At 41.4% G+C, this 231,572-nt stretch overlaps 2 protein-coding genes across 4 annotated transcripts; one reads left to right on the top strand and one right to left on the bottom strand.

Annotated features, from left to right (window-relative positions):
- Window positions 1-2,446: 2,446 nt before the first annotated feature.
- On the bottom strand, window positions 2,447-180,563 carry LOC126199226 (periodic tryptophan protein 2 homolog). 3 transcript variants are annotated; one of them, XM_049936017.1, is made up of 19 exons: window positions 180,536-180,562; window positions 121,601-121,792; window positions 121,357-121,469; window positions 104,257-104,351; window positions 104,054-104,182; window positions 83,551-83,668; window positions 78,155-78,438; window positions 76,428-76,653; window positions 75,919-76,123; window positions 60,500-60,648; window positions 57,362-57,509; window positions 55,138-55,294; window positions 46,744-46,924; window positions 46,308-46,455; window positions 20,029-20,206; window positions 5,737-5,880; window positions 5,577-5,651; window positions 5,210-5,441; window positions 2,447-2,600 (listed from the first exon to the last, which is right to left on the bottom strand). In XM_049936017.1, the coding sequence occupies exons 2-19, from the start codon at window positions 121,616-121,618 to the stop codon at window positions 2,483-2,485; spliced, it is 2,718 nt and encodes a 905-aa protein (XP_049791974.1). In that variant the 5' UTR covers window positions 121,619-121,792; window positions 180,536-180,562; the 3' UTR covers window positions 2,447-2,482. The 3 variants fall into 3 exon arrangements, with proteins under 3 accessions (XP_049791974.1, XP_049791976.1, XP_049791975.1); XM_049936018.1 differs by lacking the exon at window positions 2,447-2,600 and adding an exon at window positions 4,982-5,116 and having other exon boundaries at window positions 180,536-180,563; XM_049936019.1 differs by lacking the exons at window positions 104,257-104,351; window positions 121,357-121,469; window positions 121,601-121,792; window positions 180,536-180,562 and having other exon boundaries at window positions 83,551-83,655; window positions 104,054-104,173.
- Window positions 122,022-124,427, top strand: LOC126199228 (V-type proton ATPase 16 kDa proteolipid subunit c). Its single transcript, XM_049936020.1, has 3 exons — window positions 122,022-122,238; window positions 122,630-122,819; window positions 122,894-124,427. Exons 1-3 carry the CDS (start codon window positions 122,160-122,162, stop codon window positions 123,096-123,098), a joined length of 474 nt encoding a protein of 157 aa, XP_049791977.1. The 5' UTR covers window positions 122,022-122,159; the 3' UTR covers window positions 123,099-124,427.
- Window positions 180,564-231,572: the final 51,009 nt, after the last annotated feature.

The raw sequence follows: 231,572 nt of genomic DNA, 5'->3' as shown, positions 1-231,572 counted from the left end.
GCAGTATTATTATTTTCTTCTTTTTTTCCACCCTCTTTGTTGTTCTTGGTGCTTTTGTGTCATAGGGCCATTTGAATCAGTTGACTGCTATATCCATTCTTGAGGAAGACGGATTCCAGGCGTCACAGCTCTGCCATCTAACTTTGTTTGGGTGAAATGGAGTATGGTACTAATGTTGAGCATTCTGCAAAGGATGGACACAGCTGGAGGCATGGAGTCATTGGCTTACAGTATACACGGGGGGCAAGTGAGTCATCAGACCAGCACTGAACTAGGATGTTGAGTAAAATAAGTTTGCCATCATTTTCTGTTTTCATGGTAAACTGAATGTTTTCATTGATGAAATTCAGATGCTTAAGAATTTCTGTAGTTTCTTGGACCAATGTGGCCAGATGACGAAAGTATTGTTGACATACTAAAAGAAACACAGGATTTAGTTCATCAGTTTCCAGTGCTCTGTCCTTTAAGTACTCCACAAACAAATTTGCTACAAGTGAAAAGAGGGGCTGTGCTGATAGTATCGTCCAATTAAAATAAAATAGGTCAATGTGAGTAGTAGTCTAAAAAGCTGTCTGGTTAGTGCTGAATTTCACATTGATTAGTTTTATGTAGTCTTCCTAGAGGAATAGAGTGAAACGTGGGTCGACATCAAAGCTGATCATAATGTCAGACTCCTGCAGCCAACCAATGAAATCACCCGAGTTTTATGTCATGTGAACATTTGACGATGTGAGGGACCAACAGATAAGCCAGATGCTTCACCAGGGGATATGTTGCTGCCCCAGTGTTACTCACTATTGGTCTCGTGCCATTATTGAGGGTCATTGGTAGGCCATACAGTCTTAGGTGGTAAGTGCCCTGTTCTTTAACAGGATGAAATTGCTTTGTGACACTTGCTTGATTGGATCTGCTGCTATTTTCTGGTATACTGGATTGTCCAGAAGCTATAGAAGTTTCCCCTCTTAGTCCTTATGCTGGGGAAGAACTGTGCAATAACCCTTATCAACTGGAAGGACAACGATTTCTTGATCTACTCCAAGGGCACAAAATACTTTCCTTTGTGCTTTGGAGTTGTTGCTTCTTGGTGAAAATTTGGCAGATTTCCTCTACGGTATCACTTGGTACTCCAACAGCACTCAATTTCAGCGGTTGGAAGTGATGTATGTGTTAGCATGAAGTTCAGCTGTATCTCCAGTACTGCTGTCACTGCATCTTCTTGCAAGAACGTAACTGGAAATTAAGGAAACTTGGTAATTTGGCTCTCGGTTTATTTCTTGTTCTGACTGGGCTCAGGTGACTGTCAATCCATTCCCATGAATCTGTGGACTATAGAGGATGCCTGTAGATGAAGAGTTAAGTGCTCTCTGGCATTAACACCGATCTGTCATAGAGTGAAACAGATCCCTTCTCCAACCAGGGCCAGGTGTAGGCTCTTTGTTTGCTGTGGTTAGCTACAGGGATGCTGATGTCATGCATCACCCTGATACCTTAGTAATAAGGTGAGGCAGCTTAGCAGACGTCATTCCTGGTTTCAAAGCTTGTCCAGGTTTCTCACAAGTTGATACATATTCTCGCCGAACATGTGGGTAGTATGTGACTGATAATTTAACAGGGATGTGGGAGCCAATACCAAGTGACATCCGGATACGAGATGCGACAAGAGACAGAAAGCAACTGAGACTCCCCACCACCAAGCACAATGCAGAGCCGATGAGGCCTGTAGCATCACCTGATATATCTAGATGGCAGTACTCTTGAGAATCTTGGAAGCTGTGCTTAGCTCAAGACACCGACTGCCTTTTGGCCTGTTGCAGCCATGGAATGTAGCTCTGTCGACCCCGTGGCACTCAAACCATGTCAGAACTACCTCTGTGCATGGCATATTTGACTTCATGAAAAACCCATACACAGAGTTTAGCAATCAGGTGCCCCTTCCCAACCAGAGATATTTTCCTTTTAATTCTAGCATGAATACAACTGATTACACTGCTGTGTTAATGCAAGCATCATTTTTCAGTCACAGTAAACCAAGCAAAGCCTTAAAGAAAATTAAATCTATAACTCATACTCCCATGCAGTCTTACAGAAAGTAATTAATAGGTAATAAACAGAAGAAATACCCACTCACCAAATCCAGCAACCCAGGCAACCGCTTGTGAGCTACACATCAGTCTGTTACACTGACTTTCATGTGTTTTACACAAGGAATAACAGCAATTGAAATGTCTTGGATTTGTTTAGCAACATACTTTAAATTGCCTCCAAAGTGGATTTATCAATATATTGTAGAAGCTTGTTTTCTCGATCTACTGATTGACAGTTGGATATTGAATTATTAAAAGTAACCAAGTGTGGCGCGCGCACACACAAAGTAAAACTTGCACACACAATTGGTAATGCAGTACTCTTGGAAATGTTACATGTATGGCAAAAATGTACAGACATGTTTCAATATAATTTTTATTAAAAATTGATAAATATTTTACTCAGACATCAGATTGTCATCATTTACAGAAAGTGTTTCTAGTGCTAAGGCGGCCTTTTCTCGGTGTTCTGCTACATTCTGCAGCACTCTAATAGTATACTTGTTGAAGTCACATCTAGAAATGAAGAAAAAAGCTAGTTTAATAACTATGCTTACATGTTAGTTTTACATTACAGTGTATTCTGAGAGGAAAGTAGTAAACATGGGGTAACTATTAGGAGATTATATGCTCAATGCGAACAACTGTACCCTGGGAAAACACACTTCTTACTAGGCAGTAGTATTATTGTAAGAGGTAAAAATATTCTCTCTCTTATTTGATGCACACATAGTATTTAAACACTTTCAAATTTCGCATAATTAGAATTGTAACTTATAGAAGTTACAACTGAACAAGTACTAAAATGAATTATTGGTCCCAAGCTATAAAAACTGGATATTTTATGTATGGATAATCAGTGATGTTTTTCACGTCAGATCTATTTTTTTAATTTTTACTCTGCAATACTGTTATGTAGCATTTCGCATCACGCTCACATCACTGTAAGAAGCTAGTAACAAGGAATACAAATTTCTTGAGGAGGGGTGGGGGTGGGGGAGAAATCGCAGGCATACACCAATGCTAAGGACAATAAGTTAATTATCCGTTAAGCCAAGAAACTGTACAGCTGGCAGTTTATATTCTACTCTAGGAATAAACATGGTGTGTTCCAGGCTATGGTTTAGCCAAGAACGGCATTCTCTACATTTTAGAAGTAAAATACACAAATTAAGAAACCTCAAGCCTAGGGAAGGTACCAGACAAGTGATGGAACACATCTTGTGATCAAAAAAGCCTTTTGTTTCACAGAAGGCAGATTTTTAAAATTCTGCTAAAGCTGTCAGTACACTTGAAACAAAACATTTTATTTACTACTACTGACCAAATTTGCCTGCTTAATCATCTTCACGTGAACATTTACTTATGTTCATAAATACGAGGGCTTTTTTTTCCTTTTTTTATCAACCTCTGATAGGCTTTAAATAAAAGCCAAGATTATAGAAAACAATTATTTTATTACCAAAAGTTTTGAACACTTACAGTTACTTTTCAACATAATCATAGAAAAGATGGAGACATTTATCATACCTGTGAACAAGCTTTGCAATACCTTCTTCAAAAAATGTTGCCACCAATGATTGCAAATGAGCATTGACATTGCTCTGAAGATCTTTGTTTTATGTGACCAAATTTGCAATTGAAATCAGGAACAGTGTTGATCCATGGCAACACTTGTTCTCACCCTTCTGGCACAACCCAACTGCTCCTTGAACAATTTCAATGGGACATTTTTGATCATCCACCATACAGTCCTGACCTGGCACACAGCGACTTTCACGTTCTCCCTGAACTGAAGATGTGGCTAGGAGGGCAGCACTGTCAAGCCAATGAAGATGTTCAAAACAATGTCTATGCTCTTTTGCATCATTGGAAGCAATATTTTTTTGAAGAGGGTATTGCAAAGCTTGTCCACAGGTACGATATATGTCTCAATCTTTTCGGTGTTTATGTTGAAAAGTAACCTAAGTGTACAAAACTTTTGGTAACAAAATAATTGTTTCCTATGAAATTGTCTTTTATTTAAAATCTATCAGAGGTTTGCGGGGGGGGGGGGGGGGGGGGGGGGGGGGAACAGCACTCGTATATAGCATTAAGAAATCAGATATTATGCCATAAAAGAAACACGAAATCAGAGAATATTTTGAGAGCATCAAAGTTTCGTAAACCATACTAAAATGCATAATTTGACTTTCATGCACATTCATATGTCCAATTCACATTGAAGCAGGCTCCTACTGGGTATTAAGCTTTTCAGTGTGGTTTTCAGGTTGCCAATTTTCTTTGAGTTCCAGTACTGTATTATCTCATGTTTGGTTTTTTATTATGGCATTTTGTTTTGTTTTCATTTGATGAAAACAAAGAGAAAACAGCCAAATCACGAAACATAAAACTGGGTCATATGCCGCCGCCGCCCCCCCCCCCCCCCCCCACAACCACAAGACAGACTGCTCTGGCCATGAAAAAAACCTGCGCACACCAGAAAATTTTCCAGGTTGAATCTGGCTGCTTACTGGTACTGCTCATACAGCTAACAGCCACACTACAAGCTGCCAGAAGTATGAGAAGGTGCTGCTCAACAAGACTTCAACTCTGTGCATGCACCTGTTGGCAACTGCTCAAACAAACTTAAAATTGTTAACAGCTCTGATGTCACCCTCATCAAAAGCAGTTTATTGTTATGAAGTATTGCATGGTCTTCGCCCTAAAGCCTTTTACACATTTTGCTGCTGGCAGATGCTAGTGTCTGCACTGTTTTCTGGTTGTAAATGGCACATTTTTTTTGCAACTAAAGTTTTATTTTGGTGTTATTTTAGCATTTATGTTAAACTGCTGCAGTATTATTCTGCACTAGTGGGCTAAAGTAAAATTTTTTGTTGGTGTATCAGTTCTTGCCTGTCAAAATTACAAAAATTTAACTGAAGACTAAAATAATAAAAAAATTCCTGGACTTCTGCAAAATTTTCAAGCTTTTCTCAGTTTTTTGCCCAGGTGAAAACATTCCCTATTTTTCCCCAGATTTCCCAGTTATCCTGCAATGTACACACCTTGTTACAGTCTGCTGGACTTTCTTAAAGAACAAAACTGTATTTGGTTCCATTACTTAAACTATCAATAATACTTACATTTTCATGAGGTCCTGGTACTTTTTATTTAAGTTTTTCTGCAGTCTGATGAGAAAACTTGTTACTGTGGAATGTGATGAAGGATTTTGCAGTCTCTGCCCATGCAGAGTCAGCAAGGTTTGGACCCAAATTAAATAGAACTCCAAGTGCCTTGATGACTCTACCATTTCAGCCAAGAATTTCAACATCTTCTCAACATATGGCAAAGGAAGAGACTGAACAGCCAGGATAACTGTAAAGTAAAAACAAAACATTTATTTTTAAGAAATGGAAGAATTTCACTAATTGTAACACCTCCCTTTCTTATGCACAAACGGAGATAAAAATGCGTACTGTTATGTTGCTGTATGAATTAATTCAGACTTACCATAATCCGTTGGAATGCTTTCAGTCACTTCCTTAATTAAGTCTTTTTCATTCAGTTTCAGTGCCATCATTAAAGCTGAAGAAAACAGGATAATAAAATATTAAAATAATCTCCACACGCAATTACAAAAACCATATAGTTAAACACAAAAGCCACATACCTTCAGAAAATTCCTGGTCATACAATTTTTCTCGAACAGTAGAAGGTGTTATATCAACATCTAATTGATAGGGATCAAACACCAGTGCTGTGTCTAGTGCATACACAAGAAGACCTTCTGTAGTTGCTGCAGCCCATGCTTCACCTTAACAAAAATATATTTAATACACACTTTTCAGTAGATAAAGGAAGGGGGAAAAGTGAAGTGACCTACTACTGTGAACACCATCGTTCATGTGACAATCACAAAATTTAGCGCTAAATGTGAGCAAAATACTATACTCGAGCAGCTGGCCAGCACCAAATTCTGGGTGCAGCTTCAGAACAGTTGGGATACAGTATGTGCACACATCTCTTTACTGATGCTACAGTCCTGTGACAGAAATTGTCATGATTTCAGGGTCATCTTAAAACACACTTTGGTCACTATACAGTTTGTTCACAAAGAGAAAAACAAGATCTACCTAATTCTGAATTGGCAGAAATCAGTTTACTTCAGCTCGCTCATTTTTTGTGTCTGTCCACTGCCCGATCTAATTGAGAAACTTGCATATGCAATCACTGTGAAGTGATTTTCGTGCCAAGTTGTGTTGTGTCATAAGTTAATACAGCTACTCACGAGTGATGAAGCGGTTACTGGCCCATCATTGGCAGTGCCAGATACACTTTCCACCCATCAGCCTAGGCCAGTAGGAGCAGTGCAACAAAAATAATTAATAGTGCCAGTGAATAATGTGCGCAGGAAAGCAAAAATAAAGAGTTGCTCCCTTGTCTTTCTGATGAACATTGATGTGCACAGAAGCACGCTTTAGCATTGCGAGAAGAATTCAGAAATTTTGCAAAGGTAATGGGGAAACCTCCAGCAAACGAGGTAAATTTCAGTTCAAATGAAACTATATGGCTCCAGAGACCTTTTCGAGTCTCAAATATCTACGATGTGTATACGCAGACTGAAGTGACAAATGAAAATTTGTATCAAGGCTGGGATTTGAACCCGAGTCTCCTGCCTCAATAGGCAGATTTGCTAACCGCTACACCACCTTGGCACAGTGGCTTTGCACAACTGCACAGGCTACTTAACCCCCCCCCCCCCCCCAGGTTTGGGTCTTGAAAAGATCTCTGGAATATATAGTTACATTTGAACAAAGCACCTATGCTGGGGTTTCAGGCAGGATCCCCCATTTCGTTCACTGATGAGGTGCTATTCCAAAACAGTTTGAGAGCCCACCAAGTGGGCTGAGGCCTGAATGGGAATCTGGATTGATTGGTTGGTTGGTTGGTTTGTTGGGGGAAGGAGACCAGACAGCGAGGTCATCGGTCTCATCAGATTAGGGAAGGTTGGGGAAGGAAGTCGGCCGTGCCCTTTGAAAGGAACCATCCCGGCATTTGCCTGGTGCGATTTAGGGAAATCACGGAAAACCTAAATCAGGATGGCAATCTGGATTGAGGGAGGAGGTATGTTAGGGTAGTCCGTGCAGTTGTGCAAAGCCACTGTGCCAGGGTGGTGGTGTAGTTAGCACATCTGCCTAGTGAGCACCCGGGTTCGAAACCCAGCCTACAAATTTTCATTTGCCACTTCAGTCAGCATATATACATCAAATTATTCAGTTTGACAGTGCTTTGAAACTGCCTTCCTCCTTGTCTAAACTACTTTACAGTAGTAACTTAGTGTGAGTAAAATCCACATAACTAGTTGCAGGAATTTCTAGTACTGTTTCCCTTACAAGGAGACTTTTTGTAACGACATATGCAGTTCTGTGGGTCCCAGGTATCATCACACCCTGCAATCATTTACCACAGTGGCCAATCATTTACAAGTGATGAACAAAAAAGAATTTCCTGTAATCCACCAGATGACTAAAGCTACCATAATGATGGTGATTATTGTCACAATGTAAGTTTTACTAGTGGTTCTTGTTAAATTTTGAACTGTCTATGAAAACCGGTGCTGAATTAGCAGCAACAAGCAGCATTGTTCATTATGAAACTATCAATCCGAATCCCTGAGCCCTTTCACAGCTAGGGGCATACATCTACACCCATCAGGTACAACGCGCAGATGGCTAGGGGCATACGCATATGCTAAGCTGGTAGAATGTCCAGACAGCTTTGGGAATTCACTTACGGCAGACAGGTAGGGAGACCTGACGGCAACAACGTTCATGAACATCTGGCACAGGAGCAGGTAAAGAAGCACAATAGAACAGTGACTTGCCTTTTTCCTCATTTCAACATTCCTGCCAGCACTGTCATAACCTGTGCAGGTGGCTTTTGGTAATGTCGCGAAGTGCTACCTGCTCCTCGGCCCTTCCTGCTTACGAGCTGTTCACTAGCCAGTCCTGTTTCTGCATTTGGTGAGACAACAGTGTGTGCCTGATTGCATATGCAATGTTGGAAGATAATTTATTGACAAGGAAATCACGGAAATCCTCAAGAGTAGTAAGATGAAGATGGTAGGGATACTTTGGACATTTCCTCCGAGGAAGATTTGGAGTGTCTGGAAGTACGGCTGATTCTTCAACACCATGAGAAACTTTTTCAGAAAGGTTCTTCTGGTAAGTGAAGCTTCATCACAAAAAGGAATGCGTGATCGGTCACATGATCATCCTTGTGACAATATGTCACCACTTCGTGAACACATTTAGCAGTGTATCAATAGACTTAAGTGATTTAGGAAGTCATTTACACTTTTTTATTTTATTTCATTTGAATTTATTTCTAGCATTCGGAAAAAGAGAAATAATTACTACATATTTCTTACCAAAATAAATAAATAAATAAAAAGAATATAAAAAAGGACGACAGTATGCAGCAGGTTAGCATATTGGAAACATATACAGCCCGCAGAATTTTATTGCTCCTTGGTATGTTCCCTATTTGTGCTAAGAACTAAAAAGTTAGAAGTGAATTAATATTGATCAATAGATTCTTTGCTTCAAACAATAATATATTCACACTTAAATGTCCTGGGACTGGTACAAACTGAATCTGCATTTATTGCACATTAGTGACAATTTGGCCACATCTCAAGATATTCTTGTGAAAATAGGGCTCAACGCAGAGCACACAAGAAAAAAATTCCTTTAGGCCATAGTCCCTTTTGAAAATTTAAGTATGAAGAAATTTAGCCAGTTTGGTTTTAAAATTTTCATTCTATGACATACACAGTAATTAATTCTAGATTATAATGTCTACAACAGTGCTGCAGTGGAAACAGAATCCAGAAATTCTGGCTGGGGGAAATCAGGTGATGTATTTATGAGTTTGTTACTGATATACCTTAACAAAGGTAATACCATTTGTTTAGACAATTGGTATCCAAGCCCTGAATTATTTCTATCGCTCCATGAGAAATGTACCAATGCCATTGGTATAGTATGCAAAAACAGGAAACATTTACCACCACTGCCTGACACATTGAAAAAGAGGAAAATACAATTCAAGTTCTGTGGAACATTGTTGGGTCTAAAATGGATAGACAACAAAGAAGTCTGGATGCTTTCAACCATAAATGGACCACAGGCCAAACTAATCGAAAACTACTTGCGTAGTGAGCTACAATACGTCAATGGCTGCTGTTGGTAAGACAGACATGATGTACAATGCATCCTAAAGACAATGAAATGGTACAAGACGGTGTTCTTCCACTTGACTGACTTGTGTGTGCTGAAAGAAAAAACAATTTTTGAAATAAAAAATAAACAGAAAAAACCACTGGCAAACATTCCACCTTGAACTAATCCACTAGTTGCTTGATAAATTTCATCAATAAACAAGTAAAGCTGAGATCCTAAGGACACCAAAACAAGAAACTATTTCAACTGCGAAATAAAGAATGGCATTGTCCAGGATTCCTCAAGAGCAATTCCCCAGAGACACTATGTAGTATGTACTGCTAATTCACAGCAAAAAAAATGATAGTTATAAGATGCAAAAAGTGTGATATTGCTCTCTGCATGGTGGGATGTTTTGAAAAATATCACACACAAAGGAAACTTAAGGGTATTTCATTAAGTCTGTATGTTTCAAGAAAAAGAAAGTAAAAAGAATAAAAATATGGGAAAGGTTTTTTTAACTCTGTTAGTGGCAGTCCAAAACCTGTGTCAAAAATGAGGACAGGAAACCGCAAAAGTCAATTGGATGGAACATGACACATGAAAAGAGAAAACAAGCATAAAGTTTGCTACAGGGTGGTCCATCTGAAGTTTTGGATGAGGTCATCTCTAAAACTATGCAACGGGTAAAAATAGTGGGTAAGACAAGTTCGTAAGCTCAAAGAGGGGACATCAAATGATACTACATGTGACTTCCAAGTCCTTGCCCCCTTGGGTGGGGTGGGGGCAACTTTTAAATCTTAAATGGAAACACCCATTTTTTTTATTGCAGATTCAGATTCTCCATAAAAAGTAATCACATTTTGTCTGAAACATTTTTTAACCATTGACAAGATGGTGCCGAAATTGAGAAAGAAGTAAAATTGGGGAAGTACTCTGATTTATTTAGAATTATCCGAGAAAGACATATCAAATCGATATAAAATGTGCACCAATTCTTTCATTATGCCAAATTAAGCTATTTTTGTACAAAATGTACTGTATCCTACTTTTAGCGTTACCCAGGAACAACAACATGGATGTAGTAGAATGATGTTCCTATGGGGTGCCTAATTAGTGCGAGTCCCCTTGCCTCTCACATGTTGGGGTGCTTCATTATTGTGAGTCCCCTTGCCTCTCACAATTTGGGGTGCTTAATTAATGACATTAGCCACGAAGAAATTGTTCAAAATTATCCCCATTTGCTTCAATGCATAAAGTCAATCATCTGCGAAAGTTGTCCACAGTTTTGAGCAGCACATCCCGTGGGTATGGCTGCACACACACACTTCGAATGCATTGCTCCGTATCATTTTGGGTTGTGGGATGCTTGTCATAAACAATATTTTTTCAATTACCCCACAAGAAAAAAAAATCAGATGTTAGGTCTGGTGAACATGGAGGCCACTGAATTGGTCCATCGCGTCCTATCCACCGACCAGGGTACCGTAAATTTAAAATGTTCCATGCATTTTTAGCATAATGGGGAGCTGCTCCATCCTGTTGGAACAACATTCGTTGCCTAGTTTCTAAATCAACATCTTTCATTAGCTCCAACAAATCATCACAGAGAAGTTGTAACTATCAAGTAACCATTTAAAATTCCACTCCAGATCATTAATGACCATTTGTGTTGATTGTCAATGGGTCTGTGTCAGTGTGGATTGACAGGGGACCAATAACAACAATCATGATGATTTAATAAGCTACTGTTTTTTAATGTGGCTTCATCGGTGAACATATCCAAAAAAATCAGTCACCTCTTATCATTTCCAAGGCCCAGTGGCAGAAATGCACGCGTATTTGCATATCTTTCGGCGTCAATGCCTGTGTCAGTGTGATACGATACGCATGATATTTATGTGCCTTCGAAATCCTCAAAACAGTTTATTTCAGTATTCCAGTTTGTCTCTGAATCACATGACTACTCATTTTGGGATCCAGTTGAACACAAGCGAGAACGGTAAGGGTATGAGCACCACTTTCATTGTATTCGTGATGAATAGGTGGATGGTGCATGTATCTATTTCAAGCTCGTTGAGTGCAATTTCGAATAATGTTTTCGCTTGGATGTAGTCTTGTTTGGGAAATGATCAGCATACAATTGTGCAGCTGCAGTGTAGTTGTTATGGAATTCACCTAAAATTAATATTATAGCAACAATCTCTGTAGGAGGATAGTGAGCCATGTTTCACTAAAGAATAATTTACTTTTGTCAGTTGATGTTTACGGTTCACAATCTGAAAGTGGAGTGATGTCTGATCACATTGTACCAACCTTTATACTGAGCCATAGTTTGTAGTTTGGCCACAGTAGCACCACAGTCAGGTGAGTCATGTAATTGTGAAGAGTTCCCTAATGAGATTTTAATACCATTCCACCTCCCTTCATCAAAAACTGTGGCGGGTAGGATACATTTTGTAACAAAAAAAAACACCACTTAATTTGGTGTAATTAAAGAATTGGTGCACATTTTGTTTTAATTTGATGCATCGTTCTCGGATCATTTTAAGTAAACCGGAGTTCTTTCCCAATTTTAATTTTTCTTGGTTTGAGCGCCATCTGTCAATAGTTTTAAAAAATGTTTCAGACAAAACTTGATTACTTTTTATGCAGAATCCGAATCTGCAATAAAAAATGGGGGTTTCCATTTAAAGATTTAAAAGTTGCCCCCCCACCCGCCGAAGGACGCAGGGGCTGGGGGTCACTTGTAGTATCATTTGATGTCCCCCTTTGAGCTTACGAACTTGTCTTATCCACTATTTTTACCCGATGTATAGTTTTTAAGATAATCTAATCTGAAACGTCAGATGGATCACTATGTATATAGCGAGCACCTGTGGCGAGGTACAGAAGATAGAGTGAACACAGAGCTGCTAGGAGGCTTGAGTTGCGCATGCACTGTGTTTGGAAGCACACTGGGCGGCAGTATAAGCTGGCAACGTGTAGAAGAACTGAGACTGTTGGTACTGGCGTTGGTGAATCTGACCCTCATAGGTTGACGGGACTGAGTGGACAGCCTTGTTTCTGCTGACGATGACATTGGAACCATGGATAGTTTTTTTTTTTTTTTTGGTGAGCAAAATTTCAGCCCAGGAACTGTCGTAACAATGTGATTTAATGTATTGCTGCCTCTTCCTGCCTCATTTGAAATTCTCGCCAGCTACTTCAACCTGTGCAGTAGGTATTGACAGTTGCCAGTCCTTAACGATTTCCTTAGTAGTGAAATGCCCGTGTTTTGATGGTTTATCAAGAGTGGTTAAATATTTTTTTTATTTTATTTACTGGACCAATTGGTTGCTTGAAGTTTTCCAGGCCATAGTTTAAATTGTCATAATTGTCTGGCCTGTATTCCCTGAACGTGTGAACATGCTTTTGAGGCTTATTGTGTACAACGATTTGCCTGAGGAGACGGGCGAGCTGGGCCTGTTGATTGTTGGAGAGTAAAAGTGTTCGTACCAAGAGCGGCAGTTCATGTGTAATGAAAGGAAAGCTGTGTAATCCTGCTTTAAGTATACGCCTCCAATTATAACCATTATCTCTTGATGCATTTGTAGTTGCGTGAGTGGTGGCTTAATTTTAAAACCACGAGTTTGTTGAATCATCCTGTGTTGAACTACTGCAGAAGTCAACTCGAATAGTTTTAGAGATTTCTATATTTAATTAGAGTAATGTTTTTATGATAAACTTTGTCTTAAATTTTTTTTTTTAATTATGAGCTCATGGGTAGATGCTCGCTTAGAGTAAGACCAAAGTTTGTATTCTGGCCTAGTTATTTTTCTAGTTGAAGTACCAGCCTTATTGGATTCCGATTGCTTTGGTAGTGGTTATTTAAATATTACTGCTTGGTAAAATATATTTTTATTTTAATAGCTTGCCTAAAAGTTTAATGCTAAATGAGCTGATGTTTGTCTACCCTTGCTTAAGATCAAGTCCGGAAGTGCAATGATTCTGTATGTATATTTTTTCTAGTAAGTACCGAGGAATGAAACTTGCTCAGAGAGTTATATTGTAAGAAAGTCAATCATGTTTGAGAATTGTGACTTAGCCCTTTCATTAACTGAACTTTTCCTGTGCTAGCGTAGAGTTGCGCTACAAGAATCTTACTGTTGAAAATTTTATTATGGAGAATCAAGTTCAGGCTTTAATTACATATAAGGCAATAGGCTTATTGCAGAAGGAGCTATACCAAAATTTTCCTTTTTTAATTCTGTGTCAGGCTATATGAGACAATTTGTTTTTGAATTTCAATAATTATTATTTATGATTAGAGTAAAAATTGTTTGTCCAAGTTTTGGGCGTCTTCGCTAGGAACTGCTCATTTATAAAACTATAAATCTTAAAACGTATTTAATAAAATTATGCTAGGTTACAGGCAAATATATTGATAATGTAAATCTCCAGTTACAGAACTTTTCAATAGCAAATACGAAGAAAGTTCTTATTATTTTCCTAAGACACCTTTCTCCCAGTTCAGGAATAACAACAGAAATTGGTGGGTTACTTCTGAAGTCCTCTTTTGTGGTTATCAAAAACTGCTGTCACTGTGACTTAATTGTGATACTGATTTTATAAAGCGTATTATTGAAGAGTGCTTCTAAACATGCTGGAACATACGATTAGCTGACAGTGGAACATTCCCTGCCATAGCCTGCAGCGGTCGACAACTGAGTCAGCTGTCTGGCAGCCAGGTGCACAATATGTATGTATGCCCTGTCAGCAGGACAGACAGGCAAGACTCTCAAGCCCTTGCACCCAATATATGCCATTCAACAACAATATAAATAGTAAACATTTTAAATTCAAACACTGAGTCTTGAAGAATATGCTCGGCAAGAACCAATAAAATGCTGGTTATTTCTGGCTAGTGAGCTCTTATTGGCTGGCAACGGGTTATGTCACCCAACACCAAGTAAAGCCACCACGCCAAACTAACACATATAAAATGAACTCGCGTGCTGGATATGTGGAGAGAGGGAGTGGCCCTTCGATGATGGGTATGCAGGTAGGGGTGAAAGCATTTTGTGAAGTGCTGAAAATATACTTTTTGTGCAGATCATGTGCTACGGCAGAGATTTCATACAGAAATAGAAGAACGGTTTTGCAAACACACATTTTAAAGACTTTGGCATTCAAATCTGACATGATACAACTGCCAACTACATACACTACTAGCATATACACTTTGCACTGTAGATCACAAAGACTGGCATCAGTGATAGAAGGCATGAAGTGGAACTGTAGTGTTTAATCCTTCTTTTAAATTTAAATTTTATACAGTGTACAGACATTCACTGAGCTGACTTCTAATAAGCTTTAATGTCAATTACAGAAGTAAACTCATTTTTTCGTGTCTCTATTTCCCTCAATGAGGGACGGAAAACGCACAAGCCCACATGCTAGATACTGACACCTTTCACCGTGCTTCACAGTTTTAATTTCAACTCACCATGTTCATCAATTTTAGCTTTTTTCTGGGTAACCACAATGGAAAGATATCTCAAAAACGTGTGTTCTGACGTATAATTTGTGGTCGTAGCATGTCGGAAAATAGCTCTGTTACCTTGTATTCAATTTTTTGACGAGTTTTAACTTGTGTACACACCTGTGATTTTTTAAGAACTGATGAAATTCATTACCACAAATAATTGTATAAACATTATAGAGTACATTTAATTTCCTTCACTTATGCAGTTTTTATACAATATATTGGAGAGGATTAAGATTTTTAATTATATATGCCAATCCCATATGTCTTTGCTTGTATTTTGGCGTTTTTAAAGTTTTTCTCGATTCTGCACTTTCCTCGATTTTGCGTTTTCTAAGTCTGGACTGCATGAAAATGTAAAATAGGGGCTTCAATCTACACAGCTTTTGCCATGGAAGGAAATTGCTACAAACAATGAATTTCACAGTTTCAAGATTTTCAGTCTGCTGCCCCCCCTTGCCACTCCGAATGATGTTCAATCCATCCCCTACTGAGCACAAACAAGACTGCTGCAAATGTTGTGCTACAAATACTGTAGATTTGTGGCTGAAAGTGACAGACAGTCAAGGGGCAGGGGAGTGGGTTAGAAGAAGAAACAATCTGAAAGCAAGGTACAAATGTGAATAGAAACACTAACCTAGAGACTGCAACCTATTCCAAATTCACAGATTAGTGACCATTACATTATCTGAAGATGATAAACATCCACTAGTCACAACTGGAGAAACATGTATGCATAAAGGCGAACATGTTTTACAAGAAGGCAGACACTGTTTACTAATACACAAAGCAGCTTTTTGGTATCAGTCAAATTCAGTAGTTCTAATCTCGCAAATGATTCAGAAAAATATTTCATGGAAGACACAGATAACTTTTATGGCAATATTTGCTATTTAGCATCATATATTTAATACTGAATGATTTTGAGGCTACTGTGCTTAATTACTGGAATAATTACTGCATCCAATACAATCCTTTAATTCATAACAAGAGAATGGCAACCACTCACTTATAGTGCACTGATGTGTGGTGTCTGGGAACACATAACAGAAAACAATACTCACAATAGCTTTCGAGATCTTGCTAGTAAAGGCACATATGCGTGTATACACCCCTCCCCCCCCTTTCCCATAGCAATACTCCTTCGATTACATATTTATATAGTAGTAGATCATATCATCTCAATGCACGCTGCCTCATTATGCAACTGTTTTAGAAAACGTAAATCAGTATCAGACAGTTCCTCTATTACAAAAAATTCTTAAGTGATCAACCTCCTAAACTATAAATACCCCGTAATGATTAGATCTTTATCTGTCTTTTTGTTTTTGTTCTTATCTGCTGTCTAATAAGCATAGGTAATTTTATTCGACTGCAGATAGCCTGTAATACACTTTTCTTTACAGATGATATTTTGTATGTAACAATTAAGCACACAATCAGCCAATGAGTTATTGACCCCCTCTAGTTTCCATAATAGTCTCAATTTGGTGAAGATGAGAGTCCATCAGTTTTTTTCAGGAATTCTGTACCCAATTGAAGAAACTCACTGATGATTAGATCCTACAGAGCTACCAAAATACGAGAATGTTGACTGTTACATTGTACCTGCTGTTCCAAATAGATCCAGACATTTTCTGTGGGATCAAGATCAGGTGTGGTGCGACAGGGTGCCAGTGTGTTAAACAGACCAAGAAGATGTGGAGCCCTGTACATTCAGCTGTTATCATGGAAGACAGGAGTGTCCACAGCATACGGGTGAAGATATAGAAGTAAGGGCAACCTCTAGTCACCGAGAATGTTAAAATAGACCTCTTGGTTCATTTTCACTTTACATGAAAAGATTTGGCCCAAGTCATGTTGCACTAAACACCACAAAACCATCTACAGATGGAACTACTCTCTACACACTTATTTGAGTCTCAGTGCACTAGACACCTGGTATAATTTGAAGAGACAAATGAGTGATTTATTTATCCATACTACATGCCTCCAGTAATCTACTGTCTATAATCTGATTAAAATTACTTGATAGTTGACCTTTGTCACTTGACACTACAGTGTTGCCCCACCCGCTGCTGGCTACTGCTAGGTTACATGCAACACACGAAAGACATGTCATTTCAAAATTGGTGTTAATGTGTAACACGGGACAATGTTGGAAGCAGCTGCTGTGAGATACAATGGATATGGGAGATGCTCTGGTGACAGCTGATTTTAAGTGATCATTGATTAAACTGTGGCAAGTGACAAGTTTTGTGACCTTGAATTTAAACTCTTGTCCTAAACTAACCACAACCTCGTTATATGCAATGTATCTGAGAAAATGGCAATCTGCGGCAGAACTAAAATCACAATCACTTTGTTCATGGCGTTTATGGCTAACCTTTATGGGCAAAACTTAAGACAGAAAAATTTCATAATAAAATTGTATGCAAAGCCATCTTCCACAACAAAATTTGTTTTAGCAGTCAAGTAAACTGTAATTTCTCACTGTTATTGGTCAAACTTTAATTTCTCGCCGTTAATGGTTACCTGAAACTACCCTCACATTAGCTACATGGGATGCCATGTTACCAACTGATGCCCAATCCTGGTTGGCACTTGGCTGCAGATTATATGTGACACAAACAGAATCCAAACAAAAAAGAATGATAGGAGGAAAAATAAGAGCAAATAAAAAAGTCAGTGCAATGCTGCGATTTGAACCTTTAACCCTTTACACGTCAGATTTCTATGCTAACCACTAAGCTATACCATTACATTGCCAACAGATGATGGATTTATTACTGGTGTCCCAGATGCAATGATAAATTGACACCCTTCAAAAATGTGGCTTCACGCAATGTTGTGCAAAGCTTATCTAATGAAAGCCAATCTCTGTGATTACAATAACTGTGTTGTGACAATGAATCATTTCTTGTGGGGGAAGGATCCAGTAGTGTGTGTGTGTGTGTGTGTGTGTGTGTGTGTGTGTGTGATGAAATAAGAAATAAAAGGGCCAGACTCACAGGATTCAGGATCCAAATGCACCAACAAAGGAAGCCAAACAAAGAATTGGAATTGAACTAATTGTTGTGGCAGTTTGGAAACAGCTAACAGTTCAGGAGTGACATTGAGCGCTCTGACTGGGGGAAACCAGCTGCAATGCGTGAAGTATCTACTGTCAAGTAATTTTAATTGTACTACAGTTTCTGTGTTTGACCCATTCAAGATGTGCATCTTTATGTTCCACTGTGAGCAATGGGCTTTTGAGAGGTGCTTTGACTCAAAATGTTTGCTTGGAAACTAGTTGAGATGGACCTGCATTCATTGACAGCAGCAGTTCTTGTCAGGTTTGAAACTCATCATCATTGACATGACATGATACTCATCTCATGTTCCTGTTGGTCAGCATCTTTTCACAAAAACTGCTCTTATGCTGTGTCAGATGGCTGCAAGTGGTATAGCATTTACTGTATGCCAAGGGAGAGTCCGTGTTGATATGTCAACCAATCAGGCAATTTCATTCATAGCATGTTTGTGGGCATACGAAATTATTAATGCTCTCTTCTTCCACATCTTCACATTGACACATCTTATTACACTGTTTCCATACAACAGACTGGCACATACACACCATTTCACTGCCATGACTAATGTCAGCAATAGGTGGACACTCACCTAGTGCCAAATCTACATCAAAGTGAACAATGCACTCTTTCAAGGGGTTGACTAACAATTTTTTTTCCCCTGGGAGTTTATATAAGTATTTAAGGAGTTAATCTTTTGCCTCCGTGAAATAATTTTTGTTTCACATTAAACAATAAAATCTGTTTGTTTATATTAGGTCCTAGATGGAGAAAAAACTGCCCTTACTTTGTTGTTAAGTCAAACAATGGAAACTCCAGCTAGGAATATCAACAATGTAGGAAAAGACAGATTGCTACTTACCTTAAAGAAGACATGTCAAGTTGCAGAAAGGTACAATCTTTTAATTATGCCTGTCTGCAACTTGACATGTCTTCTTCGCAGTAAGAAGCAATGTTTCTTTTCCTACATTGTTTTGGATGTTACATTTTCTTCTAACTCCTTCCCTTCTTGCTTTCACAAATTTATGGTGTCAGGTATATACATGCACAAAACATACTTGCACACTTTAGAAGGATGTGACTTCAGCTGCCATCTCATCTCACTTCTTCAGTTTATGTATTACTCCTAGAACAAATAATTTTCTACAAATAATGTATAATTTATCTAATAAAAAATTTTCCATCTCTAAAAAATGGAAAGCCTTCACAATTCTCGAAATACTATCTTCTTAATTTCATTTTTAAGCTGTGAAAATAATTTTGAAATTGTAGCCACATGACATCAACATCTTGCCATGATATTTCGGCTGAAATATTGCTCGTATGTGGGAAGAATGCCCAGGACGTGAACAGCTTCTTTCTTCATTATTTTGTGAGTAGTCACATTTATTTCTAGTTAAAGCAGTGCTAATTTGATGAGGGGGTTATTCACTGCATTTGAACACAGATTGTAGAGAAGATAGACAACATTCTGTGACTGATTTAATGAAAGGGAGGAAGACTTTCCCTTTAGCACAGCCCTAAGAAAACACAGTATTGACATAGTTTTTAAACCAACAAGAAAGGTGCCTGCCTATTTGAACACTGCAAAGGCTCATGTCCAGCACCTGCCACAGCAGGAGTATACAAAACCCACAGCACATGCAGTCAAGTGGAAAGAGGAACTAAAAAAGGAACATGGTTTCACCATGATAAATAAAAAATAAAAATAAAAAATCAACAGAAAAGGAGGAGGATTGAAATTATGCAAGCTGTGAGCCTTAGTGTTATATATACAGCAGACAACACTTAACTATTCTTCACTACACTGGTTTGACTAAGACCTTAGGTAGCAATGTCATAACATCATAATCCGACCTTTATATGGATACTTTACACACACTATGTATTTAGAACATTTTTACTGAGAATAGTAATTACTGTCAAACGAACTGCAAAAGTGAGAGTGGAAATTACACAACATTCAACATATTATTATATCCAAACAGTGATCAAACTATTATCCCTGATATAGCTGTTAAATCTGATAACAAAAACATGCAAGAATATGCTGCTGATGGCAAGAATACATAATTCATGTCAGGTATGCAAGATGAAAATGAAGTTTACAGGCTAATGCCCTGGTATTGAAACTGTAGTACCTGTAGGAGAAAATTGAAGACATGACACTCGAACCTCTGGTTTCGTGGCACGAGCAGCCATTTCGCCTCGTCTGACCCCTGGCAAATTTACACTGACATTTCCTCCTTCAAGCTGCTCTCGTTCCTCCACCAGTGACAAGTTCCCAAACTCCGTTAACTTTCGTCTGTTGATGTAGTCCTATACACAATAATTTTTCAAACATTGTTATCTGCAGATATTAAAAGTTAACAATGAATGGCAGACAAATGTAATGACTATTTTATATGTTAGCATACTAGAGTTTCTTATTTTAACATCATAGAAGGAAAAAGTTATCAACAGTTAACCTTTCACAGTTTAAATCAAAATAGATACGATGAACATGTTGTAAATGGTAAAATCAAAGAATGACTACAATGCAGCAGTCCATACAATGAATTTCTCTTGAATAAACAGTAATATACACTTAATGATCTTTGTCGCTTCTCAAAATTATACAGCTACAATACTGAGCTAATATCACAATCAACCTTCACCATAATTAACAAATTATGTTTAAAATAACATATTGTGTCATTAACCATTCACTGCTGACAATTAACTATTTGTACAAACCATATCTTACCTACTCCCCAAGAAACTTAGTTTCAGTAGTGTGAGCGACAACTGCCAAGGCACTACACTTCACCCCACTTTCGCTTCATTTTCTGCTATTAGTACACCATACTTCATATAATCAATCTGTGTATTCATGAACAGTTTACACAAACCCTGCCTGTCTTTATATTATGGTAGAGCACTGTAATCATGAACTTAATTTGTGTTTATAATTGTAGGGGGAGGGGTAGGAGGAGGGAAGGGCAGACATTTCTTCATCTCCATTCAAACAAAAGAAAAGTTACAAATATTAATCTCAGAGGATGCAATTGTTTCATGAAGCCATAAATTATGGAAAACAGCCAAACTAAACAGATGCGAAAAGCAGACCTAAAGGCAACAGGCAGATAGTTTCCTCTGTGATGCCAAACTGAATATATTTCAACCATTAACTTATATCCGCTATAACAGTAAAAGACTGAGCAAAATATGAGAGTTCTCAAGAGCTGAATATAAGCAAATATCAGGTCAATTACCATCTCGCAACACAACTTCACAGGAATTCACTTGTTGCTCATCAATACAATCCATCCCAGTCTAACAAATTCCTTACAGTATTACTTTTTTCCTCAGGCAACAATGACTAGCATCTTGTGATAAAGCTTTGCATAATTTATACATGCACTATGTATATGCTTACATCAAAGCACATACCTTTCTAAACAAGAATCTTGCAGGTGTTAACTGTTATCCATCAAAACTAAGAATTGCAATTATTAAAATGAATTCTTACTGATAGTTGTACTGAACCAACTCAGCACCCTAATAGACTGTTTCAATAACCTTCATTAAGGGAATCAATATATGAAATAACATGCCAAAAATAAATAAATTCTCTTCAGCAGCAGATCAAAGATTTACTTATTTTAACATAGCTTGAAGAAACAGGCATTGGTGACAATTCTGCAGCTATACTCAATTTATAAAATTGATTCACAATTTTGGAATCTTTCTGACATTAGTTGCATTAGGTGTGAAGATGTTACATATTGGTGACATAATGGAAATTTGTGCCGGACTGGGAATCAAACCCAAATTTCCCGCTTGTCGTGAGCGGTCTCATTAACTACTTCAGCTATCCAAGCACACTTACAGGACTGACCCAAACTCCCACACATCAATACTATCTACTACACCATCGGTCACAACTTTACTTGACTTCCCGTCATGTGGTTTCAAGGAGACAAACATATTCAACATTAGTATTATGCCCATCATTCTTCCTGTGAAGCCTTCCAATACTTATTTAAAATAATGTCTGAAGAAACAGAACAGGATATAAATGAATAACATCACAGTAAAATATGACATACCAAAACTTTCCAAGTAAGAAATATCAAAGATGGTAGCTGACAGAGACCTAATCAGGTATTCATGTGTGGCTTCTATGTTTAACTCATCACCAAAACTATTTTCTCTAATACTTTTCTTTCTGTTACAGATAACAATAGCTTTTATTCTGAAAGCTAGTGGTTGAGAGTCCTTTTGCCCATATCTATGAATTCAATTGCAACACATTTATTACAACAATACTTATGAAAAATTGCTATATTCAGAAAGAAAGGTTTGTTTACATCAAACATCTCCTGCCAATAGTGCTCTCCCTAGTGTGACAGGAAGGGCCAATGGGACAAAAAGCTCTGCCAGTGATGAACTGTTAAACAGAAACATGAAAGTATGTGCCAATATGTCTCAGTCCCAAAGAGTAAAACGCTTAAGCTTTTGAGTGACAGCGCAGAATAATCAGACTCTCAGAAATGAGTTTGTGGTACCATCAATGATTTTCTAACCCTAAAGCATATATTTTTAGCACTATAATGCCTGTGTGGAACCAGTGAAGAGTGAGGACGGTCATGTGCATGAGTGTGGTCTTGACCACAAAATCAGACCACAGCGAGAGATGTGTACCATTTACTCCACAAGTGTAATGGACCAAAAACACTAACATGCTTTCTGGGCCTGCATACAAACCAAATTAAAGGAGTTTCCCTACGAACACACCCTAATCCTCTCATGACTCCATGCCCTGAGCATTCAAGGCTCTGTAGCATGTGCAAAACTAATTATGTGTATCAAGTCCAAGGTGAGGAACCATATTCCCATCCCTGAGGTGTGTAATGGCAAGAATCATTAAGAGGCACAGTGTCAGCAGCAGATGGAAAGAAACAAGAGAATTTATTCTCACAATCAGTTTCCATGAGAATACTTTATTCCCTTGTTTGGCACCACACACTTCCACAACTTCAAATATCCTTAAAACAGGCAGTGAACTCTGTTCAACATGACCCATAAGGCTAACAGTGTCACTGTGAAATCTTGTTTCTGACATGTGTATGATAAATAAAGAAACCACTAGCAGCTCTACAAACTGTGTGAACTAATTAACCATATTATGCAACAACACTGTAAGCATTTACCTAGAAACTTTGAAATGTACATACTCTATGTTAACACCGCTGGCTCATTGTCATCAATAGTATTGGGTGCATACTGATCATGCAGTGATTTATACACCACTAATAGTTAAATTGCCCATAGTCAGTATCTTTACAAATGGGACTCTTCCACATTTTACCCCTTTCAGTACATACAGCCTTAAAGAATAGTTGAAAGTTAACACAACTTTTTCCTCACATTTTCTTGCTGATTGCATAACTGCATTGGTCTCTTTATAACTCTTATATAACACTTAGCTACAGTTCTTTAAACATATGGCTGCAGACTGAGGTTGGAGGAAGGTAAAAAGAAAATGCCTTTGATTTACTGTACATTACTGTCTCTAATACAGGTGCTGACACATGACAGTGTCCAAAACAACTGCTGTTTCAATGACTATTTTAGTTTTATTTTTGACACAGAGAAGACTCACTGCCATCTCTGAATGCAACTTTTAGTTAAAGCCATATTACAATAGGTGCACATGAAAAACATTGTGTTGTTAATTAATTTTGATTCACAGCCTATGGTTCATATTTGATTTGACAGTAGCACGTAATGAAATAAAAATTGATAAACCTACTTAATGTATCTGTCCTTAACAAGTTTAGCACTGATTGTGACAGGATATAATTTAGACTTATTTTTTCCTAGTAACAGTTCACATGGTACATAGACATACCTGCAAATGTCACTGAGCATGTATGTAAACATGATAACATTGCAGTGAGGTGATATCTCGGGTCAATGCCAATCAAAATACTAACAAGTACTTCATGAGAATAAAGGCAGCACCTGTAAGAAAGTTTCCTATATTACACTACAAATATGAAATTAATAAAAACACTGAGAAACAGTTACCAGATGGGAGTAATAGGCACCACAAACTTGGATTTCATTAATTACTAAATATTTTTGGCCCATATTCAGTTGAGAGCATAAAAATAAGCTAGAATTCGATTCTGAACTGTCCTCCATGCTATCCAGCACACAATCAGGCCACAAGGTATAAGACAAGACTCAACAGTATATATAATATTTGATATTTGCATTTCACTGGAAGGAGTTACATATCTTAGCACTAGGATCTACCCATTCTATACTGATTCTAAGTCTTAAAAGGTTCTGTGAAATTCTGAATTTAATACTGGATACCTTATGGCCAACACATCTCTTTCTTCTATTACATTAGCAGACAATTCTTCCTCTTTGCATATGCCCCTAATGTACTCTACCCACATATTTGTTTTTAATTCTGATTAAATATAGAATTCCATTTGAACTCTTTAGGTACAGTCAAATGGACAATTTTTCCAGTGGAATTTGAGCTGGACAAAATGCAGCTTGAATTTCAGCAGGTCTGCTGCCCAAACAGTAGGAGAAACTGCATGGCTAGAAGGCCAGGTACACATGCCACAGAAACAACTTGTCAAGAACAGCAACAGAAAGTGTTTTATTAGACACCACAAGATATGGTTGATCCGTCCTATGCTAAGTGACAGGTATACAAAGAGAAAGTTCATTCTACTACATAATAAGCTGAAATAATATAATAATACTCTGATAATTTTTTTAAATGTTGCTGAATGTCTGTTAACTCATTTGAAAAACTTATTTATAGTGAAAACGGGTATTTCTAAAACAACTATAGTGAATAGGGATTGCTTGTAAATATATCTGATGTAAAGAATAGAATTTGTTATAGTTTTTGTACTTAACAACTTTTTTTTTTTTTTTTTATTCCAGTTCCATTTTCTCCCATTCTCCCCCAACAAGTGCCACGGATGTTGTTAGTCATGACTCCGTCTTCATACTTTTGTTTTTACAGTCTGGATACCATTTACTGTTAACTATATGGATATTTTTGTACCTTCCAAATTAACAGCTCGTTACCCATATAATCCATATTGTGTACAATTACTGAAACATTCTGGTCAGTAGCATATAACTGACTCAACGCTGCATGAAATACCACTTTTGTGACACTCAGATAGCAAGAGAGCCAGGCCATGGGGCCTATTCTGTCTCATTCATACCGATTAATGTGGTAGGTTATCCTCAATAGTGACATCATTTTCGGTTCTTTATTCAAAATTGCTATTCTGTAAGCTTCTGAGACCTGTTAATGATCAGTCCTGCCACCAATTTTCTGACAACTATACTGAAAGGTGGTTAGGTTTTGGTATGACCACTCATTTGACTCTGTGTGATTTGTTTACAGCTAGAATTTGTTATTTTAGAATTACTGGGTGGTTTTAGGTTTAGATTTAATGACTATGTTTTACTGAACAATCACCAAGACGCATCGGAGTGGAAAGTGAGTTCATAACAGATTGTTTTCCTATCAGTCAATATCTCACAAAATATGTTATTTTTATGTAATTAAGAGTTTAAAAATCATCAAATTTCAAGAGGTTGGCTCTACTTATGTATATTACACGAGTGTTATCATCAAATTTCAAAAGGTAGGCTCTGCTGATGTATATTACATGGGTGTTAGTTGAAATTGCTAATGACTTTGCGTACTTTTTCCCGCATATGGTTTACTTATTAACTATCGAAATGCATTAAACTTTTAAATAACAATGGTAAGGAACTTTGTGAAGCCTGATAGTGAAAACCTTACAAAATTTCATTCATTTACTGCTTACGCCTGCATCATTTGGCAACGAAGTCAGCCTGCGTCTCTCGATTGGCATTTGCAAGAAAAAAGGACAGCTTATATTAGAGTTTCAGTAGCCAAGAGGTTAAGGCAACGAACTGCAGTGCTGAAGATCGTAAGTTCACATACTACTGGATACAATTTTTTCTCTCTCTTCATGTTTGTAACACATTCTGAGATTTCATTATTTGTGAAAGTTATGTATTTTTCTGAAATATTTGTTGCTTTTTCATGTAAGAGTGTGCTTTCTCAGTAATTACTATCTTCGATTTTGTACTTCCATATGTTTAAGAAATGAAATGGTTGTACGTGAAACAACTCACAATGAAATTTATATTTTTCTTGTCACAAATTAGTCACTATTTTTTTCTGAATATGTAGCAATTTCAGAGTGTGCGGTCAAACAGGAATCTAAGAGCACAACTTCAATTACAGTGAACGAAACTAGCGACAATCATCTTTGCTTGTCGCAAGTATTTATCTGCAATTGAATCCTTAATAACAGTAGACAGAGATGAAAGATTTGTGAAGCACCTTCACAAATAAGAGAAGTTAAACGCATATGACAATCAACAAACTGCCTCCAATTAGTTGCTTAGACGGAGCATACTTCCATGAATTTTGAAGCAACTAAGGTACAACAGAAAACAGGAAAAATGACGAATTGAAAATCCTTTTAACAAGAGAAATGAATTGTGACCTGATGTGTTAACTTCAAAAGGAACTGATTACGCGTATACCTGCGTGCTTGCCACATACTTTCTGTCGCTTTGCTCTGATTGTAGTTTGTGTCATGAGTTTCTTTACTGATTTCAGACTCATTTTAATACTGTCAACTATGCGCAATATTTACATTCTTGGACATTAGCCACTATTCATTCTTATAAAAGACCTTTTGGCCTAGTCCTTTCTTTAATGTCTTGTATGTTACCATGTTAATCTGTTCTACTTCCCAGGTATCAAAATATGTATATCCTTTTTAGATTCTCTTTCCCAGCTTTAACATTTAATAGTCCACCATATGTGACAGTTTACTTATGTGCCTGTCTCAACCTACAGCACTAGCCCAGGTCCCAATAAATTTGGCAACACCTGCTCACTTTCGGCTACTATTGCTGCACTGTCAATGACTACCATGCTAATTCTCTGTCCTTGACAAACAACTACAGTCCTTAAATTTCCTCAAAATCTTATCAATGAAAAAATGAACATCAGCAGTGACAATAAACTTGCTTTACACCTATCCTGGTTTTGACTTCTTACACAAATATGTCAGTAAAGACTATCCTAATTGGCTTTGGAGAAAGTGCATAGCACTGGTGTTGACGTTATCAATACCACACTGCCTAAAAAAGAGGGAAAAGAAGAAAATATTTCATCTCACATTATAAAACACCTTTCCATATTTATAGTGCCACAATACGCTCCGGAATATGATGCGACGTGATTTGCATTTTGAAAGTGCTTCTGGATTCCACATAAACAATCATTTTGTAGTGTGTTTACACATTCCAAGCCCCTGTCGGTGCTGCAGTAGTGAAGCTGCAGAATGGCAGGAATTTCATGAATGAGTTAGCCCCTCTGTTAACTATAATCTATCATAGATCCCTTGAACAAAACACGGTGCTCAGTATCTAGAAGAAAGCACAGGTCACACTCGTATACAAGATGGGTAGCAGAAGAGATGCACAGAACTGCCATACAATATTCTAAATATCCATCTCCTGTAGATTCTTAACACATATTCCGAGCTCAAACATAATGTATGAGGTATCTTGAACAGACAACAGAATGACCTCCTCCATGACAACCACTATGGATTTTGAAATCGTCAATCATGTGGAATCCAACTCACACTTTTCGCATGTAACATACTGAAAGCCACGAATGAAGACAGTCAGGTAAATGTAGTATTTCTTGATTTCTGAAGAGCATCTGACTTGGTAATACACCTATGCCTATTATCAAATGTACAATTGTACGTGTTATAAAGCAAAGTTTATGACAGGATTGAGGATTTTTTGGTACGAAGGACACAGCACCTTATCTTGGATGGACAGTCATCGACAGATGTACAAGTAACTTTGAGTATACCCCAAGACAGTGTGCTGGATCCCTCATTCATGTTATATATTAATGATCTTGTGGACAACACTAATAGTAACCTCAGACTTTTCATAGATGATGGAGTTATCTATAATGAAGTTCAGTCCAAAAGAAACAGCACAAATATTCAGTCAAATCTTGATAAGATTACAATGTAGTGCAAAGATTGGCAACTTGCTGTAAATGTTCAGAAATGTAAAAGTGTGCATTTCACAAAATAAAAGTAGTATCCTCTGACTACGATATCAGTGAATCACCAACAGCATCAGGAAACTCATACAAATAGCTGAATGAAACTCTTTGTAGATACATGAAATGGAACAGTCACATAGGCTCATTCGCAGGTAAAGCAGATACCTGACTTCAGTTCATTTGCAGAACACTACAGGAATGCAATGTCAGTCTACAAAGGAGACTGCTTACAGATCACTTGTGCAACCCATCCCAGAATATTGCTCAAGTGTGTGGGACCCATACCAGGTAGGACTGAGGGGGGGGGGATACTGAACACGTATACACTGAAGAGCAACTTGAATGGTCGTTTGACCTGTGGGAAAGTGTCACGGAGATGTTGAAAGAAATGAACTGGCAGAATCTTGAAGATTATTATTATTATTATTATATTATTGGTCTTTAAATATGTCTGCTTGTGTCTGTATATGTGTGTGTGTGTGTGTGTGTGTATACCCGTCCTTTTCCCCCTAAGGTAAGTCTTTCCGCTCCCGGGATTGGAATGACTCCTTACCCTCTCCCTTAAAATCCACATTCTTTCGTCTTTCCCTCTCCTTCCCTCTTTCCTGATGAGGCAACAGTTTGTTGCGAAAGCTTGAATTTTGTGTGTATGTTTGTGTGTCTATCGACGTGCCAGCGCTTTTGTTTGGTAAGTCACATCATCAAGAAAGATGATGAGACTTACCAAACAAAAGCGCTGGCAGGTCGATAGACACACAAACAAACACAAATATACATACAAAATTCAAGCTTTCGCAACAAACTGTTGCCTCATCAGGAAAGAGGGAAGGAGAGGGAAAGACGAAAGGATGTGGGTTTTAAGGGAGAGGGTAAGGAGTCATTCCAATCCCGGGAGCGGAAAGACTTACCTTAGGGGGAAAAAAGGACAGGTATACACTCGCGCAAACACACACATATCCATCCACACATACAGACACAAGCAGACATATTTGGTCTTTAAATATGTCTGCTTGTGTCTGTATGTGTGGATGGATATGTGTGTGTTTGCGCGAGTGTATACCTGTCCTTTTTTCCCCCTAAGGTAAGTCTTTCCGCTCCCGGGATTGGAATGACTCCTTACCCTCTCCCTTAAAACCCACATCCTTTCGTCTTTCCCTCTCCTTCCCTCTTTCCTGATGAGGCAACAGTTTGTTGCGAAAGCTTGAATTTTGTATGTATATTTGTGTTTGTTTGTGTGTCTATCGACCTGCCAGCGCTTTTGTTTGGTAAGTCTCATCATCTTTCTTTTTAGATATATTTTTTCCACGTGGAATGTTTCCCTCTGTTATATTCATATCATTAATTTGAACCCAACAATGACGTTTGTTATTGTCACTGTTACATTTCGAAGTCTTTTCTGTCGTCTTATTTCCTCCTTCTGTTTTTGCCAGTAGTTTCCCTTTGTATTCACCTTCTCCTTTTTACCGTAATCCACTATACAATTTTATCCCGCCGATATATACTCAACAATACGTAATAATACGTAACCCACTTCCAAACCAACCAAAAAATTTTTTCTTCCGCTACTGCTATAAAATCCACCGTTTCTAGTTCACAAACAGTTCCTTTCAGCTATTAAACAACCTTTTCGGCTAGTTTTAATAACTTTTGCTTTATTTCGATTTCCGTTTTTTCACATCACCGATCATTTTTAGCCGCTTCCCACAGGTTTTAACGTTATTATTTCTCCACCAGACAATTGTTAGCCTCATTTCCATAATCTGCCACCACCATACCACTACTTTTAATACATCCTCACGTAGTTTTTTCGAAATTTTCCCGAATTTCTCCACCCTTTAACGTGTTTTGGCGGCAACACAACCACCTAACCTTTATGCACATCGTTTTCTACCTACACTATTTCACCACAGGATCAACATAACCCAGCTCCAACCAACCCCTTTTCGCCTCTTTTCACACCAGATCTCCATTTGCTTTCTACTTCACCTTTATCTCTCCCCACATATTTTTATATTCATTTTCATTTCAGCCTCACGTTACACTTTCGACCTTCTAGTACCATGTCACCCGCACAACACCCCCACAACGACCCCATTAAGTTTTATTTACATTCCCTCCGCAGACATGCCTTCGCCCTAGCCAGATTACGCTCCCATATTCTATTTTCTCAGGCTTGTCTGACATTTGGCATTACCCCCAAAGGCCTCACACTTAAAGTTCCCATCTCTGGCTGCATTGGTCTTTAAATATGTCTGCTTGTGTCTGTATGTGTGGATGGATATGTGTGTGTTTGCGCGAGTGTATACCTGTCCTTTTTTCCCCCTAAGGTAAGTCTTTCCGCTCCCGGGATTGGAATGACTCCTTACCCTCTCCCTTAAAACCCACATCCTTTCGTCTTTCCCTCTCCTTCCCTCTTTCCTGATGAGGCAACAGTTTGTTGCGAAAGCTTGAATTTTGTATGTATATTTGTGTGTTTGTGTGTCTATCGACCTGCCAGTGCTTTTGTTTGGTAAGTCTCATCATCTTTCTTTTTAGATATATTTTTTCCACGTGGAATGTTTCCCTCGAAAGCCTACTCACAAAGTTAAGCTTTGGATGGTAACACCAGGGATGTACTTCAAACCCCTACATATCACTCCCATATGAATCATGATGACAAGATCAGACTAATTTTACCAAGCACAGACACATTTCAGCCAGGTTGGGGATTTTCTCAGCCCTGGGACTGGGTGTTTGTGTTATAATAATAATAATAATAATAATAATAATAATAATAATAATAATAATCATCATCATTTGTGACAGTGGTTCGATTGGATTGAGCAAAAACCAGACTGTGTAAAAATTGGGACTTTGTACGGGTGCCTGATAACCGCACAGCTGAGTGCCCCACAAACCAAACACCATCACCACCACCACAGAGACATTTAAAAATCATTCTTACTGTGCTCCAAACATGAAAAAAGCCCTAATATCTAGAACATTGGAATATAGTACAATGGAACATACATTGTCATGCACTTCACAGTGTGTTGCAGAGTATGGATGTAGATATTGGCTTATTGACTTGCACTCTGGTTGTACTGGAAACTATTTACACACTACTTCACTCTATATTTAACTTCTCTGTTTTGATTACTGTTTTAACAGTAGTGTGCGATTTATGGTTCACCCACACAATGACTTTTTTTCAACTTTGCACATGAATTTCCAACATCACGACTATGCATGTACATTTGTAATTTCCTGGAAATGGAAGCCATGCATAAAGCAGATTGCTTCCTGCCTTCAGTGGGAATCTTTGCTGTTTTGCAGATGACAGGCACTTGGGACTCATGCGTGTTACATTGTGTAGTGTGTTAAGGTTATACTGCGTATTGATTTATGTGCAATAATGCCTGTTGGCTCCAATGGAAGTATGCTTTAACTTAAAGATGATTAGAGACAAAGAGAAGTCATATGGAATTCCATTCACAAGATCAGTGGAATAAAAATTTGAGAGGAGATGCCCTGAGGTCATATTACTGTAAAGAATAAGATAACCTAAGCTTTGAAGTAAGAAATCAGAGAAAAAATAAGCCAGAAATTTTTATAAAGTGTACATATGAAAACTGTGGGCATATATTCATGGGGTACATGCAGCACCCCAACAAGCTACTAGAAATAGAAATGAAGGAAATCGATGACGTAAAAAACAAAAAATTGAGACATACATTCTAGTAGATTCTGGAATCTATCGAATTCTCAAAATTTTCAAGTCTGAGGATGTTAATCTACATATAATCTTTCACAATTAAAGATGCTTCCACAACATTTTTAGTACAATACAAATGACACATTGAAAGTTAATTAACCTTCACGTAATGACTATAAGGACCTGTCTTAAGTACTTCTCAATTTCAGGAATAATCAATTAAATAGTTAAAACTGATGTATAAATTGCCAGTTACTAGCTAATGAAATGTTATTGCCAGCCTTATTGCTGTAGTTCTCCAAGCAGAAAATCTAAAATCTTGGCATGACGTCCTCCTGAAATTTGCAGACAAAACATTGTCACTTTGTGTTTCTTGTAACTCTGTTATTTAGATACCTCTTTACCTACAGTCACTTTTGCGTTTTCTTTATCTGTTGCTTTTTCATCACAATGAACGCAGCACAAGCTCCCAAACAAAGAAGGGGATCCATAGCAACTGCTTGCACAATGAGGCAAAGTGTGGACATGCGAACCGCTACGTATACACGTGTTCTTTCCACAAATTTCTGTACATGCCCTTTTATTCTCATGCACCTGTGATTGTGCATGAAGAAAGAGACATCGTGTGTGCATACCTTTAGTTTAACAAGGTTTATGTCCTTTCAGGGCTCCCAGTATATCAAGGATAATTTATTTACACAAAAATTCAGGTTGCACTGACTGAACCATTGATCCTTAAGACGTGATTATAAATCTCCAAATTATGTTATTTTTAGTTATTGTCATCTGATGCACTACAATTTCAATCAACATGGCAACAAAGCAGATGGACAGAAAGGGAATGGTTAATTACTCTGTTTATTAACTTGCAGACCCAAACTTTCAGTCATCTGGAAAGTAAACTGCACCCTGTGATCCACTTTTTAAGAGCAACAATTGTTGCTTGGATCAACATATAACATTTTTTACTAGTTTTTAATCAGTGATGAAACTTTGAAAAATTCCTTTAAGCAGAAGTCCAAGTGTCAAAGCATGCAGTGGAAACATCATGAATTGGCTCACTGTAAGAAATTCAAAATACAACCATCAGCAGTTAAGGTCATGGTAAGCTCCTTCAGGAGTGTCCATGGTCCAATTTTGTGAGTATTTTTGGGGGAACAATTCACTATCAAGACTCTATACTATCCGGGCATGGCAGAGAGCAAAATCAAGTCCTCTCTGAAGAGAAAATTCACGGTAGCAAGAGGAAAGGTGTGCTGCTTCTTCAAGACAACGTTCAATATGGTACCTGAAGAGCCATCCACCAGCCATTGTTACGTGGCTTGTGGAGTACAGATGTAGATGGTGTGAGGGAACAGAATTAAGGCAAATTAAATTCTGAAATTTAATCTTAAACATCAGAGATGTAAAAATTTCTGTACCCTCATCATCTATAATTAGCACGTGTATATGCAATTAGTTTGGTTATGAGTATAATAATAATTAAGCAGGTCCAAAAGATCTTACTTTATGTTTTGTATATGTTCAAATTTTAGTTTTTTATTGTATTATTTAAGGTAATCTTTGGGTAGCATGTTGGGGCTGGAACTTGGCAGCAGACATCCCTATGCCACAGTAGGTACTACACAGAATTACCAACAACATGCGGAATGTGAAGCAGAACCACAGAATATTCTGATGAAAAACCATGGAGGAGACAGTTAACAATGACAACAAATAAATAAAATGAGAATTTATGTAAACCTTTCAGTTTTTATAAGTGTGAGCTTAGTCAATGCTTACGTCAGAATGTCAATTACCGTATTTACTCGAATCTAAGCCGCACTCGAATCTAAGCCACACCTGAAAAAATGAGACTGGAAATCAAGGAAAAAAAAATTTCCCGAATCTAAGCCGCACCTGAAATTTGAGACTCTAAATTCAAGGGGAGAGTTACAGCTACAGTAGTTTGGTTCGAGTCATAAGCTTCGCAGTTAAGCTTCACCAGGTAGCCATTGCTGTGCATCAGGCGCTCCGTCCGTATTTATACGGGTCCCCTTCCTTTTTCACGTGCTTCGTCTGGTTTGAATCGATTGCTTATTTTTCTTTGATCTGATAAGTGCCGTTCTCTTTGTTATAGGTATTTACGTCGCTCTAAATTGAAAATGCATTACTGTACTGTGTCATGCATTGTTTGTCGTATTCTGATAATGAGTGTTTACGCCCCATCGCGGCATGGCTTGCTTTTGTGCACGCTACCGCCGTTTAAAAAAGAGAGAGAGAGAGAGAGAGAGAGAGAGAGAGAGAGAGAGAGAGAGAGAGAGAGAGAGAGGAATCGTCTCATTAGCGAAAGAGGCTGCTATTTGTTGTTACTTACACTGCTGATTTCTTTGATAATGATCAACAAGAACGAAATAATAGACTGTGTATGATAGATGATGTTCTGAACGAGACTTTAGCGAAAATTTTTCTCCGTTTGAAAATCTTTGTAGATGCCTCTTTAGTACATTACATTCTGTACAGAAATTAGAGTCATCTTAGATTTAAAAATCTAGTCAATTGCCGTGCTTCATTTCTGACTGTATCACTATTAGGCATAAGAATAATACGAATATAAACATGACATGATATGTATATTCTTTCATGTTTGCTGTTGTCTCACTCTAGTTTCGTAGTTTATTAGGCAAACAGGATTTAAATGAGATAGCAGCAAACACGAAAGAATACATGGCAAAATGTTTATATTCGTATTATTCTTATGGTGAAGAGAATACTGCATGTGATTCACAATTCATAAAAGTTCCTATTAGCAACCATTTCTTCTCACAGGTAGGAAGAAATTCAGAACGTAGAGTTGGCCATATTGACAAACATCCCAAACAGTCTTGCCAGTCGGATTTTCGTAGTACAACGAAATGCTGCTACATTCGAAGATGAACAATACGGAATTTGTATTTACTTCGTTGGATAATGTATGAAAATTCAGTGGTCGAAACTCGGGGCGGAGAAAAAAGCTCGTCTTCCACCTTTTTTTTTAAATTTATTAAATTTACTGACGCAGTGGTTTTGGCGCCAGTATTTATCTTTGTGCCTGCAAAGCAGACCTGTGTAGCGCTACATACATTCGACGGCAGAAGTTAGTTGTGGCGGCACCTACCAACATTTTTCAGAACTTCCGCTTACTTTGCACTTGATTCTAAGCCGCAGTCGGTTTTTTGGATGACAAACCGGAAAAAAGATGCGGCTTAGATTCGAGTAAATACAGTATTTTTTGAAAAAGTGGAAATTATTCAATTTGAAAAATAATAATAGAAGATGATCTCACTCAAAAGGAAGCTACATGAACTTAGAAACTCAAATGTTATCATCTTCTCGGTTCCACATCGACACGACTTACCAAACTGGTCATGTGTAAATGAAGTAGTGCGGCAAGCAAATAAAGATATACAAAATATATGCTTGAGATTTGGAAACGTAACATTTGTGGACATAAGCATCATAGGAAGAAGATTCCACACAACCCATGGTCTATATCTCAACAAACTAGGAAAAGACTTGGTTATAACACGGATTGAAGATATAGTAAACAACAAACTGAATGCGGAGTGTTATGGAACAGTGGCCATCCCTCTCAAGGACAAAAATAACGAATTCACGGATGAATCAACCACGAAATATCAGGTCAGTGATACAATACATCAGCAGGACAAAAGTGACGTTTTTTAGGACAATAAAACTTTCCACCAGTGCAACACCAGATGCGAGTGTACGTGATCCACATATGCCTCGAACAGACCTCAGTTCAAACGAGTGCAATTTGTCGTTTCTGCATTAGAATGTACAGGATTTAGGAACAAAATAGATGCATTTGAATCATTCATCACAGAGCTACCTCCACATGTAGTAATAGTCACAGAACACCAAAAAACAGTAGACAACACTCATCATTTCAAATTAGAAGACTATAACCTAGCAACATTCTACTGTCGAACACAAAATAAAGGCGGTGGTGTCGCCATTTACGTGAGAAAATGTAAGTTAATCACAGCAACAGAAAAAGTGTTATGGACAAAAAAATTCAATGCTGACAAAGATCTCGAAATTACAGCTCTTAAACTCACATTTTTTACTGTTTCGCTCACTGTTATAGGTATATATAGATCCCCGAGTGGAAACTTGGATGCTCTCCTGGAATCACTTGATGGAGTTCCAAGTAAATCAATGTCAGGTTACAGAAATGTTAATGTTATCATACTTGGCTGTATCAACATAAACACCTTACTCGACAACCAGGAAGGCAAGCAGAATGTCTAACAGACCCACATCAATTGATCATATCATTACAAATTATGACCATATCATCGCAGTAGACATCATAAATGATCATCTTTCAGATCATTTAGGCCAAACACTAGTACTAAAATGTAATACCAAGTTCAAACCAAGAAAAACGTATGAGCACAAGCGAATACTATCTGCAAACATTATTGCCAAGCTAAGACTTAGTTTAAGTCAGGAATCATGGGAATCAGTTATTACTACCAATGGGGTAAACAATAAATGGAATGAATTTGTAGAAATCCTGACTGGGCACCTAAATAGGACCATGCCAATAACAAAAGCAAATATTCACAAATACCAACCTTTAACATCAAAACCTGTACCATTAGACTGTAAAACAAAAGATCTAAAAGAAAAAATGGAAAACATGTATCGCTTACACAGACTAACTGACTCAGAGGTACATAAAGAAACCTACAAGCAGTACAAATAAAAGTACCGCAAGGAAGTAAGAAAATTAAAAGCAGAAAGAATCAGCCTAGAGATACGAAACTCAGATAATGTCTCAAAGTCTTGCAGCTCACTTGTAAATAAAATAAGAAATAAGGAAACAGACACCAAAATTAAGAACGTAGAATTAACTGCAAACAATAATGTCATTTCTGATCCCTTTCTGGTCAGCAATATTTTCAATAATTACTTCATAGACATTGTCGGAAATGATGTATGTATGAAACAGGATAAACAGCACATATTCAAGAGTAGCGACAAACAGAACTGCAGTAGTTCACTACCCACAGTAAATGCTTATGATATTTTTCAGCACATTGATAGCCTCAAAAACAAAAAATTTGCAGGAATATATGAAATTTCTCCATATTTAATGAAGAAATGCAAACATGAACTGTTGAAACCACTACTTCATCTTATAAACTGTACACTCGAAGAAGGTGCGTTCCCTGACAGGTTGAAACTGGCTGTAATTAAACCATTACACAAAAAAAGGGAAAGAAAGCATGTACAGAACTACAGGACCATAGCCCTTATCTCAACATTCAGCAAACTGGGAGGGGGGAATGAATCCAGGAACACTACAATAACGCCGACGTACTAGGGGATTTCTAACATGGTTTCAGGAAGGGTCGAAGTACCATGTCAGCAGCTGTACAATTTGGTCACCACGTACTTGAAAACATAAATGAAAAGTCTCAAATGGCAGGAGTATTCTTGGACCTCTCAAAAGCTTTTGACAGAGTACACCACGGGTACACTTGTCAAAAATTGCGAAAACTCATGCAATTGCTTGAAACATATTTAAAAGGCAGGCAACTGTGCATAGAAACCCTATATTACAACAGAGAAATACTAGAGCGGAAAAGGTCAAGTATAAGAAATATACATTTTGGGGATCCCCAGGGCTCCATTTTAGGTCCAGTCCTAATCATATGTTACGTAAATGATTTCACAAGTTCTCTAGACAGTAAGCAATTGGTCACTATGTATGCCGATGATACATCTGGTGTCTGTTGTGCAGACAGTGAGACCAGCCTAGTTTAGAAATTCGCAGCTTTATTGAAAAGGCAAGAGCACACTTCGAAAAAGACAATTTGAAAGTAAACATGGAAAAACAAATACCATTCATTTTAAAGCCAGTGGTACACACAGGCACAACATTGAGACTAAGGAAACTCTGTCAAATAACTAACTTCTTACGATTAAGGGATATGTTATAACATCTTTTAATGGATGAAGTAGGAAAATTGGCTAGGAACTTAGATGAAGGAAAAAAGCATGAGAAGGTAAAGGAGAAATTAAAATCGGTAAGGTGATACATTCTCCTTGCAGACTTAGGTACCAGGTATGGTATGACATTCCACCCTCAGAACATTAATCACGCAGTTTTCAATGTGTCCACTATAAATATGAAAGCAAAAGCTTTTCAAATATTGTAGAAGAATACAGAGAGTGGTGGGAATATTATGACACTAATTAGGCAGCTAATTAAGAGCTCTTACCATCTATGACTTTAGCACAGTGATGATCAGAGAGAGAATTGCAATTGATTGTAAATGTGGCCGTTGTTGCTAAATTCTTCAACTACTGACAGCTGTACTGTGTTGTCTTCAACTCATGTTGCTGTTTACATTTGGAAGTACTCATTCTAATTGGAAAGGTGGACTGACAACTGAAGAAAAAATTAGAGGAACGAAGGCTATGAGGATTCTCAAAGAGATGTGTTTATAATTAGACAATTTTCACCTGAAAAGTTTTTCTTCTAGAGCTTACGATTACATGGAGTTCTGCACAAATTATTCAACATACATGTTCTTAGTCACATTTATTCCTTTTCTTCCCCAACAACTGAGCTGTGTCAATTGAACAGGACAGAACGTGAAACCACAGCAATCACAGAATAACTACATTTATCATAACTGCACTTGTGTATTGGTATGCATGTGACATCATGCTTACCAGTACGTTCCAAACTGCACTGCATACAAATGGGATTTTCTGTTGCTTGTACCACTGGTTTCATTGGCGATAAAAAGGAAGGGTCAAGAGTTTTGGATAGCCTTTGGGCTAGGGGCCATTTGTATACCCAACAGAAGGATCATCTTATTGTCACTATCCTACAGTACATGGTCAAATTATGGATATTACACACATTCTATTGCTTAGGCAAATTTAGCCAATCAGCTGGTGCTTTTTGCATTTGATGTGATCTATGTTGGGCTTTTTTTTTTATTGTGGTTTTAGGGCGCACAACTTCAATGGTCATTAGCGCACAGACTACGTTAAGAATGCACCGCGAGGCACAAGTTTAAAACAACAACTAAAAGGGAAAACACGATAAAAGACAGACTGACAGGCACAGGATTAAAAAAACAGCATAATCAAATGTCCTTAGAGAGGTTTGTCAAGTTGATAAAACGAAGAACGCGAGCAGCTGCTCGTGGGTCATCCGCTAAAATGGCATCTAGAGTACATGGCAGGCCAAGATCAAGACGCAGTGTGTTAAAATCCGGACAGGACGTTAAAATGTGGCGGACCGTCAGCAATTGCCCACATGGGCAGAACGGCGCCGGCGCAGCCGTCAGCAGATGGCGATGGCTGAACTGGCAATGTCCAATTTGTAACCGGACCAAAACGACCTCCTCCTGCCGAGAAGGGCAGGAGGAGGACGTCCAAGCCGCGGGAAGAGGTTTCAAGGCCCAAAGCTTGTTGTCCGTACGTGCAGCCCAATCGGCATGCCACAGCGATAAAATGCGCCGACAAATTACCCTGCTACAATCCGACGAAGGACACAACAAGAAGCTGTCCGAGGCTGGAGGACTGCAGCCTTGGCCGCGGCATCTGCAGCTTCGTTCCCAGGGATACCGACATGGCCAGGAACCCACATAAATCTAACCGGAGAACCGACGTCCACCAGCTGCTGAAGAGAGTGTTTGATCCAGTGCACGAAAGGGTGAACCGGATACGGATCACTGAGGCTCTGGATGGCACTCAGGGAATCGGAGCAGATGACATAAGCAGAATGTCGGTGGTGGCAGATGTAAAGAACAGCCTGGTAGAGGGCAAAGAGCTCAGCTGTGAAGACCGAACAATGGCCATGGAGCCGGTATTTGGAACTTTGTGCCCCGACAATAAAGGAACACCCGACCCCGTCATTGGTCTTTGAGCCATCTGTATAAATGAAGGTCATATTAATGAACTTCGAACGAAGTTCGACAAAACGGGAGTGGTAGACCGAACCGGGGGTAACCTCCTTTGGGAGCGAGCTGAGGTCAAGGTGAACGCGAACCTGAGCCTGGAGCCAAGGTGGCGTGTGGCTCTCGCCCACTCGAAAGGTTGCAGGGAGTGAAAAATTAAGGTGTTGAAGGGGGCGACGAAAGCGAACTCCAGGGGGTAGCAGGGCAGAGACATACAACTCGTATTGACGGTCGAGAGAGTCGTCAAAAAAGGAACGATAAGAAGGGTGGTCGGGCATTGACAGTAGCCGACAGGCATACCGACAAAGCAGTATATCGCGCCGGTAGGTGAGTGGCAATTCGCCAGCGTCAGCATGAAGACTCTCTACGGGACTAGTATAAAACGCTCCGATCGCAAGTCGTAAACCCCGATGTTGTATTGAGTTGAGGCGGCGTAAGATGGATGGCCGTGCAGAGGAGTATACGAAGCTCCCATAATCCAGCTTGGAGCGGACGATCGACCGATATAGACGAAGTAGGACGGTTCGATCCACTCCCCACGACATACCACTGAGAACACGAAGGACATTTAAAGAACGGGTACAACGGGCAGCCAAATATGACACATGTGGAGACCAGCTAAGTTTCCTGTCAAATGTAAGACCTAAAAATTTTGTTGTCTCCACGAATGGGAGAGCAACGGGACCAAATCGTAAGGACGGTGGGAGAAACTCTTTGTAGCGCCAGAAGTTAATACAGACCGTCTTCTCGGCAGAAAAACGGAAGCCATTGGTGACACTCCAGGAGTAAAGACGGTCAAGAGAACGCTGAAGACAGCGCTCCAGGACACGTGTACGCTGCGTGCTGCAATAGATGGTAAAATCGTCCACGAAAAAGGGAGCCTGATACATCAGCTGGGAGGCAATCCATTATTGGATTGATCGCTATGGCGAAGAGAGCGACGCTCAAAACTGAGCCCTGTGGCACCCCATTCTCCTGGCGAAAGGTGTCTGACAGGACAGAACCCACACGTACCCTGAACTCTCGATCCATTAAAAAGGAACGAATAAAAAGAGGGAGGTGACCGTGAAGGACCCATGTATGCATGGTGCGGAGAATGCCCGCCCTCCAACAGGTGCCGTAAGCCTTCTCCAAATCAAAGAACACAGCCGCGGTCGGGCGCTTCTGCAAGAAGTTATTCATAATGAAGGTCGACAAGGCGACAAGGTAACCAGATGGTCAACAGCAGAGCGGCGCCTACGAAATCCACATTGTATATTGGTAAGTAGGCGTCGAGATTCGAGCAGCCAAACCAAACGAGAGTTAACCATTCGCTCCATCACCTTACAGACACAGCTGGTAAGCGAGATGGGTCGATAACTGGAAGGCAAGTGCTTGTCCTTCCCCGGCTTAGGAATCGGGACAACAATAGACTCGCGCCAGCATGCGGGAACATGTCCCGCAATCCAGATGCGATTGTAAGTACGAAGAAGAAAACCTTTACCTGCACGAGAAAGGTTCTTCAGCATCTGAATATGAATAGAATCAGGCCCTGGAGCGGAGGACCGTGACCGGGCAAGTGCGTTTTCGAGTTCCCGCATGGTGAATGGGGCATTATAACTTTCACGATTCGAGGAGCGGAAGTTAGGTGGCCTAGCCTCCTCTGCCTGTTTGCGGGGGAGGAAGGCAGGGTGGTAATGAGCGGAGCTCGAAACCTCTGCGAAAAAGCGGCCGAAGGCATTGGAGACATCCTCAGGGGCCACAAGGACGTCATTCGCGACCATCAAGCCAGAAACTGGTGAGTGGACCTTAGTGCCAGATAGCCGGCGCAGGCTACCTCAGACAACAGAAGGAGTAAAACTGTTGAAGGTGCTTGTGAAAGCAGCCCAGCTGGCTTTCTTGCTTTCTTTAATAATACGACGACACTGTGCACGTAATCGTTTATAAGTGATACAATTCGCCACTGTTGGGTGGTGTTTAAAGGTGCGTAAAGCACGTCGACGAGCACGTAAAGCGTCTCTACATGCTGCGGTCCACCAGGGGACCGGTACGTGACGTGGAGAAGAAGTAGGGTGAGGGATGGAATATTCAGCAGCAGTGAGAATGACTTCCGTGAGGTGTGCGACCTGACGATCGCAGCTTGTGAATGTTTGATCCTGAAAGGTCGCCCTGGAAGGGAAGAGCCCCCAGTCTGCTTTGGAGATGTTCCAACTAGATGAGCACGGAGAGGGGGTATGCTGCAGGAGATGGATAACACACGGGAAGTGGTCGCTCGAATATGTATCGGAAAGTGCATACCACTCAAACCGGCGTGCAAGTTGGGTAGTACATATAGAGAGGTCTAAATGGAAATAGCTGTGAGATGTGTCCAAAAGAAAAGTAGGGGCGCCAGTATTGAGGCAGACAAGATTGAGCTGGTTGAAAAGGTCTGCTAACAGGGAGCCCCTCGGGCAGGATGCTGGAGAGCCCCAAAGGGGATGGTGGGCATTGAAGTCTCCAGTTAACAAAAATGGGGCAGGTAGCTGAGCAATAAGCTGCATCATGTCTGCCCTGGTAACGGCAGATGACGATGGAGTGTAAACGGTACAAATGGAAAATGTACAAGTGGGGAGAGTAATTCGGATGGCAACTGCCTGCAGGCCGGTATGCAATGTGATGGGATCGTAGTAAATATCATCCCGGACCAGCAACATAACCCCTCCATGAGCCGGAATACCTACCACAGGGGGTAGGTCAAAATGCACTGAGGTGTAGTGTGCCAAGGCAATTTGATCGCATGGGCGTAGCTTCGTTTCCTGGAGGGCTACGACGAGTGGACGGTGCAAGCGGAGCAGCAACTTCAAGTCCTCTCGGTTGGAGCAAATGCTGCGAATATTCCAGTGAATAAGTGCCATCGTAAGAAGAAAAGGAAGATGAAAGAAGGGGTCACCTCGAAGGCCGCTGAGGGCCTGGCTTCGAGCGAGCACTGCCGCCGCCACTATCAGTAGGCGGACAGTCATCGTCCATTGGTTCTATAGGTTCATCGGCCATCTTGGTAAGATGGCCGGGAGGGGGAGCTTCCTCCGCCGGTGAACGGCCAGATGTTCGGCTACCAGCGGTGCAGCCAGGCGAAAAGGATGACGGCCTGGGGCGGCAATTGCTGGGTGGCGCAGGAGAAGAAATGCGCCGTGGCGAAGAAGGAGAACTGTGCTTCCTATGAGCCTTCTTGGAAGGTCATTTGGTGGAAGTACTGGTCGATGGCTGGGAGGTCGAGGTACGTAGGAAGTCTGCACGGGATGGTTCCTTCTTGAAGGCCCGTGCATCTGACTTCTGGGTCTTCGTCTTAGCAGAATCTGATGAAGGGGCTTGTGTCTGTGGGGTGATGGGAGGAGGAGGGGACGTCGACCGCGCGATCTTACCACTGGCCGAACGGACGACCGTGGTGCTGAAGGTCAGATCGCATGTCTGGGTTGCCACCTCCTTGGTAGTCCGAGGAGAGGCGAGGACAGTACTGTATTTCCCCACTGGGAGCAGCGTGGGCTTCCTACTAGCAAACAGCTTGCGAGCAGCCGAGGTGGACACTTTCTCTTTGACCCGAATTTCTTGGATACAGCGTTCTTCCTTATAGATGGGACAGTCGCGGGAGGACGCTGCATGGTCACCCTGACAGTTCACACAACGAGGAGACTGAGGTGGACAGTCACCCTCATGGGCATCCCTGCCACAAGTGACACATTTAGCCGCACTGGAACAAGACTGGCGAGTGTGATTAAAACGCTGACACTGGTAGCAGTGCGTAGGTGTCGGGACATAGGGGCGAACAGAAATAACCTCGTAGCCCGCTTTGATGTGCGATGGCAGCTGAACACTATCAAAGGTCAAGAAAAGTGTCCGGGTCGGTACAAGGTCATTGTTGACCTTTTTCATGACCCTATGGACAGCCGTCACGCCCTGCTCAGCGAGGAAAGACTGAATCTCCTCGTCAGTCAATCCGTCGAGGGATCGAGTGTAGACCACACCACGAGACGAATTCAAAGTTCGGTGAGCCTCCACCCGGACAGGGAACGCGTACAGGAGTGTGGCTCGAAGCAGTTTCTGTGCCTGAAAGGCGCTCTCAGTTTCTAGCAACAAGGTACCATTACGCAACCTGGTACACGACTTGACAGATCCGGCTATGGCATCTACGCCCTTCTGGATAACGAAAGGGTTGACAGAGGAGAAATCCTTGTTGTCCTCAGATCGAGAAACAACGAGGAACTGTGGGGCAGGCGGTAGTACTTTTGTCACTGGTGGCTGGTCATGTTTCCGTTTGTGGGCCGAAGTCGAGAGAGAAGAAGAAAAATCCATTGCGGAGGAATCCCCCATGATTGCCAGCGTCTCCGATGGCGCGCTCCTTCCTTATGGGGACCCTCTCAGAGGGCACTCCCGCCTTAGGTGAATGTTTACACCTCAGGTCACACCTCCCGAGAAACAGACGGAGGGACCAATCGGCATGGTCAGAGGGTATCAGCTCAGGCAATCACCCCTCCCTGGGCCTGGCCTTTACCAGGGGGTACGTGTGTGCCTTACTTGTCTACCCAGGGCGGGGAATTACGCGTTACCCCGTCACCGGCTACGCGTGCGAACGCGTGGGTCGGCCTTCAGGCGCGCACAGGGAGGAAGGAAGAAGAGGAAAAGGAAGAGAGAGAGGACAGACTGTCTCAAACGCCGAGGCGGAGACCAGAGAAGGCAAGGAGAAGAAGGCAAGGAGAAGAAGGCAAGGAGGAGAAGGCAAGGAGGAGAAGGCAAGGAGGAGAAGGCAAGGAGGAGAAGGCAAGGAGGAGAAGGCAAGGAGGAGAAGGCAAGGAGGAGAAGGCAAGGAGGAGAAGGCAAGGAGGAGAAGGCAAGGAGGAGAAGGCAAGGAGGAGAAGGCAAGGAGGAGAAGGCAAGGAGAAGAAGGCAAGGAGAAGAAGGCAAGGAGAAGAAGGCAAGGAGAAGAAGGCAAGCAGAAGAACGCAAGCAGAAGAAGGCAAGCAGAAGAAGGCAAGCAGAAGAAGGCAAGCAGAAGAAGGCAAGCAGAAGAAGGCAAGCAGAAGAAGGCAAGCAGAAGAAGGCAAGCAGAAGAAGGCGAGGGAAAGAGTAAGGAAGACAGTGAGATGGAGAAGAACAAAGAAAGGAACCAACCAAAGGAAGGAAGAAACGAGAAGGGAAAACCAAAAAGACCACAAATATAGGTCGTGGAACCGTCCATCTCCGGACACAGGCGTTAACTACCCTCGTGAGGGGGATGGACTCCTTTTAGTCGCCTCTTACGACAGGCAGGAATACCTCGGGCCTATTCTAACCCCCGGACCCGCAGGGGGAATGTTGGGCTTGATGAGACTTACAGAGGCACTGTTAGTTCATAGGCGGAACCTCGAAAAATTTCTAGCCATTTTTATCTGTTTTCAAGGTACATTATCATCTGAATGGTTCTGGGAACTCCTCACTGTAATACTGAATTACATGCAATATGCGCATGTAAAAATCTGGTCTGAAGTGTAAAATTAGTTTTGCATTATTTCAATTTCATGTAAGTAAACTATCAAAATTTTATTGACTCATCAATGCAAACAAAAGAAGGGAACTCAGTAGAAAAATGCTGCTATTGGATCACAAAAAGGGTGAATACACTCCTCTTCATCAAAAGTGACTGGAAAATGGGGTGCCAGCTGACTCATTCTACCTTCCTCAGCATCTTTAAAAATATTTGCAAAAATGTTGGGAAGTGAACATATTTGCACTTTTTAATGCTGAGAGAGAAGTAGACAGTGGCAGCAGGAAAGAGACAGAAGTAATAAGTACTAGAAGATAGTGGACAGTGTTTGTCGTATAGAAAGAGTGAAGGAGACAATGACAGTGTGAGAGAAAGAGAGGGACACGGTGGTAGTGGAACACAGTAGACAGTGAAAAAGAAGTGCCAGGAAACGAGTAAAGGAGACAGTGCCTGTGGGAGAGGAATACAGAGAAGGAGAAAGTAGGAGTGGGTGAGACCCAGTGATAATGAGACACAGAGTCTATGACAATGACAAGGAGAACAGAGAGAGGGATGGTGAGAAGAGGTAACAGCACTGGTAATGAATGAATGAGATAGTAGCAATAAAAGAGAACAAGAGGGAGACAGTGACAGTGGGAGGGGACACTAGTAGTAGTAGTAGTAGTACAGAATAAAGGTGACTGTGAGACAGGAGAAAGTGACAGCAAATAACTAACGAACTGACAAAGAAACACGTTTACAAAACTGGCGATAAAGAATGCTGGAATTTCAAATGAATAATAATGGTAGCAAAGAAAAGGCAACTGGCAAGATGCTAATGATCCTGTTGGAGAACACAGAATTTGCTATTTGTTCACTTTGAAGATTACCTCTGTAAATCTTTCATGCCTCAGGTTTTTATGTGCTCCCTTCTACCATGCTCCCCCCCCCCCTTTTCTCTCGCTGTGTGTGTGTGTGTGTGTGTGTGTGTGTGTGTGTGTGTGTGTGTGAGCGCGCGTGTGTTCCACTTCACATAGTGTTGCACTATGTGAAGTGGAATTTTACAGTTGAGAAAGTATTAAACACTCTGGAAAGAATTAGTACAATTAACAGTCATAATTTATACTCACATCCACAGCATCAAGTGAGCGGTTCTGTGTAATTTCAAATTTCTTTATAAGCATCGATTCATTGACACTATATATGCACACGTTTTTTGACTGTCCTCCTGCTAATATACATTTTCCATCAGCAGTGTAGCAAAGGCTATTGAAAGCTCTGTAAGAGAAACATAACAATTTCATTTTCCACAGCTTGTTCGTATCCAAAGAATCTAGAGAGATGATACAGGTATCAGTCAACACTGAGTGAAATGATCTGTGTGACAAATGAGGCAAGGAAGAATACAGGTAAGGTCTCAAAAAAAAAAAAAAAACCCTTTTTCTAAAGAAACTAACAGAAAAAATAGAGGTTTTGCTTCTTAAGTCTCAAATTGAGCTAAAATATGTAAGAAACTCACACTGCTGTAATACGACAATTTTTGCAATAAATTTGACGAACACTTACTTTCCCTGAAGATTTTTTTTCGCTGTAATGAGATCAGTTTCAGATCGACCACTGCCCAGGTCATTACGGCCTTCAATGCTGCCCGTTTGCTGTGATGTGCGAATGTTAAAGAATGAAACTTGACCATCAAGTGTTGCTACAGCCACCTCTTGGCCAGAGGGAGCGTATGCTACACATAAACCTGAAACACAGGTGATCTTTTAGAAATTAAACTGAAACACTCTTCTGAAAGGCCAACTAAAAACTGTAGACACACTTAGGACATCCTATGAACAAATAGCAACATATTTCTAGACTGCTTATTGCAAAAAACTGAAAGCACTACTTCATTATAAAACAATGATAGGAATAATTAAGAAAAACTACATTTCTATAACATTAGGATTCATTTAAACTTATATAACAAACTATTATTGACAGTTTTGTGTAACAACATTTAAATTCACAGGGATCAAATGTTCTGCTTTAGTTCTAATTTTTCAGTATTTAATTTTAAACTGTATTAACAATTACTCACAAGGAAAACATATGACATTTAACAGTACATGTGATAACTATATTGCATTTGTATTTACTTCTGCTGCATTTTATGAAAACTGCTTTATACTTAGGTACAGCCTTAAGACACAAAACCTGTCCATTGGCTGGCTGCTACAGAGACTTCATCTGAAATCGTTCACTTAAGGTACCAATAAAACTGGCCACTACTCAGAATTCCCAAGTTTGGTCATCTGCACGATCTGACAGACGTTCTGGAGGAAATGTTGCATTTGACTGGAGCTGTTACAGTGCTGTATGGTGTATCTACTAGTGGTTGATTGGTAAACAGTGTGCAATGTAGATACAAAGGTATTAGTTACACTCCGTTTCCTCATTCATTTTTCAAATGACAATATGGTGGTATCCATCTGATGGAACCTTAAATATAATACGCTTCACTTTCTAACCTGCCAGTAAAATCAAAAACATCCACGAATAATTCCACAAAATGGCTCGTGACTATGTCAAGATCAGAACAGTTTATGCTATCTCGTTTCCTCGCATTACAAAGGCCATTGGCTACCAGCCACTAAAAACACGCCACCAGTAGTTTGAAGTCAGGTGCTGTCCACCAGGTGAACTTGGCACAGTGCGCCATGGGCTTGTTTCTGTTCATGCACTGGTAAGCATAAAATTGTTTATTATTATTGTTTTATTTTCCTTGTGAAATAATGTCTACAAACTGAGTGACCATTGTGCAATATCACAACATGCATGGGTTGCTATAAGTATATTTATCAACTGCCAATTTCTTATTTGAAGTGCTAGTATTTTTCTTGCAGTTACATATTGGATTTTGTGTACTTTAAAACTTATGACCATTGTTTAAGCACTAGAAACTAAGGTTGCAAGTGCAAACAAGTCTTAACATTTGCAACATTGTTCGCTTTGAGATCAATAGAGGGTTGGGAGCAGTGGAGGCTGCTTGAAATGTTTGTATCTTACATGGGATGAGTGCTTTTGGGCGTCTGACATCAGAACGGATTTTCTGGTTTCAAGAAAGATTGTTCAAGCATGTATATCTTTCCACTTTCAGTAAGTTTTCATAATCAACGTAAATGGTGAGCTGTGACCATTTAACCTTCATGCGACATTTGCATTCAATGGGCAATAGTTATACAGGCTCGAATTCAAAGCAACATGTCTTTAGGATACACTCCATACAAACTTTTATGACATGCTTCATTATTAATAACACCAACAGAACACCTTTTTGGTCAGTCTTGCATGGACTCTTTTGAGAAACATAAGAAACCTATAAGAAAAGGTCTGCGAGAAATAACATTTGATCACTATTGTAAAAATAAAAGCCCTTTTGTCAATCTCATACCAGGAAAATCAGTGTCCAACATGTTATTCTAAGATATTTGTAATTCACAAGAGGAAGGATAGTGAAACCTCAGATACAGAATTTTGTGACCTGTCAGCAACCATTAAAAAAGTAGATACAGTTTGTGAAATCCTGGGTATATCACCCGCTAGTAAAATTAGAAAACTAAGTCATGATAAAAAACCAAGTGCTTTGAATACAAAAACTGAGAAAGTGGCAGCTAGTCAAAAAGAATTTGGAAGTTTTATTTCAAAATACAATTGTACTAAAACACATGAAAGTTCTAAAACTTCACCAACTGAATATGATGATTTGATAGAAAAACTAAATGCAGTACTTCAAACAAAGAGGATAAATTATCAGTTTACTGCCAAATTCTTGGAGTCGAGCAAAAGTTAGTGATGAATTTTATGTGTCAGAACGTCTTGTTAAGTTAACAAGGCAATTAGTTAAAGAATAGGGAATTTTACCGGCATTGCCAAAGAAAAGTGCATCTAATTTGGTATATGAAAACACAATCAATAAAGTTATTAAGTATTATGACGATGACAATAACAGCCGTTTGATGTCTGGTAAAAAAGACTGTGTTTCTGTGAAAGAAAAGGTTCTAAGATTCAAAGACAAAAAGGTTAATATTGTGTAATTTAAATGAACTACTCACTGAATTTAAAAAAGAAAATCCTGACATTAAAATTGGAAGATCAAAGTTTTGCGAGTTGAGACCAAGATGGTGTATTGTTGCAGGGGCACCTGGCACCCATAATGTTTGTGTTTGTATCATAAGAATGTAAAGTTGGTGATAGATGAGGCCAATCTTAGAGTTGACCTTTCGGAAGTTATGGTATGCAATACTGACAGTTACAATTGTGTGATAAATGGAAAATGTGAAGATTGTCCAGGCAAACAAGCCTTACTTGATATGTTTGGAGAATCCGAAGAAGACGATTTGATGCCTGACAATATAAAATACAAACAATGGGTGACACAAGACAGAACTGAAATGGTGACAGTCATAAAATCACAAGAAGTGTTGGTGGCTAACCTTGAAAATCTGAAAATGCATCATTTTATTGCAAAAGCTCAAAGTAAATTTTTGAAGACAAAAAGCAAACCTTGCCAGCTGATGAATGCTTAGTTCTTGCTGATTTTTCAGAAAATTATTCCTTCGTTGTTCCAAGATGAAGTACAAGGGCACCACTGGGTAAACAAACAGGCCACAGTCATTTGTATTCTATTATAAAGATGAAGATAAACTAATGAGCCACAGCTTTTGTGTCATAAGTGACTACCTTGAACACAACACTACAGCAGTGCACATTTTACAACTAAAATTAACTACATTAAACAGCACCACCCTTCCATTAAAAAAAAAGGTTTTGGGTTTAATGTAGAATGGCACTTTTCGCTTCATGTCATGGGAAGAATGCTCATATTGGTGTCGGGGGTACAACAAAGCAAGCTGTCACAAATGCAAGTCTGCAGCAGACCGATGACGATCATCATATCGCCTCAAGAAATGTTTGAATTCTGTAAAAAACATATCAAAGGAATTACCTATGTTTTGTACAATGTGAGGAAGTACAAGAAGTTTATGGCAGTGTCTTGAAGGAAAGGTATAACACTTGTCAGAAGATTAAAGGCACTCCATCTTTTCATTGTTTTGTACCCCATTCACACAACTTACTGAAGTGTAAGATCACATCAACTGATAGTGAACTTCATCAGTGTGGAAAACTTGTACAACTGGTTCTTCAAAATAAAGACATAGTGGCTTGTGTTTACGATGAACAGTAGTGGATTGGTGAAGTTGATAATATTGACTGTCAAAACCAAGATGTACATGTTGTATTTTGTCACCCTCCAGGACCAAGGACATCTTTTAAACAAATTGAGAAGGATCAAGTTTGTATGCCACTTAAAAATGTACTAAGGAAGCTGTCACCCATGGAATTTACAACTATGAACTTACACTGCGAACTTATAATCCAACACCCAAACTGAGTGAATAAATTTCTCAAATGTTCAATGAGCGATGTACTAAAAACAAATAAGAGAACAATATAATGTAATTAGTAGGCTTATTTTCAATAAAAAAGTAAGTAATCATAGATATGATTAAATTATATACTGTAACTGATATATTCCATAAGCCTAAATATGGCACATGTTAAAAAACGAATTTTTGACTCGTGTTTGTAATTTTTTTTCCGTAACTCCAAATTGAATCTCAAAGTTTAAATTAATACTGAAATTTGATATCATAAAGGTCTATTAACTGTAAAATTTTTCAGATTTTTATCTTGTCCCCCAACAAAGATATTGCAGGTCACAAAACGGAAAAATTAAAAAATCAATTTTTTAAAATACTGTATTTTTGTAAGTGTAAGCTGCTCACTGTTGATACTTTATAAAAAGTAACTATACTATACAGTGTAATAGCAGAAAAAAATATTAAAGCTGAGAAATTTATCTTTCTTTGGAAAAACTACTGTTTAAAAAATTGAGTTTTTTAATTTGTGGCTGATAACTTTGAACTATTAAAAATATATTAAAGAATACATTCAGCTAAGTGGTAAAGATGTTGATTTGTAGCCCAGAGTGTGTTGAACTAAATGAATTTTATCTAAAAGGCTCAGCACAATCCAGTACTAAATAACTGTAAAAAATGTAGATGCTTGCAAATACGAAAAAATGCATGCGGCCTGGAACAAATACGCCAGCCATTTCAAAATAATAAACAATAAATTTTTTAAAATATTTTTGTGAGTACTAAACATTGGGGAATTCACCCAGCAAATATAAAATTTTTCTGAGATGGTCAAGCAACCATTTTTTTTTTTTTCTTGGACCACTTGGTATGGATTGACCCTGTAACAATACTTAGAAAGTGTATTGTTTTGTGCAAACATAACCTTTTTAAGCGGAATAATGACTATTGACATTTACAAACTAAAAGTAGGGTAAATCAGAATGTCAGTGGTGTTCGGTGCAGGATTCTAGAGTGAGTTGTTTATGCGATACAATATTCTGAAAATTTTCCACACCAACAGCTATTTGTGCCATTCACTCTACATAGTTGCTCAGTATGACGATGTTACGTTTACTTACAGTGTGCTTCTGTGTGTCTTGAGTGCACTGTGACTTGCTAGTTGGCGTGTGACATCCAAGTAGCAGGTTGTGAGAGGAGGATGGGATTTACCAATTCAGAAAAGGCAACATGCACACTGTATGTGGAGGGTGTAGAAAGAACACCTTGGCAATTATTTATCAAACTCTTCAACCAGTTACGGGAAAGTGGTTGTTGTCACCTAGACAGCATAACAGAAGGAAACACGTGATGAGAGAAAAGGAGGCAATTAATGTTCTCGCTGTTGCAGCTGATCTGCAAATTAGCTCCTGTGCAATTGCGCGAGGAAGTGGTCGAGTCAGGCTAGTGTCTTATGCATTCTCCATCAAGAGCTGCATGGAGACTATTTGAATAATCATGTTAACTTCCGTACATAGGCAGTAATAGATGCCCCAGATGTATCGTGTATCTTATTTAGTAATGAAGACACATTTACCAATCATGACCAGGGAAACTGCCGAAACATGCACTACTGGTCTGTTGACAAGCCCACTGGCTTCATCAGGTGGAACGTCAGCATCCACAGAGTGTAAGGGTGTGTGTGTGTGTGTGTGTGTGTGTGTGTGTGTGTGTGTGTGGGATAGTGAACCATCAGCTTATAGGCCTGTGTTTCACCGATGGAACACTGAACGCACACAAGTATTGCAGCCTCTCAATACATGGATTCAAAAAGACATTCCCCTGCAGACTAGGAAGAACCTGTGATATCAACATGATGGCTGTCAACCAGCCCATAGTGGACAAAATAATACAGCAGGTCTTCATGAATTGTTTCAATATCACTGGGATGGATGCAGAGGACCTGTACCTTGGCTGGCTAGATCTCTGGATTTGACACCTGTGTACTTTTTTATGCGAAAGCTGAAACACGCTGCCTACAACTTGCGAACTACACCCGATGGTATCAACGACCTATTACTGCACCTTGCTTAGACATCTCTGCTGAAATGCTAGCATGTCTGCACCTGTCATTCCAAACCAGACTGGAAGTGTGTATTGCCACTGCCGGTGGTCTTTTTGAACACAACCTGTAATAGTAAATTGTCTCGTTACTGGTCGGAAACCACTTAACTCGCGTGTGCACTTGTTTTTTGGTGTGCGCTACCACAGATATTCCCCAAGTGTCCGTGTGGGAAGTTTTCAAAATATGATATTTTGTATATGACTCGCACCTGAATCCTGCAAATAAACACCACTGACATTCTAATTTACCCTACTTTTAATCTGTTAATGTGAACAGGCATTGTTCCAGCTAGAAAAGTTGTGCATTTGCACATAAAGTAAACTTTCTAAGTATTATTACAATCTGTTGACTGGCTAACAATATTTGCAGTGCAAGTTTTAGGTGATTCACCCAGTATATTATTTTGCAGCTCTACGCGACAAATTTAAATTTATTTTCTACCAATTTTCCATTGTAAAGGTGTAATAGAAGTTTTGTTAGCAATTTTGCAGAAATTAACACAAACATTTGTGTCATTATAGAGGTAATATGCAGATCTTTTAATTTGTCAGCCTGTAAGAGCTCCGGAATGCCTTGTTATGATCAAATGCATCTAACTCCTAATAAGTCTGATGGTAGCGACAGTTTAAGTCAATTTCTGGAAGCGATACATAGTACAAGGCTGAAGCCAAACTTTGCTCTCTTAGACAGAAGCTTGCCTTTAATTACTTAGAACAACAGCAGACACATTAAATTAACAATATCAAAATATTCATTAAATGACAATGCATGAGAAATCATCAGTGCTGGTGGTGAATATAATTGTCATTTAACATTGCATTGCGCTCTCTACTTGTAAAACAAGAAAAATAGAACAAATTTGGAAAGGAATATGTCATGGCACTCTGTAGTTTATGTTCAATTCATAACCTGATTCAAATTGCCCTAAACTTGAGCTACAGCTTTATTCAGTTGTCAAATACTTTTCCCTTTACCTGACAAGTTTAGTAAGTCACCAACTAGAGCAGCATATGTTCCTGCTTGGTGTTAATAAGACATGTGCTTCATATGTTACACTGAGCAAGCTGGCAGGTGTTTCCCTTCAAGTGTTCAGAGTTTTTGGTTCCATTGCCTACTTGCTCTTGAGGAAAATGCGAGGCAGGGTAGATGTTCCTATTCGCACATCAGTGCATAGTGGATGCTAACTTACAGAGCAGGTAATATGTAGAGATAGATCAGGGTGGAAGAAGTGACATCAACATGTTCTAGATTGAGTGCACCACCACTAACACCACGCAAAGTCTCATTCACTGAGCACCAGTATCCTTCTAATCATATAGTCATTAATATCATCTACTTGCAATAATTACAAAATAATTGCTGTAAATGTTTTGACAAAAAACTGTAGAGTACCTTATGACTTTCTATTTGCAGTATACCTAACTCAGAGAGAAATTAAAATAGCAATAACAGGTCAACTAAACTGAGTGAAGGGGAGAGCCTCTGTGTGTTTCCTCAAGTTCTTGCAGTTTGATCTTATTTAGTTCCTGATAGTTTCACTGCTATACTTTGTATCAACATTGTTCTATTTCTCTGAGAAGTAGGAAGAGACTGGAGCTGAAATTATATCTGTAATGAAAATGAAACTGAGGTGGGTAGACATGTAGCCAGGTGAATGGATGATTGATGTAACAAGGAATTTTTTCAGTGGATTCCAAGGGATTTAAATGTAGGGCTAATGAAAGGCAGGTAGATGACATTAGAAACTATATTGAAGCAATATAGATGCATATAGAATAGGCAAAAATAGAGCAGGTAAAATAGCACACAAATGAGTTGATGGTTGTGTGTGTGTGTGTGTGTGTGTGTGTGTGTGTGTGTGTGTGTCTCAACATAACTCTGCTTCTCAAATGGTTGTTAATCAGTAGACAGGGGATGCAAAACACACGCATAACAACTGTCGTTTTACACTTTTGGACACTTCTTAATTGCAACACACTTCACATAAATACAGATTTTAAGCAATTGTAATAAGCATAACATTTGTTCACAGCATTAATTCAATAAAGTAATTTGAAAACAAATGAACTGGTGCAGGTACTGTGTGTTGTACAATACTTGATATTTGCACCAGAAGCTATCAGCATGTACCTGCTGTCTTTACAAAGCATAATTGTAACAATATGTTACAACATGTAGCACTGACAGGACCAGTGAGTAGAAGTTTCTTTGAGTATAATTTTGGCTTTACAGTGTATATTTGAATATACAAATGTACTGACATTATCATACACTGTCCAATTTTCTTTCCAATAAATCAGGTAAGAACATATTCTGTTATATAGTGGAAAATTATGACTCAGGCTTTTTTCTTATCTGTGTCTTCTCATGCCACACACACAGACAGAGAGAGAGGATTCATTTCAAATTTACTAAACACTACAACATACTAACCATCTGCAGACAGCTGCACAGTTTCATGCATACCGCCTGATTCTACAGCATTCCATAACTTAAGTGTTTTGTCCCACGACACAGATGCCATTGCAGTGCTAGCAGGGCTGGGGTTGAATGCAATGCTTGAAACTGGTCCTTCATGCCCACTTAATACCTATGAACAACAACTTCTTATTAGTTACAAGCTAAGTGTGGCATATAAAAATTGTGATACAGCATATTTCTGGTTATTCAGGGTAATGTGGGAGAGATGGTGCATGAATAATGGAAAAAAATGAATAATTGAGATATTATGAAACATGTATCCTTTGTTCAAAAATTTATTCATGTTCTGTACGTAGGTACTGCAGGCCTGTTTATTTCTTAAAATAGTGTGTGATGATATTCTGCTTCAGGGAGGTGATGACATTTTTTCGCACAGCATTTTGAATTTTTCTTGCAGCAGTTATGTCATTGCACTGAAACTCCTCTGGTCCATATAATCTTGAAAATGATCAACAAATTGCAGTGGGGTGCAGTGACTTACAAGGTCACTGTCTTCATCCCTAGTTTCACATCCACTGTCCTCAGTTTTGCTGCGAAGCAGCGGTCATAATTTCAATGTCACTCGTACTGGAAGTGGGGTTCACATGCGTCGATCTTCAGCCACTCATTCGAAATTTTCGTTTTCGACATCTTCAAAACCATAAAACCTGTGGCCCAATTCACTATTTGTGCAGTTGTTATTTCTTTAGCACTGAAACCTTAAAAATCACTTTCTTTTATATCTGGAAGAATTTTCCTCCATGACTGGACTAGTGTATGGGACGTAACTGCCAGGCAGCAGATATCCCAAGTACGGCACCTGGAATTGTCAACTTCTTGAAAGCCTCCAAATCATCCTAATCAACTAGCATTCTCAGTAGACCAGCCCAATAGTGCCTTTTCTCCGATGCAATTATGCCTTTGTCCATTGGCTTTATAATGGCATTCACGTTAAGACGTAAAAGCTTAGTTACGATGAGATGATCATCAGATACAAGAATCCTCTCATCACGATGTGAAGGGACGTTATCAAGCAACAGAACAGCCTTCTGTAGCAATCCTTTCTCTTCTAGAAATCGTCAAACTTGTACAAAATATGTGCGTAACCAGGTATTGAAAATTTCGCTATTCCTTCATGCTCCTTTTCGGTTGTGATAATGCACATGTTGATCCTTAGCTGCAAAATCGTTGAATGCTCAGTTTGTTTTCCCCAATCACTTTGTGGTTCACAGAAGCAATAACGTTGGTCTCAAAAGCAAAGGTAGACATTTCCAATACAGGCCACTTTCGTCTGTATTATAAATTTGGTCTGGTGTGAAATTCTTTTCTTCTACAAATTTCTGGATGTCTTACCAGCAGTAATCAGAGGCCCCTACAGCTTCATTGGGCAGGGAGGGGGCGAGGGGACCAATTTTGGGCACACATCACGCCTGAAACAATGATATCATATGCTCGTTTCTGGCTAAACCATTGCAAAAGAGCAACATTAATTCATCAAATGAAGATTTCCTCATGATTTTTGTGCAGACAGTCCAGAACTAGAATCTTATTTCCTGACAAAAAAAACTGTATTTTCTACTTATTCTTTTTAATGTTCAGTAGACTGCATTCCGATACTGTAATCAGCATTTACTGCAGCAGTTTTCCCCTTCTCTGAAACATTTCAATTCATTCTAATTTTTATTTTAATGTGAATACTTTTCTTTTGTTTCTCCACCATCTCTTTTACAAATTTATTTTAACTTGCTTTGTTGACATTTACACGCCAATTAACATCAGAAAACCGAGTTTGTTTCCAATTTACAAGGTACAGGCTGGCTGATAACAATGGGGACAGTACCCTGCTGTCATCCAGCAACCGTTTAAACAATGTAAATGGTACTTCCTATTGTGTGATGCTGTTTGCTAGTGACAAATATTGTACATTTCTTTAAATAATACAGAAATAATTTGCAAACCAGATAATCTGCATATGAATAATCAAGAGACACTGTATTTTCAAATACTCTGAATATAAAAGTTACATAAAAACTTGACAACAAAAACCAGACACTAAACCCTAGTGTGTATCTTCACAAAAAAGAGTGACCATGTTACCTCAACTAATATCAAGGTATCACTGAACAAATGTAATCTCACAATAACCTATTTTCTTCAACTTCTATTACTTTAAAATTTAGGATCTACCATATATTACCTCTACAAGTCTTCCAATTTTTAATGACCATAAAAAGATTTCAAAAACATCTTGTCCTCCAGCTGCAACAAATTCTGCACTAGAATCAATTGCCAAACATGAAAACTGAACTGGCCTAGGAGATGTAAATGTCCTAAAGTTGCGGTACCTGCAATATAAGCATAACTTTAACGACATTTTCAGTGAGCTATACATGAGCACTGCAACACAGTTCAACATAACATACTTAAGGGCGGTAGGATGTCAAAGGGGCCGACTTGGAGCAGAAGAGGCACCACAGGACATTTCCACTGTCTATAGTTTTACAAATTAATTCATAAAACTTTGTCAGCAGGATCGGGAAGGATTCAGGATACACACTAATAGCAGTGGGAGATCGAAAACAGTAACAAAATAAATCTTTTTACATGCAAAATTTCATCATTTTTTTCACTTACTACTGGCTGAATTTGTTGCTATAGGTACACTTTTCTTCATAAGTAATAGAGATTCTTCGATGAATTTTGCACAGCATACAAACCATACTTACAGGTGTATGAAACTCTGGAATTTATTTAATTTATAAAAAAATGAATGAGCTGTAACATTTTAAACTTCATGTTTAGATAAAACTCAAATTTTATAGTTAATTATCTCCATTTTTACCACAGTTTTTAATAGATTTAGAAAATTCTAGAGTTTCATACACTTGCAAGTATGGTTAGTATGCTGTGCAAAATTCATCGAAGAATGTCTCTTACTTCTGAAGAAAAGTGTACCCATACCAACAAATGCAGCCAATAGTAAGTGAAAAAATGATGAAATTTCGCATGTGAAAAAAAAAAAATTATTTTGTTATGTTTTTGAACTTCCACTGCTATGAGTGTGACTCCTGAATCCTTCCTGGTCATGCTTACGAAGCTTTATAATTTATTTGTAAAAGTATAGAGAGTGGAAATTAAAATGTCCTGTCTTGTCTCTCCTGCTCCAGATCGGCCCGTTTGATGTCCTGCCCCCCCCCCCCCCCCCCAATGAGCAAGAGCACAAACAATCTTATTTGTAAAGTAGCATCACGAGCCACTATAAATACACATAACAAAAGAAACACATTATTATGAAAAGGAAAGTTGCTACTCAGCATGACGTGTTGCGATAGGCACAATAAAAAGACTGTCACAAATATAGCTTTCAGCTAGTAAGGCTTTCGTCAAAATTACATGATGAAAACACACATACATGCAAATTCAACTCACATACACATGACCGCAGTCTCAGGCAACTGAGGCCACACCGCTCAGGCAATCCATCCTGGATTTTCCATTGTTTAATATATTAAACTTGACTGGTTTTGACTATTAGTCATCACCAGAAGTAAAACATCTAGAAAACGTAAAACTTGCAAATTATTAAATGTAAGGCTATAAAAGTGTTAAAAGTTCCAGGCTAAAGAGAAAAATAAAATAATACTTGGTATCTTCTTATGGAAGTAACATATCAATATGTGATCAAACACTGTTGTAGTAACTTAAAAATAAATTGCCAATGGTACAATGCACAACAAGCAGGCAAGGCTGTTGATTTTATATGACCACAATGACTGAACACATCTTGATTTGCTACTCCTGTAATAAAATATTAGGTGTATTTCATTTTTCTCTTTAGATTGCAGTTACTTATAGTTTTGTACCTGTTTATATTTTTGTATTTTCTAGATTTTTAGTTCCGATAATTGCTCATTAGAGTTGAAACCTGTTAACCATAATATACCTGCCAGATGCAATCAAAAGATTTGAGGATATAATAGTTTACTTCAAGAGGTCACATGCTTTAGTTTGACAATGTCAAATTTCATATCCTAACTTAATTAGTCTGTGAAAAAGCAAGCTGGGATCTTTTTACTTCCTCTCTTGTTTTGCCATCTGCCCCCTTAAATTCATTTTTTCATTTTTGTCTAATTACCATTAACATACACGAGTATAATATGCATTTTCATTTTCATAAAAGAGAAAGGATGTCCCTCAGTCTTAAGAAATATAGCACAAGATCTAATTTTGTGCTTAGTTGTGTGTAGGTCATTAATTTTGTAACTTATTTTGACCATTCCTGGTTAATACCTTTGATACAGGGTGAAAACATTTGGAAGAAGAACTACTAGTATTTATTTGGCTCTATTCGAAGACACATTAGCAAAATCAGCCCTTAATTAATTCCAAAATAATTACCAGATTTGTCAAAAGCATTGTTTGCATAACTGTATCTGTTAATTTCATTATTTAAATAAATAATTCGTGATAGAAGAAACTGTTAAAAAGAAATAATTTTTTGATGTATTCAGTTAATTGAATGAGTTATGTTTTAATTGTAATTTCTGTACGTTTAAACATCAAACAATTTATAGTTTCAGTGTCTATTATTGCGAGGATATATAAAGGACCAATTTCTGGTCCCGAGGCATTCAGTCCACGGCCGATTTTCAGATGGGAAGTCTGTATCAGTTTCGAGTAACAGTAATGCATTAACTAAACAGTGGAATTGGTGTAACACAAATAGGCCAACAATGACAGTGTCTGTTCAGTTTAATTGAGAAATATGGTCACACATACCTTATTATTCTGCAAAAACTGTGAACTATGCAGTTAGGTATTTATTGCTCACAGATGTTCAACAGCAAACTACTGTAGCAGTATGCTGAATTTGCCTGCAAGCTATAAATGAGGCTTATCATTTACTAATAGTGAACTGGCCATGTATCTGTGTAATATTGGGGGGAGGGAGGAGGCGGTTGTGAACAGTGAAAGTAAAGAACTGTGAAATGCAACTGTTGGCTACATCATTTACAGTAGTCAGTGTTGAACTTCCACCCCCTATCTTTCACCCAGTATAACAATGCAGTATGTCGACACCGAGGACTATCAACGAAGAAATAAAGTAGGTGAACGTCACAAGTTCACTAATACTGTGCTATATTTTTAAAGTTAATCTAGCAAATACCAACAAGTATTTATCATATCAGGATTCCATAACACGTAATACTGTGCCAAATTTAAACTTTGGGCCTTTCTTTCAACTTACACATAAATCTTACATTTTAGTACTTAACTACAATGATACACACTTTGTTTGATATGAATTCTAGAGTGTATACAACATTTAACACACCTGGCCATATCAAATGCACGAACTGTTCCATCCAGAGATGCAGAAACCACAAATTTTCTGTTAGGACTGAACTGGACAGCAGAGATGCCAGCAGTGTGTTCAGTAAATGTTACAAAACAAAATCCCGTACTTGTATTCCATAATTTAACCTGTAACAATGAAAGATAGTACATGAGACAGTATAGATTTTTTGACACAGACGTACTTAGTGGCTGATTTGACTCAGTTAGTACTCATGCTGTAGTCATTTCCCACCATTTTTATTTTCTATGGGTTGATAAAGAAACTTCTATTGCAATAAAAGGTATTAATTTTATTTCCTTACTTTTCTCTTTTTTAAAAGAGTAATGTAGGATAGTAATTTCTGCAATGTTTCATTCATTATATCGTCATGATTTATTTTGATAAATTGAAAAAAGTGTTTTAAGTGAATTTCTGTTAGTAGGGGCGAAATTGGACAATTGAAGGTCTGAGCTGATCTATTATTCATCTTAAATTGGTTGATATAAAACTAAATTTAATTTCAAATATCCGTTACAGGTTAGTATGTAACAAAATGCCTACAACACACAAACCCAACCTAAAATTTAAGCACTAAGTTAAACATTCAGCAGGCCTTCAAAGCTGTTTCGTGAGGTTGTGTTTACGAAAATCAGCAGAAAAATACAAAATTCCCAAGTCAGTGCTGCAGTGACATATGAAATACAGTGGAACAAATACAGCACCTCTGAAAATTCGTGCCTGATGTCAGTGGTGAAGATCCAGAAGATGAATACCAGGTATCATTGAAAGGAATTAGTTGTTCAGATTCAGAGTATATGCTTGAGCAAGACATCGTTTAAGAAAGCAATTATGCGAAGAGATACGGTTTACCAGTCACAGGGATGTATCACTATCTGGAGATAAAATCTTGAAAGAAAATTACTGGACTGTGTTGAACTTATTGAATGTCATGCTACTTCATCTAAGAAGGTCTCTCCCATCTGGTTCACAGGTATGGTGCTAGATGTAAAAAAATGAGAAACACAATGAAGCATCATTTGTCAAATTCACTGAAACCAAAATCAACTTTTAAGTGGCCAGAGATAGAAGAGTGCTGCCTAAACAAGGGACAGAGGGTTGTAGGTCTACTTCATCCACAACTCCTTCGAAGAGGTCTAACAAAATTCAATGCTAACTTTCCTGAGTGGCAATCAAGTTTGTACATTTGTTTACTCTTTCCTGGATTTTAGACTCATCAGCTTTTTTTTTCATTTCTGTTCATGTTGTAAGCAGCAGTGTAATGCTGCATTGTAAGGTATTGTTAGCTTAAAAATAAACTTTATTCAGCTTGATGTATATTACAATTTAAAAAATCACAAGGTATATTCTTTAACACAAAAACTGGAAATCACAGAGACAAAATATGCTTTCCTTCGGGACTGTAAGTCTGAACAGCTCCACGATCTGGTAACATTGTAGGATACAAAACTTTCAGGAGGAAGTGTTGTCTTACACTCAAGCTGCTGCAATGCTTGCAGTCTAGCAGTAAACATTGTGCACCATAAATGCAAAGCTGCAAGTCTGAGTTCAATTCTCTATTTAATTTTTTAAACCACATTTCATTTGTCTACTGGATGTATCAGTCAGATGGAACTTCAAAGATTATTTCCTTCATGTAATGGCAAAAACTTTCACAAACATTTCCTTGAAACAGTTCATTGCTGCGTTAAGATCAGAACAATTTATGTTTAACAATTTCCTTCCTATGCAGCAGGCATTAACCACTGGTCACCAGCAGCACTCAGATAATCGGGAAGTGGCCCACCTTGTGCACGTTTCTGCTCTCACATTGACAAGTAAAAATTTTTTCATTATTTTAATTTTATTTACCGAATGCAGTACTTTCGATAAACTGTGTGAACACATTGCAGCAACACAATAGTGCAGCTATAGTTCACACAGCATACAACCTTTGAAGCGCATAACCTACAATCACAGTTAAGTGATACCTAAAGCAAAATTGAGTGTGAAATGTTTGTGTTTGACACACTGGCAAGTACATTGCCAAGAGCATATTTATCAATTATAATTTTTTTTACTTGACGTTCTAGTATTTCCTTGCAGTAACACATTGGAATTTGCATGCTTGAATCTTTTAAATGTTGTTTAAGCAATTAAAATACAATCTGAAGTGGAAGGATGTCTTATATTTGTGACATATTGTTCACTTTCAGTTTAATAGAAGAGTGAAAGCAGCATTGGCTGCTGGAAACATCAGTGCCATGTGGTGGCAGTGGTGGCTGTGGCAGCGGCGGTGAGTTTGCTATCTACGAAATCACGGCAGAACATTGTTTTCTTGCTTCAAGAAAGATTGCTCTGTCATGAATGATCTTCCACATTAATACTGTATTTATCCAAATGCAAGACAACTTTTTCTTCTGATTCTCATGGTCCAAAAAATGCACCTGTGGCTTAGATCCAAGGGCAAAGAAGTTCTGAAAAATGCCATTACAAGCTACCACTAGTTGTTATTTTGGCACAGATGCTGTTGTGTTAATGTTTCAAATATTGAATGTTATGAATTTTTTATCATGGGGGAAATTCAAACTTAATATTGTTCGTCTTTGAATTTAGTAGTTTTTTGAATATTCATACCAATAAAAATAAATTTCTTTACATGCCATCAAAACGAACGTTTTTAAGGAACTTGGAGATGTTGGCAAGCACGGTAAGTACAGTTTTACATTGAAACAGCTACGTTCATAAGCTGTCAGCAAATGTCTTTGTAGACTGTGTGACTTCTAAATGATGCCAATATTGCTGATGCAACAATAATAAGTGTTTTATTGCCTTAACTTAATTTCATATTCATGAGTACATGTAAGTTCCACATTTGAACATGAGCACCCTTATAAACAAGCTCTTACGAGACATTGTTACTTCCGTGAGAGATTTCTACCTTGGCAGATGATCAATATGAATCTTATGTTATCCGTACTGCATGCAATGGGTGAAACTTGTTCGATGTACCAATCGCCCTTTCCCAACATCATTTGTGCTTCTTCCACTGACATCTAGGTCAATGACAGCAGTGCTCACTACAATTTTTGTAGATAGCACATTCGGACTTCCCCCTTTGTTTCAGTCTACTTTATTACTTTTGTAAAATGCCAAGGTTTAGTCCACTACGCTGAAGCATGTTGACTATACTGCGAAGTTGAAAAGTGAAGTGATTTTTCTCGAGGAAAAAACATAAAATTGTACTGCAGGACAGCGATATGGAATCGATGGTGGTGATGGTCAAAAGAACAACTCTTAGCTTGTTCCAGCAACATAAAAACATTTATGGGCCAAAACATGGTCTCTGTTATACATTAGAAATTGTGCTGAATGATTTTGTTTGGGAGCTGTGACAGAAGTTCTTGTTAATTGTTCAAGTTAAAGCACATGAATTTGTTTGACAGCAGAAAGTTATGAATTTCAAATGAAGCCGCAACTGGGTTGCCCGTTTCATGAAATGTTAGGAATTTTCTCTTCACAGACGCACTTCAATTGCACAGAAACTGCCAGAAAACTACGGGGAAAAACTCATCAAATTCCAGTGTTTCATAATCAGATGGCACACAGAAAATCATTATGTTCTTGGTCAAATGGCTAATGTGAACCAACTCTGATGTATTTTAAAATGCCCTCAAATTACATGGCAGAAGCAAAAGGGAACAAAGATGTCAAGATATTGTCCACAGTTGGTGAAAAGTAGCACATGCTGTCATATTTGCTTGGACAGCTGATGTCCATAAACAGCTACCACTGTTTTTAAATGCAAGGCATTACTGAAGTCCAAGGCATTTCCAAAAAGTGCTATTGTATGCATTAGATGAAGTGGCTGGTTCACAGAGGACTTGGTATTAGAGTTGATTAAACTTTTACAGCAATGTCATTCTGGCTTGTACTAAATTCGTACACAGATCATACTACTCCAACTGTAAAGAGAAAATTGGTAGAGGACAGAACGGACTTGGCTGTATTTCCAGGAGTGGTGGTAATTCTACAGTCATTAGATGTTTGTTTAAATGAACCATTTAACACTTTCCAACATGAACCATAGTGAATGGAACTGTACCAAAAGGCCTTGCTGTTTTTAATGATTTTAAACTACTACCACTCTTCAACAGTTTCTGTTATAGCAATAACACAACCTGTGTTGCTTCCAAAAGAAATATATATATTAAACAAAAATTTTAATAAACAAGTATGCTGCTTGTTTTATCTACAGTAAGCTCCTTTGGCTTTGTTTTAAGATGCAGTTTTGGTCTTTGTATGATAAATTTTAAACCATGGTAATTCACACAATGCCACTTTGCATCTGCTACACAGGTAGCTTTTGTGAGTGTGTGTGTGTGTGTGGGGGGGGGGGGGGGGGAAGGTGGCCGTGGGGGGAGGGGGCAGTGGGGGGAGGGGGACCACACTCCTCCAAAACGTTTTTTGTCTCTCAGAATACATACTAAAAATTCTTTTCATTTCTGTTTCTTGCCTATTAATGACTGAGCTCTAGCAAAAGACATCATCTCAAGTAAAGGGCAGTGCAAGAGAAATATTTTGCATCTATTGTTGTTGTTGTTGTTGTTGTAGTTGTTGTTTTTGTCTTCAGTCCTGAGACTGGTTTGATGCAGCTCTCCATGCTACTCTATCCTGTGCAAGCCTCTTCATCTCCCAGTACCTACTGCAGCCTACATCCTTCTGAATCTGCTTAGTGTATTCATCTCTTAGTCTCTCTCTACGGTTTTTACCCTCCACGCTGCCCTCCAGTACTAAATTGGTGATCCCTTGATACCTCAGAACAGGTCCTACCAACCGATCCCTTCTTCTAGTCAAGTTGTGCCACAAACTCCTCTTCTCCCCAATTCTATTCAATACCTCCTCATTAGTTATGTGATCTACCCACCTAATCTTCAGCATTCTTCTGTAGCACCACATTTCGAAAGCTTCTATTCTCTTGTCTAAACAATTTATCGTCCATGTTTCACTTCCATACACAGCTATACTCCATACAAGTACTTTCAGAAAAGACTTCCTGGCACTTACATCTATACTCGATGTTAACAAATTTCTCTTATACAGAAACACTTTCCTTGCCATTGCCAGTCTGCATTTTATATCCTCTCTACTTCAACCATCATCAGTTCTTCTGCTCCCCAAGTAGCAAAACTCCTTTACTACTTTAAGTGTCTCATTTCCTAATCTAGTTCCCTCAGCATCACCTGATTTAATCAGACTACATTCCATTATCCTCGATTTGCTTTTGTTGATGTTCATCTTATATCCTCCTTTCAAGACACTATCCATTCCGTTCAACTGCTCTTCCAAGTCCTTTGCTGTCTCTGACAGAAGTACAATGTCATCGGCGAACCTCAAAGTTTTTATTTCTTCTCCGTGGATTTTAATACCTACTCCAAAGTTTTCTTTCGTTTCCTTTACTGCTTGCTCAATGTACAGATTGAATAGCATCGGGGAGAGGCTACAACCCTGTCTCACTCCATTCCCAACCACTGCTTCCCTTTCATGCCCCTAGACTCTTATAACTGCCATCTGCTTTCTGTACAAATTGTAAATAGCCTTTTGCTCCCTGTATTTTACCCCTGCCACCTTCAGAATTTGAAAGAGAGTATTCCAGTCAACATTGTCAAAAGATTTCTCTAAGTCTACAAATGCTAGAAACGTAGGTTTGCCTTTCCTTAATCTTTCTTCTAAAATAAGTCGTAGGGTCAGTATTGCCTCACGTGTTCCAACATTTCTACAGAATCCAAACTGATCTTCCCCGAGGTCGGCTTCTACAAGTTTTTCCATTCGTCTGTAAAGAATTCGCGTTAGTATTTTGCAGCTGTGACTTATTAAATTGATAGTTCGGTAATTTTCACATCTGACAACACCTGCTTTCTTTGGGATTGGAATTCTTATATTCTTCTTGAAGTCTGAGGGAATTTCGCCTGTCTCATACATCTTGCTCACCAGATGGTAGAGTTTTGTAAGGACTGGCTCTCCCAAGGCTGTCAGTAGTTCTAATGGAATATTGTCTACTCCTGGGGCCTTGTTTTGACTTAGGTCTCTCAGTGCTCTGTCAAACTCTTCACGCAGTATCATATCTCCCATTTTATCTTCATCTACATCCTCTTCCATTTCCATAATATTGTCCTCAAGAACATCACCCCTGTATAGACCCTCTATATACTCCTTCCACCCTTCTGCTTTCCGTTCTTTGCTTAGAACTGGGTTTCCATCTGAGCTCTTGATATTCATGCAAGTGGTTGTCTTTTCTCCAAAGGTCTCTTTTAATTTTCCTGCAGGCAGTATCTATCTTACCCCTCATGAGATAAGCCTCTACATCCTTACATTTGTCCTCTAGCCATCCCTGCTTAGCCATTTTGCACTTCCTGTCGATCTCATTTTTGAGACGTTTGTGTTTCTTTTTGCCTGCTTCACTTGCTGCATTTTTGTATTTTCTCCTTTCATCAATTAAATTCAGTTTCTCTTCTGTTACCCAAGGATTTCTACTAGCCCTCGTCTTTTTACCTACTTGATCCTCTGCTGCCTTCACTATTTCATTCCTCAAAGCTACCCATTCTTCTTCTACTGTATTTCTTTCCCTCAGTCCTGTGAATTGTTCCCTTATGCTCTCCCTGAAACTCTGTACAACCTCTGGTTCTTTCAGTTTATCCAAGTCCCATCTCCTTAAATTCCCACCTTTTTGTAGTTTCTTCAGTTTTAATCTACAGTTCATAAACAGTAGATTGTGGTCAGAGTCCACATCTGCCCCTGGAAATGTCTTACAATTTAAAATCTGGTTCCTAAATCTCTGTCTTACCATTATATAATCGATCTGAAACCTTTTAGTATCTTTTGCATCTGGTGGCACAAAAAGGGTGTTGTGTATTACGAACTGCTCTCCAGGAGACTGTCCATTGCAGCTGGCTTTTGTTGCAAAAACCTTAGATGCCTTACAGTCGCAGTGTAAGAAAAACAGCTAAGTAGCCTACATAAAGTGTTGCTACTGCATGAGAATGCCCGCACTTTGGGCTTCAAAACAGACTGTTGTACTCACGTAGTAGGGAATTGCGGTAGGTGGAGTGGACCTAATTAACAAATTATTGTACCACAGTTGTGTATTCACAAAAAACAAAGTTACTCCAGCAGAAGCAGAAGGAAAGATGTAAATTTAACATGATACACCCATGATGTAACTCGACGATCATAGATTTGTCAAACATATTCTATGTTTTTCGAAAGTGTAGGTTATACCAGTAGGAGGAGGAAGCATTTCCATAGCTGATATGTTTCTCTGGTGGTATATAAAGTCAATTAATCAGTTTTGGTCTTCTCCTGCTATAATTCTGCATTTTTTGTGAATACACAATTAGGCACAATAATTTGTCCACTGGGTTTCTTTATACAATTACTCCAACTGCAACATCTCCATACTCCTCTAGTTTGACACAAGCTGATTCAAAGCTTAAAATACATAAAGTCTTACTAATTTGTGACAGTTTAGCAATCTTTTCCAGGAAATGGTTTCTAGTTTATAGTCTGGAGAGTCCCAATGTACCAGGTCGTGGTTCAAGATCTCTGCTTTCTGAAAGATTTGCATGATAATTGTCATAAATTGACATGGGGTGTTTTCCAGTTAACTTGTAGAATACAAAGGTATTTACCATCACCATTAGTATTATGTGGAATGCCAACTTTCTCCACCACTTCACAGTTTGAAGCTCAAATGCCAAGTATGACAGTTGCTGGTCTGATATGCCAACACCCAACTTTTTTTTATTATAGTACGCCACACAGGCTGGCTTTCCCTGCTCCCTGCCTCTCTTAACAGAGAAGATCACTATCTCAGCAGTGTGGTTTGTATTTATCGTGCACATTTCTTTTGTCAATCCCTGTCTAGATTTTCTTGTAGTTCCCACAAGAGCAGCTTTTCCAGCTTCCAGTTCTGAACCAAGGATTGAACTGGTGTAGAATCTATCTGTAAACAAAGTGTAACCTTTTCCTGGCAGATTCCCAAGCAGTGCCTTTAAGAGTGTTACTGCGTCGCACCTCTTACCTCCATAAACAGAAATATTCTAGGCGCAACGTGTCTCTGACTGAAAAAATGTACACTTTTATCCCGTATTTGGCTTCTGTGGCATGTACTGCTTGAAATACACATGGCAACAATATTTGCACATGCTTTCATCTATTTTAATATTTTGAGATGGTGTATATGCACATTAGAAATTAGCAGGCTCTCACCTTGTGCAGTAGGTTACAGCCAGCCTCTCCTGTTTTTCTTAGCCACTGAATTGTCACTGATGTGAAAGTTTCTCAAAATAGAAAGAAACTTGTGACAGCTAAAGATGTTTATACAGAAATTACACAACAACAGGAGTCTTGGATCAGTGGTCTCACATACACAGTCTTACACTCACACGCGAGCTGCAACTTCCAGAAACTTCCTTATTTCTACAAGAGTAACTCCTTTCCACTTTGATTGTGAGCAGTCCTTTCCACTTTGATTGTGAGCAGGAAGGTGAAAGAGAATTTGTGCTTCATAATTTATTATGCTTTGTTGCACATACGGATTATTTCGCTGCTTTATATGATCCACAAAACTGTCTGTAAGTAAACACAAAAAGACATCTAGAGATGCGCTATTCCTGTCTAAACTGATAAGGCTGCACTTTCCATATTGTCCTGAGAACAGATGTGTATCTGGAACACAATCATTAGTCATCCAGTGTTCCTCAGAATCTGTACAGGACTAAGTTCTCGGCCTTACACTTTCCTCGGTCTTCCGCACTCTTCAGGCATAGTATCAACAGGAATAATGGCAATATTTGCCTCTGAAGAACTTGGACACCCGCTCTCAAAAATCACTTCCAACGGTAATTAAGTATCAAAAGCTCTTTCAATAGAAATCTGAATAAAAACACTGCATATTTTGCTATATGAACTCCTTATCTGAACACTCAAAAACCGCTACTTTAATAACGTGTGCCATCATCAAATCATGCAAATCATTACCCTTACAAAAATCAACATATCTTTCTTCAAAATAACATAACACCACAAGCAAATTTCATCATTCATCAATCCCCCACTCTGAAAACCTGAGTTGATAATCCTTGACCAGCATGCCCGTGCCATCTAGTGTCAAATACTTCAATTACAGAATGAGATTTTCACTGTGCAGTGGAGTGTGCGCTGATATGAAACTTTCTGGCAGATTAAATCTGTGTGCCGGACTGAGACTTTAACTCGGGACTTTTGCCTTTCGCGGGCAGGAGAGCTTCTGTCAAGTTTGGAAGGTAGGAGGCAAGGTACTGGCAGAAGTAAAGCTGTGAGGACGGGGCGTGAGTCGTGCTTGGGTAGCTCAGTTGATAGAGCACTTTCCCGCGAAAGGCAAAGGTCCCGAGTTAGAGTCTCGGTCCGGCTCACAGTTTTTATCTGCCAGGAAGTTTCACTTCAATTACAGTTTCTGCCGTGGTTCCCAGACCAAACAGAGCCTGTAAGGAAGGAAGAAGATGACTGAGAATGTGCACCCATAAAATTAAGGCCATCAGATTTTCAGGCAGGTAAGGTGCGCCCGTATTTTTATGGGCATCAGCTCCAAAGCATTAAGAACAAACATAAAAGACACACAATGGCTGATGCATGAAGACTGGCAATTAATGCCTGTAGTACATGTCAAATGTGCAAGCTTGCCTTAAGTGTGTGAGAGGATTGACCCAATCTCGGACATGTATCCCCAATAAAACTATCAACTACTTTGTTTCTAATGTGCCCGATGGCACAGAAGATGAAGCTCTCTACAAAGATTGTAGCAACAAGTAATTGAGTGAAGATGACACAGAATTGTCTGAGTAATGTTCAAAAACAGTATTATCCATTTATGATAGTTCAATGAAACTGTTTTGTACTTTGGCTTTTCATTTCTAAGTTATTTTGTTTTAGATACGTGGCAGTATCCAGCCAGTTGGTGAGCCTATGCTATTACAAATGAGAAAGACATGGCGAGTGTTTCTTACATGCATGTTTATGCGATAGTTATTTATGTCTTTTGTTCTATTGTGTGTTGTAAATTTGTATTCTTGTTTGCACATTATTGGGAGTTTCTCCGTACTGAGACACACCTGTGACGTCACCACTCACAGAACACATGCTTGTATTGCTAATTATGGCCCCTGTATTCTAGGCAGCTGTGCCCTAATTTTTTTGTTGAACAACTTTGAGAGGTAGGAGATGCTGCATGATAAAGATTTTCTACAGTGATGACAATACCTACAACTTGCACTTTGTATGGATCAGTTGTGCTGCAAATTATACCGTTCAGAATGTTACAAAAGTAATCAAATAAAGTATATGTCTAACCCCTACAAGAGAGGATACAAATCAATGTCTTGAATACGAAGATCGCTCTTCATCAAATCTACACACATCAAAAAAACTTTTCCATCACCCCGGTTCCGACAACTCCTGAAGAAAGCTGTTGACTGTGGATACTGCAGCACAGACACAGTCCCTTTCACTATTCAGAGATGTCACTAAATCTGCCCAAAGATGTAAACAACTACGCATGAGCAGCACCTATTAAACTGAGGGGGTCCGACAAACGAACAGTTCCAGTGATTCCATCGGAAAGGAGGTACATGGCCCATGTTGTCTGTAGTTCAACCATGCCTAGACGGTCAATGCTGTGGTTCAATCGCATCAGCATTGTTACTTTGTGCCAGGAAGGGCTCTCAACAAGGGAAGTGTCCAGGTGTCTCGGAGTGAACCAAAGTGACGTTGTTCAGACATGGAGGAGATACAGAGAGACAGGAACTGTCAATGACATGCCTCGCTCAGGCCTCCCAAGTGCTACAACTTCAGTAGATCACCACTACTTATGGATTATGGCTCTGAGGAACCCTGACAGCACTGTCACGATGTTGAATAATGATTTTCATGCAGCCACAGGACGTCATGTTACGACTCAAGCTGTGCCCAACAGGCTGCACAATGTGCAACTTCACTCCCGACGTCCATGGTGAGGTCCATCTTTGCAACAACAACACCCTGCAGGGCAGTACACATGGGTCCAACAACATGCCGAATGGACCGCTCAGGATTGGCATCATGTTCTCTTCACTGATAAGTGTCACATATGCCTTCAACTAGACAACTGTCGAAAGACGTGTTTGGAGGCAACCTGTTCAGGCTGAATGTCTCAGACACACTGTCCAGCAAGGGCAGCAAGGTGGAGGTTGCCTGCTGGTTTGGGATGGAATTATGTGGGGATGATGTATGCCGCTGGTGGTCATGGAAGGCGCTGCAACGGCTGTACGATATGTGAATGCCATCCTCTGACTGATAGTGCAACCATATCGGCAGCATATTGGCGAGGCATTCGTATTCATGGACAACAATTCGGGCCCCCATTGTGCATATCTTGTGAATGACTTCCTCCAGGATAACGACATGGCTCGACTAGAAAGGCCAGCGTGTTCTCCAGACATGAACCCTATTGAACATGCCTGGGATAGATTGAAAAGGGCTGTTTATGGACAAAGTGAGCCCACAAACCACTCTGAGGGATCTACGCCGAATCGCCGTTGAGGAGTGGGGCAATCTGGACCAACAGTGCCTTGATGAAGTTGTAGTTATGCATGCATCAATGCAAGAGGACATGCTACTGGGTATTAGAGGTACCGGTGTGTACAGCAATCTGGACCACCACCTCTGAAGGTCTCACTGTATGGTGGTACAACATGCAATGTGTGGTTTTCATGAGCAAATAAAAAGGGCGGAAATAATGTTTATGTTGATCTCTATTCCAATTTTCTGTACAGGTTCTGGAACTCTCAGAACCGAGGTGATGCAAAACCTTTTTTGATGTGTGTGCATACTTAAATCAGGTGCAATTCTCTGACAACCCAAAATGTAACTGTCCTGGATGAAAATACTTTACTTCATTGAAAGAAAGAGAACATGAGTTGTTGTGCAGCCCAAAAAAGTCTTAGCAGCCCCAGTTCTACTCTGAATATTTTGATACATATTGTGAATTCTCACTGCTGTCAATGTTTGCAATGTCATGGTAATTTTAAGTGCCCAACAGGCTAAATTTAATTCCATTCAAGTTACTACAAGTAAGTACCACTCCCAGTAAATCCCTGAGAGGTGGGGCTATTTTATACTTTATCTACCGTATGATGAGCCATATCTGTTTCAGATTTTAAGTGTAGCTTGAAATGAGGGTAATTCTCCCCCCCCCCCGCCCCCCCCCCCCCCCAGCAACCACAATACATTCTATATCACTGAGTCCCAACATGTTTGCTAGTAAGGCAGAGTCCTAACTGACAGGTCATGGACATGAATATTGCACTATAATATTGTGCTGTTCTTAGCCTCACACTTTTGTGCAAAATATTGAAATGATATTGTTTACGTATTTTAAGCTTTGAATCAGCTTGTGTCAAACTAGAGGAGTATGGAGATGTTGCAGTTGGAGTAATTGTATAAAGAAACCCAGTGGACAAATTATTGTGCCTAATTGTGTATTCACACACACACACACAAACACACACACACACACACGATTATAGCAGGAGAAGACCAAAACTGGTTAACTGACTTTATATACCACCAGAGAAATATATCAGCTATGGAAATGGTTCCTCCTCCTACTGGTATAACCTAGACAGTGGAAAAACATAGAATACATTTGACAAATCTATGATCATCTAGTTACATCCTGGATGTGTCATGCTAAATTTACATGATTTTCCTTGACATTTCCATTGAATCTGAGTGATTTTCACTTAAGGTGTGATACTGGGTTATCAATTTATGATTTTGAGTCCATGAAAGCCATTCCATGAAGAAACTACAATTAATTTTGTCTTTTACTGCACAAATTACATGTCTCAGCCACCACTGGGGCTATGAGGGAGAGAAAAATGATGCAGCTGTTCAGTTCAGTAGCTGTGAGGTAAGGTGTTCGCATTGTGAAGTGGAAGCTACATCTTAGTTTTCAGTTCTATTCTTGATGGAGACAAACTTTTGCATTTTCTCTGACAGAGCTACATGTAGTCAGATTGAAAATAAATAAGATAAACCTCAAGAAAACCTCTTCATCATGTCTTCTTGCTACTTTCAGTAACATGTAGTATAAGGTTGAAAGACATTATATAGCACACCTGATAAGGTCTTTTTCTTCTTCTTCTGCTGGAGTAACTTCTAGTTTTTTGTGAATACACAATTGTGGTACAATGATTTGTTAATTAGGTCTACTCCATCTACCGCAATTCCCTACTACGTGAGTATGATAGTCTGTTTTGAAGCCCAAAGTGCATAACATCTTACTAACCTGTGACAATTTGGGCACACTTGTGTTACAAATACTTTGTATTTTACTGTGATAGATTTTCATCCTAAAGTTATCATGCCAAGTCGTAGCACATTTATATTAGTGCAGTGCATATTTTATAGTGTTTTTCGATTAGTTTATTGAACACAACAGTAAGCAAGAGATAGTTTTATCATAAAAGGAACAATATATTCTCTCACATTATTTAGAACAATCTGACAACACTCAGATAGCTTACAGATTCCACACTACTAGTTCAGAGTTAAACCACGTTTGAAACACACTTTCGTCTGCAAAGTAATTTTCTTCACTGCTTATTATGTGAAAACAGCTGAGTGTAGGCGGGCATTCTCAAGCAGTAGCAACACCTTATATAGCCTACTTGGCTGTTTTTCTTACAATATGACTGTAAGGCATCTAAGGTTTTTGCAACAAATGGCAGCTGCAATGGACAGTTTCCTGGGGAGCAGTTCGTAATACACAACACCCTTTTTGTGCCACCAGATGCAAAATCTCTCTCTTGTACTGCCCTTTACTTGAGAAGAAGTCTTTTGTTAGAGCTCAGCCATTCATTTTCTCTCAAGAACTTAACATAAAGGCACCGTAACTCGTCATCAGTATCAATACTGCACAGGAATGCTCACTGAACAAACTTATGATGTTCAAACAAGAATGTAGTAATAGTCACCTCTTTGAGTTTTATTGGTTAGAATTAGAGCACATGGCACACCTACTTCCAATTTCTGAAACTTGCCTCTTGAATGTAAATGTCAAATGAAGGTTACACTGTTGCAGTGCTTCATATACGTCAATTATCAACATTTTCTGAATGTGGGAAATCATTTATACAGGAATGATTTTTCTTGATACAAGAAATCCTTTTCTGATGTGACTGACTGTTAACACTCATCCCACACACAATACAAATGCTTCAACCACCTGTGTCGCCTTCACTCCTCTATTAAACTCAAAGTGAACAATGTTTCACAAATATCTGACATCCTTTCACCTCAGATTATATTTTGTAATGCTTAAACAATGTTCACAAGTTTCAAATATGCAAAATACAACACATGACTGAAAGGCAAATACTAAAATTTCAAGTAAAAAAAAAATGCAATTGATAAATATGTTCACATTGATCTACTCGACAAGACAAACAAACATATGGAGCTTGTATAACAACCCAATTATGTTTCAAGTAGCTTTTAACTGTGACTGTAATTCACACACTTCACTATTCCTCAAATTTCATACTGTGCGAGCAATGTCTGCACTACTGTGTTATTGAACAGCATTCACTTAGTTTACTGAAGTTATTTTGCATGACAAATTGAACTAAAATAATAAATAATTTTATGCAACAAATGCTAAAGCAGAAACGTGTTCAAGATGTGCCACATTGTGATCACCTGAGCAGACATCTGCTGGTTTCAGGTGGCCAGTGGTAAATGGCCAATGGTTGCTGTACGGAGAGGAAACTAGCATAAATTATTTGAATCTTACTGCACTGTATGTTTCACATGACAGTGTTACAGTATAAAGTCAAGTGCTGGCACGCCACTCTGAAATGAGAGAGCAGAGAAGGCTGTGAAGAAGAAATCGAATCGGCCAATTGCATGCTGACCGACCCCCCTCCAGGACAACAATTCGATGGCAGCACACTTTATGCAAAGAGGACTTAAGCGCCATGCCAAATGTTTGCAGCCCACTTCTACAGCAGCATGAAGATTAGACACTTCAAGACGAGCGACTGAGGAATTGTATATACTGAAGAGATTTCTTATTTGCTTGTCGCCCTTTGCTTGTGATACTTCTGTGTTATTGTCAAAGTTAAGTATTGTCATCAGTTCATTTCATAATACACCTCTTTAACATGATTTGCTTGAATTGTTGACTAGCGATCCGAGAATCAGGTTTCCTAGGCACCCCATATTTGATGAGTAGGCAGGATACAACAACAATAACAAAGATGACCTAGTGAAGACCCAAGGCATCAACATGTCTGATACATTTTCAATCATTCACACTGTTCTTCCTAAACAATGGAACTCACCTTCCCATCATCTCCACCAGTCACAATGTGCTGACCATCAGGGGAGTACGAGAGACACCGCATATTGTTGAAATGGCCTTGTTGTTTCATAATGTAAGTTTCACTTTGCCATTCCCATACTAGCAACTGTCCAAGTCCTGGGCTGCCAACTGCCAACCAGTCACCCTCTCGATTTAGTGCGAGGGCTGATATTGCTGTATCTATACTGAAAATGTACAACATCTAATTGCCTTGTTTCCTAATGATGAAACACTAAAACAGAAATATGCTATTTAACTAAATGTTTACTAATCAGTGTAAACTATTGGTTGTGTGCAATAAATGCTTTATTTAGGAATGTAGTGAGTAAACAAGTTTTACAGTTTAAAAAACTGTAAAAATTACATGCAAGGAAAACTGGGGAAAATAAATTCCCCTCACTGCACATTCACTTTCAATCGTTACTCTTATAATGCATGCACTGCAAGAGCTGAGTGTTGTATAATTAATTGAAGGGCATCAAGTTTCACCTTAAAGAATGTATAAGGTTGACATCAGGAAGCTCGTGCAGGAGAAATGCACCAGTGGAATATCCTGTAACTAGAAGACGAGTCTTGCGGTGGTAAGTAGCAGCAGTAAGCCTGACACCGAGCTGCCCTTTAAACTCATCACAGAGGTAATGCCTTCCTAGTCTTGTGTAGAACAGCTTCTCAAAGTCCTGTGATGCTCTTGTTTCACTTGACAAACTGCTTTCTTCTGTAAAAACAAACCAAAAAGCATGTATGTAAGAAGATGCCTCCTCCCTCCAAATGCATAAATGTTATTTAAAAGATGTAAAAGTGTGTGTGTGTGTGTGTGTGTGTGTGTGTGTGTGTGGAGGGGGGGGGGAGACAATAAGATGATTGACAATGACATAACTGTGCCTAAGGTTTATTGAAACTGTCAAAAAGTAAGAATTTTTTACCATGATTACGTGCATCTTATGTGGTTGTTTTACCGGCCCTTTCTCATCATAAACCAAGTGACTTGTTTGATCATGCCCCGGGTAAAGGTTCTCTATTCAAATGAGTATGCTGATTGCTTCAAGGCAGTCAGTTAGTTAAGATAATTATCTGTTTTTGCCAACTTATTAAAGGTAGCTTATTTGTCTAACAATGGGCATCACTAGAGAAACGATGCAGTTTTATTGTTGAAGTATTTTATTTCCCGTTTATTCAGGGAGCAAATATTTGATTTACAGTCACACCTGATTCTAATGGTCCTTGTGGCAGCAATTCTGCTGTAAATTCATCTCTCTCAATCAGAAATATAAATAACACTTCAACACAAGAATAAAGTAGCACACAACAGCACAGATCAGTAGTAATGACTACTGTAAAATGGAAACTTTCATGGACTGATATGTCACACTTACTAAAATATTCTGGGCTATTAATGCCATGGTTGGATGAATTTCTTATTGAAGCCCGTTTCATCCCTGTCTGCAGAGGACATCCTCAAAGAGGGCAGTATCAGTTTTGAACGACTGATGCACACCCTGGCACACTAATAACTGAAGTAAAAATTCCACTCCCTACATGATCCTGTGCAGAGGTGTGGCTTCACATTTTGAATGCTCGAGTGCAATTGGCTGTTGGCCAATAGTGCTATTGCCCTGTGGTGGAAGACTGGTACACCTCATCTTCAGCACCGGAATCCAGATGTCATTCAGTTTCACATCCTACCCCTTCTGATGAAAATCATTGGGGGTGTTCAAAAAGTCATATGGCCTCTCTGAATAACTTTTCAAAGAATCCACTTGTGGCTGCTAGTGCAAGTATCCTACAAAATCAATCGACTTCTTTTAGTAGCACCCATGTACACATATCTGCAACTCCACAGCATCCTGTAAATTCTTGCTCCTTCTAGCAGTTTATGAGAATCCTTGGTTGCCTTTACGTGTTCCTGTATCTTCCAGGTGGATTTTGTAGATTAAAATGATATTCCCTTTTGTGAAGATTTTTCCTATGCATCAGTAACATCCTTAATGAATGGCACAAAGACTTTAGATTCCTGAGATGTCTGAATACATTTTTGCAGCTGAGAGTTAGCACCACAAAGTAGCTGAAATACTGTACACCTATGGAAAGCTTCTACATATTGCAGTTTGTCACCTAATGTGGCACATATACATGTATCAGCTCTGATAATTTCTTGCTGAATGCAACTAAGACAGGAGTAAAACTTTTGATAGAAAATGAAAGCAGAGACACTGTACCTTTTCTCCTTGGTGTATCATCTTCAGAGCCACTTTCATCTTTAGTTTCTCGCAATTTTTTTTGTGGAGGTTCTCGAGCCACTAAGTCGTCTATACCAATGTTGCATTCCCAAACGCAGACTTGTCCATTGGAACTAACTGTAGTTAGGTCTAAAGAATTATCCTCAAAAAAGCAACCCACCAGGGAATCTGTGTGGCTACCCAGCGAGTATGATTGAAAATTTGCCAATTTTTGTAGACTGTACAATTTTGTTGACATATCCTTTGAACCAACAGCCAGAATCCTGCAAAAAAATGTTTTTTGAAACCATAACCCAATAAACACTTCAACAAGAAGAACTTTAGCAAATACAAAAAACTGAGTAAAGGATGTGGCCTGTATGGGGAGAGTAATGCAAAGCATTTGTTTATGTTGTTTTTTTATGGTGGTGACTGTGTGAAAGTACCCTAAAAAGAAGGTCTGCAAGAAAGAAAGAAAGAAAGAAAGAAAGAAAGAAAGAAAGAAAGAGCAAAGGCCTGAGACAGGCCTGTGGCTTAGAACCAAAGTGACCAGGCCCTGTCACTGAAATCCTCATTACTGCAGAATGTGGGTCAACCAGAGGTTGGCTTGGATGTGGCAACCAGCTGTCTGTCACTGTGACCAATACCATATTGTCTCAAAATATAGACTTCCCAATCAACAGGTGCATTTACCTGTTGTGTTCTCCCATTGAGGTCTGAGGTAGCATTGACAGATTGATTTGCCATATCAAGCAAGCACACAATCATGGAGTGGAAATCAAGCAAACAGAAAAACTTATCACTGATGTGAAGAAGTACAATTTATTGTATGATAAAGATGATGTAGGTCAAAAGAACATTTTGAATTGTAGAAGGCCAAAACAGAGGGCTTTAGTGCTGAACAGGATTTAAATGGTAAATATTTTTGCAAAGATTTTCATTTCCACATATGCAATCAGTTACATAAAAAATAGTGAAGCACATCACATTATTATGTAATGGAAATTAATCAGTGCATCTTACAACTAAAAGTATGTCATGGGATAATGATATGCACATATACAGATCAGGTTTTATCTCTCACCACAGACGACACAGTGACCAACAGCCTTCACTTAATGACAAAGAGCAGTGGTGTTTGTATAGAGTTGTCAGTGCTAACAGAAAAGCAACACTGCATGAAATAACTGCAGAAACTAATGTGGGACTTACGATGAACATAACCATTAGGACAGTGTGGCAAAATTAGGTGTTAATGGGCTACGGCAGCAGGCAGCCGACTTGGGCACCTTTGCTAACAGCTCGACTTCACCTGCAGTGCCTCTCTGGGCTTGTGACCACATTGGTTGGAACCTGGACGACTGGAAAGTTGTGACCTGGTCAAACGAGTGCAGATTTCAGTTGGTAGGTAGGGTTTGAGGTTGCGCAAACCCATGTAACCGTGGGCCCTTTTTGCCAACAAAGCATTGTGCAAGCTGGTGGTGGCTCCATAATGGTGTGGAAAATGTTTATATGGAATGGAATGCGTCCTCTGGTTCAAATGAACCTATCGCTAACTAGAACAGGTATTTTCAGCTACTTGGAGACCATTTTCAGACATTCAGAGATGGAATTTTTATGGTTGGGGATGCTCTATCTCACTGTGCCACAACTGTTTGCAATTAGTTTGAAGAACATTTTGGACAATTCAAGGGAATGACTTGGCTACCCAGATTCCCTGACATGAATCCCATTAAACATTTATGGGACATAATTGAGAGGTCAGTTTGTGCTCAAAATCCTGTACTGGCAACACTTCCGCAATTGTGGATGACTATAGAGGCAGCATGGCCGAATCTTCCTCCAACGACTTGCTGAGACTATGTCGTGTCAGGTCGCTGCACTAAGTCGGACCACATGAGTTCCGACATGGTACTAGGAGATATCCCATGCCTTTTGTCACCTCAGTGTATATTGTGTTGGGGCATAACTATAACTGCAAGTACATAATCAATAATGTGATCGTAGAACACCTAAATAGAAAGAACCACTGCCTTTGTTGAAATTTGACTTTATGTAAGGCAGTTATGTGTCTTATTTAAGTGAAAATTGTCTAGCCCCACATTGTATTCCTAATGCTGAATTATTTTCATGCTTTCTTCTTTCATTTACAGCTGAAGAAGTTATTCCACACAATAATTCCACAGTGCAATTTAAAACAATACTTCCAATCTCATGAGAAATGTCTTTGGCACAAGTCTGCCAGCGCACCAAAAACTTGTTCTATGTTCAGCACTTGCAGTCCGTAAAGAGTTTTACATGCTGAATTATGTACGGGTAACACTAAAAGAGAAATTAAATACCTGATACAGTTTCACAGAGGTGTCACTTGGTTAAAAAAAAAATGTTCAGTTATTCAAATTCAATACTGCTAGTAATCTCCAAAAACTCCCCTTTACTGAAAATGGACACAGCTTGCCCTACAGTTAATTCCATAATGAGTCAACAGAGTGCATTTCTTGGTGGTTGTGACAGGTTCGGTTGGTTCTGTGTTTCTACGGCTCAGTTAATTTCTTATGTAGCTGTGTAAAATATTCCAAATTTCATAGCATTTTCGCTTTACTGTCTAGTAAATGTCAGAATGTTCTATCTGAAATGAAAATGTGACTGTGCTGTTGTCTTTGTAATTGCACGCAACTTTGACAATACAGAAAATAAAACCTGGCAAGAATGATTCATAAACTTCACAAGATGAATGCTGAATAGTAGAGAACTACATAATGCAACAGAAATTCAGATTTGAGTGAGAACAACCGCATATCTTAACACTATCACATCCTCAACCAATTTTCACAATACATGAAAATACTTGCAAAACGTATCTTAATGAGACATTTCTTCAATACAAAGGCAATGCCACTGCCATAAGATCCCTCTTCATACTGATGTCATGCGCCCAACAAACTCCCTTCTTTGTAGTTACCATTTCATAGCACTAATGAATGAGTTGGTCCTTGTCTGAGTTACCCATTTATGCACAAAATCTGTAACTTATACCAAAAATTTAATGAAATTGCACAATGTAAACAGGCCACATCGCTCGCACAAAGATATTGTGTCCTATGTGACATCAAATTGTCTTCTGCCATGACAATTGTGCTCACTCGCACAAAGATATTGTGTCCTATGTGACATCAAATTGTCTTCTGCCATGACAATCGTGCTACATGTGCAAATTGGTAATGCGGTTTTGACCTCATGACTGAGTGGTTTTTATCAGGAAGTCAAAGTATTTGTCAAGTTATAGTTGAGATGGTGTAAAAAGATCCCCGACAGCTTGCAGTGATGTTGATAGCTTTCAACTGTGCAGCGCTTATGGCTGCAAATGAAAACAGTTGCCATCTACAGAGCTATAACACTGAGGTGTTGCTATAAAGACATTTACAAAACTGCTTTTTGTTATTGGTTGAAGAGGCCTGCAAAGCTGGTGTGCCCAGCCCACTGCATCTGTCAAGGATCAACTTACATACTCTAGCTGTAGCTCTGTATGGCCGCCCTGATTCAGGTTTTCCTAAATCATATATGATTTTAGGAAAATGCCGGCACAGTTCCTTTTGCAAGGCCACAACCGACCATATACTTATATAGTTGTGTGTATGCATAAGGCAGGTTTTTTTTTTTAAAAAAAAAGTCAAACTGTAGAAATAGCACAATCAGCAGAAGGGGCACACTGCCACTACTAAGTGCATCTAGTGGCAGGTATAGACAACAAACTGTTCTTAACATCATTTAACTGTGACTGTTAGTTGTTGAGCCACAGCCAGTGAAGTTAGCATATGCACAAGCTCTTCATCAGATTAGTGACAACGAAAAGAGCTTGAGAAACAATGTATGATTATGGAATTTTGCTATGTACGTGGCAAAAATTTTAGAGACACATTTAGATTGCTTAGTCAAGTACATGGGGAGGACTGTACGAGGCGAACACAGTGCCGCATGTGGTTTAAGAATTATGAACACAGCAGAAAGTCAATCAGAGAAGATCCCAGGCCCGGACAACGTTCCACATAAACAGCTGATGATGATGATGATGATGATGATGATGTGTTGTGATCTGCGTAAATTGTAGTTTAACTGTCCCAAAAACTGCTCACGAAGGATCATGTTACCAAATTTTGAGTGACAAACTTGTGATGCACAGTGTTGAAATATGTACTGCATTTGTTGACTGGCCCATGTCATAATCAACCAGGAACTGCTTGCTACAACAAATGGCAACAAAAACATCTTTAAGAAGATCACAACAGGAAATGAGATGGGGGTTTATCACTGTGATGTTGAAACAAAGGAGCAGTTACTGCAGTGGGTACGCGAAGGTCCTACCTGTCTATGAACATACGCCGAAGTCCAAAGATCAAGACAAATGCTGGTCCCATTTTTTGACTGCAAAGTCATTGTACATCAGAAATCTGTAACACCTGATCAAATGGAAAATAAAGAAGTCTACTATTGAAATTCAGCGCATTTGAGGGATGATGTGTGCAGGAGGCAGCCTGAATTATGGAAAAACTAGACTTTGATGACACATTATGACAATGTGCTAAATCACCCATTACTCCTCGTCTGCAGCTACATGGTGAAACAACAGCCACCTGTTGTGCCCCATCAACCTTATTCTCCAGACCTAGTCCCAGCACACTTTTTCCCATTTTCCAAGCTCAATGCCAAACCATAGAGGAGACTCACAACAATGTGACAAGAATCCTAGAAAGTGTGTTCCAAGATGCTTTCCAAAGATTGAAAAAATATTGGGAAAGGTGTATTGACAATAGAGGGGACTACTTTGAGGGTGACAGTGCTGAAAATGTAATAGAATGAGCAATAAAGATGTTATGAGCAACGTTCAGTCTTTTACCGAACACACCTTGTATGCTGGAGCTATTTATTCTCATTCTATTGTGATGACAATATTTAGGTTACATTAGGTTATCACTGTGAAATTACCCCTGGACGGATAAATGAATGAATACATACTCATATTCTGTAGTGTTTCTAAAGCTAAACTATGAAAATAAAAGGATACAGAATAATATTTTGTCCTTATGAAGGCACTAGTGCATGATTTAGACATTTGAGAACATGAAAAAACAGTAGCGTAGGAGTTTACACAAACTACTTTTAAAACACCATTACTAGTCCACCAAATGACATTGTGGAATATGACTGTGTATCTATCAGCATTTGGCTGCCTGTAAATCATGACAGGCTTTTGAAAATCACATTCAAAATACAAGGGGGGGGGGGGGAATATGTGTATGTGTGTGTGTGTGTGTGTGTGTGTGTGTGTGTGTGTGTGTGTGTGTGTGAGAGAGAGAGAGAGAGAGAGAGAGAGAGAGAGAGAGAATAATTCACTATACCTGGAATCAGAAGCCCACTCAATGCATGTCACATCATCAGTTGCATCATGAAAAACTCTTTCCATTATAAACGGATTAATGAGACCAGCTAGGTTATCTGGTGATCTGTAAATAAATACTGCAACAAATGACAATAAAAGTGAAAAATATTTATATTATTGTGAATTATACATTCAAACATTGTAAAACAGATTTACACATGACTGCATATTGTCATAAATCAACACATGCACACTGATGCCAAGAATTTTATTTCTGGATGTGGGGCGGCACACATCACACACATTCCTGCTTTCTTCATCTGGCAGTACTTCTCTTCCTTTTCTTACCAGGGCTGGTAGTCATATTCAAATGCCCTGTTTTAATACACTGACATTTTATTTTAAAAGTGGCATAAATCCACTCTTGAAACAATTACGGATCGCATAAATTACACAACATTAATCACAAATTATGAGAAATTTTATTTGTTCATGAAGCTCTCTTGTTGAAGGGTCAAACACAATTGTATTCACAGCTGTTTGTAGCACCAGCTGATAAGTAATACTTCATATGTTAGTGTACTGCTAGTAGCATAATGGGTGGAGTCGAGCGTGACCCGGTGATGGTACACGTTGCCTGAAATCCTAAAGTTCCAAATTTTCCTATGAAACTTTTATTTTAAAAACAAAGGACACAAAACCAACAAGGTCGACTTACAAACTGACAGCCAGTAAGATGTACTTTTTGAAAACACTTGAAAAAGGTTCAAGTCTCACTAGAAACTTTTTTTAAAATTTGAATTCTAAGTTTATTATAAAATTGTGATGTTAAGTGACAAATACTAAATCATAATCTCTGACAGAAGAAGGGGGGGGGATGTGAAAAGACCAGTCTTCATAAACATCTTTCACAAAAACAAAACTTACAACAAATATAAAAGATGCTCTAAAAATTAACAGTGTCGATAAATTTAAATATTGGTGAGATAATACAGAAAAATGACTGTAACAGGGAATGGCTAACGAATTCAAGGCGGAAAAGGCCTTTCAGTTGACACAAGATATGTACTGGAAGTGATCTACTTTCCTTCATGCAAAGTTAAGCCCTACTTTACAATAACACAAACAGAATGTTTACACACAGCCGACTGCCTGGATTTGACTAAGACAGGAGAAATAGGAAATATTGGGGGGGTGGGGGGGGGAGGGGAGGGGGGAAGACCCTATGCAAAATACTGGGAACAACTATACACAACGGTAAATACAGGAATAATAAGATCTGTACAAGAAAACTGAACAGCTAAACCTAATGACAAGAAAATGGAATGATGGTTTAAGACTATCTGGTTCAAATGAAAATTTTTGAACATGTCAACCACAAAAAATCTCCCTGTTACATTTGGTTTCCTTCTTCCATGAACCATCGACCTTGCATGCCTCAGCGATACAGATAGTCGCACCACAGGTGCAAGCACAACAGAGGGGCCAGACAAACATGTGGTTCCTGAAGAGAGGCAGCAGCCTTTTCAGTAGTTACAGAGTAACAATCTGGATGATTGAATGATCTGGCCTAGTAACATTAACCAAAACGGCCTTGCTGTGCTGGAACTGCAAACGGCTGAAAGCAAGGGGAAACTACAGCCGTAATTTTTCCTGAGTGCATGCAAATTTACTGTATGGTTAAATGATGATGGCGTCCTCTTGGGTAAAATACACTCCTGGAAATGGAAAAAAAGAACACATTGACACCGGTGTGTCAGACCCACCATACTTGCTCCGGACACTGCGAGAGGGCTGTACAAGCAATGATCACACGCACGGCACAGAGGACACACCAGGAACCGCGGTGTTGGCCGTCGAATGGCGCTAGCTGCGCAGCATTTGTGCACCGCCGCCGTCAGTGTCAGCCACTTTGCCGTGGCATACGGAGCTCCATCGCAGTCTTTAACACTGGTAGCATGCCGCGACAGCGTGGACGTGAACCGTATGTGCAGTTGACGGACTTTGCGCGAGGGCGTATAGTGGGCATGCGGGAGGCCGGGTGGACGTACCGCCGAATTGCTCAACACGTGGGGCGTGAGGTCTCCACAGTACATTGATGTTGTCGCCAGTGGTCGGCGGAAGGTGCACGTGCCCGTCGACCTGGGACCGGACCGCAGCGACGCACGGATGCACGCCAAGACCGTAGGATACTACGCAGTGCCGTAGGGGACCGCACCGCCACTTCCCAGCAAATTAGGGACACTGTTGCTCCTGGGGTATCGGCGAGGACCATTCGCAACCGTCTCCATGAAGCTGGGCTACGGTCCCGCACACCGTTAGGCCGTCTTCCGCTCACGCCCCAACATCGTGCAGCCCGCCTCCAGTGGTGTCGCGACAGGCGTGAATGGAGGGACGAATGGAGACGTGTCGTCTTCAGCGATGAGAGTCGCTTCTGCCTTGGTGCCAATGATGGTCGTATGCGTGTTTGGCGCCGTGCAGGTGAGCGCCACAATCAGGACTGCATACGACCGAGACACACAGGGCCAACACCCGGCATCATGGTGTGGGGAGCGATCTCCTACACTGGCCGTACACCACTGGTGATCGTCGAGGGGACACTGAATAGTGCACGGTACATCCAAACCGTCATCGAACCCATCGTTCTACCATTCCTAGACCGGCAAGGGAACTTGCTGTTCCAACAGGACAATGCACGTCCGCATGTATCCCGTGCCACCCAACGTGCTCTAGAAGGTGTAAGTCAACTACCCTGGCCAGCAAGATCTCTGGATCTGTCCCCCATTGAGCATGTTTGGGACTGGATGTAGCGTCGTCTCACGCGGTCTGCACGTCCAGCACGAACGCTGGTCCAACTGGGGCGCCAGGTGGAAATGGCATGGCAAGCCGTTCCACAGGACTACATCCAGCATCTCTACGATCGTCTCCATGGGAGAATAGCAGCCTGCATTGCTGCGAAAGGTGGATATACACTGTACTAGTGCCGACATTGTGCATGCTCTGTTGCCTGTATCTATGTGCCTGTGGTTCTGTCAGTGTGATCATGTGATGTATCTGACCCCAGGAATGTGTCAATAAAGTTTCCCCTTCCTGGGACAATGAATTCACGGTGTTCTTATTTCAATTTCCAGGAGTGTATTTCGGAGGTGAAATAGTCCCCCATTCAGATCTCCAGGCGGGGACTACTCAAGAGGACGCCGTTATCAGGAGTAAGAAAACTGGCATTCTACGGATCAGTGTGTGGAATGTCAGATCCCTTAATCGGGCAGGTAGGTTGGAAAATTTAAAAAGGGAAATGGATAGGTTAAAGTTAGATATAGTGGGAATGTTCGGTGGCAGGAGGTACAAGACTTTTGGTCAGATGAATATAGGGTTATAAATACAAAATCAAATAGGTTTAATAATGAATAAAAACATAGGAGTGTGGGTAAGCTACTACAAACAGCATAGTAAACGACTTATTGTGGCCAAGATAGACACGAAGCCCATGCCTACTACAGTAGTACAAGTTTATATGCTAACTAGCTCCGCAGATGACGAAAAGATTGATGAAATATATGATGAGATAAAAGAAATTATTCAAATAGTGAAAGGAGACTGGAATTCGATAGTACGAAAAAGAAGAGAAGGAAAAGTAGTAGGTGAATATGGACTAGGGTAAGGAATAAAACAGGAACTGCCTGGTAGAATTTTACACAGAGCGTAACTTAATTATAGCTAACACTTGGTTTAAGAATCATGAAAGAAGTTTGTATATGTGGAAGAGGCCTGGACACACTTGAAGGTTTCAGTTAGATTATATAATGGTAAGACAGAGATTTAGGAACCAGGTTTTAAATTGTAAGACATTTCCAGGGGCAGGTGTGGACTCGGACCACAATCTATTGGTTATGAACTGTAGTTTCAAACTGAAGAAACTGCAAAAATAGGTGAGAATTTAAGGAGATGGGACCTGGATAAACTGAAAGAACCAGAGGTCATAGAGAGAAAGAGAACATTAAGGAATGATTGACAAGAATGGGGAAATACAGTAGAAGAAGAATGGGTAGCTTTGAGACATGAATTAGTGAAGACAGCAGAGGATCAAGTAGGTAAAAAGACGAGGACTAGAGAAATCCTTGGGTAACATAAGAGATATTGAATTTAATTGATAAAGGAGAAAATATAAAAATGCAGTAAATGAAGCAGGCATAAAGAAAAAAAATGTCTCAAAAATGAGATCGACAGTAAGTGCAAAATGGCTAAAAAGGTATGGCTACAGGACTAGTGTAAGGATGTAGAGGCTTATCTCACCAGGGGTAAGATAGATACTGCCTACAGGAAAATTAAAGAGACCTTTGGAGAAAAGAGAACCACTAGTATGACTATCAAGAACTCAGATGGAAACCCAGTTCTAAGCAAATAAGGGAAAGCAGAAAGGTGGAAGGAGTATATAAAGGGTCTATACAAGGGCAACATAGTTGAGGGCAATATTATGGAAATGGAAGAGGACGTAGATGAAGATAGAATGGGAGATATGATACTGCGTGAAGAGTTTGACAGAGCACTGAAAGACCTAAGTCGAAACAAGGCCCTGGGAGTAGACAACATTCCATTAGAACTACTGATAACCTTGGGAAAGCCAGCCCTGACAAAACTCTACCATCTGGTGAGCAAGATGTGTGAGACAGGAGAAATACCATCAGACTTTAAGAACAATATAATAATTTCAATCCCAAAGAATGCAAGTGTTGACAGGTGTGAAAATTATCTAACTATCAGTTTAATATCTCATGGCTGCAGGTATGAGACAGGAGAAATACCATCAGACTTTAAGAACAATATAATAATTTCAATCCCAAAGAATGCAAATGTTGACAGGTGTGAAAATTATCGAACTATCAGTTTAATACGTCATGGCTGCATAATACTAACATGAATTCTTTACAGACGAATGGAAAAACTGGTAGAAGCCAACCTCGGGGAAGATCAGTTTGGAATTTGTAGAGATGTTGGAACACTTGAGGCAATACTGACCCTACGAATTATCTTAGAAGATGGATTAAAGAAAGGAAAACCTACTTTTCTAGCATTTGCAGACTTCAGAAAGCTTTTGACAATGTTGACTGGAATACTCTCTTTGAAATTGTGAAGGTGGCACAGGTCAAATACGGGGAGTGAAAGGCTATTTACAATTTGTACAGGAACCAGACGGCAGTTATAAGATTTGAGGGGCATGAAAGGGAAGCAGTGCTTGGGAAGAGAATCAGACAAGGTTGTAGCCTATCCCTGATGTTATTCAATCTAAATATTGAGCATGTAGTAAAGGAAACGAAAGAAAAATTTGGAGTAGGAATAAAAATACATGGAGAAGTAACAAACATTTTGAGGTTTGTCGACTACACTGTAATTCAGTCACAGACAGCAAACGACATGGAAGAGCAGTTGAACAGAATGGACAGTGTCTTGAAAGGAGGATATAAGATGAAAATCAACAAAAGCAAAATGAGGATAATGGAATGTAGTCTAGTTAAATCAGGTGATGCTGAGGGAACTAGATTAGGAAATGAGACACTTAAAGTAGTAAAGGAGTTTTGCTATTTGGGGAGCAGAAGAAGTGATGATGGTTGAAGTAGAGAGGATATAAAATGCAGACTGGCAATGGCAAGGAAAGTGTTTCTGTATACGAGAAATTTGTTAACATCGAGTATAGATGTAAGTGCCAGGAAGTCTTTTCTGAAAGTACTTGAATGGAGTATAGTTGTGTATGGAAGTGAAACATGGACAATAAATAGTTTAGACAAGAAGAGAATAGAAGCTTTCGAAATGTGGTGCTACAGAAGAATGCTGAAGATTAGATGGGCAGATCGCGTAACTAATGAGGAGATACTGAACAGAATTGGGGAGAAGAGGAATTCATGGCACAACTTGGCTAGAAGAAGGGATCGGTTGGTAGGACACATTCTGAGGCATCAAGGTATCATTAATTTAGTGTTGGAGGGAAGCGCGGAGGGTAAAAATCGTAGAGGGAGACTAAGGCATGAATACACTAAACAGATTCAGAAGGATGTAGGTTGCAATAGTTACTCGGAGATGAAGCTTGCACAGGTTAGAGTAGCATGGAGAGCTGCACCAAACCAGTCTCTGGATTGACAACAACAACAACAACAACAATTACTGATCTCAATACAAAGTTAGCATTTGTGATAAAATTTGATACAAAAAGACAAAATATGAAGTACACAAATACCATTGTAGCACAATTCTGGCCTTGTAAAATGGACAGTTATATACTGCTGGAAGATGCCATCGCTGTGAAAGTATCCCATAGCAAAATACTGCCACCACTGGCCTGCATCAGTGGCATGGTGCATGTTTCAAGCAGCAGTTCACTATGATAATGACGTATCTGGATGCAGCTAACGTCCTGGTGTAACATGAGATGTAATTTATCTGACGAGTCTATACATTTCCCTTGGTGTACAGCGTAATCTCGCTTACCCGAGTCCTCTACAATCTTGATTATGTCTTTAGGTCTACAGGAGTCAGCTGCAGCAGAGCCTCATGTTGAGCAATATGTGCTGAGAAGTGTGCTTTGAAAGAATAGTGCCTGTGCCAACACTGTGCTCAGTTCATCATATCTGTCACAAATTGCTTCCTATCCTGCCTCACAGAGTAAGCAAACCTCTGACCATCTTCTACAGTGAGGTGTGGATGTGGCTGATACCTGTCACCAATTTGTGGTTTCACTGCCTTCCAACCACTTTCCATAGATGCTCACAATAGTAGCACGCCACCAGCTAACGAATTTTGTCGTTTCCCAAGTAATAATAGTTTGTCATTTGCCAAAGTTGCTTATGTCACTTTATTTCCGCACTTTCAGCCTGTATTGCGATTAGAATGATTCCCCATTCATCTCTGCTCTGCTTATAAACTTTCCTTGCTGTGTAATGTGCCCAAAATGCCGCCAGTTGGCATTCACTGTTGGCAGTGGTCATAATATTTTGGCTCATCAATGTATGTATGAGCAAAAACAATTGATTATAGTTTTACGAAAGAAGCCTTGCAATTTATTGCAGCTACTCAATATCAAAAGCAATTCTCTTTGTCACTGTGTGTGTTTTTTCTTTCTTCAAAGTTGGTTTTATTGAGTGTTTTTGAGGTCCTCATGCTGCTTTAGGAAACTATTGTCCAGGTGTTGACCTGCAAATTTTGAAATTATGGCGAAGAAACTCTTAAGGTTCCTTGTAAGTTCAACTACATACAAATAAACAAAACAAACACCATCCAAACAGGTCCTAAAAACCCAACAGACAGAATAAAATTAATTTCAACAGAGTACTTAAAAGTTACTATTTGAAACATTCAAGCAATTTCATGACTGGGTTTCCCTATCTTAAACTATACAAAATTAATATGTATCAGTGAGTGTCCAGCTTTGACAGACCATGCAGAGCACCTGTTACTCTCCTGTCTACACCTGTTCAACAGCTTACAGTGTTAAGCAGCCCCATCATACTTTATGTAAGCAGGCAGCAATCTTTTGTTTGGTTATGGACAAGAATACAGAAGAATCAGTCTCCTCCCACAAATTATATCATTCAGGAAGGATCTACAATACAACTGCAATCTTGTCAACCAGCCTCAATCAAATGAACATTCACGGATAAATGTGCCAGTATTTGCTACCATTTCCTTGTATCTGAGAACAAGAGTTTACACTAGGGGGAATGGAATAGAACATAAGATGACAAGCATAGCCTATGAACACTGTGTTATTGTTTTTGACACTAGCAATCATCACACAAGATATAACACTATACAGTTAGAACCATGATGCAAAACTCTGGTCTTTCATCTTATCTTGCATGACGTGTGCAGTGTTTCTGATGAAAAAATACAAATGGTGTAAGAATGGAAGAACATAGGTGTCTTAATTGGTACATAAGGATGAAATGTGTGTAGGCAGTGCACTTAACTGTACAGCAGCTCTAGCCTTTCCTTAGCTTTGTTCTCAGAATTTGCAGAGGTCGGTTTATACTTTTTACTGGCTTCTCATGACAAATGGTGAGGAAATTTGAAAGTGGAACACTAATAACTGACAACTGAGATAACCCGAAGAAGGGCTAGCAGTTGAAGACATTTACATTAAGATTAATCTCACATTTCAATTGTTACTGAATCTCAGTTTCTTATGTCTGCAGTGCCATATGTGGAGCACTTCAAATATTTTATTAAAGTACATATAAGGAAGACAACATCAATAAAATATCATTAATGAAATGTGAAATATACATTCAACCTGTCACATTGGTTACCAGAAAAAGGAAATTGCTTACAAATTACTCGTGGGACCGATTCTAGAGTATTGCTCATGTGTATGGGACCCATACCAAATAGGACTAACAGGGGATGAAGAAGATACACAGAGAAGGGCAGCACAGATGGTCACAGGTTGGTATGATCCATGAGAGAGAGTAACAGAGATACTGAAGACAGACGTAAACTATCACGAGAAAGTCTATTAGTAAGTTTCAAAAACTGGCTGTACATGATGATTCTAGGAAAATCCTATAATCCCTTATGTATCACTCACATAGGGATTATGAGGCTAGATTAGAATAATTACTGCATGCACAGAGGCATTCAAGCAATCTTTCTTCCTGTCCTCCATATGTGAATGGAACAGGAAGAAACCCTAATAACTGGTTCAGTGGGATGTACTCTCTGCCGTGCACCTCACAGGCATTTGGAGACCATGGATGTAGGTGTAGATAAAGTCTGCTATATAGTTTTTTGAGGGCAGAGAGAGTAAATAAATATGGTAAATGATTTTTACTTACCATGAAAAAATCTATAACATAATGGTGATACACCAGTTTATCAACCATGTAATTACACTACAATAAACATATGCACAAGGAAGATATGGTATATCATGTATGGTCAAAAGTACGATCTTATGAGGTATCACATGAAATTTGTGACTGGACTGAAGACTTTTTGGTAGAGTGTGTAACGAAGCAGGGTTGCCCACTGCTATCCCATTTTGGTTTTACACTCCTTCAGTAACTTAGTTAAGCAATGAACTTTTATTTATTTATTTATTTATTTTTCATTTTTACTACTCAGATTCCGACTACAGATTCTGTGGCCTTCAGCCTCATAGTACAGAATTCAGAAATAGTTTAAATAAAATTCCCCTAGTAAAATCTATTATTTCAGTACATTCTAATGTCTATTCTGAAAGTAATGAGCTAATTAGTTTTATTGGAAATGCATCCTATTAAAAGTTATGAACAATGACACATATTGTGCAATACATATTAAGTAAAATTTGAGTGAGCTAATAGATTGAATTCAGCTACAAGACTGCATCCAAAAGAAAGCCTAAATTTTACTGATTCCAGCAAAGTGTTTCAATTAACCAAAAGTCTATTAGTTAAATAGATCTTAAGACTTGAAATCTGTAGCCTGTATGACTTTCAGTGCCAATTGTGACCAAACTACTAAATAATTCCGAGACCTGTTTTGATACTTTTGCTACCTTTATTTTTCTACGTAAAATGACTCCAGTCTCAACTTTGTAAGTGCATTAATTAAGAATTAAGTAAATTTGAATAAGTAAAACTTATTGTTGAAGATGGTTGCCATGGTTAGAAGTCGGGAATTCCCACTACGGATGCATAAGTTAGTTCCGCGTAATTTAAATTGATACAACTCACTCATGTTATTTAAGTAATAAAACCCAATAGTTAACTTCAAAACCAATTAGAAAGGATCATTTTAACCCTGGGAAATTATAAACTATAATATATTAACAGAAATAGTCAAATATTCAAGCACTCGTCTATATAAGGTCCGACCTGGTGCAGTTCTGTTATTTCTCGGTCAGATTCTCATGGAGCAAAAGTGCAGCAAGTTGGTTAATTTTTCTGGTCGGTACCAAAAAAGTGTAATTGTGAACATTGTTAAAGACTGGAAGTTTCTGACCTACCTAATGTGACGATTAAGTGTAAGAGGCCTGGTCACATGAATATTGTGTGAGTGAGTGATAACAAATAAATCGCACTGTGGTTGTCATAAATGTTCAACAATGAATACAGTCTTGACTTTTGATTTTGGAAAACTTAATCTGGGATCCTGGCTTCTTAATTTCAGTGTGATTTAGGTGAGACGGACGCAGCTACCGGGAAGACAATATTGAATAAGCAAAGCAAGGTAGGTCGGGAACACTGCGCACTATCTACTAGGTGAGGAAATGTTTCAATACATCCAGTTATAACATGAACTTTAAGTGGCACTAATACAAGGATACAGCCCAGCACATCACAAGAGCACACAGCAAGTTATCTTGGATGGAGAGTCATCCATCCTCAGATGTAGATGCAACTTCGGATGTGCCCCAGGGAAGTATGTTGGGACCCTTGCTGTTCATGTTTTATATTAATGACCTTGCAGACAATATTAATAGTAAAATCAGGCTTTTAGCAGATGATGAAGTTATCTATAATGAAGTACATCTGAGAGAAGCTGCATAAATATTCAGTCAGATCTTGATAAGATTTCAAAGGGGTGCAAGGACTGGCAACTTGCTCTAAATGTTCAGAAATGTTAAATTTTGCACTTCACAAAATGAAAAAAACGTATTATCCAATGACTAATATAATGAGTCACTATTGGAATTGGTCAACTCATACAAATACCTAGGTGTAACACTTCGTAGGGGTATGAAATGGAATGACCACATAGGCTCAGTCGTGGATACAGCAGGTGGTAGACTTCGATTTATTGGTAGAATACTGGAGAAGTACAATCAGTCTACAATAAAAGAGTGCTTACAAATCACCTGCAAGACTGGTTCTATAATACTGCTCAAATGTGTTGGACCCGTGCTGGATAGGACTAACAGAGGATATTGAACATATACAGAGAAGGACAGCATGAATGGTCACAGGTTTGTTTAATCCATGGGATAGTGTCACAAAGATACTGAAGGAACTGAACTTGCAGACTCATGAAGACAGACATAAACTGTCCTGAGCAACAAAGTTTCAAGAACCAGCTTTAAATGATTACTCTAGGGATATACTACAACCCCTATGTATTACTCACACAGGGATCATGAGGATAAGATCAGAATAATTATTGCACACACAGAAGCATTCAATCATTCTTCCAGCACTCCATACGTGAATGAAACAGAAAGAAACCCTAATAACTGGTACAATGGGACACACCCTCTGCCATGCAGGGTGGAGAAAAATTGTGTCACGAAATTTTAACCTTGGATAGCTGATGCCAGCAGGAAATTAGAGATGTGTACATCGACAATGCACAATTTTTAAACTATGGAAAATTGGCAACATGCACTCTGATTGCCCTGTTGCCATTCGTTGGTTGGTGGGCAGCGCTATGGTTGTCTGTTCACACATACAAATGTCCCTCGCCTTGTCACTGCCCCAACGTGATACGCACACATGCCGAATAGGTCTTGTTGTTTGTCTCCAACTCACCTCAGAGGCATTCACACGTAAGATTTGCTTCGGAGCACACACACGTCACCTGCGATTTAATCATACAGGATGCATGGAGGCACAGTATTCATTTGAAGAACAACGAGATATGGTTTTTGTTGACGGACTAGCCAATGGTAATGTGCATGAACCTGGACGTTTGTATGAGGAACGATACCAAGCAAGATGCCACCAACACCCACAAACGTTTACAGCAATTCACCGGTGACTTGGTGCAACAGGGTCGTTAGCAGGATAGCACAGTGATGCTGGAAGACCTCTAAAATTAGGGGATTCTGCATTTGAAGAGACTGTTCTTGAGCACTTTGAGGAAGCACCTATGACCAGTACTCTAGCGGCTGAACATGACATGGGGGTCACACATTGGTTAGTATGGGAGGTTTTGAGGGATTATGGCCAGCATCCATATAGTTTCCACCCTGTCCAAGACCTAAATCCTGTGGTGGACTATGAACACAGGTAAGGGTTTTGCCATTGGTTTCTGCGATGTGCTGCACGAGATCCAAATTCCCTACCATTGTGTTGTTTACTGACGAGTGCACCTTCCATCGAGATGGCCTTGACTACACTCTAAAATGTTCATTAGTGGGCAAGGGAAAATCCTCACATCACATATGTCCACGGACACCAGGAACGATTTTCGCTCAACATTTGGGCAGGCATTGTGAGTGACCATCTGATTGGGCCGGCCCGTCTACCTCCTCGACTTACCAGGGCAAATTACCTTCACTTTTTGCAAGAAACTCTACCCGGCCTGCTGGAAGATGTTCCCCTGAACATACGGCTATGCATGTGGTTGCAGCATGATGGGGCACCCGCACATAACAATCGTCCTGTGCGCTGATGTCTAAATGAACTCTTCGACTGCTGGGTAATTGGCATACGTACTCGTAGGACACAGCCTCTACGATCACCAGACCTCACGCCACTGGACTTTTTCCTGTAGGGATTCTTCAAGGTTCTAGTTCACCCATCCGGACATGAACCACTTAGAAACAAAGAGGAATTAGTGGATCGCATTCAATATGCTGCCAATCTCATCAGGGCAATGGCAGGAATCTTTAAAATAGTTCGGCAAAACACCATTCGACGTTACCAGGCTTGTGTCGTGTCAGGTCACCAGTTCAAGCACCTGCTTTAAGTAAACAATGTCCTAGCTATAATTTTAATAAAATTGCAGCCAAATAGCCATATACAGTTACTTTGCTTAACATTTTACATTTACATTTTTGCATATTCATTTATCGATTTCACTCTTTTACTGCACAGTTCTATGTGATATCGTTCACAGGCTTCATTACACAGTTCACATACACATACAAATGTTGCGGTTGGGTAGTGATAAGTTTTGTTTTTGCAGATTAGATGATGAAAGCCGTGAATAGAAAGTCTAGTTATGACATGTCGCTGTTCGAAGTTTGGTGCTGTCCATGAGCGGTTCGTCATTGCTTCGGTGCCATAAAACTCCGGCCATATTTTTTCTCGTTTGTCCTCCATGATCTTCAGTTGCTTTCTGGAAGCCCTGGTGTGTGGCATCATATATCGAAGTCTGATGTCTTCAATTAGGAATCTCTCTCACTAGCAGGTACACTAGTCTAGATCTTGTTGTCTTTGAGAGACCTAGTGCTCTTTTTAGATAGGTCGATTTTACCTTTTCTAGTGTTTCTAGATTTTTTTCTGTCAGGTGGTCCCATATAGCCTCCATCCCATAGGCCAGGATTGGCAAGATTTTTGTGTTGAATAATTTCATAGCTGTTTCGAGACTGAGTAGGCGGATGTTTTTGATGTCCTGTATTGCTATTATTGCTTGGGCTGCGCGTTCTGTTGTATGTTTTGTGAAGCATTTGGCTGTTGGTTGCAATGTCACTCCTAGGTATTTAAAGTCTGATGAGATTTTTATTTTTTGTCCTCTGATACTGATTTCCGCATTCTTGGATGTTTTGCCTCCTTTTCTGAAAATTACCATTTCTGTCTTTGTTATGTTTATGTGTAGTTTGTGTTCACTGCACCATCTGTCTATTTTCTCAATGATTCTCTGCAGCTTCTGTATATCTGTTGATCCTACGGCTATGTCGTCAGCGTATGCATATACATACACATCTTCATTTTCTCCAATTCGGAGTACTTCTTCAGTGGCAAGAACGTACAGCAAAGGGCTCGTTGGGTCACCCTGTAAGACTCCGTTCGATTGCAGAATGGGGTTCGAAAAAGAGAGGTTGTCTGATATTGTAATTAAGTTGTATTCGAGGATTGACTTGACTATTCTTGCCCATACGCTATCTTCTCCCATTATGTTTTCCAGTTTTCGGACTATGAGCTCTCTTTCCAATAGGTCAAAGGCTTTGGTAAAGTCTATGAACACTATGTAGAACATTTGTTTCTTTTGTAGCGCATCATCGATGTTGTTTAGAAGAAGCCTGACTGCCGTAAGTGTTGATCTTCCAGATCTGAAACCCATTTGTCATTCTGGGAGATGACTGTCCACAGAGGCTTGGATTTTTTGTGTTATTATCTTTGAAAACATCTTAAACTGAGTATTTTCCAGGGCTATACCTCTGTACTTGTTTGGGTCCATTGGGTCTCCTCTACCTTTGTAGAGAACTTTTATTGTCGAGTGTCTCCACTGTGTCGGAATTCTTCCAAATTCCAGGCATTTGTTAAACAGTTTGGTCCATATGTGTTGGAGGGCCTCTTTTGCATCTTTTATATGTTCATTATATATATTATCAGGTCCTGCTGCTTTCTTGTTCTTCAGTGCTTTTATTACTTCTTTCACGTCATCTTCATTTAGGGGTTCCCATGTATTGTCTTTTTCCTTAGTTTGATGTTGTTTCTCTTTCTTTGGGGGTGTTTTGAGTCCTCGTTTGTTCAGTATCTTACTGAAGTGGTCTTACCATTCCTTCAGGTCTATATTTGGTGTATGAGCCATTTTTCTTGGTCTTGCTGCTATGTATGGGTCTTTCTCTGCTTCATCCGCTTCTCTTTTTGCCTTTCTTTCTATGTAATCTTTTTTCTTCTCTTCTATTAGTTTTTTGTAGATTCTTCTCTCTTCTCCGTACAGTTTGTGTGTTTCCTCGTCATACTGGTTTCTTAGTCTGTGGAGGGTTCTTAGAAGAGTGTTCCTTTTGCTGTAGCATTCAGCATCAAACCATCTTTTGGCCGTCCTTGTTTTGGGAATTGTTTGTATCACTGAATTTTTTAGGATGTCTTCTATTTGGTCAGTTGCCTTTTCAAGGTCTCCTTCCTCTATGAAAGTTTCTATTTTGTTCTTGCTGGTTTGTTAATTTTTCTATATCAATTTTTCTTTGTGTGATTTGGTGGGTCTTTCTTGCTGGCGGTGACGTGACGATATTTATTTTTATCTTCATTGGAATGTGCTTTCGTATAGGAGTAATGGAGTCATGCCATATTGGTTGAATACTTCCTTCTATGTCTCCTCTTGTTAATGCGATATCAATGGTGCTCTTCCCATTGTGGCATATGTATGTAGGTATCTGTCTATCGTTAAGTAGGGTGAAACCATCTTCTTCTAGGGTTTCAACGACTAATTTTGTTTTATAGTTTTCTGTGTCTATTCTGCAGTTGAGATCGCCTGCAATAATGGTGGGTTTGCTGTTGCATTGTTTGATGAGTGTGACTATTTCGTCAATTATTTCTACAGCATTTGTGTGCGGTTTAAAATAGGCTGCAATTATATTTCTGTTTGCCGCTTCTATTAGCATACTATTTTCTTGTTTTATGATTTTTTTTGGTGGGCGTCATCCAGGGTTTCAGTAGGATAGATATTCCTCCCATGGGTCGTCCTCTTTCTCCCTTCTTTGCCATTAGGTGATAATTATAGAAATCTTTATGTTGCCAGCTGTCTATCAGGAAGGTTTCTGTTAGAATTGCAAGATCCGAGTTTTGCAGAATGTCTGTTGGTGTTAGGTTAAGAGCACTTTTTACTCCCTCGGTATCCCACAAGACTGGTTTTACTTCTTGCTCTTCTGGTTTTCTTCTTAGTTTAGTTGAGCTCTGCTCCCTCTTCCACTGATCGTCTTGGGAAACGAAATCGACGTACTTTTATGTTTTCTGGCCAGAATTCTGGTTCTTGTGTGATTTGTAGCTTTTCAAACGGAATGCCTACTTTGAAAGCTTTTTTGTCGCCCAGTGTGCGCAGTTCTTCACATTCTAGTTGTCCCAGTATTTCGTTCTTGTTAAGGTATTTCACTACTGTAGCAGTTGTGGTGGTTCTCTTTAAGTTACCGATGTATAGCCATGCTGTTGTTTCTTCTGCTTGCATTTCTTCGTCTTTTTTGGTACCCATTATGGTTTTATAATTACTCTGGTTTCTTCTGTACCAGCTCCTCCCTGCCACAGTACTCCAAGTTGGTTCCTCTAGTTCATTAACCTGATTTCGGGTTTTATTATGTAGCTCATCTGCATTGACTTGGACTAGTAGCTGATTTTGTTGCTGGAGCAGAGGATTTCTGTATATTGTCGTTCCCTCTGGTTTAACTTTGTTGTATTTAGTTTGTATGTTGTTTCCATCAGTTTTGGTTTTCTCTGCGTCTAGGTGGCTTTCCTTTTCTAGAGTTTTCTTTATTTGATCTTGTATTAATATCCCTAGTTGGTTTTTTAGGAAATCAGTTATCTCCTCCACTTAATGCCTCAGTTCTCCCATTTCCGTCTTTTTTTGCTTTTTCCAGAAAGCTACCCACACCGATGTCTCCGTTGAAGTTATCAGATCCTGTAGGTGTCTCTTCCATCTGTCTGTGTCTATGTGCTGTTTCCTGTGTTTCGCCAATAGATGTCGCTACGTGCCCAGCAGGCCACTGTCCGCTATGTGCTGTTTCCTGAGTTTGTCCAATAGATGTCGCTAGTTGTCCACCAGTGCAGCTATCTTCTCCTGCGCTCGTCTCTTGTTGGATGTTCGTAACCTCTCTTGTAGGATTCCTATTCTCCACCTTATTTGCTTTTGTTTCGTTTTTCAGAGATTGTAAACATTTTCTTATTTCACTCACCGCCTCTAGTAAGTCGTTCTTCATTTCCTTCTTCATATATCCTCCTTCTGCCACTTTTCCGATCATCACAAGAGCGTTCTCAATACGATACACTGCACTGTCCGCCATCTTTACGTAAAGAGTTGTCCTAGCTATAAAAAAGACATCAATCACGAAGTGATGCAGGTGGTCCACAATCACATTTACATAGTCCACAGCTGTCATGGTGCCTTTGATTACTACTATAAGACCAATGTATCCCATAGCAAAATACTGCCACCACTGGCTTGCATCAGTGGCATGGTGCATGTTGTAAAAGACTTTCTGTACACGAACTAACAGTTGTTGACGGGTTTGTTCCTGGTAAATTGTATCATGAAACTACAATGGATGTGTCGGACCCCGGCAGATTTGCCCCCAGGCCCTCAGGGTGGAATGCTGGCACGCCACCATTGAGCGCGCAGGTCACCTGGGATAGATCGCGATCTCCAGCAGGCAAAGCATTCGCAGTCATGTGTTGTCCAGAGCATCTGGCAACAGGGCAATTCCGCAGCCAATTGGAGCTTGTGGTGCCAAGTTTCGGTAGTTTAAAAATTGTGCATTGTTGACCTACACAACATTAGTAATTTTGGTTCCTACTGACATAAATTATACAGGGTTAAAATTTCGTGACAATTTTTCTCTGCCCTGTAATTAGATGTATTTTTAATTTTAATCACTATAATAGATACATACCGTATTTACTCGAATCTAAGCCGCACCTGAAAAATGAGACTCGAAATCAAGGGAAAAAAAAATTCCCGAATCTAAGCCACACCTGAAATTTGAGACTCGAAATTCAAGGGGAGGGAAAAGTTTTAGGCCGCACCTCCAAATCGAAACAAAGTTGGTCCATTGTAATATAAGACACAATTTAGGTCGAATGAATGACGATACAGCTACAGTAGTTTGGTTCGAGTCGTAAGCTTAGCTGTTAAGCTTTACCAGGTAGCCATTGCTATGCGCCAGGCGCTCCGTCCGTATTTATACGGGTACCCTTCCTTTTGCACGTGCTTCGTCTAGTTTGAATCGTTTGCTTATTTTGCTTTGATCTGATAAGTGTCGTTTTCTTTGTTATAGGTGTTTACGTCACTCTACGCTGAAAATGCATTACTGAACTGTGTCACGCTTGTTTGTCGCATTCTGATAGTGCGTGTTTACGGCCTGTCGCTGCTCGCGGCATGGCTTACTTTTGTGCGCACAACCGCCGCTTTTTAAAAAAAAAAAAAAAAAAAAAAAAAAAAAAAAAAAAAAAATCGTCTCATTAGCGAAACAATGGCAAGAGACTGCTATTTTTTGTTACTTACACCACTGCTTTCTTTGATAATGATAAGCAAGAACCAAATAATAGACTGCGTATGATAAATGATGTTCTGAACGAGAGTGTAGCGAAATTTTTTCTCCGTTTGAAAATCTTTGCATGCGTCTCTTTAGTACATTACATTCTGCACAGAAATTAGAGTCATCTTAGATTTAAAAATCTAGTCAATTGCCGTACTTCATTTCTGACTATCACTATTAGGCATAAGAATAATACGAATTAGTGGTGGGGAGGAAATCGCGTATCTGTTAGAAATCAGTGACTGAGAAGACACAGATATCACAGTAGCAACTTAACAGAATCTAACTGCGATTTCAGTCACAGTTAGCAGTCGCAAGTAGTATTTCACATTCAAAGACGTGAGCCATCTATTGGTCGAATTTAGCACTGCTTTCTGCGATTTCAGTGACAAGTCGCAACTAAGAGTCGCAAGTAGCAACTAAAAAGCGCAGTTAACAGTGCCATCTGTTGGCCAAAGTTCGTACTACGTCCATCTCTGCGATACGCTACGAATATAAACATGACACGATACGTATACTCTTCCGCGTTTACTGTTGTCTCAATGGAGTTTCGTAGTTTATTAGGCAGACAGGATTTAAATTAGATAGCAGCAAACACGAAAGAATACATGGCAAAATGTTTATATTCGTATTATTCTTATGGTGAATAGAATACTGCATGTGATTCACAATTCATCAAGTTCCTATTAGCAACCATCTCTTCTCACAGGTAGGAAAAAATTCAGAACGTGGAGTTGGCCATATTGACAAACATCCCAAACAGTCTTGCCAGTCGGATTTTCGTAGTACATTGAAATGCTGCTACATTCGAAAATGAACAATACGGAATTTGTATTTTCTTCGTTGGATAATGTATGAAAATACAGTGGTCGAAAATCGGGGCGGCGAAAAAAAGCTCGTCTTCCACCTTTTCTTTTTAAATTTATTTACTGACGCAGAGGTTTTGGCGCCAGTATTTATCTTTGTGCCTACAAAGCATACCAGTGTAGCGCTACGTATATTCGACGGCAGAAGTTAGTTGTGGCGGCGCCTTGCAACATTTTTCAGAACTTCCGCTTGCTTTGTACTCGATTCTAAGCCGCAGGCGGTTTTTTGGATTACAAAAACCGGGAAAAAAGTGCGGCTTAGATTCGAGTAAATACGGTACTCACACATCTTTCAAGGAAATTTATCGTGCATTTCCTTTTTAATAAAAATAATTACAAACTCATGAATATTCAGTTCATTCCAGCCCGATACAAGTAGATAATGAATTTATCATCTACTTGGACCTTTGAGTGCTTTGGAAATATTCTACCAATTATATTTCTTTCATTTTGGCATCTGTGTTATGGATCTCTTGGATCCCAAAAAGCAGCTGTGACATACATACCTTTCTATGACCTACATTGAACACTTCAATTCTTAAGCAGCTCATAACAACAACAGAAGTAAACAAGATAGCAGAGAGAGCTTTCTGTACTGCCAAAGCACAAATGACACAAACTTCCTTTGTGGTTTGCTAAAAGACTAACAGCCAGTGGAATATGAGTGAACCCTAGTAAATGCAAGCTGAAAATGCTTGAATGCTGTTGACTTGCAGTCACCTGTCATTTACACCAGATAGAATTCGCATTTGCCAGTGCTAGTTCACTTGTGTCAGTAAACCAATCCACACTGCTGTGTATTACAACTACCACTGCTAGATCAACAAGGCTGAGACAAAAACATGCAATCCTGAATGGAGGCTAGAAGATGACGAGTAAAGAGAGCATTACTATTTCAACATCAAGTATCGAGTATGAATGGAACAAGTTTGTTTACAAGCAAGATACACAGTGCATACTATCGACATTTGTACAGTTGTGCAGATGTTTTCAGTGCAATACTGATACAAAGACAAATGGGGCAAGGAATCAAATAGAACATAATTGCACTGTATTGAGCAACATGAAACTACAGGTCACTTATACCAAAATAATTAGAAAATACACCTGCAAAAACCCTGAAATTTTGTCGGTGGCATTTGAGTTCATACAGTGAAAAACCAACAACTTAGAGAAATTCTACCACAGACCACTAACGAAGCAGATAACATGCAGAAATTTTATAGTGATGTTCATTTTTATTAGAGCTAATATTTCTTTCTATGTATATGATAAAGTAACCTTTCTCAGACTTGACTGTAACAACGTCATGACAAAAAGCTTCAAGCGAATCATAGAAATCCTGATGATGGAGCTTTCTCTCCAGAATACATACTGGAAATACAGCAACACCTAAAAAGCTGAAGTACAGAAAGCCGACGGACTCATTCATAAAACATAGATTAAAATGAATTTATTTATTAAGACCACCTGGAGCTGCCAAGCACAAAAACAACTAAATAATAGGTCACAAATATGAAGAAGGGTCTTTCAGGATCTAATATGCATCACACTTTAAAAAACACCATATTTGTGACTAATGGCTGTTCTTTCCTCGTAATTTACAGATCTAAACCTGTCAGAGCTCCAGCAATTAGCCAGTACACATAAAATTCTGTTTCAAAAGATTCACTGCATATTTAACCTCTGTTTACATAGTAATAATTTTCTTAGAACCTTCGGTCTATTCTAAGTACAAACACATAGTTTTAAGACAGCACTTTTGATGCAAAACTTACCTTTATTTTCTTTGGAAACAGCAAAGTGTTTGCCATTTGGGCTAAACTTCACACAACTAACTGAATGTTTGAAATGATGCCTGTGTATAACAGTTCGACTGATCAAACTAATAAGATGTGCTTCACCAGCTGGAAAAGAAAAAGATTAAAAATTATTTCCTTTTAGAGATTCTCCATCAACCTACAAAGGCATTACTACTTACCTTCATTTACAGATATTAAGATAGAACCACTTGGTGAGATTTCTGTGGTGGTGTAGTTGAATCTACTTTCGACTGGAAGGGTTGTTGAACGATTGCTGGAATTAGACAAACGAAACATTAGGAAAGCAGGGAAAACAAACTTCAAAGTACATAAAAGCAAGTACAAAACCTTCAATATGGCGTGTGAACGAACAGCTGGATTACAGCTTCAGTACTTATCAATACTGGGCCAGGCTTTTTTGTACGAAATTGATAATGTGGCCTTCTTTATCAAACCTGTCTGTATTATAATCACCATGGAAATGTGCTATATTCTGCAAAAAGAAGAAACCAATGGACATTCAAACTCCAGGTTTTTACATTACAAAGTAACGGAAAATGACAACGATACAAGGTGATGACATGTGGACAGCTAAATAGCACACAGTGAAATAACAAAAAACTTTCTTGGGCTAGCTTCCATTCATTCATCTGGCTACAAGTTCCATTCATTTGTATTTAATTTTCATTACAGCCTTTACTGAATCTTCTATTCCAGTTTATTGCCACATAATTTTGTTTTCATGACTAAATTTTTAATCATCTGTTTATTTTGTTTCTTGATCTTCTGGTCATGGTTTTCAAATGTCCTAAATATAAAACAAGCAACCAATGCTTCTATGACTGCAAAGTTTATTTCTACTCTCTCCTTTCCAACATGTTAGTCACAAATTATTTTAGTCTTCTAGTAATTTGTTTTTAGGCTTATTTCCAACTTGCTTTATAAAGTTCCCCCATTTATTGTTGAAGTTTATTTGTGATAGGGTAAATAGTACAAAGTCACCAACAAAACAAGGGCAATTCGAGTGTGTTCCATGAATACCTATTTCTTCTTCAGTTTACCAGTGTAAAGACCTGCAAACTTCTTACAGCAGTACTGATAATAGTTTAAGTGATAAGGAATCTGTGTCTCTGGCCCCTCTTTCAATTCTAAATCTCCCACTGTTCTGAGAAAGTGTAGTGGAAGCTGCAGCAATGATGTACAACTTCTTCAGTACACTGAGATAGGTTGAATCAATGCCTTCTTTCTCTTGGGCTGTTAGTACAGATTTTATTGAAACTAATTCAAAAGTTTTTTATTACTTACATAACCAAGACAATGTGGTAATTCATACTCATTATCCACTCTGTAATTTTATTTACAACGTGTAAATGGTCCACTGTGATCTAGCCACTGCTCAGGTCAGCTATAATGAAATCTAGACTTTTTCCCACACAATTGGTAACGGTTTAAGTAAATATCTTACACACTGTGGAGAGGAGGCTGATGTGTTTACAGGTTGTCTTTTGTGTCTCCTTTTTATGTGAAGTCCAACAAATGTAACACTGTTACTGTTTGGGAGAATTTTCTTCCTTCACAGACAATCTGTACACATTTTGCAAGTTAATTTTTTATTACACTGACACCAGATTTAATGACTTCCAATGAAACACCATTTCCACATGCCTTTCCTTTTTCCACATTTTGAATGGCTTTATGTACCTTATCTGGCTTCAGTTATGAAAAGTCTATTATTATTATCATTCCTAGCAAATTTCTGGAGGTATAAGGGAGCCCAAAAACCATACCCACAGTTAGTTGGGAGTTAAGGGATTGAACAGCAAGATCATCAGTCTGTCAGTCAAGGGGTAGCTCATCTGGAGTTAGTGATGTCCAGTGGAAATGTGATGAGATGATGGAAGTACACGTAAGTGATAAAATCACAGTACTAAGGCACTACTGATGCCAGAGGTGAGAAAAAATTTACAAAGAAGAAAAAGAATATGGATTGAGCCAGTACATATGTCAGATCAGGTGAAAGGTGTCCCAGGGCTCACCTGTAGCAATAGTAACCCTACCCGCATCTGACCACCCACCACCCACAATTAAGGGTGAAGGTAGTTACAGAGTAAAGAATGCCTTTTGGCTGGGAGATTTATACGAGTAAAATTGGGAAGCCTAAAATGTGATGGGCATCAGTTGGACCATCAATAATAAAACACTGTACAAGGAATAATTACGGCAGAAGATGGTTACCCTCCAAGGCTCTGCAGGTGATAGGAGCCATCCCTTCCACAGCTGTCCTACCCCTGAACAATTATGGAAAAAGTACGAAAGAGGGGAACAGCACTCACTATTCAACAGAATGCTATTCCTAAAATAAAAAATAAGGTGTGATCGAAAAAGAGACAAGCCACATTCAAAAGCAATTAAAACAGAGTAAAAAATGGAAACACCCAAGTCCAATAACTTCACCCCACCTCGAAGTTAGTTTAAAATGTTATATCTGAGAATAAAAACTACTTTCATGGAGAAATTGGAGAACCATATCAAATGTCTCTCAATTGTCTGCCAATATTAAAGGCAAATAATCTGGAAGGACATGCTTACTATGGAGAACCACCAGTGGACTGCCATCAGGATATAAGCTACTATCTGTTAAGACTCTACAACCACAATGTGGATGAGGCTTGTTACATAAAGTAAAACTAAGAGTTAACCTTGTATGACCAAAATGGAGATGACATAGGATGGTGGACTCCTTCTGGAAGGAGGAGTGACATGTAGCAGAGTTTCTTGGAAGTGGCAGTAAATCACCAGATGTTCCATCTCCAATTGAGAAGAGGCCTTATTTGCACCCACAAATCTGCACCTGGATCAAAGCAAATATGGGGCGAGTAATCACTTCTATAGTTCAACAATCAGTCAGTTCATTCTTTGGGATACCCACATGACTTGGGACCAGAGAAAGACAGGAGCAGGCACTATGACTAAGGTCAGAAAGGAGGTCATGAACATCAGATATCAAATGGTGATGAGTGTAACACTGATCAACAGCCTGGAAGCTGCTCACTGAGTCACTACATAGTCAAGGGAGACCAGTTTCATAGATTAATTGTTATCAGCTCCATTGTAGAAACACTGACCAACGGGAGATGTAAAAGCATATCCTGCCCTAGACATGATTTGAGAGCTGCCAGTGTAAATGGCGCTTCACACGAACTGAAAGGAACAGGCTGCGAAAGGTCATGGGGGTGGGGGGACAATCTTTAGGGCCTTAAAACAGACTAGCTCTAATCTTCTAATTTGCAGCCTGGGTACTAACCAACACAGAGAAGAGGGTAGTGGGTACAGGGAACCACAGGGAACATTTTAAGAAATATAGGTGTAGGTGAAGATCCCAGCAGAGGGCCTCGATGTGCATTCCACCAGATAATCCCACCCAAGAGTGGGTGTCTGGCTTGATACTCCTCGTATGCATGTTGGATGTTTAAGAAATTGTCAGGTGGTAATTGCATAAGCGAGCAACATTTATACTGTTTCAACTGAAGTGAGAATATCCCCACTCCGGCGAGGAGATTGTCTATGGGACTAATCTGGAAGACATCAGTGGCCAGTAGTACTCCATGATGATGAACTGGATCTAACAATTTCAAAGCTGAAGATGCCAGTGAACCCTGAATCTGGCAACCACAGTCCAATTGGGAATGAAACCAAGGCCCAGGCAGCACTATATGCATCCCAAGAGGCATGAACATGAAAGCAAAGTTAGGCTTCTGCATGTAGCTAGTCTTTAGTTGATGAATATGGGCCAGTCAAGTAAGGTTTTTATCAATAATGAGTCCCAAATCTCGGGACTGCCTGACAACGTCCAAGTGCTAGGTACCCAAGCACAGTTTTGTATCAGAATGAACCATGGTACGATGACAAAAATGCATGAGGTATATTTTTACAGGAGAGAATTGGAAACCACAGGAAATGGTCTAAGCAAACACACCTCAGATTATATCTTCCCTTTTTAATTATACATCAATGTAAAATAACTTAATGTCTTTGTACGTGGCAGTTACGTGTGTACTGATAATAAGCAATAAATATTTGTGGCATGTCCAATGTTATTCCTAGGATATTTTAACATATATCTGAAGAAATATTTTTCCTGAAGAACTGATACTTTCCTAATGCGGAAAGAATTCTTGAAACAGTCAATAGAAATTACGGAAAGTCAAAATCAAAAAACAATGAAAAAAGCTACTGTAATTGTATGTCTGGTTTTGGCGAATTTATGCTGAACAGAGTTTGTGAGATATTAACTAATGAGTTTTTACTTAAAACAATTTGCGAGATGGGCTTTATAAGAGAGATGATGTTTTCATACCAGTCTTTAATCTGCGGAGAAATATAATTAGAAGGGGAAATATTAGTAATATTGGAAATAATAATATAGGATATCAGAGATCATTGCTAGTTGTGATGTAGCACTAAACCTTTATCACTGGATTGCTATAGCAATGGATCAACGGCTAGCTATAAACAATCTACAATACAAGCTTCTTATAAATAAAATAATAACTATTAAGACCTCAATGACCTGCACAAATTTATACTTTGGACAGCTATAGCAGTATGCATGTAGCATGCAATTAATTACTAAAGAAGTCTAAGCATGCAAAAACACCCAGTGCCATGTACATGCTACACCTGGAGTGCATACTACATACAGATCAGTGTCACCACAAACTACACAAGCTATTCAAATGAAAATCTTAAAAGTGCAATAAAATTCCTTTAATACGGCAGCTGGCACCCTATTGTTACGACACAGAAAAGGACACTACGTCTGTGCAAAGATGGCTTTCCTGTTGCCATTGGAGTAGCTATCTGTGATACATATTTTGTGCAGTGAAGCTGTTAAACTAGAGGACAAGCATCTCAGGACAATATGTGTGTTCTGCAGCAAGTATATGAGTGGGACAGGAAATTTAAAAAGAGGTGTAACTTCTGTGGAAGATGTTTCGTGCCTGGGCAAGGCACGCCACGCATTGAAGAACCTAAACACTGTCACATTGGTGGAACTTGTAAGGAAAAAATAGGTTCATTACTATTAAAAAAATAACCACTACTTTGGATATTATTGTTGGTTCAGCACATAATATTGTCCATGATATGCTGTGATCCAATAATGCACCCACAAGATGGGAGCCACGTCAGCTGACTGCCAATATGAGGAATCGTTGCATCAGTGCCTGTGAAGAACTTAAGAAAAACTTCTAGGTTGTAGGTAACGGTTTTCTAGTGACAGGAAATTAAACCTAGGTACATTACCCCAAATGAAAAGATCTAGCAAAGAATAGTGCCTTACACCTGTGCCAGACTCAAAAAAAAAGTTCTTTACTGAACCACTGGCAGGGAGCTATGCTCTTTTGGGAACTAAATGGGGTAATTTTGGAACATTACATGGAAAGGGAATTAGCGGTGATGAATAATTAATACTCAAATCTACTACAAAATCAACTCTGCCCCGTTATCAGGAGGTCATCACAATACAACAATACTCTTCATCATATTGCTCATTAAGCTATAGTAACAAAGTTGTTGTTGCTGTTATGGTCTTCAGTCTGAAGATTGGTTTTATGCAGCTCTCCATGCTAAACTATCCTGTGCAAGCCTCTTCTTCACTGAGTAACTAATGCAATCTACATTCTTCTGAACCTGCTTACTATATTCGTCTCTTAGTCCCCTTCTACAATTTTTACCCTTCCCCCACCAGTACTAAATTGGTAATCCCTTGTCATCTCAGTATGTCCTAGCAACCAAACTCTTCTTCTAGTCAGGTTATGCCACACTTTTCTTTTCTTCCCAATTCTATTCAGCATCTCCTCACTAGTTACGTTATCTACCCATCCAATCTTTAGCATCCTTCTCTAGCACCACATTTCAAAGCCTTCTATTCTGTTCTTGCTTTATCTGTTTATAGTCCATATTTCACTTCCACATATAGCTAATGTCTACAACAATACTTTCAGAAAAGATATCCTGACACTTAAATCTATGATGAAATTACAATTAAATCAATACCATTAGCTCCCAACAGGAATTGATATACATCAATAGGGACAGTTGAAAATGTATGCCCCGCCTAGGACTCAAACCCCGGATCTCCTGCTTACATGGCAGATGCCCTATCCATCTGAGCCACCGAGGGCACAGAGGATACTGCGACTGCAGGTATTTATCGCTGGCATGTTCCCTGTGAGACACACATTCTCAACTTATAGTCCACACACTACATTCGTAGTGCCCCTGCCATTATACCCATGCCATCTTCATATTGTTAAAGGCTAACTGGCTGATGACCTACTTCAGTGCGGATGCACACAAATTGCCTGAACTCTTATGGGACTTTGTGGACTGTCTGCTGCGAGTAATGGGTATAATGGCAGGGACACCACGGATGTAGTGTGTGGACTATAAGTTGAGATGTGGGTCTCACTGGGAGCGTTCTGGCGATAAATCCCTGCAGTCGCACTATCCTCTGTGCCCTCAGTGGCTCAGATGGATAGAGCATCTGCCGTGTAAGCAGGAGATCCCAGACCCTGGTCGGGGAACACATTTTCAACTGTCCCCATTTACGTATATCCATGCCAGTCAGCAGCTAATGGTATTAATTTAATTGTAATTTCATTCTAGAGAGCTGCACAGTCACCAATAGCATCTGTTCTTTCAGACATGTCCGAAAGAACAGATGTCATCTTCATATTATTAAAGGCTAACCGGCAGATGACCTTTGGAGATGTCTGAAAGAACAGATGCCATCTTCATACTTAAATCTATGTTCAATGTTAACATGTGATTTTCTTGCCATTGCCAGTATACATTTTATATCCTCTCCACTTTGGACATCATCTGTCACATTACTGCCCAAATAGCAAAACTCATCTACTACCTTCAGTGTCTCACTTCCAAATCTAACTCCTTCAACATCACTTGATTTCATTCCACTATCCTCCTCTAGCTTTTGTTGATATTCAACTTATATTTTCCTTTCAAGACACTGTCCATTCTGTTCAACTGATCTTTCAAGTCCTTTGCTGTCTCCGACAGAAATACAATATCATCGGAAAAACTCAAAAAAGTTTTTATTTCTTCTCCCTGAACTTTAAATCCCACTCCAAATTTTTCTTTCATTTCCTTTACTGCTTGTACAATGTACATAATCAATAACATCGGGGTTAGGCTACAACCCTTCTCGCTCCCTTCTCAACCAGTGCTTCCCTTTCATGCCCCTTGACTCTTATAACCGCCATCTGGTTTTTGGACAAGTCATAAACAGCATATTGCTACCTGTATTTTACCCCTGATACCTTCAGAATTTCAAAGTATTCCTGTCAACATTGTCAAAAGCTATCTCTAAGTCAAAAAATACTGTAAGCACAGGTTTGGCTTTCCTTAACCTACTTGCAAGAGAAGTCATAGTGTCAGTATTGCCTCACACGTGCCTACATTTCTCTGGAATCCAATGTCAACTCATACCAATTTTTCCATTCTTCTATAAAGAACTTGTGTTAGCATTTTACATCTGTATCTACATATATACTCTGCAAACCACTGTGAGCTGCATGGCGGACGGTACATCCCATTGTACTAGTTATTAGGGTTTCTTTCTTTCCGTTCACGTATGGAGCGCTGGAAGAATTATTGATTGACTGCCTCTGCGCGTGCAACAATTATTCTAATCTTATCCTCATGATCGCAATGTGAGTGATACATAGGGGGTTGTAGTATATCCCTAGAGTAATCATTTAAAGCTGGTTCATGAAACTTTGTTGATAGACTTTCTCAGGACAGTTTATGTCTGTCTTCAAGAGTCTGCCAGTTTAGTTCCTTCAGCATCTCTGTGGCACTTTCCCACAGATTAAACAAACCTGTGACCATTAGTGCTGCACTTTTCTGTACAGATTCAATATCTCTTGTTAATCCTATCTGGTATGTGTCCCACACACTTGAGAAATATTCTACAACCAGTCACATGAGTGATTTGTAGGCAATCTCTTTTGTTGACTGATCACACTTCCTCCGTATTCTACCAATAAACCGAAGTCTACCACCTGCTTTACCCATGACTGAATGTATGTGATCATTTCATTTTGGAACAATGACTTACTAAACTGATAGTTCAGTAATTTTCGCATCTGTCAGTGCCTGCTTTCTTTTGAATTGGAATTATTACTTTTTATTGAAGTCTGAGGATATCTTGCCTGTCTCATACATCTTGCACAGCAACACAGGATATGAAATCCGAAGTCTCTAAATACCCACCTTGTTGATTGAAATGTGTTCAGATGCCTCAAAGAAGCACTGAGAGGCAAGCATTTCGAAAGTGATGAAAACTGTGGTGCATGAGTGGCTGCATTCATAACTAAAAGAATTCTTTTCATAGAGACACCACATCCAAAATAAAATTTATGGGCAGAATATGAGACCCATTTTAGATACATATGGGGTCAGACAGCGAGATCGTCTCTCACTGCTTTTATTCAACATGGTCTTGGATATAAATATCAAACAATGGGAAGAAAAAGTGAAAGGGATGTAGTCAGGAAGAACATGTGAAAAAAATACGATCATAAAATGCCTGGCATTTGCAGATGACCTGGCAATACTCACAAGGGAAACTCCCCATTGCACCCCCTCAGATTTAGTGGTACGGGGGCCCAGTGGATAGCTTGTCAAAAACTGAACACAGATCACACATGAAAACAGGAAGAAAGTGTACTGGACTGTGGGGTGGGGTGGAATAGAAACAGTGAATGGTCCAAGAAGAAGAACTGCAATATAGAGCAGCTGGGCACAGAAATGACGCCACGGTGAAGTGGTTACGTGTTTAACTGTCACGTGGGTGAGCTGAGTTCAAATCTCTCTCTCATGCCAATTTCATTTCCCCACTGTTTGCTTTATTAAAATTTGCCTCTACATTGTGGTGTAATGTCAGTTTGCAACAGTGAGGTGTGACAGATGGATCTGCACAACTACTCTACTAGCAGCTGAAATGAAGTGACTTTCAAATGGGAACTGCAAATGTTTGATGGCAAGGCGACAAGTCAACAAAATCCTCCACCGGAAAACATGTCTGGTGTGTCATACACAGCATTAGTGACAGTACCCAAGTCATATGATAGCAATTTCTTATCGATGCATCTAACTTGTACAACTGGTAAGTGGGTGAGACATGCCTCCTTGCCCGGTATAGATGTTCATATGAATGTGATCACTTCCGAGGAAATGATGAAAACCTAGTAGTTTGTGACATAAGCAGCAACAAATGAATGTAACAGTTTCACAATCACACGGTTTCTCTGTGCTCTTTCAAAACATATGTTTTTAACATTTCTGAAGTTTTTTTCCATTTCAGGAGTCTTGACTCTTGAATTCCTTTGTTGTCACGTAGTTCACACCCAGTGATTTGTTGCTTTCATTTCTGCGAGACGTCTATGTGGTATCTCACCTGATTTCACTATTCATCACATTTACTTGCGACTGGAACATATTCTTACCACATGACTCATATTCTATAACCAATGTATAGATTGACAACTGCCAAGACTACAGAAAGAAAACAAATATTTCAGTGACCGGATGAACAGTTCAGTTCACAATGTTTTGTGTGTGTGTGTGTGTGTGTGTGTGTGTGTGTGTGTGTGTGGAGGGGGGGGGGTTGCGGTGAGGAATTGGCAGCAGGGAGTTTTGATCTCGGCTCTCCCACTTGGCAGCCCAGCACCATGAGCACTTACCCACAACACCTTTGCAATTTCACGCCGCTCTTTATTGCACTACTTTTCTTTTTGTTCTTGGAACATTCACTGTTTCAATTTTGCTTTTTTTGTTGTAGTTCAGTGTGCCTTCTTCCTGTTTTCATGTTTGACCTGTGTTCAGTTTTTGACAGCCCTCTTTCCACTAAATCTGAGAGGGGTGTGGTGGGGAGTTCCCTTGTCAGCAATAATAGGCAAGAAGCACTTTACTACTTACATGAAGTCTCTGCCAAAACAGGTCTACAGATATCATATGACAAAATGCCGTACATGGAAAGAAAGAACAACAACAACAAACTACAGAAAATATTAAAAAGTTAACAGAATGGAGAAATTCAAATATCTTAGGTAATGTACACAAATAGAAGGATCAAACAAGGCATCCAGCATAGAAGGAATAGAAAAACTTCGGAAAGTGTACACGTATGCACTACAATGAAAGAAGTATTCAACACCAACCAAATTGAGGCACTACAATACAGTTGTACTGCCAGAAGCACTCTACACATCAGAAACGACGTCAATCGGAGCATCAAGTATCACACAAACAGAAAAAACAGAATGTGAAATACTCAGAAATTTTTTTTTGGAGCAGTACACAGAGATGGGTATATGTATGAAAAGACCAACCAAAGAATTATGCGAACACCCAGACAGACTCACAGGCGTGATTATAAAACATCGACTAATGTTCTATGGACAACACAAAAAGTGAACAACAACATACTCTCAAAGAGGATTTTTGATGTACTAAACAGTTCAATCACAAAAACAAATTGGTTTCAAGAAATAGAAAAAGATATAAAACAAGTGTGTGCGTGTGTGTGGGGGGGGGGGGGGTAGCACTGAAACGATAAATGAAAGAGAGAACTTCAGAAGCAAAATTATGAACACATAATCAGAAGTAAATGAATGTGGTGGTCTTGGGAAGCGAGGAAGAAGAAGAAGAAGAAGAAGAAGAAGAAGAAGAAGAAGAAGAAAAAAAAAAAAAGTAATCCCGTAACACTGAAGTTAAACACTGTGTCCTGGAGTCAAATATGTGTAACAATAATTTTTCTGTAGTACTTTATTTGCATAATAATTAATAAATCAGGTTTTCATTTGAATCTCTCTTGTACATCCCAAAATTTGTAGAACCAAAATAGGTACTGCCCATGTTCTGTACGCTTTAGATTTATAGGCATATGATGCCACACACCAAAACTTTACCAAGCCACAGTTTGAAGCCGATGTTTGGTATCTGTAGGCTCAATTTATTCTCAAAGTTAATAACAATTATCCAAGAATAACTGATCAAAAATGTATGTCTGTATCTGAAAGCACACACGGTGGAAATACGATTACAGGAACTTACACAAGAGAAAGAACTAACTATATAAAATCACAGAACACTTTAGTTCTGCTTTGACCCATGACATCGTCAATATGGCAGAAATGGCTATTCAAAGTGTCTCCAATATGGCGCCTATGAATCACTACATACGCACAGCAAAAACACGAAAATACGTATAAATAAGACAACACCACCTTCCTCCAAAAACACAACCACGGGAAATTGGGGGTTTTCGGGAGGGGACAAGCTAAATATAAAAAAACCACCACAATCCCAAAAAACACAAAATGATGAAAAAAAGAAAAAAAAGGCTACAAAAATCTACAGGAACCTGACACTTCCCTTGACCTATATAGGTCAACCACAGCTGACGGTACAAGAACACAAATGCCTACAGCAAAAACTATGAAGATTTGAATCAGACATTTCCCTTGACCACAGCTGACGATACCAAAACACCAACACCTACACACAAAACTATGAAAATTGGAATCGGTCATTTCCCTTGACTTTTATAGGTCAAGCATAACTATTGATACGAAAAAACCAACACCTACAACTACAAAGAACAAAACCAAAAGCACACCTCAAAATTTCAAAAGTCAAACATCACTACGTAAATTAAAACACATTCAATGCACAAAGCATTACAACTGGGGGGCAGGGGTACCTTCCATTCGGAACATGGGTGCAATCAGTTGTCCTTTTTTTATTTTAGATTTTATTACGCAAATCCATATTTCAGCACGTAGCTAGCCATTCTCAATGCAATGTCAGTCACAGTTCTTTGAATGCTATGTACTATTCAAAGAACTGTGACTGACACCCGAACAACAGGGACTAACATGCACTGAGAATAGACAATAGTGCATTGAGAATGGCTAGCTACACACACACACACACACACACACACACACACACACACGCACAGAGAGAGAGAGAGAGAGAGAGAGAGAGAGAGAGGGCGCCATCAAACACGACAAGACATCAACAAACACAACCAACTCAAACTCCATGCTGTAATGACATCACATACAACAATACCCTTACGTCATGGGTCAAAGCAGATGGGTGGAATCGGACGCTTCCACTGACCCAAATAATGAAATGAAGAGTATGTTTCATCAATCGGAATGGACAACCATGACCTTATCAAGGTAGAGATACAAAGATAGCGAGAAAAATAGAAAACAGAAGTATGGAGAAAGACTGCTGAGGATACCAATTCCTGTCCAAGGCCGTAACAGTGAAGAATTTAAAAATACATAGAAAAATATATAAGAAATGAAGTTTTAGAAACAGGGAATCCATCTTTGGCAACAAAATCAGGAACATATGATTGCACAACATTATTTAACTCTGAGGCAGTAGATTCAAAGCCTTGTGCAGAAAAATTTTTAGTCAACACAATTTGATTGCCCCTCCATACCACCTCCCCCAGTGGTGACACGTGGTTCTTGACCGAGGGCATGCAGTACTGCTTATGGGGAATTCTTTCCTGGAGTTACTCCACAGGAGTGCACCAGCTTTCACCCTCTCCTGGGCCTCACTATCGGCATCAACATGACAATATTATGATTCCAATCATTACAGATGCCTACGCTTACATTTAAGATAACTGAGATGTAAGTCCACTCAACAGGTCTTGGTTACAAAAGGATTGTACGAGGCAATGAGCCACTAGAGTTCATTCATTCAAAAAGGGAGCAAGCACGATTTATTAAGATATGATCAATATCTGTGAATTTGTGGTATCTTATAATAAAGTATGGCAGAAACATAAGATAAACTAAGAATATGATTATTAACACATTTTCTGTACAAAACAATGAGAAACCTTGTTTAAAATGTGAGATATTAACTGACATGTTAAGGCTACACAACAAATTCACTGACAACATAACATAGATTATTTACTAATGTCAATCATCCAGTCTGACATTACATGTACAAGAGGTACCTAATCAACTTATTGTCTTAGGATTCTAAGCTAACAGCGAAATTTATATAGCTCTTATTGTAAATATTCTTGTGCTCAAATACAAATTTTTACTGAAGTCTGAGTAGAAGTACCTAACAGGAAAGCATTGCAGAAAACTGAGCACCGAAATTCTACGTTTATATCAACAGTAAAAACAAAATGTGACTGAGAATTTTGAAGCTGAATCATGCTTTCAATAACAAAATATAGTTGTTTTTGCCTTTCCTCATGAATGTGATGACTGATGTAATGGGAGTACAACATGACTTGTTAAAGTAATAGTTTTTGTACATATGGGAGAGGACATACACCACCAGAAAAAATTAGGCACCAGTATCATCTCTAATTACTGAGTGAACAATACTGCGGCGCGTCCCAGGTGGTGGATAGGGGGGTCCTCACCAGCTTGCTGGCGGACTTGAGCGAAATAAAATAGCTCTTGTGGACCAAACACACATTCCATCAATTTCATTTTTTACCATCCATAATTCACCTGTCACCCTTCCAGATTACTTCTGGAATTGTGAACCCTGACCTTGGTCAGACAACTGATCATTGATCAGACGATCAGACAAACAAATATGAGGAGCCTTCTATTGAAAGAATCCACCAGTTTGGACAGTCACGACAAGATTATCCAGGTGAAGACACCATTCGGATATGGTGGGGTGTCACACAGAGGACAAAGGCGAGCCGGAGTGCCTAGTGATGCACTGAATGAACAAACAAACATGCAACATATTCCACATAAGAAGGTGCTAAAATTTAACAAACTAGAAAGATTTTCATATTTTGCAACAGTAAATATTAATTCTTTAATGGAAGTTGGTAAATTGAAACATTTAACAGATGTCTTAGATCAACAGAACATAGTTATCACAGCCCGTAAAGAGTTACGCAATACTGACCAGGACTCAATTAAATGAGGAGGATATCGACTTTATAAGGGATCACCAGTAGAATGGGTAATAGAAAATGTTCCCCAATTCGGTGTGGATTTCTTGGTACATAATAGAAAATGGGATTCCACTGAGGATTTTTCATCCAATTCCTGAGCATTGAAATTCTATATTTATATCAACACTATAAATAAAATGCGATTGAGAATTTTGAAGCTGAATCATGCTCACAATAACAAAATATAGTTATCTTTGCCTCTCCTCATGAATGTGATGACTGATGTAAAGAACGGCACGGCATTGTTAACAGTTACGGTGGAAAACCAAAGATACACACTGATAAATATTCATGCTCCAACTAATGTTAAAAATAGAACTGACAAGGATGGGACAGGAAAATCCTGGGATGAACTTTATCAACTAGTAAGGACCGTACCGTATACTAACAATAAAATTCTGCTTAGAGACTGTAATGCGAAGATAGGACGAGAGAAGAAATTTCAAGGTGTGATGGGGTGATGGTCAGCACATAAACTTACAAACTAGAACGGGGGACAGTTAATTTAATTTTGTATTGCAAATGGATTGGTTTTGAAGACAACAAGGTTTAAGAGAAGACCACATAAGTTAATAACATGGAAATGCCCTAACACCAAGCTAGGAGAGTTCGAGATAGATCATGCGGCCATGGATCAGAAATTCCATAATGAAATCTATAATTTTAAAGTGCTGTGCGAGTCGATGTTGATTCAGACCACTACATTTCAAAAAGTTAAATCAAACTGACACCTAAAAGAAAAAGCAAACATCAAAAGTTAGATACAAAGAGAACATATGACCCTAGTTGTATTATGAAAGATCAAGAACAGGCTACGTTTAAGTGACAATCTAGAAGCAACTGTCAATCGATTAAAAGCCTTGGCTGCAGAAGTAGCTCCTTTACGGGAATGCAAGAAACATGCTTGGTGGAATGAGGAATGTGGTGTAGCAATTAAACATATACATAAGACCTGGTTAAATGAGCGACAAAAGAGAACTGAAAGCTCCAGGGAGGAATTAATAAATGCTAGACGTTCAACTGCCAAAGAAATTAGAACGGTCAAAAGGCAATTTCATAAGGACTCGCTAAAATCTATTGAGGATGCTTTCAATCACCACAAGACAAGAGATTACTATCAGACATTCAGACAGTACCAGTCAAAATACACACCCCACCTACTCTTATGATGAAGGATACAAACAGAAAGGTAGCACATAGCAATTATGACAATTAAATGATATTGGCTAAATATTTTAAACAGTAGCTCAGATGGTAGAGCACTTGCCCGCGAAAGGCAAAGGTCCCGAGTTCGAGTCTCGGTCGGGCACACAGTTTTCATCTGCCAGGAAGTTTCAGTTACTAAATAGTGTGGAACCTGAACATAATTTGGAATTTGACCCCTATCCACGAAACAAAACATATTTAGAAAGAGTTACACCACCACATCCAGATGAAGTACAAGCAGCAATTACTCACTTTGCAATTATAAAGCAGTAGGTGAGAACCAACTAGTGGCATAACTTTGGAAATATGGAAATGTACATTTAACTATTCTGAACTTACACAACATCTTACTGACATTTGGAATACTGAGAAGTTGCCAGAGAAATGGAATGTTGCAATAATCCATCCACTACACAAACAAGGAGACAGATTGGATCCAACTAATTATAGAATTCATGAACAGCTTGATGGTGAACTAGGCGAATATCAAGGAGGCTTTCATGCAGGACAAAGCTTTCCTGATCAAATTATTAGTCTCAAGTGGATAATGAAACATCAAAGTGTCAGGAACAAGAAGCTAGTGATCACATTTGTTGATTTTAAAAAAAGCTTATGATAATAGGCATCGTGAATCTCTACTGTCAATTCTTAAAGAATTTGGTTTACATAAGAAACTTGTGGACCTCACTGCAGTCACCCTTTAAAATACCAAAGCTAGAGTAAGGTTCAGAAATGAATTCTCTGAACCTTTTGAGATTCATACTGGCCTTCGACAAGGCGATGGATTGTCTCCGTTCTTGTTCAATTGTGAGCTGGAGAAAATCATCCATGAATGGAACAAGATATGCGCACCATCTGTTAAGATTGGAAGAAAGATCTGACTTAACTCCCTTGCATTTGCAGATGATTTGGCACTGTTAGCAAACAATACTGATGAAGCAAAGGTTCAGACAGAACAACTAGAATGATTAGTGGCAAGGGTTAAATTGCAAATTTCGTTTGAGAAAACATATGACACCCAGCTTCCAAGTTGACATCCCATATCATACTCCAAAAATGATCAAAAAATTAAAGTAGTAAAAAAGTTTAAATATCTTGGTGATTATTACCTGGAATGCTAATGAAAGAGCATAAACAGATAGTAGAACATTAAAACTACAGGGAGTGCAGAGAACCACAGGCCAACCTACAAAAAACAATCTCTCTCAATGAATGTTACATTTAAACTTTACTCCTCCATCGTTAAACTGGAAGTAACATATGCAAGTGAAACACTATTCAAACTAAATACTCAAGCAACAACTGACAAACTGCAGAAAGTTGACTGAAGAATACTCCAAACAATTATCTGTAAAAACAGCAAGTAAATGGGCAGTGGAGACTTTTGTCCAATTCAGTAGTGTATAAAGAAAATGAATCTGTTATTGATACAATGTGGAAAAGAAGGATTGCATTTCTCGGTCACATATCTCGCCTACCAAATATTAAAATCCTGAAGCAACTTTTTGACTACTTCTGGAACAGTGAAACAAAAACATCTGGTTTAAAGAAGTACAAAGTGATCTGGGCGAATTCAACATCACCACACACAAAATTCAACACAGAGAAGAGAAACTGCTTTTGAAGAACAAATACACACGGCTGACACTCAAACCATCAGAACGGAAGAAGTGTCATATCTGCAGAAGAAGGAGCAGCCAGATTACAGCGAAATTTTGGGAAACGAAGAAATTGCTGACTGCTAAGATATTAACTTAATCATTGTAGACTCTGTTGTATTATGTTTGATTTTAGTGCTCCAATGTGGGCGTAAATTAATAAATAAACAAGGCTTTAAGAGTGGTCGGCAGGCGTCAGCATTCTAAATACAAAACATAAATCATACGTTCGGTTTATAACAGTAAATGACAATATTTGATACATTCTAGATGTAGTGTACGTCTTACTTCTAGATATCATTTAATTTACTAGGCCTAAGTTAGGTGGAATTTTAATGTATAAACAGTACTCTTACTTTTTCAAATCGTAAATCGTTATCCTGTTTCCTACTGGGCTAACAACCGAGTCACCGTCCGGTGTAAACAATAGATTGCCTTTCCTGTACACTGTTCCAAGTAAGTTGGAAAACTGAAATAAAGAAATATACATCGCTAATGGGTTGCTACGTCCAGTGCCAAATCAACAGAAAAACATGATCTTATTAATTTACAATGTACACTCATCAATCTGTCAAAGACACAAAATATGAATTACATTACCTTGTAACAGAACTTCATGTCGATTTGAAAAAATGAAAATATTTCTATCTACACTTCTGCTACAAACTCCAAGTCCCACATGGCAACTTCAAAACCGACCGCAATCCGCTTCGTCTTTGTTATTGTAAAATCAAAGATTCAAGAACTTCTGCAAGGGGGCGCAGGGCAAAGATTCAATATTTGACTATCGTCCTGCGGAGAGAAATATATTTGTAATATGCAGAACAAGAAATATTTTTATGTCTATCTTATTGAAATTTAAGTTAAAGAAAAATACATTGAACTCCGTTAGTTCAACATAAATTTCATGATTTAGTCGGCGAGCCTACAATTTGACGTCATAGCAGTATTTCCAACGGCAGTTCCTATTCGCTAACTGCAGAGGGCTGAAACAGCTCTCGACCAATAGACATTGAGTACACAAATGCGGTGAGCCAGAAAAGTTCAACCCATCACATGATCCATACCACTGTGTAGGCCATATTTGACAGAGGCTGAGTAGTGTGGTGTAGTGCGTGTGGAGTCTGGTGGGTGATTGTTCAGAAAATACTCAGCAAAAATGGCGTTAGGAGAAGATCGTCCAATCTACGGCCCTTTCTTTGGAGTAATGGGGGCTGCATCTGCAATAATTTTCAGCTGTGAGTAATCTACCTTAATACGTATTGATTGGTGAATGTTAGATGAAATGTATTACCATAGTACTGTAGTCCTGTTCGCAAAAATGAGATAGCTTCTCGGTAGATAAACCCACAGGTTAGGGGAAAACACTCTTCCTCGAGCCCTAAGATATGATAGAAATCTATCTCTTAAATAGCCGCACATGCTTTAAGGGTGCTATCTTCATAGATCGGGGCCCGACGCAAAGGATGAGTGGGCTAAGATTATTAACGCCCTTTTGTGTATAAAATAACGTTCCCACTACAGTTTTCCCCTCTGTAATACAAAAGGGGCGTGTTGGATACATAGTGTTATTTCAGTGTTTTCATAAGGGTTCGGTGGGATTTTGAAATATGTTGAATTTGTTTTTAGCTCTGGGAGCAGCATACGGAACTGCGAAGTCCGGTACGGGTATTGCAGCGATGTCTGTAATGCGACCAGAGCTGATTATGAAGTCTATAATCCCCGTTGTCATGGCTGGTATCATCGCAATTTACGGCTTGGTCGTAGCAGTATTGATAGCAGGAGCGCTTGAGGAGCCCGCCAGCTACACTTTATTTAAGTAAGTAGTTAGAAATTAGACTGGCTAAAGATTTCTTGTAAATATTCTTTACTGACAAACTTCATGTCTTCCAGGGGATTTGTCCACTTGGGGGCAGGATTGGCCGTCGGATTTAGCGGGCTGGCAGCAGGATTTGCTATCGGCATCGTAGGCGATGCTGGAGTTAGAGGAACTGCTCAACAACCACGTCTGTTTGTAGGAATGATTTTGATTCTCATTTTCGCTGAGGTGTTAGGTCTTTATGGACTTATTGTCGCTATCTACTTGTATACCAAATAAATTGCCCTTTGGTAAACGTGTTTCCATCAGTCATCTGCATGAAAGATTTTGTTCGTGGAAGTCATCTTATTGTGAATCATGCCTTCATTGTGAGTTGACTTCCTACAGCAGCCACCTCGTTTACAATTTGACACTTGGATGAAAAGTAGCACAATGTATGTAATGTGGCATATTTCGAAATTAGGCAGTTTGGTGCTTCAGTTTGAAAGAAGCAGCTGTTCGTTAACCCATAAATCATCGGATAATTTTGTTACTTTGTATATACTCTATGAAAACCTTTTTTTGAAACTGTTTGATGTATATATCTGTTGAAACTGCACAATCGTTTTGTTTAAAACTGTGCTCGTATCAAAAGTTGTAGAGATTTTTTTTGCAAAAAGCTGCAGTGTTTTACATGGGCATGTTAATTATTTGGTGCAAAATGGTATTAATGTTATCGACTTTGAAATAATTGAATAAATAAATTGTGGTGTCTTTAGTCAGGGTGTGAAATAGCATAGAATCATTAAGACTCAGTGAACGCGGTTTACATTCCATTAAGTCATTAGGTGTTAATTTATCGTCACTGACATTGCCAGGGAAGACAGTTACTTGAGGCAATTTGTACATGCTGAAGGACCTGTGATATTATTTTACTTATTGGTCCCTGGTAGTTTAAAAGTTCAGTATTTATATTGGACACAAATTCTGCCCCAGTTATTGATGCTGGAGTAGTATTTGTGGCAACTGACATGGCATGTTCTATGAGAAAGGTCACCAGAGGAAAATTGTGCCTGCCCAAGTAATCTTTCTTTGATATGCAGACGTTGTTTGAATCTCCACTATACATTAAGCATATGTGTGAATATGTAGTATAGTGTGTGTGTGTGTGTGTGTGTGTGTGTGTGTGTGTGTGTGTGTGTGTCAGAATGATATAGTCAATGAATTGTATGTATAGGTAGTGTAATTTCAAACTGCATCTTATTTGTACATGTTGGTTATAGTGAAAATGTATTTAACTTGGGTGAAGGCTGAAAATTTTCATTCCAGTAGTTGAGATTAGATCTTTTTGAATGTAAATAAATCAAGATTTCCTTGTAAAGTGCCCTTTTTAATTTTTGTGTAATTTGAACCATATGGTCTTTTTTTTCCAAAGTAAAGCCTTCAAAATCCCTGTTCAGAGCAGTTAAGATTTTAGCATTGTACAATAGTGTTAAATTGAGAGGCAGCATTGGGAATTGTGTATGTGACAATGCTTACTAAAAACATTAGCAACTTTGTATGAAAGTGTGAGCCGTTAAATATTGGATACCTAACTGTTGTGTAAATACAGACTACTTGGAATTTAAACTGCCTTCATTTAACTCCTTTTCTACATATGTTTTGAAGTAACTGTTGGCATTTTTTCACCGTACTTCTGTGGCTGCCTGGAATGGAAATGGGAATGACAAGGGTGACAGTTACAAGCACTTTCAGATAAGCCATGTAACTGAAAATCTTTTATAAAGACCAGTGGCAAAGCATTGCTGCATTAATATTTTGAGTTTTTGCCAGCAGTGGTTTTATTGTATTCATTCTGATGACACCCTAACCTTAATACATTTTGTCAAAATAATTGAATAGGCCTAAATTAAAATAAGTTAGAAACTGACCTGAAAATATAGTAAACCAAGCTGTGAGATTCCCTTGTATTGCAAGTTGTTGGTATTCTGCATCTACTTCTTGTACAATTGGTAAGTTTCTGATTAATTAAAATGATCATGAGTTACTTGTAGGCAGAAAAGATGGCACATTGTCCACATGTCAGGTTTGTGTTCATAATTGAGGGCAAGGCGCATTGCATAAAACTCTCAAATATTAGTCTAAGTAGCAGTGATTGCTAAGGTGTAATTCTCAGCCCATAAAGTCAAATGAATTGTACAACTGGAAATAAACTATTATAAAACCAGGTCTGTAATTTGCTAAAACATCAACTGCAAGTTTCTTTACTATAAAGAACTAAAACTTACTTGTGTCTAGTTTGTAAGTATTCAATTAAGTGATGTCAGGATCCACATGAAAAGCCAGGGTTTACTTCTCTGCTGACACTTCCATTAACCATGGCCTAATTCCCAGTAAACTGTTACTGCCAAAGATGTCATGTTAAGTGATGAGGATCAATTTTAAGTTAATTGTTGGATTGTCTATACAGAGTTTGGTTGTGTGCTTAGTGTATAAAATTGAGGAAATATGTTTTGCTATAGTGAGAAGTCTGTGTGGGCAGCATCACAAAGAGCGCAGGGTAGTCACAGATGTGAAGATTTAAATATTATAAAAGCAGTTGATCACAATTTGTAGACAGGCTGTGGAATGAAAGTAATGGATAACATTCTCAAATAACAAATATTACTGTGTTGCTTAGGCAGAAGTCTAAAAGATGGTTTCATCGTGACTCAGTTCAGGAGTTGCATTTCAATGTGTGGATTGTTTTATCTTTTGTTAGGATCTTAGTTTCAAAGAATATGCTTTTGTTTGGAGGACATAAATGTAATTTCAGCAATAGCCTGCAATTTGTAATGCCTGTATTACACTGTTAAAGATTTTTAAGTAGAAAAGCTATGATCACACACCATTAAGCAAGGTACCCCCACTGTCACATTTTTAGTCTTAATATTAAAACTTTAACAGTGTAATATGGTCCTAAATATATTTCTACTGCTTAAACATAGTGTTAAAGAATTTCCTTAGTTTATGAATAACATATGCCCTCCCCCAAAGAGAAGATTTTGGTCAGTTTTGCCATAATTATAAAGTGCAAATGTGACTTCACTTTATCACATTCATGAAACCTGTTAATTACCAGCATTTTACTGGTAATAGCAACCAGTGATAGATCATGCTGTCCAAACACTGGTCGTTAAATGTGCCTGTGGGTCCCATTCAGCAGCAGATCTGTTGTACACTGTAAAATCTTGTGTATACTCTGTAGAAGAAATGAAATTGCTTTTCCCTCAAACTGCTTGTTAGTAAATTGACTGTACTACATGGCAGTTTCTGGGCAAGTTTCAGTTGGGTGTCATGGGTACTGAGCCTAGAAAATTTATGAAATTACAGTTGGTCTTGTATCTGTAACATTGAAAATTTGTTATTAAGACTATCAGAATGATGACAGTTCAGATCCTTATTGGCTATACAGATTAAAACTTTTTTGTAGTTTCCCCAAAAATTTTTATTGTAGATGCTGTGATGTTTCATTTTATTTGGATTTGGCCAGTTTCCTTCCCCCATTCAGAACCAGCTCTATATCTCTAATGGGCTCGACACTGGCATGTTAAAACATATTCTGGTCAGACTTTTGCAGACTTGAAGCTTACATTTGATTCATGTTTTCTCTGAATGAAAATAGCCACAAAATTCCATAATTGTTTGTCCATTTAATTAGGTTAATTGTGAATCAAAATGAGTGTGCAGTATAGTATAGTTCTGAAAGTGACACAGGTTTTGGGCTTAAGGATAGGCATATTGTTAGAGTAGACATTGCATCAGTATTTGAAGTAAAACTTTAACTTGGAAGCAAAAATGTGATTTGTTGCACTTTCCTTACGATGTTGAATGTTGAAATATGAACCGACAAGTTTATGTAGCAAAGGGCTGACAATACCATTCTTTATCCCACTAGTATAAAGATAACTGTTCAGTGCCCAAGGTGTATGAGTAGCCCTAAAATTGGTCTGAATTCTGATATGTTACTACCAGTGTTGAAAAATTTGCAATTGCATATGTAAAAATGCTATGAAGAGAATGCTGAGCATCATTGCTTGAATATTGAGGGGTTCTAAAGTGAGGTAAAAACTAATCCACTTTGGTTAAAGGTTGCATGCTCTTCAGCTCATGAGTTACATTCCTAATGACTGATGCATTGTTTACAAACATGGCAGAGGTTGACGTATATGTTTATACAGTAGATTGATACAGCACAGCTACTACATAAACCTGTACAATCAAAACTATTCTGCTGGTGAAGGTAACTAATTTGTTGCTTCTATATGTATAGAGGCAACAAATGTCTTGATATCAATGTCCCAGCATATGCTGGAAAATCTGTGCTCTCGTATATATGCACTCAAGCAATTGAATAACACTCCAATAAGTAGTGTTCAGCACCCGCTTTAGCTGTGCTGCTGCCGGCGAGCGTCGTAACATTTACTGGAGGCACCGTTTGGGAATGATTTTTATCCCATGGCAGCTCGACCGCTGCATGGTTTGAGACAGGGCCAGGGACGAAACGACAAAAGCTGCAGCTTGGGGTGGAAAGCTGAGCCGCCAACCACTCCAAACCCCATCCCCCGCCCACGCTACTAAGTGCTAGATCTGAGTAAAGTGCGTATCACAATTACTAGCGAAACCTGACACAGTTATGGGGTTGTTGATTACTAAGACTATCCCGGGCACGGAAACCGGATACAGTTGGGGGTTGCCTATCTAAGGGGTTTCCAGGGCAACAAAAAGTGATGTTACTCATATACTGAAAAGTGATAGAATTAAAAATCCTGGCATCTATTCAGAGGTATAATCTTATGTGAAAACCACAAGACAAATATTAGTTATAAACTGTGTGTCTTGAGGTAGCGCAATTCATGGCGCGCCAATACCCAGACTGTGTGTGTGTGTGTGTGTGTGTCCCTTAGCGGTTTGCAGCAAATCTTAGGTATAATTTCAAACCTTTGCGAAACTTCTTACACCCCAACAAAATAATGAAAGGTTATCGCTTACATTTTCGCAGTTAATGCTATAAAACTGCCGCCTAGCCATGATGTGTTCACTTCTATTTGCAACGCATTTTTGCAGACAGTCTCCACATTTACCAGCGACCGTACCTGCAAAAAACTGTATCATTGTACGGGACATAGTTCGGGAAATAAGACGTCATATAAACGTTTAGATGTGAGGGGAAAACAGCTTTTACTTGAAACGGAGCGAAAATTGCCCTAATATACTCGCCCTAAAACCTAATGAGGAAATTTGATACTTTCTGTCCGTCTTACAAGGGAACCTCACCATCGCACCTCCCTCAGATTTAGTTATAAGTTGGCACAGTGGATAGGCCTTGAAAAACTGAACACACATCAATCGAGAAAACAGGAAAAAGTTATGAGGAACTACGAAAAAATAAGAAAGTATACAAACTGAGTAGTCCATGCGTAAGATACGCAACATCAAGGAGAGTGTGAGCTCAGGAGCGCCGTGGTCCCGTGCTTAGCGTGAGCAGTTGCGGAATGAGAGGTCTTTGGTTCAAGTCTTCCCTACAGTGAAAAGTTTAATTTTTTATTTTCACACAATTGTCAGTTTTAGACGAAATAGAAGTATTATCTGTCCGTCCGATGCGAGGTAACTGCGCAGTAGTATGCGGACGCTACACCTAAACAAACATCGAAACAAAACATATGTTTCGACAGAGCACAGGGAAAACTGTGAAACTGTTGCATTCATTTGTTGCAGTTTGTGACAAACTCTTATGTTTTCATCACTTTTTTTGGGAGTGATTATCACATCCACAAGAAAACCTAAATCGGGCAAGGAAGAAGAATCTTTTTACCCATTCGCCAAGTGTACAAGTTAGGTGGGTCGACAACATATTCCTGTCATGTGACTCACATGCCGTCACCAGTGTCGTATAGAATATATCAGACGTGTTTTTCTGTGGAGGAATCGGTTGACCTATGACCTTGCGATCAAATGTTTTCGGTTTCCATTGGAGAGGCACGTCCTTTCGTCTGCTAATCGCACGGTTTTGCTGTGCGGTCGCAAAACACAAACACTAAACTTATTACAGTGAACAGAGACGCCAATGAACGAACGGACAGATCATAACTTTGCGAAAATAAAAAGTAAACTTCTCACTCGAGGGAAGACTCGAAGCAAGGACCTCTCGTTCCGCAGCTACTCACGCTAACCACGGGACCACGGCGCTCCTGACCTCGCATTATCCTTGATGTTGCATATGTTGCGCATGGACTACTCAGTTTGTATATTTTGCTTATTTTTTATATAGTTCCACACAACTTCTTCCTGTTTTTTCGATTGATCTGTGTTCAGTTTTTCAAGGCCTATCCACTGTGCCAACTTATATCTAAATCTGAGGGGGGTGCGACGGGGAGGTTCCCTTATTAGTTGCATGAATATACAATTGTCGCTTCAGTGGTAATCACCACTTTCGAGCTGACATATGCCCATTCTCAAACCACACGCGTTATTAACTGTGACTAGTCACACGATGCCAGAACATTCGAATAGCTTCTGTACAGAAAGTCAAACTGTAAGCAACAAGTACTCTCATTGATAAGTTAGACTGCGTGTCTGTCGAATCTGAATGACAGAAAATAAAACTATCAAATTTCTGTACTAAACAATTGCGGACCTACCATCCCAAGGCAGCATGGCTTCGAAGCAGTAAGTTTAAACATATCAGACCTTTTGTAAAGTTTCCTACGCTTACGTATTTATCGTCAAATATTTAACGTGTTAACTCATTTGTAAAGTAATCAGAAGTGGGAACTAACACGTCCACTGCCGAACGCTGAGGTTTCGCCGCCAGGCGAGGCACACGGCTGAGGCTGTTCTGCTGTGACTGGCGGCGGCCACGCGGCAGTCAACGTATTAGAGAATTGGGGGTTTATTGGTTATTTCCTGAAACGAGTCGTGCAGAAGATAGAGGGAAATCATGACGGGCAGCAACGAATGTTTTTATGACAAACAAATCATTACAAATTTTCATTCACTAAAGGGACCCCCCCCCCCCCCCCCCACCACCACAACCACCAATAAAATGCACATTACCGGTTCCGAGTGGTTGTAGCCACCATCTAACGTAATAATATAGCTAGGTCAAAATTTGAATAACAAAGGCAGCAAAATACAAAACACTTTGACTGAGCACTTCTATACATTTAGACAACAGCTTTCAAAAGTAACTACAGTAGATATCAATATATCGTAGTAGCATGTCGATGCTTTTGCTACTTCAGGACGTATCACAATTCTACACTGATTACTGTTGAAGTGCTGTCACATAGTTTGACAGATAACCAATCGAAATTAGGTAGTGCGAATATTACCGTAACAATCGCGTCATATCACGAACAGTGGGATCAATTCTGTTGCTGTAATAAACGATACGTGTGTTTAGCATTCTCCACGTTGCTACAGATGAAGTCCGTACTCTCTCTGTTACATTACAATGTACCTAGCGTAATCAATAGATTATCAAATCCAATGTAAATGGAGTAATAAACATTTACAGAATGTTTACAGTACGTTGACTCAAAACTAATAGTTATGCCCGAAAGCCCGGATTCAAAAATGGTTCAAATGGCTCTGAGCACTATGGGACTCAACTGCTGTGGTCATAAGTCCCCTAGAACTTAGAACTACTTAAACCTAACTAACCTAAGGACAGCACACAACACCCCGCCGGGAATCGAACCCGGGAACCCGGGCATGGGAAGCGAGAACGCTACCGCACGACCACGAGATGCGGGCAAGCCCGGATTATTCTTTCCCTCAGTCACGCCTCGTTGGAAGCTAAGAGAGAGTGCACGGGATTGCACGTCACTCAATGTATTTTTTATTGCTTTTTACATACTTCTGCCTTCATACTAGCAATATTTATAAGTTTGTAGGAATTCTTTTGAACGACACCTAAACGCTTTGATATAAAATGTTTGACGAAAACTATTTGAAGTTGGGTTGTACTTAATATAGAACCTTTAATGCTGCTATAGAATGTTTTCATTTATTTGTATTTTACGTATGGTCTGTGTAATTTTTGATCAGTGGCTGCGGCTGCTTTTTTTCGTTTTTCCAGGAAGCTGGATGATCCCAATATCTGTAGAAGTCTAAGGAATCCGTTGTAAGGAAAACATATATCCCCCTCACCCCAGTCGTTTTCCCATATATGTTGTCAGTATTTTTCTGTCAGTGCTAAATGAAAACTTGAAGAGGTCAAACAACTTAGTGAGGTTTTTGCAAAACGTGTAAAACTTATCCACAAATTTTTAGGCTGCAAGAAAATTTAAAACGGTAATTTATTGGTAAAGGCGTGGTGTGCAGTACTATTTAACTCTGAATTACTGAAAGGCCCAAATTGCACACTGGTATGATGGTTTACATAAGAAACATAACATCTTGCGTATGTCTAAGCAGTGTACAAAAGACACGACACTACACTACACTACACTACACTACACACCACACCACACCACACCACACTACTGACTGTCGGCGAGTCTTTGACAGCAATAACAACTTGCATCTTGAAACACAAACATACATAAATGTTGTTTTGAAGCTTGGGGGGGGGGGGGGGGAGATCAAAGTCTTACTGACGAGAGACGATGTTAGTGACAGTAGAATTCGAAGGAATCTGTTGTAGGTAAACAAATATATCCCCCTAATCCCATTCGTTGTTTTCCCGTATAAATTGTCAATATTTTTCCGTCAGTGCATCACGGAGAGATTTACTACTGAAACTTCGGGACAGCACTTTTCAGGAGTCAAACATATTACTTTCCCTCACATGCATCTCGCATATTGACCACGAGGAGAAAATTCGAGCCAATGTAGAGCCTTACCGACAATCATGTTTCCCACGCACTATCCGCGAGTGGAACAGGCTTGGAGGGGTGAGATAGTGGGTACCGAAAGTACCCTCCGCCACACACCATTAGGTGGCTTGCTAAGTATAATGTAGATAGCGTTGAAATATAGCACCGAAACTTTCGGGTGGTAAGATGTCTTGAAAAAATGAGGAAAAACGTTTATAAACTACTTGCGTTTCTTAAACGCTTTCTGCACCATCGAAGTAGCAGGTGCTACCTTAAAAACGACACACATTCGCCTGAGACTTCCTGTTTGCAATTCATAAATGTCTGTCGAAGACGGAATGGTGGAAATTGCGTTCATGCATTTAAGGAATGTTGGAGCAAGATGTTCTACCTGGAAAATGGAACGAATTTGCAAAGAGAAATTTCGCAACTGGCATCAATGGGGAGAACCCTTGTTCAAGCCACAGAGATGGCAAAGTTTCTCTCCACAAGCGTTCACACAGTAGAATTTGAGACGTCGTTGCGTCGGATGGGAGAAGATTCGTCAACAAATACCCTTCAAGTTGCGTGTTGTATGTACACGTGTAAGAATACTATAGAGAGACTACTATTTCCTTATGCCAAAGAACTCGTGTTACTAATCGCTGTTGTCAGTATTATTTTAACTTTAAAGTGTTTGGATGCCCTGTTCACTGACGGTCAAGCAAGAAGAAATGATACTATCGTAGTGAGCCACATTGTTGTTCCTTGGGCACGTGAAGCTAACTGAATTCTCGGCCGTTACTGGGAGATCTAGAGAATGCTGGTTCAAGGCCAATAACACAAGTATTAGAAACTGCGTGTTTGTGTTGAGACGGCGTAACACGGCGCGCAAATACCCAGAATATATTCATCCAGTATTTGAGACTGAGAGCCCATAGTGAATTCCGACAAACTTTACACACAGTTTCAAACCTTTGCGTTACTCTCATGATCTTGCTGATTCCCTCCCCCACCCACCCACCCACACACGAATGGTGAAAGGCAAAACATTTCTCTTGCTACTTTTCCGATTTTCGTGCAGTGAAACTTGAGCATCAGGCATGACGTTTTAATTTATTATTTCTTTGGTACCGACTATTCGTAACAGTTTGCAGACAGTATTAACATATATCACTGAATGTATCTGCAAAATTTTATTATTATATGGCACACAGTTCAGGAGGTATTGTTACCTCATAAACATTGAGATGCGTGAAAAGCTAGCGTTTTTAAATGGGGCGCAAATTACCCAGACTATATTCATCCAGTGTTAAATAATAAGAGCACTTAGCGACTCCCACAGAAACTTAAGAATGATTTCAAACGTCGAGACGCTGCAGCACTCCCTATTTCTAATTTATTTTACCGATAAAATTTATTAATTCTTTCTTTATACTTGTACAGTACGTAATCATTAATCTTAGTGTGTAACAGTGCGCTGAAGTTCCAGCGGCGTGGTATTTGGCTGTTGCGCACATGCTCACATGTAGCCCAGTCAATGAAGATAAAAAAAACTGTCGAATAGGGGAAAAAAATTTTTTTTTGTACACTGCTAGGAGGAAGTGTCATGATCAACATACCGGTACTAATAATCCCTACTGTTGGGATTAATGCGGGGGTGGGGGTCGTTCAAAGGTCACTTTTAAAATTTTTCTTGAAAAACTCTAAACCCGCAGCTCCTAGCGATAGTGTTTCCTAGTACAAAATCAAACTAAATTAAATTACCTATAGAAGTGTCCGGTTCATTTTTTCTCTGACTAGTAGTTTCGCGTTGCAGGAGATGGAAAAATCGCAGATATTAAAAATAGTGTTTAAATGGTATAAAATTGTTTACTGTTAAATGAAGTGGGTTAACGAAAAATATTAAATGTGTGTACACGTAAGTGCAGCAGAGCCGTATTAAGGGACAAATTGTGTTCAGGTCGCCGGATTGTAGTCATGTACTTCCCTCCTTATAGGTCTTACGAGCGAGCAGGTCATTTCCCACCCTTATCCACCCCATTAAACCACAAAGAGCAACGTGCGATATCAGTCGCTGGCAACGCAGTGCACAGACATGCCCGGGGGTGTTTATTTTCCACAAACTGCACTGACACTACCTGGAATACAGTTACGAAATAACTAATAATACTAACGAAACTCATACGGACAGAATCTACATAAAGTTCTGCACCACTGTTCTCCACTGCTAGAGGGAATATTGATTCTTTGTCACCCTTTACGTCAGCTGTAGCGTTTTCCTGGAAAGACAACTTCCATTGCTACCATTAAAACACTGTTTTTGACTATCTGTGTTCTCCATCCTCAGCAACGTGGAAACCGTTAACGTAGGGAACGAATGGGACAATTTTTTGTATAAAATTGAATGCAGTTTAATTTTATACGCGGGAACATTTTAGCTAGACGCCCCGATTTTCGAGATACTGAAGAACAACGAAAAAAATGGCCTTCATATTCCCACTCCCCCAGCGTTTTTAGTATGTTCACGATTTTCTCCCTCTCTCCTCCCTCTCTCTCCCCCCTATCTCTCCTACCACTGTACAAAAGTTCGCGACTGCACGATTTCTTTCCCCTATTATTCTTTCGTTGACTGACTAGGAGCTGCATGCGATGAAGAGGGAGAACTGTCGCTTTTGCTGTGCCGACCCTAATACTGGTGCGGGGGGAAGGTACTCCTATTTTTTTACCTTGTGTGTTCTGTTTAACCTTGTACCATTATTGTGAATGATATAACGTTTGTAATTAGATTATCATCATCCTACTTCCAACTACTGTCTAATTTTTTCGGTTCTGTTGTTTCAAGGGAAACTTCAATTATGGCCTTGCGTCCCCAGGAAGCTCTCTGCCCTTGAGAAAGACGCACTTAAGAACAGAGGTCATTCAATACCTAATGTCGTAACACCTCGCCCAGGCACAGGCAACAAAGTGAATTGTATTCGTAGCTGTAATTCTGACTGTCTTGAACGGAATATTTGGTTTTGCGGCTGTGAAGTAAAAATATGCATTGTTTCACTTTACTGTCTGGAGGTGGTGTAATGTGGAAAAAAATATTATTTTAAATAAGATAAAAAACTAAAATTGTGAGAAATCAAAGAAGCTCGCAGATAATGTAGTAAAACTGTCACTTTTAGGAACCATTAGTATTAAGGAGAAGCTTAATGAGGCATACAGACTTTAAACTAATGAGCAAGATATAAAGATGAAAAAGAACCGTGTTATTTGGTCCATAATAGACTTCATGTTCTGCGAAAATTTTGAAACTCCCATACATACTCAAGATGAAAAAAAGAAAAAAGATTCGGTAAATACAGAGGTATTTAGAGGATTAGTATGACGGACGATCAAAAGGTTTCCGTTCGAAGGCCGCCCAGTCCAGATTTGGTATGCCAATGAGGCAAAATCACCGTGAGCATTGAGGTAAACATCCAACCGACGCTCCAGGTTGAAGATACCCGCTTGGTAAAACACGTGTCGTGCTGCGTGAAGTTCGTGACTGCTTGCTGCGCACCGTCATCCGTTTGCAATCGTCGACCATTAAAGACCTTTCTTGAGGGACCGAAGGCGTGATAATGGCATGGGAAGAGATCACCCAAAGCCTTACAAACAAAAATTACGCGAAGCGAAATGTAGTGTGAAGAGGGCTATGCGAGAGGCGTTCAATGAATTCGAAAGTAAAGTTCTATGTACTGACTTGACAGAAAATCCTAAGAAATTTTGTTCTTATGTCAAAGCGGTAGGTTGATCAAAACAAAATGTCCAGACACTCTGTGACCAAAATGGTGCTGAAACAGAGGATGACAGAATAAAGGCCGAAATACTAAATGTCTTTTTCCAAAGCTGTTTCACAGAGGTAGACTGCACTGTAGTTCCTTCTCTAGATTGTCGCACAGATGACAAAATGGTAGATATCGAAATAGACGACAGAGGGATAGAGAAACAATTAAAATCGCTCAAAAGAGGAAAGGCCGCTGGACCTGATGGATACCAGTTCGATTTTACACAGAGTACGCGAAGGAACTTGCCCCTCTTCTTGCAGCGGTGTACCGTAGGTCTCTAGAATAGCGTAGCGTTCCAAAGGATTGGAAAAGGGCACAGGTCATCCCCGTTTTCAAGAAGGGACGTCGAACAGATGTGCACAATTATAGACCTATATCTCTAACGTCGATCAGTTGTAGAATTTTGGAACACGTATTATGTTAGAGTATAATGACTTTTCTGGAGACTAGAAATCTACTCTGTAGATATCAGCATGGGTTTCGAAAAAGACGGTCGTGTGAAACCCAGCTCGCGCTATTCGTCCACGAGACTCAGAGGGCCATAGACACGGGTTCACAGGTAGATGCCGTGTTTCTTGACTTCCGCAAGGCGTTCGATACAGTTCCCCACAGTCGTTTAATGAACAAAGTAAGAGCTTATGGACTATCGGACCAATTGTGTGATTGGATTGAAGAGTTCCTAGATAACAGAACGCAGCATGTCATTCTCAATGGAGAGAAGTCTTCCGAAGTAAGAGACATTTCAGGTGTGCCGCAGGGGAGTGTCATAGGACCGTTGCTATTCACAATATACATAAATGACCTTGTGGATGACATCGGAAGTTCACTGAGACTTTTTGCAGATGATGCTGTGGTGTATCGAGAGGTTAGATACGTGCGTAGCGAGCACGGGACCCCGAGCTGATGTGGCCTTCCTTCCTTTCCGGGCTGCATACCTTCCCTTTCCGCATCCTTCCCCATTCCCCATCTTCGCCACCCCCCCCCCCCCCCCTTCACCTCTGGCTCTTTCTTTCCCTTTCTCTGGGGTTATGGTTTGTGCCTACGTCCGGAGACGGACGCTTGTACATATACTACATTCTTCGCCTTCATTCCTTGCTTGTAAGTCTTCATCCTTCCTTTGTCCTTCTCTTTTCCTTACCTCTTCTCTCTACCTTCTCCGCTGTGGCGTTTGAGACCTCTCTTCTTTCCTTTCCCTTTCTCTTTCTTCCTCCCTGTGCGTGTCTGAAGGCCAACCCACGCACTTCCATGCGTAGCCGGTGACGGGGTAACGCGTAATTCCCCGCCCCGGGTAGACAGGTAGGACACGTACGTACCCCCTGGTAACGGCCAGGCCCAGGGAGGGGTGATTACCCGAGCTGATACCTTCCGAAAGTGCCGATTGGTCCCTCCGTCCGTTTGTCGGGAGGTGTGACCTGAGGTGTGAACAATCACCTAAGGCGGGAGTGCCCTCAGAGAGGGCCCCCACAAGGGAGGAGCGCGCCATCGGAGACGCCGGTAATCATGGGGGATTCTTCCGCAATGGTTTCCTCACCTTCCACTATGTCTGCTCACAAACGTAAGTTCACTGAGTCTCAACCACAGTCAGTTCTTCCATCGTTGCCACAGTTCCTTGTTGTTTCTCGGTCTGACGAAGGTCACGACTTCTCCACGGTCAACCCTTTCATTACTCAGAAAGGTGTCGACGCAATTGCAGGTCCTGTAAAGTCTTGTTCCAGATTACGGAATGGCACCCTGTTGTTAGAAACGGTCAGTGCCCTCCAGGCACAAAAATTGCTGCGTACGTCGCTACTACACACCTTCCCTGTCCGGGTGGAACCGCACCGTACCTTAAATTCCTCGCGTGGAGTCGTTTATACGCGCTCCCTCGATGGACTGTCTGACGAAGAAATTCAGCACTACCTGTCTGACCAGGGCGTAACGGCTGTTCACAGGGTTATGAAAAGGGTTGACACGAACATCATTCCAACCCGCACTGTCTTCTTGACATTTGACAAAGTTCAACTACCATCGAAAATCAAAGCCGGCTATGAGATAATTTCCGTTCGCCCTTACGTCCCGAACCCTACGCGTTGCTATCGGTGCCAGCGGTTCAATCACACCAGCCAGTCCTGTTCCAATCCGGCCAAATGTGTTACGTGTGGCAGGGATGCCCATGAGGGTGCTTGTCCACCTCCATCCCCTCGCTGCATCAACTGTATGGGTGACCACGCCGCTTCCTCTCGAGATTGCCCGGTTTTTAAGGACGAAAAACTCATCCAGGAAATTAGGGTGAAGGAAAAGGTGTCGACCTTTGCTGCTCGAAAATTATTCGCCAGTCGACAGCCCACCGTGCCTCAGAAAGGAAACTACAGCACTGTCCTTGCTTCTCCTCGGCCAACAAAGGAGGCGGCCACGCAGACTTGCGACCTCACCTTTAGTGCCACGGTCGTCAGATCGGCCAGCGCAAAGATCGCCCGTTCAACCTCACCACTTTCGCCTGCCCACTCTCTGGCTCACCCTTTGTCGAGTTCTGCTAAATCTCGAGCCCAAAAGTCAGACACCAAGACTTCGAAAAAAGAGCATACTCGCGAAGAGTTTTTACGTACGGCAACTTCCCAACCATCGGTTCCTCCTTCCTCTAAACATCATACTTCCAAGAAGGCTACAAAGAAACCCAGTTCCTCTCCTTCTCCGCCAAGGCGTGTCCCATCTACAGCACCACCTGGCGGAAGTCGTCCTCGGCCGTCGTGTCGCCGAGGCGCACTGCTGGCGGCCGATCAACCGGCCGGTCGCTGGTGGCAGGAGCTGCTCCTGACCAACCTATGGATCAGGATCTTCTGCCTTCGGCTGAATGCGATTCCATGCTGTCGGTCGCAAGCTCAGAGCAGTCGTTGAGTTGACAGCGACCTTGGTCGCATTCCTCCATTTTCTGTTCACCCTATGTCCATTATCCACTGGAATATCCGCGGTATTCGAGCCAATCGGAATGAATTGTCGATCCTCTTACAATCCTACTCGCCGGTCATCATCTGTCTTCAGGAAACAAAGCTGCGTCCCCATGACCGCTTTGTTCTCCCTCATTTTCAGTCCGTCCGCTATGATCTCCCCTCTGTTGAAGGCACTCCAGCACACGGAGGACTCATGATTCTTCTCCATGAAACTGTCCATTATCACCCAATCCATTTAAACACTTCCTTCCAAGCTGTCGCCGTCCGTCTTTCCCTTTCCGGATACACGTTCTCTCTTTGTACTGTATACATTCCATCGTCCACACCAATGGCACGAGCTGATCTCCTTCATCTTCTTGGTCAGCTTCCACCCCCATATTTGCTGGTTGGGGACTTCAATGCCCACCACCCGCTTTGGGGATCTCCACATCCTTGTCCACGTGGCTCACTATTGCTAGACGTCTTCCACCAAGCAGATCTAGTTTGCCTCAACACTGGGGTCCCTACGTTTTTGTCTGCCTCCACGGCAAATTTATCTCATTTGGACCTTGCGGTCGGTACTGTTCCGCTAGCTCGGCGCTTCGAATGGTTCGCCCTTGATGATACACACTCCAGTGACCACTTTCCATGTGTCCTTAGACTGCAGCCTCCACGGCCATATATGCGCCTGCGACGCTGGAAGTTTGCTCAAGCCGATTGGACACTTTTTTCGTCTCTAGCGACATTCGATGACCGTCACTTTCCCAGCGTCGACGATGAGGTCACACTTATTACCGACGTTATTCTTACAGCTGCGGAACATTCAATACCACGCACCTCCGAATTGCCCCGGCGCCCCCCAGTTCCTTGGTGGAACGAGGCATGCCGTGATGCACTACGTGAGCGGCGACGTGCTCTCCGCGTTTTCCGCCACCATCCTACTTTGGCCAACTGTATCCGCTATAAGCAGCTACGAGCGCGATGCTGTCGTGTCATCCGCGATAGCAAGAAGGCAAGCTGGAAATTCTTTATTAGCTCATTTAACACCTTCACTCCCGCCTCGGAAGTTTGGAGTCGGCTTCGACGGTTCTCGGGCGCGCCTAGTTTCTCCCCGGTCTCTGGGCTCACTGTCGCGCATGACACATTAGTGGGCCCCGTCGCAATTTCTAACTCGTTGGGTCAGCACTTTGCCGAGATTTCGAGCTCTTCAAATTACCCGCCAGCGTTTCTCCCGAAGAAACGTGCAGCGGAAGTGCGACCTCTTGCTTTCTCCTCTCAAAATCGCGAAAGCTACAATACTGTTTTCTCCTTGCGGGAACTCCAACATGCACTCTCTTCTTCTCGCTCCTCCGCCCCAGGACCAGATGGTATCCACGTCCAAATGTTGCTACATTTATCAACCCATAGTCTGCGTTACCTCCTTCGCCTTTATAATCGAATTTGGACCGACAGTACTTTTCCCAGACGATGGCGGGAAGCTATCGTCGTTCCTGTTCCGAAACCTGGAAAGGACAAACATCTCCCCTCTAGCTATCGCCCCATTTCTCTCCGAGTAGTGTCTGTAAGGTTTTGGAGCGTATGGTGAATTACCGTTTAGCGTGGTGGCTGGAATCCCGCAGTCTTTTAACACCTGCCCAATGCGGATTCCGAAAGCATCGTTCTGCAGTTGACCATCTTGTTGCTCTCTCCACTTATATCAGGAACAATTTTCTCCGGAAACGCCAAACGGTAGCAATATTTTTTGATCTGGAGCGAGCATACGATACCTGTTGGAGGACAGGCATCCTCCGCACACTGTTCTCTTGGGGCTTTCGAGGCCGGCTGCCCCTTTTTCTTCGCGAATTTATGGCAGAGCGCACATTTAGGGTGCGGGTGAACACTACTCTCTCCCGCACTTTCTCCCAAGAAAACGGGGTACCCCAGGGCTCCGTGCTGAGTGTTGTACTGTTTGCCATCGCTATAAATCCAATTATGGATTGTCTCCTTCCCGATGTCTCAGGCTCCCTCTTTGTGGATGATTTTGCGATCTACTACAGCTCTCAACGGACCAGCCTTCTTGAACGACGTCTTCAAGGATGTCTCGATCGCCTCCACTCTTGGAGCATCGAAACCGGCTTCCGTTTCTCTCCCAGTAAGACCGTTTGTGTTAATTTTTGGCGACGTAAGGAGTTTCTTCCGCCCTCCTTACATCTAGGACCTGTCAACCTTCCGTTTTCAGACGTCGCTAAATTCTTGGGTCTTACGTTTGACAGAAAACTGTGCTGGTCCTCCCACGTTTCCTATCTTTCGGCTCGCTGTCTGCGATCGCTTAACACCCTCCGTGTCCTGAATGGTACCTCCTGGGGAGCGGACCGAGTGGTCCTTCTCCGCCTCTATCGCGCCTTAGTGCGCTCGAAATTGGATTATGGAAGCATAGTCTACTCCTCTGCTCGGCCGTCTATTCTTCGGCGTCTCGACTCTATCCACCACCGTGGATTACGTTTAGTGTCTGGAGCTTTTTACACTAGCCCTGTGGAAAGCCTTTATGCTGAGACTGCTGAACCTCCGTTGTCCAATCGGCGAGCGGTCCTTCTAAGTCGTTATGCTAGCCATCTGTCTTCCATGCCTGCTAATCCAGCCCATGCCCTTTTTTTCGACGCCTCATTTGATGTAGGGTATGCTGGCCGCTCCTCCTCCCTACTACCCCCGGGAGTCCGCTTCCGTCAACTGCTCCATTCTCTTTCCTTCCGCTTTCCTAAAACCTTTTTGACAACTTCGGGTACGGCACCGCCTTGGCTCCGTCCCCGGATCTGCCTGCTCCGTGACCTTTGTCGATTTCCCAAGGATGGTACCCCTACACTGGTTTATCGTCGTGCATTTGCTGCTCTATGTGCACAAATGACGGACGCCACATTTATTTACACCGACGGCTTGAAAACATCGTTAGGTGTAGGGAGTGCCTATATTGTTGGCGACACCCCAAATCAATTTCGGCTTCCCGACCAGCGTTCGGTGTATACTGCGGAGCTTTACGCTGTTCTCCAGGCTGTCCACTACATCCGCCGCCATCGGCGGATACAGTACGTTATCTGCTCAGATTCTCTCAGCTCTCTCCTCAGTCTCCAAGCTCTTTACCCTGTGCACCCTCTGGTCCACCGGATTCAGGACTGTCTGCGCTTGCTCCATCTGGGGGGCGTCTCGGTGGCGTTCCTCTGGCTCCCGGGACACGCTGGTATCTGTGGGAATGAGGCGGCCGATATAGCGGCCAAGGCTGCAGTCTCTCTTCCTCGGCCAGCTATTCAATCGCTTCCCTTCACCGATCTACGGAGCGGTTTATGTCGCAAAGTTGCTCATTTATGGCATGCGCATTGGTTAACACTTCCCAATAATAAATTGCGGGAAGTGAAAGCTCTTCCTTGCGCTTGGACTTCTTCCTCCCGAACGCGTCGTCGGGAGGAGGTAATTTTAACTAGACTCCGGATAGGGCATGTCTTTTTAGCCATCGACATCTTTTAAGCGGCGATCCTCCCCCACTCTGTCCCCACTGCTCTCAGCTGTGGACGGTAAGACACCTTTTAATTGAATGCCCCTATTTTAATCCGTTACGCGCCGTCTACAGCTATCGCCTGATCTATCGTCGATTTTAGCAGATGACACGCGCTCAGCCGACCGCGTTCTCCAGTTTATTAGTGCTAGTGAAATGACGTCAGTCATTTGAAGCTTTTTTTGGGGACAACAAACCCATTTCTGTAGTGGATTTTTAAGCCTTCCTTCTGCTTTTAGTTTCTCCAATTTTATGACATTGTTCCCATTGCTGCTTGTTTTCCATTTCGGTTTTTTTAATGTTTCCTAAGTTACGGGCTGGGCGCTAATGACCATAGCAGTTTTGCGCCCTAAAACCAAACAAAAAAAAGAAAAAATGTACTGAAATACAGGAGGATCGGCAGCGAATTGACGCATTGTGCAGGGAATGGCAATTGAATCTCAATGTAGACAAGTGTAATGTGCTGCGAATACATAGAAAGATAGATCCCTTATCATTTAGCTACAAAATAGCAGGTCAGCAACTGGAAGCAGTTAATTCCATAAATTATCTGGGAGTACGCATTAGGAGCGATTTAAAATGGAATGATAATATAAAGTTGATCGTCGGTAAAGCAGATGCCAGACTGAGATTCATTGGAAGAATCCTAAGGAAATGCAATCCGAAAACAAAGGAAGTAGGTTACAGTACACTTGTTCGCCCACTGCTTGAATACTACTCAGCAGTGTGGGATCCGTACCAGATAGGGTTGATAGAAGAGAGAGAGAAGATCCAACGGAGAGCAGCGCGCTTCGTTACAGGATCATTTAGTAATCGCGAAAGCGTTACGGAGACTCCAGTGGAAGACTCGGCAGGAGAGACGCTCAGTAGCTCGGTACGGGCTTTTGTTAAAGTTTCGAGAACATACCTTCACCGAGGAGTCAAGCAGTATATTGCTCCCTCCTACGTATATCTCGCGAAGAGACCATGAGGATAAAATTAGAGATATTACAGCCCACACAGAAGCATACCGACAATCCTTCTTTCCACGAACAATAAGAGACTGGAATAGGAGGGAGAACCGATAGAGGTACTCACGGTACCCTCCGCCACACATCGTCAGGTGGCTTGCGGAGTATGGATGTAGATGTAGATCTAGATCTATAGCACGGATGCTAGACTGCCTCCCGCTTGAATTGGCGTAATTTCTGCGTTTACGACATTTGTGCTATGGGGACGTGCGTTATCATGAAGAGGCACCACCACCATTCCACAAGGTTATTTTAGACAGACATGCTGCCGCAAACACATTCTTTATCATCCGATGGATGTCTTCCGGTTGTCTTCTTTCGGCAGACAACAGAATAATAGCACGTTGATCCCATCTGAACGCATATGGTAATAAACGTCGCTATAGTCCACGCTTTCGCATTTACAGCACGCGTGTCGAGAAGAAATGAATGCCACACCGATTCCTTGCCTATATGTCGGCGCTTATACAGGGTGTATTATAATTAATAGCGTAAACGCGTACAGTTGAAAGTACACGATACTAGAAGCAAAAAAGTGTCAGTAAACATGGGGTCGAAGATGCATACCACAAGAGCTACGAGCAATTGTTCATCTTCGATGCTGTGCAACAAATCTCTTCTACTGCAAGCTCTTGGCTTTCCATATTTTGGGAAGTAGCTGTATGAACCAAAACAAGGAAAAAATGTCCAGTAAACATGTGCTGTAAAATTCATACGTTAGAAAATGGTCAAATGGCTCTAAGCACTATGGGACTTAACATCTGAGGTCATCAGTCCCCTACACTTAGAACTACTTAAACCTAACTAACCTAAGGACATCACACACATCCATGCCCGAGGCGGGATTCGAACCTGCGACCGTAGCAGCAGCGTGATTCGGGACTGAAGCGCCTAGAACCGCCCGGCCACAGTGGCCAGCCCATACGTTAAGAGCTATGAGCAGTTCATCTTCACTACTTTGAAACATAACTCTTCTAATGAACAAATGCCTATAACTTTTAAGATATGCATTTTAGAGCACATATTTACTAGACATTTTTTCTTGTTTTGGTACATACTGCCACTTCCCGAAATGTGGAAATCAAAGAGCTTACAGTAGAAGAGATTTGTTTCACAGTATCGAAGATGAAAAATTGCTCGTAGCTCTGATGGTATGCATTTTCGACCCTATGTTTACTGAGACTTTTTTGCTTCTAGTATCGTGTACTTCCAACTGTGTGCGTTTACGACATTAATTATGGCACACCCTGTATACCAGCATCGGATTCGCGCTACATTGCATATACGATGAAGCAAGGCCCTGAAATGGAAACTTTTTGATCACCCCCTTGTAAACTTTGCATCTAAATTATTAGGATTTGAAGAATCACTTATATGGCTGTAAGGACTTAGAACGTGTTCCTAAGAAATCCACTATCAGATACTCGATAGCCTGCTACAAAGGAGATGAGGAAGAAATTGGAAAAGCTTCCTTTGTGTCTGTCATGCCTGTTACCACAACAGATATTTTGGAACAGTCAGATGTTTCTTCTTCTACAGTAAGTATTGACTGCAGAAATATTTGAGCGTTTTTGAGAATTCGTTGTTGCAGAAGCTCAAACCGCAGATGTCATGACAAAACGCATTTTAGAATAATAGGGTGTCGACAAAAACTGATTTCCCAGACATTTCATGTCGCAAATGTCACGGAAGGAGAGAGAAAAAAACTGGAGTTGAAGCAAAAATCAAACCAGTTTATCACTTAGAATACCAGTGGCGTCTGCCTGAAACCACTGATGCTATTGCAAGATACACACATCTGCTGATACACTGAGGTACTTCTACGAATGTAGTGCGTTGTAGCGGACAAATTACAGCGTTCAAAGCAACGGTCAGCGCGGATATTGCTCTACATGATTGTATGAAATTGTACGTTTTTTTTCCATGGTGATCATACTGAGATCGTAGACTGTGAAAGTAAGTATATCTAAAGATATTGTGGCGTGGATTTGAGTTTGTAGCACTGTTGTTAGGAGTCGTTTCGAAATGAAACTTCTGGAGCAGTGTGTGCTTTTGATGTAAGTTTATAAATTTTTAGGTCCATTTTCGCTTGTTGTTCCGGACTATAGCTTGTTTCAAGCACTATGATTTCATGCAAGTTTCGAAGTGTGGGACTGTGTCGAGGAAAAATGAGAAATTATTTTCAAATGTATCACATGAAATAAGTAGTTTAAAGGTGCATTCCCCAATGCTTCCAAAGTGAAGCCACAACTTTAAAACAATTTGTTTACTTTTTGCCAATTTCTTCTTGTATTCTTTGCTTGCTCGGATTGTTGAGGTGAGCTTTGTGAAAAAAATTAAAAATTATTTGTTGTATTTTTGGGATCCAAATGATTGTGACTGTTACACACATCAACTTAATAATGGAAAAATGCACTAAGTATTACACAAAATGCAGTAATATTTTTCTCCTCCTACGTTCTGGCTATTCCAAAATTCTTATTAAGATCACAACAATAGTGTATTCTCAAGCTGCATAATGGACGTCAGCGTTTCACCTCCTTATTCACAAGGTTGAACTTAAATATATGGACCACAAACGGAATGCATGAAAATTTGCAGCCTTTAAAAAACAGCCTTACTTTGATTTAGTGAAAATCAAATGCAGATTAAACCATTGCAGAACCAACAGTAATTTTAAAATAGCTGAATGATGATAATTTTAAGTTTTTTAGAGCTTTTTCATCGGATTGTCTAATTTTGAAATAATTTACAACCAAATGCTATCTCGAGAAATTTGTGAAAAAGTTAATGCATATATGACAATATTCAAAACTGTTTCAGGAAACTAAATACTACCAGAATCCTTTCACGAGACTCATGGTAGAAGCAAACGAAATGTGTGACTGCATATACACTGCTGGCCACCGTAAATAAAACACAAAGAAAGACAAGAGGTAGCACAACAAACTTTATTTTGTAGATAACATGTTGACCAAGTATCAAATGATTACGTTTACAGACGTCTGTGATATGTGGTTCCTGCCAGAATCAGTAGCCAGAGTAGCCGCCATTGTTGGAGATCACCGCTGCCACACGTCTCGGCATTGAGTCAAAGAGACGTTGGATGTGTTCCTGGGGTACAGCAGCCCAAGCAGCTTCCACACGTTGCCAAAGATCATCTGGTGTGGCAGCTGGGAATGTAATCTGGGTCACTCGTTGAGCAGCCATGGACCACATGTATTCTATCGCCGAAAGATCCGGAGAGCGAGCCGGCCAGGGAAGCACTTCAATCTGGTTATTGACGAAGAACCTTTGGACAATGCGTGCCTTGTGTGGTCACGCATTATCCTGTTGAAATATGGCTGTGGCCGAGCCCTGAAGGTAAGGAAGGAAAACTGGCTCCAGCACCTCGGATATGTAGCGCCGGCTATTTAAAGTACCGGCAATGCGTACTAGAGGCGTGCGAGAGTAATATCCAATACCGCCCCGTACCATAATACCCGGTGCAAGACCAGTGTGGCGGTGCATAATGCAGCTGTCCAGCATCCTCTCTCCACGGTGTCTCCACACTCGAATCCGACCATCGTGGTGCTGCAGACAGAAGCGTGCCTCGTCAGTAAAGACAACGTCATTCCATTCTGCCGTCCACATCCGTCTGTCATCACACCATTGGCGACGGAGACGTCTGTGGTTCTGCGTCAATGGTAGACGAAGCAATGGACGTCTTGCGGACAGACCACTCTGCTGTAAACGGCGTCGAATGGTACGCGCAGACACTGGATGATGCGTTACAGACGCAATGTGCTGTGCTGTGCTATGGTTCGGGATGTCACTGAGCGATCCGTCACTGCCATGCGCACAATTTGCCTATCAGCACGTGCAGTGGTGCACCGAGGTGAATGCGATCGACCACGTCGGTCCGTCGTACCCTCCTGCATCCAACGGTCACATATCCGCATTACAGTTGTTTGGTTTCGTCCAACACGACTAGCGATTTCTCTGTATGATAATCCACAATCTCGGTAAGCCACTATCCTTCCTCTGTCGAACTCTGATACTTGATCAAACGATGTTCGCTGTTGTCTACGAGGCATAACTGATCGTCTTGTGAAACAACCACAAGGTAAACACACGTGCCGAACGTACACTCGTCGAAATCGCCAAGCCTTAAATGGCGCTATGAGGTGGCGCCACAGGCGCGCGTGATGTGCGTCTGCGCTGAAATTCTAATCAGTTGCGTATCTCATCGCTGCAAACCCATGGTGTAAATTTCACTTGATTCGGATGCTTCCTTCAGGGTGTTGCATTTACGGTGGCCAGCAGTGTATGTTGATATGGCTCTGAGCACTATGGGACTCAACTGCTGAGGTCATTAGTCCCCTAGAACTTAGAACTAGTTAAACCTAACTAACCTAAGGGCATCACAAACATCCATGCCCGAGGCAGGATTCGAACCTGCGACCGTAGCGGTCTCGCGGTTCCAGACTGCAGCGCCAGAACCGCGCGGCCACTTCGGCCGGCTGTTGATACAATGGAGAGAGATTCTGTCACTATAACACTTACAAGGGAACCTCCACATCGCACCCCCCTCAGATTTAGTTATAAATTGACACAGTGGATAGGCCTTGAAAAACTGAACACAGATCAATCGAGAAAACAGGAAGAAGTTGTGTGGAACTATGAAAAAATAAGCAAAATATACAAACTGAGTAGTCCAAGTGAAAGATATGCAACACAAGGACTATGTATGCTGAAGAGCGCCGTGGTCCCGTGGTTAGAGTGAGCAACTGCCGTGGTCCCGTGGTCCCGTGGTTAGAGTGAGTAACGAGAGGTCCTTGGTTCGAATCCCTCCCTCGAGTAAAAATTTTACTTACTTTATTTTCGCAAAGTTACGATCTGACCGTTCATTCATTGACGTCTCTGTTCACTGTAATAAGTTTAGTGTCTGTGTTTTGCGACCGCACCGCAAAACCGTGCGATTAGTAGACGAAAGGACGTGCCTCTCCAATAGGAACCGAAAACATTTGATCGCAAATTCATAAGTCAACCGATTCCTCCACAGGAAAACACGTCTGAAATATTCTATACGACACTGGTGACGGCATGTGCGTCACATTACAGGAATATGTTGTCGACCCACCTAACTTGCACACTTGGCGAATGGGTAAAAAGATTCTTCTACCTTGCCCGATTTAGGTTTTCTTGTGGATGTGATAATCACTCCCAGAAAAGTGATGAAAACATAAGAGTTTGTCACACAAACGGCAACAAATGAATGCAACAGTTTCACAGTCGCACAGTTTTCCCTGTGCTCTGTCAAAACATACGTTTTTAACGTTTTCAAGTTTTTCCGTGTGTGGACCGTCAAATCCTGCATGTGTCCAAGCAAATCTGAACATGTCCTGGAATTTTGGAGAGCGAAGTTGATCATGTCTGAGTGCATGAACTTTGATAATTGTCTGAAAATAAAAAATTAAAACTTTTCACTCGAGGGAGGATTGAACCAGGGACCTTCCGTTCCGTAGCTGCTCCCGGTAACCACGGGACCAATTGTCTGAAAATAAAAAATTAAAACTTTTCACTCGAGGGAGGATTGAACCAGGGACCTTCCGTTCCGTAGCTGCTCACGGTAACCACGGGACCACGGTGCTCCTCAGTGTACATGTACCTTGATGTTGCTTATCTTGCACACGAACTACTCAGTTTGTATATTTTGCTTATTTTTTCATAGTTCCATACAACTTCTTCCTGTTTTCTCGATTGATCTGTGTTCAGTTTTTCATGGCCTATCCCTGTGCCAACTTATAACTAAATCTGAGGGGGGTGCGATGGGGAGGTTCCCTTGTTAGTACCGTAGCTGCAAAATTGTTCAACAAGAAATGTTTCGCAAGAATGAACATACTACAGGAGGAATAGTACTGACCACTGAAGCAAATCCCATGGTTGACAAAGAAAAGCTTTAAACTGAGCTAAATGTATCTCCTTGGTTTGTTATTCATGAATAGTGCAAATGAATTCAGCTGCCAAAATTTATCTTGGGGGGGGGGGGGGAGGAAATCTAGTGTGTTCTTAGTAAAATTACGGAACTGATAAAAATCCTCTTGACGCTCCCTGTAACTAGATCAGAGGCAGAAGGCTGCGTTTCAACACTAAAAAGTATAAAAATCTTCATAAAAAGCGCTATGAATTCGTAAAGACTAAATGCACTGTCTTGCAATGGTTTCAGTGGAGAAAATTTTCTTCAGATGTCATACAGATATCAAGGACAAAATACTGATCTTTTTGCGCAGATTGATGCAGATAGGCTGACGGGTTCGGCAAGAACCTGCATTTGCGGACGTCTGTTGCATCCGAAACTTTTTTAAAAAATCTAATAGTATTAAGATCGAATTCATCCAGCATTATAGTTATTGTGCCTGATTGGACTGCTTTTATCCATTTTCAATTTTATTTACAACTGCTTTCCTCCTTATTGCTAAGATTTTAGAAATCACGCTACAAGTTAATTGTCCGTCGAATGCAGTTTCCAGTATGCTTCTGGAATCTGACTCCTATTGCTTCTCTTGGCAGACTTATTTGTACAGGGTGCCCATAATTAAAGTTCCACGTTGTAGAAAGATAACTAGTACTCAGAATGACGTCCCCCCCTGCGGGTCCGGGGATTAGAATAGGCCCGAGGTATTCCTGCCTGTCGTAAGAGGCGACTAAAAGGAGACCATCCCCCTCACGGGGGTAGTTAGCGCCTGCGTCCGGAGACGGACGGTTTCCCGACCTATAATCGTGGTCTTTTTGGTTTTTCACTTCTCGTTTCTTCATTCCTTTTGTTGGTTCCTTTTTTTGCTCTTCTCCACTTCACTGTCTTCCTTACTCTTTCCCTTGACTTCTCCTTGCCTTCTCATTGCCTTTTTTCTCCTTGCCTTCTCATTGCCTTTTTCTCCTTGCCTTCTCATTGCCTTCTTCTCCTTGCCTTCTCCTTGCCTCCTTCTCCTTGCTTTCTCATTGCCTTCTTCTCCTTGCCTTCTCTGGTCTCCGCCTCGGCGTTTGAGACAGTCTGTCCTCTTTCTCCCTCTCTCTTCTTTTTCCTCTTCTTCCTTCCTCCCTGTGCGTGTCTGAAGGCCGACCCACGCGTTCGCACGCGTAGCCGGTGACGGGGTAACGCGTAAGTCCCCGCCCTGGGTAGACATGTAAGGCACGCGCGTACCCCCTGGTAAAGGCCAGGCCCGGGGAGGGGTGATTGCCTGAGCTGATACCTTCTGACCATGCCGATTGGTCCCTCCGTCTGTTTCTCGGGAGGTGTGACCTGAGGTGTAAACATTCACCTAAGGCGGGAGTGCCCTCTGAGAGGGTCCCCACAAGGAAGGAGCGCGCCATCGGAGACGCTGGCAATCATGGGGGATTCCTCCGCAATGGATTCTACTCCATCGCTTTCGACTTCGACCCACAAACGGAAACGTGACCAGCCAACAGTGACAAAAATACTACCGCCTGCCCCACAGTTCCTCGTCGTTTCTCGATCTGAGGAAGGAAAGGATTTTTCCTCTGTCAACCCTTTCGTTATCCAGAAGGGCGTCGATGCCATAGCTGGATCTGTCAAATCTTGTACCAGATTGCGTAACGGTACCCTATTACTCGAAACTGAGAGCGCCTTTCAGGCACAAAAACTGCTTCGGGCCACACTCCTTTACACATTCCCTGTCCGGGTGGAGGCTCACCGAACTTTGAATTCGTCTCGTGGTGTGGTCTATACTAGATCCCTCGACGGCTTGACTGACGAGGAGATTCAATCTTTCCTCGCTGAGCAGGGCGTGACGGCTGTCCATAGGGTCATGAAAAAGGTCAACAATGACCTTGTACCGACCCGGACACTTTTCTTAACCTTCGATAGTGTTAAGCTGCCATCGCGCATCAAGGCGGGCTACGAGGTCATTTCAGTTCGCCCCTATGTCCCGACACCTACGCGCTGCTACCAGTGTCAGCGTTTCAATCACACTCGACAGTCTTGTTCCAATGCGGCTAAATGTGTCACTTGTGGCAGGGATGCCCATGAGGGTGACTGTCCACCTCCGTCTCCTCGTTGTGTGAACTGTCAGGGTGACCATGCCGCATCCTCCCGCGACTGTCCTGTCTATAAGGAAGAACGCTGTATCCAGGAAATTCGAGTCAAAGAGAAAGTGTCCACCTCGGCTGCTCGCAAGCTATTGGCTAGTAGGAAGCCCACGCTGCTCCCAGCGGGGAAATACAGCACTGTCCTCGCCTCTCCTCGGACTACCCGGGAGGTAGCAACCCAGACATGCGATCTGACCTTCAGCACCACGGTCGTCCGTTCGGCCAGTGCTAAGATCGCGCGGTCGACGTCTCCTCTTCCTCCCATCACCCTACAGACACCAGCCACTTCCTCAGCTTCTGCTCAGTCGAAGACCCCGAAGTCAGATGCACGGGCCTTCAAGAAGGAACCATCCCGTGCAGACTTCCTCCGTTCCTCGACCTCCCAGCCTTCGACAGGTACTTCCACCAAACGTCCTTCTAAAAAGGCGCATAGGAAGCACAGTTCTCCTTCTCCGCCGCGGCGCCTTTCTTCTCCTGCGCCACCCAGCGGTTGCCGCCCCAGGCCGTCATCCGTTTCGCCTGGCCGCACCGCTGGTAGCCGAACATCTGGCCGTTCACCGGCGGAGGAAGCTCCCCCTCCCGGCCATCCTCCTGAGATGGCCGATGACCCTATAGACCCCATGGACGATGACTGTCCGCCTCCTGCTAGCGGCGGCAGTGCTCGCTCGAAGCCAGGCCCTAAGCGGCCTTCGAGGTGACCCCTTCTCTCATCTTCCTTTTCTTACGATGGCACTTATTAACTGGAATATTCGCAGCATTCGCTCCAACCGAGAGGACTTGAAGTTGCTGCTCCGCTCGCATCGTCCGCTCGTCGTAGCCCTCCAGGAAACGAAGCTACGCCCATGCGATCAAATTGCCTTGGCACACTACACCTCTGTGCGTTTTGACCTACCCCCTGTGGTAGGTATCCCAGCTCATGGAGGGGTTATGTTGCTGGTCCGGGATGATATTTACTACGATCCCATCACGTTGCACACCGGCCTGCAGGCAGTAGCCATCCGCATTACTCTCCCCACTTTCACGTTTTCCTTTTGTACCGTTTACGCTCCATCGTCATCTGCCGTTACCAGGGCAGACATGACGCAACTTATTACTCAGCTACCTGCACCATTTTTGTTAACTGGAGACTTCAATGCCCACCATCCTCTTTGGGGCTCTCCAGCATCCTGCCCGAGGGGCTCCTTGTTAGCAGACCTTTTCAACCAGCTCAATCTTGTCTGCCTCAATACTGGCGCCCCTACTTTTCTTTCGGACACATCTCATACCTATTCCCATTTAGACCTCTCTATATGTACTCCCCAACTTGCACGCCGGTTTGAGTGGTATGCACTTGCTGATGCATATTCGAGCGACCACTTCCCGTGTGTTATCCATCTCCTGCAGCATACTCCCTCTCCGTGCTCCTCTCGTTGGACCATCTCCAAGGCAGACTGGGGGCTCTTCTCTTCCAGGGCGACCTTTCAGGATCACCCCTTCACAAGCTGCGATCGTCAGGTCGCACACCTCACGGAAGTCATTCTCGCTGCTGCTGAATATTCCATCCCTCACCCTACTTCTTCTCCACGTCGCGTACCGGTCCCCTGGTGGACCGCAGCATGTAGGGACGCTTTACGTGCTCGTCGACGTGCTTTACGCACCTTTAAACGCCACCCTACAGTGGCGAATTGCATTAATTATAAACGATTACGTGCTCAGTGTCGTCGTATTATTAAAGAAAGCAAGAAAGCCAGCTGGGCTGCTTTCACCAGCACCTTCAACAGTTCTACTCCTTCTTCTGTTGTCTGGGGTAGCCTGCGCCGGCTATCTGGCACTAAGGTCCACTCCCCAGTTTCTGGCTTGAAGGTCGCGAATGAAGTCCTTGTGGCCCCTGAGGCTGTCTCCAATGCCTTCGGCCGCTTTTTCGCCGAGGTTTCGAGCTCCGCTCATTACCACCCTGCCTTCCTCCCCCGCAAACAGGCAGAGGAGGCGAGGCCACCTAACTTCCGCTCCTCGAATCGTGAAGGTTATAATGCCCCATTCACCATGCGGGAACTGGAAAACGCACTTGGCCGATCACGGTCCTCCGCTCCAGGGCCTGATTCTATTCATATCCAGATGCTGAAGAACCTTTCTCCTGCGGGTAAAGGTTTTCTTCTTCGTACTTACAATCGCATCTGGATTGAGGGACATGTTCCCGCATGCTGGCGCGAGTCTATTGTTGTCCCGATTCCTAAGCCGGGGAAGGACAAGCACTTGCCTTCCAGTTATCGACCTATCTCGCTTACCAGCTGTGTCTGTAAAGTGATGGAGCGAATGGTTAACTCTCGATTGGTTTGGCTGCTCGAGTCTCGACGCCTACTTACCAATGTACAATGTGGATTTCGAAGGCGCCGCTCTGCTGTCGACCATCTGGTTACCTTGTCGACCTTCATCATGAATAACTTCTTGCGGAAGCGCCCGACCGCGGCTGTGTTCTTTGATTTGGAGAAGGCTTACGACACCTGTTGGAGGGCGGGCATTCTCCGCACCATGCATACATGGGGCTTTCGCGGTCGCCTCCCTCTTTTTATTCGTTCCTTTTTAATGGATCGACAGTTTCGGGTACGTGTGGGTTCTGTCCTGTCCGACACCTTTCGCCAGGAGAATGGGGTGCCACAGGGCTCAGTTTTGAGCGTCGCTCTCTTCGCCATCGCGATCAATCCAATAATGGATTGCCTCCCAGCTGATGTATCAGGCTCCCTTTTTGTGGACGATTTTACCATCTATTGCAGCGCGCAGTGTCCACGTGTCTTGGAGCGCTGTCTTCAGCGTTCTCTTGACCGTCTTTACTCGTGGAGTGTCGCCAATGGCTTCCGTTTTTCTGCCGAGAAGACGGTCTGTATTAACTTCTGGCGCTACAAAGAGTTTCTCCCACCGTCCTTACGACTCGGTCCCGTTGCTCTCCCACTCGTGGAGACAATCAAATTTTTAGGCCTTACCTTTGACAGGAAACTTAGCTGGTCTCCACATGTGTCATATTTGGCCGCCCGTTGTACCCGTTCTTTAAATGTCCTCCGTGTTCTCAGTGGTATGTCGTGGGGAGCGGATCGAACCGTCCTCCTTCGCCTATATCGGTCGATCGTCCGCTCCAAGCTGGATTATGGGAGCTTCGTATACTCCTCTGCACGGCCATCCATCTTACGCCGCCTCACCTCCATACAACATCGGGGTTTACGACTTGCGATCGGAGCATTTTATACCAGTCCCGTAGAGAGTCTTCATGCTGACGCTGGCGAATTGCCACTCACCTACCGGCGCGATATACTGCTTTGTCGGTATGCCTGTCGGCTACTGTCAATGCCCGACCATCCTTCTTATCGTTCCTTTTTTGACGACTCTCTTGACCTTCAATACGGGTTGTATGTCTCTGCCTTGCTACCCCCTGGAGTTCGCTTTCGTCGCCTCCTTCAACACCTTGATTTTTCACTCCCTGCAACCTTCCGAGTGGGCGAGAGCCGCACGCCACCTTGGCTCCAGGCTCAGGTCCGCGTTCACCTCGACCTCAGCTCGCTCCCAAAAGAGGTCACCTCCGGTTCGGTCTACCACTCCCGTTTTTTGGAACTTCGCTCGAAGTTCAACAACATGACTTTCATTTATACAGATGGCTCTAAGACCAATGACGGGGTCGGGTGTTCCTTTATTGTCGGGGCACAAAGTTTCCAATACCGGCTCCATGGCCATTGTTCGGTCTTCACAGCTGAGCTCTTTGCCCTCTACCAGGCTGTTCTGTACATCTGCCGCCACCGACATTCTGCTTATGTCATCTGCTCAGATTCCCTGAGCGCCATCCAGAGCCTCAGTGATCCGTACCCGGTTCACCCTTTCGTACACCGGATCCAACGCTCTCTTCAGCAGCTGGTGGACGTCGGTACGCCGGTTAGCTTTATGTGGGTTCCTGGCCATGTCGGTATCCCTGGGAATGAAGCTGCAGATGCCGCGGCCAAGGCTGCGGTCCTCCAGCCTCGGACAGCTTCTTGTTGTGTCCCTTCGTCCGATTTTAGCAGGGTCATTTGTCGGCGCGTTGTGTCGCTGTGGCATGCCGATTGGGCTGCACTTACCGACAACAAGCTTCGGGCCTTAAAACCTCTTCCCGTGGCTTGGACGTCCTCCTCACGCCCTTCTCGGCGGGAGGAGGTCGTTTTAGCAAGGTTAAGAATTGGACACTGCCGGTTCAGCCATCGCCATCTGCTGACGGCTGCGCCGGCGCCGTTCTGCCCATGTGGGCACTTGCTGACGGTTAGTCACATTTTAATGTCCTGTCCCGATCTTAAAACACTGCGCCTCGATCTTAACCTGCCTACTACTTTAGATGCCATTTTAGCGGATGACCCACGAGCAGCTGCTCGTGTTCTTTGTTTTCTCAATTTGACAAACCTCGCTAAGGACATTTGATGATGTTTTTTAATCCTATGCCTGTCAGTCTGTCTTTTATTGTGTTTTCCCTTTTAGTTGTTGTTGTCACCTTGTGCCTCGCGGTGCATTCTTAGAGTAGTCAGGGCGCTAATGACCATTGAAGTTGTGCGCCCAAAAACCACAAAAAAAAAAAAAAAAAAAAAAAAAAAGAATGACGTCAGAATTGAACAGCATATTTTTGGACGCAGGTGGAAACGTCATGGAACAAAATTTGACGAAAATTGTAGCAATAGATGGAGCTGTAAGCGTCTTAATGTGAAAGTGATCGGCTACAAATGTCAGATGACTCGCTATACGAAGGGTACCATTTGAGATGCGCATTACGCAATCCGAACTATTCAGTGCCCATGAGTGCACAAGTTATGTCAACAGTTGTGTGGCACTGTTAGGTAAGCCCTTCCACCACGGCAAGGTGTACCACATAGATGGGAAAAATCGGTTCTTAATTGTCCTGAGGCCAAAAGCCGCATAAAAAAGCAAAAAGACATCGGTTTCTGTCATGAGACTGGCGCAACATACGTTCAATGTGTGTCCACCGTTTCCTGCCACAAGTTGAAATCGAGAGATGCGTCGACAAAACATCGGAGTCTGTCGGGGGCCATGTTCAGCATGCGTTGCACAATGCGTGCCTTCAATTGAGCCACTTCCGTATTTAGAACACTGAATACAACATCTTTCAGATAACCCACAGTCAGAAGTCACACAAATTAGGCTAAAATGGCTCTGAGCACTACGGGACTTAACATCTATGGTAATCAGTCCCCTAGAACTTAGAACTACTTAAACCTAACTAACCTAAGGACATCACACAACACCCAGTCATCACGAGGCAGAGAAAATCCCTGACCCCGCCGGGAATCGAACCCGGTAACCCGGGCGGGGGAAGAGAGAACGCTACCGCACGGCCACGAGCTGCGGACCACAAATTAGGAACAGGTGATTTGGACGGCCAGCTTATACGGAAATGACGGCTGATAATTCTAGCATTTTCGAAGTTCGCTGCAGGAGCCGCTTCATGGCTATGCAATGTGCAGAGGAGCGCCAACTTGCATAAAGATGATCCTATGCACAGGTACACGCTGTTGAAGGGTTGGAATGACGTTAATTCTCAAGACTCTCATAGCGTTTAACAGTGACGGTACAGGTAAATGGGCCCCTAGGACTCGTCTTGAAGAAGTACGCTACGATAAACGATGCGGTCGACCCGCACCACGCTGTCACCTTTGCAGAATGAAGTGGTACGAGTTGATGTGCGTGCGGATTTTCAAACGCCCATATTCTTCAATTCTGTGTATTGACATGCACTTTGAGATGGAAATGGGCTTCGTCTGTCCACAGAATGTTCCATGACCATTCTTTGTCCTCTTCCATGCGAGCAAGAAATTGCAAAGCGAATGTTTGTATTCTTGGCAGGTCAGCAGAAAGCAACTCCTGATCATGGGTGAATTTGTATGGATAGCAATGCAGAATGTTCCGTAGGATTTTGTGCACCGTGCTCGCAGCATTGTCCAGTATTCGGGCAATTCCGCATGCACATGTTTGTACACCACTGCTCGGTCCCTCCCGCAGTGCTATCGCTGTATCTTCGACAGACGTCGGATCAACTGCTTTCCTCCCTCTTCTACGTTGCGCTTCAAAAACAAAACGTATTTTCGAATTTTGTAATTATTTTCTCCAGTCCCGTAGCAAACATCAGACTAGTGAGGTTTTTTTTTTTTTTTTTTTTTTTTTTTTTTTTTAATACCCTTTTGTGTCTATAACTTGTCACCGTTCTTGTAAAATAGCTTTTTCAGCAGCGCACGATCTTTCATGGGGGACGGTAATGTGTGTCTTCTCGGGCGCAAAGTGAGGAACAGCCGTGTGCCGCGCGTCTGTTGGTCTGCATATTCTGACGCCCCTATGGTCAAATTTTCCTGATTTTTGTTCCATCACCTTTCCCCCAGCGTCAGTAATATGCTGTTCATATTTGACGTCTTTCTGATCGGTGGTTCTCTTTACACGGCGTTTTGCAACTGGAACTTTAGTTATGAGTATCTCCCACAACTGTTCCAGAATTGGAGATTACCCTTCTAGATAAATGAGGGGTACCTACGAACTCGTCAGTAATATAGGAGTAACTGATTCCGTGCTCCGCAGGTGAGAGGCAATATTGATGGGGCGTGGCGACGACACATTATGTTATGAATCAATAATTATGGCTGCTTCCCCTGTTTCTAAGCTATACCTCTGGTGCAAAATCGTCCCCTCATATGATGAGTTGTATATGGCAGCTCATGGTCTAGTGATCAGCGTTGGTGTGTCTAGAACTTGGGATCTGGGTTCGCGTCCCGAACGACTCGGTTTCAATTCGCTAAGTGACTGGGTGTTGACTTATCATCGTCACATCAACATCATCGCCGGCCGAAGTGGCCGTGCGGTTAAAGGCGCTGCAGTCTGGAACCGCAAGACCGCTACGGTCGCAGGTTCGAATCCTGCCTCGGGCATGGATGTTTGTGATGTCCTTAGGTTAGTTAGGTTTAACTAGTTCTAAGTTCTAGGGGACTAATAACCTCAGCAGTTGAGTCCCATAGTGCTCAGAGCCATTTGCACCATCATCATCATCGACGCGCTAGTCACCGAAGTGGCGTCGAATAAAGACTCGCACTAGGCGGCCGAACTACATCAGATTCAGTGCGATCCTTTTATTTCATTTACAAATGAAGGAAGTAGAGATTTGACCACCTCGGTAGCTGCGCGGTCAGCGCGGAGGATTGGTAACTTACGGGGCCTGGATTCGATTTCCGGTCTGGTTGGAAAATTCTCTGCTCGGGAACTGGGTGTTGTGTCGTATTTATATTTGTATCGTCATACTGACATTCCACTGTTGAGGTGACTGTATGGGCATGGGCCGAAAACCAGTGAAATGAAAAATAGTACGGATTACCAAAATTAGTGTATCATAAGAGAGATTAGGGCGCGTACAGAGGCACATAGTCATTTTTCTCTCGCGAATGCAACAGGGAAGAAAATCCATACACGTTATAAAAATGTCTGTGTTCTACATCTTCCCCTAAAACACTAAACCGATTTCAACCAAACTTGGTAGACGTATCACTTACTGTCGGGAAAGAATCACTGTGTGGATAAGGAGTGAAAAGAAGTGTAGCCCACGACGCGCGAATACTCAGACTTCATTGGTCAATTATTTGAGAATGAGAGCACTTAGTGACTTTCAACAATCATTACACATAATTTCAGACCTTTACGAATCTTTTTATCTGTGACAACCCCCACAAAATGATGAAAGAAAAGAAAAAAAAATTGCTCACTACATTTTCGCTGTTCATGTGGTAAAACTGCTGCGCCAGGCCTGTCGTTTTTACTACTAACTGCATTTGCGACACGTTTTACAGACAGTATTCAGATGTGTCACGGAATGCACCTGCAAATTTATATCATTGTACCAAATATAGTTCAGGAGATATGACGTCAGAAATATTGAACTGCGTGAAAACGAAACTGCAGAGCGAAATTCGTTCGAGATACAGTGAATATGTTTTAAAGGTCTTGCGGCTTGTACATACGTGGGCAAAGCCACAGGTAGAAAGCTTCTCCTGAACCCTTGTATCGATTTCAATCAAATTTGGTATACACTCCTGGAAATGGAAAAAAGAACACATTGACACCGGTGTGTCAGACCCACCATACTTGCTCCGGACACTGCGAGAGGGCTGTACAAGCAATGATCACACGCACGGCACAGCGGACACACCAGGAACCGCGGTGTTGGCCGTCGAATGGCGCTAGCTGCGCAGCATTTGTGCACCGCCGCCGTCAGTGTCAGCCAGTTTGCCGTGGCATACGGAGCTCCATCGCAGTCTTTAACACTGGTAGCATGCCGCGACAGCGTGGACGTGAACCGTATGTGCAGTTGACGGACTTTGAGCGAGGGCGTATAGTGGGCATGCGGGAGGCCGGGTGGACGTACCGCCGAATTGCTCAACACGTGGGGCGTGAGGTCTCCACAGTACATCGATGTTGTCGCCAGTGGTCGGCGGAAGGTGCACGTGCCCGTCGACCTGGGACCGGACCGCAGCGACGCACGGATGCACGCCAAGACCGTAGGATCCTACGCAGTGCCGTAGGGGACCGCACCGCCACTTCCCAGCAAATTAGGGACACTGTTGCTCCTGGGGTATCGGCGAGGACCATTCGCAACCGTCTCCATGAAGCTGGGCTACGGTCCCGCACACCGTTAGGCCGTCTTCCGCTCACGCCCCAACATCGTGCAGCCCGCCTCCAGTGGTGTCGCGACAGGCGTGAATGGAGGGACGAATGGAAACGTGTCGTCTTCAGCGATGAGAGTCGCTTCTGTCTTGGTGCCAATGATGGTCGTATGCGTGTTTGGCGCCGTGCAGGTGAGCGCCACAATCAGGACTGCATACGACCGAGGCACACAGGGCCAACACCCGGCATCATGGTGTGGGGAGCGATCTCCTACACTGGCCGTACACCACTGGTGATCGTCGAGGGGACACTGAATAGTGCACGGTACATCCAAACCGTCATCGAACCCATCGTTCTACCATTCCTAGACCTGCAAGGGAACTTGCTGTTCCAACAGGACAATGCACGTCCGCATGTATCCCGTTCCACCCAACGTGCTCTAGAAGGTGTAAGTCAACTACCCTGGCCAGCAAGATCTCCGGATCTGTCCCCCATTGAGCATGTTTGGGACTGGATGAAGCGTCGTCTCACGCGGTCTGCACGTCCAGCACGAACGCTGGTCCAACTGAGGCGCCAGGTGGAAATGGCATGGCAAGCCGTTCCACAGGACTACATCCAGCATCTCTACGATCGTCTCCATGGGAGAATAGCAGCCTGCATTGCTGCGAAAGGTGGATATACACTGTACTAGTGCCGACATTGTGCATGCTCTGTTGCCTGTGTCTATGTGCCTGTGGTTCTGTCAGTGTGATCATGTGATGTATCTGACCCCAGGAATGTGTCAATAAAGTTTCCCCTTCCTGGGACAATGAATTCACGGTGTTCTTATTTCAATTTCCAGGAGTGTACATATTAACTATCCGGGAAGAAATACTTGGGAGCAAGAACCAGCAACCTCCTGATGGGGTATGGGTAATAACGTTGGGAGGAGAAGGAGGAGTTGGACAAACACAGCAGTGGGGGGAAGGTGGAGATGGACAGAAAGATGGGGGAATGGACAGAAAGGGAAGAGGAAAAGAATGGACAGATCGAGGATGAGGGAGGAGGAGATGGACTAATAGAAGATTGGAATAATCGCATTCCCTCGCAACGTCAGGTACTCACCCAGTTGATGATATGGGTACGATGTGGACTTCACATACACAGTAAGTGGCTTGCAGAGAATTTTTGTAGATGTAGATCGGCAAGTACACCCTTATGCCCACATTACCACTGAAAATTACGAACTTATCATTCGTAAAATGTGATTTCTTGTGAGATTCTCCAATTCTGACCAGTTCATGGCCTCTGACGCACGTTCCTAAGCTTAGCTTCGACAGCCAAGCAGTTAGTCAGTGGCTGTGCGTTCTGAGGATTACGGATTGCTGCACGTGCCTCAATGTTGGCGACGCAGTTCTTACATGTACAAGGTAGTACACGTATGACGTCACTCCACTGTCGGGATTAAGATTTATTGCCAAGACAAAGAGTGGTGCAATTGAACTCCACTTAACGGCGCGCGGCCCTTATTTGACTAGACGTCTGCTTAAAAATCAACTAGTATCAACACAGGCTGTGTAGATCACCCTGGAATGTTGCTGCGTATTAGTTTCAAACTACAGTGAGGAGATACCACTAGTCAACTGCAAAAAGGAAATTTCATGTAAAATATGAAATGTAAAGCGGAAATCTGAATTAAGCTGTATCTATCTGTTATTGTCATTGATAACAAAAAGATGTAACGAAAATAAAATCCTTAATTCACAACCATTGTATGTTACATAAGATACAAGCTTGGATTGAAGTTTTTTGCTTATTGTGGAATGATAATCACACATAGAACACCGCGCGGAAGGAAATGCTATCCCAAATCTTTCATCTGCATCCGCGGGTATTAAAGTTTTGTAAAACCTGTTCAACACGCCTGAATTTTCGTCTGATACAGTAAGCACTCGGCTTTGAAACTATGCTGCAAATTAATAACTGGACATACTTCAATGATAGTTCTGTGTAATTTAAATTATCATTTTCTGCGTATAAGAGTGGCAAAATTTATTTATCTTTGTCGTTTCGCTGAGAACATTTTACGAACGGACTTCATAATGTTCAATTCGTTGAATAAGGACATAGCAGCCGACCATTTCGATTAAATGCCACCTCATTAATCATTCGATCTACCAGTCTAATTTTGAACACCCTTCTGTAGCACCACATTTCAAAAGCTATTCTGTTCTTGTATGAATGGCTGCAAATGGTCTCAAAGTAGCTGAACGTAATCATTTCCAATCAGTGATCGGTTCAGCTGGACAAAAGGACCCATTCAATCCCATGTAAACACAGACCACGTCGTTATGAAGCCACCACCAGCTTGCACAGTACTTTGTTGACATCTTGAGTTCATGGGGTCTGCGCCACACTCGAACATTGCCATCAGCTCTTACCAACTGAAATCGGGGCTCATGACCAGGCCACGGTTTTCCACTAAACTAGGGTCCAACCGATACGTCGCGAACCCAGGAGAGGCGCTGCAGTCAAGTCGTGCTGTTAGCAAAGGCACTCACGTTGGTCGTCTGCTGTCATTGTCGTAACGGATACGTTCGCCTTACGTCCCACATTGACTGCTGCGGTTATTTCACGGAGTGCTGCTTGTCTGTTAGCACTGACAACTCCATGCCAATGCCGCTGCTCTCTGTCGTTAAGTGACAGCCATACGACCGCTGCCTTGTCTCTGGTGAGAGGTAATGCCTGAAATGTAGTATTCTCGGCACCCTCTTAACACTGTGGATCTCAAAATACTGAATTCCTGAACGATCTCCGAAAAGAAATGTCCGAAACGGAATTCTGCGTTCAAAGTTTGTTAATTCTCGTAGGGCGGCCATAATCACGTCGGAAACCTTTCCATATGCATCACCCGAGCACAAATGACAGCTTCGCCAAGCACTGCCCTTTTATACTACCGCCTCCTTGTATATGTGCATATTGCTATCCCATGATTTTTGTCACCACCGTAGTTAATCAGTGCTCCGCGCAAATGTCCCTGATACTTGAAAAACTTTCCACTTCGTTGCGTCATACACAGATCGTTCAGTGTGCTTCAGAGTAGTACGTTCAGTACGAAATTAGTGTAGGAAATCTAGGTCATGTCGTACCGCCCGATAGAGAAATCGTTGGCAACGTCTGCATCTTCAAAACTAAATTAAACGATGCTTTGTTCTTTGAAGAAACCTCTTAAAGAAGACTGTTGGAGCATCATGTGTCGTGCTGCAAATAAATGTTCAGTGATTCCGAAAGTGGTTCGTTTTCATATGAGAATGACGTTTTAACTATCTATGGAATATGGAGACTTTTTTTTAGTCAGTATCATCCGAAAAGGTCTACATACAAGAAAACCAGGGCACAGAGTGGAAATGCTGGATTATTTACTTCTTTACACTGCAGGTTCATATTTAAACATATGCCGCTTCGAGAAACGGTCAGCAGGAAGTAATAAGAAGCTGAATGCTTGTTTCCATCTGACCTGAATATCATCTGCCCAAGACTAAATTGGTTCTGCCTCCACAGCATCACTTCAGTACATCTGTGTAAGTTCATAATGACTATTTATGTGCAGTACGCTTAAAAGTTCTTGAAGACGATTTATACGGCAGAATAAGCCAGGTACGTACAGGACTATGAATCTCCTCAGTTTCCAGAAAACTCTTGGAAGAAACATTTGATGAACGGTTTCAAAGAGTAAACTGAGGAATGAAGTTTAGTGGAGAAAATTTTGAGAAATAAAATAAGTGAGACTGTAGTGTATAATACACTTTAGGGACAGAATGGTAGCACTTCAATATTAGACGGGACAATAAATCGTACAGAATTTCAAACGTCTGTACCTACACTCCACTAGTCACTTTACATTATGTGATGGAGCATACCACTGCTACAACAACCATTTTTCCTCTTCTCTCTTCCATTCGCGAATGGTGCGTGGGAGGAATGACAGTCGATAAACTTCCAATTTAGCTCTAATTTATCTGGTTTTTATCGTTGTGGTCATTTAGAGATGTACGTGGAGAACAGCAACATGTTGCTCAATTCGTCTTCGAAAATGCGCTCTAGGCCTTTCAACAGTAACCCTCTACGTGATCCACTATGCCGTTCCTGTACCGACTGCCACTGGAGCTTATTGAGCACCTCTGCAACCCTCTCACCATACTGCACGATCCTGTGACAAAATGCGCTGGTCTTCGTTGTCTTCTGTCACTTCTGTTAATCCTACTTGGTAAGTGTGTGAGACTAATAAACAACGCTCAAAATTTGGTCGATCAATTGTTTTGTAAGCTACTTCTATTGTGGATTAATTATATTTCCTTGAGATTCTTCTAATACGTCTCAGCATATTTACGCGTAATATGTTGCATTTATTTACTTCAGGATCAACTGACAGTCCGTGCACCAGTCATCGATCCTCTGTAGGTCGTTAATGATTTCAGTACATTATTCTAGCGTTGCAACCTTCCTGTAGACAACAGTATCGCCTGCAAAAAGCTTCTGACATTATCCAATGGATCATTTATATGAGGATGTGCAGGGGCGGCTCCTGTATAGGTTTGCAGGTTTCTGCTATCCCCAAGGAATAATTTTGTTCAACTGTGTTTGCCTTCTGAGAGTTCTATACTAGTGGAGAAGTAGCTCGCCGTTTATCTCGTTTGAAATGCCCAGGCTCCAAACGCCGAGCGCAGCGGAGTTGGACAGAATGTGCCGACGGCGATAATAGGTTGCACTGTGGCTGCAAACGCGGACTTTTGTGTCTCAGAGGGGGGGCGGGGGGCGGGGGGCGAACGCTTGGCATCACTGCACTAGTATGCGGGCCTTGTTTGTATAAACATCTCATCCTGCCAGCCGCAGGAGGGGGGCCCGAACTCTTCCGAAACGAAACGGAACTATAGGATCTTCGAACAAAGTGGGATTCTCGCGCTTCCTTGCCAATTCAGGTGTAGCTGAGAGCGAACTAACTATTTCCTGTGCGTTGTGTTAGTTATTTTAGCGAGTGCTACAATGAATTTTGAGGCTCAAGTGACAAGTGAATACGTGAAATAATGAATCAGGTAATTTCATTGCTCTTGGAACCCTGCAATTTACGGAAGTTTGAAGAAAAATTAGAAATCAAGAGGGTAGGTAGGCCGACTCCTGCTTTAACAATTTCGCGAACCCTTGAAACAATAAGTCGCCAATTCAATAGGAAATTTAAGTCTGAATTGTACAACAAGCATGAATGGCTGTGTGGTTGTTATATGAAAAATGCCTTATTTTGTTTTCCTTGTTTATTATTTGTAGTAGATCTTTCATGGTCTGAACACGGAGTCTGTGACATTCAACACTTTCATGACAAAATTAGAAAGCAGGTCTTCAGTCCATGTAAATAACGTTTTGAATACATCACATCTAGGCAATGTAGATACAGCTACCCAATTAGACAGTGGGTAGAGAAGGTCCGTGGCATTGCACAGCTAAAAAGTTACAGATAATAGGTACATATTGAATCTAATTATTAACCGTATTCGTTTCTGTGGTGCGTTGGAACATGCCTTAGAGGACATGATGACACTGAATCATCTTCCAGTCCTAGCGTTTTTCGTTCCTTAATTAATTTTAGTGCAGAATTAGACTCGGTATTAAAATCGCATTTAGAGAAAGCTACAGTTTTCAAAGGAACCTCATAAACCACCCAGAATGAACTCTTCCGGTGCATGCTTCGTCTGCCAAGAGGAAATTGGAACGGAAATTAAGGGTGCTGAGTTGAAAGATTTTTGGGACTTCATAGCAACAGAAAAGCATGATGCCTAGTCTTTGGCAACGTCCATCATCGAACAGATAAATAATAATTTGGGGAATTGTCCACATAAGATAATAGCATAAACATATGATGGTGCAGCAGTCACGTGGGGTGCAGGCTCTTGTTAAAGAAGTTTCCCAACGCTTCATACATTCACTGCTATGCCCACCAGTTGAATCTTATGCTTAAAGCCGCTTCCGTTAATAAAAATATGCGAATATTCTTCACTAAACTTCAGGGACTTTGCAGCTTCTTTTCAGCATCTCTTCAAAGAACAGCAGTTCTCGACGAAATAGTACGAAAACGACTGCCACGTTCAGTGCCTACTCGTTGGAATTTTCAGTCGAGGAGCGTCAATACCGTTTTCGAATATAGGGAAGATATTATCACGTGCATGGATAATATGAGCCAGGGGGAAAAACTGTGTAATGAGAACACGATCCTGCAAGCCTGTGGCTTAGTAACAATTTTGGAGGATGAGAAGTTCATTTTTTGGCTTTCATTTTTTCATAAAATCATGATCCATGTGGATATTTTGTATAACCAGCTACAAAAAAGGCATATTGACCCAACTTACGCACACAATCAGCTGACAGCTTTTGAGCGTGAATTGCGAACGTTACGGAAGGAGTGAGTGAAAATTCAACAGGTTTACACGAGTACCATAAAAGAGGGAGAACTGAAGATGGCGCAGCGATGTGTGATCTATTGCGGGAGGCAAAAGAAGTATGTGATGTAAGTTACGAGGCAAAAGAAAGATTCGAGTTCACTGGACACCTAGTTGCAGCCTCTCTCTCTTTCCACCAGAAAAATTCGCTACTTACTCTTCTAGTTTTCCAGAAAGTTATTTCAGAGCTGCTATTGAAAGCAAAGAAACTTCGAACAGAACACTCTGTTATTTATGGAAGAAAGGAGTTCAAAAGCATGAGAAGCATGTGTGGAGCTTTGAGCTTTCTGGATTACATAACGGACAATCTTTGTGATACACTGAGCGAATCTGTGAAGCTCCTGAAAGCGATAATTCCAATTACAATGACCACATCAGAAGCAGAACGTTGTTTTTCTTCGCTGAAACGCATCAAAACCTTCTTGCGGAGTACTTTGGACCAAGAAAGACTATCCGCACTCGCGATGCTATCTACTGAACGAGACCTCGTTTTCGGAATTGCAGACTTCAATCAAAGAGTGACTGAAAGATTTGCAAATATGAAGGAAAGAAGAATAGAGTTCCTGTACAAGTGATCACCACCACATCCAAATACAGAGACATAATCGAACGGCGTTAACATCAGTCCTGCTGAAAAAGGTTAGTAAGGCATGCCTACCACTTTTTGAGTACATAGAGCTGCAGTTGATTTTAATTCCTTTTATTCTGCAAAAGTAATACTTTTTCTGTGTACATGTTTTGGTTTTATTATGAGTAGATGCAGGAGTGACGCGAGCGAACGGTCTGTTTCATTGCAAAAACATTTAGGAGTGTACTGATTTTCTCTTTTGTTGATGTTTTCCTTCGTGAGTAAAGTGCACCACGATCTTCTTTGGTCACGAGCCGCCACTGGAGGATGGTTTGATAATTTTATGAAAGACTGAAACGTTTTTGTTGCACCTTCATGGTCGGTAAGCTTGATTATTCCAAGGATCGTAGGAAGAATTTCAACAATGTACAGCGTACAGTTCATTGCTGACAGCCGTCTGAATTGGACAGTGTGTCGACTGCAACTGTTATTAAACATTTTCGTTTGGAGGGATGGACCGCTGCACAAATCGAAACAGAATTGGATGACGTGCATGCGGGCTATGTAGTACCATCATTGAAGACCATTTACGTATATTGCAGTGCCTGTGTTCTTACGATGTACTCTGCAAAATCGTTCAAGATATGCATTCACGTCTGCTGCGGGCAAGAGCTGTATGAAAGACAAGAAATGTATTCGCAATTGCGATTATGATCAGACCGCAGCTGGACAATGTATTGCTAACAATGAAAATCTGTGTCGGACTGGAACTTAAACCCGGATTTTCCGCTTTGTGCTAGCGGTTGCCGTAACAGCCTCGCCCATCCGAACACACCTCCAGGACTGCTTCAAACTTCGCATGCCACCGTGTGTGTATCTCCTGCACTCGCACATATGCTGTGATTCCCGTGCAGGGACATACTTATGATTAATGTCGCGGTATTGTGTTGGCAAGAAATACTATACTGCCAGTGCCTGTGTTTTATGATATAATGTGCCATGTTCTTCATACATGAATACATGAATGCATGGAAGTCTAGGTGGGTCCTGGAGGCGTGCTGAGATGGCCGAGGTAGTTAAGATGATCGCTCACGTAAAGCAGGAAATCCAAGTTCGAGTCCTGGGCCAGCACAGATTTTCATTGTCACCAATACATTGTGCAGCTGGAGTCTGATCATTTCGCAGTTGCGAATACATTTCTTAAAGGCCATTTGCTTTTGGATTAATGGATTTAAACGTGGTCAGACAAGCACCGAAGCCAATACAATTGATGTCACCACAAAGGAAAGCACTGACAAAAAGCATAATATGGTAATGCAAGGCCGCTGAATAAAAATTCGTGAGATTGCTGAGACTGTAGGCATCTCAGCTGAGCGAGCGCATGATATCCGGCACGGAGAATTGGCTGTGGAGAAGCTGTGTACGAGGTGGGTGCCGCGATTGCTCACAGTCGACCAAAAGCGCGTTGGAACATTTGAGCACGTTTAATCGCAGACCGCAAGACTTTTTGCGCGGGCTTGTGGCATTTGATGAAACCTGGATCAAAACGGCAGTCAAATGGTTCAAATGGCTCTAAGCACTATGGGACTTAACATCTGAGGTCATCAGTCCCCTAACTTAGAACTACGTAAACCTAACTGCCCGAAGCAGGATTCGAACCTGCGACCGTAGCAGCCGCGTGGTTCCGGAAAAACGGCAGTCAAATCAATGGACAAAGGCGGGTGAAAGTGCACCGAAGGAGACAAAGACAACTTTGTCAGGTGGTAAAGTGAGGACCACTGGTTTTGGTGGTTCTCAAGAAATAATCCTCACACATTACCTAAAAAAGGAAGAACCATAACTGGACCTTAATCTGCTTCAGTGTTGGGTCGTTGAAACATGCTTTGGCTGAAAAAATACCAAGGTTGGAGCGCAAAAAAAGTGCTCTTTCACCAGGGTACTGCACCACCCCCCACATCAGCGATAATGATGAGGAAAGTGCATGAATTGGGCATGGAATTGGTTCCTCATCACCTTGTTCACCAAACTTAACCCAAAGTGACTTCTTCCTGTTCCCCAGCTTGAAAATCGTGTTCAATAAACAGAAGTGCGGTACTTTATAGAATACCTTCTGGAAATCAAAGAACAGGGCATTCGAAGCAAAAAAGGCCGGTAAACATGTCCTCTCTCTCTCTCTCTCTCTCTCTCTCTCTCTCTCTCGAAACAGGGAATGATCTGTGTGGACAGGGGTGTGAATTAAGGAATAAGCAACCAGGCACTTTTCGCTCGCCATGGTTATCGCGCATCTGCTACTGACTAAACGCAATTACATAATTAGTATTTTATCAGTTTTATGAGCAGATGATTTTGGGCATGTTTTAGGGACTGTGGTTGTTTTGGACACACACACACACACACACACACACACACACACACACAGAGAGAGAGAGAGAGAGAGAGAGAGAGAGAGAGAGAGAGAGAGAGAATGAATCTCGAAAGATGAAAGAAGACAATAGCCGCTTGTAACCGTTACACTTCAAGTACACTATACTTATTACGTAGATAGTGCACTGTTTTCTCGAGGACAGTAATTATATGAGGTTACCGTCAAAGGTAAATGGTTTTGCGTTATATGTATGAAAGCTGTTTGGTGCAGCTCAATGTTGCTACAAGTGCGAGCGACTGCTGCAACCGCTTCGGGTTACCGCCGTTGACTTGCCGGGTCGCTTCATCTCCAGTTTCAGGAATGCGTCAGGTCAGGAGCCCCGGAACATTCGAGAGGATGCACAATCTTGTCGTCTCGCCAGGCGGCGCAGTTTTATTAAAGTACTGTAACTATAATTTTCTCATTCGAACGAATATTAGTGAGGATGTATCCTAGATACGTAGACACTCATCATCATCATCATCATCATCATCATCATTTAAGACTGATTGTGCCTTTCAGCGTTCAGTCTGGAGTATAGCCCCCCCCCCCTTATAAAATTCCTCCATGATCCCCTATTCAGTGCTAACATTTGTGCCTAATGTAAATAAACGATAATAATGTTGGACAGTAAGTAATGCTGCAGAGCATGGGTATTCACTCCCGTTGTACGTGCAAACCGGAAGAAAAAAAGAGAAACATTAAGGAATTATCTGAATGGGACGACAATCGGTAAAATGTGATGTACATTTACCAACAAATAAGTCATTACAATTCCAGAACAATTGGATGATTTGTTCAAGAGAAAGAGCTTCCCAAATTGAATAAGTCAATAATGCGTTGATCCACCTCTGGCCCCTAAGCAACAATTATTCGGCTTGGCACTTATTGATAGAGTTGTTGGATGTGCTCCTGAGTGATATAGTGCCAAATTCTGTCCAATTGGTGCGTTAAATCGTCAAAATCCCGGGATGGTTGGAGGGCCGCGCCCTTAATGCTCCAAACGTTCTCAATTGTAGAAAGACCTAACGGTGCCGACCGCCCGCCATGTGACGTTCAGCCGATAGGCGTCACTGGATGCAGATATGGAGGGCTCTTTCGGCGTTATCAGTTTTCTTTACCAGAGCCACTACTTTTCAGTCAAGTAGCTCCTCAATTCGTCGAAATTTTTGTCAGATCTTAACAAATTCCTCTTTTGTAGAAATGTTTTTATTGCTATTGCCAATCTGAGTTTTCTACTTCGCCCATCATGACCTGTTTTACTGCCAAAGCGGAAAAATTCATCTGTTAATTTTAGTGTGCTATTTTTTAATCTATTTCCCTGAGCAACTTCAGATTCAATTCGACTTTAGTCAGTTACCTCGTTTTGCTTTTGTTGCCGTTCACATTACACTACTGGCCATTAAAATTTCTACACCAAGAAGAAATGCAGATGATGATCGCGAAAGACAGTCAAGTCCCCTGCATTTATCAAGAAACTTAACGAGACATTTTTGTACCATGTGTTGAAAATACTTTCTAAATATCTTTGGCCAACTCCGTGAATATTTTGTACAATTGCAACACTTATACCTCTGATCTTCTCTTCACTACTGCTGTATTTACGCGTGTTATTAGTATGTTTGCCTTTGAAAGTCCGGTGTGGTATACTGGGATTCATGGCGTGCTCTACATATAAGTGGCGATTATTTAAGTAACGGACCTGCCCCGTAAGAGGCCTTCCGGTCAATAACGCCAAACGCTTATTTCCATTTCCAAATGTTTTAACGCTGTAAGTATCCATGTATATTTTGCACTTCCTTGGAAAAGAATTTGTAGCATTTCCTGTATACTACGTGTACTTTTTTGTATCTTTGGATAGAATCCTTGAAGATGGTTTGTGACTAAAACCAGTTGATATTTGGGTTTTAAATAAAAAAGCAGCGACGGTCAAACATGCATTTTACACAAACAGAGAACAGTCGACACGAAGTATTCCGAATGTTGCGTACTTCCAACGATCAGTATTTTGGGGGCCTGCGGCCAACTTATCGCACCCATGTGTGACTAGTTTATACATACATACTTACTTATGTCGATTATCGGTTAACAATAATATTGGTACACATGCGACCTGAGATGTCGTCCTACAATATCAGTATTGGATTCTGAGCAAAAACGTTTGACGACCGCTGATCTGTAGTATCCCAAAGTCCACTGTCTGGTTTTGTAACACGGAGACTAATATTTTGTCTGGTCCTTCAATCTGTAATTCATTTGCTCTTGCTTATGTACCTACTGGTTTTCTGTGATTTGATAGTGGCTGTATAATTTACATTTTATTTCTTCAAATAAGGCCATAATGCAGCAACATAAAATCTGACAGTGCTGTTAAAGCGGTGAGTAATGTAGGGTTTTTTTCCCACTCACAACAGTATACGATTTCTTAGCCCTTGTTGACGCTACAGAAGGCTTCCCATCCCATTTGTATGTAGATTGCCTGTTACTAAAAGAAATGCTTACCACTTTTAATAGTCAATAAATAGGAGCAAAACAATCCAACCGACATATTTAAACTGTCGACTACATCCTAGTCTCCATTTGATAAATTGTGTTGTTAACTGTAAGTTAAATTAGAAAAAATTGTGCTTAAAGGCAAAATTAACATTCTAAATAATATTTGATTTCGTACTGAAGTAGTGCAGTGAGAATTAGCAACCTGTTACTTGTACGATATAGTTCTCAATTTTGTGTTATTGCATATGAGGCTCTGTCACAATGATGTTGCTACCTGGTGAAGTTTCTCAGAGGGTTATCGAATGTAATATCCAGTATGCTATTCAGAACATGCAAAAACTGAAGGTCTCCAAAGTACACATCGAATCTGATACATCTCTATCTTTGATAACAGCCTACTTTATGATCAACGGTCACTATCTTCACCTCCCTTTTAATCAGCCTTCACACAGAACATGGCATTCAACGTACATCACTCCGATGTTAGTTTCATGTTCCATGGATCATTTGTACAGTTAATCGTAATGATACGGGACGAATCATTTTACTTTGACAGCACATATTCATATGTAATTATGACTACATCTTGACGATCTACAAGTGTGGGTTTTTTAAATACAAATGTGAGGCAGTAATTCCTAACCATAACCTTTTACACATTACAAAAATCTAAGTTCTTCTACGGATTAGATGTCAAGGAGCAACATTTTCAGTTTGTTTGTAAATTTAACTTTGCTGTCCTTCAGACATTTTATATCATTGAGTAGGTGACAAAAATTGTTAATGGCAGCAATGTGCAACCCTCTTTCTGCTGAAGACACCGTAAATGTGGAGTACGTCATTTTTCCTCTGATATTGTAATTGTGTACATTATTGTTTATTTTTAACTGCAATGATTTATTTACAAGAAACTTGATGAAAGAATTAATATACTGTGAAGCAGTAGTCACAATACCCAACACCTTAACCCTAGTGATACCAATGCATTTTTCATAATGCACATTACCAAGGAGGGGCAAGGGGGGGAGGAGGTGAGGTGGTACCTTACGTCCATGCAAAAAAAAAAAAATAAAAAAAAATAAAAAAAAAATAAATAAATAAATAAAAATAAAACTAAGTTATAAAAAATAAATTAGTTAACGATTGTTATTAAGAACATACTTTTTAAAAAGGTGCTGATGTGTTAGTAGGGTCCAGAACATGAAAATATCTTTCAACACATTCTTAGCAACATCAACATTTTCAGAAACATATACGACAAAGGTGGAAGGGATGGGGTGGCTACTTTATGCCCAGCCTAGAAGAAATTATTTAAAAAAGCAAATTTCGTCAATTGTTGCTGACTTTCATTCACATCGTACTTTTTAAAGATATGCTGATGTTGAAGTAAGATCCTGAACCTGAAAAAATTGAATATGATGCTATTTGGGGAAACTGAAATTTTTGGGTTGAGTTTAGCAGAAAAATTGAAAACATTTATAGAAATAGGTAGAAGAAATCATTAGAATTTTTTTCAGAAACTTTAAAATATGAAGTAACTGACCAGATTACAATATTGTCGGAAGGTGGGGGGCCCAAAGTATACCATCTCCATCCCCCCTCCCCCTCCCTTGGTACTAAGAGGAGAGGGTAAGCACATGGTTACAAGATGATGGTGGGTGAGCACCACGTATTATTTTTACAGCACAGCTTGCTACTGAACGCTCTGAAATGATCCGGATTGTTCAAATGGCTCTGAGCACTATGGGAGTTAACACCTGAGGTCATCAGTCCCCTAGACTTAGAACTACTTAAACCTAACTAACCAAGGACATCACACACATCCATGCCCGAGGCAGGATTCGAACTTGCGACCGTAGCAGCAGCGCGGTTCCGGACTGAAGCGCCTAGGACCGCTCGGTCATAACGGCCGGCTATCCGGATTGTCCATACGGAACGTGTATCGCGACGTGAGCATATCAAAGCTTTGGACATAATCTTTTGGTGCAGAGCTTGAATGTACGAGGGCAGTTCAATAAGTAATGCAACACATTTTTTTTCTGAAACAGGGGTTGTTTTATTCAGCATTGAAATACACCAGGTTATTCCCCAATCTTTTAGCTACACAACACTATTTTTCAACGTAATCTCCATTCAATGCTACGGCCTTACGCCACCTTGAAATGAGGGCCTGTATGCCTGCACGGTACCATTCCACTGGTCGATGTCGGAGCCAACGTCGTACTGCATCAATAACTTCTTCATTATCTGCGTATTGCGTCCCACGGATTGCATCCTTCATTGGGCCAAACATATGGAAATCCGACGGTGCGAGATCGGGGCTGTAGGGTGCATGAGGAAGAACAGTCCACTGAAGTTTTGTGAGCTCCTCTCGGGTGCTAAGACTTGTGTGAGGTCTTACGTTGTCATGAAGAAGGAGAAGTTCGTTCTGATTTTTGTGCCTACGAACACGCTGAAGTCGTTTCTTCAATTTCTGAAGAGTAGCACAATACACTTCAGAGTTGATCGTTTGACCATGGGGGAGGACATCGAACAGAATAACCCCTTCAGCGTCCCAGAAGACTGTAACCATGACTTTACCGGCTGAGGGTATGGCTTTAAACTTTTTCTTGGTAGGGGAGTGGGTGTGGCGCCACTCCATTGATTGCCGTTTTGTTTCAGATTCGAAGTGATGAACCCATGTTTCAACGCCTGTAACAATCTGACAAGAAATTGTCACCCTCAGCCACATGACGAGCAAGCAATTCCGCACAGATGGTTCTCCTTTGCTCTTTATGGTGTTCGGTTAGACAACGAGGGACCCAGCGGGAACAAACCTTTGAATATCCCAACTGGTGAACAATTGTGACAGCACTACCAACAGAGATGTCAAGTTGAGCACTGAGTTGTTTGATGGTGATCCGTCGATCATCTCGAACGAGTGTGTTCGCACGCTCCGCAATTGCAGGAGTCACAGCTGTGCACGGCCGGCCCGCACGCGGGAGATCAGACAGTCTTGCTTGACCTTGCGGCGATGATGACACACGCTTTGCCCAACGACTCACCGTGCTTTTGTCCACTGCCAGATCACCGTAGACATTCTGCAAGCGCCTATGAATATCTGAGATGCCCTGGTTTTCCGCCAAAAGAAACTCGATTACTGCCCGTTGTTTGCAACGCACATCCGTTACAGACGCCATTTTAACAGCTCCGTACAGCGCTGCCACCTGTCGGAAGTCAATGAAACTATACGAGACGAAGCGGGAATGTTTGAAAATATTCCACAAGAAATTTCCGGTTTTTTCAACCAAAATTGGCCGAGAAAAAAAATGTGTTGCATTACTTATTGAACTGCCCTCGTATATCATATGCGACCGCATAGCGCTCTAGCGAAAATGGGCAGGTACAGGTGACTCGAACTGCACAAGAGTTCTCGAAATTGAAGAGCGTAAACCAGTTTTTCACTTTGTCAAATGCATTATAGAAGCCACCGTACAACAATGTTTATTATGATAATTTGTACTTTTGACTTTGTGCAATCACTTTTCTTCTTTAAACGCATCTATCACTACCAAAGAAATTCTTCCTGCGTCCAAGCAGCCTCAATGTCCTCTTATACTGAAATGACAATCGACGCACATGTGTCGCAAGTGAGGTTCTTCCATTTCATTTGTTCGCCTGTGTTTGCGCTGTCACAGGCTGTGACATGTGTGATATTGCTCTGTATGTTCGATCGGGCTCCGCAGCTTTCGATTTCCATGCGCCGACGTCAGAAACTCGTCACGTAGCGCTCTGGCGTTCGAATTAACGGCTCCTGTGATGACGGCTTTACCAGATCCACTCCTGAATTGTGCACCGGAAGTCCACTCATGTCACGCCTACATGTCGGCTCGAATTTCATTAATTTGACCGATGTGATCGAATTACAAATTAAATACGGGACAAAGAAAAATCTCTTTGCTGTCTTCGAGGGTGCGTTAAAGTAAGACTTATCAAGGTGGACAAGTGCTTTCGTGTACTTTCTGCCACTTGAGCTGGTTGAAATTTATATTGCGCTTTCTCGCTGTCTTGAGGAACCCCTGAAGAATCGTACAGATCTTCTTTGAATTTCCATCGTAATCCCTTGTGTGAAACCCACCTGATAAACCAAACACTGTGAAATGAAACTGAAAAAAATTGCGAATTAGAAATACAGGCGGCGGAGAAGACTGTGGGAACACCAAAAATACAGCTCATTAAAGTGCCTAATACGGTGTACGTAAACCGTTGGCGTTCAAAACAGCTTCCAGTCGTTTCTGGACGGATACGTATAGGATCTGTATGGTTTTCAAGATAATCTTATACCATTCTGCCCGCAAAATACTGGGAAGTTAAGGTGACGATGATGGAGGCAATCTTCTCTCCAAAGTAGACCAGAAAGGTTTAATAATATTGAGATCTACTGACTGTGTGGTGGCCAGGACATATGCCACAGTTCATCCTCATCCTCACAAAACAGTCGTGGATGATGTGAGCTGTGTGAAAAGGGGCCTTTGCGTTTTGGAAAACAGCATCACCATCGGCGATCAAACATTGCACACGCAACGGACCTCTAATGTCCTTAGCATTTATGCGACCTTGCAGAGTAACCGTGGAATACCACGATATGGTTGCTCAAATCATGACCGATTTCCCCCCCCCCCCTCCCTTCCTGCCCCACGTGGGACGTAAACTTGGCCAGCAGTTGGAAACAGTGTGAAACAAGACTCATCCGGTCAAATGACTTTCCTGTGTTATTCCACAGTCCAGGTTTCATGGCTTTGATACCACGTTTCTCCGTTACAGGAGTTTAAATCACTGGTGTGTGATTTTGGAATTCCAGCTCGTGCTGCAATGCGCTCCATACTCCACGTTTTATGGCTTCGGCACCACGTTTGCCTGTTACAGGATGAACTGCCAGCTCGTATTGGAATTCCATGCTTACGGACTTTTCTTCTAGTTCTTTTGGTGCTGACAATCTGTTCTACAGTGACCTCTGCACCTGTCGTCCTCTCATTTTTTCACAATCCTCTTCATTGGCCGTCTGGTGCGATCACTCAACACACACTTTCGTCCGCGTTTTGATTTAGCGGATGGTGTCTTTCGGCTTTCCCTGTGTGCGGTATAATTCTTCGATATGGTGCCTCTTGAAACAGCAGACGCTTCGGCTACATTGCTTACGGAAGCACCTACACCGCGGGCACCAACGATTTGCCCACATTCGAAGTCACTCAGCTCCGATGTGATGCACTCACAGCTACACAGAACACTGTTCTGGCACCTCCACCTTACTGATGACACTGCACAGGTGCTGTTCGCGGTCAAATACAACAGCACCACCTGCAGGCTTGGCTAGCATCCGCATTTATTTTCATTCATGCGTTTCTCGCTATGTTTCTATGTTTTTCTTCAACTTCTGTATTTCTTTCAATTACAGCTTTTTAATGTTGAACATAACAATTATTGGTCAGACTGTCAGGAATATTCTTGAAGAATAACGACCAGTTAGGAAAAAATTACCTGTCTTAGTAGTAAGGACAATAATTGGTAGTAAACGATATAGCCAGCGGCACGAAGATATACCGGAAACTGGGTTCAAATGTAGTGCATGAAGTAGTGCAAAACAATACACTTGTACGATATGGCTATATGATTTGCGTGGTTGCAGGGGAACTACTTAGAACAGAGGAGGCAGGGATAAATCAAAGAGGAGAGAGATGGAATCGAATTATTTATGCATTGGGGGAAGGGATGTAATTCATGAAAGGGGAAACAATGACGACGAAGCAGGAAGGTCTGTTGTGGGTGGAAGAGAACAAAGTAAATGTTTAAAGGCAAGATATACCGTTAACCCCTAACCGGCGTGGTGGGAAATTTTAATACTAAACTCTAAGTTCGTTGTTTACAATGGTTATCTTGATAACAAACCGCATTCGCCTGAGCTTGTTACGTGTCTCCCCACCATACGAAGAGACTTAACAGCGCATGCTCCCTGATCAACAAATACGAAAGTTACAACATTTTCATACTTCCCTGGAGGCTCAGCGACTCTGCAACGTTGGTCAAGAGTTAAAAGTGGAACAATAAAAATGATTGTGTTCTCATTTCTGTTTTACTATTAAGTAATTACATGTGTTTTGTGTACGGCTTGTAAATTAGTGTTCAGCTCTTAAGAATCGAAATAACATATCACACAGGCTAGAATTTGAAAATAGAAAATGATTTTCATCTAGACCTGGAATCGAACTCTCATAGGCCGGCTGGTGTGGCCGAGCGGTTCTAGGCGCTACAGTCTGGAACCGCGCGAAGTAGTGCCTCGGGCATGGATGTGTGTGATGTCCTTAGGTTAGTTAGGTTTAAGTAGTTCTAAGTGTAGGGGACTGATGACCTCAGATGTTAAGTCCCATAGTGCTCAAGGCCCAGTTGAACTTTCATACTTCGAGTATTCTAGTGCAAAACTCTGCCCACTGCATTAACAGAGCAAAAAAAAAGTTCAAAGCTTACACACTACTTAACCTAAATTATCCTAAGGACAAACACACACACACACACACACACACACACACACACACACACACACCCATGCCCAAGTGAGGACTCGAACCTCCTCCGGGACCAGCCACACAGTCCATGACTGCAGCGCCCAGACCGCTCGGCTAATCCCGTGCCACTAACAGAGTAACACAGGCTGATCGTATTGAATGAAGATATTTGTCATATGTGATATGACAGTGTTGATAAATTGCCTTTCATCGACATCAATTTTGTACCGAAAATATGCACGGGACTAATTTTGTTACAGACATTTTTGAACCGTTAGTATGCAAGAAATCGCATTCCGGCGTCAGAGTAGCGAATTTTGATTCGTCCAGTACGAGGTGCATTCAAGTTCTAGGGCCTCCGATTTTTTTTCTCCGGACTGGAAAGAGATAGAAACATGCGCATTGTTTTAAAATGAGGCCGCATTCATTGTCAATACGTCCCAGAGATGGCAGCACCGTACGGCAGATGGAGTTTTACCGCCAGCGGCGAGAATGAGAACTGTTTTAAATACTAAAAATGGCGACGTTTTCCTTACTTGAACAGCGTGCAATCATTCGTTTTCTGAATTTGCGTGGTGGGAAACCAATTGAAATTCATCGACAGTTGAAGGAGACATGTGGTCATGGAGTAATGGAGTTATGGATGTGTCGAAAGTGCGTTCGTGGGTGACAGTTTAATGAAGGCAGAACATCGTGTGACAACAAACCGAAACAACCTCAGGCTCGCACAAGCCGGTCTGACGACATGATCGAGAAAGTGGAGAGAATTGTTTTGGGGGATCGCCGAATGACTGTTGAACAGATCGCCTCCAGAGTTGGCATTTCTGTGGGTTCTGTGCACACAATCCTGCATAACGACCTGAAAATGCGAAAAGTGTCATCCAGGTGAGTGCCACGAATGCTGACGGACGACCACATGGCTGCCCGTGTGGCATGTTGCCAAGCAATGTTGACGTGCAGCGACAGCATGAATGGGACTTCCTTTTCGTCGGTTGTGAGAATAGATGAGACGTGGATGCTATTTTTCAATCCAGAAACAAAGCGCCAGTCAGCTCAATGGAAGCACACAGATTCACCGCCACCAAAAAAAAATTCGGGTAACCGCCAGTGCTGAAAAAATGGTGTCCAAGTTCTGGGACAGCGAGGGCGTAATCCTTACCCATTGCGTTCCAAAGGGCACTACGGTAACAGGTGCATCCTACGAAAATGTTTTGAAGAACAAATTCCTTCCTGCATTGCAACAAAAACGTCCGGGAAGGGATGCGCGTGTGCTGTTTCACCAAGACAACGCACCCGCACATCGAGCTAACGTTACGCAACAGTTTCTTCGTGATAACAACTTTGAAGTGATTCCTCATGCTCCCTACTCACCTGACCTGGCTCCTAGTGACTTTTGGCTTTTTCCAACAATGAAAGACACTCTCCGTGGCCGCACATTCACCAGCCGTGCTGCTATTGCCTCAGCGATTTTCCAGTGGTCAAAACAGACTCCTAAAGAAGCCTTCGCCGCTGCCATGGAATCATGGCGTCAGCGTTGTGAAAAATGTGTACGTCTGCAGGGCGATTACGTCGAGAAGTAACGCCAGTTTCATCGATTTCGGGTGAGTAGTTAATTAGAAAAAAAATCGGACGCCTTAGACCTTGAATGCACCTCGTATATGTAGCTTTAGATGTTGTGTGACGCGACAGGTTGTCGTCAGTTATTACTTGTTGAGCTTACAACCTTCATTTGCGATAATGACGAGATCGTGCATCGGCCATATTGCCGCAGAGATAAGTGCTTTCCCTCGCGCATTTCTTTATATTGTGGGTTACGGAGGATTCTACGGGTGTTACGTGTTTTGTTTCACGTCGCCAAACGCTATGAAGCCTTGAAGCACTTTCATTACGTGTTGCGTTCTGTGTATTACTGAAAGAACAGAGCATCGTTGTAGAAATATTGATTACGCAATTTTTCTCCGGTAAAGAACTCTTGTAGAAATATCTTCTATGGCGAAGAGTAATAACGGGGCGCTTCGGTTTTAATGGTAATTGGAAACCTATCGTGAGCTTGTTTACTATTTCCCGAGTATAGTTACAAATAAACGGCGAACTGTTTATCCAGTTTCTTCCTTAATTTATCCCGCGGAAGTAATTGCTTCCTAAAATATATCTATGATTTGCTGTCGCAACGATTGCGGTGGTATCCTTGAGATCAAAGGTTCGACAGAACGTCGCTTGCTTTCGCTACAACTACAAACCGAAAAACGGTGACTTGCTTGTTTCTTTAAAAACCTCACAGGAAGGTAGTTCCTTTCAGTTCATTGCCATGCGCAGACGAAACAAAATCATCAAAGTTTTGAGTCGTTTGCGTGTTAGAGCTGTTAGTGCAACGTGAGGCCAATTCCGGTGAGTGAAGCGAGCAAACAGAGCTGTAGTGTGTTGCGTACGCGTGTACTTACCGGCAGCTCTGCGTGCCGGGGCGTGTCTCTGGAGGCGACGCCGGACTAGAGGGAAGCGGCCGCGCGCTCCGGATCGCGTGCCTTATCTCGTACCATGCTACGGCGGCCACAAGATTTGCCCAATCACTCGCAGCTCGCGCATCGATAAGATACCCGCTCTTCAAGAAATCTTTCCAATAGCTAATACAAACACTGCCAGCTCCATTCCTAGGCGCGGCTGTGCTTTTGACTTGTGTCGCTATCAGCTCCGACGAGAGACACTTCTGCCAAGAGAAGCACATACCCAACGTCGCCGATTTTGCTGTTTTTCGTGTGACTGTGGTAACTTCATTATGAAATAGATTCGCATTCTAAGAGTATGCATTGACCTCAGCTGTTTGCGATACACGAAAATTTGTGCCGTACTGGGACTCGAACCTGGATTTTCCGCGTATCGCGAGAGGTCAGCTTAACTACACTGGATATCCAGGTACACCTCCAGGACTGATCCAAAATTCCATACATCATGTAGTCCCAACTCTTATGCTCGGCCGGCCGCTGTGGACGAGCGGTTCTAGGCGCCACAGTCTGGAATCGCGCGACCGTTACGGTCGCCGGTTCTAATCCTGCTTCGAGCATGGGTGTGTGTGATGTCCTTAGGTTAGTTAGGTTTAAGTAGTTCTATGTTCTAGGGGACTGATGACTTCAGATGTCAAGTCCCATAGTGCTCAGAGCCATCTGAACCATTTTCTTATGCTCGCACAATTCGTGATTCCTGCACAGGGAGGCAATTATTGTATCGTCATTTTAGTCCGCTGAGGCATGGACACTGTATCAGTACCACCCCTTGGGCCTCACAGTTGGCTACGGAATTGCAAATAGCGGTAGCGCTGGATCTGGCTGACCCAATGCCGCGCGCCCGCTGAGCCATGCCTCCCGCGGCTCTGGACTACAAGCGCCCTCTGCCGCTGCGTTGTAGGACAGCCAGCGGCAACCACTCAGCGCGCTCGCACTCGCACTCGCACTAAGACACTATTGTATGTGGTTAGTACAGTGAGCCTCTACATTGTTGAATTAGAGCTGAACTATATTTCTTGCTGTATTATTTACACTGAAGAGCCAAAGAAGCTGGCAGACCTACCTAATATCGTGTATGGTCTCCGCGAGCGTGTAGAAGTGCCGCAACACGACGTGGCATGGAGTCGACTAATGTCTGAAGTAGTGCTGGAGGGAACTGACGCCATGAATGCTGCAGGGCTGTCCATAAATCCGTAAGAGTACGAGGGGATGTACATCTCTTGCAAGGCACCCCAGCTACGCTCAATAATGTTCATGGTTCAAAATGGTTCAAATGGCTCTGAGCACTATGGGACTCAACATCTTAGGTCATAAGTCCCCTAGAACTTACAACTACTTAAACCTAACTAACCTAAGGACATCACACACACCCATGCCCGAGGCAGGATTCGAACCTGCGACAATAATGTTCATGACTGGGGAGTTTGGTGGCCAGCGGAAGTGTTTAAATTCAGAAGAGTGTTCCTGGAGCCACTCTGCAGCAATTCTGGACGTGTAAGTTGTCGCATTGTCCTGCTGGAATTACCGAAGTCCGTCGGAATACACAATGGACGTGAACGGATTCAGGCGATCAGACGGAATGTTTACGTATGTGTCATCTGTCAGAGTCGTATCTAGACGTATCGGTTACCACATCACTCTAACTGCACACGCCTCACACCATTTCACAGACTCCACCAGCTTGAACAGTCCCCTGTTGACACTGGGTGAATGGTTCAAAATCGTTCAAATGGCTCTGAGCACTATGGGACTTAACTGCTGTGGCCATCAGTCCCCTAGAACTTAGAACTACTTAAACCTAACTAACCTAAGGACATCACACACATCCATGCCCGAGGCAGGATTCGAACCTGCGACCGTAGCGCTCGCGCGGTTCCAGACTGTAGCGCCTAGAACCGCCCGGCCAGCCAGGGTCAATGGATTCATGAGGTGGTCTCCATATTCGTACACGGCCGTCCGCACGGTACAATTTGAAACGAGGTTCGTCCGATCAGGCAACATGTTTCCAGTCATCAACAGTGCAATGTCTGTGTTGATGGGCCCGGGCGAGACGTAGTGTTGTGTCGTGCAGTCATCAACGGTGCACGAGTGGGCCTTCGGCTCTGAAAGCCCATATCGATGACTTTTCGTTGAATGGTTTGTACAATGACACTTTTGTTGACCCAGCATTGAAATCTGCAGCAATTTGCGGAACGGTTGCACTTTTGTCACGTTGAACGATTTTCTTGACTCGTCGTCGGTCCCGTTCTTGCAGGATGTATTTCCAGCCGCAGCGGTGTCAGGGATCTGATGTTCTACCGGATTCCTGATATTCACCATACACTTATAAACTGGTCGTACGGAAAAATCCCCACTTCATCCTTACCTCGGATATGCAGTGTCCCATCGCTCGTGCGCCGACTATAACACCACGTTCAAACTCATTTAAATCTTGATAATCTGCCATTGTAGCAGCAGTAACAGATCTAACAACTGCGCCAGATAGTTATACAGACTTCTAGGACTTGTAGAGGGGAGTGAGTACATCGTATTTTGAATAGGAACCTATGTCCGGAAACGTCATCCAACGAGACTACAGAGCGGCAAATTTATAGGCGCAGGCGTCTGTAAACGTACGTATACACGGGGTGATTCCGTGATGATGTTACAGACTTTCTAGGTTGATGAAGAACGATAAATGTATTAATTTGAAGTAAGGATCCCTTTACCGGAAACGAACGAGTAGAAAGTTGTAAACGAAAACCGTTCGGATACCTCTGACAGTTGAATGCATCTACCGGTTCTTGTGTTGAGAAGAATCTAGGGTTGGTAACTTTCAGTGGTGGTAGTGTCGACAAAAACGACAAAAAATGTCCAACAAACGTCGCCTCTAAAGTGCGTACCTTAACAGCTATGAACACTTGCTCAGTGGAAGAGATGTGTTTCACATTAGCGAAGATGAACGAATGGTCATAGCTCCTCAGGTATACCAGTTTCTTTGGGGCTTGGAGAAATACGAATTAAGTAAATCTCCTGTTGACTGTATTAACTTGTTCGATAACAATTTCTGCTCCTTTCCAGCTTTCCTACGACGACAGCTGCCACACCACCCTGTAGCCCAGCTCTCCTTATCGTTGTTTACAAAGTCACACACACAAGTGGTTCAAATGGCTCTGAGCACTATGAGACTTCAACTTCTGAGGTCATCAGTCCCCTAGAACTTAGAACTACTTAAACCTAACTAACCTAAGGACATCACACACATCCATGCCCGAGGCAGGATTCGAAACTGCGACCGGAGCGGTCACGCGATTCCAGACAGAAGCGCCTAGAACCGTACGGCCACACCGGCCGGCTAGTCACACACAACAGATACATCATTCATTGATGGTTACAATGTCTGTGTTTGTGCGCTGCCCGTATCTCCACATGCATGCATGTCTGAAGGGCATTGTATTGTGAAGATACAGCCACTGTATAGACACAGACACTGTAACCACCAATGAAGTATCCGTGTCTCGACAGGCTAAAGGACGATATAACATTTGTCTGCCCGTGTGCGGGAATCACGAATTGTGTGAGCGCAAGGATTGTGACTACATGACGTATGGGGGTTTGGATAGATCCTGGAGGCGAGCTCGGATAGCCGAAGTGGTTAAGGCAACCGCTAGTGATATCTGGGTTTGAGTCCCGGTTTGGCACAAATTTTCATGTGTCAAAAACAGCTGACGTCAATGCATAGCCGCAGAATTCGAATCTATTTCGTAATATTTACTATAGGTGTAATCGTCAGTCACAGAGTCTGATCCTTCAGGTATGCATGCACGTCAGAAGGATATTATACTGAGAAGACATAGCCACTGTGTAGACACAGGTATTGTAACTACCATCGTAGTAAGTTCATTAAAAAAGCACACTGATCGCTATAGAGCGCTGTAGATAGTGTACAACTGGTGCAAAGTGGTCACGTGACCGTCCACTGCTGACGTAACTCATGGCAGAGAAGTGGTGTGTGTGTGTCCCAGTGGGTTGTGTAGAAGCAGCGCAGTAACTGATTTAACAGAATGGCGGAAAGGAGCTATCGCGTTTTTACGCCCCCATGACCACAACGCGAATGAGTTTGCCCGATTTGATGGCGTACGACCACGGCCTGTGCAACGTGTCCGAAAGAAACAGTGTGTCACTTGCAGACATGTAACAAGGCGTAAGAACAGAGGCAGTAAAAGGACCATAACCAATAGGAAACTGAGGCAAGCGTCACGCCATGTCAAGATCAATACGTCTGAAAATCAGTACGAATTATAAAATGATTTACAAAGCATTTACATGGCGCAAAAACTGACAGTTGTTCCTGAACAATAAAAAATGTAAGGTCTTCCGCAGGAGTATTCAAAAAATTGCGCTAAATATCGTTCGGACGATAAATCGTACAAATGTAATGGCTGTCGTTTCAATTAAATACCCGTGGATTACAATTACGAACAAATTAAATTGCAACCATCACATATAAAATGACGCGAAAAAGGGGAACTAAAAACTGCGTGTTATCGGCAGAACACTTAGTGCAACAAATCGACTAAAGACAGTGCCTAAAATGCATATGTCGGTCCTCTTCTGGAATACTGTTGCACGGTATGCGATCTTCGCTATATTTTATTTATTCGTCTCAAAGTATCAAACTTCGGCATAAAAATACATACATATACTATTATACATACGCAGTAATATTTAAAAACTAACTGGTTATTTAAAAAAGTTGGAGACAATGTTACATCCTACAGATTATAGACTACATTGGTATTCATTAAAAGAATGTTAAACAAAAGAAATAACGACAAAGCAACTTTAAGTCCAATGTTTGCCAGCCGCAACGGGTTCAGAGATTGCGGGCATCAGCTCGTCAATGGTACATCTTGCAGAGGATATGTTACACCTTTCAGGACGTATTCTGTATTGGTATTTGTGCTCCGCAGTTTGCTGAACTCCATAATCACAAAGGGGGATAACCCACTTGTACAAATTGTGTTTTGACCTCGCGAACCCAGTTCTGAGACTGTTAAGACTTTTGCAAATGGGCCATTCTTCATTAAAACCACCATCTATTTTTACAATGCGTCATCGAATGATGTTCAGGCCTCATCTTCCACGTAAATAGTCGGGAACACGTGTGTGGAAAAGTATTATCTGTTGTCCCCATGAAAATTTTCCTGGATGCAGTCACGAAGGAGGAGGGTAGTGGCCATATAATGGATGTTTATCGGATGTAGATACCTTATGTCTGTACCTGCTTGCAGCTATCTCACGCATGATGTCAGGAGGGGTAATTCCAGCTTAATTGTAGAGCTTACGCCACGGTGTAGGTTTCAGACGTCCAGTGATTAGACTACACGACCCATTGAGAACAAGAACCACTTGATTTGCGTGGGCAAAATGAAACCATATTCACCTGTAGCGTAATACAAAGATAAAGCTGTAGTTTTAACTGTTTTTGCTGCTGCACCTCAGGATGTTCCCGTAATTTTACGTAAAATGTAGTCCCTAGCAGACACTTTTTGTTTGGCATTGAGAGAATGCTGCTTGAAACTCAGTGTAGAGTCAAATTTGATCACAAATATCTGGGCTGGAAACCGTGTTCCAGCTGTACTCCTCTCCAAGTAACTTGAAGTTTGCTGGGGACCTGTCTGTTTCTCAGATGTAACGCGTACACTTCTGTTCCGCTTGGATTTGGTTTAACTGCTGCTTGTAGTAGAATTTACCTAACTCCTCCAAAGCAGTAGTAAGTTTTACTTCCACTTATTCAAAGACCTGACTCTGGAAACAGAGAGTGAGATCATTAGCACTGATGAAACTTCGTGTGTTATTAGGCCGAGACTGATAGTTGGTACAAATATTAAATAACAGAATACTCCAAACCCTGCCATATAGTAATCCTATCTTTTGGACCCTCCATCGACTGCGCCGACCGCGAAATTACGAGAAACCTATTTTGAAGGAGATCATAATCTGTTCATGTAAGATGATGATCTTTAGATATTCCAAACATTTTATGTACGAGCATTTGAGGGTTGATTGTGCAGTAAGCTGCTGTTAGATCAATAAATGCTAAATAGGATTGACGGAGGAGACTAGAAAAGTTCAGAGAAGGGCAACTCATTTTGTATTACCGCGAAATAAAGAAGAGAATGTCGTGGATAAGCGATTTGAGGTGGAAATCATCCACATGCTATTCGAGAAAGGAACAGTTGATAAATGGTCTGAAAGCGGTTGTAACAAACCATCTGCCGTGCACTTAACTGTGAATTGCAGAGTAGTGACGCAGATGTAGATGAGATTCGGTGTCAAACCCAAAAGGAATTGATGCTGTCAGCAAATTAAGGCCCATTTCAATCAATTTCCAAATGGACACTGCGAAGAGCTTTGCAAGCAATGGACATTTGGTGTCTGGTACCTCGCAAAAAGGCCATTGTTCACATCGTACATAAAAGTTCGTGTCCGTACAACTGACCGTTGAATAATACATCAGTTTGGCCCATTTATTCACGTTACTATGTACATGAACTGGAATATTTAATGCAGCGTTCTCGGTGACAAATGTAGCCCTTTCTTCAACATCTTAATGGATTATGCTGTTGACGCTCCTATCTTCCAAGATTACAACAGCTGTGTCACGTGCGTATGCTCCTGATCTGGCGAACACTCATTGACTCCATCGAATCTCGACGGGCCTGGTAAATCAACCTATGTTAGTCCCATAGAAAATGTCTGGGACTATTTCCAACAGCGAGTGATACACATTAGTCAGTATCCCGACAGTTTACTATCCCCACGAGATCTAATCATTAATGAGTGGCTTCAATTGGGTACGGCATACCTGAAGAAAGATATGGATTCGTTTCCTCGCCGAACTGAGACCATTACAAGTCCGCCAAGGCTGCACGGTACTGGGGTGATGCCATCTGGAGCTGACTAATTCTTGTCCGATGGTATGCAAATACAACAAATACTGCCATCGCATGATGCTTTTCTGAAGCATATTCGAGAAACTGACCTTCAAGGTCTTAAGAGTCTGTTCAACGTCACACAAGAGCGCAAGCTTTCAAGCAACAGCGTTGCCACTGGCCAAGGTGACAGACTAGAAGTCTGCCCGTACTGCACTAGAGTCTCATCATTGTTTTTCATTCTGTTCATCAACGAAGCACGTGTATCGCTGCAATTAAACATGTTGTTTCATAAAGGGATAATAATAATAATAATAATAATATCTGCCTCCATAGCCGAGGGGTCATCGTGACAGATCGTCATGCCGTCGACCTGGGTTCCATTCCCGGTGCTGAGAGGAGTTTTTTCTTGGTGGGAGTTTTTTCTTGGTGGGAGTTTTTTCCTTGGTGGGAGTTTTTTCCTTGGTGGGAGTTTTTTCCTTGATGGGAGTTTTTTCCTTGGTGGGAGTTTTTTCCTTGGTGGGAGTTTTTTTCTTGGTGGGAGTTTTTTTCTTGGTGGGAGTTTTTTTCTTGGTGGGAGTTTTTTTCTTGGTGGGAGTTTTTTTTCTTGGTGGGAGTTTTTTTCTTGGTGGGAGTTTTTTTCTTGGTGGGAGTTTTTTTCTTGGTGGGAGTTTTTTTCTTGGTGGGAGTTTTTTCTTGGTGGGAGTTTTGTACCGGTGTGTACTCAACCTCGTAATGCCAAGGTCGGCCCCAGGGTCTGAATGTCGACTACGACCGGGAGTGTGGTGTGCTGACCCTCGCCCTCCGTATGGCATCCGATGATAAATAACTGAGGGTGCCACGGCGATCGGTCGATTATCAGTTGGTCTTCAGGGCTGATCGCGGGGATTTCTTTCTTTAAAAAATAACAATAATAGTGGTACATGGGGGCGAGGTGTATTCGCATCACTGATGTGATGTCTCCCTGGAAGATTCTTTTGTCTGTAGCAAGCTTTTGTTGAGATGGTGCAGAACACAGGAGCTGTGTAAGTAGCAGTTTCCCATCTTTGATGCTATTTTTTGGAATGTCGTATACTACTTTGTTGTGCCGAAAGACTGATTGCATTTTTAATCACACTGGGTGAACGGTTTTATTTTCCTTCTTGGCCTTCATTATTCATTCCGCCACATCATAAATATAGCTATTGGTCATTGCTTATTTATCTAATCAGAGTTTTATCATCATTAGGATGAATGGATCTCGTTCCAGAACTTCCCACCCCTAAAGAAATCAGGGTGCTCTGCGGTAAAGATCAGAAACTTACTTATCAGATCAGATCAGATCAGATAGCTCACGCCAGCACAGAGGTGCGAATATAAAAATTTAATATGAAGAGGGAACACCTAAACCGGAAGCAGAAGGTTGCTATCAGTATTTGAACTGGTCTATTCCTCACAGCACTGGGCAGATAATATGAGGCAAATGAAGAAGAGAACACTGAGATGCCCTGATAAACCCGCAGGACAGGACAGGTACTTTAAATTGTGGAAAGGGGCCAAAATTAGCGGCTGTTAGTTACACTCGAACATACAACTTTATTTATTTGACCAAACATTACAAGAGCCAAGAAAATTAAAAAAAAAAACACAGCATTAATTTTTGGAACTTAATAACTGGCTGAATACGCCATACAATCTTATGCCTTAAGGACAAGACCACTTTAGTTTAAAATCGGCTGAAAGCCAATAACTTAAAACTTAAAACTCAAACCAAAACCAGAAATTTAAAAGGCAGAGGGCCTTATCTTAAATCAATTCTTTCAATTAGGCTGAAGGCCCAAACGAACTCACACCTTAAGAGCAAAACAACTTTAATTTAAAAAAAAATGGCTGAAGGCCCATCACTTAAAGAGAAAACCAAAATAAATTTTTAGAACGCCAAAGGCCTTACCTTAAAACAGTTCTTTAATTAGGCTGAAGGCCCAGACAATCTGACACCTTAAGAGCAAAAAAACTTTAATTTAAAATCGGCTGAAGGCCCATCACTTAAGACTCAACAAATTTAATTTTTTTTTTTTTAAAAAGGCCAAAGGCTTTACTTAAAAAAGTTCTTTAAATTAGGCGGAAGACCGAAACAATCTTACACCAAGGGCAAAACAACCTTAATTTAAAAATCTGCTAGAAACCATACAAATACAAATAACAAGAACAATAACAATAACAATAAGAAAAGGCAGTACACCTAACGGCGCTCAGAAGTTTCCGAGGGTCGGCCTGGAATTCAAACACTAACGCTCACTTAGGTGGGACAGGCAGTCGGCCCAACCATTCTCGATCCGGTGACAACCTAACCGACAGACAGTCAACGGACTCGCCGACAAGATAACTTCCCCTCCACCTGACCAGCACACAACAGGGAGTATTGGCGCCCACAACCAATTTTACATTGAGCTGTCAAACTACTCACCGTGCTGGACAGTGACAACATGATGAGGATAATACAGTGCCTGAATTTACGTCGACGGCCAGGGCAGGTAACCGGAACGTTAACGGCCACAAGGCAGAAGATTCCGCTGGTACACTTCAATTCAAAATAACCAAGTACAGTTAAACTCCACCACAGGGTGGCTAAAATTTGCCAACTTGGATACACATGTTATTGCTCATAGGAGTGTCCCAACAGTGGACAACGAAATCCAAATGACACAATGTGAACAGTCGTGACTTGCTGGTAGATTAAGTCGAAACTCAAATTTCGTGTCCATGATCGGTGAGCCACGGACCTCATAGGAATGATAACAGCACCACACACTCGACTGCGCGTAGACGCCGCCAGCAGCCCCTTCCAAGCTATGCACCATGGAGATTTCCTCACTGTCACTGCTCCATGCAATCGACCAACTGATCGCACACAGCACAGCCAGAAACTATAAGCGCCAGGCCAAAGATAGTACAAGGTGCGAATATCGATACACACCGCTGCTGCCACTCGCGGAGAGAGAGGATAACAGCATAATCGCGATAACCCTGGGAGACTAAACACAGAATAGCAACCAAGGTTTAATCCAACGCATAACATGAGCTAGCCAGGGCTCAAACACCAAACTATTTGCTATTTTCTGAGCAAAATAATGTATGCACTGAACAAATAGTGATACAGTTTTCTTCTGGCTTGGTTAATTTTAATCTAAAGGCGATGCTGTACGATTAACAAGCATTGTCCAGTGGCGCATAGTTAGGAGTTCTTATTTTCCGTGCCTCAGTCGGCTTGCAACTATTAAAGATGTCACAGGAAGAACGGTCAATATTCGGGGATATGACAGGAAAGATCATTTGAAGAGTTCGAAAATCTATGAGGACTTCTCCATCTTCGATACTATGAACCAAACCTTTTCTGCTGCAAGCAATTTTCTTTCTTTACTTTGGGAGGTGGTAGTATGGACGAAAACAAGAAAAAAATTGTCTAGTAAGCATAGGCTCCAAAATAGATGCCTTAAGAGCTACGAGCAGTCGTTCAGTACAAGAGATGTATTTCACAGTAGCGAAGATTAAGAATTGCTCGTAGCTCTTAACATATGCGGTTTAGAGCCCGCGTTTATTGGATATTTTTTTCTTGTGTTGGACCATACTACCACTCTCAAATTGTGAAAAGCAAAGAGTTGCAGTAAAAGAGATTTGTTTCACAATATCGTGGATAAGTAAGTGTTCATAGCTAATAAGGCATGCATTCTAGAGCCCATGTTTACCAGACTGTTTTGCTTCCAGTTGTGCGGCTGGTCCCAGCGGAGGTTCAAGTCCTCCCTCGGGCATGGGTGTGTGTGTTTGTCCTTAGGATAATTTAGGTTAAGTACTGTGTAAGCTTAGGGACTGATGACCTTATCAGTTAAGTCCCATAAGATTTCACACATATTTATTTTATTTCTTTGCTTCCAGTGATCGTTCCTGGCATATCTGTGAATACTGACCATTGATACTGGGACACCCATATTTTTGCTGACCATACGCAGTGAGCAGCAGGGAATCTGTGGCTGCTTCACATCATGAATTTAAGTCTATAGTCACTTGCAGATAGTTCGTTGCAATGTAGGAGTATAACAGTAGCCTCCTCTATGCTTTAAACGTTAGGCTTTTCCATGTTGTGTCATTTTCGCTTGTCGTCCTCCACGCCTGTTTTCGTCTTCAGTGGGAGATAGTCCGTTGTTTTCAGGGCTATTTTCGGTATTGTGGGTAGCTCGAATGGGTAACTGACCCATCGTAGATGAAACTGGTGTTGGGTCTGTCATCTAAGCTTCTAGTCGTAACTCTCTCTTCATTGTGGAATGATACAGCACATACTCTGCTCCAGGTGTTATGGCTTTATCGCTGATATTAGGTCGTCTAAACCTCATTCGCTAGGCACAGTACACCAAGAACTGATGAGGCTGACAGGTATGAGAGGTTCTATGTTCGCATCACCCCGTCATTGGAACTCGAAATTAGCAGTAAAGGAAAAAAAGTAAGGGGTCACTCGTGTGCTTCCTTGTGCATATGTTTGTCTAAACAAGTATGTGTGCGTTTCTGTGGGAGGATGACCGTGAGCTGTGTGTTAGAACACACACATTGTTCAATGTATGCTCACAAAGGCTGGTTTCTGTATTTCGCAAACAGAAAACTATTCAGACGGCGTCTGCCGGTGATGTTTATAGCCTTGATGTTTATGGCCTTGTAGCTGAACCTTACTCCAAACAATAGAGTTTGCTTGACTCTGACAGTCAACCAATGCCGGTTTTCGCAATATGTGTGCAAACTCTAGCTCTTATGTCATTGTTGACACAGTCGTCAGTTCCAAGACGGCTTTGATAAGCTAGTCTTTTTTGTGCAAGTCTTTTCATACCTGCATAAGAACTGTACCCTACATCAATTTGAACCTGTTTTCAGTATTCAAACTCTGGTCTCCCTCCACAGGTTTTCAATATTTACCTCCCACATTATTCTGTTACCATATTAACCGATTCTTATTGCCTTGGAATGTGTCCTATTAACCTGCCCCTCCTCTTGCTCAGTTTACGCCTTAAAGCCCTTCTCTCCCCATTTGTATTCAGTACTTCTTCATTATTTACTCAATCTGCCCATCTAACGTGCAGCGCGTTTCAGAAGCTGTTACGAAAGCTCCAAACAAACACTTTCAGAAAATACTTGCTTACATTTGAATTTGTGCGCCTCAGTAGCTCAGTGGAGAGTGGTCAGCAGATATTTGGAGGCCCTGGGTTCGATTCATGGTACTGCCTAGAAGTTTTCCTGCTTTGGAGGACTCGAACGGAGTGCATTCAGTCTTGTGAGGCCAATTGACGAGCTGACTGATGAGACGCAGCGGGCTGCAAGGTCGCGAAATCTGACAATGACGGGGGAGTGGTGTGTTGACCACACTGCCCTCGATGCCGCACCTGTATGACGTCATTAGCAGAGGATGACGCGGCAGTTGGGTGGTTTCGATTGGCCCATCTGGCTGGCTCTGAGCACTATGGGACTTAACATCTATGGTCATCAGTCCCCTAGAACTTAGAACTACTTAAACCTAACTAACCTAAGGACAGCACACAACACCCAGTCATCACGAGGCAGAGAAAATCCCTGACCCCGCCGGGAATCGAACCCGGGAACCCGGGCGTGGGAAGCGAGAACGCTACCGCACGACCACGAACTGCGGACGGCCCATCTGGGCCAGCACGTAGAGGCTTAATTTGTTTTGTTAAACTTAAATTTATTTTCGATATCATCCTGTCAGAAAAAGTTTTACCATCGCTAGTCTACATTTTATGTCCTCCTGACTTATGCCGTCGTCAGTTATGTGCCGCTCTCATAGTAAAACTTACCTGCTCAATTCCTAATGTGATTCCCGCATCATTACCGGGCGTCACACTGGATACATTGGTCTCCGCCCGAGATACCTGTTTATGTATTTACATAACAAATAAAAATTACAAAATTACAAAAATATTTTTTCTTTTACTAAATTAAGAGTTAGTCTAAGTTTTTAATTTGATTCTTACGTACCTTCCCCGCAAAGGGGGCAAGCTCCTTGATCGTTTTACGAATGTAGTGGTCCAATCTCATCATTATCTTCTGGTTAACTAACATTCTCTGGAGAAATAGAGAAAAATTAAATATTCTGAAGTCTTTAGTTCTGTAAGATTGAATCAGTATTATATAACACACTATAAGCAAAGAAGGAAAAAATATGTAGATACTCCTAAATAACGTGGCTGATGATTCTGATAAAACAGACTGTTTCTCACGAACACAGTGGACGACGTGGCTCGTTTCTGACAATGAAGACACAATCATTACGCACAGCTGAAAAGTAAAAAGTATGAGAATGAAGAGTGAACAGAAATTGTCTTATTTGTATAAGTGAGTAAATGCTCTGAAGTATGCTTTTTCATGGTTTGAGCTCCAGGAAAAAAAAAAAAAAGAAACTGAAGTGAAAGTAACGGTGAGAGAACGTGAAGTACGAAAAAAAGTAAAAACAACAAAAATACAGAAAAAGTTCCCATGGCTCTTGGACATACAAGTAGCCGAAGTGTTGCCCGATTGAAAGACTTGCACCAGGCCGTTGAGCCATGCAACGTTATTATTATTATTATTATTATTACTCTTTACTTTCTCAGACGTTAAGTCTGGTTAAAAATGAAAAGTGACGCGGACCTTGATCAGGCGTCACTTCCTTTTAACTGTATGGTATGTGTTATATTGCATTTAGGAACTTTCGGGTAATTGAACATGTATCAATAATTACTGATTTCTGTAGTTGTATATATACGTTTGGATGTAGCTCTATTGCATTGATGTACTGGTGGATATTGTGTGGTATGACTCCTGTAGTTGATAGTATAATTGGTATGATGTCAACTTTATCCTGATGCCACATGTCTTTGACTTCCTCAGCCAGTTGGATGTATTTTTCAATTTTTTCTCCTGTTTTCTTTTGTATATTTGTTGTATTGGGTATGGATATTTCGATTAGTTGTGTTAATTTCTTCTTTTTATTGGTGAGTATGATGTCAGGTTTGTTATGTGGCGTTGTTTTATCTGTTATAATGGTTCTGTTCCAGTATAATTTGTATTCATCATTCTCCAGTACATTTTGTGGTGCATACTTGTATGTAGGAACGTGTTATTTTATAAGTTTATGTTGTAAGGCAAGCTGTTGATGTATTATTTTTGCGACATTGTCATGTCTTCTGGTGTATTCTGTATTTGCTAGTATTGTACATCCGCTTGTGATGTGATCTACTGTTTCTATTTGTTGTTTACAAAGTCTGCATTTATCTGTTGTGGTATTGGGATCTTTAATAATATGCTTGCTGTAATACCTGGTGTTTATTGTTTGATCCTGTATTGCAATCATGAATCCTTCTGTCTCACTGTATATATTGCCTTTTCTTAGCCATGTGTTGGATGCGTCTTGATCGATGTGTGGCTGTGTTAGATGATACGGGTGCTTGCCATGAAGTGTTTTCTTTTTCCAATTTACTTTCTTCGTATCTGTTGATGTTATGTGATCTAAAGGGTTGTAGAAGTGGTTATGAAATTGCAGTGGTGTAGCCGATGTATTTATATGAGTAATTGCTTTGTGTATTTTGCTAGTTTCTGCGCGTTCTAGAAAGAATTTTCTTAAATTGTCTACCTGTCCATAATGTAAGTTTTTTATGTCGATGAATCCCCTTCCTCCTTCCTTTCTGCTTAATGTGAATCTTTCTGTTGCTGAATGTATGTGATGTATTCTATATTTGTGGCATTGTGAACGTGTAAGTGTATTTAGTGCTTCTAGGTCTGTGTTACTCCATTTCACTACTCCAAATGAGTAGGTCAATATTGGTATAGCATAAGTATTTATAGCTTTTGTCTTGTTTCTTGCTGTCAATTCTGTTTTCAGTATTTTTGTTAGTCTTTGTCTATATTTTTCTTTTAGTTCTTCCCTAATATTTGTATTATCTATTCCTATTTTTTGTCTGTATCCTAGGTATTTATAGGCATCTGTCTTTTCCATCGCTTCTGTGCAGTCGCTGTGGTTATCAAGTATGTAATCTTCTTGTTTAGTGTGTTTTCCCTTGACTATGCTATTTTTCTTACATTTGTCTGTTCCAAAAGCCATATTTATATCATTGCTGAATACTTCTGTTATCTTTAATAATTGGTTGGGTTGTTGATTGGTTGCTGCCAGTAGTTTTAGATCATCCATGTATAGCAAATGTGTGATTTTGTGTGGGTATGTTCCAGTAATATTATATCCATAATTTGAATTATTTAGCATGTTGGATAGTGGGTTCAGAGCAAGACAGAACCAGAAAGGACTTAATGAGTCTCCTTGGTATATTCCACGCTTAATCTGTATTGGCTGTGATGTGATATTATCTGAATTTGTTTGGATATTAAGTGTGGTTTTCCAGTTTTTCATTACTATGTTTAGGAACTGTATCAATTTAGGATCTACTTTGTATATTTCCAATATTTGTAGTAACCATGAGTGGGGTACACTATCAAAAGCTTTTTGGTAATCAATATATGCGTAGTGTAGAGACCTTTGTTTAGTTTTAGCTTGATATGTCACCTCTGCATCTATTATCAGTTGCTCTTTACATCCTCGCGCTCCTTTGCAGCAGCCTTTTTGTTCTTCATTTATAATTTTGTTCTGTGTTGTATGTGTCATTAATTTCTGTGTAATGACTGAAGTTAATATTTTGTAGATTGTTGGTAGGCATGTTATGGGGCGATATTTAGCTGGGTTTGCTGTGTCTGCTTGATCTTTAGGTTTCAGATAAGTTATTCCATGTGTAAGTGTATCAGGGAATATGTATGGGTCTGCAATGTAACTGTTAAATAATTTAGTTAGATGTGAATGTGTTGAGGTGAACTTCTTTAGCCAGAAATTTGCTATTTTATCATTTCCAGGGGCTTTCCAATTGTGCGTAGAATTAATTGCTCGGGTGACTTCATGTTGCAAAATTATCACTTCAGGCATTTGTGGTATCATCTTGTATGTATCTGTTTCTGCTTGTATCCACCGTGCATGCCTGTTATGTTGTACCGGGTTTGACCATATGCTGCTCCAGAAGTGTTCCATGTCTCTTATGTTTGGTGGATTGTCTATTTTTATGTGTGTGTTATCTATTGTTTGGTAAAATTTCTTTTGGTTTGTGTTGAATGTTTGGTTTTGTTTCCTTCTATTTTCACTTTTTTTGTATCTTCTAAGTCGTTTCGCCAAAGCTTGTAATTTTTGCTTCTTTTCATCTAATTGCTCTATTGCTTCTTGTTGTGAGATTTTACCTAACCTTTTTCGTTTTTTGTCTGATATTTCATTTCTTATAAATTGTGTTAGCTGTCCGATGTCTTTTCTCAGTTTTTCTATTCTGATCTGTAGCCTGTGTTGCCATGCTGGTTTTGTGGGTTTCTTCTGTGTGTTGGTTGGTTCTGATCTCTGCCTAGTGTGTATATTTAGTGTAGTGAGTGCTCCTACATAAACCAGTAGTTGTAACTCTTCCATAGTTGTGTATTCATTTATTTTGTTGTGTATGATTGTGTTGATAGTTTTTATTGTTGTTTCGACTTGTGGGCTATTTGGTGGTCTATGCGAGAATGGTGTAATGTCTGTATTTGTGTCTTTGTATTCTATGTATGTCAACTGAAATTTTTCTTCTATATCTAACATGTGTGTCACTTCGTGTTCTATTTGTGCTTGTGCTGGTGGCTGTCTTAAGATTTCATTTTCCTCTGATTGTTTAATTGATGCATGTTGTTCTTTGTTTGTTTGCTCTGGGATGTTTGAGTCCATTACTGTATTTTCTTCTTCTTCTAATTGCACATTATTTTGTTCCAGTATTTGTTGTACTTGTTGTTTGATGTTTTCTAATTCTGACTGGGGTATCCTGTTATTTTTTATTATTACACGAATCTGATCAGCTAGACGTTGTTCTGTTAAAAATTTTAATTCTGGGTATCTGGTAATAAATGTTGTGTATACTTGTGATCTGTATCCAGTTGTGTTGGTTCCTAGGTTTGTTGCTTGGTAATAACAGAACATGAGGTGTCGATTAACTTCATCTGACCATCTCATCCTCTGTCTTTGTTTTCCTTCTAGGGTGGTTGCAGGAAGCATATCCTGCAAAACACCTCTATTTGGATTTAAATCATTTTCCAGTTGGCTAGCAGTGTCATTACCATTGTGGGCGGGCATAGGGTTCAAGCGCCGTCCCCGACCATGACGGCGCTTGTCCGAGGCTTCTTTAGTTCTGTCCTGAACCAAGTAATCACACTAAAAGGGGGGTTAGCCCTATTAGTGGTTTGTTCTTTTCGTCGCCTTTTACGACTGGCAGAACATACCGGAGGCCTATTCTTTTCCCGGGCCTCCACGGGATTATTATTATTATTATTATTATTATTACCTGACATAAGTTACCTATATTCTATTACCTTAGTTTGACTTTTATTAATGTTCATCTTATGATCTCTTTCAGGTCACTATCCGTTCCATTAAAATGATATTTATTGTTGCTTTTATTTACTTTATTTACTTTGAAGTTTTCATTCTTCTCCCAGACTTTAAATCCCTTACCAAATTTATTCTTAGCTTTCTTTGCTACTAGCTCAATGTACGGGCTGAATAACTTGGGGAGCTGCATCACTCCCTAGAGTTTATGAAACGTGATCACTTTGTGTGGTTGTAACTCACCTGCTCGGATGCTGCCCACTGGATGTTTCATGGAGTTCTGACTATAATGGTCAGCTTCAGAGGTAGGTCCAGCCTATTTGAAGGAGCATTGCTACATGTGTTTTCTTTTGTCAGCTTGAGGGTAGCATCTCCCCAACTGAGTCAGATAGCACAGCTGTACCGGGCTCTCATTCTGGAGGAGACTGGTTCAGAGCCCTGTCCAGCCACCTAGATTTAGGTTTCACGTAGCTTCCCTAAATTTACGAAGGTAAATGTCGGACCAGATCCGTTGAAAAGGACACAACTTACTCCCTTCCTCATCCGTATCCAGTCGGAGCTTATGTTTCAAATATAATAATACCTTCTGTATTTAACTATGCTTTGCGGTAAGAAAAGGAAGAAACAGGCAGCTCGAGTGTTCTCTAGCACTTGTCGTACAGGTAAACACTTGTTCACTACGCCTTTCTTACCCAGCTTGCAATGCCCCATCTGTTTGCTATCGCTGTGCTGTAGTGCTAGTCAGTCGCTGCTGGAGTTCTCATTACTCTCGGGTTTTGCTGTGCCTAAGAACACGTATCGTTAATCTGAATAACAGAAAAAAACTGGGATCCTCTATTGAAATGGGCATAAAATTCCACTCCAAAAACATTTTGCTTGTAATAACAATCAAACTGCCCTTCTAGGCAGTCCTTTTTGGGCTAACTTCATCTACACATTGGAAAAAATGATATAGCAAATTATTACCGAAACACCAGAGAAAATGCGTCTAACTACTTTTAGATGAGATACCTCGTATTTAATCGTTAGTAATCATTAAATTAAATTGGATGTAGCAGAATATTAAGAAATGGAGAGAATAAATAAAGACCAAATAAAATCAAAATCTGGAAATTCGTTTTAATACAGAGGAATGGAACAGAGAGGAAATTCAGGCGTAAGCATTATTGTATACAATAATATTATAGATATACCTTGAAGGTATTACAATAGAAGAGCAAGAGTAGTTTCGAAAATCAACAAAAATGGTGTTCAATGGAAATCTTTCGACACTGTATTTCAATATGCTGTCAGTGTGATGAGAAGATTAGACAACCTCTGCGACGAGTTACAGCGGCTGGAAAATGACAATAAATATCACTGCAAGATGATAATGGCAAATTTTAATGAATAACTGCAGAACGACTCTTCATTTGAAAACTTTTTGTGTGGTACTAGAAACGACAGAGCTCTTCCGTTAGAAGAATTTATGCGGAATAACATATTTGCCATTAACACAGTCTTTCACAAGAAAATAAATAGGAAATAGACATGGCAAGAATCAAATGAAAATGAAAACGAAATTTTAGCAAACAATAAAAAAATCGCGGAATGTGAGGGTACTAAAACACTAATGGATTTTAGTTGATCATACACGCAAAAGTTCCAGAGTAGAAACAGGCAAAAATATTTGATAAATATGATCACCAGGCACGTATTCTGCATGTAGAATACAAAAATTTGTTGAAGAATGGGAAGTAGAACGGAAAAAATTAAGCAGCAAGTTTACTATTTTAGGAAAAGTGCGTATACACACATAGAGGAAAGGGGCAATTAATTAACGAAGTTAGCTATGCACACACAAAAAACACGTTGCAGTTACATAACAAAAAACAAATCTAAAATAGAACTTGGCGACTATTAGACAGAAGGCGAGAACGTCAAGCATACAATGACATGAACACGACAGAAAACGCTGATTTAAATAAAACTGTTCGGAGATGTCTCGGAGAGAACTGAGAAGATAAAATGGAAATTTGGTTAGAGAGATAAGTGAAAACAATAGATGTATAATGAAAGAAAACGAGGTGCTTTTGTATGGGAGGCGCCAGAATTCTCCAGGTAAGATGATAGATGGCGCAATTAGTAACAAAGAGAAAATCATACAGGCACTTCAGGAGTTCTTTAAAAGTTTGTCAAGTTCAAAGTATAAATCAGAAACACAAATAGATAACAACAATAATAACATTCTGGAAAAATCCCGGAAGAGATGCAAGTTACGAGGAAAGGAAAGATGCCAGGAGTTGGTGATTCAGTGTAAATGGTTAAGACTGAACGAAACCTTATAGGAAAGAAACTTGTAAAATTATTTATAGAACGTTTGTGTAAGAAGAAAGTAGTGTTGAGGCGGGTTCTCGGCTCTTGAAACTAGTAATTCAGAAATGGAATTCTTGTTATCAGAACACACACGAATTGCATTTGGTTTATTGATGGCGTTATACTGTTGATCCGTGCTGCGAATTAACTTCAAGATGGAATGAAAGAACTTAATACAGCAAATTTAAAGTAAAGATTGAACCAATTACAACAAAACTGAAATAATGTCTGACCAACATATATAAAATAAGCAGCACGAACTAATATTCGGTACTGTTGAAGGCAATGACTGAATGGACGGGATAGGAAGTAAACAGAAGAGTGAAAAAATCTTAAAGCGCTTTTTGAAAATTAAAGGCGAATGGATGGCAGATGGATGAAGCAAGTTCTTTCTTTGTATGATTCCTTGTGAATGGGGAATCCGAGACGACGACCTACCGTCAGGTGACTGGATTACATTAGCAAATTTTCTGGAGCAGTTTGATTTCGTTTAGCTGAGGACTGTAGAACATGAAAAATTCTAGATGAGGTCTTTACCCGGAAGTGGACGTCTGTGGCTGATTCTGATGATACTATATGAATGGATACAAGTGCACGTTCAGCATAACTCCGTATCACCTGGAGTAATTAAATGAAACTTGATACACATGTGATTTACTATCTGGGAAGAAATGGTGTGTGAGGAAGACACCAGAAGCCCGCCTTAGTGTGCGCATGGGAGTGGAAATTCCGAAACACCTGCAGCAGTATCAACTTGACTTCGTTCGCATGTGAGATAACATCTAGAAAAAGATATTGTTGGTTGAGACACCCCAGGTACTCTCATACAGCCTTCAGCAGAACAGCGGAAGAAATCTTTTCGTTGCTTAGTCGCTTAGTTCTTCGTCCTTTTGTTTACATAAATACAGTATAAAGTTATTGAATAGGATGACTATTCATATATTCCACATCAATGTAACTTAACACTCAACTTTTTATTTAAGTAAATTTGTTACAAGGATATGGGCGCATGTGTCCTTGCGTTCTCCCCGCTACACATTCATCAAGAGAAGACATATTAAGTTTCCATTTTCCAGTTTTCATTTATTTTAAGACGACTGGACATGAGAGGGTAACAGAGATAAAATCGCTCAAGTGAGCGTCTAATAGGATGAAAACACTACCTAAAACCTCGAAGCTAAAAGCAAAGAGATATGTTAAGGCTAGGTGAGGTGTGATATGTTAGAGTACCTACATGAGTGATAACAAAGATGAGAATTGGGTAACATGAAAATCAGAATTATTTCGAAATTCTTGGAGTAAAATTAACCAAATTGCGCGTACATATTACATGCTAATTGGACAAATATAATCTTGGTAAAGACGACAGAGCACTACTTGGAGGAGGTTGGACGAGAAGTGGGGTGACTTGTAAAAATAATTTAAAATAACCAACATCAATGTCGCATCTGTAGTCCTCAGGATTGCTAAGCTGATTGTGTACATTCCAGGCGACATTTCGTCCCAGAAGACTTAGACGGAAAGGACGAACAGATCTCTGCAGAACACTCTAGACGGAGCTAAACGTACAAGGAATCATTGTTCCGCGCCTTAATGTTATGAGATTGCAATAAATAAGTAGACCGGGGATAATGGACAGCTTGTGATCAAATACTGTCCCTCATACCTTCTCATCCAAAAAGTTTCAAGATCGCGTTAATAAAAAATAGAGAAAAGTTAGGAAGGTGATTGTAATGCTTCAGATATTCTAAACAGTCTTCATTTACTTTGGTACAATTCGCAGAAAGTTCATGCAAACATGCTAAACTCTCAGAAAAGTCCTGCTTTGAGATATTGTTCAACTCGTGCGTTACATTAAGTTGAATGTCGGCTACAACGTCAAGGCGATACCCTTCATGTGAATTTCTGCACTTCATCGCTTTGTGGTAAGTTCGTTTTGATAACAAGAAGTTTTGTCAACTATGACGAATTTTTTACAGCAACGAATTGCGCGTGTCTTGCATTTCAATCAAGTTGCGGCAGGTGTGCACGCGGCGTTGTTTTTCCGTGAGTCAAGATGTGCGGGACAAACTTTACACACGCATTTTTCTCCTTCAAAGCCTCCTGAAGAACGTCTTGAGAAAACTTGATCTGGAGATGTCGCTCCGTCGCTATCTGTGGCGCAACAACGTTGATATGTATGTGCACTTCTTAACACTAACTACCTACAACTGACTAGTCAAACGCACATCTACTGTTTACGGTTGTTAGTTCAAGCCAGCCGGCCGATGTGGCGCTGCTGCTGCGGTCGCAGGGCATGGATGTGTGTGATGACCTTAGATTATTTAGGTTTAAGTAGTTCTAAGTCTAGGGGTCTGATGACCTCAGATGTTCAGTCCGATAGTGCTTAGAGCCATTTGAACCATTTGAATTTGAAGTTCAAGCTGCCACCGCAGTCACTACGATGACACCGCTCATACACCATGAATAAAATCAGTCTTGTATCTTCTTGGACGAACGGCGTATAGAAATCGCTGCATCGTGGCTGCTCGTACTCATCAGTTACAACCTGAATGATGTGCTCTATGGCCAAGGTATTCATGACACATACTGACAAAAGGACATTCTCCTTTCTTTCCTTCCTTCCGCGGCATAGTGTTTCAAGTGTGTACTTGTGTTGTATAGGTGACTGTGTGAATGTCTGTGTATTGTACCGTCTTCCTCGGCTTTGTCACTGATTCGACACTCCGTCCACAGACGTAGCTTTCAAACGTTAAAGTAATTGCAAGTAAACTGATAGTAATAAGGAAATACTGTTAGCTTTCTAGTGCATTCAAAGATGAGCAGATGACTAGAAACCAATAGTGATGGCCTACCTGTAAGCCTAAAGAACCAGGAAAAGAAGAAGTCAACTATAGAGTTAACTGATATAAAGCTATCGAGTTTCTGGCAGAGTGAGTTCGTTGAAATCACATGACGTTTCAATCAGTGCCACTCCTATCATCTTCTGGTGAAGTTCCGAAACAGCGTCTTGGTTATCTACACTACTGGCCATTAAAACTGCTACACCAAGAAGAAATGCAGCTGATAAACGCGTATTCATTGGACAAATATATTATAATAGAAGTGACATGTGATTACATTTCCACGCAGTTTGGGTGCATAGATCCTGAGAAATAAGTAGCCAGAACAACCATCTCTGGCCGTAATAATGGCCTTGATACGCCTGGGCATTGAGTCAAACAGAGCTTGGATGGCGTGTACAGGTACAGCTGCTCATGCAGCTTCAACACGATACCACAGTTCATCAAGAGTAGTGACTGGCATATTGTGACGAGCCACTTGCTCGGCCACCATTGAGCAGACGTTTTCAATTGGTGAGAGATCCGGAGAATGTGCTAGACAGGGCAGCAGTCGAACATTTTCTGTATCCAGAAAGGATCGTGCAGGACCTGCAACATGCGGTCCTGCATTATCCTGCTGAAATGTAGGGTTTCACAGGGATCGAATGAAGGGTAGAGCCACGGATCGTAACACATCGGAAATGCAACGTCCGCTTTTCAAAGTGCCGTCAATGCGAACAAGAGGTGACCGAGACGTGTAACCAAAGGCACCCCATACAATCACGCTGGGTGGTACGCCAGTATGGCGATGACGAATACACGCTTCCAATGTGCGTTCACCGCGATGTCGCCAAAGACGGATGCGACCATCATGAAGCTGTAAACAGCAGAAAAAATGACGTTTTGCCATTCGTGCACCCAGGTTCGTCGTTGAGTACACTATCGCAGGAGCTCCTGTCTGTGATGCAGCGTCAAGGGTAACCGCAGCCATGGTCTCCGAGCTGATAGTCCATGCTGCTGCAAACGTCGTCGAACTGTTCGTGCAGATGGTTGTTGTCTTGCAAACGTCCCGATCTGTTGATTCAGGGATCGAGACGTGGCTGCACGATCCGTTACAGCCATGCGGATAAGATGCCTGTCATCTCGACTACTAGTGATACGAGGCCGTTGGGATCCGGCACGGCGTTCCGTATTACCCTTCTGAACCCACCGATTCCATATTCAGCTAACAGTCATTGGATCTCGACCAACGCGAGCAGCAATGTCGCGATACGATAAACCGCAATCGCGATAGGCTACAATCCGACCTTTATCAAAGTCGGAAACGTGATGGTACACATTTCTCCTCCTTACACGAGGCATCACAACAACGTTTCACCACGCAACGCCGGTCAACTACTGTTTGTGTATGCGAAATCGGTTGGAAACTTTCCTCACGTCAGCACGTAGTAGGTGTCGCCACCGGCGTCAACCTTGTGTGAATGCTCTGAAAAGCTATCATTTGCTTATCACAGCATCTTCTTTCTGTCGGTTAAGTTTCACGTTTGTAGCACGTCATCTTCTTGGTGTAGTAATTTTAATGGCCAGTAGTGTATAAGAGACTGTGTGAGACACGGATGCACGGGCTTTACACACATAAGGAACCATTTAGAGCATGTTGCAGACCTGTGGAAATCTTTCCTCGTAACGCAAGTTATGGACAATGTGAGGAGAACTGTTGCCCATCGGAGAGACTTTGCTGTGAAAATCTGATCATACACGACGGGATTTCCGCGACGGGCCACGGATATTTCCTGCGGTTTCTTGAATACCTGCAGTCGCCGCCCATGCGTTAGTGATGACATGTCCATCAGACCTTTCCCACAGTTCTCAGAGCCGACAATTCGGCCTCTCAGCAGGTACACACACACACATACATACACACACACACATACATACACACACACACACACACACACACACACACACACACACACACACACACACACACACATGGTGGATTTCTGCGATGGACCTCATTTAGCCAAGTCTGTCGAGTTTTGGCGAGCTGTTGGCTGAAGCGTTACTCCAGTAGAATGGCGTTCTGTAAAAAAAAAATTACTTTTACGTCAGTTATAGCTTTATATGTCAGCTACATGATGAAGTGCCTATCATTTCGCCATGGTCAATCGTTATACTTACTCTGGTATTTGCGTATACACTGATGAGCCAAAACATTATGACCACCCGCTTAACAGCAAGTTTGTCCGCCTTCAAAACGAAATAGGAGGGCGGTTCAGAAAGTAACCTCCGATTGGTCACAGTGCGGGTTGTGGGGGGAGTAGCGACGCCATCTGTGCGTTCACGCACTCAACAGGTCAGTCGGCATCAAGCCATGGTCGAGTGAACGTCGTACCTGCGCTAGTTTAGTTTTTGTGGCAGTTTGAAATGTGTGCTGCAATAGAAAACCCCGCCAAATGTGAAGTGCGTGCTGTCATAAGGTTTTTTACAGCCAAAGGATATTCTGCAGCAGCTATTCATCGTGAGCTTTGTGCCGTGTACGGACCAAGAGTTATGAGTGAAGGAGTTGTCTGTGAATGGGTACGTTTATTTAAAAGTGGACGAGAAAACGTTCATGATGAAGAGAGGAGTGGTAGACCATCATTGGTGACTGACGAACTCGTTCAGACAGTTGATGCAAAAGTTCGTGAAAATCGACGTTTCTCAATGTCGGAGTTGTCTACTGGTTTTCCACAGATTTCTAAGACTCTCTTGTACGAGATAGTGACAGCAAGATTGGGTTACCGTAAGTTCTGTGCACGATGGGTGCCCAAAATTCTTACCGACCACCACAAAACTCAAAGAATGGCCTCTGCATTAGACTTTCTGTCACGTTATGAGGACGAAGGAGAACCATTGTTAAACAGAATCGTGACCGGTGACGAAACCTGGATTAAGTACGTGAACCCTGAGACAAAAGAACAATCAAAGATGTGGGCACATTCAAATTCGCCTACCAAACCAAGAAAAGCCTCGCAAGATTTTTCTGCCAGAAAACTGATGGCAACGGTGTTTTGGGATGCCAAAGGGGTGTTGTTGGTTGAATTCATGGAACGTGGTACGACTATTAATCAAGACGTGTACTGTGAAACAATAAAAAAGTTACGACGGGCTATACAGAACAAACGCCGTGGTATGCTGACTTCCGGTATGGTTTTTTTGCACGGTAACGCCCGTCCTCACTCTGCTCGCAGAACAACGGCCCTTCTTGAGTCCTTCAAGTGGGACGTTATCAACCATCCACCTTACAGCCCAGACCTGGCGCCAAGTGATTATCACCTCTTCGTGCATTTGAAGAAATGGCTCGGGTCACAGCGGTTTGATGACGACGAAGAGCTCAAAGATGCGGTCACAGGCTGGCTCCAGGCACAAGCGGGTGATTTTTATGCAGAAGGAATTTCAAAGCTTGTGAAGAGATACGATAAGTGCCTCAATCGCTATGGAGACTATGTAGAAAAATAGTGCAAAGATGTAGTTGTAAGATGTATATATAAAAATATTTTTATTTAACTTGGTGTATTTTTTTAAATCAACTGGAGGTTACTTTCTGAACGGCCCTCGTAGATCATGTAATTCGCGTGAATAACGGGCCGCTGATTTGCGTACGCGGTGATGGCACCTGATAATGGCTCAGATGAGTTCCATAAGATTTACATCATGTCGCCGAGACATCAACGTAGTTCGCTATAATGCTCCTGAAAACTCTGTAGCACGGTTCTGGCTCCGAGACACGGACGGTCTTACTGCTGAAAGATGGCATTGCCATTGGGGCAGATACCAAGCATGAAGGGATGCAGGTGGTTCGCAGCTGTCAGCGTGTCTTCGATTACTACCACAGGTCCCATGCAAGCGCAGGAGAATGTCGTCATAGCATAATACCGCTCCCACTAGCCTGTACCCATGGCGTGCTGCACGTTTCGAGCCGCTCTTCACCTCGATGAAGGCGCTTGGGAAGACGACCATCGACCTAGTGTAACAAAAGTATGATTCAACCGGAGTCGACATGTTCCCATTGACTCAAGGTCGAATCCCAATGGTCCCGTACTCACCGTAGTTTTAATTGACGATGTCGTTGGGTCACTATGTGAACACACAGGGGTGGCCTGCTGCGGAGCTCCATGTTCAACAACGTACGATGACCGGTGTTTACCTGTGCATGCTCCAGCATTGTGATCTTTCGGCAAAGATACCGCATATCACCATGTAGTCTACAGTACAAAGCAGACAGGCCTCCGAACCCCACGTTCTGTGAAGAGTCGTGGACGTCCAACCATTTAGCGCCTAGTGGTAGCTTCACTGTCCCTCTACCTCTTTCCATGGATTCTCACGACAGTAGCACGTAAACGTTCGACAAGCTTCGTCGTTTTCGATATACTCGTTCACAGGCTCTGCGTAATAATAATCTGCCCTTTGTCAAAGTCGCTTACATGAATTGATTTCTCCATTTGCAGCCCATATCTTCGCTAGGGTGATCCCCCATCCGTGTCTGGTCAGCTTACATGGTTTTTTTTATCGGGTCACGTGTCCGCAACGCCATCAGGTGGCATCTAAGATCGCGGTGGGCAGTGGTCCTAATGTCTTCGCTTATCGTTGTTTATTAAGTTTTAGTCTTGAGTTATTTTAAAGTTTACTTGTGTTAATATTTGCTGTAAAAGTTACTTATTAGTGGATTTTCATTAATCTCAGTCTTTCTTCCTGTGGTATTGATTCGAGTGGTCTGTTATTCGTGAGTGTGCTTACGTCGTTCGTCCAAGCCTCACGCCTCAGTAGTGTGTTCACATTTTGCGGCGTGCAGTTGCAGCTGTAGCGGATATAAATCTAAGCACTGTTATACAGTTATTAAATATAATAGTTTTCAGCGGTGTTTCGTGCTGTTTTTGGCGAAATAACAATCTAATAAACTTTTGGAAACGTTCGCTCGCTGTGTTTTTTTAGAGTTTTCGGTGCGTTGAAGTCGTTTAGTAAATCTTGTGTTTTAGTTTCCAGCTGACGTATCTTATTCTTTCTAGTGAAATATTTCAGTAAAATTTTCATTCAATGTTTTAACTTCGTTGAGCGTTCCAGTGGCTGCTTAAATTTTTTGTTTTAGCTAGTAATTTACTGAAGTTTTGTTGGTATTGGTATTAGCTATGGTGCAGTGGTATTAATACAAGTAGTTGCTTTCTTAGTAGACAGAGAATTTCGAGACCGCTATTGTTAGTTCTATAAATAGTTCTATTGGTTTAACTGAACTTAGTTAACGTAGACGTATAGTTTTTTTCAGTAACTGTGAAATTTTACCATGAGGGAGAAGCGTGGGCTCTGTCGTAGGGTTGTGAGTAGTAGATTACGATGTAGGATTTGTTCGAAGTGTTTTCATGGGGGGGGGGGGGGATGCAGTGGGGAAGCCAGTGGGCATTCTAGCGAGATCCTCTCTTGGGTATGCAGAATCTGTAGTAGAAATAAGTTGCTAGAGGTGCAGGAGCGTAAGATCTGTGCCCTTCAGATGCAGTTACAATGCGCAAAGGAGGAACTAGATAGGTTGAGGAGGGTGAAGGGTGGTTGCGAATGGGAACTGGCAGTTGGCAAGAAGGCAGCTAGGAAGAGGAGTTATTCAGACAGTTATACTTTGCGTATATGCAATAGATTTGACCAACTGTCCGAGATGAGTGGAGAGGAGCCTCTTGTAGCTGTAGATGTAGGGAACACGCAGAAGTCCGTAGCAGTTAGGAGGCCTAGGGGAGTTGCAAAGTCAAACAGAAAGAAGAAGGTTCTGCTGCTGGGTAGTTCACACGGCAGAGGTGTGGGCCAGCAGCTGCAGAAAGTGTTGGTGAGTAAGTACCAGGTCACCAGCATTGTGAAGCCTAGTGCAGGGTTGGCTCAGGTGACTGACAGCATAGGGGAGTTATGTAGGAATTTTACAAAGGAGGATCAGGTAGTGATAGTGGGTGGAGCAGGGAACAGTCTTGATAGGGACGGGGAATATGATGTAGGTGGTGGCCTGGTAAAGATAGCTACTCAAACTGGTGGCACTGATTTGCATTTTGTGCAACTGTTTCAGCGTCGTTACTGGCCTCATCTTAATGCGGCTGTTAGGTGCGTTAACGTGGGGCAGGAGAGGGTGCTGATGGTCAAGGGCATGGGTCACATCTCAGTGGTGCCAGTTGGGTCTATCAGTAGATGGGGTTTCACTAGGCATGGCCTGCACCTCAATAGATATGGTAAGGGAAGACTGGCAAAGCTTATAGGTGACAGTGTGGTGGGTGGTAGTGGTGTCACTCATGGAAAAACCTCCTGTAGTAGTTTGTGTTGGAGGTGCACTTTTTTAAATTGAAGTCAGCTGATAGGTATAGCTGCTTAAAGGAAGTCCCTCTAACTAAGGGCTCACCTTCAGAGGATGTCATGTTTCTGAGTAGAGAAGGAATTAGCATATTTCATCAGAATATAATAGGTATCAGAGAAAGTTAGTGAACTGCTTATAGATGTTGACTCTGAAATTATTGGTCTGTCGGAGCACCACTTAAATAATTTGACAATTCAGTGGCTTCCTTTACCAGGATACAGATTAGCTGGCTGTTTTTTAAGAGTTCCTTGTGGGGTGGGCGAGTGGATATGTACGTAAAAAAAACATTATTCCATTTGAGACCATAGACCTATCACGGCACTGCTCTGAACAGATATTTGAATGTTGTGCAGGGGCAGCTGAATTTAGTGAAACTAAACTTATAACTGTTGTTGTTTATAGGTCCCGTAACTCTGACTTCAGAGCATTTCTGCTCAAGCTAGAGAGGGCTCTTGATACACTTTGTAGTAAGTACCAGAAATTAGTCATATGTGGTGACTTCAATATAAATTTTGTGTATGATGGTGAAGAAAAAGAATGTTGGTAGATCTCCTAAATTCACATGAACTGATGCAGACTGTGTTTCTTCCAACTAGGGTGCAGGCGAACAGTAGCACAGCCATAGACAATATTTTTATTCCTTCTTCATTACTAGATGGGCATTCTGTTAGTAAAATGGTGAATGGCCTCTCAGACCATGATGCACAATTTGTACTCAAACGAATGTCACATATAATTACAAACTATGTAGGAAAGTTAATCCAACAGCAATAGTGAGTTTTTTTAAACCTTGTCAAGGAACAAGAGTGGCTGGATGTTTGTAATGGCGGTAACATAGATGATAAATATAATGCTTTCCTTAACACATTTCTCATGCTATTTCAGAGTTGCTTTCCATTAGAACGCTCTAAACGGGTTACTAGCAGTAATAGGCAGCCTGGGTGGCTGACTAGTGAGATAAGGATACTGTGTAGAACGAAGCAGGAATTATATCAAAATGTTAGAAGTAGTCACATTCAAGCTGCAATAGCCCATTATAAACAGTATTGTTAGGTGCTTAAAAATGTTATTAGGAAGGCAAAATGTGCGTGGTATGCAAATAGAGTAGCTAATTCACAGGATAAAACTAAAACCATCTGGCCAGTTGTGAAGGAAGTGTCTGGTTAGCAGCACAAGGTCGACGAAATAAAGTCAGTTCACAGTAAAAATATTTCCGTTACTGATTAATCAGATATGTGTACAGTATTTAAAAATCATTTTCTGGGCATTGCTGGTGAATTAAATAAAAATTTAGTTTTTACAGGGAATCATATAACTTTCTTGACAAATGCCTTGCCAAGATTGTCTGAAATACTCCTCTGTGACATGGACAAGGGGGCGATTGAGTCTATAATTAAATCACTGAAGACTAAGGACTCTCACGGTTATGATGGAGTGCCTAGCAGAATATTAAGGTACTGTGGTGAACATGTTAGCCCTGTATTAAGAAATATTTGTAATTTTTCCCTTAGGAATGGTCAGTTTCCTGAACGATTAAAGTACTCAGTAGTAAAACCACTTTACAAAAAGGGAGAAAGGGATAATATAGACAATTTTAGACTTATTTATATGCCATCAGTGTTTGCTAAAGTTATTGAAAAGGCTGTGTGTGTAATGATAGTTGATCATTTTATATCACACGATTTGCTATCATATGTACAGTTCGGCTATAGAAGTCGTTTAACAACTGAAAATGCTATATTATCTTTTCTCTGGATGGGTTAAACAAAAGGTTTCGAACGCTAGGCATATTTTTGTTTTAATTAAGGTGTTTGATTCTGTTGATCCAAAATATTGCACCAGAAATTGGACCATTATGGAATACAGGGAGTAGCTCAACTGGTTCACCTCTTACTTTAGCAACAGACAGCAAAATGTCATTATTCACAATGTTGAGAAAGGCTTGATGTGGGGTCTGAGTGGGGTACGGTCAAGTCGGGGGGGGGGGGGGTTAGGGGGTTGCCCCAGGGATCAGTGTTGGGGCCACTCCTGTTCCTTATTTATATAAATGATATGCCCTCTAGTATTACGGGTAACTCTAAAATATTTCTGTTTGCTGACGACACTAGCTTGGTAGTAAAGGATGTTCTGTGCAATATTGGCTCGGTTTCAAATAGTGCAGTTCATAACACACGTTCATGGCTTGCAGAAAATAAACTAACGCTAAATCACAGTAAGACTCAGTTTTTTGCAGTTTCTAAAACACAATTCAGCAAAACCTGACGTTTTAATTTCACAGAATGGGCGTATGACTAGTGAAACCGAACAGTTCAAATTTCTAGGTTCAAAGACTTATTGATGCCATTTTTACTATTCGAATGGTATCGTAAGTGAGTGATCATTCCACATGGAAATCAGTCTACTTTGCTTATTTGCATTCGCTTATGTCGTATGGTACTATATTCTGGGGTAACTCTTCCCATTCTAAAAGGATATTTTTGGCTCAGAAACGGGCGGTTCGGGCAATAAGTGGTGTAAGTTTACGAACCTCTTGTCGACTCCTGTTCACGAGTCTGGGTATTTTGACATTGGTCTCTCAATATATATATTCTTTCCTGTCATTTCTTCTTAACAATATTAGCTTATTTCCAAGAATAAGCAACCTTCACTTGGTTAATATTCGACAGTAATCAAGCCTGCATTTGGATCGGACTTCCTTAACTGTTGTGCAGAAAGGTGTGCAGTATACTGCTGCATCCAATTTCAATAAGCTACCACTCGAATTCAAAAATCTTAGCAGTAATCCACGTGCTTTCAAATCGAAACTGAAGAGTTTCCTCATGGGTCACTCCTATTCTGTCGAGGAGTTCCTTGAAAAAGTAAACTGATTCTTGTTGCATTGTTCACTGTGTTTACTTACACTTATGGGCTGACTTTTTTCGGGTTCATAAACATTTTATTTTTATCTATTATTACTTTTATATTGTAATTACATGTACTGACACGTTTCATGCCTTGAAGATTTGCTTCTCAATTTGGTCTTACGGAACTTAACGTGTAAATAAATAAATAAAAGTAACACACTGTGTAAAAAGAGAAATAATTATAGTCACAATATACAGGGCACCAACTGGTAATTTCCAGCTATTCACTAAACAGCTTGATACAGTATATAATTTCTTAACTTCTAAAAATAATGAACTCATACTAAGTGGAGATTTTAATTTAAATTTTCTGGAGATTATTTACTCAAGATCCATACTAGAGTCTCTTACCACTTCTTGTGATCTCATTCTCTTAGTACAGTTCCCAGCCAGGGTTGTGGGTGCCAGCATTGATAACATTTTCATAGATACTACCACACTAGAAAATCACAGTATAAATGCAATATTTGATGGCCTTGCAGATCATAGTGCCCAGTTGCTTGCATTTAATATAGTGGAGTCTGATTCAACTCCTAATAGGAAGTGGGAAACTATACAAATAAAAAATGAAACAGGAATTGAAGGTATAAAAAACTGTTTGAGGAATACTGACTGAAAAGATGTATACAATTCAGTCAGGATAAATGAAAAATATAACTGTTTTCTAATACAGTCATAGGTCACTCTGAAAACTGCTGCCCCATTAAAGTAATCAAAGCAAATAGATTAAATGTTTCAAAACCTTGGATTACAAATGGAATAAAAGTGTCTTGCAAAACAAAAAGAAGACTTTACTTAATATCAAGGGAAAATGATTACTACAGAGCTAAATCACATTACAAATTATATTGTAAAATTCTAAACAAAGTATGTAGAACCTCAAAACATATTTATTTTCAAGAAAAAATAAATGCTGCTAATAACAAGATAAAAACTATATGGAATGTAGTAAAAAGTGAAACAGGAAAAACTACTCAGACAAATGATAAATTATGTTAAATGTAAATAATGAGTTGATTAGAGATACCTCCAAAATTGCAGACATTTTCAACAACTTTTTCCTTTCAGTAGCAGACAACTTAGATTTGTAAAGTTGGACAAAATTCAGCTATATCCTACCTCACCAAAAGAGATTTCTAATATTATTAGCTCTCTTAAAAACAAATATTCCAGTGGTTATGATGAAATCAGCACTAACATAATTAAATGTTGCTCCTCAGAACTTTGTGACATGCTGTAATGAATCCCTTCACAGTGGTACTTTTACAGATAAGCTTAAATACGCTATTGTCAAACTATTACACAAAAAATAACACAAATCATCAGTGGAAACTTCCATCCCATTTCATTATTGGCAATATTTTCAAAAGTGTTCTAAATGGTAATGTACAATAGACTTTATAAACACTTAGTACAGAAAAATATTCTCATTCGCAATCAGTTTGGATTTTCGAAAGGATTGTCAACCGATTAAGGTATATTCACTTTTACAGATGATATATTATAATCAATAAATCAAAACGTTATTACCATTTGGAATATTCTGTGATCTGACTAAAGCTTTTGATTGTGTTAAGCATGATATCCTTACAGAAAAGTTAAAATATTATGGGATAACAGGCGTAGCAGGCTCATGATTCTCATTCTATCTTTTTAATAAAAAAACATTGTGTGTCTGTATCAGGCTTACCACATAACAATAGTCATTCAAAATATGAAACCATCAGACAGCGGGTGCCCCAGGGTTCTATTTTAGGTTCCTTGTTGTTCCTATTATATATTAATGACCTTCCATATGCAGTGTCACAAAGTGCAAATTTTGTCTTATTTGCAGATGATACTAGTATTGGTATAAAAAACAGTACCCATGATCTCACTGAGCAATCAGCTAATGAAATATTTGTAAGTATTTTGGGTGGTTCACAGCAAATTGATTGTCACTCAATTTTGACAAGACCCAGTACATACAGTTTAGTAACTCACAAACAATACCTGACCCTATAAGTATAATGTACTCAAACAGTGAAATTAAAGCTGTAGACAGTGTCAAATTTTTATGGCTACAAATTGACCACAACCTAAATTGGAAAACACACACTCTGGACTTAATAAAACGCCTTAATTCAGCTACATTTGCAGTACGCATGATAGCAGAAATAGGTGATTTGAAAATGAAGAATTTGGTTTATTCTGCGTACTTCCATTCACTAATGAGCTGAGGAATCACCTTTTGGGGAAACTCCTCTCACAAAGAGAACATTTTCAAAATTCAGAAGCGAGTCATTAGAATTATATCTGGTGTCATTCCTAGATCATCATGCGGAGACCTCTTTAAGAAACTTGGTATTCTAACTACTACTTCTCAGTACATATACTCATTGAGGTCCTTTGTCATTTCCAACATGTCTCTTTTTACACAAAATAGTGCAAAACATGATTAAAATACCAGAACTAAAGTCAATCTGTATGAGGACAATAAAAGCTGAACGTTAGTACGAAAAGGAGTCAAATACACGGGTACTCATATATTCAATAACTTACCTGAGCATATCAAAGGTCTTGTAAGTGATAAAGATCGGTTTCAGAGTGAATTAAAGAACTTTCTGTCTGCATTAGAACTGTACAGTATCCATGTATCTGACTGTAAAAAAAAATTGACTCTTTCCACATCCCAGAGACTCCTCTCCAAGGGATCCATGGAAAACGATAAATGTAATATAATGGGCCTGTAAAAACACTAACACACCCTGGTAGCTGTTCTACCTGTCACAGAGAATTGCAACTGTAATCATTTACTTATCCACTAATGGTGTGTACATGTACGAAGTTGTATTGACATCTGGCCATGTTCTCTGTGTGGTTCTTTTTTTTTCCTTGTAAGGTTGTATATACAGGGTGTTACCGTAAGAGCGTGCAAAAATTTACCAGCATGTGGAGGATGTTGCACTGAGCAATTTGAGGTAGGAAACCTGGGGTCGGAGAAGCCAGCTTAAGGAGATAATAGGAATAATATCACATTTCCGTGTACTTCTTTATTTACATTAGTTACAGTTAATTCCAAGTACCATGGTTGACACAATGAACATACCATTTGTACTGTAGCGTACAAAATGTGCTGAAACTGACAGCCACCAACTTCAATCCAAACATGACATTGGCAAACAAGATTCTGATGCACCCTGACAAATATCCATGGCATGTTTCGAATCACATCATAGGCAGCTACAATTCTGGCAACTAATTCCATCTCTGTATCCACTGGGGTCTCATATACAAATGAATTTAGATATCCCTTTAGGAAATATTCAAGGGGATTCAGGCCAGGTCACCTCGCAGGCCTTTGAATGGACCTCCCCTTGTAATCCAGCGAGCAGGAAATACAGCATTGAGATGGTTGCAGACATTCACACAAGTGCAGTGCAGTGTCATGTTGTATCCACATCCTCACACGAATAGTCAAATGCGATACAACACAGCCACCTTATAGACAAGTAAACTAAACAACATGACTTCCTAGTAATCAGACTCATCCTCCTTATATCGTTGCAGGAAATAAAGAATGTACATGTAAATAAACAGCACAGTACATTGTGGGCTTTCAAATAAAAAGAAATGTGGTGAGTGTGGTGTGGCCCTCAACTACGTACCCTCTGACTCAAAGTTGAAATATTAAAAGTTTTGGCTGGTTTCATTGTGTAGGGGCTGGGATACGTAGTTGCCACATTACAAGCCAAATACTGCTGAGTCTACAGTATACAATATGAATATACGCATGAATCGAATGCTCGAAGGTTCCTATCACTTGGTAATTGCGAATTTTGAATGTTATATAGAAATTTATAAATGAAAGATTGCAATTAAGTAAATTCTGCAGGTACTATTTTAACGACTTTAAATGATGGATACAATAGCAGAAGTACCTTTAAGAATGCTCTTTATTACTGTAAAATACTTATTGGTGTCGATGGTCCAGCAATTAAATAAAATATAAGTTGAATAACAGGGAAACAACAGATTCCTACTTCACGTAATTAGTTATGAACAACAACATAGCTAAAAAAATGGCTCTGAGCACTATGGGACTCAACAACTGAAGTCATCAGTCAGAACTTAGAACTACTTAAACCTAACTAAGGACATCGCACACATCCACACCCGAGGCAGGAGTCTAACCTGCGACCGCAGCAGTTGCACGGTTCTGGACTGAGGCGCCTAGAACCGCTCGGCCACAATGGCAGGCTACAACACAACTCACGAGATATTCACTTCTAAACGCATACTATGTCTTCACTGCAGAAGCCATGGAAATCTCACAAGTGCACAAGTCAGCACTACAAAATATTTCTATCTCCTGCAACCACATGCAAACTGCTCCACTTGCCAAGTCTTTCCTGCGACTGTGAGTCCATCGATCCGTACTGTCCAGGACTCTCCTACTGTCCAGAACTCCCCTGTCCTCTCTTGAAACGATCGCTGTGATTAGCTAGAGTGCTCTTGCCCCGTCTCCAAGCCAATGCACACTCACAAACATAATGAAACACATTCAAAATACTGGATTTACATTTAAATAACTTGAAATTAAATAAACATTCCTACTGCTGGACCATTAACATGCTCTAACATGCATTATTAAATACATAAACAAATTGAATAAACATATTTCAAAGGAATAGTACAGAGGTAAGCCACTAGCCTAATGTCTCTGTATTTTCTAAACACAGTAAATAATTGAGCAATTTCTTCATGAATAGTAGATATCGGATATAAACAAAGACATAGATGAATAAATGAATTTATAAGCATGCTGCTACCTTTTTTTCGTGTAACTGTGGTATACTTATGGCCTGACACAATCGACAGTAATTGGCCAATTTGACCTCCAATAACTCATGTACTATTCAAGTTATATGCCTCTAATTTATACAAATTTAGATTTACACTAATAGCTTTCTAAAGACACATCGATCGACAAAATCGGATGAACCGTTTAGATTTTAGAAATTCGTTGCTGCGTGTAACTTGTATAATTTATTGTCAGATACTAAGCTTTAAACTAATAAATGTATTGAAAATCTGATTGCACCATCAGAATCATCGTCCAAATAATGGTAATGTATATGTTTCTTTATGAGGTATCATGATTCACCTCGGTACTATTAATTTCTATACGAACTGTGAAATGTCTGCCGTTAAGGTTTCACAAAGTCCGGCATCTTTGGCACTCCCGGCATGTCTCCTTCATCGACACAGTGTCACCATGGAATTCCCAGCCACGTGGTCGGCCCGGACACCGGATAACGTTTGGCATCACGTGGCTGCCGACGAGCCGCTGTCCGCTGAGAGGCCCCAGCGCGACCGCGCCAACTCTGAATTTAGAATATTTTCAGGGCGCCACAACTCGCCCGTTACCTCACAACATGTTAACTTGTGCGCATATTAGTTGTAAATAAGCTGGAAAACAGTAATGCTACACAAAGCCGTAGACAAATTTATTTCCATGTCTCCTTCAGCTGGCTTCTCCAACCTGAGGTTCCCTACCTCAAATTCTCAAATTGTTCAGTAGAGCATTCTCTCTTCCCTGTTACATTTTCGCACCCAGTATACATTAGTGGCTCACGGAGGCTGCATTCTACACTTGCTCTGAAACTACAGCAGACTCCACAGACACTACTACACTTATCATATATGTGTTTCAGATTAGTTATGTAAGATCAAATTAAACAAATCTTTTATTTATTTTAATGGATCTGAGGATGTCAGAATATGAACAAATGGACTATAATAAAACACAATAATAATGAGTTGTCGCAGGGTTACCTCCAATAGACATCATGACCAGCTTTCATTATGAGAATGTGCTGTGGACTGAGAGAGGCGCAAAGAGAAAGGCACTAATATATTTGGTATGAAAACTAGAGAGAAAACAGCTTTTGTATGCACTGAAATAATACTGTTCTAACGTCAGATGAGAAAATTTTTGAATTTTGAAGGAATCCGAAAAATATTACAGAAATGATTATTTACTTTTTTATGGATGTATAGTGTTAGCGAGTGTTTCTGTCGTGATGCAAAGTAAAGATGGTAAATGATAATGGCTATAAAACTTGAGGAGATCGTGGAACAAGCACGAACTTTGAGTATCTCCAACTTTTTACCGTCTACAATCGTGATGACTATACATTTGGTAGAGCAATAACATGGAAGAGATAGATGCCCTGAACTCTGTGTGCATGAGCGACCTTCACCAGGTTCAGCAGGTGACATCTTTCTTATAAAACATACCTCGCCGTAATACAGAACCTCGTTTATCAGGTTCCGCATTTTGGTGCCAAAAAGTTGCTTGCTATTTACGTGATGCCAATATGTGCTACAGTTGCAGTCATGTTCATATGGTAATCCAACATTAAGATCAAATGTTTCGCTGAGAAATGGAATTAATGAATTGCAATATTAAGATCAAATTTTTAGCTAAGGAATGGAATTAATAAATTGTCAGGCAGCGTTAAAATAGTGAAATAGCGTCTTAATTAGAGTACTAAGAAATTTCGTGTAACGGTATAGAATTGCTTCAGTTTTGGGATGGAAAAGAAGCATGTTAGAAGTCGAAGTATTGTTGAAATCTCTGGCATTTGAGACACAAGACTGGCTTAGGTGGTCAAAAAGAAAGTAATGAAAAAGCCGAGTCCTTGTGCAAATATCATTCACGTTACAACATAAAGACCCACATCAGAGGGCCAGACGACGATACGTATACTGCTCCTTCCGCGTGCGAGATCAATGTCTAATTACTCCATCTGGATCGTGGTTTGAATTTTGAATTAGTAATATTTGAAGCTGTTTTGTGTTCTTTCTGTGATCCAGTGAAGTACTTACACGCAATGCTCAAGTCATTGTGTCTCATACAAAGGTCTAAAACGTAAATTATTCATGCACCAAGGCCCAATGTTTTATACTTCATTGTTGTACAATGACAAAATAAATGGAACAGGCACTCAATCGTATGGAACAATTGATGATACATTATTTTCATTTCGATATCATTATTCTGGCAGCTGCGGTCTGGCGAATAAATTTAAAATGTGAACGATTTCATCGCGCAGCGCTTAAAAACATGTGCTTTAGGACAGTCATGTAAAACTTAGACTAGGTAATGGAAGAAACGTCTGATTCATTTCACTTCTGAAAGCGAGTAGAGAGTTTTGCTTCTGTGTCAGCTAGATCTACACATATTGGGCAGTGGTTTTCCTGTCACATACCTAAATTTACTGCTCGATAGTAAATTTTATTGGTTAATACCGAGAAAATCATAATTTTTTGATTACCACACACAAAGAAGTTACGCCCTTAATTTTTTGTTTGTTTGCAGGAATATGTCTGCAGACAGTGCATATTTAAATCCTGGTTTCACAGAACCGTGGCGCACACAATACAACAGCGCATCCCACTTATAAACCGGAATATTGTAATTCGTTTAGGAACAGTGCCGCAACAGTCTGTAATCGCGCGAGGGAAGTACACTCCTGGAAATGGAAAAAAGAACACATTGACACCGGTGTGTCAGACCCACCATACTTGCTCCGGACACTGCGAGAGGGCTGTACACGCAATGATCACACGCACGGCACAGCGGACACACCAGGAACCGCGGTGTTGGCCGTCGAATGGCGCTAGCTGCGCAGCATTTGTGCACCGCCACCGTCAGTGTCAGCCAGTTTGCCGTGGCATACGGAGCTCCATCGCAGTCTTTAACACTGGTAGCATGCCGCGACAGCGTGGACGTGAACCGTATGTGCAGTTGACGGACTTTGAGCGAGGGCGTATAGTGGGCATGCGGGAGGCCGGGTTGACGTACCGCCGAATTGCTCAACACGTGGGGCGTGAGGTCTCCACAGTACATCGATGTTGTCGCCAGTGGTCGGCGGAAGGTGCACGTGCCCGTCGACCTGGGACCGGACCGCAGCGACGCACGGATGCACGCCAAGACCGTAGGATCCTACGCAGTGCCGTAGGGGACCGCACCGCCACTTCCCAGCAAATTAGGGACACTGTTGCTCCTGGGGTATCGGCGAGGACCATTCGCAACCGTCTCCATGAAGCTGGGCTACGGTCCCGCACACCGTTAGGCCGTCTTCCGCTCACGCCCCAACATCGTGCAGCCCGCCTCCAGTGGTGTCGCGACAGGCGTGAATGGAGGGACGAATGGAGACGTGTCGTCTTCAGCGATGAGAGTCGCTTCTGCCTTGGTGCCAATGATGGTCGTATGCGTGTTGGGCGCCGTGCAGGTGAGCGCCACAATCGGGACTACATACGACCGAGGCACACAGGGCCAACACCCGGCATCATGGTGTGGGGAGCGATCTCCTACACTGGCCGTACACCACTGGTGATCGTCGAGGGGACACTGAATAGTGCACGGTACATCCAAACCGTCATCGAACCCATCGTTCTACCATTCCTAGACCGGCAAGGGAACTTGCTGATCCAACAGGACAATGCACGTCCGCATGTATCCCGTGCCACCCAACGTGCTCTAGAAGGTGTAAGTCAACTACCTTGGCCAGCAAGATCTCCGGATCTGTCCCCCATTGAGCATGTTTGGGACTGGATGAAGCGTCGTCTAACGCGGTCTGCACGTCCAGCACGAACGCTGGTCCAACTGAGGCGCCAGGTGGAAATGGCATGGCAAGCCGTTCCACAGGACTACATCCAGCATCTCTACGATCGTCTCCATGGGAGAATAGCAGCCTGCATTGCTGCGAAAGGTGGATATACACTGTACTAGTGCCGACATTGTGCATGCTCTGTTGCCTGTGTCTATGTGCCTGTGGTTCTGTCGGTGTGATCATGTGATGTATCTGACCCCAGGAATGTGTCAATAAAGTTTCCCCTTCCTGGGACAATGAATTCACGGTGTTCTTATTTCAATTTCCAGGAGTGTATATGGCAACAATGTACTATCATGCGACCCAGTGATTAGCTGGCGCAGATGTTTGAGTGTGGTCAAACAAGTTTGAATAATGAAGAAAAAAGTGGCAGGCCTTTTTTCTATAACCCTATTTACATGAGACTCCCAAAACTGGATTATGAAAACCGATTTCGCAATACTGCTTCTGGGAGATGGTGTAAACGTTTCAAAATCAATTTTGGAAATCCGCTTCTAGTTGCCTGTTTTCCAATTCCGCAATCGATTTTCCCTACATGAGACTCCCAAAACTGGATTATGAAAACCGATTTCGCAATACTGCTTCTGGGAGATGGTGTAAACGTTTCAAAATCAATTTTGGAAATCCGCCTCTAGTTGCCTGTTTACCAATTCCGCAATCGATTTTCCCTCCCAAGCAAACGCAACCGGTTTTGAAACGTGTTTGGGTTGTCAAGTTACGTCGTGTTTTCAGAATATTCGGTTAATAAGGATTTATTGGGCAGTGAAGGAGAAGCAGAAATATTAGACTGAGCATGAAGCTGTCGACTTATAATATTGAAGCGAAGAGAAATAACGATTGTGTTGACTGAGTCAGAAACTGGATCAGCTGTTTTTCAGGCGCCATATTCAACTGGGCTAGCAAATCCGCTTCAGACCTTACCATATAAACACGACAGCGGAAAGCGGTTTTCGAAATTCGGTTTTCATTTTTCGGAAGATATGTCGCATGTAATCGTAGAGTATGAAGAACTGGGTATCGCAACAGAAACGGCAGCCCTGGTGCTCAGACCGGCAATCACGGATTAATTTTAAATATCGTGTACGCCAATTTGAACATGGCAAAGATAACTGTCCGCTAGATTTCAGGACTGTTCACGACCATTCAAAACCCCCGTCGTCCTGAGGCAACAACAGAAATGTTACAGCTGTGTCAGGGCAATCAAGATGAGTTCATAGCCGACCTCGAGACAAATGAGGAAGGCAAACAATGCAAACTAGATTGACCACCACCGAAAAAAGAGAAGACCCAGTCATCACTGGGCAAGGTAATGCTGAATGTTTGTTTGGGACTGTCATAGTGTGGTGCTCACAGATTATGCTCGTAGGAGAGAAATGGTCATATGAGCATATTGTCGAAATCTCCTATCGAGCTTATGGGGGACCGTCAAGATGAAATGTCGCGGAACCTTCTCAAAGTGAGTGTTTTCGCTTTACGACTCTCCTTGGACTATCAATCAACTTACGTCTGACTCCTTCCTGCCCCCCCCCCTCCCCCCCCCCCTCCGCCACTCTGTGTTCCCCTCACATGATACCCAGTGACTTCTTCCCCATTCCTCAGTTTAAGAAACCGTGGCAGGTGTTTCCAGAATGACGACGAGGTGATTTTCTTGGTGGTGCTTTTGGTGAAAAGCCAAAATGCAGCATTCTGCATCAAGTTCTCTGTCAAGCTACCTACTGTTGGGAAAAATGCATCAAGTTGAGGGCTGAATATGTGAGAAGGACTAACACTGTCGTCACTTTTCCTGGTCACAGCTTCCTTTTTTTCGAGGTGTTAGTTAAAACTTTGACTACTGCTCGTATGCTAAGTGGCGCCCATTTCACTCGTACCACTGAACGGTAACAGCCCACTTTCAGCGTTCTCGACTGGTATGCCATCTAGTGAGCTCTGATTTATGCACAGCGTCGGAGCGATAATTTCATTACAAGACAAACGACTGCCGCTAGTAGGTGATGATGTATTGTGCGCGTGCGCAGATATCATCGGACATGGCTTCCCACGCGACGCAACGACGTGGCACCTGTCGCCTACCGCCATCTGGTTGTCACGTGAGTGTGCAGTCGGGCCTGGTGGTCTAACGGGGTAAGCGCGAGTCTGGTACCAGAGAGGTCACAGGATCAAATCTCGGTGGAAACAAAGTGGTGTGAAGATTCGCCAGTAACGACACGTTGTTTGGATTCAAATCTTTTCCAAGTAGGAGTACTGGGGTACGTTAGGGACACGCAAGTCGGTAAAGTGACGTCGTTACATTTGCGCAACGAAATTATTATAATTATTATAACTCAGAGAGCTGTTGCTCTCATCTTCAGCATCTGTTGAGAAAAATTACAATCAATCTCCAGAAACTATATTTGAAACTTTGTTATTCTTTCTCTCACTGAGTGTAAAGTGCAGATTGGTGGTAATTACGAATTGAAACTAAAATCTACGTGCTAAGTCTAAGAACCTCACATGAACAAGAAATCGAAAGCTTCGACCGACCAAAGAAAACATCTGTTGCTTTGAAGTCGTATGTTTCACATACATTTAACGTGAAAGTACATTGTTCATCAATTAAAAAACATGCTATCCAGGAGGATAAGGCTTCTTTGACATGGCGACATGCAGGCAGAGTTACGAGCTATAATCCTTGTGAAGATATTCATCGATGGAGTTCTTTAATTCACTCTGAAACCGATCTGTGTCTCTTATAAGACCTTTGATATGCTCTGGTAAGTTATTGAATATATGAGTACCCATGTATTTGACTCCTTTTTGTACTAATGTTAAGCTTTTATAGTCCTTATGCAGGCTGTTTTTGGTTCTGGTATTATAATCATGTTTTGCACTATTTTGTGTAAAAAGAGACATGTTGAAACTGACTAAGGACATCAATGAGTATATCTACTGAGAAGTATTAGTTAGAATACCAAGTTTCTTAAAGAGATCTCAGCATGATGATCTAGGACTGACACCATATATAATTCTAATGATTCGTTTTTGAATTTTGAAACTGTTCTCTTTGTAAGAGGAGTTTCTACAAAAGATGATTCCATAACTCATTAGTGAATGTAAGTAGACCGAATAAACTAACTTCTTCATTTTTAAATCAGCTATTTCTGCTATCATGCGTACTGCAAATGTAGCTGAACTAAGGCTTTTCGTTAAGTCATGAGCATGAGTTTTCCAATTTAGGTTGTGGTCAGTTTGTAGCTCTAAAAATTTGACGCTTGGGAATAGACAACATTCCATTAGAACTACTGACGGCCTTGGGAGAGCCAGTCCTGACAAAACTCTACCATCTGGTGAGCAAGATGTATGAGACAGGCGAAATACCCTCAGACTTCAAGAAGAATATAATAATTCCAATCCCAAAGAAAGCAGGTGTTGACAGATGTGAAAATTACCGAACTATCAGTTTAATAAGTCACAGCTGGAAAATACTAACACGAATTCTTAACAGACGAATGGAAAAACTGGTAGAAGCGGACCTCGGGGAAGATCAGTTTGGATTCCGTAGAAATATTGGAACACATGAGGCAATACTGACCTTACGACTTATCTTAGAAGAAAGATTAAGGAAAGGCAAACCTACGTTTCTAGCACTTGTAGACTTAGAGAAAGCTTTTGACAATGTTGACTGGAATACTCTCTTTCAAATTCTGAAGGTGGCAGGGATAAAATACAGGGAGCGGAAGGCTATTTATAATTGGTACAGAAACCAGATGGCAGTTATAAGAGTCGAGGGGCATGAAAGGGAAGCAGTGGTTGGGAAGGGAGTGAGACAGGATTGTAGGTTATCCCCGATGTTATTCAATCTGTATATTGAGCAAGCAGTAAAGGAAACAAAAGAAAAATTCGGAGTAGGTATTAAAATCCATAGAGAAGAAATAAAAACTTTGAGGTTCGCCGATGACATTGTAATTGTGTCAGAGACAGCAAAGGACAAGGAAGAGTAGTTGAACGGAAATGGACAGTGTCTTGAAAGGAGGATATAAGATGAACATCAACAAAAGCCTGGTTCTGGACTGAAGCGCGTAGAGCCGCTCGGTCATATCGGCCGGCTATTATGAAGAAAATTGGGCTGTGGTGAATGATGATAAAACCAAATATCTCTTTGTATCACGCCCCCAAGCTCTTCTTCCTTCCATTGTTAATGACACATGTTCCTTTGGACGAGTTCAAGAATTCAAGTACCTGGGTTCTACACTGATAAAAGTGAAGTGAAGAAAGAAGTGCATCAACGAATACTAAACAGTAATCACATACTCTTTAGCGTGAACAGTTTAATCACTTCACGACTCATATCACAGAAGCACAAGATCCAGCTGTACATGAAACTAATACGACCAGTACTTTACTATAGTTGTGAAACCCGGGCGTCATCAGCAACAACAAGAAGCAATCTATGACTATCAGTGGAAGATACTTCGAAAGGTATATGGACCCGTCTGCAGTACCATGGAAGGTAAATGGAAACGAAGAAAGAAAGACCTACGCCAGCGGTTTCGGAAACCACACATTGGCCGAATAGTAGGACACAATAGGCTACAGTAGTTGGGCCGTTTCCTTCGAGCTGATAGATCTCTCCCATACCAAGTCCCCCATTCTCAGCTTGCTGGAAAACGCCTAAGGGGACGTCCAAGGACGCGATGGAAGGTTCGAGTTTTAACAATCCTTAAGGAAGTGGAGCCGACAGCGATTGAAGACGAAACTGGAGACCAGCAACAACTGACTTCTGCAGTAGATACCTCCTCTGTTGTGACCGACTAAACTTTTTTATTTTGCTTTTGTAATGTGTTCTTTTATAATTCTTTTGTCGCGTGGTTATTTATTTTGTTTTTCTGCCATAGGCCTTAAAGGGCTGTCAATGCAATAAATTATGATGATGAAAAAAGTTTTACGAAATCTTTCACGATGTTCTGGGGAACTTTAATCATAAGTTAGAGCGTGATCGGTAACTGTTAAGAAAGATTTGTCAAAGAAGTCGGTAGCGCACTTGCCCGCGAAAGGCAAAGGTCCCGAGTTCGAGTCTCGGTCCGGCACACAGTTTTAATCTGCCAGGAAGTTTCATATCAGCGCACACTCCGCTGTAGAGTGAATATTTCATTCTAGAAACATCCCCCAGGCTGTGGCTAAGCCATGTCTCCGCAATATCCTTTCTTTCAGGAGTGCTAGTTCAGTTCGGCGCTAGCGGTCGTGCGAAGCGGAGGTCCGATACTTCCGCCTGTGCGGCGTGTGCGAGTGTTTGTTTACTTGTGGACTTAGTCCGCGCGGGCTAGTAACAACGATCATGGCGAACAAGTACAGGAAAATTACATTACGATTCAATTTCTGCAAAGACTACGAACCACCAAAGGCTTTAGCAGTGGAACGATTCATTCGAGAGGACGTCAAGATACCGCCAAACGATATTGTCGGAATTCACCTGTCCATCGTTAGTTCCACGGTGTATGTTAAGATGGTAAGTGACGCGGGGTGTGAGAGAATTCTACAGGCGACAAAAGCAGGTCTCCGATTTTGCCTTAGTGACGGGAATGTCGGTACCGTAACTGTCGAACATGCTGGTCTGGGTGTACGGACAATACGTGTTTTTGAGCTGCCATTTGAGCTCCCGGCTGACGAAGTTATCGAGGCTTTTAAGCCATACGGCACGGTACATGGTCACACAGCAGAACGCTGGACACAATTCGCCACATACCCCGTTCTTAACGGAGTGCGGCAGATCACTATTGATCTTCAGAAGCATGTACCGTCCTATCTGACAATTGGTGGTTGTCAGGCGGTGGTGATTTACGATGGTCAACCACGTACATGTTCTGGATGTGGTCAGGAGGGACACCTCAGGTCGAACTGTATGCAACGGCGGATTACGCAAGTGCCTTCAGATGTGCGGGAGCCGTCGCCGGCGATGACAGTACTACCGATCACCTATGCCAAAGCCCTCACTGCGTCCGCTGATGACCGAAAGGACACAGCCCCGATGGAGGATCAAGATGGCACTCTGCGAAACCTTGTAGCAGACGTCGGGATGACAGAGGATGCTGCTCCATCGAGCATACAATCTACGGCAACATCAGATGAGACACGCACTCTGTGACGACAACATCAGTTTCGACCGAACTCCCGCCAAGTACAACGATGGGACTCGAAACACTTCCAGTTCGTACGGATGCTTTTCTGTCGGGCAGCCGTGATTCCCTACAATCTGAGGACACGGAAGGAAGATCACGCAAACAACGTTCCCCGAAAAGAAGGAAACGGCGTCGTCGCAGGACATCTAATAGGGATGACTCCCCTTGCCCCGACGACGATGTGCCTGTGGATGGCTTGGCTCAAATGGCTCTGAGCACTATGGGACTCAACATCTTAGGTCATAAGTCCCCTAGAACTTAGAACTACTTAAACCTAACTAACCTAAGGACATCACACACACCCATGCCCGAGACAGGATTCGAACCTGCGACTGTGCCTGTGGACCAAGACGACACAACAACCTCTAAGAAACAGGATGAGGCAATGGAAACTGTTCGATCAGACCCGCAGCGGTCTGTCACATTGACGGTACCGGGACGTGGTGATGTTGAAGAGGGATCACAACCATTTGGGTCTCCAGACGCAGATGCTGTGGCTATGGACACGAATGTATCACTGCCTGCAAAGATGTGGTATGAGGATATTGAGGAGGCGCCGGACGTCATACAGAGGCAGCCGGCACTCACGAAGACGGCCTAATAATTGCTGAAGGTGAAGGGAGAGGGGCGAGAGAACATCTTCTAACTCAGCCCCCAGCGCCGATGCAGGGAGATGTTGTTGCGCCTTGACAGAGTGGGATTCAACGCCATGCGAACCGTATTGCGACATTAAATACACTCCTGGAAATTGAAATAAGAACACCGTGAATTCATTGTCCCAGGAAGGGGAAACTTTATTGACACATTCCTGGGGTCAGATACATCACATGATCACACTGACAGAACCACAGGCACATAGACACAGGCAACAGAGCATGCACAATGTCGGCACTAGTACAGTGTATATCCACCTTTCGCAGCAATGCAGGCTGCTATTCTCCCATGGAGACGATCGTAGAGATGCTGGATGTAGTCCTGTGGAACGGCTTGCCATGCCATTTCCACCTGGCGCCTCAGTTGGACCAGCGTTCGTGCTGGACGTGCAGACCGCGTGAGACGACGCTTCATCCAGTCCCAAACATGCTCAATGGGGGACCGATCCGGAGATCTTGCTGGCCAGGGTAGTTGACTTACACCTTCTAGAGCACGTTGGGTGGCACGGGATACATGCGGACGTGCATTGTCCTGTTGGAACAGCAAGTTCCCTTGCCGGTCTAGGAATGGTAGAACGATGGGTTCGATGACGGTTTGGATGTACCGTGCACTATTCAGTGTCCCCTCGACGATCACCAGTGGTGTACGGCCAGTGTAGGAGATCGCTCCCCACACCATGATGCCGGGTGTTGGCCCTGTGTGCCTCGGTCGTATGCAGTCCTGATTGTGGCGCTCACCTGCACGGCGCCAAACACGCATACGACCATCATTGGCACCAAGACAGAAGCGACTCTCATCGCTGAAGACGACACGTCTCCATTCGTCCCTCCATTCACGCCTGTCGCGACACCACTGGAGGCGGGCTGCACGATGTTGGGGCGTGAGCGGAAGACGGCCTAACGGTGTGCGGGACCGTAGCCCAGCTTCATGGAGACGGTTGCGAATGGTCCTCGCCGATACCCCAGGAGCAACAGTATCCCTAATTTGCTGGGAAGTGGCGGTGCGGTCCCCTACGGCACTGCGTAGGATCCTACGGTCTTGGCGTGCATCCGTGCGTCGCTGCGGTCCGGTCCCAGGTCGACGGGCACGTGCACCTTCCGCCGACCACTGGCGACAACATCGATGTACTGTGGAGACCTCACGCCCCACGTGTTGAGCAATTCGGCGGTACGTCCACCCGACCTCCCGCATGCCCACTATACGCCCTCGCTCAAAGTCCGTCAACTGCACATACGGTTCACGTCCACGCTGTCGCGGCATGCTACCAGTGTTAAAGACTGCGATGGAGCTCCGTATGCCACGGCAAACTGGCTGACACTGACGGCGGCGGTGCACAAATGCTGCGCAGCTAGCGCCATTCGACGGCCAACACCGCGGTTCCTGGTGTGTCCGCTGTGCCGTGCGTGTGATCATTGCTTGTACAGCCCTCTCGCAGTGTCCGGAGCAAGTATGGTGGGTCTGACACACCGGTGTCAATGTGTTCTTTTTTCCATTTCCAGGAGTGTATAAATGACGTGCGTTCACCGGCCAAAATACACCTACTGAAGGAAACGATTTGGGCATCTAATGTGGATATTGCTTTGCTGCAGGAAGTCCACATACCTGCACTCCCACACATCGCAGGTTACCAATCCTGTTCGTCACATGGAGATCACAACGGGAGTGGGGTTGCAGTTTACGTGCGAGATGGCTTTCCAGTGGAAAACGTGTGTTATCTTCCGTCGGCCAGGGGGATGGCTTTCACGAAGTTTGGGACACGCATCATCAATCTTTATGCACCGTCGGGAAACAATCGGCGGCGGGAAAGGGCGCGATTTTATGCAGAAGACATTGCCCCACTATTCCATGGACGTTATGAATGTGTAATAATTGGTGGAAATTTCAACTGTGTTCTCAGCCAGAAAAACCAATGGCCGCAAGCAAACATCAGCCAGGAGTTCCGAATCGTTGTCAACGACCTTGTACTTAGTGACACGTGGGAATTACGACATGGAGATGCACCGGGATACACCTATGTGACAAGTCATTCGGTCATTCGGCGAGCAGGTTGGATCGCATTTATATCTCACGGGCTCATGCAAATGATGTCCAGGACGCGGAACGCTGGCCATTGGCATTTTCCGATCACAGCGCTTACATCTGTACGGTGCTTCTTCCCCGTAGAGAGGTGTGGAACAGTAAGGCCCCGTGGAAATTAAACATTCAACATCTACATGATCCTGAATGCCGTCAATGGATCCTTGAGACATGGACGATGTGCGAGCGAAGCGTTGGAAGGTATGCGACGAAGCTTGATTGGTGGCTGACTTGTGCTAAACCGGCGCTTCGCCGTACGTTCATCTCATATACGCTCCTGGAAATGGAAAAAAGAACACATTGACACCGGTGTGTCAGACCCACCATACTTGCTCCGGACACTGCGAGAGGGCTGTACAAGCAATGATCACACGCACGGCACAGCGGACACACCAGGAACCGCGGTGTTGGCCGTCGAATGGCGCTAGCTGCGCAGCATTTGTGCACCGCCGCCGTCAGTGTCAGCCAGTTTGCCGTGGCATATGGAGCTCCATCGCAGTCTTTAACACTGGTAGCATGCCGCGACAGCGTGGACGTGAACCGTATGTGCAGTTGTCGGACTTTGAGCGAGGGCGTATAGTGGGCATGCGGGAGGCCGGGTGGACGTACCGCCGAATTGCTCAACACGTGGGGCGTGAGGTCTCCACAGTACATCGATGTTGTCGCCAGTGGTCGGCGGAAGGTGCACGTGCCCGTCGACCTGGGACCGGACCGCAGCGACGCACGGATGCACGCCAAGACCGTAGGATCCTACGCAGTGCCGTAGGGGACCGCACCGCCACTTCCCAGCAAATTAGGGACACTGTTGCTCCTGGGGTATCGGCGAGGACCATTCGCAACCATCTCCATGAAGCTGGGTTACGGTCCCGCACACCGTTAGGCCGTCTTCCGCTCACGCCCCAACATCGTGCAGCCCGCCTCCAGTGGTGTCGCAACAGGCGTGAATGGAGGGACGAATGGAGACGTCTTCAGCGATGAGAGTCGCTTCTGCCTTGGTGCCAATGATGGTCGTATGCGTGTTTGGCGCCGTGCAGGTGAGCGCCACAATCAGGACTGCATACGACCGAGGCACACAGGGCCAACACCCGGCATCATGGTGTGGGGAGCGATCTCCTACACTGGCCGTACACCACTGGTGATCGTCGAGGGGACACTGAATAGTGCACGGTACATCCAAACCGTCATCGAACCCATCGTTCTACCATTCCTAGACCGGCAAGGGAACTTGCTGTTCCAACAGGACAATGCACGTCCGCATGTATCCCGTGCCACCCAACGTGCTCTAGAAGGTGTAAGTCAACAACCCTGGCCAGCAAGATCTCCGGATCTGTCCCCCATTGAGCATGTTTGGGACTGGATGAAGCGTCGTCTCACGCGGTCTGCACGTCCAGCACGAATGCTGGTCCAACTGAGGCGCCAGGTGGAAATGGCATGGCAAGCCGTTCCACAGGACTACATCCAGCATCTCTACGATCGTCTCCATGGGAGAATAGCAGCCTGCATTGCTGCGAAAGGTGGATATACACTGTACTAGTGCCGACATTGTGCATGCTCTGTTGCCTGTGTCTATGTGCCTGTGGTTCTGTCAGTGTGATCATGTGATGTATCTGACCCCAGGAATGTGTCAATAAAG

This window comes from Schistocerca nitens, chromosome 8, assembly GCF_023898315.1.
Source record: "Schistocerca nitens isolate TAMUIC-IGC-003100 chromosome 8, iqSchNite1.1, whole genome shotgun sequence".
NCBI lineage: Eukaryota > Metazoa > Arthropoda > Insecta > Orthoptera > Acrididae > Schistocerca > Schistocerca nitens.
The sequence above is the reverse complement of the archived record's forward strand: the minus strand, read 5'-3'. Positions and strand labels throughout refer to the sequence as shown.

Excerpts from the sequence above, each read along its gene's own strand:
- LOC126199226 (XM_049936017.1), bottom strand. Across the intron at positions 83,669-104,053 it reads TGTTTCCAAAGAAAATAAAG|TATTTATTTACAGATCACCA; the intron begins GTAAGTTTTGCA and ends CATTTGTTGCAG. Across the intron at positions 76,124-76,427 it reads AACCTTATACATTCTTTAAG|TATAGATACAGCAATATCAG; the intron begins GTGAAACTTGAT and ends GTACATTTTCAG.
- LOC126199228 (XM_049936020.1), top strand. The coding sequence starts at position 122,160 with ATGGCGTTAGGAGAAGATCGTCCAATCTACGGCCCTTTCTTTGGAGTA. Across the intron at positions 122,239-122,629 it reads ATCTGCAATAATTTTCAGCT|CTCTGGGAGCAGCATACGGA; the intron begins GTGAGTAATCTA and ends ATTTGTTTTTAG. Across the intron at positions 122,820-122,893 it reads GCCAGCTACACTTTATTTAA|GGGATTTGTCCACTTGGGGG; the intron begins GTAAGTAGTTAG and ends CATGTCTTCCAG.